This window comes from Aquila chrysaetos, chromosome 13, assembly GCF_900496995.4.
Source record: "Aquila chrysaetos chrysaetos chromosome 13, bAquChr1.4, whole genome shotgun sequence".
In the NCBI taxonomy this organism is placed as follows: Eukaryota; Metazoa; Chordata; class Aves; order Accipitriformes; family Accipitridae; genus Aquila; species Aquila chrysaetos.
In genome coordinates, this window is record NC_044016.1 from 33,953,850 (window position 1) to 34,242,207 (window position 288,358).

Sequence of the window (288,358 nt, forward strand, 5' to 3'; positions counted from 1 at the left end):
CTCATCCCTTTCATCTACAGAGCCTTTCATCTCTGAGAAATCATTGTTCAAAACTTCAAGAGTTTGGGTAGCTTTCCTCATCCAGCCAAGCTGTGCTGGGAGCAGGACGGGAAGGGAAGAGGGCAAAATCCCATTGCGTCAAGTCACTCCACCCCACCCAGGACCACGGGGCGGATGAGCGCTCTCTTGCGTGTCTACCACATGCTGGCAGGCTGCTGGTCCAAGCGCATGATGCTACGGGTCATTTTGCACCATCAAAAGGTGGCTGCCGAGGGTGAGCTCAGATTCCTGCTGGGACGGCTTGCACACTTCCAGGCTGCTTCCTTGTAAGCGTTTTTTTACCTCCAAAGCAGTGTGTCTAGAAAGTGGGACCAAAGAAACCTAGGGCTTCAAAAATCCTGACACACTATCATTTTCACTGCTGGTGCTGCAAACGCCTCCTTTGATACATTCCAGACGGATGCATTATTCGTGCTGTAATTTGGCATGGATTTTGCTCCCTATTTGTATAGTGTGCCAGGTGCCTTGCTGTTCATGAACCCAACCCCGCTGCTACTAAGGAGCCAGGAAAGCAAACAAGCAGTGGTGACATGCCAGTGGTACAAAATGCTCTCATCTCCGAAGGCCAGCGGCGAGGGCAGGGGCGTACGGCATGAGCTAATACCCGAACGGCAGCCAAGAGGTTGAACGCGCCTTCTCATTTCCTCTGCTTCGGGAGGTTAAAGGTGGGCCTTTCATGTTCCTTAAGTGTAGCTTTGGTTTTGATGACTCAAACTAATCATACATGGTTGGACACCCATATTTATAGTAGATTGTGCCTCCTGGTAGCGCTCTCGCCACCGCGGAGCTCTCTACCCTTTTAAGGAGGAGCCGGGAGTTATCAGCTAGTTGATATTCATTTGGAATCGTATACTTGTTTCAACAGCTTCATCCTTTTTTCTCCACGCTGCTTGCTGCCGAGAGCCCGTGACCGCTTGTTTCCTTATCTTGCGTGCCCCCCTCGCTCGCACGCTGCCCCCAGTTTTTTTGGCAGCGAACTCTGCAGACGCCGGACTTGTCCAAGTCCTCCTCCCAGCTCTCCCAGTAACCTCTGCAGGAAGAAGTGTCCCATTAAATGTGAGGTGTTAACTGCTCTCCTGCCTACATATTCCAAGATGTTTCCTGCTCATATTTCAGGAGCGGTCTGCAGTGTTGCAACCCCCACTGGGGCCGTTCTGTCAGTCCAAGCATTTAATTAGCTAATTACAACCTGCTGACATGAATACACAGAATATGGTGTTCGAAGAGCAATTTTTTTTTCAATTCATTTATTATTAACCCCCAGTAAACATCTGATATGCTCTTCCCCGAGGGGACAGAGTGGTAATTGGTCCCTTGAACACTGAGTTCCCTTTCTAATCTGCCTGAGCTGGAGCCGAGTGTCACCATCTGTCAGTGTTTGCATATACAGCCCACCGCGCATTTCACGTGGTGAGAGGGGAGAAAGAGAAAAAGGAAGCAGGAAAATCTCCGGGAAGGATTTTGAATGTAGTCAGGGTCCCAGCTCCTCTGCCCGTCACTCACGGCTCGCACATCTGTACCCAGCCCGGCGGGCGGTACGGAGGGCCCAGCTGAACCGCCCTGCCCAGAGTGCTGCGCTAATTGGGCTGGCTCCTGGTAGCCTCGCTTTCTTCCGTGCTTCATCAGGCACCTGTATAACGTCCGAGGTAGCGGTGGAAATGACTCTCCCCTGCCAGTGCTCTGACCAAAGTGCTACGAAGCGGAGATAGCTGGGTTGTTTTTTGGAGGGGGCAAGGATGCCTTACCAAGGTAAAAGCTTACGGGCATCTGATCCTGGGTGAAGCACCGGAGCTGGAGACTCTCTGGTGAGCACAAGATCTACCGAACGAGGCTTGGCTGGTCCACTCGGTGCTCCTGGAAGGAAAGAAACAGATGTCTGCATTAAAACGGCTCCTACAGGCCCCCTCGGCGCTGTTTGGAGCCGTGGCAGCGCGAGTCTCGGATGGAGAGAGACAATCCCAGCCCCGAAGAGCCGGGAAGGGCACGGGGGGCAGCAGGGGGGCAGCAGGGGGGCAGGAGGGGTCCCAGCGGGGCAGGGCGGCTGCTGCAGCGTGCCCGGCACGCACAGCCCGGCTTTCCCCTCCGCCTCGCTCCCACCGCGCGAGGCCGCCTCCCCCGCGGCGTTAGAAAGACTTAAACCAAACTCCTAAGCCCTGACGTGAAAAAAAACTCAGGAAAACTGCCAGAAGGCTTGTTTACGGTATTTTAAAGCACCTGGACTTCAACTGTATCCACGCTGCTGCGGTACCCGCTTTCTACGGATGCAGCACTGATGGCCAAAACACAGTAAATGCTTGGAAATAGCTAGAAAAAACAAAATTTTAGACTTCACTTGTGCCAGTGGAGACATTTCTGCTTAATGTGATGAGGAGTCTCTCCAATGGGTATTTTGCAGTGTTTTCACAATGGTACATGTCAGGGTCCCCCAGTCAGACAGCAAAGGCAAGGTGGAGACGTGGAAAGACGCGGGTGATTCTGGGAAACCACAGGAGGAAGGGATCTTTGGTTCTAAGTAACAAAACCTAGCTTAAATGTTTTCAAGATTTCAACAACAAAAATACACATCTGTCTTTGGGCTTATGAAAATGTGATTTGCCCACATCCCTTGGAGGAAAAAGCAGCAGAATCCAGAGGAAACAGAAAAATAAATTTAAAAAAAAAAAAAGAGAAAAATAAATAAAAATTTGTGTCAAAGGGGGAATGGGGGAAGACCGAGTACCTTCAGCTAGTTGGTTGAAAGGCAGATGTCTGACTGTAGACAGCTTGTCTTGGTGCCATCCTGCGCAGATGGGGGAAGCTGGTGGTTATCCAGAACTTGTCCTGTACAGGGTGAATCAAGCATGGGCAGGTGCAGGTATCCTCACTGAGCCTGACTAAGACCCGCGTGTTCAGCCCTGGGAGTAGAAAAAAAATTACAGTGCAGTGGCTGGGTGGTTTAGACAGAGACTAACTTCTGGCTAGGCTTCTTTGGCTCCAAACATTGACCATATCGGTGCTCCGACTCTGACCCCAGCACAGCTTTTTTGTGACCGTCTATGAACAGGTAGCACAGAATCTATCACAAAGCCAGTTAACAGCATTTTCTACTGCAACGTGTTAATTTCTAACTATTTCTAATGTAAACCACATGAAAAAGTTTCTGCTTTAGGAGACCTTGTTCTTTAGAAAGCCTTGGGCTGCAGTTCAGGTACAAACTAGTGACATTTTGGCATACTGAAAGGTCATTCAAAGCTGCTGAGGGAACAACCCGTGCGATGCGCAGTGCTCAGGAGGAAAAACCTAAGATCTAAAGCAGAAGGCCAGAAACGTTGTTTCTAGCCTGTGTAAGAGCAGAGTTTACTTCAGCGGTGAGATCTGGGAACCAAGTGTGACCTTCATTTTACTTCAGAGGCATCTGGGGGTTGGATCTGGTCCACCTCCTCCTGCAGAAAGAAAGGTTCCATTCCAATACAATTTTTTGCACGTGGTCCAGTACAGCAAAGGTGCGTGCGTGCCTCCCTTTGGGAAATGCTTTCTCTTCAGGTCCCTACGGACGGCTGGCGTGAGCCTCAGCGAGCAGCAGCCCCTCCGGAGAGGAACCCTGTAAAACATCTCCTTTTGGTGTCGGGGCATCCCCTTGCACGTGGCCGCAGGCATCCATCCCACCCTGCCTTCCAGCGGAGCCCGATGGACACCGTCCGTCGGGAAGGGGGCAAGCCGCGCGTCCCTGCCCCGGGGGAAGCGGCACGGCCGTGGCAATGGGAGAGAGCAGAGGGCTGACGTCGGTGGCGCGCGGGAAAGCGGCTGCTCTCGGCGATTCGGTTAAAGCTGCCCGCGGTGTTGAGGCATCGCTGACCCGGCTCCGTGGCCCTGCCGCTGCTCTTTTCTGCGTGCAGTCCTGCCAGGGTCGAAGCGAAGGGATCTCAGCTGCGGGCAGGCACCCGTCCCTCCCAGCTCACGTTTTTAAGCCTTCCTTCCATGGCTGGGGCATTTCCATGCACAATCCTGGTCTTTCTGGATGAGCAGAGGACAGGGTCCTTGTCGTAGGCCTGGGCGCATTCGCGTTAAGCAGGTTTTGGGTAGGTGCCATGCACAGATGGATACAAAACATTTCAGCTGTTCCCTTGTTGTTTGCTGCAACAAAGGACGCGATAATTTCACTGAACCCTGCTGATAGTGTAGAAAATGTTTTTCTTCTCTTTTAGCTGCCCTGGCCTTTTTTCTTTTTTTTTTTTTTTTTAATGCAGCGTTATTCAAACAGGTTGGCTACTGACAACTGAGATCATGATGGCAAAGACAGTTTAAAAAAATATCATGAATTAATTATTTTCTCCCATGCTCGGCTGTATCACTTAGCCGGCCTTCAATGGGAGCACTGGCCCAGCTCTCTTACCATGTGCACGCTAATGGCTTGCTCCTCTATTATCCCTTTTGATCAGACACAGGTGGACAACAAGGCCTCCTCCTTGTCTGTTGAAAAAGGTGCACACTGTTGTCAGGGTGATTATATCTAATTACATCCTGGTTAATTATCAGACATGAATAATTATAGCAGAACTACTCTCCTCCAGAGATAGGTGCATCTTCCAGATGTCACACCGCAGCCTCCACAGGGCAATTTCCCGAGACCTTTTGTTGGGATGTGCCGGCTGCAGGAAGGGGCTGAGACCCACTGGAGACCGAAAAGTCCAGTGGTCTTCGCTTGCCCTCCCTGACCTCACAGCTAACTGGGCTGGGTCGCTTTCTGTTATTTATACTGGTAATATATATATTCATACTGCTGCCACTCAAACGCTGGCAGGCTGGCTGCTGCCCAGTGGCTTGGGCACAGCCATGTCCCACCTCTGTCCCCCGTCCCCATGGCAGTGCCCAGCTGAGCCCAGCACAGGAGGTCCCAGGCCCTCTTCAGAAAGAGGAAACCTTTCGTTTCTTGGCGGAGTCCTAACATGGGTCCAAATCCCCCAACAAGAGTTCCTGTCGCCTAAATTGTTGTGCTGGCTTGGCTACCAGAGCTGAGACACTTCTTGTCCCTCCTGGTCCCATTTACTGGTTGATAGCTGATAGTTGGTAGATAGTTTCGGAGTATTATTTAAGCAAAAACTAAATAAGGACCAAATAGATACCATTTACATTAACAATACCAATGCCTGCCTCCAGTTAAATAAGTCTAAGGTTGGGAGAGCTGTCACTGCACGAGCTTGTGAGGTTAACTGAAATGCAACCAGTTCTCCTCAAAACACGAACCTGTCTTCAAATGCATTGAGCCACCTGCGGTGCAGACACCGAGGTGCCCGTTGTGCTGTGGGTATTCGGTACACGGGGTTGCTCCCACTCTAGCGACATTTGCAAGAGCAGTCCTAACGTGTGTGTCTTGATGGACTAGATCAGGTGGCAGCGATCGTCCCAAACCCCATGGATTCATATAGCCCACTCCGCTGTCCTACTCCTCACCCTGCACCTCGTTCTGTAAGGTCTCCTCAGCCTGGCTCTAGCTCTTCAGTGAAAGATGTGAATATCTCTGACAGCCAACAAAATAATTCTTAAAAAATTCATCTATTGGATTCGGTGTAACATATAACTGCTTTCACTTCAAAGGCTACTCCAGAGTCTGCACTGTGGACAAGAGCAATAAAGAAACAGCAGCACAACACCCTAGAAATTTATCTAAGTAACTGCATGTTAAGCATGCATAAGTTTATCAAACAGTTTGCATTAAACACACTTGAATATTTCATTTCATGCCATAATTGACTGGCTATGAAGAGACACCAGAGACTTCTGTCATAAGCATCTTCCTTGGTCCTTAACCCAAAATGTTACATCCTCACTGTCACTTAAAGAAAAGAAGAAAAAAAAAGCATAAAAATAAAGTAAAATAAAGTAGCTGTCAGTTTCCAAGATTCTTTAGTATAATTCTGACATTCTGTTTACAGTATAAATGTCAAGCCTTACTTTGAGTCTTAGTATGTCTTTGGGCTCAAAAGATACATCTACATAAACATTTGAGTTTGGACCTGAGGTGTGCTTTTGAATCATTTCTCCCTGTGGTCCCCACGTACCACACTTTGGTTCACAGTCTGGAGCGTTCATTTCTATCTAGTGCATTTCCATGGGATGAAAATAAACCACAGGATGCACCCAAGGAGCGCATCTGCCGAGTTGCTGCTGCTGAACGTTTGCTCGGTGGGATCAGAGTCGGTCTAGTGCTGTGGAAAAGCCCCGAGGGCACACGGCGTGGGTGCTGCGTCCCCAGCCCCAGCCCTTCACTCCACAAGCCCGCTCCTATCACGCCAAACCACTTGCTCCTACAAGCTTTGCAACCGATGTCTGGTGGCATCGAGGCCAATGATAGGCGTGCAGAACATTTTCTGTTCTTAATTAGCTCTGAAACTGCTACCTTTCCAATTCACCCACTCCTCTCTTGCCCCTGAATTGTAACACAGGCCAAACAGGCTTTCTATTTGCTAGCTGTATGTTACAACCTACCTTTACTATGTTTATCCCACATCACCTCTTTTTCACCTTTTTTTAAAGGTAAACTGTCCAGTCTTTTCAGTCTCTTCTCACGGGGGAAATTTCACATCTCCTTTTCCATTCCTGTCCCCTTTCTCTGAAGTCTGCCTTGCTTTGGTGCAGGCTTCTTGTGAAACTTGGGAGTATTGGGTGACCAGTGCCTTGTACGTTATTCCAAATGTGAACGCATCATTGACTTACGTTATTAACTGCCTGTATTTTACACGTTAGTCTCTATCCTGTTCCTTTTGCAGTCTAACACCTTGCCTGACCAATAAATTAGAGCTGTGCTCTGCATCCAGACGGTCACTGAGCCATCCGCAGTGACACTCGGCTGCCTTCCCCCAGCCGCTGCAGGTAACCGAGAGCCCTGTGAGGCATCGGGTCGCGTCCGTTTTTTTCTCCCCTTCGGCTGAACAAAGCCGAACTTTTGTCTGACATCGTGTCACCCATTCATCCAGTTGGATGAGGTGCCTCTGAAGTTTCTCACAGCCTTTTCAGAATTTGACTAATTCTGTATTCTTTGCAGATTTGGTGGATTCACAGCCACCTTTTTCCAGATCTTTCCTGAATATCCTTAACAATTCAGGAGGCAGTATAGAATCTTAAATAACCTGAAAGGCAAATTTTTGACATGATGAAACATAGATATTTAAACCCCTTTTTGTTTCCAGGGCTGTCCCACCCAGATAGGTGCAAGCAGAGAAAACAAGAGTCTATTAAGGTCAGTAAGAGGAGGAATTTCGCCCCAAGACCGCTCCAAACCACTAAGGATGGCTGTGGTTCCCAGTGGTATCCACTGACAGCCCTATGCCTCCTAGGGGTAATCTCCCTCTAGTGTATTGTAATTAAAACGCCACCATTTTCCTTTATTCCTCTGTCAGCCCACATTTGCCTGAGGTTTCAGGAGCACTGTGTGTCTGTCCCTATTTTTACTTCTGTTTTATTTTGAGGGAAGATCAGTGCACGATATGGCATTGCCCAAGAGTGGCAGACTCAAACATGGTGAGGAGGAGAGGGACAGGAAAGGTGCCAAGCGTGAATTAAGTCTGCATTCTGCCAGAACAATGCCGCATCGTACAAACGTGTCCTGGAGCACACAGCACCCTAGTGATAATTTCACAGAATTAATTTTCCCAAAATGAAAAAAAAAAAGGCAACAGCACAGAAAGGACGAGGCAAATTACCAACACTAATCAGTCTCCCTCTCTCTCTTCCCTTTCCCCTTGTATGATAATTATGATAATTAACAAGCTAACAAGCTTCTAGTAAAAACAGTTCCAGAATTTCAATGTATAATTAATATTTACATCCATAACAAGTTGTCATTTATGGTGCGTGTTGATTTTCTTTTTTTCAAAGGAAGCTGCACTTTATACTCAGAAAGGAAAAATCCTTTGAGAACATGCACTAAAAAGGCATCCTAAATACAGAAACCTTGTCCTTATTTGCTATTTATTTATGCAGGGATATGCAAGTGTTTTAACATCTGGGTTTCTTACAAATTATGAGTGCACATACGTGAGCAGATGCAGTTTCCTTCTTTTTCTTCACAGAAGAGAAGGCCACAAATCCACCACCATGCTCAAAATCAGAAAACAGATGCAGCCACAACGCACTTGTGTTTTAGGTGGGTCCTTGCACATAAACCTCGTAGCATGATTTAGTGGCCTGTAAAGCCATGTTCAGGTGACCAGTCATTTGCAGAAATTATGGACCGTTAGTATAGAAAACTCTGCTGTTTTTTGTTGCATGTTTTCTCCAAGAAAGCTGGATCTGTACTTTTCCACCTGCCGGGGAATACAGAGCAGGAGGCAAATACTTCACTAAAATAGGCTCAAATTTCTCAGCGCTCATGGAGGGTGGTAGCCACGCTCACGTATCACAGTGATGATGGACAAGAGTTGCATAAAGAAATAACAGTCAACAGCCACTTCTCTTTGAGTATAAAAGCATCACCCATGGGCAGCTGGATAAACTGGCTGCAACAAACACCTTAAAATTGCAGCTTCTGCTTTACAGCTGAAAGATTTTATAACCTGAGAAATAAGAATGGTGTTATCTCAAGGGCAGGTACCAACTGAGTTCATCTTAATCCATCCGTATGCGATGGCTCTCATCTCACCCTATGGCAAATGGTTGTCCTCAGACTCACAACACGATGGAACTTCAAAGGAGTAACTGGAGAAGACAGGGCAATGATTTATATGGCATCAAAAAATAGGTTAAATAACGAAGCAAATCTCTACAGAGATACAGAGAAGAGAAGCAATGGGATGTACAGCCGAGAAAAACTGTGGGAAGACTTACTGTTGTTATTCATTAATATTTGATCCAACAACGTATGTTCTTTGGCCAGCTGGTTTTCAGGTTTTGTCTTCCCCACAAGTGCAAACCCCGTATTTTCAAAGGAAGCATGGGCGGTGGGCTGAAGGGCTTGTTCCACCAGCCCAGCCCCAGGGTATGGACGATGCTGCTGTGGGGTGGGAGCCAGCTCATCCTCTCGCTCCCGCTGGCGGAGACCACAGCCCATGCTCCCGGGGTATCTGCTTGTCAGAAGGCTTGGGAACGGGGAACAAGGGGAAGAAAAAAGGAAGGAATACACACCTGGAAAATTAGGGTGACTTTGAGTCTCTCTAAGACACAGGTATTCAAGAAAAGGAAAAGCACTGTAAACATTCACAGCCTAGAGAGAAACTCACAGAAGTAGCCAACTTCAGAAGGGAGTCAACACTTGGTGTTTAAGTTGGAACCGAAGGTAGATTTCTATGAAAGTGAAGTTGGACCTGGATTCTGGCATTACTTTTTTGCTAGGTGAGATGAAACATGTGGTCTAGATATACAGTCAAGTCCACAGAACCTGAACTAATTAAAACAATTCATTAAATCAGTCGCTCACATCCCAGCTGCGGAGGTGTGCATAAGCATTCATCTACACCAAGTCATCATTTTGTATGATATTTCACAGGAAAAAAAGAGTCATGAACTTGTGCTTCTTCCAAACTACTACGCAGACAGATCCCTGCCAAATGTCGATAGTGGAGTCATCTTGCGGGTGTTGTCCAAGTGACTGGCAAACCTTCAATGAATTCTCTACAAATGGATTAAACCCACCTTGGTTGGATACTTGCACAAAATTGATTAAACGTGCACAAAAAGTCAAAACAGAAATAGGTCTTGTGTACAAACCTAGAAGACTCCTTCTAAGCTCTGACTCCTGTAGTTATTTCAAGCCTGAAGAAGGATACTTTGCCATGATGAAATGTAGAAAAAGTATTGCACAGAGGATGCTCAACAGCTGTTGGACCACACATTTGATTAATAAGGGCAAAATAATGACACAGGAGATTTAGATTTCTTCCACAAAGCATTTCACCTGGTACCATATGGCATTTTAATTAGGAAACTAGGACACTACAAGATAAAAGCTCTTAAATTAAATTTATTAAAAATTAACTGATAGTTCTCAAAGTGCAATTTGAAATGGGAAATCTTTTTCAGGGGCGTCAATCTCCAGTAAGTGGGTGCGACTTATACGTATAATGTATATTTATATCTATTTTTATCAGTTTGGAAAAATGAGTTTTAACATTGCAGGTGACAGAAGATAACACTCTTCTATTTATCTACGTGCAATTTAAGAATTATGGTAGAAGTTAGGCAGTTCAGATGGCCCTGCTAAGCCATAAAATACTGTGATGTACTGGAATCCCTCTTTTACCGTGGAAAGCGAAGCATTTCTCTGCTGGAGAGTCAGTCACTTACTGACTGCGCACTGATCCAACAGTGGGAATATTTAGAGGTTGCTTAGACAAGGAAATAGTTCAACCAGGTACAGCTATACAGAGGCAAATTAATAGCAGTAAAGCAAAGAAGCCTGCTGTCGGTAAAGAGAAGGATGCAAAACTGCTTTAACGGTGACTAAATAATAAGCTTCAGGTGAAAAAGAGGAAATACAGGCACACTTTCTTGCAGGAATTTCAGCTCAATCGGGGAACCCTCTAAGGACAAAGAAAGCAAGTCTACCTAGACATAATTCTGAAGGAAAACTACCAACTGGAAAAAGAACTTGAATAATTTAGAGAGCTTCACCCTTTTCCAACTCTTCAGAAGGACGAGAAATAAAAATAGGACAAAGATCTATAAACGTGCTTATTATTTCTTCAGATCTTTATCTCTCGTGTTCTGCTAAGTAGTTTGTAACGCTATGTTAGAGTCTGGGGCAAAGCCTGTCTGTGGCTCTGTGTGCTCGTACCGGCTCTGCCTGCGGCCCCAGAGTACCCCAAGGACGCAGCTTTGGGCAGGGCTGGGTTTGCAGCCGTGGGCAGTCTGCAGCTCACAGTGCCAAGGCAAGACCCCTTCCTGACATCCCAGAGCCACTGGGCTGTGAGATCCCGTTATGAGAAAATTCTGGTTAGAGGCAATTTTGGCTCACTTTGGACCGACGCTAGATCTCAAACACACACAAATTTCTCACAGGTGGGAAACTTTGCGTCTTACTCAGTGGTGAAGTAAAAATCTGGCATGGTCTTTATCATATCCTTGGAGGATGCCCCAACAAAGCTTCACTTACTGGACACACAAGCTTTATTTTTAGTACAGGTAATTCAATTTTACCAGGAGAAAGACCACCGCTGGCTGCTTTATTCATCCTGTACAGTTAAGAGTTTTTTGATAGCCTGGGTTCAGGCCATGGGGACTTGGGAAACAATGACTCAGATCTTAAAATCAAAAGCCATCACTGTGCTGCACATCCAGATTTTCAAAGGGCCCCTGCTTGATTGAATGTGTTTTAAATTAGAATAGAGAAGGGAACCAATCTGTTCACACAATAAATAAATCTTCCACTTCGGGGGCACCACGCAAGACTTGGAGAACCAAGAAGCTGTTCTCATCTCAGAACATGGCTGCAAGAGGGAAATAGCCCAGAGCGGCTGCTCTGTATTAACTTCCAGCCTGGACACGCTCATTTTCTACTGAGTGCTGCCTACATTTAGCCAGTTCTGGAGGGGGGTTGAGTGACCAAAAGCTGCTCTTCATGACAAATAAAGGCATCCGTTTCAGGAGCTGATTCAGAGCATTCTTTTAAATTCACCGCCTCACACACACACTCACTTATTTTGCAATAGCCTCCCCATGAGGACAGGTGCTGAGCCTACAGAAATGTAGGTGCTACGGGAGATATGTTCGCTAGGGAAGAACATGTAGCTTTTCATCATGAGAGATGCATTGATGCCCTGTATTTTGCTCTTTTACTGATGTCATTTTAAAAGATGTGCCCTCAGAAATAGGTGTGGTGTTTCCACTAGTCCTCAGGACTTCTTCTCCCTTTACGTCATCCTACAGAAACACCTAAGCATGAGGTGGTGCGAGCTCCCCGTGACTGCCAGGGCAGGATGGCTCTGCAGACTGGAAGGAGGCGGGTGCAGTCCAGCGTGCCACCCTTCAGCGCCCGGAGAGGCTGCAGCGTGTAATGCAGAGCGCCCGGCTTACGGCCAGGCAATCCACTGCCTCAGAGCCACGCTGGCTGAAGCAGAAGGTGGCTGGAGCAGACTGGAAGGTTTGCCCAGCCGTGCCGAAGGGTGAGTTGGGCAGGCGCTGTTAGCAATGAGGAAGAGTGAACGGGCTTGCTCTGCAGCCGATCTCAAACGCTTCTGAATCAATTGGACACGCTCTTGTGCCTGCTCAGGGATGGCAACACCTGTGATGCCCATGGGATGGGAATGCATCATCACACAACTCTCCCTCCAGACGTGATAATACAGTATCCTCCACGGACAACTCCCAGCACCTAGAAAGAGCTAGGAAGAGCCAGTAGCTCTTGATGATCTTGCTCTGGGTGGGATTTCCAAGGCAATGGCTCCCTGGAACCTCCCTTTTGTTCCCAGGAGAAGAAGCCACCTACCACTCCCCTGACTCAGCCCAGGACTAACAGCCATCCTTTATTCTCTGCCAGTGCTACCCCAAACAGAGCTTTTAAGTTAAGAGCCCCTCATTGCTAACACATGTAAATCTAAAAAGATTCCTTAAGAATCAACGTAAGTTTCTCCTGTAAGTACGGGGTCTGTAAAGAGCAAAAGAGGCAGAGAGAAGAAGAGAAAAAAGGAAGGAAAGCAAGCAAGTCCATACCCAACACCAGGGACGCTGACTACACCTGTCACAAAACATAAGGACAGGAATAATTCTCACTTTACTCATGAGAAAGTGAAGCTCTCTCTTACTCACGTGTTCTTTCTTTCTCTTTTCTTAATGCTCTCAGAGACTTCTCTCTTTAGTCAGTCATCCTTGCTGTAAGTTTCTTTAAATCGTAACTGGATAATCTTCCAGATTCTGGGGTACCCTTTGTCAGAGGAATTCCTGGACGTACAGCCGCTGTTTGGTGAAGTTGAAAGTTGCTAAATTAACAAAGGACTGACTAAAGATATGATTCTTTGTTTGTAGTAGAAATCCTGTTTTAGCAGCAATTACTCTTAAGGAGCCCTATAACAAAATATGTATGCCTGTACATTCATGTCACTGTATTTTACTTTATGTCAAACAGGACTCCGAATTTATGAATACCGTGACCTGTGTGTGTGCCTCGTTGGGAATTTGGACCTTAGGCTGCATGCTTGCTACCCTCAACCATAGAGATCCCCAATGTGCAGGCACCGTTTGACCTAATTTCCCCATATCTGCTCTGTTGTTGCACTCTGAGTGTACATGGGGCTCTTACATGCAAACCCCCCCCCAACAAGCAAGTTCTCACTAGACAGGGAGCACAGGGAGATGCCAGGGACGCGGCCGCAGCCCCCAGCCCCCGGCCGCGTTTCCCTGAGTGCAGCCTTTCCCTCTGCAGCAGGTTGTGCCTTCTGGCCTTTTCTCTGCACCCCCGTGGGAGAAAAAAGCCCATCGCCTTGCCTTCTTACAGGCAGGCCATTCCCATAAGGGAAATTCAGGAGCTTTGCCTTAGTTGGGACGTGCCAGCATTTGAATCAATAGCAAACCTGATTTATTTTTTCTCCCAGTAGGTAAGAATGTGCTTCTGTGCAGAGTAACAGAAGATATCCTCCACCACCCCCTCCTCGCTGCCTATTTGTTTTCTCCCAGTTAAGTCTGTGAGGAAATCCTCTTGGTAAAGCCAGTTAATAAGATTAGATAAATGTCTTTGAAACCAAAATGCTGATATAAAAATCAGAACAACAGAGCACCAGCTGGCTTTTCTTTTGCTCATTCAAATGCAGCTGGAACGCCGCAGCCAGTAACGTGCAAACTGGGAGTGATAATCAATAAGCAGTGAAACAAGAGCAAGATGCCTCTGGAGGAATTTTCCCTTGGTGAGAAAGATGGATTAACTCTAATTCTCAAGGCAACTGAACAAAAAACATTTGCCTAAATTCAGACATAATTTAAATACTGCTCCAGAGAAACGTGACAGCCTGAAATAGCAGTGAAACAAGATCCTCCAGTCACAGCCAATGATGTTATTTAATGTTGGCACCGGCCTTTTATTTTTAATGTTGGCACTGGCCTTTTTTTAATGCCAGGTAGCTGCTACATTGTACAATAAGGAACACATAATAACGACGTATAATGATTAAAGGCTGTTTAGTTAAGGACACCAGGTGAGAGAATGATATTGCTGACTATTATAGCTCTGTGCATACAGAGGCACACAGTTCTGGGCAGCTTATCCAGCAGGGTGCTGTGTACACAGCAGGGTAAAGACAGAAACATTAACTAAATCACAAGATTCGGATCATTTATCTTATCGTCGCATGGGTGAAGAGTTTATCTTTCAAGCAGGCACACCTGCTCTCCTTGTAAAACTTTACTCGCGCCATTACCGAGCATGTTATTCTTTCTTGTTCAAACATGCCGCTGCAGGAGCGGGACGGAGCCGAGGGTGTCTGGCCCTCTTTGAGCGAGCACCCGGTCCTGCATCTGCACCTCCTCACTCGCGCGGGAACACCTGCCCCGGCCCGGCGCCCGGCGGCAGCGGACAAGCTCCGTTACCCACTCGCATCACCCGCGAGAAGGGTGCTGGGCCCAAATCGAAGACGCTTTAGAGGCTTTTATAGAAGCAACGCAAACTTCTCGTTTGTGCTTCTGCCCTATGGGATGAAGTGATGAGAATTAAATTTGGGAATTTAATTAAATTTGAGAATTTAATGCGATGTGTGCTACTGTCATGAACTGGGTTGAAAATCGCATTGACCTGGATTTCGGAAGAAACGTGGAATGTCTTCAAGATAAAACTTACATGAAATGTCAAACCTCTGGCCAAAGGGAGAGCTCTGTAAGGGCGGCATCAAACCCATGTGGTGTGAATGATCACCTCAAAAACTGTATGGAATTAAGCAAAGATCACACAGATACTGGAAATTGGGATTGGGCTCTGAAGAAGTCACGTCAGAGATGAGGAAGTGTGCCACCAAAGTCAAAATTATTCCAGTCGATTTGACCTCAACCTTATCTAACAAAACAAAGTTAAAAACAAAATCAGGCATTAAATATAATGAAAACCACAGACAAGGGGCTTTTCTGAAGTTAAAGACATCACAAATATTCTAGCATGACCCAAAATCTAGATGAAGGCTTCACCACCAGGCCTTGTGAGGGAGGGCGATGTAAAAGGTGGAAGCAAGGGTAGGATGGCTAATGGGAAGGAGGCTGTGGAGATGGAAGCTACCGCATCCTGGAAAGCTGTAAACTAAGAAAGGGACTGCGTAGGAGCCTGAAAAAAAAGGCATCATGGGAAGCTGAAAGATCAGTGGCAATATTTTTAACAAATATTTCAAGCGAGGAAGGGGCAAGGGAGATCTAAATAAGTGCATGGCATTGTTCCAGAGCAAAAAACCAAACCCTGCATGCCTACTGAAGGAAGACCAAGAGGAAGAAGACTTTTATTTATCAGCCAATCATAGAATGACCAGGACCCATCAATGGGAGATGCTGCAAATGCAGATGTGGTCCTAGTGTGTAGCACGTGAAGTACAGCCAGCGCAGGCAGGCAGGCAGATATTTCTGCTGTTATGCTAGATGGCGGTGCAAACTCCTCTGCAAGACTGGGAGGGCTGTGCAAGACCGGTCCCATGGATGAGGAACCGAAACCAGAACAGGTGCAGGGATGGGCTACTGGGTATATCCAGGAAATAACAAACCTGTTTTATGAGTGGACACTAAAAAAACTGGGCTTGTTTAGCCTAAAAATATGAAGACTGAGAAAGGATATGGTTCCTTATTATAAATACATTGAAGTGATGTGTAAACATTAGGTGGAGAGAAGAGCTACCCAACTAGGGGACAATACTGGCACAAGAACAAATGAATATGAATGGGCCGTGAAAAAAACTGGATACTACAAGAGGGTTTCTAAGCAACCTGAACAAGGTTCTGATACAGTAGTAGTACAGCAAAGAGAAGAGTAGGAGAGACAAATTATTTCTGGTATTTGATACAGCTGAAAAAGATAGGGTGCAATCTAGCTGGCTGTAACAGCGGCATACAGCACCTAGGAGGCCCTTCTAGTCCCATCCTTGACATTTCTAAATGCTTTTCACTAATTGGATGGGAAACTACATACACAAAGGTCGAACTCAGGATCTTTGGAAAATTTGTATAAAAACACCTGAATAAATAGAAGTCATATTAGGCCAGTTTGTAAAAGTCAAGAGGAAACGATAGCTTCCTCTTGATTGCTAACAGCTGCAGTCCCTGCCATCCAGCAAGGGTGTTGGCAAGTGAATCCCCACCGTCACAGACCCACCGACGTACACGACCAGCGAACTCGCGCTCACACCCTGTTTGCTATGAGCCTGCAGAAGCCACAGCTATAGATCATCGTGCTGCAGATGCGGGGATGTTGGGCTCCCTCCATCACGCATCCTGTCTTTCCACAGACAGGACTGCACCTTGCTTGAATGTTAATGAAAATAAACTATCAAAATATCCATAGCATAGCTTTGACACAGTCCATGTTTAATTAATCTCCATGAATCAAGTACAAGTATTTGCAGAGGTGGTTGCTCGCTCCTGATCTGTACATAGCATCACACAAGGAAACTGAGAAATCTAGTGCAGATGATTTACAATCTCACTTAGGAAGACATCCAGCCACAGCCACAGTGCAAATAATAAACAAAATGCAATTGTAATGCTCAGGAAAGGGACCTTTCCTGAGATTGGCAACGTCTCTCTTGCTTCAGTACATTAACCTGGTTTAAAGTAAGGGAGGCTACGAATTTCTATTGGGCACTATCTCATATTACCTGGTACAAATAGTCAACCAACCCTCCCCCCCCAAGAATAAAACCCCCTAGCTTTATACATACACAAATCACATGGGAGACTTCAGACAAAAAAAGAAAAGAAGGAAGATTACAAATCAGGTTAAATTAGCTAGTATTTCTAGCACAAATAATAGACTGCAAATAAATAAATAACAATGGTGTGTGGTAAAGCTTTAACGCTCACAATGTGATTCCTCATGTCAAGCAACTACTGATTAATCTGAATAGAAATTAATAGGGAACTGAAGATAATGGTGCAGCAGCTCTGTCTACCCTGGATGCAGGGCGCAGGTGCTGGGCCACATCTGCCCCTGAGGACAGCGCAGAGACCATTACTCTTAACCAGAAAACGCCCTGTCCCACTTTTACAGCAGAAGACTCAGGAGGACAGAGAAATGCTATCAATTTGATGGCCATCAGTTCTGTAATCATCCCACAGCCATCTCCCCAGAGATATATTTAGTATCAGATGCATTTTTCAACCAAATAAATATTCCAGACTTCAGTGTTAATACACCATTAAAATGACACCATCGTGCTACACAGAATACTATAAATTAGACCTCAAATATAACAGGCCAGACAGAAATAGCTATTATTCTCTCCCCTGCCCCACTCTCCCCACATCCACCTACGCTCCCGAAGAAAAATATTTGTAAAGGAAGTAGAAAAATTGCTTCTTTTTAACAATGCCGGTGACTTTGAGGTAGACACTCTTTCTCTGCTGATGCAGGTCCCTAAACATCAAGAAATCAGGGCCGAGAGGGTCAGCCACAGGACGTTTTCAGTTCAGAGAGTGGTGTTGAAGAGGTGAGCTGCGTTTGCTTTATCTTCCCTCCTCCCTCTTCCCTCACCTCATCTCTCCTTACCCCTTCCCTTTGGCACTCCATAAACCAGAGGGCAGGGCACCCAGCTGCTTCCACAGCAGAACAATGTTTGGGCAGAGTCCATGTTGACACAAGTGCATTATATCCTGAAGGGTCAACTGCAGGTTTTTTTGTTTTTTTTTTTTTTTTTTTTTTTTTTGTTACTTTTTCTTTACCAACCACGTAGAATTAAGCTTCCACTTTTGCACAGATGCCATTGGTCCAAAATTTATGAGCTCATCTAATTGTCATCTCCCATCATTGTACTATCCTGCCGGTTTAAGAGTATTATTATTTTCCCATTAAAACAATTAGACACCCTCCCCTTCCTTACCATTTAATAAAAGTTACACCTAGGAAGTGCACGTAGGACTGGTTAGACAACCAAGACCCCCTTCTCCCATCTTGGGCTTTTCTGAGCAAGGATGATCTCAGCTACAGGTCAAACATAAAACCCCAGTATACCAGCCCATGGTCCAAATGCTGGCTAAGCCGCTACCTCAATATCTACCCCGCCGTGCAGCGGAGAGCTGCCCAAGGGCTTGGTACGCTGTACATAACCCCTCTCCACAGCACACCTATGCTACTCGGTCCTGTGGTCCGTAGGAACGGTAAGCTTTATGTGGGAGGGCCAACGGCATATAGTTTGTGCAAGAAGCACCTTGGTAAAGGCACCATCCTACAGCTCCGAAGGGGCAAACCAGCTTCCGTCACTGAAAGGCAACCGCCCAGCCAAAACACTCTGTTTGACTGCTGTTTCTGGCAAGCAGAAACATTCCTCACCTTTTCAGAATGCGCCCCACTCCACAAAATGCCCTTAAAGTGGAGTTTAGCTAGTGGAGTTGCTTGCAGAGAGGTGTATCGGACACAATCCCACCTACTACACAAGGAAATGGCATGACCAGTAAAGGTCCTCCCAAATTTGAGACTGACATTCACAGGACAAGAGGGCCCCCCGTGATTCTTCTAGCTATTCTAGGCTGTTTTCTCTACACCATAAGGTTTTTTTCCAGTGGTAATATACTCCACAGTCTATTAAAAATGGACTATCTGATGGTGCTTGAATTTTCCTTCTCTAATGGGATCTCTACTAAACCAGCATAAGGAACTTCAGAAACACACCCCCACCCACCCCACTTCTAAATATTGACTGCATGTCAATAGTTCAGTGTCCCGGCATTTCAGATACAAAACAATGAAAAATTGAAGATTTTTTTTTGGTTTTTTTTTAAAAAGAAACTTCCACCATTCATTTTTCCAGGCAAAGTCTTTGTGTGTTCGCTCTTCCAAAACACAATGCTGTGGTATCTCAGAGTTTCTGAAGTGGCAGTGTAGGCACTGTACTCTTATGTTTCATTGAGTGCTCGTTCAAAACAGCTGTATGTTCTATATAAAACATGTTTACATAGTAAATGTACTTCCTGTAGACACAAAGAAATGTTAATGAATAACCATTCCTGCATTTCAAATTTTGCAGGGCTGTAGGAAGGATCAGTGCATGACAAAATAGTTAATGTTCACCCACTTTCTGGCACATGAAATCTGTTACTACAACTAATCCCTTACAGAGAAAAGAAAACATGGAAAACAAACTGGCGCTGGCTGGTTCTACTATGCATTTTTTTTTTTTTTTTTTTTTTTTTTTTAGAGGAACTGTGAGATGCATATACATGGGAGAGGAACAGAGGAGGTATTCACTGGAGAATGCCAGAAGGCATGGACTCCTTTTGGTAGGCAAGGCTGTTGGCTTTAATTGTATATATTGTCTTGGATTCTCACCTTCAGAAAAAATGCCAGTTTGATCTCACGCAGTATTCACTACGCATATTTACATCCTATTGCCTGGGGCCCAGGGAAGGCAAACAACGGGCATTTTCCTTTCAGTCAACTTCTATCTGAAAATCTATATGGCTTATAAAGACTTCTTAAATAACAGATCTGCACTTATCCTTGAAAATTTTTAAAAAGCAAAAATCAGGTGATCTAACCTATAGCATTGCCCCTGCAAAAGCCTCAAAAAGAAAACTGATTTCTACTCTAGGTAAAGTTCTTTCTGAAACACAAAAATATTAAAGAATTATGAATTTGGTATATAGCTGTGAAATCCCATGCATGATCCCCACTTCCCCGTGAAGTAAGCCACTAAATTAATTAGGCTTTGCTGCACAGCAATTTTATCTGAAATACATAGCTCTTTCTTCCAGTCCCCTGAAAATACGCAAGCCTGAAAGAGAAGCATAGATAGGAACCAATCCACTTCACGGGAAACCCGACCAGCATGGGGCAGATCCTTAGTGGAGTAAAGGATCTGCACTGAAGTAGATGGGGCAGGAATAGTTTACGCCAGCCAGGAATCTGCTCTGCATCTGCAGATCAATTTATGAAAAAAAGGTGATACACCATACATGGACCAGATGCACTAATGTAGCATAAGGCAAAAAACAAGCTCTGCTGGGGATGTTCCAACATTCCTACACAAGATTTCACAGCATACAAAAATTACTTCATGTGAATGAAAATCTTTTTTAACTGCAACCTCTCTGCATGGTTTGAAAGTGCTACTGTGGACAAGGTTTTCAAAGGCCACCCAACAAGCAATGCTCAACTATATCTTCTTCACAGGGTGGCATATGAATAGCACATTTCAGTTTTAACAGACTGAAAAATCATTACCACAGCAATAAGGCTGAGACCTCAGAGCAATTTTCTTAATAAACACATTCCTTGACAATTATTGTTTTTGTTCAAAAGATATATTTTGCTTTTGAGATAAGATTTTTCATGCTATCACAGCAATTAACAAAGGACAATCTGGAATTTTTTCTTTTAGGAATGGCAACACCTTCTTATGTTTTGTAATAAACAATAATTTGTTAAAATAAACTTTTTATTAAATTCAAAGAACTTGTTCTCTTAAAGTACCTGAAAAGAGAAGGAGTTGATGAACTTCTGGGAAATGTGAAAAGTCCTCAGCAAGTAATGTGGTGAATGTGATAAGCCTCTATCTAATTACTGAAATGCTGTTTGCAAAACATTTTTTCAGAGGTGTTCAATTTCTCCAAAAGTGACCTGAAACAAATGAGAGAAAAAAGTTTCACCAGAAGCGACGGCCACAATTAAAGACACATATAACAAAGCTGATGAAATCAGAAGAAAACTCGATTTCTTTATACACCTTCTAAGAAAAGAGCTAAGAAAGTAAATGTCAGGCTGCAATGCTATTTTGAATTACCAAACACTGCCACCAGGTGTTCACTTCAAAGACTATCAGGCTGCTTGAAAACAGCTAGAGGGTAAGTATTAAAAGCTGAAGTAAATTAAATTTGTAGCTCTATCTCTTATGTAAAATGTTTCTGTATAAGGCAATAGTGATGACAACTCCCAAAAAGTTTTTAGGTATTTTTAGCCACTTGTGTTACATTGGTATAGGAACACATGGTTCTGTTTCTAACTCCTCCCATCATCATTCTGGCGAGCACTAACTAGAGAATGACAGAGAGAAAATACTAGACAAGCTTTGTTTCCACACACAGATGCCTACCATGATTGATGTTTCATGGTGTTTATGCAGTGCCCACCTCAGTAAACTTTTAGCTCATCTTAACGGTCCCTAGAAGGTACCAAACCCATAAACGTTCACACAACTACAACATAATTATGTCAGAGATCAGCTTTTCTTCTAACATTTATGCATATGAACAAAAACATTCATATAATGATGGAGGCAATGGACTCAGGGGACTTCCTACAACATTAATTTTCACTAGTTCTAATGTAAGCACCAAAGGATCTCTAGTCTTACTTGAAAACCATATCCATTCCAATTTGAATTAAGAGCATTCAATTTCTTATTATTTAATACAGTCTCTCACCTGAAAACTCCCCTTGAAGTGGAAGGCAGGCAGAGGAACTGCATCTCACTACTGAAAAGCTAAAATGATTAGAGATGCTCCTCTTATTTAGATGGGATAGTCAAGAAGACTCAAAGGAATTCCAGTGATTTAGCCAAAAAGACGGATACCTGATTTTCTTCCATGTTTTCAAAACTTCTGTCATAAATTCTTTGAGTTGGGATGCCTAACATTAGCCTGTAAGATCAGGAAGTATTAGAAAAAAATTCTCAGCTATTTTTAATTAACATACACACAGACGTGCGCGCGCACATATATAAATTGATTAATCAAACTCAGAAGATCTGACTGAGGAATCACCACTTCCTCATCAGCATTATCCAGGTAAACAAAATATTTCAACTACCTTCCTCAGAGGATGCTGCAGGTTCCACTTCAATGTCTCTGTAGATTCACCGAGTGAATACTAGCTCCAGGAAAATGCAGACCACAGGGAGGGTCTGTGGCCAACAATTAGAACAGACACAAGTAATACTTGGATGAAATGCCACACTTGCAAGAAAATAGTCTTTGGTACAATTCTAGATATTTGAAATTTCAAGAATGAAAGAATTTTGAAAAAAGACTGGACAACTACTTGAATGCCTAATGGATGGCTATGTGGTTTTGGACAGCTCAGCTCCAGAATTAATTCCCTTCAGGACAACAAAAATGAGAGCACTTGCATTTAAACGTGATGTGTTTTGTCAGCATTACTCATGCATGTACCCACTGGATATCTTTGGTTATTCCAAGCTTCTTTTGCTCTCAGGAATACTGAATGTTCACAGTCAAGATTCTTTCTAATATCTTAAAACTCAAAGTGATGCCAAACTGATGGCAAAGATGAATAACTGAGGCAGAGAAGTCATTTCAAGTAACGATAAAGGACAAACCCCATGATCTTCACCATGTCTCTTGCCATTTGTTTTTCAATGTGCATTGTAGAATATACACTTATTCTGCAGCTCTATTCTGCAAGTCTTTTAACAGCAGGAAGAAACCATAAGCCCCGCATGCAGCTCTACTGGCAAATGACAGCGTTAAGTCAGAATAAATTGGATTGTCCCAGTCTGTTCCAGATTTGTTTAACAATAGATGGTAGCAGCATTCCCATCAGAGAGCTTCAGAGGTAGGAAAACAAGCTGGAAAGGCATCTTTGACATAATTTCCAGAAGTCCATCATGTTTCTTACTGCAGACTTAAAGCAGCAAATCACATCTATGGCACTAATTAGTAAAGGAGAAACTGTCAATGTGCTCCATCTTAAGTAAAAGCATATGAAGAGAATAGCATGCAAGGTCATTTTAGCAAAGTTTCAATATAGAAACAAAAGGAAAACTTATGTTGTTGAAAATATTCATCTATGGTCTGTAAGGTGCTTTTCAGTACATGAACATACTTTAAAAGGAGAAAGCGTGTCAGCTGTTTATGTACTTTCAAATCATGACTCCGTGTTTTAATTTCTTGATCTCTTTCCCACAATAAATATGTAAAGCTTAAATAAATTTTTTGCCTCAAAATACTTATCACCCACCCCCTTACAATACACCATCAAAGCCAGTGTCATCACAAATGTCACTACCAAGCTACACTTAGCAGAAGTTAACACGTCCTGAGCAAAGTCAATGGGTACAAAATAAGCCTTCAAAAATATAATTAGGATTTGCCAACCCAGGTGTTAAAAAAAGCAGAAATTTCAGACTGTGGCTCATACACTGCATTTGATTCATTATTCTCTATTCCCAGTTTTAATGGTTTTTATCTAGTCCACACTTCTTCACATCATTTAGTTCCATAGTAACAAAAAATCCTTGGAAGGTGACATAGTTAAATTTCAAACACACACACAATATATCGCAAGAGTAGCATAAAGGAAGCAATATGATCTTAGTTTATATCCATCCCCCACACCAAATAAACCAAACTAGTAACTCTCTCACTGTGATTTCCAGTCAAGAAAAATTGCAAAGAATCTTATTAAAATGTAACTTGAATCTCTACTCTTTTGTAGAGCCAAACATTCTCCAGACGCTACCCTCTGGTTTTACTCTCCATAGGAGAAAGCAAATCGATACAGATTGGTGGTCTTCTGTGAATCTGCTCTTCAACTGATGCATTCCTTTGAAATTCTACTCTTTGGGGTTGAGAAAGGGGGAGAATTTATTTTGAAAAAATAAATTATTCAAATGAATGTTGTGTGCAACAAGATGATAACTTTTTGAACGACAATAAATATGTGTCTGTGAGCATGTGTGTGTTCATATTTAATCTGCATAAAATTAACTAACTAGATACGTATTGGCAATAAGCAGATGAAATTAAACAAAAGAAACACATACTGTGCAAAAGTTATTCCACCCTGCCTCCTTTAAATCCTGGTATATAAACAACTGGTTACTGTGCTATCAGCTCTACCTCAGTGCAAGATCTGACTCTGTTATGAACTAATAATAACAACCACAGCTGCCAACGAGCACTACTTTATGCTAAATGCTCATCATTTCTTAACCTGTAGATCACAGTGTCTGACACTATTTCCAATATATTTCAAAGTAAAAAAATTACTTTTTGGATTTAAAATTTCCCAGAACTTTTATTCACACTCTTTTCTTAGATATTTTCAGTATAACAGAAAACTACAAAAAAAAAAATTCAAGCTACAAAACACATAATATACTTGAAGTAGAACTTGCATCATCCTGATTTAGCTCACAGTAAGTCTTTTTCACTGGATTTGGCAAACAGTCCATTCTTCAGAAGCTTGAACATTCAACGCCAGTCTCAACAGCCACCTTCTAATACAAAGACTAAATTTTGCATCCAAAATTTGACAATGACTGATTAAGTTTATCTTTGAATTAGACTTGTCAAATTTGAGGACTCCAGAACTCTTAAGATATAACAATGTCCAAATAATCTTAAATCCATTTAATTTATGTAGCCAGCTGCATTAACATTAGCTTTCTGTCACTGATGTTCCTTATTCTTATCAAAGTCTTGTTTGTAAGCTCCATGGTTTCATCCCACTTGTTTTTCTCAGGGCTTGTGTATGTCACCAAGTTCTCAGTATACTGCAAGATTGACTTCAAAAACCTACAAGAAACAAAACCAAAGAAGAAAAACTCATTAAGGGATTTAAAAAGAAAAAAAGAAAAAAAAAAAAAAAGAAAAATATCTCAGTGCCTGATTTAAAGCTTTTAATGTCTCCAAATTTCCAAATGTCCTTCAGGATGATCAGTACATTAAAGTTTCTTCTACTTCTCGAAGAGAACTACTCCCTCATTCTCACAGTAAGAAGCAATGATTTTCAGAACTGCAATTAAACACTGCCATAGAAAGAATGCAGTGATAAAATCTGTGATAGGACAGGAAGCCATTTGGGGAAAATTCTTTCTCAGTCAAAAGTTTCACAAAGTCTATCATACCCAACCATCCAATTGACACAGAAGGAGTAAAATTACCAACATATTAAATACAGCTTTTATGTATTAATATTTTTTGAGTGTGTGATCGTTCTCTATCTATACTAAGGACGTCTAATAAAAATTAAAAATGTGAATAACTGGACCATATATTTTCAACCAAGTTATTTTAGTTCTTGAGTGAACACTGTCAGAGATACAATGATAGAAAGATGACAATGTACTAAAAGTCATGCTGTTCCTTTTTATTTTTTTCTCTACAAGATTTATATTACAGATCAAAAAGGAATGTGTACAACTTCCTATTTTCATAAAGTAAATCTTATATACTCACTTTAGATACTGCTGATATTCAAAAGGTTTCTTCTTAGAAACCAAATGAACATTGACTAGTTCCAGAGTAATCAACACTAAGATGAGCCGCAACACTGGAGACAAAAATTTAATGCTAAAAATAGGAAAAAATATTTTAACATAAACACACTAAAACCAAATTAAATAGAAATCATTAATAGAAAAAATTCTTCAGACTTCTGTATCCATCCTAAATAGCTGGATATTGCATAGTGGGTGGGTGGGTGGGGAGGAGATTATGAAATCTCCTTCAGCAAAGAACAGAGCAAAATCAAAACTATAAACAAAGACTATATATTATGAAACCTCAAAAAGAGGAAAAAAAGAGAAACATATATAGCTAAGATTCCAAAGGAAACCTCACCAGCACCCATTACTCCATAGATAAGAAAGTGGAGTTCAACTGAATTGCAAATATGTATTGTCAGTTATCACTTTAAGCTATGTTTCTTAAATAATACGGTCAACGTTTTTAGGAACATAGCCTGGCCAAGAATACAATATTTACAGTTTTCCCAGTTTTTAAAGTAAATTCATAAATCCCTGGAAAACACTTTTAAATAGGAACAAAATAGTAATGGAATAGTAAACAATCTCTCTTCTATCTATAAAGATGATGGCCCAGGTATAATCATAAAAAGCAGCAGAACTAAAGTAGGTAGAGTCTTGAAATCACTTTAACCTATTGCATTCAGATAAAAATTGAATGACATTTATATGCTTAAATAGGAAAAGCTAGCAACTAAAAAATACAATCTAACATTTAAATTATACTTTTATTTGAAAGCTTATAATTTACAGTGAGGTAATCTAGCAATGCTAAAAATACCCATTAAACTATTCTCCAATTTGAGGTTTTCTCGTTATTTCAATATTACTACATAACAGAAATCTGGATTGACACTTAACTCTGAAATGGCTAACAGGAACACATGAACACTGTTGACTTTAAACTTCTAAGACAAACCACTGCAAGTTAGTAACATCAGCATGCAGCCACTCTCTCATAAACCTAACCACAAAGTAAAGAAAAAACATCAGCCAACCTGTTCAACATTCGTAGATAGTTATGCCTCTGGCGAGAACGTAGAGTCTTGTTCATCCACTGTTTGTATCTCAACTCAGTGCTGGCAATAACTTTTTCAGACACTTGATGGCACTGTGTGCTTATTTTACGGAATACCACCACTGCTTCCAGAACAGGTCTCGGAGAATAAAGTGTGCAAATATGCGTATCACAAAGTTCAATCAACAGCCTCCAAAACAGGAAGGAATTGTTAATTTCAATCTTTTGTTAGCTGGATTTAACATGAGATACATTTCATATTCGGTGTGGTTTGATTCACAGTGTTTTAACTCAGAAAGCCTGGAAACAGATTCTCTTACCTCATGATTGAAAAAAAGCAAGGATCTATGTAGTAGGGGTAGTGATTGTGTTCTCTATCACTTTACTGAATAAAAATGCAAAACTGCTGGTGATGAATGTGTTTCCCATTTCAGATCAAAGAAATACAACCACAATAAACAAAACTGCCTGGCTGAAATGATACACTGAACACATCAAATCACAGCAGGGTTGTAGTTGAAGCCTCCCACCATAGTTCAATTCACAATGAATTAACATCCACCATAATAAAACTCACTCAAACAAATGGTATTAATTAGTACTCCCAATAGTGTGTGGTCTTTCTTCTGGGCAGAACAAGAAGCAGACTTAACATTTCGTAAAATGCAGGTGGTGAGGCCATTGTTTTAATCAACACCACACCAGATTATGCTTTGTTAAAGCACCCAAATGTCTTTCTGCTGTCATATTCTAATCTGCCAACCTAATGTGTCACACATCACTTTAAACACTCTGTTCTTATAGAAATGTTTATTAATCTCCCTCCTGTTCAAATTATCTCTGAGATAACAAAACTAAAAGTCATGAAGGGAGAAAACTCTAAAAATGGTTTAACACTTTAGTAATCAGGCTTCTTTTTCATAAATGAGAAAGGTGCAGATTGGTGGGTAGGAAACAGAAGGCACGCATGCTAGACAAGCAAAGCAACAGGTAAAATCCTCTTTGCACTATCCTGCCCATATCTAATGGCAGTTTGATTAGGAGAGTTTTGTTCCAACGTGTTCATTCAGTTATGGCACTATTAAGACTGCTATAAGAGTGCCAATTAAAAGTCAAATTGTTTTGGTCATTAGTCCAAGTCAGATATAATTGGAACTAACATACCTCCAAGTCTGACAACAAGTATAACAAGGTACCTTCTATTTCAGAATCTTGATACTAAAGCATGTAAGAATAGAATTATGTAGCAGCATATTACTATTTTAAATGCCACGCATGGCTGTGACACCAAGCACATTAAAGCAAATTTCTGATGCAGTTCTAGCACACAAAGTGGATTAAACCCAACTTAATCTAGTCAGTACATAAATATTTAAAACATTTTGCTTCCCCCCCCCCAAATTTTTTCATGCTAATTTCCAAGTAAAATCTCTACTGTAACAACGTCCCAAATCTATAACATCTCATCTTCATTTTGAAGATGATGTTCAGCTACATTCTTAACATTTTTTGATTAAGTCAGCAGCAATATTAGAAAAGTGCATGCAACATTTCAAGCATTGTTCTAAAAACAGGGAAATGAGTCGTTTAGCTTTGAGAGTTCTTGTGCTGGGCTGCATGTAGAAGCTGACAGCAGGAATCAGGAGGACATCAAACTCACCTCTCTGTTAGGACACTATCGATTCTATCATCTGAACTATAGAAATTCTGGGGCATATATTGCTGCAACTGAGATACAATTTCGGATATCATCAAAATTAAAGTACTAGCTTCAGCATTTCCTTCCAACCTTAAAAAAACAAAAGAAAAAATTAAGACTTGAGATGATAAAACTCTGTAGCACTTCTCAGGTCTCAAATGGCATAGATCAAGATGCAGATTTTTTTGGATAGCAGTGTATTCACTGTCCACTCTCACTCTCTGATATTATGGTTCTTTTCCCTCCACCTTCTAAGTATGATTTTCTTTCTTCAACCAAAACCAACCTTCTCTCAGTCTCAACAGTCTTCTGAACCCCTCTTAATCCTCTGTTCAAAATCCTCTGTATCAAATTTCTGCAGCATATTGAGTATGTGCTAGATGCATTGAATTTTCACCTCTGAGCTCTAGACAAGTACGATTTCCTCCACCGATATTGTTAATGACTTCCTCCTTTTCAAATAACAAGAGAATGTTACATTCTTTTTCTAAGTAATATCTCATGTAAACTCCTCCACTGATTTGGTTACCAAGCGCTTTTCAGAACAAGCAATTGTTTTCTGTTTTACATCAGGTGAGCCTTTTTTTTTTGTTTTATTATGATGGACTCAGGCTCTACTTTAACTTCCTAATAGCCCCTTCAGCAACTCATCAGAATATGGAGTCACTAACACCTCTGTATGTTTCAGATATCTTCTCATTCCCTTCAAGTTATAGCTGTTTATAGTTTTTATAGTATCTGTACTGATGTGTATAGCACAGATTAACCTGAAAAGAACAAAGGGGTCTTCTCACAACCCCTCTGTGTCTATCATCTTCCTAGTAAAGTATCTGAAGAGACATTTCACCATTTCAAATCCCATTCTTCATAACTATTTTGAGAACTATCTTTTCTTTAACACCATATACATACCCTTTAATCATTTGAATGTGTTCCTCAGGCACTGTTGGCAATTCAGGCCATAAGTGAATGCTCTTCATACATTTCAGCACCTCAAAAATGTATCACGAAAAATGTTATGTAAAGTGTAGCCTCTGACAGACAGGACAACATATTTTACTTTTCTTAGTGGCTATTTTAGAAAAACTGCAACAGGTAGTAAGTTACTTGTTCAGCAGTAGTCATAATTGTGTAAGCTGACATAAATTGTTAAGGTTTATGTTAGGGCAAAAAGTCTTGATGTACACTTTCATGCTTAAACATCATCTGAATAAACTAATTTGCTATTCTTTCTTCCTTTCTTTTAATATAAAAAAATTAACTAACATGACTTTTGCAACATACGGTTTGAATGCTGTTGAAAATGAAAAGTACTAAGTATGTCTACTGCAATCTTAAATCAATAAAGGAACATCTTCAAGCAGTTCAATAACTCATAAGCTGATCGGCAGAGAACTACCACAACAAACACCTGAAAGCAGATTTTGCTACAATGACAAAATCTTAATCAGCTGGCTTTCACACAATAAAAACCTTAGTTATAGCCTAATCCAAGATTCCTAGAGACGTGACCAAACAGAGTGTTCCTGACATAAGAAAGCACAAGGACATTAAGAAAACTACAAAACAGCAAACATTCAGGTAAGAATAATGCTATTCAGTGATCTAGAGCACAAACACAGCACCAATTGCATCAACAGGAGTGTGCTTAATTACACCTCATTTTAGCAACTGTAAATTATGAAAGATAAAACTGAAAAGCTCATTAAAAAAAGGTAAGATTTTAACTTTTTAGGACAATCAAAGCATGAAGACAACGAGACCAATTTCAAGGATTCACAATTTTAAAGACCAAAATGCTTTCACAGTTGGAAGTACCTACCTGTTTCTTGAGTCGGGAAATTGGATGAAATTGAGAACGGTAGCAACTTGCACAGTTCATCAGTGGTTTTATGACCATGTGTTCCTGATTCACAAAATCATAGACAATACACAATAGTTTCTTTAAACTGTCCTAATCATATGCAGACCAAGACTTATCCTTAATTTTATGCAAGCCACCTATAGTACTGAAGTCAATAAAGACTTCCAAATGTCTGAGGGCTGAAAGCAGTAATCAGCACAATGAGTGTTTAAAGCTTTATTTCTTTGACACATTTTAACTATGAAACCTGACAGCAGCTGATAGAAAAGCAACCAAGTATTCTCTCAATGCAGCAGCATGCAATATATCTTGAGAAACTAAAAAGAGCTGCAACTAATAAATGGAAGATTTATTTCACAGGTTGCTGTATGATATTGAAAGTAGTAATCCCAAATATTAACAGGAAATTGGAGGGAGCAAATATAATAATTGCTAATGTTGAGAAACATGTATTGCTAGACAAAAAGTGTTCACAAATTCACAGTATAGAGTGTGGATACAAATCACACCTCCGTTAGTGAGCCACCATTATTTATAGCGTCTCAGAGAAAGAAAATCTCAAACATTACATACCTCAGTGGCTGAGCTACAGCTGTTCTACGTGCCTTTCAGATAATTTAGCAGATAAACAGGCTAGGTATCAATACAATTTGACAAATAAAATTAAGTGGAATCACTATAATTTATGGATCAACCATGTGAAGGAGTGGTTAAGCAAACAAATTAAGGTATAGTAAGAAAGGGTAATCTTTTGGAAAACTTTCTGTACTTATTTCATTACAAAACTAGAAAAAACAAACTTTCACCATTTTTTACTTGAAGGAATCCTTCATTTCCACAAAAAGCTGCTGTAAACAAAGATTCTGTCACAAGACTCTCTAAAATCAGATTTGGCATCCAAAACAACTGAAAAAAAATCTTCTGAGACCATAATATTGATCACTACCTTAAAAGCAACCATGTCCTCATCTGAGAATCTGCAGAGAAGAGTAATTGCAAATGCCACTATCTGATTAGCTACTTCTCTGGGAAATGCTTCTAGATTGATTTCTCCATGGCTTAAACGATCTCTTATACGTGGACCCTCCTGGTGGTTCAAGAAATCCCAAAGAAATTCCTGTGGAAACATGCACCAAGTGTATAGAATTCTGTTCTATGGGTATTCACATAGAATAGAATACATTCAGTGTAGAGAATACCTCTGAAAGATAAGTACATGATCACATCTATAGGAAAGGGGCATTTAGATGCTCAGAAAAAACAATGCAAACCATACTTGTAGGGAAAAAAAAAAAAAAAGGCAACTCATCCATCTTGGTAGCTTCTGAGGAAATTCAAAACTAACATACATGCTATTTCTTGAGAGGTAACAACTGATTTCCTTCAGCTTTGCGTCCCAAGTCCTCCACAGACCCACTGCCTCCGGCAACAGGACAATAAACTCAGGTCTCCCCTACAGTCTCAAAAGGCCTCTCAATTCAGCACCCCTAGTTTTTATGTTCACTATCTGTTTGGGTGGCAAGATGCAGGATGTGCTCTGGTAGGTTTGCAGCTATGTTTTTGTGCCATCTGCCCAGGTAGTCTAATATGTGTCCCAGAAGCAATCAGAAATAAGTTTTGATTTTCCCTGTATGAGGCATCAGTTTTTCTTCTGCTCCATTCAGCTGATCTTCAAAGTCTAAAGACAAATATCTCTGAGACTTCTATATTTCAGAAAAAAAGATAGTCTTATAACCTAACCCAATATAGCTTGTCAGGTACTGCTTTGTATCCTTCACAATGAAAAAGGGTAACAAGCTTCTGGTTCTAAGCTGCTGAAGATAAGCTATGTGAAATAAATGGGTATTAGGCACGATTATAAATATACCACTAAATTTGAAAACAAAATAACTACGACAAAAGACCAAACAAAAAACCCACCAACAAACAAACCACAAAACTTTCAAAACACTTGCCATGGCAGGTTCCTGAAGAACTGCAGGAAGCTGGTTGACTTCTTCATTATCCAAATGCTTTGCTAGCATCTAGAAAAAAGTAATTTGAATAGAAACTTATTATTGAAAGCCAAACAATCAAAGAAAAAACAACTGAAGTAATTAGTTTCCCTAATTTTAAGCAATTACTTCCGCCACTCAAAAATCAAGGTGCCTAATTATTACTGACAGACAATTTGAGATAATTCAAAATTGTAAAACTGAGGATTTCTGCTTGCAATGTTTATTTGTATTTATTTTGAACAACTGAATCTAGGAAAAATGACGGAATGTTTGTTTCTGTAAGATGAAGAATTTCAAGATAAAAACACTTAGAAGAAATTAAAGTCTGTTGATTAAAATTTGTATTAATTTTTATATTTTCTAGGGGATTCCAAATTTAAAATGTTTACTGTCCATCATCTTCTATTTGGAAAAAAATTAGAAATAACATCTTGTCCAACACAAGAAAGTGCTTTCTGGTCTCTAGTAATGGGAAATAAGCATGTGCTTAAATTCTGACATTGATATATATTTAAAAAAACCCCAAAACAAAACCAAAAAAACACAAGTACCTCATCGAAAGTTGTGTAGAGAGCAGAAGGCTAGAAAAAAAGACAATTAATATTTGATTTTCAAATGAAAACAATTAACTAGACATGTATACCAAACTTATATTTATTCATTTGCAAGAGATACCAGAGGTGCATGAATAGCAAATAAACCCCAAACAAACAAACCCTTAAAAATGAAAAAAGGGACTTTTGGATTTTGTGCCAAGTTTTTTAAAATAAATATAACACAATCTACTCCCCACCCTAAACTACTGTTTCTGAACACTAAACTTCAAGTACTTTTTCAGACCTCTTTTATTGGCAGACATCTTTACAAAAAAAACATGAGGCATTGATGAAACTCTACTGGAAATTTGTAAATAATGTTCCACAACTGACTGAAAATTTTGGGGGGGGGAAATCTGTAAATGTTTAGACACTATGCTTCTAGAATAACTATTTTGCAAATATTATTAGCACTATATCATAATTGACTTTAGACAGAAATTTTACCTCAGCTGTTAGCAATCGATTTGGACATTTATTAGTTGTAGTGAAGAGCAATCTAAGTCCAACTTCCAGCTGAGGAAGTAAGAGAATCACACAGTCAGCATACCTGAAAAAATAACAGAGATACCCAAAGGGGTTTCCCCCCCTTATAAATATAATCTAAATGGAAATTAGAGCCACCTCAGGGTTACACTCTTAGGCCAAACAACCCAGAGCAAAATTCCTCTGTAATGCACTTTGTAAACAAACAATAAATGACTACCTGTGCCCAGCAGAAGCTGACTACTGAATTCAAACCAGCTCAGAGATGAGAATAATTTACAAAAAGGTGGAGCATGGGAGAGGAAAACAAAACAATGTACTTTTTTTTTCAACTCAAAATGTTAATATCTGAAGATTTATTTCCACTTGCTTTGTAAAACTCTCCTTTTTGGCTACATCTGCAATAGTACTTTTTAGGTTTCAAAATATAGTTTATAATGCTAGCTGGCACAAAATAAAGTAGTAGGTCCACAAAGAGTAGGTCTCTTTCTGAAAGACCACCATAACAATGCATAACTATATGTTGTTAAGCAACAGATTTAGCAAAAAGCTTTGGAACCTACAAATCCTGCTATTATTCTATAAATATAGAATATATTAAAAAAAAAAAAATTAAAAAAAATTCGACTGTTACCTGCTTTGCTTGAAAGCTGTTAAAGCAGCCATCCAAAATGGTAACATTGTTTTTAATACAAAACTGGACAGTTTTACTAGCTCTTCAGCTATGGAAAATGTTTCATGATTAAGATCTGCAAGTTAGCAAAACAACATTGATAAACTACATACAATCTACGGTTTGCTAATTCATTCTTAGTATTTAACTGAAAATATAAGATTATTTCAGCATTTGTAAAGAGAGACTTAAAAGTTATCCAATTTATTTTAACTATGCAAGTACAATGGTAGTCATATTTAAGATCAGAAATTGCATTTGTAAGATTGTATTTTTAGTGATAATATAAAGTTACATAGTAAAAACTGTTAAAAAGTCATGGCTGCTTTTTACTGAGACTAAAAGACTACACAGCAACTGGACCCAGCTTCTGTTGAGTTCTTCTCCACCTACTTCACATACTTTTAAAAAGTGTAATATAGATTAATCATTTTAATTCAGTAAGAATCAGTACAGTACTATGAACATTTGAACATGAGCACATTGTTCCTACTTTATCAATTTTCTGTGCTGACATTTAGCATAAAAAATGAACACTTCATCCTTCAGTGCTACCATAAAAAGAAACTCACACTTGAATTCACATTATAAATATCTTATCCAAGAGAAAGCTTCAAATGGTAAGTGCAACTTGATTGCACTAGGTGTTTTTTCAAAGCAAATCAACAGCTATAGGATTTATATTACATGATGACTGGACTGTTATCAGCTTGATTTGGTTCCCAAAAGCCCTGTCTTGGTTCTGTTAACAGATGTTCCACTGGCAATTTGATTACGTAGCACAAACTGACCATAACCACTATTGACACAAAGATTCCCCATATGCTGGTTTTGCTTTAAAAAGAGTAAGAATAAACCAAATAAGTTCTGTAGCCAGGGACATGAGAAGATTTTAATCTGACACTTCAGGTCCTTCCCTGAGAAAAGCATCAGCGTACTCAAGATGCGTCACCACCCTTTACTCTGTTTCAACACGACCTTCCCTGTAAGATGCAGGGCACTCCTGCTGGGACCCTTGTAGCTGGAACCCACTGATTCTGCAAAGAATTAGATTTTGTGAAGGCAAAATAGATGACTGTTACATGAAAGGAACACTCATCATCAAAAACCTGGAACATACAGCCAAAGTCTTTTAGAAGCAGTAATGTTACACATTTCAATGTGTTATAATTATTTTAGAATGCAGTATTCTTTGATTCAGTAATCAGTGGAACTGCCTACATATTAAAAAGTTGTCCTACAAGCACGATTGATTCATCTAATGACAGTGCATACAGGTATCTTAGTTAAGATTCAATCTTAGGACTGTGGAAAATGCATTATTTTCAACAACACTTTTGGACAATGAAACGATAGCAAATATAGCATAATAAAAACTTGCTAATGATTAAATACTTGCCTGGAAATACGCCAAGTTCATCTAAGCTCACGAAGGTCACATAAGGTCGATGTGCTAGAATGCATTTAGTTTGCATAAGATACGTCTGTAACAACTGACCCAATCCTGCAGTTAAAAAAAGCAGCATAGCACAATATCTAGGGAGAATACCATAATATATTAGAAAAGCTTATACAACTAAATCTTTTGCAAAGAGTCAACATTTGTGGGTTGGGGACAAAGGGGTTTTTTTGCTCTTTCAAAGAACATCCAAAACCAATACTCCCCATCTCTTTTGAGTAGGGGCACTTAATAATCACATTCACAAGCATGAAAAAACAATGTAGAATTAGGAAAAAAGCATCTCTGTATTCCACATTGGCTGCTGTTGCTCATCCTCCTACCCCATTCCTCTGCCTTTTGTTCCGAGTTATTCCTACTGCCCTGACAGACAAGGAACTGGGTTTCAAAAAAAGACCTTAAGCTTTCTTGCTTTTCCTGCTAGTAGAAAAACCACTGGTCCTAAAACTGACCAGCTTTATAATGGCTAAAGTATTCTATGGAAATCCCTTTCCAAAAGCAGCAGCAGGGGAAAAATGTCAGGATACTACCAGAGGCCTTTGGACATTTTTTTTTTCTTTTTTTAAATTGTTTTCAATAAGAGCAGTAAGTTTTACTAACGGCTTTTCAAGCACTCTTAAATATGACTGGTAAGAAAATGAGATTCTTTTTGGAAACTTACTTTGCAGGAATTTCTTGTGGGGATGCAAACCCATGCCACAAAACATTACGAAGATTCAGACCATACGGAGATCCAATGAATACCCTCAGTACATTCATCTAATTAATAAACAAAGTGATTACTGCATGAAGAAATCTATTATTTATTACCTTGTATCTTTCCCTGACAGAAAATTTCACAAGTTATTGAGAAAGTACAATGTCTACTGTCGAGATGACTGGCCACAGCTTGTCACAGTAACAGCAACCCATTATTTGCAATTCCCTGTATTCTCTGAAAGAAAATCTTTCAGCTCACTTGTACATGCTATAGAATATAATGCGGGAATAATAAAACTCATTATTAAACATTCCAAACAGTTCCGACAGGCAAACAAATGAGATCAAGTTTAGCTTCTTACTTCTTGTAGTATAAATCCACCATAATTTAATACAAATTAACATAAAATACAGAATTTGCATTCAAAGCTGTATTCCCAGATCACTGTCAAACAAAAAGGGAAACTTTGTTTTTATTTTTTAACTGTAAGAATTGAACTATTCCACATGCCTTCAAAATTCAAGAAATAACCCTTGTAACACTACTAGACTGGCTAACAATACAAGCTTCTACAGTTCACATCCAATATTTTGTCCTAAGGAAGAGTTTACGTTTGTAAAACTATACGAGAAAGACCACCTACTCTGTTTACACAAGACTGTCATCAGAATTTTGGCTTTATTATTTTTTTGCACATGGGGATGAACAAATTAATTTCCTCTATTTTGAAAAACTCTAGTGTGGTAAACATTATGAAGCATCTTACTACAGTGGTGGTGAAGGGGAACACAGCTCATCAGAAACAGCCAGCGCAGGATGTGTATTTTCAAGTTGAAAGATATTGACAGATATGTGAAGTTTTATGTATATAAGTTTTTCATGTAGAAAAGCAAATAAGAACTTATGAGCTTGCCTTTAAAAATATTTCCATTTACAATATTCATTATTTTTGCCATATATCCCCCCAGACTGCAACACATATAAAATGAAAGTTTTTCCAATATATTACAGAATTTGCAAAATCTTCTTCAGTCCAAGCAAAGGCTATGCTTGGAAACCGGCCATTTGGCAAGAAGAAAAACAGCTCATTATTTATTACTTATTTCAAAACTATGCACTTACTACAGCTTGTCCAAAGACAACTGCAAGCTGTTCAGAAGCAAGCAAGTCTCTTAGAAGGAAAGGGCAATCTTTACCAATGAGTAAATACACCTATTAAAGAAAAGCAAAACAGGTAACATAAGTAATTCAGTATACTTCTTTGCATTTCAAACATACAACTTGACTATTTCACCCAGTAACCATTTTCATTATTGTAAAAACACTAACCAAACAAAACCCACCAAATCCTTAAAAAGGCTTTAAATTCTGTAATTTCATGACAAATTAAATTTACAGAACATATCAGGAAAGACTGGATATCCTACTTAATGTTCCCATAGTTAGGCTTTTCACAATGTCTGTACAAGTACTGCTGTTCTCCAAAAAAAAACCCCGAACAGTAAAGCACAAGGAGAACATGTAATTAAGGGAATAAACTCCACCCAGGACACCATACTTCATTCTTACCCTAGAAATCTATAGGGTCTGTCATTGTTCAAAGAAGGAGACTTGTGGTTTGTCTTCTAATTCTGGCTGTTCCTTAAACTAGATTTTATCATAGTTGGCCAATCTCAGCATCTCTAGTCTCAACTGCTGTGAAGCCTTCCATTCTTTGTATTCTCCCTGACAGTTTTTTCCAATGCTTGGTAATTTTTCATTACTTCAAAATTTACTTGGGCAAATTGGTTTGTCTAGGTGTGAAGTAGCCCACTGTTCTTTCTCTGGCATTTCCTTCTCCAAAGCTCCTCACAGAGATTTAACAACCAGCTATTTTATCTGATCTGTGGGCGATACACCCCAACAGCAAAGCCTCTTAAAACAGCTGTTGCTCCCTTCTCCCTAACTTGCATGCCTGTAAGTAGTGGTGGCATTTGTTTGTGTGGTCATGCAGTGAAGCAGACCAAGGAACTGATCCAGCTGAAAAACAAAAATGGGGGTAGACGAAAAAGGTGGAAAGGTACCTGGACCAGTTCATCAATCTAGCTTGCTACTAGGCCTTCAAATATTTGCACTCACATAACATATAGAATACCAGCAAACAAGGCAGATGGCTGTTAAGATTGATTGAAACAAATTTAAGTAGTGCTATCACCAAATGTTGAACCACAGCCTAATTCACGTTCTATCAAAAAGGATTCACAATACAAGTTTCTTAATACCAGTCAGAATTCCTGAGTCTAAGTCATGTCATGTATGCACTCCTTCCCTCATGCTGGTCACGGAACTCCTGCAGTATTACTCTTTAAACTTAACAAGAGTGCAGACCTTTACTAACTACTACAGGGTAAAGGAAAGCGGGAATGTATTAACAAGACAAACATTCAGGACTACAAGATGGATCCCAGATCTATCCAGCTGAACAGTTAGGTCAAGAATTTAAGTTGTTAGCTGACTTCTAGACGTTTTTGCAGCACGAGACTCGTGTCGAAGCATTTAAACAGATGTACACTCTGCAAACAGAGCTCTGAGAGAAGTTATCTAGCAGCCAGTTTCCAGCTGCACACTCCTGCCTTCCCTCACAGAAGTTACTACATCATCAGATCTTCTGCAGAAGGTATGCTGCTCCCTGTTTCAGTTAAATAAATCAGAGTAACAAAGACCTACTGTATGTACACTGATGAAGCAAACTTTGCTCTTTTTTAATGAAATTAGTTAGTAACAGCACTCGCACAAGCAACTCTACCAGCAGTAGAAGGAGTAGAAGGAGTCCCAGAAGATGTTTCCATTACCAAATGCAGCTGAGCTATTAGTGTACTACCACAGTACAGGGTAATCTCACTTTTTCAATGTGCAGTTAAATCCAAGAGCTCATTCCCATCTTATAAAACCAAATCTGCAATAGAGTCCTCATGCTGGCACTTACATCACCCAAGGCTCGCTCCAAGCATGATGTTAGTTTCATTAAGCCAAGAGCAACTTCTGTAGTTTCAGTATCTTGTAGAACATCAAATACTTCAAGAAATAACTGTATGATGGGGGAGAGGAAGAATGTTGTGTTAAATATTCAGAAGGAAAAAATCAAATTGTCAAAAGCACAGAGAAACCTAAATATGCCTCTGTGATAGTCGCTATGCAAATGGATAAAGAAAACCATGCCAAGGAGATCAAAATGTAGATGCCTGGAAAGAAACTGCCCTAGAGCAACTCTTGTATTTTTAGTTGCAATGTATCTATCTAGTGCCTTGCATCTATAAAAATTATCAACAATAACTTTACACAGTAAAACTTGATATTAAGGGCAGATTATCAGAAAAACAAAATCCTACCATCTTAGGTTAGAACAGGCCCAAAGCACCTCATGTTCTCTTTGTGATAACTTCTATAAAATCCAATCACAAAGGCAGGAAATTTAGAAGCAACTACATACCCGAGAAGGACAATCAGTTACAAATTCTAAGCATTTTGGTTCATTGATACCTCTTGTGTGTTCTTACATTAAACTTCCACAAAGGGTTCATGTGTCAAAATACAAATTGTCAACAGACATTTCCATACCTCTGTGCAGTTCGTCCAGCGGAACCATAATGCATACTGAGTTACAAATTGCTCCTTGGTCAGAGATTTCAAGTGCAAATTAACAGATTCACATACAGGTCCTAATGATCGTATGCTTTTGATATAATCCACACTTTGATCTTAAATTGAAAAACAGAAGGTGATTAGACTACCAAACTTCCCCAAAGGTCCAGTATTTTAAAACTCACAAGGATTAAAACCTGCTACAGCTTGTGTACATATTTAGCACAGAGAATTTTATCCAGACTATTTTATCACAACTTGTACATTACAATTTACTGTCCAAAAGACCACACAGATAAGATACAGAAAAGTAAAAGTGCAGTGTAAGACCAGATAAGATCGAGTACCTTCTCCAAAAAAAAAAAACCAACCCCAAAACCACCCAACACCTTAATGCAAGAAAATATGAAAGTAAAGAGGATTATTATGTTCTGGTTTTGTTGAAATGGGAAGAACCTACTAGAGTACATAAATGCCACATAATCAAGCTGGAAGCTAGTGCAGGCTCAGGGGGATCAGTCAAGTTGCACCGCTTACACCCTTTAAAGAACACAGATGGATGTGGTACCTTACAGAGTGGTATCACTGCTCCTCTTTGGTGGGACACTTTTATAGGAAAATAAATTCTTCTGATTTACTAAAAGATATTGTTTGAGGCAGAAACCTCGCCAAGTTGGCACGAAGTCGGGAGGGAGGGTTGATCTGCCTGAGGGTAGGAAGGCTCTGCAGAGGGATCTGGACAGGCCGGATCAATGGGCCGAGGCCAACTGTATGAGATTCAACAAGGCCAAGTGCTGGGTCCTGCACTTGCATCACAACAACCCCATGCAGCGCTACAGGCTTGGGGAAGAGTGGCTGGAAAGCTGCCCGGCAGAGAAAGACCCGGGGGTGCTGGTTGACAGCCAGCTGAGTATGAGCCAGCAGTGTGCCCAGGTGGCCAAGAAGGCCAACGGCATCCTGGCTTGTATCAGAAATAGTGTGGCCAGCGGGAGCAGGGAAGTTTGTTCCCCTGTATTCAGCACTGGTGAGGCCACACCTCGAGTACTGTGTTCAGTCTTGGGTCCCTCCCTACAAGAAAGACATTGAGGTGCTGGAGCGTGTCCAGAGAAGGGGAACAAAGCTGGTGAGGGGCCTGGAGCACAAGTCTTATGAGGAGCGGCTGAGGGAACTGGGGTTGTTTAGTCTGGGGAAAAGGACGCTGAGGGGAGACCTTATCGCCCTCTACAACTACCTGAAAGGGGGTTGTAGTGAGGTGGGTACTGGTCTCTTCTATCAAGTAACTAGTGATAGGACGAGAGGAAATGGCCTCAGGCTGCACCAGGAGAGGTTTAGATTGGATATTAGAAAAAACTTCTTTACTGAAAGGGTTGTCAGGCATTGGAACAGGCTTCCCAGGGAAGTGGTGGAGTCACCATCCCTGGAAGTGTTCAAAAAATGCATAAACGAGGCACTTCAGGACATGGTTTAGTGGGCATGGTGGTGTTGGGTTGATGGCTGGACTCGATGATCTTAAAGGTCTTTTCCAACCTAAACGATTCTATGATTCTATGAAACATGTATCATTTTTACCCTCTCTGGAAATTAATAACAGAGCTTGCATGATGCAATTTGGCCAATTAAAATTCATCAAGTTCATCAGGGCATAAATACTTTGTTTTGGTTAAAAAACAATCATAAACTGTTCTGCATACAGAAGGAAAACCAAACAGTACTTCTGTACAAGCTATACTTGGGGAAACAAAACCAGAAGCAACAGTAGGAATACTGATGGCCCCAGACTGTTTTAAATTTACTGCAAAAAGGATATAAAGAACACAGAAGAAACCAGTTATGATGTAGGAGAGAAGCAGAACTGAACCCCCTCTTATGTACAGGCACATGAATCTAGGAACCAAGATGAACAAGGAAGCAAAGGAGCAGCTACTTATGGAGCACAGATTACCTGAATCTTAGGAACCAGCAATAACCAAACACCAAACGTGGATGAAAAATTTAAAGCTCCTTGTAGATATGAACTACATGTACTCTAGTCTGCAGCAAAGCTAATGCTGTGCTATAATAAAATGTTATAACTAAGCTGCAGCAGTCTTAAATTTATCACTACTACAACAGGTAAACACCAACCTGATTCAAGGTAACACACATGCTCTGTAACAGCTTGCCAACATACTTCACCATTTTCAGATAAAATATTATTAATATCATAGGTGTCCTTCTTCTCAAACCCAAGTTTGCAAATCACATAATGCACAGGTGGAGAAAGACAAGTAGTGACCAAGTCTGACAACGCCATCTAGAACACACACACACACAAACAAGTCCTTGCATTAAGAAATTACATGAGAACAAAGAAAATTATTATCAAAGCATACCCATAAGCACAGATATACAGATAGTAATACAGCACCTGTAAACAAGGTGTTAAGGTTTGCAATGCAACTTTCATCTAGTACGGTGATGAAAGGAACTCTCTGAGCAGAACCACCTTGTGGAAAACTGACGGGAAGAATTGCTCTATTTGCATAATGCCAGGGTGGTATATTTCTGAATGGTTATATCTTCAGAACTGATAACAAGATAGATTGAAGCAAAAGATCCCAGTTTATATATAACTGTTCTGTCTGATCTCTGAGCTTGCAGGGAAACTGATGCTACTCCAAGTAAAACCAAGAGCTTCAGTCCTTATGACCAGCAAAATCTTTGGGGGGCAGGGAGGAACACGTGTATTCTGTATGAACTGGTAGCAACGGTAGAACAATCTAAGCATAAATGGTATTTGCACATTAGCCTAAACAGAAAGACGGACTGATTCAGAAGCACACATTTAAATTAAAGAATTTGCAAAGATAGAACTGCTCATGCTAACAAGGAGGAAAATGCTTCTGATTTAGTAGAAAAAGTCACACCTCCTCATTAATCAAACAGAAAAAAGACAAGAAATCGTTTGAAAATATAGTATCACAACAAATATAAAAATATTCCATTAAAGTTAAATTAAAAACTTTTTTTTCCCCTCTTTAATTAGGTGGTGGAATTGACCCTCACGGTGCATGACTTCTGAATTCACGGCTTCAAGGAGAGACTACGTATTTATATGGGTAACAGCACAGAGCAAGCATGGCAGTTCCTATAAGGAACTGGTATTAGCTGCCATCAGGAGTATCCTATCTGCTGTTAAAAAGAAAAAAAAAAAAAATCTAAAATGTTCATAAAACATATAGTTCAGCCTCTTCCCCCCCGCGTTTCACTGTCAGAGACAGGAGGCCAGAACAAAACACGAACTACCAGGATCACCCTTTATTGTCTAAACCAGACCGGACAAGGAGCCGGCAGCTGCCTTCTCCACACAGGGTACGTGACCGAGTCCCGGGTTTCCACTGGGCGACATCGCCGCGCCGCAGAGGCCGGGCTGCCCCCGCCCCCGCCCCGCCGCGGCACCGGCAGCTCCCCCGGGAGCCGCTCCGGGGCGAGGAGGGCGGCAGCGACCCCCGGCCCTGAAGGCCCCGATCTCCCTCCCCACCCCGCCATGGCGCCCGCCTGCCGTTACCTCCGTTACCGCTGGGCCCGCCCTCTCTACGTCACGACGCTCTGCTAGCGCGCGGCGTCACGCCTGGCGCGCGCGGGAAGCGTCGCTCCACGCCGCGTGGGCGCGAAGGCGGCTTCAGCCCGCGGCCCCTCGCCGGACGGCGGGAGGTGTGGGTGTGGGGCCGCCCCTCCCGTCCCCTCGGGGGAAGAGGCGCTGGGTGCCGCAAAGCCATGGAGAAGCGCACCAAGATGCCGAAGCTCGCTGCTGCCGCCGCCCCGGAGGGAGGAACGCTGCACCAGGGCTTGTTGGATAAAGACAGCGTGAGTGGCCGCCTGGGCGGGAGGTCGTGGTGGTTGTGAAGCTGGGGCCGTCGGCTGTGTGGGAAAGGGAACGGCCACAACGGCGGCGCCGCGCGCCTGATCACGTGGCCCTAGCGCGGGGAGGGCGGCGGCCTTGCGCTCCGCCGTCGTCCTCGCCCTGAGGCGGTGGCGGCCCGGGACTGCGGCGCTTCGGCTGGCGAGGGAGGGAGGGAGGGAGGGGGCTTGGGTCCTTAGGAAGGACGGTACGGCGCCTGGAAGGACGTGGGGGCTCGGCGTGTGGTGAAGAGGTGAGCGGGATCTTGTGAGAACTTGTACGGGAAACGCTGTCCCCACCGGGTTTGAATCCGGTTCGGGATAGCTCGTCCCCGCTGTACCGGGCCGGTGTGCCGCCTTAGGCGTGGGGAGGCAAAGCTTGTTAGAGGCTTGTGAAGGTAAAAGGGAGGCAAGGGTGGGCCTCCCTTTGGTGGTGCAGGCTTTCCGAGTTGGGGTGCTACTGTAAGTCCTCTGGGTTAGGGGGTGTGCCCTCTTCTGAAGAAACAAACAAGAACTCTTTCTTTAAAACAACTATTGGATGTTGTACCAGACCCGTTAGCAAACAGCGTTTCCTTCAAATGGCAAAAGCTTTCTTCTGCCAGCATACTTAGTTCCATATGTCCAAGGTTAAGCCAATGTAGCAGAGTAAGAACAGGCTTTTGTACAGTCAAATGCAAAGTCAGTTCTTGTATTTTTGAGAGATTCTTTCACAAAGGATGCAAATATTATACAGAAATGGAATTGTAACATTGCGCTAAAACTTGCAATCAACAGTATTTGTGTTGTGAAATACAGAAGTAGGTTTATTTATTAGCTGTTTGTGTAGAAATACCGATAAGGTTTTTGGTTGCCTCATCAATAAATGGCTTCTTGCACATGAGGAAAGGCTTATGAAAACTTCTGTCGCTAATAATAGCAGTTAAACCTGTAAGTAACGGCATTTTTAGAAGTCGTGTGCTATAGACGTGAAATTTTCTTCCATCGGTAATGGTACAGGCTGAAAGCGGCGTGACGCATGCTGAACCATGTTAGCAAAGAATTGCTGTTTGTATTGCGGACTTTTTCACAGGTTCATTTCCACTGACGTGGATTGGGATGCTCATGTGAGCAGCTCAGCTGGCAGACTTGAGGTGGTTTTTATCCTGTTAGGAGACCTGTGATGAGCAGGGAGGGGCTACGGTCTTTACAGATCTGAGTTTCAGTTAGAAGATAATGAGCGTCCACGGCCTGAGTGCAAATGTGTTTGCTCCTTGCATTTTTAGTGTAGTGTAAGTACTATTCAGAGTTTGCATTGTTGGCATGGTATCAACAAACACCTGCAGCCGATTTGCGCTAGGGCTGCCAATGTTACTGGTTTATAACAGAATTATCTAACAGTAAGGAACCAGAGGAATGACGTAGGTCATATCACAGTGTTGACAGGGCTAATGTGTAGACGATTTCATAGCGAAGAAACTGCACTGCTTCCTTTATTCTCAAACTCCTCTAACTGAAAGATTTGTGAGCCCCTGAGCAGGGCATCTTTTCAAATAATTCTCACTAGACTTTTATATCATCCATAAGCATATGATTTTTTTTTCTCTACTTCTTAGTGTAAGCCTTGCACTGTGGTATTTTATCACCTTTGTGCTCTTTTCTGCTCTCCTGAGAAGGAACTGGTGATTGATTTTTCTCTCACCGAAGTTCTAGCTGTAGTCAGGAAGTGGAGCAAGGGACTGGAGAGTCAGCAAAACTTGAACGTGGTTAGTTAGGAGCTGGTATGGAACACCGCTGTCTGTAGCATTTGTTGTGATCTCATTGGTTCCACGTGCTTTTCTGTCTTGTTATCATTTTACAGTTCTGTTTTAAGCCAGCCATGGAGGACAGCAGGGGACATCTTTTGTGTGCATCATCAGACTTGCTGCTGGCATTCATAGAGGGCCAAATTTTGTTATGTGTGTTGAAGAGAATGATAGTATGCAAGCTGGGTGGGGAGAAAACTTGGGCCTTCAGAGTTCTGACGACAAATAAAAAGAAGTACTACTGTTGTTAATTTCCAAGTAAAATTACGAAGCTTGCAGATTGGAGCATATTTTTCCCTTTTTTTTAATTAATAAGCAAATTAAGCCATTAATACATAAGACGTTTAGTAGCTTCACAAGGAATGAGGACAAGTAGAATTACACAGTAAATGAGCTGAGCATATATTTTGGGTTTTGTGTAGGCTGTTTGAATGAAAAGCTTGAAGTTGTGGTTAACAGACTTGGACACATATGTCAATATCTGTGTGTGTTTTTACTTGGAAAATGGTGTGGATTCAAAGTGCTAGTATGGTGTGTCTGATTGACTGAGTTTAAATGCAAACTTAGAATCAACATAGAATCGTTTCATTTGGATTTTGGTGGAAAAGAAATTAAAATTGAGCAAAAGTTAACTACTGTTCTCTTTTTTTCAGTCAAAGCGGTAGTGTCAAAACAGCCAGAAGAAAAGATACCCATTTTCTAGCTTTTCTGCTTTTTTCATAACGTATTCCTAGTCTAACTGCTTTTTTCCTCTTAACTGTACACTATAAATTATTATTTAGAGACTGTTAAATGCTAAAATATTGATGTGTGATGTGTGGACTTTTTTTACAATTTTGCACAGATGAAAGGAAAAAGGACACAATCAAATTACGAAGCTCTAGGTACGGCTCCAATGGAAGAAGAGTGTTTTAGTGATTCAATGAAAACTAAGCTATTGTCATTCAAAGCTAATAGGGTGAAGATAAGATATGCTAATACGTACAGACTGGAGCCACATAATAAATTTCGGGATTATTTAGTAAGAGACAAAGCTCAAGCGATACTAACGGTATAGTATTTTTTTAAAATTAATTGACTAATTTTATTGCAAAAGTAGCTTGTCTTCCAAAGATTGTATTAGCGGAACAGTGTAAGTTGTATAAAGTAAACATACGCATAAGTCTTCGTGGACTTCAAGTTTTGGCACACAAATGTAATGTGAACGTGCTCCATTTTGCAAAGTGCAGGCAGCCTTCTGCAAAGTCACCACTGAGCACGTGCTTTTAAGATGGAGCTGAAGCTTCTTAAACTCTTACCCATTTCTAAATCAAATTGAGCTGTAGCACAGTTATCTGTGCTACATCTGCAAAATATCCAGTTATCCGAAGATCCTGATGTTGAATTTGTGAAATTCTACTCCTTCAATTAGTTCTGTGAATATCACATGACCTGCACAAGAAATATACTTGATGTCCTTGACAGTCTGACTGCCACATACAAAAATTAAGCAAAAACCAAGGAGAACAATCTGTTGAGATAATATGTAGCTGTTGGTTGTAACTATTCAAGGTATCACTAACTCTTGTAATTCTCCCTTCTGGAAGACATGCCTTGGATATTTGGAACAGGTGTTTGTATCACTGTTTTCCAGTGAACTGAGCCCAAATGATGGAGAAGAATACACTCCTGTTTGTTAAGTGGAGATTGGCTGGACGTGTTTGTCACTTTCAAAAAAATAGATAAAACATTTTAGAGTAAAAATAGTGCAGCCTTTGCTGTGTGAGGGCATCATCTATATTGACTGTTTTACTCAGTAGTTCTTCTAATGTCTTCCTAATGAAAATGACTGTAAAATTTTTTTTGCAAAAGACTACCAGGATGAAAACTAAGATCTTTCAAAATTGTTTTGATTGATAGAATAAACTTCAACAAGCCAAATACGATGGAGTTTCCAGTCGCTCCTTGTGTGCTTCAATCTCAGAAGAAATATTAAAGGCTGTGAAGGAATTGGATTTTGACCGTTACAAGTACGTGGTATCAGTACTAATTGTGGAAAAGGCAGGTCAGGCAATAAATGTAAGCAAACAAATTATTAATTATATTTTTTGCAAATTGAAAATAACTTTCATAACTGTGTGTTATCTCCAAGGTGTTCAAGTGCATTCAGCAGCTTAACTAATTTGAGGTGGTCTTGAAGCCTTTAGGTTCTTTATGGGGAGTAGTATGCCAGGTGACGATTTAAGGTACTGCTGTTATTCTGCCTCACCCTGTGAAGGCTGTCATCTTTTTGTGTTCGGTAACAGTGGTAAGCAGCCCTTGCTGCTCTTCCCTGTCAACCGGTTATTTCCGCTGTGTGCTGTGCCAGTACGATTGCATGACTGCAGTGAATTTTCTTTTTCCAGTGTACTTTGATCTCCAGCAGGGTCATCATATTCAGTGCAAAATGCCATGCAGTTGTAGTGTGGGGTGACATGGAAAGGAGCGGGGGCAAGGAAGGGGATGGAAACTTTCAACTGTAGCTGCCACCAAACATGCTCCTGGGACTACAAATTAACATTACTGATCTGAACTTGGCGCACCCAAAAGAAAAGTATTCTAGACTTTCCTGTGTTGTATATAAATTTACATGTATTGCAAGCTCCAGCTGGCATTCAGAACGCTTTTGGGTATCTTGCTGAATGTCAGAGAGCGCTTCTGTTTGGGAGTGTTCATCGTCAGCTCTTAAACCCTGTTGAAACCATTCCTGGTTTTAGTGGGTTACAAGAAAAAATGTCTGAAGGGTGGTCAGCTTCAGTAATGAGGCCAGTCTGAGAGGGGCCTGCGTCTACCTTCTTTTCTGGTGCTGTCTCATAGTATGCTGCCTCTGAAGTTGTACTTTGACTGAGGAGCTGTAGGTTAAAACTGATTACTGAAATGGTCCCAGTTAACTTTTTTCTCCTGAGGAATACGTTTATTCCAGCAGTCAGTTCACACATTTTAGCTCTGAAAACAGTTTTATCAAAAAAGCTGAGCGCCCAGTAAATGGTCACAAGTAGACTGGAGTAAGCTGGAGGTGGAGGAGTGGGGGACGCGACTTCTCAGTGTCTGTTCACCTTGCTTTTGAAGGGGTGCTGTTATAGTACGCTAAAGTGCTAACAAGCAAACACGAGAGGGAACTGAGTTTTTGGTGTAGAGATTTGTGGATCTCTCGGGGTGGAAGCTTTACTGTGAAGCACTAATGTGTATTCTAACATCGAATAGGACTTGTTCATTTTCACCGTAATTTTGCAGTTGTTGTTACTATTTGTAACTCTCATAATGCAATTATATCAGCATTTATGTAATGCTGTGTGTTCTTTTAAAAAAAAATATAAAAACTGTGCTGTATATAGATTCATGAACAGCTTTTTCTTTTCTTTCCTTTAGGTTGCCAGCAGATGGGTCTGGGATGCTCAGAGAGACACTTGGGTTTCAGCTAAATGTGAAACTGAAACATTTATTGCACTGGCTTTGGTAATGGCTTGTTACTACGAGTAATACTCCAAAAGCCACACCTGGTTTTCTGCATCACGGTACTTGATATATTCCAAAATTTTCAGAAGGTCATTATTTTAGTATTAATTTTTTTCCTAATGCTGTTGTACATTGAAATTGACATACAGGTGAGATCATTTTGCTCGTTTTTCTCTGTTAAAAATCGCTTTTGAAATGTACATGGCTGAGTAGGTGTGGGCTTCATCTGTTGTAATGCTCTGCTGTGGAAGTTGAAGCAGCTGGTATAAGGCCAAACTTTGCAAAATTTTGAATGTTGCTTGTCTGTTGCATGCCTAGGGTTGTTGACGAATATTTACAATAAACTGCAGGTATCGTTATTCTTAAAATCCCGCTCTTTGTAAGAAAAGGCAGTGTTTGGGTTTTTTTTTGTAGCTGCACCTATGATGAAACGCCAGTCCCTGTAGAAACCTGGCTGGTAGGAAAGCCGTGTTTCACACGCTTGGAAACTTGTGGACATTTCCCATCCTTTGCCTGGAATGAAGTGTGATTTGGGTCATTAGCTTCCGTGGGCCTTAACCTCACATTGTCAGCTGCGTCCAGGCAGGTGGCAAAGTACGGCATTGGGCGTGTTTGGTCATTTCAGCCGAGTGGCAGCAAGGATGGGGTCGGTCACGGGGTTATCGGTAACGGGTCCGCAACGGGCAAGGGCAGCGACGAGCCTGTTCCGAAAAAGGTGACTCTGGCAGATCCACGAAGCGCGTGGGCGCCTGCTTTTGGAACTGCCGCCTGTGGACGTGGAGCGCTGCTGCCTTTTCCGTTGCCCGTTGTATTGTGAAGAGCTGAACAGAGACGGGTGTGAGCACAGACCGGGGGCGGGGTTGGGGGGGATGCTTCTGAACGCCCCCGGGCCTGCCCGGAGCCGCCTACGGGCAAAGGCCGAGGGACGGGGAGCAGCCCCGGCTCCGGGACGGCGGCCGGGCGCGCCCCCGCAGCCGGGCGCGCCCCCGGGGGCGGCGGCGGCCGGGGCTCCCGCCGGGGAGGGGCTTCGCGCTTTGTTCGCCGGAGCGGGGGCCCGTGCGCGGCCACGGAGCCCGGCTGCGCGCCTGCGAGCGGGCGGGGGTGCGCGCCGCCCCGGCGCCGTTGGGCCGAGGGTCTCTCCCGGCGGGGAGGGCCGCGCTCCGCCTTCCTTCGCCCGGCCGTAACGGCGGGAGCGGGACGCGGCGCGGAGCGGCGGGGCCGGCCGCAAGAGCCCCCCTCGCAGGGGCGAGCGCGCTCCTGCCGGCTCCCGCGAGTGCGCCCCCCGCCCCCCGTACACCCCTCCTGCGGGGGCTGATGGTTCACAAACGTAGCTCGTCCCCGGCTGACGTTCCCGGAGACGGGAGCCTGGCGGCGGAGCGGCCCGGCCCTGCTGGGTGCCAGCTCCCGCGTCGGTCAGCGGCGGCGGCGCTCGGCGCCAACCACCGCGGGGGGATGCTGCCCCTCCGCCCCGCGCTGCTGCCCAAGCGCTACCGAGGGGGCTCGGCTCCGCGCTCGCGGCCGGGCCGCGCGGCCGCCCGAGCGGCGGCGGCGGCAGGAGGCGGAGGAGGAGGGCGCGGTGGTGGCGGCGGCGGCGGCGGCGTTGGGGCCCCGGCGTTGGGCCCTCGCGGCGGCGGCGGGGCGGGCCGGTTGCCGGTCCGGCGGCGCGGGCCGGGGTCGCCGCGGGCTGCCCGGAGGGGGGCGGAGCAGGAGCTGCGCGAGCCGCCGCGCTCGTGCGCGAGCTGGCCGGTAGGGGCCGTTGCCACCCCCCGCAGGGGGAGGGGGGGCGGAGCCTTTCGCGCCGCTAGGCCTTGTCGCGCGGCTTCGGCGGCGCTCGATCTCTTCTTCTACTCTTCTCCTCTCCCAGCCTCTCTTCTTCTCCCCCTCTTCCTGCGGCCTCCTGTCCCCCTCGCCTCTGCGACAGCGACCCGGCCACCCCCGGCGCCCAGTCCTTGAAGGTGAGAGCGGGCCGGCGGCCGCGGGCCCGGCGCAACGGCCGCCTCGGCGGGAGGCCCCGCCCGCGTGGGCGCCGTGACAACCCCCCCCCCCTTCCCCTCGGGCTCTCCTCACGCCTCCCGGGGGAACCGGGCGGCGGGGTGGGTTTGGCGCCTTCCCGCGCCCCGGGCCGAACTTCGGGTGCGGGTCCGGGGCTGAGGGGAAGGAGGGGGGGCGAGGCGAGCCTTCCCGAGCGCGGCGGGACGGCCCGTTCCGTACCGGGGCAGCGGTCCCGCGTCCCGCCCCGCGAAGTTTGGGTCTGTGGGCAGGTTCTTCCGCGTAGGCCTGCCGAGCTGTGCCCGCGCTGCCCGGGGACCGGCTGGCCCCGCGGCACCCGGCGCCTGCTGCCCTTTCCCTCCCGCACTCCCCCCGCCGCCTCCGCGGGTGCCCGCTCGGCGGTGAGGTTTTAGAAAGACGGCAGGGTTGGTAATTCGGGCTTTGCGATGGCGTAATGAGGGATCGTTACGTAGATCTCGGGAGTTGATAGACCGTACCGGGAATTCGTAATTTAACCTCGTCTCCTAAGGACTAACGGGCGTTTTGCAGAAACGTGCATTTCCAAGGGAAGAAGGGGCTTTTTCTTGGCAGCGTTTGACTTTCCACGTAAAGAAAGCCGCAAGACTGTCCCTAACCATTATTTTTGGTGCAGTAGCAGCGGTTGAACTACCGCCTCTCTTAGATTGCAGTGCCAGTGTTTTCACTTTTTCCGCAAAGTCCTCTGCAACAAACAGCCTTGTTTCCTCACGTGTTTTAGTCTGTGAGCCTGCGTGATCGAATTTGCTGAAGTTTTTAGCAAGTAAGAAAGCAAGGGTGGAAATGGAGGACGTTCATCTCTCCTGTGGTATGGGTGCTCACATTTTTTAACAGTACTGGGTTTAATAAAAGAAAATTTCGAAGCAAAAGGAAAAAACGATGCGAGGCACTTCCTCTTCACTGGCCGGTTGAGATCTATCTTCTAAAAATGTTTCAAAGTCTCTCGGTAGCTTTGGTACAGCAAAGCATGGCTTTGGCCCCGTTTGTGTTTTTGTTTAGCAGTTGAAAAGGTTTGGAGTGCGTTAACGTTCCATGTGGGAAGTAGGGATGAACTGCTGATGAGACATAGCTGTGTCACAGAATATGCGAGCACGATATTGTTTTGACTGGGGACAGCCACTTGGTTTGTCTGATCGAGTTTATATGGGGACTTCTCAGCCATACTAGGAAATGGTGTTACTGGTGATACTAGTGGAGGTGCTGCTTACTGATTCTTTAAGTATAGCTGCATTAAGAAAGCACAGTTTCATTAAAGTTGCCTTCCAGCTTTTGTTACTGTATGAAAGATATTATTCTTGCTACGCCACAAGAAAGAGAAAAGAATTTGTAAAGAGTTGTGAAAAACTTGAAATAAACCAAAAATACAGCAGACAAGTGCTTTTTCCCTGTGGTGGCCTGTCTTGATTATAGTACTGTGAAATGTTACATAACAGAAGTAATGTATTCTCATTTGCTGGAATCTTTTTAAATGATATTTCAAGCGATATGGTGTGTAAAACGTACTAGAATGAAAGACATTAGCTAAGGTAGACCTAATAATTGTTCTTGTCATTATTTAATCAGTATGTATAATTGGGCTTGATCCATTTATTTCTGACAGGTTAGTTCTTCTTCCTTAAACTTTTCACAAAAGTTATGAAATGTGATTCTTTCATACTACTCCACTTTCGAGTTTCAATTACCTAAAGACTTATCTCGTTCTTGGCTCTGCTGCTGGTGACGGTAGGCGATTCACTGGAGCACTTCTGCCTTCTGTTTCTCATTTATAACCATGGAAGTGTGATCACTCTGTGCTTTGAGAGTTGTGGATGAGGTAGGTAGGAGTTGTATAGCGTTCCTGGACAACAAAGCAGTGACAAACGCAAGAAGACCAACTGAATCATTGGTCTGCGAAGTTTTACGGAACTCTGTTTTGTTTTGGTTTTATCTTCGCCCTTTATTCCCTTTCTTTATATAGGTCTCATAAAATCTGAGTAGTGACACCTGTAAGTTAACTTCTAAATGTTCCCTTGTAACAGCTTTGTTCTCTTCTGTATCTCTTGCAATACAGCTTTAGTTTATTTCCTTTTATTTATTTTTTTCCCCACAAAAGACAAGTCTTTGCTACTTGCTGTAATGGTATCTTTTTGTAAACTGAATACCTTTCCTTTTATTTTAACTGTACGTCCGTAAACTCCTGTGTTGCATTTGGTAATATTTTCCTTGAATTTATAAGCATCAGCTCTCAGCAAGGGTTTGGTGTTTTTGCCCTGCCCTTGCTTTTGCTTTTGCGAGCTAGCCTGATTAAGTGAATTAGTCTTGTCCCTGACTGTCACCAGTGAGGGAAGTTTGCTGGGTCTACAGCTGTCTGGCTGTCCTGATGCCATAGGTAGTTTACATCAAGAACGATGAACTCGGTGGTCAGAGCCACAGCTCTGTCTATTCAGTGCTCTGCCTACGCAACAGGTGAGAAAACTGCCCAGTTCTCCTTCTGCGCCACTGTGTGTCATGCAGCTAGTTTATAGCAAGGAATAATTTGCTATAATTTGTAAAGGGTGTTATTTAAATAGCTCAGTAGTTCAGGTATATTTAAACTGTGGATTGCCTTGCAATTTTTTTTTTTTGATGTTTTACATTATCTGCTGAATACTCTTAATTTTTTTAATATTTGTCTTTATTTTCATTTCAGGATGACACAGAAGAAAATTCCAATGACGGCAGCCAGCCATCCAAAAGACGACGTATGGGCTCAGGGGACAGTTCTCGGAGCTGTGAAACTTCTAGTCAAGACCTTGGGTAACACCGTTTTTTTACAATTCCCACTTCTTTATTGCTAGTCTTACTGTATTGTTTGATATGCTTACGTATCAGCTCTTCTTTCTTTGCTTGTATATTCTTCATATATCTTTCTGAATTGAGACAGTGTCCTATGAGCAGCTAGCTGTCTTTTTCTCCCAGCATATTTTAAGACATTTTATTTTAAAATGACACAAAATGTGCTGCATCTAATTTACAATCAGAAGCACAGCTTTACATGTTTTTAAAACTTTACATGGTTTTGGAATGAATTTTGACACTGTAGTACCTGCTTTTCCTGGTGTCCTGTCCACCATCATGGATGTCCCTTTCTTCATGTTCTGTCCCTCAGCATATTGATGAATGCCGGTTTGGAGAAATATACGTGAAATGGGGTGTAACAAAGTGACTTTGAAATTGGTTAACAGGATACAGTGTTCTAAAGTGCTTGTCCAACTTCATAGATGTTGTTCACTAACATATAAATAGGAATTGCTGAATTTCTAGAAATGTAAGTATCCCTCTTAAGGTTTCTTTGATTTGTTCTGACATTGTTCCTGTCCTTAGATACAGCTATTTTCCTGCTGAAAACTTGATAGAATATAAGTGGCCACCAGATGAAACAGGAGAATACTACATGCTTCAGGAGCAAGTCAGTGAATATTTGGGTGTGACTTCCTTTAAAAGAAAATATCCAGGTATTTGTTTTTAAAATTTTTCTTCTAAAAATCTTTGTCTTCGTACAGTTTGGATGTAATCTGCATCTCTCTGACTATAGCATGAGCCAACTGATTAAAAAAAGACCCTGGCAGAAGCAGACCTGAATTATGTATGTTGTACTTTTTAATTTTGTTACTGGCATATTGAAAAATGTATCCTGTGGTTTTCGAAGTAATTTTGTAAAGTCTGGTTCTTCAGTCATGGAATTTACTTTTAAAAGGCATATTGAAAGGAAAAAAGAATGCATCTTCAGTGCTTGATAGTGTTGTCTGCGTCCAAGCTCATATGTCAGGTTTCCTCAGTATTTCTGTAAATTGTAACTACAGGCAGGATACTCAGAAAAATTGACCATGTCCCTACGGCATATATTAAATTTAAAATTAACTTATAAAATTACCGTGTTTGTACGAATGGTAGTATAATATAGACTCTCACTGCCTGGAAATAAAATTGTCAAAATACTTTGACTCCGTTTATGGGGGAGTCTGAGTAACTGCACACAATTTTATTGCTCTTTTTTGTTTTCTTTGGAGATTTAGAAAGACGAGATCTATCTCACAAGGAGAAACTCTACCTCAGAGAACTAAATGTTATCACAGAGACTCAGTGCACACTAGGTAAGAGAACAAATTGTTAGATTCCTTGTTACAGTATTAAAAGTATGACACACTGAAAATGTGATTCGGTTTGGTAGAGAAGAGTTGCATCACTCTCATCTGAAAACATAAATTCTGAAATGAAAACTGATTTATTAATTTGTGTAAATTGGCCATGAGGTATCAGTATTCCAGATGTAGTATAAAGAAAAAAAAAAATTTTGGATCTATTCTAATTGCTTAGCAAAATCCCTTCTATGCTGTAAATTAACTTTTAGAAACTTTTTCTCCCTCTAGGAAAGAGAACACCGTAATTTTTCAAATTAAAAAGTATGTCAGTCTTGTTTTGCTGAGTTAGCTGGAACTCAGCAAACATTGGTGTATCTTACACGGTTCAGCTTACATGTTAGAAGTTTTACAGGCATGTGTATTAAAGCACATTAATGTACTTGAAATGGAATGATGTCATCGATGCAGCTTATATTCAAAGAGCTTGAAGTGTTTTTTTTCTTCCTCTGCTAATACATGTGTCTCAGAGCATGTTAGAGATTAAATGATGCCTGTCACATTTTTTTCTGTGTATCATGACTCTGTGCCAATGTAATGTCATTTTATATACTAATGATATTTGGTATACCACCTTTATTTCTCACCTGCCAGCTCTCTTGGTTTTTATTTTTTTTTTTTAAACTTAAATATGCAGGAGAGAACAGTATCTGATTTTTATCAATAGAAGCAAAATGCTATATTCTGCCTCATATATCCAGTCGAGATGTGTGCCGAGTTAACTATCCTTATTATTTTCAGGTTATATTTATAATCAGTGGGAGTAACATATGTCATCCTCTGTTCCATTGTCAATGTTTGGAGATTAGCTGTGTTGGAACCTTTAAAGGAGGAGTTCTGTATTCTAGCTGCAAACTGAGGCGTTCTGACTTCTGAACTTCAAATGCTTTTAACGGGGAGTCAGGAGTCGGTGTGCAGTTCGCTGCTCTGAATTGCCCTCCCAGTGATTCTTCCTTGACTTGTATAGAGAGGTTATGTAAACTTCATTTCAGTTAAGGTTCTGCAAGTTGATGAAACTGACACCTCACCAGTATTGGAAACCGAAACTAACAGTTCACCAGGTCCCACTTAGAGCAAAGATTCTGCCTCACAGTGGAGGTTAGTAGGTGGCTGAGTCACTGTGAAGGAGTCTGCAGCTGTAAGGAAGAAAAGAAATGAGCCTTAGCTCCTTGGGTAGAAGCAAACTCCTGATCACCCTTGAAAGCTAAACGGCACAAGTTTGCTCCTACTTGAGAGAGAGAGAAGCATTGTGCACAGCAGGTTGTTGTCTCTAGCTGCTCAAAAACTTGAGTTGATCATTGTGGGATATAAATAACCTATAGTTAGTTTTGCCAGATAGCATCATTATTGCTTTTATCTATTTTAGGTCTAACAGCTTTGCGTAGTGATGAAGTAATTGATCTTATGATTAAAGAATACCCTGCCAAACATGCTGAGTATTCTGTTATACTGCAAGAGAAAGAACGTCAGCGAATAACAGATCATTATAAAGAGTACTCTGTAAGTAACTAGCATATAACTGAACCAGAGCTGTAACCTGTGTAGTATAAGAAAAGGCTGTTTTCAGACTGATAGTGAAATGTATGTGAATTAATAAAATTGCTTTTATTCCAGCAAATGCAGCAGCAGAACACACAGAAAGTAGAAGCCAGTAAAGTTCCAGAATATATTAAAAAAGCTGCCAAGAAAGCTGCAGAATTCAACAGCAATTTAAACCGAGAGCGGATGGAAGAAAGAAGAGCCTATTTTGATTTACAGACGCATGTAGGCAGATTTAAATTTCTTATCAATGTCAATAGGTAGCTCCTTGCTTGTTTTAGTAAAGTTGGTTTTGGTACCATTTAAACTATTTTATTATCAAGGGTTTTGATTAGTCTTGTTTCAGTCATGTAGGGACTTAAGCAGTTTTTCTGTTAAAAGAGTAATAGTGCTAAAAATAATAATCTCAAATATATTTAATGTGAAAACTTTTGGGTTTTTTAACTTGAAAATACTTGTCTCGGAAGCTTTAAAAATTTCAGTATTACTTTGTTGTCATGCCTTTAATCTGCTGGTAGTAGCATAAAACTAAGAGGGATGTTTAGGTTACTAAGAAGCTTCTGTTGCTATTGTATCTATTCATATAAATGGCTAATTCTTTTTTGGAAAACCTCCAGAATTTTGCCTGAACAATACCTAGAGTAAAAAAGTACACTATTTATCCTCTAAAAAGAGTGCTACCTGTCAATGTTATACCCTTGTTTTTGTTAGGTGTTATATATTATTTTTGTATTAGATGTATTTCATGCTTCTGTGCCTGATATTAAAAAAAAAAAAATAAAAATTAGCTGTTACTTTGAAGCAGGACTGTTCTGCTTGTTCAAAGACAGTAAACCAAAAGTTTTCTCTACACAAATTGTTACATGGCAGTCTTACAGAAAGTTTACATTTTTCTGGTATTGACCCACGTTGGAGATGATAGTGGATAAATAGTTTTATTTCTTTCTAAGGGAAAGAAGGCTTCTGTGTAAGCTTCTCCTTTCCATATATTCGTATTATTAATGGGATTTTTTTATGGTACAGTCTGTTTTCAGAATTAGATGGACATGTTCTTGCTGTCCTCTACCAATATGGACCAACAATGATAATTCATGCTAAAGATGCAGTCACAAAAGTTAATTTTTACTGTTTCAATTGTTAGGTTTTAGTTGTTAAATTATTTTACATAATATACTGTTAGGAGTAGTCTTACCTAATATTTGTTCAGTTCACTAGATACTTAGCGATTGGCCTTCATCCATAATACTATTTTGTGAGTGGGATCTCTTACTGTTTTAATGAATTGGATTTCCCATGGGAGACCTCAGGTAGCTGTTCCAGCTCAATAAAACTGGCTAGTTAAAAAATAATTGGGGGGTAGCTGGTAAGGAAACCTCAAAAGTCTGTATGTGAAACAAAAACGTCATTGTTTTGTATTAAACAATACAGATTATCCAGGTGCCTCAAGGAAAATACAAAATCTTACCTACAGAGAGAACAAAGGTTAGTCCTTACCCAGTGGCTCTCATACCCGGCCAGTTCCAGGAGTACTACAAAAGGTATTTTAAATGCACCCTAACTGCCGATTCTGTTGCACTGATCTATTTTCTCTACATCTAGCAGATGGAAAACATTTCAGTGTATTTACTGTAAGGTTTTGAATTAATTTTATGTTTGAGACACTTGCTAGTCTAATAGACGCATAGTGTGACAGCTTTTGTCAACAAAACAGTACTGGCTGCAAGAGTACTGTCTCTGCTGAGGTGTTGCAGTGCCTGAAACCTGGCCTGCTCAGGTATTTACTGTGTTAAAAGGAGACATTGATTTCACTCCTGCCAGCCTTATGTGTTTACTTATCATCTGCCTCTGCGTGTGTGCTAAAATTAACGTTGCTATATCAAAAAGCTGTAATGCTGGCTTGCGATCCCATGTTCTCTGTGTGACAGGCTTACTGTCCCTTTTTAAATTTTTAGAAAGTTTTTAATTGAAAAAAAAGTGTGATTGGTCTTGCGGGCTAAGTTTAATGTTGGATTTGTAAGTGAGAGAGAAAGGTTTTGCTAGTTGGATCTTTATATTTCATGACAAATGTGTACTTGACTGTCTACAGAAACTTAAGACTTCACCAGTGGCATGCTCCCATTTGACAAATACATACTAATTTGAAAATTGTTGCCTAAGTTTTACCATCTGTGCAACAGAGATGGTACTCATCCGATGCATGCACGATTTTCTTTAGAGAAGCTCTTTATCTGCATATGCCTTGCTCATTCCAGTGTGTGTGCGCATACAGCCCACCCCAAATTTGCATGTTACAGGACATTCTTTAAGGACTTCAGTTTTATTAAATTAACTGAATTAAAAATACTAGGTATCTTGTTTATTTTGCACCTGTAAGCTGCAAGCGAAACTGCTTATCCTTCTTAACAAAGGAGACAACCTTTCAAAATATGAATCAAAATAATACCCTATTCCTTACAACACTTGTCCTTAACAGTAAGAGGACTTTCCCTTTTTTCTTACTATTTAAGGTTAAAAAAAAAAAGAAGGATAGATTACACATGTTAAGCTGTGTCTGACTATAAGCAGTATGATAAGATCTTCACATTCTTCTGAAATAATATTTTTATATGCACTTTTGTTCCTCTTCAATAATCAGGGAACTCAGACATAGAGCTAGATCCTTTACTTACTTTGCTTTGGACCCCAGCTATTTGTGTGCCCTGGGTTAGAATTGTTGTATGTTTATAAACAAAGTGTATAGTCTGTTGGGTGTAGTAACGTGGATTGGTTGAAAATTTTTAGGGGTTCCGTGGCCTCTTAGGATTGTGTAGGTTTGGAGCATTGCACATATACTCTTCCTGTGTTCCACGAGTATCTGCTACACAAAGACGACAAGTACTAGATGGTATCACATTTGGGAGGAGAAATTAGTATGTTTCCTGTGTTTTCAGAACCGCACGTTTTTATGTGCCTTCCTGGAAAAAGGGAGATTTTCTTACTCTTTCTCATTCAAGTCCTTGTATGCTGTGTGACTTAATATTTATGCATAAAGTACACATGAATTAATTTTACTTATTTATTTTTTTAACTTTAGATACTCTCCAGATGAACTTCGTTACTTGCCATTGAACACAGCTCTTTACGAACCTCCTTTGGATCCAGAGCTGCCTGCGCTAGACAGTGATGGAGATTCAGATGATGCAGAGGAAGGGCGAGGTGATGAAAAAAGGAAAACCAAAGGCAATTCGGTGAGACAAATTGAAAGTATTCTTCAACAAAAAATCCCTTTCCCTTCACTCTTGTTAGTTTCAGTAGTTTCTTAGTAGAATCTTTTAACATTTGCAAGATGAAGGAAGAAGTGTGGTCCCTTTTTTGGTACTTTATTTTATAACATTGCTTTCCAGCTTTCTGTTTTGATCCATTTTTAAAGTAAATCAAACATTTGAAATTTCAGGCCCTTTCTTCCTTCTTTGTAAAGAAATCTTGAAGAATCTTCCCAGCCGCAGCTCTTCATTATGCCCTTTTGCCCAAGGGGAAGTTGCTAGCTCTTCTGAGGGCAATGAACACTGCAGTTCAGGTCACAGCATGTTTTGCTATTTAAGTCCCACAGAATCTGTCACTAAAGCAAAGGTGTTGATAGCCTGGTAACTTTTTCTTCTTGTGACATAGAAGCAGGAAACACTCAAGAAACAGTTACTTTATTCCAATTTAAAGAGGAGGTAAAAAGCACTGGTTTTTTTGCTGCACAATACATCTTTAAAAAGATGTTTATCTTCTCTCTTTTTATGCAAACGCAAAATTAACTGTTACTGGAAGTTAAGGGAAACTTTCACATACCTACCTTGATAGTGTTTTAAGTGCTCGAGAACAGCTGAGCTTCAGGTGAGCTGTCTTGAGTACAACTGAACCATTGGTATGTTGGTGACAACCACTTTCTGGAAGCTTAACCCTAATTTTAAAAGAAATAGACTGTAAAATCACAGGTGCATTTAACAGTTTCTAGTTCAGTTGACGAACATGTTAGACGGTGGGTATATATAATGCTAAATTTTGCCATATAAACATTTATTTTGTTTGAATATTCATAAGATACTCATAGCTGAAGAAGGAAGGAAAGGGTCAGCTTGTAGGCTAACAAGGGGGAGAAAGCTGTTAATACACCCTTTCTGCTTGCTTTTTTTGGAGAAAAATAAATCCTATAAACTTAGCATGCTAAATGTCAACTGAAAATGTTGGTTTAATCACACTACAGCTTTTTTACAGTTGGTCTTTAACCATTTCTTCCCAGTTCCCTTTTCCACTGACTTCCATTCCCCTTAATGGTAAAGAAAAATAACTGGACCGAGCAGACTATCCTTTCATTTTTCACAGAAGTTCAGAAGTCTTTCTGGTTACAGAATGCAGAAAGGAAAATGTCCTTGTGTTGGAAAAGTGTAGGGAAAATTTAAAATGAGATTCCTGTGAAGTGGGTTTGGCTATGGGAGGACGGCTTGTTTGCTAGTCATTGGGGCATATTGTTCGGGAAAAAGATCTGTTGAACACAGAGGTGAGCAGTTGGCAGGCCTCTTGTCGTGAGTTTTTGGCTACCTACCATTCATTGGATCCTCCCTGGTGAGTCCTACAATAAGCTTTATGCTTTTTCCTTTTTCACCTGCCCCATTGTTGAAGTCGGGTAGCAATTTTCCTCTTCTGTAGGGTTTTAATGGGCCTGTCCTAAATAACCCTCCCCGAAAATGATGGCGAAACATACCGTTTCTTGTTGCCACGTAGTTTGCTTTGCTTTTGTGTTGTACTCCTCCCTTTGCCCTGTGTCTGTTTTGTCTGTTTTGATTTTAGGCTCTGGGGTATAGGCTGATTACTATTAAGTTTGTACAGAGTGCCTTTTGCTGTAGGGCACCATTGTTATTTGGCCTTTTGGTTTTTATTGTAATGAATGTGATTAATCATATTGCTTTCTTCTGGGACTTTTTGGAGGCCTTTATTAACACTTTTCTGAGAAAAATCTTGTGCTGCTGCTCTTAATTATGCTTACATTGATCTCTCACCCTCTTTGAACCTCTTCCCCTCTTTCTTGCCTCCTCATTCCTCCCCCCCACCCAAAAAAAAAAAAAGCTTTAACTGTAGCATAAATTCTGTTGTTTAGTTCTGTATTAAATATTGAAGTGTGTTTGGCCTTTGATGGCATTCTTCTGCTGCAATCCAAATTAAATATTTAGATTGCTCCTGGTGAAAATAGTAGATGAGGGTGGCAGAAAAAACCTTCATGGGTTTAATTCACAGCAGTGCTATTTGGTAGTACACTTTAAATGCATGGCAAGGGCACTTTTAGCTTTTTGCTGGCCCTCTACTTTGTAAACAACATCTTGCATTTAGTGGATTTCTTGCTGACTTTTAAAGGAAAACGGTTCAAAGAATTACACTGTTGTGCTCCCCACTCTGGTATCAAGACCAACTGGAAAACATGACTGCTATTGCTGATGCCAGTCTCTTAGCATGAGAAAAAAAATAGATAATGAAGGTTATGAGCAAAGGTGTTCTAGATTGTGATATACCCCATGCTTTTGCAGAAGGAAATATACATCCTTCTCTTACCTTAGTTGGCTCTAAGGGGCATAGGAAAGACTCGTCTGTCTATCCAAAAAATAAAAAATATAGCTATGGTATTTTTATTATAGGACAATTCGTCTGGCAATGTATCTGAAGGTGATTGCGCCACAGACAACCAGGAGGATTCTTTTCAGGGAAGACAAAAAACAAGAGACAAAAGTGCTACTCCAAGAAAAGATGGTTCCAAACGTTCTGTATTATCCAAGGCAGTTCCTGGGTACAAGGTGGAAGAAAAAAGCCCCTGACTGAACTTCTTTACTGACCAGCCTCTCCCTGAAATATTTGGGTTTTTTCAATAATATGGAACTTCTGCTTGCTGTACTTCACTAGCTGCTCTCCTGTTGTGTGCTCCATCTGTTTATTTCCTTACTTCCTTTTTGCTTTTTTTTCCTGTGGGGCTTTCCTTTACTCTGGCTATACAGTGGCCTCTGTTTCTGTTAACTTCTCAGATTCCCAGGCAGTAACACCAGAAAAATCCACTGTGGATTTCTCATTGGAACTCTACATCTTTCTGTCTGCCTTAACACAGCAGTCAGAATTACTTGCCAGTTCAAAACTAGCATTCAATATCCATTATTTTTTTTCTACTATTTAGTATGGCAGCATACCAAGAGATCAGTGCTGGAAGTGCAGCTATGTGGCTGAACATATTGTTAATGACGTTCATTTTAAATACAGCCTTTCATCCTGAGATGTTACAGTGTGTAGAATGGAAGGCAAGAAGCTTACTACAGTTGTATAGGCAACACTACGTAACCACTTTAACAGTATATGGAAAATAGCTTTTTATGTAGTTCACACTATGTAGAAACGTTTGTGGGCGATACGCTTTTATCCAGGCTAAAAATTTGGTGAAGATGTTAAGACATTTCAGCTGTCAAGCAGTGATTACCAAACCTAAGACCCAAATCTTCAGTATTACCGTATAATCATTTCAAAAATTAAGATAAGGATACTTTCCAGAAGAAATGGGAATTGACATGCATTATTTATGTGTTGTTATTCTGCATACTAATAGAGGATTTGAATATGATGTAACACTTTTAAAACACATTATCGCCTAGTCCTGTTCCACTGGAAGGAATGAGAATTTTCCATTGACTTACGTGGGAGCAGGAATAGACCCATGAAGAGGCAAAACACTACATTAAGATAGGGTTTAGTATTTAGCAATCAGGAGTGCTTGTTAAGAGAGGTTATGGAAGAAGGAGCACTTTTGTCAGTGACAAGATTGTACATATTGAGAAACTGTCTGGGCACAAAAGTGAGCTGTTGATGGCTTGCATTTTATATTCATAAATATTTACTATCTGTATTTACCAAGTTAGTAGTAAGTAAACTATAACTTACTTTAAGAAGCTAATTTTCAGCCAGAATTGGACAGCTTTGATAAATTTTTCTCTACATACAGCATCTGTGTAAGTTCATAACAGATAGCAAGCTCCAGTTGCATTTTCTCTTTTCAGGAACTTTCTAAGAAATATGCAAACTGTGGAGATTTAGACTGTGGTACCATATGTATATTTTTTTATATGTAACTTTGCAAATTGTTGTAGACACAGAATGCATACCAATATTCCCATGAACATGAAATCCAAAGATGGAGTTGACATTTTGGGTTTTTAGCTTTGTTTAATTTGGCATTAGAGATTGTGTGCCACTGGTTTACAGAAGTTTCACTGAGCTATGAGAAGCCCGAGTGTTTGATTAGTCCGATCTATGTAACGGCCTTATGAACGCAGAGAGAAAGAATTGATGGCGCAGAACTTTCTGCAAATTTCTGAACTTCCAGTTGTAGAAGAGTAATGGTAGTATACAGCATTCCATTTTGAAAATGGATTCCCGTAGCAATTACTTACTGGTTCAAAATCACCGACTGTGTTAGTAACAAGGTATTACTGTAAACTTACCGTGCCACGTCTTTGCAAGGTCAGCATACCCTGCCTGCATCAGCCGTCAGGCCGTTGATAAGCCAGAGGTGGTGGTGGTGTGTTGGGAGGGTGAGAGGATTGGCTTTCTTGTTTGTGGGAACGTTTAAGCGCTTTCAGTAACCCCAATTATGTGAGCTGTTTCAACTGGTAAGACAGAAAGATTCTTGTTAGTTAGTGTGTAAAAACACCAGATAATGATATACCTACCATACGTGCCTAAATGTTAAGGCACTTTGAGCTGAAGGCTTAACTGGTTTCAAATGTTGTCCCTGTGAATTCTAAATCTTTGTAATACTTTTGTTCTGTATTGTTGTCTAATATTTGACTATTTTTGTAGGACAGTAATCTTTTGGTTACACGTAGTTAAAATTGAAGGATAATTGCTACGGCATCAACATGCAAATGTATAGTTACAGCCACATTATGAGTATTACAGGATTCACACATTTCCACTGATTTATTTTTAAGCAAAGGAAATAATGTATTTTATATGGAGCCATTTTTATTGTCAGTTCTTTAACAAAGAACGATTAGCGTGTGTTTTACATTTTGTCATGTTACAGGTGGCGAGTCTTTGTTGCTGCAGGACTGGCTACTACAATTGCACACACAGGGTACTGTTAAAAGTACAGGAGATTTTTTGCACATGAAACTGAAATGTATTGAGAAACTATATTTTACAACACTTCTGGTTTGGGTCACTGTATGTGAAAATGGAACACTTTGCATTCAGAACAGAACCTTATCAAAATGGTGGAGCTGGAATGCTTACTTTGAGAGCTGCAGCACAGCAGCATGGAAGTGAAAACTTACAGAGCAGGCAGTCGTCATTTTGACCCTGCATTCATTTTCTCTCCCTTCCTCATCCCAGTCAGACGAGGATATAGAAAGCAAAATTTACTCTAATCGGATGGGATACTGTGACTTCCCATTTGGATTTGATAGACTTTTTTCATAGCTTTTCTAAAAGCCTTTTATGGTAGTAGAACTTGAACTGATTTGAAATGTGAATAGTCTTGCTTTTTGGTTGTTTTTTTTTTCCATTTTTGTAAAAATACTTCCATACTATTGGAACTTTTATTATTAATAGGCTGTGATTCTCACCTCCCCGCGCCCCCCCCCCCCCCCAACATGCACGATTTCTAATGAACGCAATTTAGTGAAGTAAGACTAGATGGAAGCATTGCTAATAAATGCATCTCTATCGGTGTCTAACTTTAGAGTTACATGTATCCGAGTGTTAACTGCGCATACCCTAAGGCAGGTACGGTGACCGAAAAGCAGCTTACTTTTGTTTTGCTGGAGTACTGGGGAGTATGCTGCTGTACAGTAAAGGCAGTAATACACAAATCCATAACAAACTAGAAGTCTGATTAGAAAAGTGCACTTGCTATTCTAGAAAGGCTTGGTTTATGTAGAAATAGATAAAAACACAATAAAAAAAAATTAGAATGTAGCCTAAACAACGGAAGGGTAAATGCTGCAACGCTGACGAGGTTTAAGCATGTGCCACTTTTGTTGGGAGGAGCAGGGTATAAAGGTATACATGTAGGACACGTAGCATAGGTAACAGTAAAAGAGTTTATGTGTGGTTTTGCTTCCATTATATTTATTATTTTGTAGAAACGTTTGTGAATGTTAGACTTCTTCTATTGTTTTATTATATTTATGTATAAAACAGGTTGACTCTGCTTTTTTAAAATAAATAAGCAAAAAAAAGTCTGTATGAATGCCTCTGTCATCTTTTGAAGGAAGTTGCCTATAAACATCTGGTATGGTGTTTTGTTTCCTTAAATAAAACTCTTTAGACCAGACAATTTGAAGCAGACTGTAGCCATGTTTAACTTAAAAAGCAGATGAAAACTTCAGAAAACTTAAAGCAATGCACCCTGACTGCTCTAAAAATGAGTTAAGGTACTCGTTATCTTGCTAGGTGCTAGAAAAAACTGGCTGGGGAAGTAGACATACTTAAAGAGAAGTCACATTGCAAAAGATCTCGGTGAATTATTTTTTTTAATGTTTATATATACACACACATATAGTTCTGTTTTCACTCTTTTAATTTGTTTTAAAATTAAACTGCATTCTTCGCCGCACGTGTGGTTGGTAGTTGACTGGAACTCTTCTTGCTTACTGACAAGCCGCTCGGTTCCTTAGAAAGCAGGGTATGCCTTCAGCTCCCTCTAATAGCTGTGTCTTTGCGGCAACATTTTTTTTAAAACTCCAGCACTAGTTGATTTAACATCAGTGAGTACTACATGAATTTTAAACTGCATTTCTCACTAATTTAATTATGCAGTGGTCAATGCTCAGCAATATAACTACTGAAATGTTTCTGAAATTCCTAATGCCTTACTTCTTCCTCGGTCCTCATCGGGATACAGCGCCATTGGTGTATCTCTTGGCTCAGGGCACAGGATGCACACACAAATGTTACTCATTGCAACAGCCTGCTGTTTCTCTCTTGCCTTTTAAACGGATCTCACGGACCCAAATACACCCCAGATCATCACGTAGAAAGACGGTGAATGTAAAACTGTAGTTAAATGCGAGGGTGTGTATTTCTTACAGTGATTATGACTGGATGCAAGAAAGGACAGTAAACAGATAGCCACGTACAGCATAGCTGACCAGGTATTTTGGAACTAAAGACACAAAAATCGAGTTTATTGCTTATGTAATTGATTTTCTATACTTAGGGACAAATGTCACGCAAACGGAAAATGGTATTTAAAATCTTCTGTAAATAGGAAATCTGCATGGAGATTCGTAAAGAAGTATTCTATATTGGAAAAAAACACTGAAGTGTTTAATGCTGTGTCACATTTAACTTGCATTGAGGGGAATGTTAGCTGATGAACTCATAGGAAGAAGCAAGTACGTGCTTTTTGCTCCAATTTGATTTGCGTATAACTCGCTATGTGTGCCGAATGCAAAATTCTATAAAGTTAATCGACGATTTTTTTCAGTGCCGCTGCTTGTCAGTTATTGTATGTTGTAAGGTTCACACATCCTAACAGATAGCTCATTAATTTTAAGAGTTAAGGAGATATATGACATTTCCTTTTAAACCTGTAAATTCTTCCGGAATGAATTTATAGCCCTCTTCTACCCTTCCAGCCAAAGGTCATTCCAAATGCTATATGTGGAATTTGTCTGAAGGGTAAGGAGTCCAACAAGAAAGGAAAAGCTGAAGCTCTTATACATTGCTCCCAGTGTGACAACAGTGGTAAGTATCTGCATACACTAAGCGGATTCCTAAGGGAGTTGGTTTGGCAGATCTTTTTGTGGAAATACTGAGTACTACACTCCTGTGCCAGCAGTTCCGTTGCCTTTCCTGTCCTTCCTTACGGCTCCATCTCTGTGTAACGCGACGTGTCCTAGCGCATTCAGCGCACTGTGGGATCTCGCCAGGAGGCGAGCTAAGCTTCAACTTCTGTACAAGCAAGCAGTCTAACTGGCTTTAAATTTCATTTCAGACCTAAAAGTAATAATATTGGTTTTAATCTAGGCCATCCTTCTTGCCTTGATATGACCCCGGAGCTTGTTGCTATGATTAAGACTTACCCTTGGCAATGTATGGAGTGTAAAACATGCATTATATGCGGGCAGCCTCACCATGAAGAAGAAATGATGTTCTGTGACGTATGTGACCGCGGTTATCACACATTTTGTGTGGGGCTTGACGCTATCCCTTCAGGTAATAAAGTAAGAATTAATTGTTCTCTTCCCACCTCCTCCGAGTCCTGGGCTTTCTCTCGGAATTAATACAGGCGTTGCTTTTGAAAGAATAGATTAAAATGAGTGTGAAGGGTAGGAGTAAGAAATACTGCAGGAAAGCACTCACACCGTAGGACTCAACTTTTTTTAAGAAGCTTTATTTCTGTATATTTGGTTGTGCACAGTTTAACCTGGCAATTCCTGTGGAGGAAATAGAGTTGGCTTTTACAACAGACTCACTCAGAACTAGTTTGTTTGGTTTTTTTTTTTCCATATCCACAGAATACTGAAAATAATGACCTCTTTTCATAAAAGAAACCTGTAAAGAGGCTGTATTGCTGCATATCGCTGGAGTATAGCTTTCACATTAATCAAGTGTTTGTGCTATTATTTCAGTTTCCAAATAAAAAGTGCGCTCAATTCAATATTTGTAAACACCTTTTTAAACCCCTTCCTTCCCATTTTATTTTCTTAAAACACCAAAGCTGGAAGTGAAGTACCTTGATGTCAGGCAGCCTGTACCTTTACATTACCTGGTCACTTGTTACCACCTGGCCAGCTCAAAGCAGTGTAAAGAAAATCTAACTTGTAGTATTTTGTTGCTTTTCATGTAATACTGAACCCCGGGTAAGTAAGTTCATGAGTAAGTAAAGTACTCGGTGGCATTCTGCAGGGACAGCATTCCCCGTAACTGCAGTACTTCAAACGCGCTGCACGCTCCCGTTTTGGGAAGCACTGGCGCTAGCTGTCACTTCGGTACCGTTCTGTGGCTGCTTTAACTTCCAGGCTGACCTAAGGATAGAATCTAAACAAAATAGATTAAATGCCTGCAAAACTATAAAATTACCAAGGCAGCCTTTATGATTCCAGCTGTTGTAATACAAACATTTAAACGCTTCTGCTCTTTGCTCAACCCTTTATTGTTCCCTCAGCAAATGAGTTTTAGTACAGGGTCTGGTGATGAGCCCCTGCCAGCAGTTTCATCTGCTGAAATAACTGACCCTGGCTGGGGGAACAGGAGGGACCCCGTACCCGTGGCAGGAGAACAACGTTCATTTCTGCTCCGAGTTAACTGCCCGTAACCTCCAGCTGTGGTCACACTCAAGCATCATTTGTCACGTTCTTCCCTAATGACCACTTCCTCAGCACCGCTGGCACTTCCCGAGGTCCAGAAGGATCGGTGTAGCCAGCTGTTACATGTCATGAGTCGGCAAGGGAGGGGGAGTTTTACCTGCTGCTTTCTATACCTTTTAGAAAAGATGCTTACATTTTAGAGAAAAGCACTGGTTGTTTACATTAAGGGATGTACTGTGAGTAGGTGAGCACCCATTAGAATGGCGAAAGGTGCGTAACTGGGTAAGTGAGTAACAACGTTAGTTTCCCAATAATTGATAACTTTCTTTTCTTAGGTCGCTGGATTTGTGATTGTTGTCAGAAAGACCCTCCCGTACCCAGAAGAGGAGGAAGAAGGGGGAAAAACAGCAAGGAGGGCTAACCCCCCCCCCAAAACTTGCTGTCCAAAACTTAACTGCACAAATTAAAGTGATACTTTGGTGCTATTTAACCAACCACTCTTAAGAGGAACAATACCACTTTTTTTTTTCTTTTTACCAAATAAACTTTTAATTTTGGCTATATAATGATTTTTTTTGTGATACAAGTCACTAATCATGTCCTGTCAGATGTCTAGATGAGATAGACAAGCCAAATTCCCACTCAAAGAGAGAAGGCTTTCAGTAGTTAAATTTAAATGGTACATGCACCGTTTCTTTAAAATTGTAGTAACATACTTGTTTATCTCAGTGCACTCATCAGTAAGCTCTGTGAAAAGAAAATTACAGAGCAGTTTAAATATTCACTGTTTGCATAGCAACTGGTTATTTTGAAAGACTCAACCAAAGCAAAAAATACTGCTGGAAAAAACTAACTTTGAAGGAAGAGTAGGCATGACCTGACCTTCTTACAATGTACTGCAGATTCCTTTCAGCAGAAATTTTCTTTGCAAGCTGATTTTTTTTTTAATCATCATCTTTATAAGTCAATCACAAAAAGCTATAAAGGGAGGTGTAAGAAAAAACCTCTCAAGTTCAAGATACTACATGCTGCGTTGCTTTTAAGGAGGAATGAAAAGGTGATATTGACAAGTAACAACAGCTGGAGGCTTACTCTCCCTGCGGTAACAGGGAAGAAGTGACATGCGCTTGATTCGGGTCATGGATTTGCAGAGGTGACAAGTGACAGGACAGACCCCTGCCCGACAGACAGTTGATGTGATGCAGAGCACATGCAGTCACAATGGCCATCACCTATCCCCTTCGGTGACTGACTGGGGTTTTTTTCTTCCTTCACCATAGTCTCCTCAACTTGAATATGCTCAAAACCCATTGCTAATTAGTTTTACTAGAGATACTTGCTCAGAAAAGTAGTAATTTTATTTTTAAATATGCTCTAAACTGAGAGGGGGCGCACTGAAGTGCAGCAGTTTACTTCACTTTTCTTTATAAAAAAAGAATAGGAAAATACGGGATTGGAGCTGATTTTCCTAAGCACCTGTTTGAAGTGAATTTAACAAGATCCCAACCACCATACATTTGTTTTTGAGCCCTGATCTCTGAGGAACACCACAAATGCTGTGCTCGCTGCACATTTTACATATGGGGGAGGATTTACAATATAAAATTAAATATGGCTTTTTTCCCCCCACTTCCTTTCTGGTTTAGGAAAAGTAACCTGAATACCTCTTCAGGAAACATAACAAAGAGTATTAAATATTACAGCAAGTCATTCATTTCAATTTCACAGGCTGAAGTGTGACTTAGTCCAGTGTGTATCAATTTAAAAAAGAATTTCAAGTATTAATTTCAAGATTCCAATAAGTATAGTCCAGAAAACAGACTCCTCATCCTGAGATTCATCTTCTGTAGACTGTGAGTATTTCTGGCTTGCCTCCACCTCCTCAGGGTTGTAAGAAGCCTCGCCAAACGGATACTGTACAACTGTTCGGTCGTAGTATACTTTCATTTCAAACTCGCTCTCCAGGTGAGAGGGGTGACCGTAAATCCCGATTCCCACTGGGCGGCGGAAGTGCGCGGGTACGTGGACAATGTCTTGGCCGCAAGTTACGGACTGTAACTCGTATTCGTCAAAGCTGGGGTGAAGCGTCAGATCAGATACATACAAGTCTGCATCACCTTTTAAACTCCGCATCTGAAGTACGATCTTTCCCTCATGGTTTAGTCTCAAATAGCTGTAGTTTCCTGCTCCAATCTGGCCTTGAACAACATGAAGAAGAATCCATTCTTCAGGTACATCCTCTTCCTCGAAGGTATTTACCACAAATAGTACTTGAGCTGCCACAAATATTATCAGGATTCTTCTCCAGCGTGCTGCCATGGTCTTAAGTTATATTCAGACTCTTCCTGTGTACCGTGCACTACCTTGTGAATACAAAACACAATTCAGATTTTAGTATATTCCATTCTTGGAAGGGATCGAATTTTTTTTTTCATTTGGTAATTTTTATAAATCCCCTCTGGTCCGTACAAAGTTAAGCAACTTCAATTATGTTAATTAACCTTCCTTTTTTAATAATAACAAAAACCATTGCTAAGATTCAGAGCTCTAGGATTAAAACAGCTTGAATTTCTTCAAGAAGTTAAACAGAAATTAATCAAACGGGTGTTCTTTCATCTGGAATGGACACAGGGACTTCCTTTTAATTCTACCTGCATACATGCCAAATTTGACAGATACCCAGAAAAGATGAAACCAAATAAGGATTTTAGCCTCAGCTTAAAAAAAACAGAGTTAAAAAAAGGCAGCTTTCGCATGCTTGAAGAAGCTTAACTTTGTATCAGGTATTCAGGGCATCCTACTTGTTCTTCCATCCTCTCATCTTAACTTCAGAAGACAGTAAAGGTGCAAAGCTGGATGTGTGCGTGAAGCAGTATGCATTCTGACTTGCACCGGGAATAGAGTTAGAAATAAAAAATAAGTTATCTAGCGAGATAATACATTAATTTATGATTCTGCTGTGTGGATTTTTTCTAGGACTAAACTTGGCATATTTTCCCTGAAAAAATGCATTTACTTTCCTGAAGATTTTGTTACTGTACAAACGCTCAGCACTTTCCAGCACTTCTTACAGAAGAGAAGGCTGACGTTGCTGGGGGAAGGGGGAGATGGAAAGGACTGCTGCCAGATGAAGGCTCTTACACCCTCTCCCTCCTCGTTGCGTACTCCCAGTCGGGCAGCCTGAGCGTGCGGGCAGCGCTCCAGTCCTTTCAACAGTTGCACCAAGCGTGTGTGTACAAAGCAGCAAGCTCCAAACCTCGCTGATGGCTTCCAAAGCGTACAGCTGACCAAGTTTGGCATGCAAATCACAGTCGAGTGTAGAAGCCACAAGTATACGCACTTTCATGCGTAAGAGGAGGCTTCTCACCCCCTCACTTGTTCAGTAAGGACACTACAATGCTCTTCAACGTGAAAGCTGCCAGTAAGTTGTTTTGCGCCCTGCTAGCATCAAAACAAACTGCATTACTTCTGCTGAGACGTCACTTCAACCTTAGAGGTTTTACAGTTAAACGGGTCTAGGGAAAAAAAAGTACGAATATTTCTGTAGTTCCAAGTTTTCTGCCCCAGAGGCCTCTGTACTGCAGGGCCACAATTCTGCCAGGACAGCGTAAAAGAAGGCAGTGCGGCATTCACACAACTTGACAGGAGACCCGCAACAGCGACAGAAAAAAACCCCAAACCAAACCACGCTTCTGCCTTTTGTCTCCCTGTACCGGGGAGCTGCCTCTCTGCCGCTTCGGAACCGAAGTGGTTGACGAAACACCCGGGCGGGGGAACCGCAGGGGCTCCACGGCCGAGCAGAGCCGGTTACCTGGGGACAAGGGGAACCGCTCCGGCGCTGGGACAGCACTCGCCGGGAGAGGCGACCCGGGGAGGCCCTGGGCACAGCGGCGAACTCAGGGCCGGGCCGCCGCTCACCTCCCACCGGGCTCCGGCAACGACGAGGCCCAACGGCGGGCTTCGCGGACGTGCGGCAGCGCAGCGCGGCCGGGCCGCCGCGGGGCAAGCTCCTCCCCAGGGCGGGCTGAGGCGGGCGGCGGGGCAGCGCGGAGGCCGCCCCTGAGGAGCCGGCGGGCAGGGCAGGGCAGGACGCCGCACCGCTCCCCCTGCACGCCCCGGGAGCCGCCCCGGGAGCCGCACCGGACCGGACCGGCGGCGGGGGCGGGGGGGGGAAGGGGGGGTTGTGTGTGTGAGGCCTCCGCGCCGCCCCCCGCCTCACGGCCGAGCGCGGCGCGCGCCACTCACCGCCGTTACCGCCGAGCGCTCCCGCCGCCCCGCCCCTGCCCCGCCCCTGCCCTCTGCTATCGCGAGAGCCGGCGGGGGAGGCGGGGCCGTCGTCATGGCAACGCGGAACACGCCACACGCCGCCCCGCCGGGCCCTGGGGCCCTGCGCTCGTTTTGTACGTTCCAGTTCTTTTATTATTATTACTGTTATTGTCATTTTGCTATTGTTATTAGCATTGTTGTTGTTATTATTATTTTCTTCCTTTCTGTCCTATTAAACTGCCTTTATCTCAATCCACGAGTCACATTCGAGGAGGATGGTGTGACACTGAGGGACTGAATACGTAGATTTTTCTGCAACACGCTAAGCATTTTTTGCAATGAAATCCTAAAACTAGAGAAATCTAATGTTATCTGCACCGAAATTGGATGTAATACACTTACTGGAGGATAGGCTGCCCTTCAACAATTAGTGACAATTTATGTGGCTATCAGCATAAACTTCACCTAAGATCACAGAACCGAAAAACACAGTGTGAAGATAAGAAAAAAATCATTGCTTTTGAATACCCATTGATTTCAACACAGTTACCTTAACTTGACTGAGCTCTTTAAAATTGTGAGCAAGACTGAAGGATTGAAATTGAAAAAAAAATCTGTGTGGAGTGTTACTGTGTACTGAGAGATTCCAGAGAACCTGCGTATGTATAAACCTCAAGGGTCCTGTAGTAACAGAGCGAATGAGCTCATGTTCTGCCTTCAAACCATAGCTCTCTGATTTCCTAAAACCCATGTAACTTGTTCCGTTCAATTCCCACCTCAAGCAAACAGGCTGCATAAACCCACCAAATGTGGATTCTGTTAAATTTGAGCTTTACTGAAATCAATTTAAATCTTATAAACCAGCTTATCAACTGCTTAAAACACATTAAAACATTAAAGCTCATAAATCTCATTATTTAAAATTGTTCTTGCAATGATTGAATATTGAGACCAATAGATATATATGACTGGACACAAAAGCATGACATGATAAAGAACTAGTGTTTCCCTAAAATTTTAACAGCCTTTTTTTTTCATGTGGTTGTCCGTTCCATTTGACATGGGTGAACACCCAAGCTGTGGGAACGTGCTGGAGCCAAAGTCTTTTAGCATTGTCTTGCACAGAAGCTGAACATTGCCAGGAGGTAGGTTTTATGGGGGTGTGGTGTGGTGTAGTATAAATTTCTCACTGCACACTTACATGTCACCAGTGTGTCCATGCAGCTGCCACCTTGTCCCAAGAGGGTGGAAATCTGCTTCTTGTCATGTCTTGGCATCTCAGACGCTGAGGAGTAACAGCACCTACTGGAAGGGCAAAAAGCAGTGGTAGTCCAGTCCTGCCTGAGCTGTTCTCCAGCAGGTTAACGTTGCTGGCTCGGGGTCCAGCTGCGGGAAGGGAGTTGGTGTTCTAACTCCTGTTTGATCTGTTGAGAAATCAGTCCAAGGTCTCCAATACTTCCTCGGATTTCTACTAGTTCCCTAGCTGTGATGGAGAGTAGGTTGTTGAAAGTATTGTAGCGACAAACATTGAAAGATGAAAATAAACTACAGTGAAAAGAATTGGAAAAAAACACACTAAACCACCTAGAAACACTTGCAGAAAAAGACACAATGTTTCAGAACAAGTTCTTTACTCCTAGGGGTTGTTTGGCTGTCTGAACAGCACCTTTTCTCTCTATCAGCATTTATTTACTGATGACTAAACTGTCATAACACAGTGATGATGGTATCACTCATGAAAATTGTCATCAGCATATTACAATAAAATGTTTCTTTAGTATTCTCAGCCATGAGTCACAGTTTAGAAAAGAAATACTATGTGTCATTGAGTTACCCCTATGCAGCTGGTGCTCAATACAGTGGCTTTATCCAAATTCACAAGGACACGTGAAAGAGAATTTGAACAGGTACTTTTCCAGGCAAAACTAACACAAGAAGATTGTGTTGTCAATAATAATATATCTTAGATGCTCATATAGGGCAAAAACGCTTGTAGGGTTAATTACAGACAGACACAAGAAAGACATTCCTGTAGAAAGTATCTGTTTGGAATGCAGTTGAGGTAGATACTGACTCCACAGATTGATCTACATCAAAATGGTTTCAGTTGGTGTGGATTAAAAACTTGATCACAGAATCGTAACTCAGGTTGAAAGGGACCTCCACACTCCACCAGTCCAACTTCCTGCTCAAAACAGGTGTAACTAAATCCAGTTGTTCAAGGCCACATCCACCTGACTCTTGGACAACTCCAGGGATAGAGATCCACAACCTCTCTTCAGAAACTTGTTCTAATATTCACCACCCTCACGGTATTTAAAAATATAAATACAAATCCTGACTTCCAATGGGATTTTCCCAGGTTTCAGCTCATCTTATCAGTGAGTGCCTCTGAGAAGAGTCCAGCTCCATCTTCCCTGTATCCTCCAATTACATAGTTGTAGACAACGGTAAGTTCTCAGCCTGGTTCTCTCAGGCTCTCCCCGTACATCTCTCCAGCCCCCTGACCATCTTGGTTGGCCTCCACTGAACTGACCGCAGTATGTCAATATCCTTCTTGTACCAACAGCCCCCAGACTGGATGCAGTGCCACAGCCATGGTCTTACAAGTGCCAAAGAGAGGGGAAGGATCACTCCTGGGACCTGCTGGCTGCTCTCTGTTACCAATACAGCCCAGGATGCAGTTGGCTGCCCCTGCTGCAAGGGCGCAGTGGTGGCTCATATTCAGCTTGTCCAGCAGGATCTCTGGATCCTTTTCTGCGGAGCTGCTTCCCAGCCAGCCATCCTCCAGCCTGTCCTCTTGCACAGGCTTACGCTGTGCCGGATGCAGGACTCTGCACTCACTCTTCTTGGACTCCACGAGATTTTCATCAGCTTCTTTCTCCTGCCTGGCGAGTCCCTCTGACTGACAGCCCTGCCTGCCACCGTGGTGACTGCTTCCCCCACACACTATTTGGCACCATCCACAAACTTAGTGAGAGGAAGAGGTTTGTCTTTCTTTGCGGTGATGCTACTCCACATGCTGTCATGGGCTGGTCCGTGCTGTGCCCGCTGCATCATAGAACCACAGGATGGTTTGTGTTGGAAGGGACCTTAAAGATCACCTAGTTCCAACCCCCTTGCCATGGGCAGGGACACCTTCCACTAGACCAGGTTGCTCAAAGCCCCATCCACCCTGGCCTTGAACACTGCCGGGGATGGGGCAGCCACAGCCTCTCTGGGCAACCTGTTCCAGTGTCCCACCACCCTCACAGGGAAGGATTTTTTGCCTTACATCTAATCTAAATCTACCCTCTTTCAGTTTAACACCATTGCCCCTTGTCCTGTCACTCACTACAGGCCTTGGTAAAAGGTCTTTCTCCATCTTCCTTACAAGCCCGCTTTATATATTCAGCGGCTGCTATAAGATCTCCCCAGAGCCTTCTCGTCTCCAGGCTGAACAACCCCAACTCCCTCACCCTGTCCTCACAGGAGAGGTGTTCGTGTCCCTCCTCCGGACCGGCTCCAACAGCTCCGTGTCTGCCTTGGGCTGGGGTCCCCCGAGCCGGACGCAGTGCTCTTGATCCCCCGGGAGAGCGGAGCTGAGAGGGAGACTCGCCTCCCTCGCCCCGCTGGGCCGCGCCGCGTTCCCAGCCGCCCAGGGCAGGGCTGTGGAGAGCTAACGCCCCTTGGCGACGCCGCCATGTTTTGGAGAACGAGAGCACGGCCCCAAGCGGCTGTGGCCGCCGCGGGGCGGGGGGTCGGAGCCGTTAGGCTCGCGCTCAGCCGTTGCCCGGGCGGGAGGGCGGCCGGCCCGCGCGGGGCCCTGAGGGAGCGTTGTCCCGCTCGGCGACCCCGGTTAACGGGCCGGCCGTTGGGAGGCGGCGGGGCCGGGGTAAGGCGGGGGCCGCGTTGTCCCCTCCCTGGGCGGGGGGGGTAGCGGAGCCGGGCGGGCCCCTCCGCCTCCCCGCCTCAGGTGTGCCCCCGCGGCGGGCGGGAAGGGCGCAGGCGGTGAGGGTGCACCCTGGGGTGCTCCGCCGCGGGGCTTTCTTCAGCCGGAGGATGGAAAGTGAGGGGGACCGTTGTTCTTCTGGAGAAAGCTGCAATCCTGACGTTGTCTGCGAAAAACACTTGTTTAAATCCGAACTGTCGGAGTCCCTTGTTCAGCTGGCGTGTAGTCACCATCACTGTGCTTTCCCTTTGCATCAGAATGAGTTGTGCATCTGGAATACAGCGACTGCTCAGGTAAAACCACAATACATCCCTTCACAGGCTGCTGTTTCAGGAGAAGACTTGAAAGGAAGATAAAAACAATCATATCTGAGGGTCGTGTGGGAGTGTCAGGTTTCACTTTAATGCTGGGAAGAAACTAGCATTTGTTACGAGCTTTCTTACTGTGATGAGAATAATATATACTCCTATGGTGGGTTGAACCTGGCTGGCAGATGTTTCACCACCCAGTCTCCTGCTTACTCCTTCCCAGCGGGGTGGGGGCGAAAATCGGACAGGCAAAAGTGAGAAGTCGTCACAGGTCAAGAGAAAGATAGTTTAACAAGTGAAGGAAAGAGGGAAAAAGAAGAGATACGAAAGCAATCATTCACCACCTCCTACAAGCAGACCAATGCCCATACAGGCTTCGAGCAACAGCCACCTTAGAAGACACCCCCCCCCCCCCCCAAATCCCCAACAGCTTCTTCATCCAATACCCCAGTTTTATTGCTAAGCACAAGATCATATGGTCTGGAATATCCCTTTGCCAGCTGGGGTCAGCTGTCCTGGCTGTGACCCCTCCCAGTCTCTTGTGCACCCCCAGCCTATTTGCCAGGGGCAGGGGGGCCGGAACAGAGTGGGGAAAAGAGAAAGCTTTGATGCTCTGCACGCAGTGTTTGGCAACAGCCAAAACCGTGGTGTGTTATCAACACTGTTTTCCTCAGAAAATCCAAAGCGCTGCACCGTGCAAGCTGCTATGAAGAATTTTGAAACAATAAAGAAAAATTAGTTACTGTTTTGTTAATTGCATGTACATTATCCATTTGTAATTTTGTATTGTTCATAATCTTAGTCTGAAGTGACTCATTTAACTCTTCTTTATCGACATTTGTCAGCCATTGCATTTGTCAGGACATCTTTACTCAATTTCTGCGGTGTCATTTGGAAGTAAAATCAATCCACTTCTTGTCTGCTCTGCTTCTCGTGAACGTGTGATAGTGTGGAATCTTGATGAATGCACAGAGAAGGTGCAAGAAGGTAAGAGTATTATTTATATAACATATACATATTGTATATATAAAAAAGAAGTGATGTAGAGGCACTCACTCACCACCTCCTACAAGCAGACCAATGCCCAGCCAGTCTCTGAACAACGGCCGCCTTAGAAGACAAATCCCCCAGCACCTCCTTTTCTTCCACTACGACTTCTATAAAAAGATTGTTATTTCTGCGTAGCATGCATTAGCCACTCAGGATCAGCAGCCCTAACAGTGATAAATAGTGCTTCATTTCTCTGTTGCTCTTCTTTGGCAATGCCAAGCTGAATCAAGCCAGTAGTCCAGCCAGTCTGGCTGTTGTCCCAAAAGTCAGGGTTCTTCTACCCGGTGTGTAAAGAGCTGAATTACACACAGGATCGAGGTATTTCTTTATTACAGATTTGCGCAAAGCTGGGAGCTAGGTGGTATTCCACACAAAACTAGCTCACCCTACAATTAAACAAGCAGAATATTGATACAATTCAGGTTTACATATGCCATTTCTAAGTTCCCCCTTAAAACTATCATTGGCAGTCATTTTATAATTATTCATTGAAGACCTGCTCTCGTTGGCTTAAAGTTTCCTTGGCTCAAATGAAAGTTATGGTGCTCTTGCATTTTACAGCTCATGCTCAAAGAGCGTGGGAGGGGTGAAACAGTTCATCCTTTAATTGAGTTGGTGGTCGTGATCTCCTCCTGCCGTCTTTACCTTTATCCTAGCTACTGTGAATTCTGCTGACTTCATGCTTGTGGCTGTCTTCCATTTTTGCAGCCTTCCTTGTTTCTTAGTTATCAGTCCCTGAAGTTCCTTGTTTGAGTTCCTCTATGACCACCGAGGTTACAAGTGTTCCCCCTACTTAGCGAGGCATGGAAGCCTACACACCAATGCAGTTATTTAAGCAAAACCAGTTAACCCTTCGATATTCTAAATTCCAAGTATCACGGCCGTCGCACTTCCTCAGCAGACCCCGCATTAACAACCGCCGCGGTCCCCGGCGCCCACCCGGCCGCACGCACGCCCCAGGCGGGTGCAGCCCCCGCGGCGGGGGCTGGGCTGGGCCGGGGCTGCCGGAGCCGCCGGGGCTGCCGGGGCCGTCGGGGATGCCGGGGGTGCCGGGGGCGGGCGGCGGCCGTGGCCCCGGGAGCTGGCCAAGGTGCTGTGCGGGAATCGGCGGGTCCTGGCAACCTGGGGGAAAGGCAGGGAAGCGCTGCAAAGGCAGTTAAGTTCTACCGCTGGGGAATAAAACGGACAGGAAAATTCTTAATCATAGCAGCACTATGCAATGCCGAAATAACTAAATGATACCTTTTCTGGAATATCTGCAGAACTAGTGTTTTATATCCTGCTTTCTCTGGTCCGGCCTCTGCTTCTGTCTGTGTCTGGAACACTGTTGTCATGTGTCATCTGATTTGGGAGGAGAGTGCATGACTGAAAGAGAGTTATGATGACACACAGAAACACAAGGAAAGCAGAAGTTCTAGTATCCTGACCGCCATCTGGGTTTGGAGCCTCAACCAATGGAGTTAGATTCTAGGGAGCAGTGCTAACCCCTCTTCAAGCTTAAATCAATTGGAAAGTAGAGGAATAATGAAAGAGGAAGAAAGGGAGCAAGAGCGCCAGAGTCACGACTCACTGGAGTCCCAGTGACACTCTGTCCAAAATATGTTGTTATGGTATGATAACTGAGAGGTATTACAGTCCTGCTTTGGTGTCAGTATTGAGAGTTGCATGGCATCATCGAACACTATTAAAAGTTTCCTCCTTGTTACCTGTAGTTAGAGATTTGCCTATGATTTAATGTGTGGGAGTTGTCTCTTGTACTCTACTCCACGTTGAATTTGCAAATCTACATATTATGAAAATTAATGTTGTAAAGAAAACTGAATAAAGTCCTTTTATAATAAATGAAATTATTACATTTTAATCCATGTAAGAGTAGCATAAAGAATCAAAGAATGCTTCAGGGAGTGTGCATAAAATGGGACTATGAATTTGGAGGAAAGAAAAGTGGAAGTTAGGAATAGACAGTTAGTAGCAGATAAATAAAAAGGATGTATAGTTTTAATACAAAGACATATGAAAACCAGATTCTCTGCTGCTGGATTTTTTCTTTCTCTTTTTCTCTCTATCTACAGGCTCTTCAGCAGATGCTGTATAGTCTTTCTCTCACCAGACTGTGCTCTGCATGGTCTTGGCATGTTTTCTCTGACCATATTCTTACCAACTGTGTCAAGGTAGTTAAGGAGTTTTTTGTGTGATTCATCTCTCCACCCTGGTAGGCCACGTTAATCAATTGTAGAAACACTCCACAACACCTAGGATAAAACCTAGAAAAGGACACATATAGTTGTTGTGCCTGTATCCTAGTTAATTTGTTGCCTATGAAATCCTAAAATTTAATGAGATGTCCAAAATCTCCTCACATAGTTAATGGTAGCATCATAAAATAGGGATCTGCAGAAACCAGCCTGCTTGAACTAGTGAGGTGACCACAATGAAGTCATGAAGAGAGGGATGAAACATAAGCCTCAAAGCTAGTCTTATCATCCTACTCTGTAATGATATTTAGTGGTGTACTTACTCTTTTCAGCCCTTTCCCACAGTAGAATTAAAACCAAGAGAAGGAAAGTCCCCCTTGCTTGATGGCTGAGTGCCTGGGATATTCTCCTGGAAGAAGTATTTTTCAAACCCCTCTTTTCCTGGGCTTCAGTCAGGATTTCTTGCCTCCAAAATGAACGTGGCACTACTTGGTTCCTTGGGCACATCACCCTACCGTCCCTGGCAGTCTTCGGTGGAAGTAGGATTTGGTGGGCACACTTTTTGTTAGTATCTCAAAGAGTACCAGACCATGTCTAGGCAACAATACAGATGGAGGAATCCTGCTGGTGCACAGTTCTGTGCTTTGCTTTCCAATAGCCTGGTATAAGTAAACTGTGGGTTGTTCTGTACATCTTACTGACAGAAGCTGGGATAGCTCTGTGGTTAGATAACTGCTATGCAAAGTTTGTAAGAATCTCACTGCACCACAGTTTTATATTTCATTGAGTCTCATTAACAATTAAATTGCTGCAGGGTTAACACCTCAAGGAACTGTTATAGGAACTCTTTTGGGAACGGTGCTTCATGTAAGATTTAGTCCAGATGATCAACAAGTGGTGGTATGTGCTGGAAGTCGGATCTACATGTTAAGTGCAAAGGTGAGATACCATTCTTTGTAGCCATGGTACTGGTATTTAACTGATTCACTTTCATATAAAATCATGGTACAGAAATGTCAGTATAATTAAGCAAAAGCATTCATTTTTCTCATATAGATGAAAGTAAGTATGAACTAATGCTTGATAATGCGCCATATACCAGATAGAAGACTAGATTAAAAAAGTTGAAATGAAACAATGTCTCAATAACTTAGAAGAAGAAAACATTCTGAGGACATCTGAAGAATTGCTCCTATATCATTCATTCTGAAGAAGCAAATGTAATACATAGTGGTTTTGCCAGCAGGATGATATACAGGGCTGCATTTTCAATAAGAAAAATCTTACTGATTTAATATTTTGAATACAAATCTGACAATTTTTAGCAACAGTTATTAATTATGAAAACATTCAACTAACTGTCATTTTTAGTTTGAAATCTAATCTGTTTTTATTTTGCATTGACTAATCACAGAATGAAGATATACTAGCTGAAATGGATGGCCACCTGGCTCCAGTGACTGCTGCTGAGTTTTGCACATGGGAGAAAAATATGCTTATATCAGTGTCAGAAGACAGAACCTTTAAGGCAAGGAAATTGTAGAGCTGCACTTCAAAAAATATAGTTTAGTGAATATGTGAAGTAGTCTTTTTTTCCCTTTAAATATTTTCTGAAGATTAAGCAAAAATCATCTTTGACTTTATAGACATCAGGACATTGTTCTTAGAGTTGCTTGGGAAATTATTTTAAAAATTAATTACTCTTTAAAAGAACAATTCAGGTTTTGTATATTGAAAACTTTCTACAGCAAAGTGTTAACTTTGGTGATTATTATCATCTGCCAAATGGAAATAAAATATTTTGATCAGTTTGGCTGTAACTGAAATGTTTCATGCTGAACTGAATGAAAGCATTTCACTTTGAGTCTGCTGACATTGACTGGAATTTTCCCTCTCGGGAATACTGGTTTGGGTTATTGCATGCAATGGCTGGGTTATTGCATACTGGTATGATTTTTTGCCAGACAACATTTTATGTGATGACATCATGGATTGCTGCTGCTGTACATGATGGCAATTGAAGACAACTTAGTAAGGTGAAACAAGGAGCCTGAGTGAACCCAGGTGTGTCTCCCAGGCGATACTGGGATGGGTACCTCGATTAGATACAGTTTAGTCTACTAGTGATTGTCCTCTGTATGATTCTAAACATACCCAAACATTTGGTTCTACAAGCTCAAGTAAAATTAAAGTTTTCTATACCAAAGGTTGGTCGGGTTTTTTGGTTTGGGTTGGGTTCGGTTTTTTTCCCCCTAAATTTAATTTTTATATAACTCTCTGTTCTTCACAAAATGTGATTTTGATTTTTGTCCTGGTCTTGGACAAAAAAATGCAAAGATTGAATTGGAATTTTAGGAAATATTAATAATTCTGACTTTCTGATCGATTGTTTCTTATTTAGTTTAAGTTGATGTAAGAAATTAAATCAAGGTAAAAATGACTGAAGGAAAAGATCCATATGCTTCTTCATATTAATATAATGAAGTCTTGATAAATTATACAAAATCCTAATGAATAAGCTTTGGTTGTTTTTTTTTTAACCTTGATAAATGTTGGGACTAAAATGACAATCAAATGAAAATATTTTGCAAGTCTCTCAAATAATTTAGTAAGGAATTCTTCAAGTTTTATTTTCTCTGCCTGATTCTGTAGGTCAGGGGTAATTCTCTGAGGGCAGTCATGCTGGAGTCTATGACAGCTGGCTCCTGTGATTGCAGGACTTGCAGTGTCCAAAACCTTATACTCCCCTAGCCCTTTTACTTGGCTAAAGAAGTGAAACAGATGAGAAGGTCTTCAGATGAATTTGTGAAACAAGATCTTAGGAAACAGGTTTTCAGAAGAATGATGTTTACATTCAGAGAGAAATGAAACAAGAACAAAGAGAAAACCTTGGGAGCTAAACAAAGGCTCCCAGACATGTTCAGAAAGCAGGGACTGTCTAACTGTGATTTTTTTCAATCCCAGCTGTGATAGCTGTGATAAATGTAGTGGAATTACTTGTGGAGAGGAAAGCTCATAGAAGTAACAACATGAGAGGAAAAAATTGGTTTTATTTAGCTTTCTTAATCAACTATTAGACATAGAATGCATCACTTAGAAACAGTCATGTTAATAATGAAAGCTGACTTATATGTGAGTCTATAGATCATAATAAGTATCATTATTATTACTAATAACCTCTTATCCCAGAGCCCAATATGAAAATTGTGAAATTATGCAAGTTTCCTATGTGAAATCTAGAACCAGTTCAAATATGTCTTTCATTAATTCAGCTTAAGTCCCTAAGAGATGAACCTAAGCAAAGACAATAATAATTATTTTGTGTATCCATACCAGGTGAGTTTCACCTTTTTCACTACGGATACTTATCAATTAAACAAAGCCCTATGTAGTTAGAAAAAAATGCTGCAAAAAATCCTTACCATATTGCATCACTTTCAATGGCTGCATTTCTCTGTTTTCACCACATGATGGCCGTTGAAGTTTGTGTTTTCCTTAAAGATCTCAGTAGGTGACTATCTTTACTGTTTTTTTTCTAAAGGTGTGGGACTATTCTACCGGCCAGTTAATATATCAATCAGGAGTATTAACGGGTAAGTTTTCTTTCTTATATATACTTTTTTATAGAAAAAAAATCCTCTCTCTAAACAGTAATAAAAAATTATTGTAGAAGTATTTAGTTGATTTAGTGAAAATAATTCTAGTAGACTAGATAGTAGTAAACATATTATCCTTTAAAGCCAGTAGTAAATATATTTTCCTTTGAAGTGTGCTTCCGGGTAGATAGTTTTAGTGTGCTTTCATAAACAGCTCTTTTTGTACAGGGTGTGCATGTAGGTGTTGCCATTTACTGAGATACACAAACGGAGCTCTCTTCTTTTGTAGGTACAGTTCCACTGTGTATTATGTGCTTGTTTTCTTTCAAGTTTCGTATATGACATGGAAGGAAATCCTATACCATATGTAGATTTATTAGCAGTGTCTGCAGCTGATGATGTATATTGACCTCAAAGGTGAAAGCTACATCTGTGGAAAGACGAGAGCAAAAGGAGAGAAGAGGAGGAGGGCGAGCATTCTCCCCAGTGCAGCAGGGACCTCTCCTGTAGTACTTTTCTTGCAGGAACCATATAGTTTTCAAACTCCCCTTTGGGTGTTCCTGTCTGTGATGCTGTTAGTGGTGATCAGAGCACACTTTGAGGGCACAAGCTGGATGGAGATTGGTTGTTAAGCTTTGTGCATATATATTATTGGGTGACCTCAGGTAAAATAAAAACTAAAACCACATGGTAGGAAAGGAGAGGAAGAGTGATTCATCCCTGGTTGCCTGTGGTAATTGCTTTGCTTGAAAACCTGCTTTAACCACAATATCAGGGTTTGCAGGTGCAAGGCCATGAGAATAACAGCATGGGAACAACAAGGGAAAGCTACTGCCACGGGAGCTCAGAAAACCGTGCCACAGCAGCGTGGGTGAAAGTCTGCAGAAAACCATTGCCAGGGCAGTGTGGGTGAAAGGCAGTAACAGACCTGCAAATGGAGAGCCCTTAGCAACACAAAGGCTGAGGCACACAAAGCATTGTGCAACCGTAGGAATTGCAGTAACAAGTTTCTTTCAACTGTCATTATAAATAGGAGGATTCAATATTGAATCATGTATTTTAATTAAATATCTGATTTGTGTCTACTCTGGAAATAATTTTATCTTTTTTGAAGCAGCATTTCCTTTGCTAAGTCTGCTAATTGATGAAGAAAATAAACAGATTATCACTGGATGTGCTGAGGGACAGGTAAGCATCACCCATTAAACTTAGTCTGTATGTCAAAACAGTCAACTATGTTTAATGTATCTGTCTATAAAAAAGCTTCACAATCTGCATACATGTTTTGAACTGTTACAACAGTTGTTTTAGTAAGCATAATTCAATGCTTTGAGCATAAACCATATATAGTATATAAGACCCCTATTACAAAATGGAAATTTTTTCCTGAAAACCAGGGAAGTTTTTAAGAGCACAATCACTGATTATATAAGAAGACTACACTGAGAGGCTAGAAATGTATCTGTTTTAAAGAAAAAAGGTGAAAAATAGGATTCTTCTATTTTGGCCAAGGAATGAGACGCATGACAATAAATGGAAAGGACTATGATTTCAGCATGTTGGAATTCTAAACAAAATGTGATAAATGTCAATATGCATTTTGCCTCCTCTTTAATGTTAAGAATATATTTACATGAGATTTTCCAGCTGTTTGGTTCAGTGTTACCCTTCAGTGAATTGTGAAGAAAATTAAAGATAGACTATAGTGGTGCCTAAAAAGAGAAAGGTATAAATGACATTCATGTACATGACTCAGTGAGCAATTACATGCAGGTTACCTGTGACTTTTAATTGTGTGAAATAGTCTATGAGGAGTTTTTTTCAAAGACATAAACATGTGGGAATTAGATGTGCAGTTTGAATTGATAATGGCTGCTTTTGCTAATATTGAATATATCCTCTGATAATCTTAGAAAAGCATATAATTGAATTTCTGGTCCAAGGTGAGATTCCAGATACAAAAATTCATTAGTTACATCAACAGCTTTAAATATTGGACCCTTAGTTTGTATTCACGTAAGCTTTATGTTTAGTGTCAAAAGGTTACTGAAATTGCTTTTTCTTTTTCTTGCAGCTTTGGATCTTCAGTTTAATCAGTGATCATAATTACCGTTGCATAGCACATATCAACTTAAAGAAAGAACAAGAGAAATTCTGTAATAAAGTGTGGAAATCTGGAAAAGAAATAGGTAACACAGTGCTTCTAGAATGCTGTTTATGGTATATTCTAGTTGTTATTGGCTACTGATTGTGTGCTTTTTATACCATGAGAATTTATTATAAGTTGTAGAGTTATGAGTCTCAGACTGTGGCATGGAATTCTTACTGAAGCTGGTATGAAGTTGGGTATTGGCATATCTGGAAAAAATTATGCATGTATGTCTGTAATAAAATCTTGGCCAATTCATCTGGTTATAAAACATTGCATGATGTGAACTATTAAGTATTTGTTTTTTATTGAAGTAATTGCCCAAGGCTTCAGTGAGAACAGAACCAGTGCCTAAAATTTCATCCATTGTCTAAGTGGAGTACCATTTCTCAGTTACCTCTAAAGCTTCTAGAAATTTATTTTTTTTATTTATTTTTTTTTATCCATACCAGTGCCTCCATGATATGATATTTCTCTGGCTGTGGTATTTCTAGTGGTATAACACAGAGTATTTAAGTCTTTAAAGACTGCACTGGTAAACTCAGCAAGGTGATTCCATGTTCCCAAATGAGGCATTCAGACCACCTGCACACTAGCTAAAGTGAGTTGAGGTCCTGCTAAAGGCAAGCAAGAGGGAGATTTCCTTAGGGAAAGGGAGATCTGGTTTCCCTTGCTTGCTCTTTTTCTGGCTCCAAGGACTGTTGTATTCTTAGCTGCCTAGTGATCCAGCTTCAATAATCCTAAGGTCCTAACCTAATGAGAAAGACTGCTACATTTCTTGTCATTATTTAAAATATATGGATGTCACTTTCATCTTCAGATGATTGAAAGAGAGTGATGTAGCGTCTGTGCCTAATGCTGAATTTGGTGCTAGTAGTTCCTAGGTGTGAACCGCACATGCACAACGGATTGGAGACTCCTTGGGAAGGTGAAACTGAGGTGACTTTCCATCTTGGTTGTGGATTATGTTGTAATTTTAGTGTCAAGGGAATTTTAGTGTCCAGGCTAAGTGGAAAGGTACCCAGCATGTTTAAGGGTTGTTGGAATATGGCTTTCAGAGTCACTTTTTGAGATGAACTCACCTACATTCTGCCAACTCCTTTTCAGTTCTTAAGTAGGCTCTTTGGATTTTATCTCTAGGTATTTAAAAGAAGATGGCACTAAAAATAACATAATAATGAGGAAAGATATTTCAAGAGGGCTGGCTCTTAGGATATATCCATCTTTTGATATAGAAACTTCTTGAGTGTGGTCTTAGTTCATGCTGCTTTACTACTTCCAATTCTCCCTTATTTCCTATCTGTTTCCTTTATTTCACTGGTTTTTTATAGGTAATATTGTTGATTGACTTTCTTAGGTGAAGGGCAAAATACTTCCAAGTTTCGCAAAACAAACAACATGAGACCAGAAGGATCAGTGGAAACCTCATTGCCTATCCTCTTAATTGAACACTGTGACTTTTTAGTATGTTTCCATAATGAAGAAAACATGTAAGTCCTTTAAAATACTACCAGCTATTTGGCTGGAATCTACTCCTAGGAGTTCCTATTGGTTCTTGGATTATTTTCACTGCAACTTACTATTTTTTTAAAAATGCAATAGGAAAATCAAAGAATGTGTTTAGTGATCTGCAGGTTTTGGTGGCCTACTTGTAGGCAGATAATATACACAAACTCATACAAAGTTAAAAATGGTTTCTAGTCCGAAAAATAATTTTATAAAAATGGCATTGGGAATATTCATTTTAGCATCTATTGATACCGGTTGATCAAGGAAAATCAGTTAAAAAAATAATTAAGAAGCCAATTAGAATTAAAAAGCCAAATTTATTTTTAGTTTGCTTTCTTAAGGAAATAAGTCTGATGCAGCCACTGTGTGCCTTTGTCAGTTTGCCTTCCAAATTTAAATAACTTTTGAACTTCATAACATGTTCTAGCCAAACTTCTGTCAGAGAGACAGACATTTCAAAGCATGATGTTTTTACTCATCTCCATGGAATTGGTTGGCCAGGCAGAGGAGAGATAACTAAATTAATCCTTATGTTGCTTTTCTTTCCTGAAGAGAAGTTTAACCATATTATCAGGCACCTGGGGATCTATCTATTCAGGATAATGCAACAAAAACTGTCTCATAAAACAACTTGGTTTTGTTGTTATTTATAATTGTCATTGGATAAATTTCTCACCCCCATCATGTTTTAGGAAACTCTTGTTCCACCCTTTGCCCTGTGGTGGGTTGTACAGGTATAACTGATTAATACTCTGGTTAGATATACAAACAATTTTTGATAAACAGCAAAGAAAAATATCCAGCAGTCCTGGATGATTTTGTTTGTTTCTATGTCAAATTGAAGTAATTATTAACAAACAGTTATTTTCGTGATGCCTATGTTTTCAGAAGGACTACCATTGAGAGGAAGGAAATGGTGATTTTTAAGATGTACATCTGAGACATACTTTAATGGAATGTCAGAACTCTAAGGCCAGAAGATGAATTCTTACAGTCAGTTAGTCTTACTGCTTGTATAATACCACTCTCAGATCATCAAAACTTTGTCTTTATCAAAACTATATGTTTGATTTAACTACAGAACATCTTCAAAGATGGCTAGTTTTCCAGTGGTGAAGAATCTACCATGTCCCTAGTTAAGTTGTTCCAGCAACTGACTCATTCCATTTTACTTCTAATCTGAAGTACCCTCTTTTCATGTACATTTATTGCCTCTTACTATGTTTTTTATTCTGACAGTCTAGAGGCAGCTACTATCAAGTTGCCTCCTTGCATAGCAACTTTTAGCTCATGAACAAGTTATCTCTACGCTTCTGGATAAAACAGAATGCCTTTGTATAAGGCATGTTTTCTGTAACATTTTTAACATTTGCTTTTGAACTCTTCTGAAATTCAATCTAATTTATTTTTCAATGCCCTTTTTGGACATGGTTGCCTGAAATGGATCCACAGTAGTGGGTTAATTGAAATAATTTTCTGAACTGAGATAACGTCACTTTTCAATACGCACCTGATATTGCCTGGTATTGTACATCTAAGGACAATTTACCCTTTCAGCTATCACATCACAGCTGGAGGTTTTGTTCTGCTTATAAACAGCCAAGACCATTAAATTCTTGCTATTAAACCAGTTCCATTATCTTCTGTTTTTAGAGTTTTGTATTTAGAAGTATTTTCCTGTTTAACTTTTAAATTACCATGTGTTGGTTTTAACAGGTGGTTCAGATTTGTCTGAACAGTCCCTGATTTACCACTTTTCCTGCCTGCAATGAAATGCAACAATGAAACATTTTTGCAACACTGATGTCCAAAAAATTATGGGTCTCATACTTCTCTAAGCTTTTTGACATTGAGTAATTTCATCACAGTGGATGGCATTTTATTATTGTAAAGTGGGTGTGAGATCAACTTCCTGTATATATCACTTGATATCATTGTTCATAATAACTTGATAGTGCCACTTCTTTATAAATAATTCAGAGAATTCACAAATTAAATCAGTCTGTTACTGCCATGCATGAAAGTAGTGCAAACCACAAATAAAACTATACAGAGCACATAAAAGTATCACAAACCAGAACTGAATCTCTTTCCCACTCTGCATTTTAAAGTATTTGACTGTTTCTGTTTTTCTGTTTTGGTTTTTTTTTTTCTTTTTTAATAAAAAAGTATTAAGCCACTGTTGTGTGTCTTTTCATGCCCAGTTTCAGCTTTATATTTTCCATACCCTTACTTCAACTCTTGTGGTCTGACTTTACAAATCAAACCAATAAGGCTACTCATTCTTATTTGGAAATTTTTTTAAAATGTTGATGTCAATTTTTATTTACTGTGGCATCAAAACATTTTTATTTTTTGATAATGACAACTGTTATTTTGTTATTACCATCTTATGCTTGATAACATTTCTTCTGTCAGGGTGTTGACTGAAATTGTAACCAGTTGGTCTACTCTGTGGTGTTTGCGAAGGCTGGATTTCATTACCTAACTGCAGTACTACTGCCGCTAAGCACAGACTGGGACAGACATTTCAGGCTTGCCTGCGTTTTTTTCACCTTAGTTTGTGCTGGTTTTTCTTTTGTACTTTAACTATGTACAAACACACCTTAAGTTGCACTGCTTTTTGTGTGTTCATATTACAGGTGGTAAAAGTAAGAATATATGTGGATTTGCCTCTTTGTTTGAATTTACTCTTTGTGTATACAGTGCTTTTACAGCATCTCCCAACTGTTACAAGCCACAGTAATTTTTGAAGAAAAGTATTTCCTGTGCTGTTTTTGAGTTGCTGTGAGCCCTTACATAAAGTCAAGGATTGTGTTCTGTTCTTAGTTTACAAAACTTCACCAATTTTGATTGAAACTTTTTACTTCAAGCTGCAGATTTTAAAAAAATGCTGTAAATTTAAAATCTTTATTTTGTGTGGTTTCTTATTGTTGTTGTACTGGGACTGGGTAACAAGTATTAAAAAAACCCAATTGCTGTGTCTTGTATGGTAACAAGAAAAGCTTCTTTATCATACTCAGACAAGTTTTTCTCTTTTTTTTTTTTTAATAGATATTCTGCCCTGAATACTAGCTATTTTTGGATAGGAAGCTCTACTGGCCTGTTCATAATTAATTTGGCAAACTTTGAATTAGAAGCTTTTTTATCTTACAAAGGTATGATTATAAGATATCCAACTACACTGTAATAAGATTGCTTTCCTTTGTTATCTGATATAAATATAAGAATTAGTTTGTGAAATAGCAGAATACAGTAGAAACTAAGTGGTTTTTTAAAAAATTTTTTCTAGTTAATTTTTGTGTGTTTTTCTGGCACTACTGACTTGTCTCAGAAGATGTGTCGGCACTAGATTTCTGTAGTGGCTAGCAATGAATTTTTATTTGATTTTGCAGTTCATGAGTGTTAAATACAAGGAATGTTATTCTACTCCTACTTTTACAATGTGGGGGTAAGCTAGAAGGATATACACTGAAGCCAGTGGATTATGGTGATGTCAAATTAGTATGACTAATTTTTTTTTTCCTGTCTTAGAGATGATATTTTTTTCTTTTGAAATGCAAATACAAATTTATAGCACTATGTTCTTTTTGGTAAAGATTACAGTAACCTCAGCATTCGGTTTGCCAGATCGTGTGCATTAACAAGGAAGGCAGTTAATGGAAAGGTGAGTATACAGTAAATATTTATTTAATGAATGTTTACATTTCCAGTTATTTTCAGTAAATATTAATTACGCATTTTGTTTACAGATTAATGTACACATTTGTTTTGCTTGATGTGAATTATACAGTAGGTTCTCTGGAGAGGGTTGATTCTTCTTTATGGAATCTACTAGTTTAAATAGCTGGATAGTTTTAAAGCTCTCACAGTTTGTATACTGTCCAAAGTGATTAATAAGCAAAAAGTGAATTTTTTTTTATAGTGTTCAGTGTGTACCCTGAACATCAAGAATGACCATTGGGGGAGCAGAGGCAATCTTTTAGGGGAAAAAAGATATAAGCATTGTTACACCTTGTTTCTCAAACAAATGTTAGGATGAACTGCTTTTGAATCCTTCCAAGAAATCTGTGAAAACTATTTGAGTTGTGAGAAAATTTCTGTGGAAAGTCACTAAAAGTGCTTTTAAGGAAATGAAAGGCATGCTTGTCTGTATACTCCATTTTTGATGTTACACTTTTCCTACAGAACTGAGCTCAGTCTAGGCTCTTCTACATATTTAACATAGCAGTGTTTTGTTTTAAAGAAGGATTTTGTTTTAAATTCAACTCTTAGCATGTTCTCAGCATGTCTTTGAAACCAATCTTTCTTCTGTGTGTGCTGCTTTTCTCACAACTCTTACTGCAGAAATATCTCTGTTGTGGAAGGTGTTGGAATTTCTGTGTCTGTATGTGTGCAAGTCTGTTAAGACACACATTTAAGCAACATAAGCGTACTTTTGAAGGAGTGCATTAACCTTTTTTTACTGTTTAATACTCTGCAAGACTAAACCCATGGATATTTTTGACTAGTTTTCATAAATGACAGAAAGTGATTTCATTTTCCATTATAAATGCTTCAGTGTTGGAGCTTAAATTATGAAGTAAATGGAGTGTTATTTTATGGTATAATTGCTGCAGGTTTTATGCTTGATCACCTCAATGTTTGAAGGTATGATTGCTCTGTTGGAAGTTAATGTTGCTGCATTGGTGAGAACTCAGCAGAGTGATTTTCTCCTATGTGGAAACGAGAACAGTCTGTTGGTTATTGCCAGGTACAGAATAACTAAACGTTTTTTTCCTCTAAGTTGGATTATGCATTTGTTTTCCTGACACTGAAGTGCAGCAGATGGTTTTGTACAGTGCTATTTGTTGACGTGGTTTTATTTTAGTTGTTTTCCTGTCATGCTTTAGTTGTACTGAGTGGGAGAAATTACAGAATCACAGAATGGTTGAGGTTGTAAGGCACCTCTGGAGGTCATCTTGTCCAACCGCCCTGCTCAAGCAGGACAACCCAGAGTCAGTTGCCCAGCACCATGTCCAAACAGCTTTTGAATATCTCCAAGGAGGGACACTCCACAATGTGTCCGGGCAACCTGTGCCAGTGCTCAGTCACCCTCACAGTAAAAAAGTGTTTCCTGGTGTTCAGACCGAACCTCCTGTATTTCAGTTTTTGCCCATTGCCTCTTGACCTGTCACTGGGCACTGGGCACAGAGCTTGGCTCTAGAGTCTTCCGTACAGCCGTGTACTGGGGCATGGGGTTGTTCATCCCGCGGTGCAGGACTTTGTACTTCCCCTTGTTGAACTTCATGAGGTTGCTGTCAGGCCATTTCTCCAGCCTGTGGATGTCTCTCTGGATGGCAGCACAACCTTCCGGTGTATCAGACACTCCTCTCAGTTTTGTGTCATCAGCAAACGTGGTGAGGGTACACTCTGCTCCTTCACCCAGATTATTAATGCAGATGTTGAACGTAATTGGACCCGGTATTGACACCTGGGGTACTCCACTAGTTACTGGCCTCCAACTAGACTTTGTGCCACTGATCATCACTGTCTGGGCCTGCCTGTTCAGCTGGTTTTCAATCCACCTTACTGTGTGCTCATCTAGCCCATACTTCATCAGCTTTTCTATGAGGATCTGATGGGAGACAGTGTGGAAAGCCTTCCTGAAGTCAAAGTAGACAATATCTACTGCTCTCCTCTCATCTACCAAGCCAGTCATTTTATCATAGAAGTTTATCAAGTTGATCAAGCATGACTTCCGCTTGGTGAATCCATGCTGACTACTACTTTCTTGTCCTTCATGTCCCTGTAAATGATTTCTAGGAATATACTGACATCTTGAAGACAATAAAAACCCTACAATATACACTGAAGTGAAATGCAGATTTCAGTGCTTGTAATAAATTCATCAGTTAATATTCACAGAAATGGGATTTACCATGTAAATGCAATGGTCTGTGAATCTAGTCAGGGCCAAAGCTTGTCTGTGCTGCTGGGTATCTGAGCTGATAACTAATCCACTATGTCTTATTTGTGTTTACGAAAATCTCACTGGTATCACACATACACACACACACATGCACACAAACAGCTAAAAAGAAGTTTTGACACCTTTTCCTAATCTAATGCTTTTGTCCATTGCATTGATCGGGGCTTTTTTGTTTGATTTTATAACTTAGGTGTTCTTTATTGACAAATTCTCCATTGTGTAAAGGTTTAAAGAAAACCATGAAAGAACCTTCTAATAAAACACTTGGTAAGTATAAACCAATCTTGAAATGAATTAATGAAGTTATATTTTTAAAAACAGTAACTGACTCACAACTGGCTGGTGCCTAATGCAATCAATATATTTATTTCTGTTTTAAAAATATATTGCATTATATTTTCATTTTAGTAGGAAGAATTTTATACTTCTAGTAGTATTTCATATCCTACATATGTATTTGTAGTGAAAATGATGGTAATAAGGCATTTTTCTTCTTTCAGAAACAATACTCTGAGAACTTTCTCTGGATTTAAAAAGAGTTAAAGAGTGTAGAATGTTTAATTTTTTCATAAGTCATTCTTTTTCCATAGCATGCAATATATTTTTCTGTATTTGTCCTTTCTTTCTTAACTTTGGTTTCCTGTTTTGGTTACTTTTATTGTCCTGAATAGTCTTTTGTCAATACCTGCAAGTTTATGAAGTTAATTTTTGCCTCAATGTCCTACTGTTTAAAAAAAAATAAATCTGACTTCCAGTTGTTGAAGCACTTGTAGCTTTTTTGCTTAGCAACAGTAAAGCAAAGTCCAAAAAATACTTACAAAATAAATTTTTCATCATCACCTTTTCTTTAGGAAAGATGTAAAAATACTGGTAGCTGTAGACATGGAGAAATAATCCATTTTTATTATATTGATTGTACTTGTTGGACCTGTTAGAATGTCAAAAGCTATATCGTTAGTGTTGTATGATATTCTGAGAATGCGTCTACAGTGTTTTAGCTAGAATTCTAGGCAGCTTCGGACACCCAGCACTGACACCTGTACTACTCTTGTTGACACCTCACGCTCAGACAGATTAGGTGCTGTAGGGAAATCCTATGGTCTCTTATGGCAAGTGGGAGCTTCCCAGGAAGGACCCTTTCCTGCCTCATTGCTACAAAAAGAGAAAAGATAGCTGGTGGGAGTTGACGGAGCTTCTGTCCTCAGCATAGGTAAATGTGTCCACGAGATCACTGCCAATGCACCTGAAGTTTTTCTCCAGGAATATCAACAAGATTTCTCCCTTTACAACAGTTTTTGATTAGTTCGTTTCTGCTGATATGAAAAGCTTATATTTAGTTTTGGGCTGGAGGCTGCCCTGCAGGCTTCTTAGTACAGCAGTGTGAATGCAGACATTATTAATGACTTAAGCCATGTAAAAACCCAAACATTTATGTGTACCCACCCACCAGTTTGTTAATGATCTTTAGATGCATTCCATATTCCAAATATAAGGTGTGAATACATTATAGCTAGTGCATATAAAGTCTAAGCATAAAATAGGCAACTAGAAAACACAGTTGTGAATGAATGATGAAACAACTTCCTCAGAGCAGTATTCTTGTTAATTCAAAATTTAAACTTCCTACTCATTGATATGATTGGAGAAGGGATGTTATGCAACATAACAGTTCATATTTCTTTTCTTTTCTCAGTAATCATTATTTTAGAGTGATTGGTCATAAATGTGTTTTATAACATAAGGAGACGTCAAATATTTCTACTGTGCTAGCCTAACTGTCTACCCTAACTGTAAAAATATAATGTTAAAAAAAAATTAATGTAAATTAAATTATTTTACTATAGGAGTGAAAAGCACAGTGAAAGATCAGGCATTGGTTTTCCATTATAAAATTAAGTCATCAGGTTATACAGCAGCACCACGGTGAGTAGATACATTATTATTTTGTCTGTTTCATTGGTGTGTGATATTTTGTCACATAATAGAGCCATATAGTCTCTTGACTGAAGTTAATCATCCGTGAAAAACAGATATGATGTTATCAAACAAAATAATTTTAAAAATATGTCATAAACCAAAATTTTCACAGGTTCTGGTCAATATTCAACTTCTTTCAAAATCTGTATTAGGCACTCTGTCTCCTTCATATTAAACTCTTGTGTCTTCAGCTTTACAGAAAGAAATGTTAGAACGTTCTATGAGTGGACTTTGACCTTCAGAATGCAGTATTCAACAAATAACTCATAGAAAGCAAAACTTAGGTGCAAACTCGAGCATTAGATCATTAGAAAGTTATCTTGTCATTAATGTGTACATTATCTTACCTACTGACATTACTAGTAGACATAAATAGTAGGAAGGAAGTAGGATTGTTCTTTGTTTGAAATAAACCATTTCTCTCATTTAATGTTTCATATAGGAGAGTCTGTGTTCTTTCTTGCAGAATGACCATGTTTTCTCCAAATAATAACCTGAAGAAAAATGAGGTATCAAAGTGGAAGACCAGTTGTAAACAGTAAGTAACCCAACAACTCCATTAGAGGAGGAACAAATTAAAATGAGGATCAATATAGTTCTATAGGAAATATGGTTTGTAGCTGCTTCTCTCATTGGAACTTTTTAGTTAGGGGTATCACTGGAACTAAAATGCTTCATAACTTTGCTATAAAATGACTGCAGCAAGTGATTCAGTTTATCAGACTATCAATCAAGAGTAAGTCTTGCGTATAAAAGAAAACACACATATCTATTTTCTTAGATTTTTGTTGCTAGAAAGAAGAACAGGTGCTAAATATGGTTGGAACCATAGTCCCAACATGTTCTTAAACAGCAATTCCAGTCAGAAAAATAACTGAATGTGGCACAGTGAGACTTAGTGATTTCAGATCATGTGCCTCATTCACCCCTAAAATCATGTCATCTTAAGCTAATGCAAGCTTACTTTACTGGATTTAAACAGAGTATACATAATGGTACAATTTGACCAGTGGATTCATCATCACTGTGGACACAAAGAATGAATGTTTTTTTTAGAGCTGGCACTTTTATGTTAATTGGCGTGGCATGTTAAATGGGGATATTACACGCATTTTTTCTCTTTAGTATTATATAGAGCCTTTGTTCTATGTAGTACAAATATAAAAGTATAGAATTATTAATGCCATCATTTTTCTCTTTTTAAAAAAATGTTAAAGTGTTAAAAAAACACTTATTAGCTCAAGACTAAGTTTTTGTAAGCCTTGCACACAAAGGCAAGCCTTTGGATGAGCACTTCAGATAATTTCAAGATTGCTTTGTGCTATTTTATGATAGGTTAAGCTGCTTAGCACTTCAAGTTTTGTGGGGTTTTTTTTTAGTATCTTGTTAAATAGATTATCAGTGTAATTCTTATTTTAACATATGGAGATATTTTTCATATTGCTTATTGTCACAACAAGATAGAGTTTGCATTCTTTAAATACTTTTATTAGGTAGGTATGCAACTTAAGAAGCTTGATTTTATGTACAAGTCCATGTTAATTCTTGATCTCATGAATTCATAACAGTTGGTGATAGGAGTAATTTTAGTATGACAATTTAAAATTCATTCTGCCTCTTATCTTGGATTTCACATAGGTTTTCCAGGAAACATTTACATGAAGATGTTTAGAATAGCTCCCAAAGTACATTTTTTTCACAATTGAAATGAAAATGTACTGAGTTAAGGTATCTTAATATTTTTCCTCTCTTTCTCTTTTTTCCTTCTTTGAAGTAAAAATAAAGAATATCCATTGGAAAGTTATCCTCCAATCAAATACGAGAAAGAGATGTCTGTTACTTGTAAACCAACCCCAATTTTTTGCGTTCAGTATTCTGGTAGGTACGGGCTTTATAAAATGTACAACTGTGTCAGTGTGCAGAGAGAAAAACAAAATTTGTGTGACATGGTATATTAAGACTATGGATTTACTAGGTAAATTCCCAGAAAACTTTCTGATAATACCATGTACTGTTTGATCATAATTTTTTAACTTCCAAAACCATGCAAGCTGCTAACATGTATGCAAAAGGATTCTAATTCTCTGAATTTACATCTTGTTTCCTTTTGAACTTATTCTATGACTTTCCCACTACAACTTGAAAATTAGTAGTCTAACAAGTTCTTTTATTAAGGAATTTATTTTCTGAGACAGTTACTTAGTGTCACTAGGGTGTACTAAAAGCTGAAGTTCTGTTTCAAAAGAATCAGAATACTCCTATTTCTTATCTAAAAATCATTAAGTTTTTATGTATTAAAATATAAAAAAAAGAATTCTTCCATATAATCCAAAAAAGGGTAATTTTTCTTAACTGCTTTCAGGAAGTGAATCTTGTAATAGGTTTAGTAATTTCCAATCCACACAAATATGATTATACAGAAACCACTTCTTAGACTAGCAATCAAATGTATTACCAAGTATATAATCATGTCAATGTACACTCTGCAAACCACAATATTTTCAAAGTATGTAAAAATGTAGATTTTTATAAATATTTTGAGGACAAGAGCAACTTTCATCTTCAAGAAATAAAAGCAATTAGATGCAATCAGTAACTTCTAAAATATATTCCAGCCATCTCTCTGTTCCCTAGAGAATGGGAAGAAATTATTTTTATGGCTCCTGAAAGAAATTGGTTGCAGAGAACTTATTTCTAGGAACGTTATGTGTGCTTAAAACTAAAAGTTCTTTTTTTAGCAAAGAAAAACATTGCTATAGCTTCAGTAATATATTTTAAGTATCAATCCTCTTTTACTTACTCTGAGGAAGGAACATCTTTCTCTGTCTCTCGCACTCACACACATGCACACACAGGCTTAAACACCACAGTTTAGCAAAACAAAGTTTAGCAAAAATTGCAGAGATTTTTTTTTCTTCGAGTGAAAAAATCATATTATTGTAAGCTTGTTAAAGGGGTGTTCTGTTATTGTTGTAGTCTGTGTTGACCAGATGGTTCCTAGCTTTGCAATACATTTTCTGTTGCAAATCTGCAACTTGGAAGTGCAGCTTGGAACAATCTTTCAAGTGGTCTTTGTAAAGTGTGAATCACTATAATTAATATTTATGTGTATCTTTAAACATTGTAGACAGAAAATTAAATAGAAAACTTAAGTAAAACTGCAGAGGTTGTAAAGTTGCATGAATGAGTTAATGCAAACCTGCTTAGATTTATTAAACATCCTTTTGTAGTATTGGAGGTGTTACAGTTTATGACTTGTTGCAATGTTAGAAAACATTTTTATTCAGGATTTGAGATGATGTTCCATTAAACAAGCCTCCAAAATTCTAGGCAAAATTATTTTCTCTCATTCTGTATGCACAAGAATGTTTATATATTGTTAATTCTGTGTGTGTGTTACTTACCTTGTACCACTTACCTGATATACTTACCAATCAGCTCTCATGCTGAAAATACATACTCTCAAAACTTTAGGAAAAGTGAGGGAAATCTGCAGAAGAGCACGACCCTTTACCTCAAAGACTTCATACCGTTGAGTTTGTAGGGCATGCATTTTTTGGAATACTTTGTCCAGGACTACTTATTTTTGTGACAGAAATATTTAACAGCATTATTTAGTATGTGCAATTACTAGTACCTGGAGAAAAACTCAACTGAAATATTGCTTGTCAGATAAAATGAAAAATATTTTTATAAAGCAGTTCTTTCCTGGTTTAGTATACTGGTGCATTTAATAACTGATAACAGAAAAAAAGATTCTGGATGCCTCTTCTTAGCATATACCCCATTGTGTGTCTCACTTAAAGTTCACTTTTAGTAGATGACTCTCAGAGATTAGAAATATGAATCTCTTATCTGTTTATACTGCCATAATGTGGGAAAAAATGTGTTGTGGAATATAGCATTCTGAGCCTGCAATGTGGATTGTACTTGGACAGTAGATAGCAGTGCATAATGTTGGTGATGTCAAGCATGACTTTTATTCCCTCTCCCTTTGTAAAGATGCTCAGGAGATTTATGAAGGGGGTGTTCAGGTCGTACCTCTTTAAAAATACTTTTCACAGTGAACCTAGTAGCATTGATTTGAATTCTGCGTTTCATTTCCTTACTTTCTCTCATTGCTATCTTTTCTTGCTCCACACTCCCTTATTTTTTCCCACTGGCTCATTTATCTGCTCTTTATGATTTTAATTTTTTCAGGAAAAAGCTTTTGAGCAAACAGTTACATTTCACAAATCGCTGCCATTATGTAGACATTAAGGGAATCTATTCTGTCATTGTGTGCCCCTGCTGATTACTAATATACATAAACAATCTGACTGCACTTGGACAATTTTTAGGATTACGTTATGAAGGAAATTGGTCTTCTTTAAGAAGCATTCTGGAATGACTAATATGTGCTTTTTATTCTAATATGTAAGAAAAGGTGATATAACTTTAATATGAAGACAAAAAAAAAGTGTAAGGAAATAGATTTAAATGACTGCTAAAAAGTTCTGCACTTAAATTTTGTAGCACTTTTTTTGTGAAAAGTGAATTTCTGCCTTGTGATGAAGTTTTGAGACTATGTCAGGACAAGAAATGAATTACATACCAAGTCCTATCAAATTCTGCAACATATGTTTGTGATGTTCATACAAAATACATGTTAAACATATGAAATGAATAGCTGGTTTGTGTTTTGTTGTAGTGACATATGTGATTTTTATGATTAAAAGAAACAGCATATTAGGTCCTTGTTGCTTTCAAATATAAAACATTAGACACTCTTCTTTATAGGCGATGGAGAGATGCTGGCTTGCGGCCTGGCTGACAAAACTGTACTGATATTCAATTCCAATCTCACCGATACATGTAATGTTTTTTCAGGTAAATTTATGAATTACATTATTAAAGAAATAGTATATGATTGAGTTTAACTTAAAATGGCATAGTAATTAAAAGATTCCACTTATATCACCTTGAGAAGAACGAGGGAGAGGGGATACTGCTGATTTAAAGATGTAGAAGTCATTTCTCTGATTGGTTAATTTTGATCTAGAATTAGACTGCCTGCCAGGTTTTCCCATTTCTCAATTATTTAGGAGGTAAATAGTAGTCTATCATGATATATATTGCAATCTGCATTGTGTATGTATATTACAATAATAAAATAGAAATAATGAAGACAATACACTGTAATGATAATGCATGTGTATATTGCAGTAGTATATTGTAATAGATTATTAGCCAAAAAATTGACTGCGATGACTTGGCAAAAAATGTGTCTGGTTTGCAGCTCCAGAATTCTAAAGAACAACTATTTTAAAAAAAGGGACTATTCCTGTGAAGAAATCCATATCTGCAAAAGTGTTTGCATGTGCAAACACATGTGCATTACTTAACATTGTAAATAAGCCTTAAGAAAAATGAATTCTAAATTTCTACAAGAACTATCTGTTGAATGTTTAGTAACAGTAAATGCTATGACTTTAAATCAGTCCTGCTAAACGAATTTTCTGTGGAAGTTCATAATGGAAGATGACTGTCATTTACTAGCAGACCTTAACAGGTATAAAAGTAGGCTATTTTAAGTTACTTTAGAAAGTTATTTCTAAGTAAATAACTCTGATAACTGATTTCTGAAATTTTTTTTTTGAGTAATTTTCATTGTATTTAGTGGAAGAAGCTGTGGCATTGTGACAACTGATGGAGGCAATGTTACTGATATTTTCCTTTTTGTGTGAGGAAATTGATGAAAATATGCCTTGTGAGCAGGGTAGAAAGATCTTTTTTTTCCACAATAGCTAGTTCATAAACTTTAAAAAATATTTTTCTTAATCTATCACTGACTAATTTGAGAAAATTCATAGTGCAAGTCATATAAACTGCAGGCAGGAATAGTGTTTTGAGATTTTATTGACAGAATTTTGTTATTTAGATAGTACTGGAAAAAAAGCAGTAATTTTGTAATAATGATACTGTACTGCTACAGTATTTGGTACACAGCACCTTAACAGAGTTGTGCCCAAAGAATTCATGTTTCTTCAGATTGTTAACACATCTTTCTTAAGTAATCTGAAGAAGCTAAAATGTAAATGGTTTTCAAGAACTTTAAAGTCTTTTTTTTGGTAGCAGGTCTACTCTGAACATGAAGTAGAACATGTTGCAAAATTATTCCATAAGGCTATAAATTATCATTGTACAGTATGTGTTCTGTAGCTGTTCTTTGCAGTTTGTCTTTTGCACTGCAGATCCAGCTTCTCTTCATGTGAACCACTATCAAGAAGTTAGGCAGGCTGGTTTTACTTGAATGTATATAGAGATTATGTGCTGCAGAAAGTGACATTTCAATTCTGTGAAATACTCTTTTTTTGATTTTTTTTTTTTTTCCACTGGAGTTTGTTTTTATGAAGGCTTCATTGATTTTGGACTGGTAATAGCTGAGTTTTATCTTTGTTTCATCTCAGGGGAAGATACTAATTTCATTGACTTTGTTGCATCTATACCTCCATATACTTGCTAAATACTAAAGAATATCTGAGGAATGGCTTGATACTGGCAATAACAGAAAACATAGACTTCAATATGAACAAATATTAATCTAAGTAGACATATTTGAAAGCAGAAAAAAAAAAGATTAGAGGTTTCAAAATTTGAAAGAAAACCTTAGTTCATGTTACTCTATAAATCATGAAGGAAACAGTACTTAGGTTTTGACACATTATTAACAAAAGGCTTTGTCTTTCTATGATGTAAAATTATTTATTATGATTTTATAAGATGTTTCAACATTCAGAGCTCCCTAAAATACTGCAGTACTCTGCAAATACAGGCTAATTTATTGTGGTGAGAAGAGTAAAGTGACCTGCACCAAATTTCATGCTGCTACAGAGAAGCTTTTTCTGGTGCCAGTAGTTAAGGTGTCAAGTGCTAGTTCTTTGTCTTGCTTTAAAAAAATTTTGATTTATTACTAAATTGTTCTTCTGACAGTTGGCTTTCTTCTATTAGTTTTCTTAGGTTTTGCACTACTATCTAATTTGTTTCATTGATTCTTTATTCTATGTCTTGCTTTATGATGCACAGTCTGAAAAGAAGTGTAAACCACATTCTACTTCAGGCTTTTTAGGTAACATAAGAATGCAACCTGTGCATGTAGTTCTTTTCAAAAGTAATATAAATGCGAAACTGTCAGATACTGTACTGTAGGGGAGTAGGAACTGCAAACCATCAGTTGCGTGCTTATTTCATTCATGTAATTCTTCTGTACAGTTCAGATTATCATGAAATCGCCTATTTATTTTCTACTTTAGATGCCTTTGGTTTTGAAGTGTCATAATGAATGTATTTTCTTTTCATTAAAAACCATGTTGCATTGCTCTTTTTCAGAGCTGCAATCAATGGTAATATGAAACTTTCCTTTTTCAAGAAATGGCAATGATATCTAGTCTGTTAAAAAATTTCAATTTCAAGGCAGGATTAACACCTGAGTATAGCTGATTATCAAAAATCATATTTTTATAATGCATCGTCAGAGAAGAGTGGTATAACAACAGCAATTTTGCTGTAAGCCTAATTTATTCAGTTTTCTTCCCTGAAGTGCTCAGTTAGTTTTACGTAGTTCTGCATTCCTCTTCAGTATTGGCTCTTCAGGTGTCTGTGTCCTATAGTGAGATGCAGGTAACGTTGACCAGCTTTAAAAGAGTTACAGCCGGCATGGCCTTTTTGAAGAAGTCTTTTTACAAAACCAGCTGCTGTCCTTCTCAGTGTGCTTCAGGACTGGGGAACCCTGAGTAACGCCTGTTTTGAAGCTTACTGGCCTCTTGCAAGCCAGCTGGCATCTCCTTCACTGTGCTTTGGGATTGGGGGACCTGGAGTGCAGAGATTCTTAAGCTTTTTGCATGGCTCTTCCAATTTTCCAAACCTCAGATTTTCCTAAAGCTTCTCATGTTCCTTACCACTTTGGAAAACTGTTTTGTATATTCTGGTAAGTTTTTTTTGTTTGGTTGGTTGTTTTTTTTTTTTTTCTTTAATGGAGACGATTCAAGGCTTCCAAATGGTTTTACAAAACGAAAGCCTCCAAATAAATTTTTGTGTTCAGAATAAAAGAAATGTAGTACTTACATATGTACTTATCCAGTACCTATGCAGTTTTCTGAATGAATGTTCTACAGGTCTTTGGTAAATGGGAATTAAAATATCTTGTTTGTAATCCTTTTTATAGATATATGTTATCATAGATCTTAAGTGCTGAGATAAATTGACTAGCCTTCCTGTAATTTAAAGCTTCAGTTGACTAAAGAGAAAATGTGCACAAGAGGGCAGCATAAGAACTTTGAATGTTTTAAGGGTAGATGAAATTAATCAGAGTTCATCTGGACAAATTACAATAATATGGGCCAAAGTTTGTTAAATTTTTTTGACATATTTTCTTCTTTTTTGACCTTTTTGATCAGCATCAATATAATTTTAGATCAAATTAATAATTTTAGCTTCTGGATAATGTTTCTGGTTTTTTAAGTTCTTTCTTTGTAAGTTTCTAATCTTGTTTTTAACTGTGTGACACCAAATTGGAAAAGTCTGTTTCTTGTAGAAGCTTTTTCCTATTAATTGGAGATTATAACACTTTAAACTATGATTTTTAAACAGGCAGTTACATTTTTTTAATCTTATGAGACAGTTCTGCAGAAGCTGTTGTAGTGACATGTTCATTGTGTTTTTACAAAACCAGCTAGCTCAGTAATAAAAGCCTAATGAATAAAATAAAGTATTACAACTATTTGCAAGGTCTTAAGTGGTTTCCAGATCATGTCTAATATAAAATTTCATTATAATATAATACTCAGATTCTCTTTTTGAGTAATACTGTATCTTTGCTTAAATTGAATTGCAAGGATGTTTCTTGAAAACGATCTTCCAATAACTTTGAAAAATTAGAGTCAGAATTATCATTGTCTGATTATTAATGAGAGACATTTTTCCATGTTTTTTTGTGGAAGAAAAAACGAATAACTGGTTTACTGTTACCAGTTTTAATACAACCATTTAAAGCCTGTACTTAAAATCTATTTTAATATTGTGTATAATTATATTAAAACAATATGATTAACTCTGGAGAAATGTATAAATGCAAGAAACGAGCTTTATGATATTTCCATTATTATTTTTATTAGGTCATGATGGTGCAGTTAACTCTGTTGGCTGGAGTCATGACAAGAAGTGGTTAGTTTCTGCATCAGAAGACAGAACTTTAAGGGTCTGGTCAGTCTGCAATAATGAACCTGCCCTAATTCTGGTAATTAGAAACTTTTGTCAGTTTGGTTCACAGAGCCCATTGTTTTGCACTTTCATCTACTTCCATTTTAACAGCTCGGTAGGAGGAACATACAGCCTGATTTTCAGAGCTACTGAGTGGTGGTGATTCCAACTGATACTGTGGTCTGGGTGGTCTCCATTGACTTCAAATTAGGCTTTTATCATGATAATTTATGAAAAGAAAAAAAACCAACCTGGGTAGAAAAAACTGGTGGGCATGTCTGGAAGTTTTGGTTTTATTGTCTGCTCTGTATATTCTATTTTCATTGGCTCAGCTCTGCTTGAGTTTAGACTCTACTCCCCAATTCAAATGGAAATTTAGAGTATGAAGCTAGATTATATTAGATTCAGTTGACTACAGATACTATTAACTTTACTGCCAACTAATTTAAGTAAAATGAAAACTTTATTTTGAGATTAATAGATGTCAAAAATAGGAAGGGCCACTACATAATAGGTTAACCTCCTGGCATATATTCAGGATAACAGGGAGACTACTCCTTAACACCAGGAGTCTCAGACAAAAAATATTGATTATTTTAGAATCCATTCTTAATAATTTTCTTTGCATTTCAGGGCAGAGAAAAGTTCCATAAGACTGTACGCTTTGCACAGTTTTATTTTATAGATGCATTTATATTGCTGTGTTGTGGAGCTGAATTTCATCTATTAAGTTTCCATCTAGACACAACCAAGGATGACCTCAAACGGTGAGTGCAATTTTTCATTAACAGACCAGTGAAAGTACTTGTACTGTTTGATCTGGGATTTTGTGGGTGGTGAGGTGGGCTGGGGGGCAAGAATATTACAGAAGAAAAAAATTGAAGAAATAGTAAAAGCTAATTGTAAAAATATCTTTGTTCTGGCATAATAGAAAAAAAAAAAATTGAAATGCCAAATAATTTTTTATAGTGTATACCTTAACTGCTGCAAATTCTGTTTTATTATTACTGTTGCCATTTGGGACCTTCTGAGCTTTACCTTCTGCCTGTTTACATCTCAGTGTGCATTAATGACTTAAGTTATGTTTGAATAGCTATTGCAAATCTTACTTTTGCGGGAATATTCTATATACTTTTTCTTTCAGAGATTCCAACATGCTGCGACTGTTTTCTTCTTTCTCTGTCAAATGGAAGTAGATCACTTTCATAATTTTCACTGACTTTCCAACTGTTATATTGTATCTAATTATTTTTCATATTACCCTATTTTGTCCCTATGATTCTTCATTGTTAAGCATCCTTCATGCACTTGTTACTAATACTATTCTTTTTATCATCATGTGGCTCCTTCTTTCCAACTTGGAATCAGTTCTTTTATTAAATGTCTGATATACCTCTTCTGTTCTTTTAGTTTATAATTGGAGCTAAACCTGTCCTTGTGTCCATTTACTAAGTTTCTCTGTTCTTCATTTGCTCTTGCTGGTTTTCAGTAGTATTTGTGCATATGAGACTTCATTACATTCAAATATATATATATATATATGCATGTATATATGTATATGTTTAGACAAAATAACATTTAAAAACACCTTGAAGAGATATTTTTCTTTGATATTATGACTTTACATTTTAAGTGGTAGGTCAAAGAGAATTAAGGTTACAACACTGAAGTCTGTTAGGTGATATTGTGAGTGGTGTGTTCTATCTGTTCATGATATTAAATAGTATTGGGCTGCATCCTTAGATGGGAAAAACTGGCCTATTTCCTTGGTAATTTTGCCACTGCACAGAAAAACATACTAAGCACAGGTTTAAATACATTTTTGAATAGGAGTGCTTTCCTGGATTGAGGCATGAACCTGGTAGGTGGAACTTCACTGAAACTTTAAATTGTCATGCAGAAAACAAAAGGAATAAAAATGCAAAATGATATCCCTCCTTTAAAATACACTTTTTTAAGAACAAAAATTCCTTCTTATTTGAAAAAGTAGCTAATGGATTATGATCTAAGTTCTGTTTAAAATTTTTTTAAAATGGTTAATTAATTGTGGTTTTCAGTGACCTGCTTGGTTTTACAGTCTGTCACTTGTGATTCTTTAGCTTCCATTTTTGGTCAAAACTCTTAATGGAGGGTGGTGGTGTGGCTCTTCTTGTTTTAGTCATATACTCTATTTAGAATGGTAATATAGCAAATAGACTGGAAAACTAAATACAAAGGAATACAGAATTTCCTGCTTTGATTTTATAGTATATACATTACATTAGGAGGGTAAAACTAATAGAAGAAAATGAAAAGAAAATACTGAAATACAGACACAAGTTTTTTTGAAAGGATTTCTACCCCCCGTCCCTTGACTTTCTTTTCTCATAACTGGTTCTACAGAGATCTCATGTTCTGAAGTGCTTACCCTGTAGCAAATCGTAATATTACAGGAGGTACCTGGAAGGCAGGAAAAGTGACTCCTGTCCCCAGTTTTGCTTGAAATCTATTCATAGTGTGAACAAGTAATATTTGGAAACTGAGGCAAGCAACTGCTTCTTTCATACCATTCTTAGCTTTTAAAATTTATACAGGCAATCATGGAAGGAACTTAGAAAAAGAAAATGGAAAACAATATTCTGACCTTTTAGATCCTTCCCTCTTCTGATTATTTTTCAGTTTTAAGATTTAGTTAAAAATATTTTTTCCTTCTATTTGTGGGGGCTTAGGCTTTAATAAGGAACTTTTTTTTTTTTTTTCTTAACAAAATACCCATGCCTCCCAGAGGAAAGTACCCAATAGCCTGAAGAAAATCCATGCTGCAGTTACTGTTGTGGAAGAGTCGTCTGAACTACCTTTAAGCTAGTTAGTTCAGAAACTAAAGGTAGTATGGAACTTGATGTAATTGTAGAACCCACTCAAGCAGTTTTGCAAGGACTTGGGCAGTGAACTTCTACTGTGTTCTGTGTTGTTCCAATTGCTTTGTTAGAGACACATAATATCCTGATTTAAAGCTGTTAAGGTATGGATGTAGGGTTGTGCTTATAGCAGAAATTGTTATTGCCATGCTCTCAGTATTTCTTGATGCGTTAACACTAACTCAAATATATGCAATTAGACTCTCTGGGATGTTAGTGTAATGCCAAAATACCAAACACACAGTTGTAGACATTACAACAAATCCATAAACCAGTCTGAGGCCTGGTTATATATATCTATAAAAAAAGGTATTAAAGGTTAATTTGCTTTGACATTTTCTTGTGGATTCCCTCCAGTTCATTTCCCAGCATTTCTTTCTTTTATGGAAGACTGCATCATTCCTTTTGTTTCTCACAACTCTTGCATTCTGCCTTCTGAGTCAAGTTTGGAAGAATGCTTGAATGGAACTGATTCAAGAAGACACTACATCTAACCCCAAAGCATGCTTTATACCCTTAATTAGAAGGGCATGGCAGTGCAGTCTGGCTAACCAATAGATTGCTACTGTATTTCGGAGGTGAAGACAGTACAATGACAACTCATATCACTGTTTCTCTCTGCAGAGTTTTCAAAGAACTGCCCATAAGTATTAATTAACTAAGCATTAGAACAACTTAATTAAATGGTTAAATATTGGTTCAGTTTTAAAGATGAAACTGACAAGTGGAAATGAGAAAAAAGAATGTTATATTTCTTATTGGCTTATTTAAATGTATCCTTATTTACGTCTGTCACAGAGGAGATTTATTGCAGTTTCAGGAATAGGATACAGATCTCCTGACTTCTGCTTCTATGATTAATCTCAAAATGATTCACAACCTAAACAGTTTTCTTTACATTCTCCAAAATTACTGACTATTGAATTTCCACTCTCATCAGCAGTTGTGCATGCTGATATGAAGTATAACTATTTGCTTCTCAGTTTATTATTATTTTTAAAATTCTTAATTACTTTTAATTCACAGAAAAAATTTGAGCAGAACAAAACATCTATGTGTTGTTATCTCATTTTTATAGTTTTATGTGTTGTTTTAAAGATCAACATGAACAATTTGAAAGGAGTTTAAAAAGGAGAAAATTGTGTTCCATTAACAGAAAGAGTGCCTTTTAAAGCCATTATATTTAGCAACTGGGTATAGTAATCATACATACAGTAAGGGAAGTAATGATAAAATATCTACTCTGATGAAATGGGAAACTATACCAGAACATATTATAGATGGATAGAGCAAAGGTTATGCTAAGTGGGTTTAAAATTTACCATGCTAATGATATATAGGAGAGTGTTCATTTCAGGTACTTTTGAAAGTTAATGTTTAACAGGATAATTATTTTCATGCAAACCACTTCAAGCCAGTTTAAACTTCTTAAGTAAATGGTCTATACAGATCTGATTCAGCAGTATGATAATAAGAATATTCTAAGCTTGGTTCCTTTGAGCTTTAGCCATTAGATCAAAGAACTTAAACACTCTTTGTTTTTTATCAGAAACAGAATGGAAGCTAGATGAGAAGTACGTAAGTCATAAGATGAATTCTAACAACATTCTAACAAAAATCATCTCTAAATGCTTTAAATTTTCCTGTGCTTATCTTTTCTTCATGTCTAAGATTCATTATATAGGGTCAGTAAATGACATCCACCCTCCTCAGTAGTGTAAGAGAGAATATTTTTCAGTTATGAGAAATTCTAAGCATTCCAGAAGATGAAGTGAGTCTTTTCCTTTTCATGTAACTGATTCTTTTATTTTACTGAACTCAAGGCTGTGTCTGGAAATGTATAATGGGACTACTGTTTGAAGATTAATTTTTACAGTGCGTATAAAAATGTTTTTAATAGCCTGAAACCTTATGATCTGTTATACTGATGATGTTTGCGGTCTGTCACTTAGTTTTCACTTTGTCATGTGCAGCCATTTTCCCTAAAATTTTAAATGTGAGATCTGTATCAAGCTTTTTGGGGGAGGGTTTTTTAGGTGCCTATTCATCTTCTGGTTTTAGCATAGTAACATACTTCCATACATTGAAGTTTTTTGGCTGTCATCAAAATGTTTCTACTTTATCTGGGTCTCCTGAAAAATGCTTTCAGCAAAGGACTTGAAATCAGCTGAAAAGTAGACACATCAGTCTCTGCAATCATTGCAGGAAGTGTTTGTATCTTAAAATCTGGTTTTATATTCTATTTCTGAAGATATACTAGTCTGAAAATAACTGTATACTGTAAGTGTATTCTCCAAAAATGATTACATCCCCAAAGTATGCAGGGTATAAGAGATTACAGAGATCAGTGATTTACACTGTTGTCAGAATTCTGATGATTGAAGACATTAAAGGAGGACAGAATTGTAATTTTGGGTATATCTACACAAATGTGATTTTATTTGGATACCTGATCTATAGGATTGTCAGCTGCTATTATGTGCTGTGCATAGAATTGGAGACCTGGAAAAAATGTAGTAAGAAGATACTGTTCATCCATTTTTTCGCCTCCATCACAAGTTTTCTGTGGCTTGAGGAGGTGTTGGTCTAATTTAGACAATTTTTAGGGCACATTTGTGCTATGGTAGCCTCTCCAGTTGCCTTGTGAGATGGAATTTTGCCTATATTCACTTCACATTCCTGGCCTTCATCTGTGCAGCATTTTCTAGAGCTTGTGGTGTTTTGTAATAGCTGAAAACAACTTCACAACTTTCTGTGACAGTGCATTCATATTGGACACCCTGAAACAAAGGAATTAGCTTTGCTAATGGCAGATTGTCAACTTTATCTATGGAAAGTGGCCAGACCTAAGATGGAATTCTTAACCTAGTTGTATATAATTTTATTTTCAGAATTTGCTTCTGTTGGGAAAATAGAAATCTTTTTTCTTTCCTTTTGAAGATTTCCTATCTTACTTGTTATTATCTTCTTTTTTTACTTACAAAGTAACCCTTGTTACATTGACAGAAATCTGTTGATTTTCTGCAGACAGAAGCACAGTTATTTTGTTAAGTGCACCTTCTTACTGATAAGTTGTAATATCTTTCAATGATCTAAAAAGCTTTTCCTTTGTGTGCTCTTCACACCTTTATCTTGATAAACATTACACCACCTTCTGACCATTGCTGCATTAATTCCTTTGAATAATTCCTGAACAAGCCCTTTGTAAGATACGTAACAATCTTTTCTATAGCAAACAGGAAATTATTTTAAAATAAAATGTAGATTGTGCACTTTTGCTCATGTCTCAACATACATTTTTATTCTCAAATTCTGTTCTTACATATTACAAGTGAGTGGCATTTAAGCTTTTGTCTTGTGTCTGTTTGAATTATGTAACACCTTTCTTCCGCAATCTGATTACCTACTTTCTGTGCTGCCTGTTAATTCTTAGTTTATGGAGGTATAGTTAAAGCAATAAAAAGGTAACCCAAATTGTTATATAAGCATATATAGCTGACTTGCACTTTGAATTGAATGTGTATAGGATGTGTGGCAAATGCTTTGTGTCCAAAAAATACAAGGTCTTAAAGATACTGAAATTCCTCTTTTTTTGCTAATGGGTACTCTTGTCCTATTTTTTTTCCTATGTTACTTTGGTTCAGTTTTGTCCTAACTTGTATTGGATGAATCTCAGTTTACTGTGTTGGTTGAAAATTTGCTTTCTAGGTGAACTTCTACCTGGGAAATACCTTGTGAGGTGTTTATCTGTGTAGCAGACTGTAGAAAAGAGATACTTCAGCTAACTCAGTACAATTGTTCTTGCATTTGGGAGCAATCTAACTGTTTCAGTAAGCCTCTTTCAGCAGGGTCAGTTAGACCAGAGGAAGCTTCATGCTGCCTTCATTAGATTGTTCCTATTATCTCGGTCAGCTTATTTAAAGTTAGCTTGGATATCTTTAGCCCAAAATGGAGATAAATCAGTTGTTCCTGAAGTCTAGAGCAGTTTATTTTTGTTGTTTACTTGAATAAAACACTTGTGGAAACCACAAAAGGTTCTTGAATTAAATTGCAAAACACTGTATTTTACCTTCTGCTTCACCATCACTGCTCAAGTAGCTCTAATGTCTACCTGGAAAAGCTGAGCTTTTTTTTCCAGATCATTGTTTCAGAATGACAAAGAAAGGCAAAAGCAAATTGTTAACCATTTTTCTTTTGAACCGATCCATTTGATGAACATATTGCTTTTGTCAAATAATCTCAGTTTTGCAAACTTTTAGCATTTTTGGAAAGAAACAGTAATTATTCCTACAAGCGTGTCACGAATGAACTTTTGTATTGTCATTAGACAGACATGCTAAAATAGAAGTATGATACTTACAGTTACATTGGAATTATTTTACTGCATAGAAGTGTTTGCATTTAGAACACAATGTAGAAATTTTGAGTTATTGTGGTGTGTTGACCTTAGCTGGCAGCTAAGCCACCACCCAGTTGCTCACTCAGTCTCCCCCAGTGGGATCCTCCAGTGGGATGGGGGTGAGAATTGGAAGGGCAAAGGTGAGGAAAACTCATGGGATGAGATAAAGACCATTTATTAAGTGAAGGAAGAAGAAAAAAACCCCAAGTGATGCAAAAGTAATTGCTCACTAGCTCCCACCGACAGACCAATGCCCAGCCAGTCTCCTAGCAATAGCTACTTTCACAAAACTCCTACCCCGAGTTTTATTGCTGAGCTTGGCATTTTACGTTATAGAATCTCTCTTTGGATAATTCAGGTAAGTGGTTGTGGCTATTTCCCCAACTGAACTCTTGCACTCCCCCACCCTGCTCACTCTGGGGGCACAGTGAGAAACAGAGAATATCTTAATGCTGTGCAGACACTGTTCAGCAATAGCTAAAACCCTGGTGTGTTATCAACACTGTTTTGGTCACAGACGTAAAACACAGCACCATACAAGCTACTATGAAGAAAACTAACTCCACCTTAACCAGATCCAGTACAGTTATTAACAGTTCTGTTTATATTCCTTAGGAGACTTCTGTGGAAATCACACTCTTCTTGCCCAACATATCCATATGCATATGCATATGCATATCCATATCCATGGAGGAATGTTTTCTGTTGACTTCAGTGGATTTAAGATCAGATCCATGTTGTCTGTGCTGATATATTTCAGTAAACAGAAAGATCTAATCAGATTGAATCACAACACAGTTCTGCGTTGTGTGCTGTAAATAAGTCTGAAGCCATTTTAGAGGGCTTGGCACGTCTGCAGCATCTGCATGGAGCTGGCAGATATCCCACAGGACCTTGAAGAGTCCAGTGTATGTTGGGAAGCCAAATTTCTTTGGTAGGGTATGATCAGCCCCTTGTTCTGTTCCTATCTAAGTGGAAATTATTCTTTCCTCACTGTTTCTCCTGATTTTCTTTCTCATTGCCCCTATGATCAGCACATTAAATGCTGGTGGTATTTCTGCTTTTTGATCATAGGTACTTGGCAGATTTTTTTTCTCTCCAACATTTTCAATATACACACAGGATTATTTTAGTGTTTCATGTTGATGGAAGATCTATCTTATGTATAGGAATATCATGTTTCTTTTCACCCAAATGAGTTTTGTTACCAAGTTTTTTAATAGAGTTCAGCAACAAGTCAAAAGGTCTGTGGCTTTAATTTTTAATAATGAAAGACAGCTTTTTGATTTGCTTTGTGATTCCAGTGGGAGTTTACTGGTGGCCACAAATCATAACTTATTTCATTAACACTAGCATTTGTTTGATATTTTTTGCAGATACAAACAGAGAAGTGTTTGCAAATTGGTACAGAAATTTCCCATGGCTTCAACAATGGAGATTACCAGCCTTTCAGCAGTAAATGATTTCTACTCTTGTATCCTTTGTATTTCTTATTTTCTTTATAGTTCTTTGGACTTAATGAGATGGAAATAATTTCAATTAAAGTAATAAGCATTTGATTCTTTACTACTCTTTTTCTATTAGAGTAAAAATGCTGTATTTTTTTGTGGTATTGAACTTCAGCCTTGGACATAGATTTTTTTAGGACTGTAAGATTTATGGTGCTGCTCATAGAGCACTAAATACAACAGAGTCTTGATACCTATTTACCTGTCTTTTTGTCTATCTATATGCTTTTGTTCCTTTAGATCAGTTTAACTTTAACACAGAGAACTGTACAGATATTGTACTTACAGCTGGCAGCAACCGAGCATTGGAAGTTTTTGACCTCAACGCAGGCTGTAGCACAGCAGTGATACCAGAAGCTCATACTAGATCAGTCCATCAAATCTGCCAAAATAAGGTATATACTTTATTAAATTTTATAGTACCACTACAACTCCATCAACAAAGAAATTGGAGGCTAATAACATAATTGATTGTAATTGATAGCTTTTTTTATATGTTGGGGAGGATGGGCAAGGTCATAAGTCTGTGTGATAAAGGCACCCAGATCTCATTTGTTCTCCAGTGGAAAGCAGGGAGCAGTGAGAATGACTGAACAAGCTTGCTACTAGGGAAGCGTATATTACCCCTTTGCTTTACTTGCACAAGACTGTAACACTGTAGTTCAGCAGGAACTTTTTGTTATGTAACTGTTCTCTGAAGTTGAATCTGAAGTTTTCTGATTTATTCTGAAACTTCAGGAATAACAATAAAAAAAAAAATTGCTCAGTAGCAATAGAATAGATGACTTAAAAGCCCTCATCCTTGCTCTTTTTTTACTTGAAGATTGATTTGAATGTTTGGAGGTCTTATGGTATTGTACATGCTGGAATGCCTACTGTGTTAGGTTTGGTTGAGTAGGGTTCTTCATTCCCAGTTGGAAAGTCCTTGCTTCTGTGGGTTTAAAACAGTTCCTTATTACTACTTTTGTAGAAGTCTTTGTGGGTTTTCCTGAGAGATGTGATCTGGTAAAACACTTAAAATTGTGCTAACTATTTCAGTACTATTTGTAACACATACAGGCTTAAAGTTCTGGCTTTTCTTTTTGCTTGGTCAGCTTAGTGGCTTCAGGTTATTTAATCAAGAAAAACTTTAAAGCTGTGGGCAAGTATTCACTTGGGGAAAAAACCTAGAGGTATGTGGTATAGCAAAGAAAATTGACCATTTTTTTTTGAAAATTATAGATCAAGGTTCTCTTTTTTCAGTTATATAAAATTAATACTTTAGATAAGTCAATAGGAAAATTACACATCAACTATTTTGTTACAGTGTATAGTTTAAAGCTGTTAGAGTAAATATGCATGTGCATTTACATTAAGATAATATGCTAAAATATTTTGTAGACTTATAAAAATATGCAGAATGCTGTGTGTAAATTTGAAAATCTCTCTCTGTGTCCTTTTAAATAAAATGAATGCAAAAGTCTTCTGTCTCTCAAGAATCAAGAAACCCTTGTTTTGCTTATCAAAATCTGCAGTAATTGCAGTGAAGCCAGAGTAGAATTCTTTATAGTTCCTTCTCTTGAAATCTGCCCCAAATATACTGGCTAATCAATCAGTTCACCCACCCCCCCCCAAATTCTCTAATGACTGTCAGGGGTCAGAATCATCACTTTACGTTTCGTAGAGTATAGCACATCCCTTGTTGCAGTGGCAGTTATCACTGTGATGAAGCCTTGATCCAGTAATTGTATGCTGAAAATTATAAACCACTCTACTGAATCATTACTTGCCACAGCTTATCTTTCTTTAGCAGGAGCGTTTTGAATCTTCCTGACTGTAATTAGGTTGTAAAATCAGACTGTATCCTTGCCTGAGATATTCAGTCTGCAGCCTTCTGTACAGTTGTAAGTACAGTTGATGAAAACTTGTCCCTTATCTGAAGCTTGAATTATGCAAGGTAATCTCTGTTCTTCTTAACACTTTGTAAAATATTGCAGATGAATGTAGAGTATGAAGTCACACAGTGCACATATATAGAATAAGTACATGGAGTGTTTGCTATTGTAGGCTAGCAAATTGCTGCAGTGGTCCTTCTTTTCAGGTGAGGTGTGCATCTGGTGGTGGTTCTGCCCATTCTCACTGACTCTTCTCCCTCTTCCTTGGAGACAAGAACAGTGGCGGCAACCAGATGGGGCTTCCAGCTTGTCTTCTATCTTGTCACTCTTCTCCCTTTCTCACTGGCAACCTCTGTGAAGACTGTACTGCCTCAAGCTTCCTGACGGTTTGCTGGAGCTCCAGAATAACCATTGTATGGCTGAAGCCTGCACCTCTGATCCTGTGCCACTTGGCCAGTTTACATCTCCAAACCTATGTCACCAGTTGAAGCTAGGCTGTGTCTCTCTATATCATTACAGGTGCTCTGCCTCTCCAGCTATGAGTCTTCACTTCTCCATCTCCTACAACCTCTTTCCTTTCTCCTCCTTCTCGTACTTAATTCCTTCACTCTAATAGAATCCTCCCTGCCCCATACTGTTCCAGTCACCCACAACCATGTAGTTAGTGTTGTTCCCAGAGCTTCTTTGCCCTGATTATGTCTTCCCTTCTCACCACCTTGAACCTCAGTGTCTTGCAAGAGTCCAGAGGAGACAGATGCAAGGACTGGAAGAAACTAAGTTTGGGGAAATAATGGCCATGAGGGAGGAGAAGGATGCAGGGAAGTGAAGATAGCAGCATCAGTAAAGCTCACTCCCAGAAGGCTGGGACTTCTGCTTTAGTACAAAGAATAATTCTAAACATCTTTAAATTAAATGCAGTAGCACAGTTAGAAAGTCTTCCCATTTTAAACTCAGCTTTTAATACAAAAGATTACTTCAGACATGAAAAATTCAATAGTACAATGCTGAAGAAAAATTACAAAAATTGAATGGAAGCTGGGGAAAAATTGTCATTACTGTGACAGAGCAGAAAGAAATGTAAGAAAAAAATCTTGGCTGGTAAGTCTTTAAAGACCGTGGTTTCCCTATTTGCACAAGGTAAGAAGCTGCCCTATGTTGTTACATGTTTATAGTGAGATGAAGAATAATGAATACAGTGAAAATATATCTGCATGCTAGCATTGCATCATGCTGGAAAGTATATATTGCCGTACTTAATCTTTCCTTCTTTATCTTTTTTAACTGTAGGAATAGCCAAATGTCTTAATACTACCCTGTTTGACTTGAAAAACTTAAATTGCAACAGTGGTTGAGAGTAATGTATGTCTATATATACACACTGTATATATATGTATGCCAACAGATATATAAATATTTTCACACTATGCCTTTCCATGTATAGTATTTCAGTGACTTGATTGTGTTTTCTTCAGGTTGTTCCTTATATTCTACAGAACAGTATTTTGTGCTGTGAATTTTTGTTATTTTGTCAACACCAGGGAAGGCAAATCAGAGCAAGAATGTAGCAAGCATCTCTCAGATGGGAGATAGATATTCTGAAACTTATAAAAAGGCCATTTTAGAGCTAGACTTATGGGGCTATGACAAATGTAAAGTATTGGATAAAGAAAAACAGTAGAAGGAAAAGAGGAAGCTGGGCAAAATCATAACAAAAACCCCTCACCTAGGGAATCTCACCTAAGGAAGAAGTTGTTCTGGGTAGTGTGCTTACTACCAGATTTTTGTTTATGTATTTGTGTTACTTGTGGCACGTTACTTCCCATTTGTCATCTACTTTAGATTAGTACAGTTATTTAGGATTTGATACATAAAGAACCCTTATTCCTGGATCCAAAATAGTGCAACTTTGGCTACCGAAGTTCAGGAGGGGAAACCACCAAAGACATGCCTAGTTCTTGAAGCTCTGTATATGATTAAAGCTTGCACAATTAAATTGCTTGCAGAACTTTAGGCCTTATACTGCTTGCTTAGAACCTCTATAATCTTGATTTAATTGAGCATATTAATATTTATTATTCCAAACCTCAGTGTATTTTTGTTTCCTTAAAAAGCATTTTGGTACCAAATTCCCCTGAAGCGGTCAGGGCATACCATATAATGACAATACAAAGCTTGCCTTTCTTTGTATACAGGTTCTTCCAGCAGTAACAAAACTAATTAAGCATCCTTTCTAAAGGATTTTAAGGCTGTGTCCTTAAATATCACCTTCCAAATCCACCACAAAAACTCCAATTTGACTATTGTGTTTTTTATAACCTTCACCTCCCCACCACGTGCACTTTCAGTTTTGTTCCCTAAACAGCCCTCCCCATAACAACCTTATCTTCTTGTCATGTCCTAATTACTAGTTGACTGAGAGGCATGCCATACTGCACACCTGTTGTAAATTACTCTTGTGTTGGCTGGTTAATGGCTTGCAAACAAAATCACTTTCCTTAATGGCTGTGCTGGTTTGAATTTCTCTCTGCTAATTACTCATTTACATGTATCTTGTGGAAACATAATTATTGTAAGACCTTTATCTCTCTGTCAGATTGGATTTAAATAGTGAAGCAGGTTAAAAAAAATTCTGGGTGGGAATCAGCAGAGAGTACAATTGCATAAGCATCATTTCATGAGGAAACTGGGCTAAATACATGGTCCTGCAGAGGTGTGGTGGTGATACTGCTGCAGGTTTGTGTAATAGCTTACTTTTCAGAGCGCTTGCTTAGGAGCTGGTGGAAAGAGCTTCATTGGTCTCCTCAGCCTGAGGAAACTGGTGGAAATCTCCCACTTTTCAGTCATCAGCTGGTGTTGAGGGACACTCCGTTATTGCCTGAACCTGTGTCTGGTTTCCAGACCCTACTCTCAGAACTGCTTATGATATTTTAGTGCAGGGTGTTACTAGACCCAAGTGATGTCATTAAGCTTATTCTGAGGCAATGAGTGAATGTTGCCTTTCTGGCTGTAGTAGCTTCACCTCACTCTGATAAGTAGTCTTTAGCCATCTTACACCAAGACTATCAAGGCAAATATCCTAAGCTGATAATAAGGGATTTACACTGCTGTAAGTTGTTTTGTTCAACCAGTGATTTCCAACTTGATGATTTTGGTTTGATAAAGAGGATCGTCTAATGGAACTTGATTATCAATGATTACCAAAGTATTATGTGACTTTTCATGGTTCCATTGTTTTGCATACTAACTTTTAAGAAACATAGTATAATGAATTGATTGAAATATCAAAATTGTGTTCCTGTCTTAGAGTTTAGGAACCTCTGAGATACAGAAATAGATGGCAATTTGAGATCAGACCACACAGATTCAGAGCTTTAGTGTTAGCAATACTTTTGTAGTGCTGCAAAGCGTACTCTTTGAACAGGAATCTACCAGTATCAACCACAAATATTAGGATGGTATGATGTTCTGCTAGCAAACAGTTATAGATTACATTCATTTTCAGAGAAACAACAAAGTTTCTAGTTTTCTGCCTAGACCCTTTTGTTTCAAAATTCATTGGTCCATTAATCAGGAAATGTACATGATGTGAAGGCTGAAAAATGTAATAGGCAACTCAGAAGTTTCAGTTAGTTAACTTTTTCCTAGCCATAGTGACAAACCTATCTGAAGGTATGCGCTTGCCTGGAAGTTGTGGAGTGCTTTCTGAGACATCTATTGATCGATGCCTTTAGCATAAGCCAGCTGCACTGTTTGGATATCAATGGTGTTCATATGGAATTAGTGAATGAGATAGGGATTCTGTTGAACCATGTCCTTCTTAAGGCAAAATTTTATGTAGAAGTTGCAATGTAGTTAGTCTAGAGAGAAGCTGAGGAAGAATTACAGTGGTGGATGAGGAAGATGATGGGGCATAGGCAAATGATTTGTCTGTCAGAATGAATATAGTTTGAAGAGTGTGTTGGAACACACTACTTTTTGCATTAGATTCTTATAAATTTTAGATTATCATAAATTAATGGACTGTAAAAGCACAAAGAGATAAATAAAATTCAGCTTGCGTATTATCCCAACTAGTATACATTTTCTTGTCTTCTACAGCAATATTCAGTAGCAAATATAGTTTGAAGATACAAGTATAGCTTTGTATTAGTAAAGTATATTACTGAAAAAGTGCCAGGGCAGGAAAGGAACAAAGAGATTACACTTCTTACCTGTATTACTGTAAGCGTGTTCTAAAGTAAAGGAGTAGTGCATGAAGTAAATGTGTATGTGTCAGTACAACTTTTTGTATTGCACTCTGTGATCATTGCTGACTGAAGAAAGGGATAGTGAGTAAAAGTTTCAAAAAGACAAAAAGAAAGGAGGCTCTCTAACTTTTAATGAATACTATCCTTTGAACAACTATTGTCTTTCTCTTTTACAATTACTCTTTTTTTATAGTTATACGCAGCTAATGTAAGAATGTGTAGACTTTGTTGGGAAATCTGTTGCACAGTGCATTTTAGTTCATCTGTTAGAGCAGGCTGTGGTAATCCTTAGTTTAGGAAGGAAACCTGCTTGAAGCAAAGTAAATGAAAGTTCCTATAGTCTTTTTAATGCTGAGTGCCCTGCTTTGTCTTGCTGTTTGGGGAATTCTATTGACTAAATACTAGAGCATTTTCCAGCTATACGCCAGTTTTCATAACGAATAGAAGATTCCTGGCAGTCAAGCACTGATTGCGGGAAATGGCCTTGAGGTTTCTGTGATGTATTCAGCCAAATCAAGAATGTGAATGGTGGGGAAAGGAAAAAAGGAGTTTTAACTGTTTATATTTAGTTCCCTGGAGAAAGAAGTTTGTAGCCAGCAAAAAGGACAGGATTTGCCAATGTGGATGTTAAAAAATCAGAGGTTTAAAGATAGACTGGATTTAATTATTTAAAGGTACAAAGCCCAAATCAGTCCTGTTATGAATGAATGCAATTGCTACTGAAGTCAATGGGAAGTGTGCCCACTTATGCCAGAGCTAAACATGGCTTATAATTAAATGTTGGACTACTTTTTGATCTCTCCCTTTCCCCACCCTTATTTCCTCCCCTAAACATCCCATAATGTCTTGTGCAATCACAGAATTATTTTCCCTTACATCCCATAATGAATCCCATACCCTGATAGGTAGTAATCCCTATCAGTCTGTGCGATGACCCAGAGAGCCTCTCCCATTGACTCATCATGGTGGGTGTCACCCCTGGACCAAAGGGCTCATGGCTGTCCTGGGACAAAGCTGAGAAGTGCTCTATTTCTCTGACTAGGTTACAGGGTTTGCTCCACATGCCAACTTTCCTCTGCGCTCCTTTGTGTGTGTGCAGACAAGCTTTTTATCATATAACCTAACAAACGTTCATTGTTTATTTTTTACATGGAATAAATTCTTCACTGGGAGGGTGGCTGGTCACTGGAACTGGCTTCCCAGGGAAGTGGTCACAGCACCAAACCTGTAAGAGTCCGGGGAGCATCTGGACAATGCTCTTAGTCATATGGTTTATTTTTGGGTAAGGAACAGGGAGTTGGACTCTCTATGGGTCCCTTCCAATTTAAGATATTCTATGATTCTATAAATATTTAGCACCACAAGAATAGTTACGTGAAACTGATTTCATATTTTACAGGGGTCATCCTTCAGCACTCAGCAACCTGAAGCTTACAATCTTTTCATGACCACAGCTGCAGGTGATGGCATCAAACTGTGGGATTTAAGAACACTGAGGTAAGGCTGAATTAAGTACCTTGGAATAAAAAGCCATGCTTTATCTTTATTCAGAATTGTCATACTTGCTGTGGTATACCAGTAGAAATTTGGATGTGGAATCAGATCTACAGTCAGGCCTTTAAAAAGAAAATTAAAGGCTAGTTGGAATTTACTAATTTTAAGACACCAAAAAAAATGGTGGTTCCTCAGTTGTAGTTAGTTATGTGGAAGCCATTAAATGGTCAAGATTTATCACCCATGTTTGCCTACCTTTGTAGATCTAATTGTATATATAAAATAGTATATTGAACTGAATGCTAATGGTATTTCCAAAACAGCATGTCATTACAACTAAAGGAGGTAAAATTTATCTTCCAGCTTTTAAAATACAAATGTCATTGTAACAACATTATTACAAATCATGTATGTAGTGCTATAAATTTGCATAATACTTTATCATAAACTCAGAATAAACTGCTACACTTTTTCTAAAAACCTTTCAGTGTTGTACCTGGGAAAGCTGTGGGACAAAGGGAGAGAGTGGTGGGGAGGGAACATTGCTCAGGAAAGGAAATACTTGGGGCAGCCTCTGTTGTGCAGGCTGAAAGATTATGTTTAAAAGAAAAGGTGTTTGGACAGGAGGATGTTTAAGTTTTAAAGAATAATTTCATATTTGCTTTGTGTGTATGTAAACAAATATTTGTTGAAAGATTTAATATAATTTTTCTAGTACTGAATTTTCTATTTAGGAAATGCTTAATGAATCTTTCATTTATTTCCATCTTTCTGTGGTAAGAATACATTAAATCTATAGGGGGCATATATGTTCTTGCCAAAAGCATTGCTGTATTACCTCCACTGAATGTCAGAAAGTAATGAAACTAGAGACTGCTGGGGTTGGAATCTGTTACCTTCTTATGTTTTTCTAATAAGCTGCTCAAACTGTGTTGCTGAAGAGTAATGAAAAAGTGGAAAGCTTTTCACAGATCACTTATCTGTCTCTTTGTTTCTAAATACTAATATAAGTAGAGCAGGTGAATGGTAAAATAGTTAAAGTGTAAAATCTGGGCAATCAATTAAATGAAGAGGGGAATAATTTATGTATGTTCTTGCTCTATATTTAATTTGGCAGAGTCAGTGTATTCTAGTGTCCACTGACTTCTATTCGCCAAACTTCAAAAAAGTAATTCAAGTCCTTAATGACACATATTTTAAGGGTGCTTATTAGGTATTATGTATATGTGTGTGTGTTTGTTACACATTACACAGTGATCAATGGTAGTAACTGTTGTAGAGAAGAAATAGAGAAAATATATCATGATTTTTCACTTGCTAGTAACTTCCAGGAAAAAAAAAGACAAACAATTTTTAAAAATGAAATTTTCACTCATTGCTCAGACCAGAGATTGAGTCTTCTGTATTTTAAAATCTATTCTTGAGTTCTCATAAGGAAGAAAACTGTTCACTTTTTCCTAATGTGTTCACCAGGTGTTTTTCACATAAATAAATGTGAAACGGCTGAGTTTGGAAAGCTCTATCTGAACTTGGAACAAGTCTGCACTGAAGTGTTAGGTCTACTATACAGTTACACAGACTGAAAACTTTTGCTTTTTTTTTTTTTTTTTTTTTCATAGGTCTTGTCCAATCAAATCCAGTCCCTCTCTTGCACTGTTGGGTGCTTACAGGAGAGATTAGTTCCTAAACAATCTTATGGTGGGCCAGTATCTTTAATCTCTTAAAGTTGTTGATGTGTAAAGTTGGTGCATCAGCCATTACTGTGCTTTGGGTTTGCCAGAATAGGGTTTGTTTAGTGAAATCTTTGTCCAGTGTTCTTGAAATATAGCAAAGGTAAGTCCACCTTCTCATTTATACTGTTTGCAGTGTTGTGGATAGTAACACTAACTGCAAGATCTCAACTTTATTGTTTGTTGATTTTGTTCTAAATATTTGCCCTAGACATCCACAGTGAAAACTGTTTTGCTTTTGTTTAATCTGCTTGTTGCCCTTAATAAGTTCTATCCATTTTTACTTTATTTAATAATACTGTAAAGTAAGAAATTCTGATTAAATAGGGAAAAAAAACCTGCAGCATGGTGCTCTTGAAAGCTGTAGTTGAAAGCATGGGAAATCATTTTCAGAGTAACTCTGCACAGTTTCCCTGGGACTTTTAGTTGTTTCTTTATTCAGTTTCTTTGATGATGGTTCCTTTTTTTATTCTTCTGACATGCATTCCTTTTCTCATAATTGACTGAGGAATCATAGCAGGATGCTCAGGTTCTTTTTTGATCTTTGCTTAGAGTAAATCTTCAGACTTGTTATCCTGGCCTGCAGCTTTATAGGTTTTGAATATTTTCTTTTTTTTTTTTTTTTTTTGCTCTGAGTTCCACAAGAATTTTTCCATTCAGTCTGTATTATCAAACTACATTTTTTTCCAGTGAAAGTTCATTTAACTTATCTTTTCTTTTGTTCTTGAAGTTGGTGAGAGTATTTTTCAACTTCCATTTTCATTATTCTTACTGGATAAAGCTGTGAATCTGTCTGTCTCTTTTACTATTGACAATCTGGAGGCATTCCAAGATTGCTTCAGAGAGTGCCAGAGAGTGTTATGGGTTCCTCTGAAGGTGGTACAAGAAAAGGCATTTTAACTTTCTGATGTTGTCAGCCAACCTCACACAGCCAGGTCATCTTGCCAATAAATGAGGGAATCTTGGACACTTCTAGTGACTTTTGGATTTACTCAGACTCCTGCTTCACTTGCTTTGAAATGCACGGATTTGTAAAGTTTCATCTGAAGGTTTTGAATATTTTTATGCTTCTCCTGCATTCTCCTCATTTATAACTGTAGCTAAGAAAAGCTCCAGACAATCTACAAAGCATACTTACAAATAAAGAACCAAGGAGAATAGATCTTTTTGGAAGAAGAACCAACTCTGGCTACTCTTCTTCCAGGTTAGGATAATGAACTATGAGGCTTTATGATACATGCATTAGGGTAAGATAATGACCTTTGGCCAACTTCCAAGGCATTGTGAAGAGCAATTTAAGTCTATCTTGTCTAACAGAACAGCTACTTGGAGAACAAGTAAAAATACCTTCTCTTGGGTCCAAGGAGGAAGTAGTGAACACAGGAGTTAGACTGAGGTGCAATGGGAATCTGAATGAGAAGAACATTACAGTTACCAGCTTCAGGATTACCAGGAAAGATTCAGACTGACTGTTTTTAGTGACTAGGTTCATGAACATATAGGGCAGTGAGAGACAGATATATCCCAGTGCTGTAAAACCAATGCATAGAAAGAGTGCAGAAACTTAGGAATTGAGGAAAATTCCATTCCCTTGCACAGTAAACCCATAACAACCCAAAATGGCAGACTAGACTAAATACCAGCTGCTTTAATATGTTCATTTGTCACTTAAATTTCACATGACAGTTTTCAATTCTGTTTTACCAGTCTGGATCCTTTCAATTTCTCATTTCCTCCCACTGGTAGATTAGATAATTCTGTGCATTAAAACATCCAGAAGAAAGAAAGTTTCTTTCATTCACTGTGTTAAGAGGAAACTATCAATTTAAAGTGTTGCCTTCTTCACTTTGTTAAATGCATTTTGAATATTGACTAAACATGTAGTTGTAGCACCAGCTCACATTCACTGGCAAAGTTACATGAATACCCTCATCTTCATGACTGGCTGATATTGAGAAAAATCAGCTGTCCAGATTTCTGCAGCAGTTTGCTCTTTCCCTTGCATGATTCATTCCAAAGAGTCACTTCCCTAAGAGAGGTTCTAGAATTTGAAGTAGTGTAAGCTTTTCTTCCCCAAGACAGATTTCAGATCTTCTGCAAAGCTTTTAGGCACTGATGTGGGCTTTCCGTGCTCATCATTAAAATGTGGCTAAAGTCACGGTGCAGTAAAGCTTCATCTTTTGTGACACTAATTGCATGGCCTGGCTTGGTCACAGATTTTCAGATGTGTCTTGAAAGTTACAGACTGCACTATGAGGGCCCTGAGTGCACCACTGGGCCTTAATTGCCCTGATCAGCCTTGGACCCCCCACCCATGCACTCTCTGCTTCTTGCTTCAGGCACTCCATTTAAGCTCAGGCCTGGACATTTAGTCCTTGCCTGAACTATGTTACTGATGTACCTGTCTCAAGTCTTGCCTCCGGCCTTGTTTTCTGCATGGACCTTGACCTACATTGTAGGTAGTTTGCCTTGAGTTCTGCCTCCAGCTGATCCATGTTGCAGTCCTGCCTCCAGCCCTGTATCTGGCTCCATCTCCTGCTGCTCCTGACTGGACTCCCAGGATGGACCCTGGACCTGGTTCATCACCTCACTTTTTCTTGAACAGTCAATGGACCTTGTTATCAGCACACTACTCTGCCCACCCTATTCAGATACAGTGGGACAGTGCCCTGGTCAGTGACAACACTGTGCCACGATCACCACTGGCTTCTCACTCATTTTCCCTTTTGTAGCAGCCCTGCTCTTGCTGCACTCTGACATGCATATTCACCATTATATTTATTTCTCACATAAGGTGCACAGGTCTGCAAAATGCACTAAGGAATGCCTTGTGATGTTTTTATTTTTGTTTCTGCTCCAAAAAAAAAGTGCTGATAAGTTGGTCCTGATAATTACCAAGCATGAGATCCATGTAGCTAGCTGGAACCCAAAAGCTGCTTAATGTTCTAAGCAATGCTCCTAACTTGAAAGTAACTCCTTCCACTTCTGAAAGGTATAGTAACATAGGTTGTATATACACAGCTTTGTAACGTATTATATAAACAGATTAAGATAATGCAAGGTCAATACCTCTGTGCAGGGAAGCCATGCACTGATGAATTTGCTAGATTGTGAGCATGATCAGCATATGAATATGAATATGCTGATCATTCAACCCAGGTGAATAACTGAAGAAAGATTTACTGATTTTGCAGAGGTTATCCCAAAGAAACTTTTTTTGGGTGAGTGAAGAGTTGCTCAGGTCTTTTCATGTGCTGACATGAAAAAATACTCTGTCTCTGCTCTTATCAGCCATTGCCTTCCCTTTGAAGGAAGAACACCTGCATCAACAGCAGACTTCTTAATCTAAGACACTTAGTGTTTGGCAGAATATGAAATGAAACGAGGCACAAGTTGTCTTTGTAGCTGCAGCTTGGTTGTTTTTTATATGTTGCCTTACAATAACTGTTCAGTAATTGTTCCTATCTCTAGCTGGCCAAGAAGACATAGTTTCTATAAATTTCTGAGGAAAAGGCCCTTCAGAAAGGGCAAGAAGGAGGACCCGGGGAACTACAGGCTGGTCAGCCTCACCTCAATCCTTGGGAAGGTGATGGAGCAGTTAATCCTGGAAACTATTTCCAGGCACATAAATGACAAGGAATTAGTCCGGAGTAGTCAGTATGGATTCACTAAGGGGAAGTCATGCTTGACCAATTCGATAAACATCTGTGATAAAATTACTGGTTTGTAAGGCGAGGGGGGAGCAGTGGATATTGTCTACTGTAACTTCAGTAAGGCTTTCAACGCTGTCTTCCATAACATCCTCATAGAGAAGCTGATGAAGTATGGGCTGGATGAGCAGACAGTGAGGCTTGAAATCTGTCTGAATGGGAACCTCAGAGGGTGGTGATCAGTGGCATGAAGTCTAGTTGGAGGCCAGTAACTAGCAGTGTACGCCAGGGAGCAGTACTGGTTCAAATCCTGTTCAACATCTTCATTGACAATCTGGATGATGGGGCAGAGTGTAGCAAGTTTGCTGATGACACAAAACTGAGAGGAGTGTCTGATACACCAGAAGGTTGTGCTGCCATCCAGAAGGACTTCAGCAGTCTGGAGAAATGGGCTGACAGGAGCCTCATGAAGTTCAACACGGGGAAGTGCAAAGTCCCCTTGGCACCAAGCGCACCCCCCAGGCACCAGTATATACTGGGGGTGAGACTAGCTGGAAAGCAGATTTGCAGAAAAGGACCTGGGGGTCCTGGTGGACACCAAGATGAACATGAGCCAGAAATATGCCCTTGTGGCAAAGAAGGCTAATGATGTCCTGGGCTGCATCAGGACAAGCGTTGCCAGCAGGTTGAGGGAGGTGGTGCTTCCCCTCTCTGTAGCACTGGTGAAGCCACACTGGCTCTGTGTGAGCAGGGAGGTTGGATAAGACAACCTCCAGAGCTGCCTACCAACCTCAACCATGACGTGACTCTGTGATTCTATGAAATTATCATTTGCTTTTCTCTATTTGCTACAGAAATATAGAGATAGGAAACTTGCTGGGGGAACGGATGTAATGTTGCATAAGAGAGCAGGATGGACAATAACAACTGAAATTGGGAATTAATTTAGAAGGAAGGAATGGGACAGTTGTGCTATGCTGTCAGATGTGCTCGTTATCTACCCAGAGGTGGGGAGAGCAGGGGAAAGTTATTACTGCCCAATTTAGAGGTCTGAGCTGCTACTATGGTATGTGTGGGGAGATAGATGTGACAGCTGCTAGATTACCGTTGCAGGTAATGAGATTGGCAGGGGCAAGGTGTTGGGAGGTCCCAACCACCACTGCAGTAACACCTTTGGTGGCAGGAGCAGCCTGCCTCTGACTCACACTCCGAACAGTTGAGGAATAGAAGTCCAGCTGCTCTAATGCTGTTTGCTGCTGAAATAGCCATTCCTCATCTCTTTCTGGAAAAAAGGCAGTGGGTGCTTATTGGAGCACAGTGAAGATATTTGAAGAATATTGGACTGCTTGGACATACTGAATTTCTTCTGCAGAATACTCAGATGCATGATAATGCTTTGATGCACGATCCCAGGGAAAATCAGTTTCACCCTCTTTCAGCCTCTGAAAAGATTTGCCAATTGTATAAAGATAGTTTTAGACATTAAGGTAAAATCTCCAACTAGTATTATGATCCTGTGCAACCAGATCATAAGCTCTCCTGGCAACATATTTTAGTAGAATTCCTGTAGCCACATGGAACTCATCTCATACATTTTCTAACAATTACACTTTGAGAGCCTTAGGGTCAGACATACAGTTTGAATGAATGGCCCTTCAATTTTCAGATACTTTTCAGTTTGCTTCTCCACTGTGAACTAACTGCTTGACATCATCCTGAGCAAGATACATATATACACATACTGAGAATTTGATTACTTTTTGGTCTCTTCTGAACATGAGGACCCCATGATTTGCCATCTTTTCTTTCCCTGGAGCTTTGAGTCTTGTTATCTGGATTCTGAGGGAAAAAGGGATAAAGCAGTGGCTGGAGTTCCTCCAAGTTTGGGACTAGGAATGCATGAAAGTATACAGGATGGGGAACATGTGGTCCCTGCTGGATGCTGCTGGTGAAAACATGCTGAGCTCCTATGTGAAGGGTTTTGGTGTGTGTTTAAAATGAAACTCATGTGTACAGAACATCTAAGGTAGCTACTACTACTTTCAAGTTATACTCGGATTTTGTAGAGCCTCAATGGATCTGCTGGTACTGAAGGGTCTCTGAACAAATACCAGAGTGTTGGGACAAAATAACAGAATACAAGGGAAAGTCGTTAAAAAAAAGAAAACTTTGGTTTGCAGTCAAGATTTTTTTAAATGAAGCAAGTAGAATGAAATAATAGACTAATTTGTGAGAGTATTTCCTGATTTATAAAGACATGTACCATTCTGGTATCTTTCTCTTACAAAGACAGAAAACATGTTACATTTTTTTCTAATATTCTGCAAGTTGTTTGCAACATAAAAAGATACATACTTTGGAATGTAGACTAAAAGCTGTACAATGGAGAACATAGGGAAAACTTGGCTGTTTGCTGTCCCATGCAATTACCAGATGTTTGTCATGGTAACCCCTGAAAAGCTCTGACCAGAAAAGCATTCTTAGGAGGCTGGAGAGCATGCCAGCTGGCCACGTAAAGCTTGCAATATCCAAAATAAGTTTGATCACCACCTGTTGCTACTTAAAAAAAAAAAACCAGGAGGGGAAAAAAAAAAAGCCTGAAATAAGAGAACTCCTAGAATAAGCTAAAATTATACACATAATATCTATCTGTTTATTCTAGGATTTTTTACCCACTTTTTTCCATTGCTGTGATACCTGGAGATCTCTGGAGTTAATAGATTGCATAACAAAGTTTCTGCTGGATTCTGTGGAAAGTTTAATTGGAATCAGTTTTTTTAAATGTCTTTTTAGAGCAGGATTTTGAGGGGGTGGGGAAGTAGCTATACTTGTAATAGAACATACGTCCTGATTATAATGGAAAAGTTGAACAGGAAAACAATTAAGAAAATAGAATCCAGGGTGTTAGTTATTACTGCGGCCGTACTAGCACAAGGAAAAGTGGCACTGTCCTGTGACTCAGACATTGCTTTCTATTGCGGTGGTGTAGCAGAGAAAAGATGAGTGAAAGCCTTGGAATCCTGTTAGTTCTTATGCATCCATTTATAGGTGGAGTAATTGAGTTATTGGTCACAGATGCAGAGGAGTCAAATTCTTTTGAAAGGAAGTTGTTTGCAATGATTTATTAGGAGACTCTTCTGTGAAGAAGAAACACCTCATAGAGGAAGTTAGCTTTTACAGGCCCCAAGAATGAGGTCTTAAACACTGAGAACTAGTCCTGATGGCCAGTGCTCTACTTAAGGAAGAAAGGTGATCCTGAAGGCATACTCAGGAGTGACAGAGGATATATGAATTTTGTTTATTTTTCTCATGAGGAAATTTCTTTCATGCCGTGTTGTATCTTACAAGTATAAGATTAAAAAGAAACCTTTTCTTCAAACATTTCTATGAACATTGTCCATATGTGACAATGAGAAAAGGCACTGAGAAGGACTGTATTTTTGGGGGGACTCTGAAATTCACAAACAGTGCAACTGGGACTCTGGCAGAGACAAGAAAAAACATCATTGAGGCTGAGTTGTGGGAGAGATCTACTCTACACAATGAATAATGTTTGGTAGGAGCCTAACTGAGGGCAAAATCTTGCAATGCCATATCTGACCGTGAAGGGGAACAGCAGACAGATGAAGCACATCATACTTCATTTTTATTTCTGTCTGTCTGGTGGGTTGATCCTGGCTGGATGCCAGGTGCCCACCAAAGCCGTTCTATCACTGCCCCTGCCCTCAGCTGGACAGGGTAGAGAAAATATAACAAAGGCCTTGTGAGTCAAGATAAGGACAGGGAGAGATCACTCAACCAATTACCGTCACAGGCAAAACAGACTCAACTTGGGGAAAATTAACTTAATTTATTGCCAATCAACCAGAGTAGGGTAATAAGAAATAAAACCAAATCTCAAAACACCTTCCCTCCACCCCTCTCTTCTTCCTGGGCACAACTTCACTCCCAGATTCTCTACCTAACCCCCTCAGCGGTGCAGGGGGACGGGGAATGGGGGTTCCCAGTCAGTTCATCGCACGCTATCTCTGCCTCTTCAGGGGCAGGACTCATCACACTCTTCCCCTGCTCCAGCGTGGGGTCCCTCCCACGGGAGACAGTCCTCCACGAACTTCTCCGACGTGGGTCCTTCCCACGGGCTATAGTTCTTCATGAACCTCTCCAGCATGGGTCCCTTCCACGGCATGCAGTCCTTCAGGAGCACACTGCTCCAGCGTGGGTCCCCCGTGGGTTCACAAGTCCTGCCAGAAAACCTGCTCTGTGGGCTCCTCTCTCCACAGATCCGCAGGTCCTGCCAGGAGCCTGCTCCAGCGCAGGGCTCCCACGGGGTCACAGCCTCCTTTGGGCATCCACCTGCTCCTGCGTGGTGTCCTCCCCAGGCTGCAGGTGGGTATCTGCTCCACCGTGGACCTCCATGGACTGCAGGGGGACAGCCTGCCTCACCATGGTCTTTCTCACGGGCTGCAGGGGAATCTCTGCTCTGGCACCTGAAGCACCTCCTCCCCCTCCTTCTTCATTGACCTTGGTGTCTGCAGGGTTGTTTCTCTTACATGTTCTCACTCGTCTCTCCGGCTGCCGTTTCTGTGCCTGCTGCAACTTTTTTCCCTTCTTAAAAATGTTATCACAGAGGCGCTACCACTATCGCTGATGGGCTTGGCCTTGGCTGGTGGTGGGTCCATCTTAGAGCTGGCTGGTATTGGCTCTGTCAGACATGGGGGAAGCTTCCAGCAGCTTCTCACAGAAGCCATCCCTGTAACCCCCACCCCCGCTACCAAAACCTCACCACACAAACCCAATACACTGTCTAAGATATTTGAAAGTCTTGCCCAAAGTAACAATAATGCCTTTGCTGCTTAATCACAGAATCACATAATGATTACAGTTCTAAGGCACCTTTGGAGGTGATCTTGTCTAACTCCCCTGCTCAAGCAGGGTCACCTACAGCTGGTTGTCCATGACCATGTCCAGATGACTTTTGAATATCTCCAAGGAGGGACACTCCACAATGTGTCTGGACAACCTGTGCCAGTGCTCAGTCACCTTCACAGTAAAAAATTGTTTCCTGATGTTCAGACAGAGCCTCCTGTATTTCAATTTTGCCCATTGCCTCTTGTCCTGTCACTGGGCACCACTGAAAAGAGCCCAATTCCGTCTTCTTTAAAGCCTGCCTTCAGCTCATTGATGGCTGATGTCATTGCGAGGCTACCCTCAATTATCTTCAAAAGATCATGGTGATCAGGAGAGGTGTCTGAGGACTCAAGGAAAGTAAATGTCACTCCCATCTTCAAAAAGGGCAAGAAGGAGATCCCAGGGAACTATGGACTCGTCAGCCTCACCTTGATCCCTGGGAAGGTGATGGAACAACTAATTCTGGAAACCATTTCCAGTGACTGAGCACTGGCACGGGTTGCCCAGTGAGGTTGTGGAATTTTGCACCTTGGAGATACTCAAAACCTGTCTGGACACGGTCAACTGACAATAGGTGAGCAGGGAAGCTGGACAAGATGACCTCCAGAGGTGCCTTCTAACCTCAATCATTACATGATTCTGTGAAAGCTGTGGTATGGAAAGCATGTGCTACCCTTTATGTTTTCTTTTAAGTTACCCTACAAAAGTAAAGTTCTTTGAAAGTATAAATCAAATATGTATTCTATGACTTGTCCTCCATTGCCTAACCTTTGGAACCATATATGTTAGAATGCTGCATTTTAGAGGAGACTGAGGTAGCTAGTATTCTCCTTTACTGTCAATAGGAAGCTTGAATAGAGGCAGGTTATTCAATGGCCCAAATGCGGCCATTGGTTATTGAAAGTCTCCGAATATTCGTGCAAGAGCTATGCGCAAACCAAAGTTGAAGAATGTTTCTACATCTTAGTCACAGTAATTGACTGTCTTTATAAGTTACTTGTCTTTGAACTGTAGTGTTCTCTTAAATTGAGTTATTTATGACAGTTTTAGGGTAGAACTAGCCTGAGGTGAAAGGTCTGGTTACTGTATACTCAAAATGTCCATTGATATCAGTAGTTTTGTTATACAGGAATTCAGCCAAATATATACAATCTGTGAAAGTTCAGAGTTAGGCTCTGTAAAATGATCTATTTTCATGCATTCAAAAGTGTCTTTTTTTTACGCTTTACTAAGTGATAGCCATTGGATCAGTCACAAAGTAATGTTTTTGTTTAAGTATGCTTGTTTTACCTGGGTGAACGAAATCAGCTTGGCATTCAGTGCATTCCTACACATACATGCATGTCTAAAACAGAACAATGTGGTATAAAAATGTAGAGATTTCTGCACATGGGTTCAGTCAATTGAATTAACATAGCATCTGTGATTTCACTGGCCAGGAAAAAGTGTCTATCACAGGTGTTGGCAGGAGATGTTACTCTTTCAGATTTGTTCCTGAATCTAGCATACATAAAAATAAGAATGTGTGATAGCTGTATTATGGTGAAGTATATTAATTTGTTTTGTAAGGAGAAGGGCAGGTTTATAGCATTCATAATAAAGGCAAAAGAAGAATACAGGTTATTATAAGTCTGTTTTGAAATGATACCTTGTGGGTATAAAAATAAAGCTCTGAAATGGTGTATACATATGTAAATGATACTTCTTGTATTAAAATATCTTTTAACATGGAAGCAACTCTAAATACTACTTTTTTCCTTAGTTTTGTAGTGACTACAAAGCTATCACAGTTCTTTACAACCACAGATTTTTTTTTAGGTGGATATTAATCTTCATCTCATTAAAAACATTATTATTTTTAAATGGTTCAAGTGCGCTCAGCTATCAAAAACTTACTCCACAATGCTACTTGCAATATTAACATGAAAAGTAGGAAATAATTAATTCCTTGTGTTAAATTTAAATGCATTCCTTCCTTTAGACCGTATTAACATAGACAGGTAAGAAGTTATCTACAGTTGTAGGGTAGATAGCTAGATTTATCAGTTTGGGATGTCGTTTGGATATTGCCTTTCTTGAATTTACAAGATAGAATAATTTATTGCATGGAGTAGGAATGTAAATAGAGCAACACAGATTAAATATCCAGATTTGGGTATAAGAAAAGCAAGCAATAATTATTCATGTTACGATTCCACATACTGGATCTTCATTTGATATAAATTACTTGAGGGAGATTTCTAAAGCTTCACAGAGCAGACTGGCTTTCACAACACCCCTCCCTTAATGCAGGGGAGTTTGACTTTCCCTGCTGAAATGGCTAACTAGGGGTAGTCTAATGGTAGGCATCACAGCTCCTCATTTCTAAATACTAATGATGTTTCTATCTATCTTTGTAAACTAAACAAGGCAAAAGCGTGGTTTTGAGCATTTTCCTGGGGTAGTTTTGTGTGTTCATTTTATTTTTATTTGCTAATATTCTTTAATGTCTTCCAATTTTGTCAAAATCCTAGTGCGGAGATATTTAAAACTTAATTTGTGGATTTACCTTAGTAAATTTATAGACTAAGAAAAATGGATGAGACTTCAGCAGGGTTTCATGAAAATGGCAGTAGAAGAGCTAGTTTTTAGTTGGTATTAATAAGACTGAAATTTCTCTGAAGGTGTGAACGTCGTTTTGAAGGGCACAGTAGCCGCTCCTATCCATGTGGAATTTCAGTATCTCCTTGTGGACGGTTTATAGCCACTGGATCAGATGACAAATGTGTAAGTAATGTTTTTGCTTATTTTCCTTCTAAACTATAGGAGCTACTTGTGTTGTACACAAAGTAGTCTTTTTATGCACGTTTCTAGGATTCAGCTTAATGTGCAAAACTGAGGTCTATTATACTCTCATATACTTCATTTATATGTAGCAGTTACATATGATTCCTGATCTGTATGTTCTTGATTTTGCCTGAAAAATCCCTGAACAACCAAATCTTAGCGCTCAAAGTAATTGTTAAAAGCTTGTTTCTAAAAGTTTTCATAGTGCTTGACTCTGATTTGTCAAGTGCCATCAAAGATGAGAAGAATGGTATCCCCTGTAGCGCAGCATCATGTAGTGTGTACATATCCGACCACTGGGAACTATGTAGCAACAACACATTAATTTACTTAAGCTCCCAAATACAGGGTGATGAATCTTTCATTAAGCTCCCAAGTACAGGGTGGTGAATCTTTCATTACTGGTTTCTTATGAACCAGTCAGCTGAATACAGAATGAAAAGTCATTCAACTGTAATTAGAACTTATCATAATTCATGGTGTAACTGATTATGTGTGTTTCCTCCCCAGGCAGGTCCTCTTCTCATTCAATATCAACTGTATTTAAATTATTACACTTAGCAGAGTCCTGAATAAAAGTGTATTGCTACCTTTTTGAGTACGCACCTAATTTTAATTCAGTAAGTAAGTAAGTCCTGCGTTGCTGGCACAATGTTTCTCTTGGTGTTTGCTAAGAGGTACATGATTGCTAGCTTGTAGTATAGGCCTTTGAAATGCGGCTGGGGTTGGGTTCATTGTAAACACATCCTTTCAAAACAGCTGGGTAGGAAAGCTGTTTAACTTTCTTCTAGGTCTTTCTAGGTGACTCATCAGGACTATGACACAGGGTTTCTGGTCAACTTCAAATTCAGAACAAGAGGAATTTACTGTTGTGGCTAGTTTTGAAATACTGGCTCCGATCATGTGTGAAGGTTAGAGATTTTATTGGCAGATTGCTGGAGGTTTGGCAATAGCTAATGTGTTCTTGACATTTCCATGATAAAATATATTTTTCAAGTTTCTGGTAATTTGCATTTAAAAATGTAGTTTGCAACACAAAAGAAAGGCTTTTTACTTTGTGAAACAAAATGCATCTAATATTGATCTCAGCTCGTAACATATATGATATAAATATGTTTAGTTGAGATTACTAACTAAGGTTGATTTTGAATAGTATAAAAAGAGGTGCAGTCACAAGACCTTCTGTATTCTCTTTTGCGTCAAGGCTATTGTTTGGAATTACTGCTGATACAAGAAAAGAAAGGCATAGAGCATGATTTTGCCCTTACTCCAAATTCTTGGCACGTGGTTGCTCATCATAGGAAGCTGAATAGCTGGACTGCATCCTGCTCCAGTTGGCATGTGGTCCCTGGTGGGCACAGTGCCAGCCAATACTTAGTGTGGCTCCTGGGTTGGAATTTTGCATAATTTGCACCGTATGTCTGTAGAGAACTGTAATTGTTCTTGTTGTTGTCCCCTCAGGAAAACTGAGTCAAGTTTCGGACTCTTGATACAACTGTGCTGTTAGGACAAAATACAGTTTTGGGGCATTTTTAGGAGGCTTTTCTTTGAAATGTTGAGACTGGATATACTTTTGTGTTTCCTTTTGAAAAAGAAAATTGAACATGGCACTGAGTAGTTCATTCATGTTGTTAAACTAGTAACATCCTGACAGATAGACTTGTGCAACTGGAACAGTTTCAAGAGTATCAAGAAGCCACATATTTTTGCAGATTGTATTCTATAAGCGAATGTCCATTGGAATTCAAAAAGCTGCATAAAATTCAACAGCGTGGATGCAAAGTATTATCTTGAAATAACGTGTTCTGGAAATAAATTATGTAACTTTCCACTGACCACAACTGCATCTTCAATCATCTCGGAGTTTAATTTATCAAGTGCAATGCTTGCACCCTGTGGTTAACAAATATGATTGATTTTAAAGCCAAAAGAGGCAGAATTGGAATATAATTGAGAGACATTAATCTTAAACTGCCCTTTATATTTCACAATATCTGAAGTGTTTGACAGAGAGGAATATGTTGGCTGCATTGATTAATAGCAAAATTAAAACCATATTCCTACAGGGCATAGAATCAGAAAACCAAAATATGTTATTGTAAACAGAGAGATGCAAATTCTGTCTACCTTTTTCTCTACTTACAAAGTATATGACCTATTTTATATGAGAAAAGCTTGGTATAGCTTCTGTGTGGCTGAAGTAGCCACTTGTTTTTATTTGAACTGCTTTTGTGTGTGTTAGTATGAGATTTGTCCATACTGTAAATCATGGGTTGAAAGTGTTCCCCTAACTGATTACTCCAAGTTCTTTAAGAGAACCTTTGCCAAGACCTGTGCAGAACCTGACAGTCTGATCAAAGCAGGTACCCACAGTATCCTGGTTTTGAACTGTGATTATCCTTTCTATAATTCATTGTGATTAGAAAACATAGAAAGTTAACATTTCTAATATCAGATCTTCTCTTCATCTTAAATAGCCTAAGGTTACAAGTGACATGGTTGACTTTTTCTTAACTGAATACACATAATATTTTCATTTCTAACCATTTTACAGGTGGACAGTTTGAGGTTTCTGACTATCAGACAACAGTATTAAGGATGTTGGTGAAATACTCTAATTGGATTTAGATATCCATTTTTCTGGGCTCTGTACAAAAATGTTTACCTAAACATTTGTTGACCAAAGAAATCTTAGTCTAAAAGGACAAAAATATCTGGAGAGTGTGAAATGCTACTTTTTAAAATAGAAATAGCTAATCTTCTCCTGTGCTCCATGTAGTTCTAGTTAGCTGTTTTACTTCATGTCTAATTAGGTTCTTCATTTTTATCTTTGAAGACCTTGTGGCTCTCTGAATAAATTCCAAGTTTCCAGAAATGAAGTAGGGAATGCAGAAATAAAGATTTGGCTCTTTAATTGTTTTCAGGTTCATTCTTGCTAGTTCTCTCTGAACTGTAGACTTTAAGTGGCACATTTTGACGCTAATGCTGAAATGGAATTTGCTAACATAAAACTCTGTTTCCATGTCAAATCCCAAAGCCTGGGCTTACAGTTCACACTGACTGACCCATACTGCAAACCCAGAAGTTTTTCAGCATAACAGGTTGCTAAATCAATAACAAAAATACACAGGTAATGTGCGAAGTTGTCTTCCATTTTATTTACGCTTTTCATCAAAGTATAGGATTTTGCCTACCACGTTGTCTTTGAAACACATTCTAAACCCAGGATTAAATTTATGCCTTCCAACTGTGAAGGCACCAAAGCTAGAGAGAGCAGGAAGATTGTTTCTTCTTCTCCAGAGGGCATCAAAACTGAAAGAAGTAACAGGAGACAAGATAAGGCAATTTGATGCTTATACATAACACCAGTGTACTAACGACTTGTCAATCCCTGAATTGCACATTTGTGCAAAATTGGTTTTAGAGTAAATTCCCATTATGCAAGTGATGCTGGAAACATACTGCTCAGGGGGCATATCCAAAGAATTCTGCAAACCTGTGAGCTGTGGCTGGATGCAAACCTGGACCTGATAGTGCTTGGAGACTCAGTTGTTTTCAGATACAAGATTCTGCACCTGGCACAACACAAACTGTAGAATTTCTTTATAACCAACATCTTGCTTTTAAATAGTTACAGAGGTTGATATTCCAAATAAAATGTCAGTCCGACTGAGCAATATACTTTAATTGTTTGCTACCAGATATTTATTTAGTTGTAAAATTCACTGTCTCAAATCACATAATATCTTTATGACTTTCCCTATTGGATTAGACTAATAACTTCTTTGATAAGGACAAGGAAAATGCATATGATATAACAGAACTCTTAGTTTTATTTTTATCTGTTCTTACATCAAGATGGGTAGCTTTAAAAATTTTATTTCTTATTTTGTCACTCATAAATGCATTCAAAATGCAATGCTGCTGTTAAACTTGTCATCTACTTTACTCGGCTACATATATTTTGGCATTGAGAAGCCATAGTGAAAGGAGCTCTGTAATTTGAAGTAGTTTAAGTTTTTAAAATTTTTCCCCTTGTTTTCCTTGGTGTATGAATTGCAGTGCACTGGTGCACAGTGACCATCTGCTTTTTAGTTTGGATAAGGAGTGTGCACACCCCTGCTTAAAGAACATCTCCCAGTCCTCCCCATTTACTGTCCTTTGGTTTGTATCACAGAGTCGTCTTGGATCATGCAGATGAATTCCTTTCAGGTGAGGCTGAAGTGGAAGAGCAAATCATTGAGCAAACTGAATTCTGTCTATATGCTAGCAGCATTCAGTCCACAGAATCACAGATAAGATAGCCCAAAGTAAAACACCAAAATACATTTGGAGGTTGGGTTGCCAGCAATGTTTTGTTCTGTACATCTGCTCCTCTTGTGCTGCACTACTTTCTAATGTAACCATTGCCATAGGAGTTTATGATCTATTTCTTGACTCCCATAAATATATTATTAGTCATATTAGTCTTTCTGTGGCTCAGTTCTGATTTATAAAATGGAGATTAGCAATAATACCTTTCTTCTGTCCTTTTCTCTTTAAAAGAAGAATTTAGATGAGGCCTGTCTCAATTTGTTACTGCTGCGGTCAGTTACTCTGATCTTATTTACATGAAATACTTCCACCCTTGTGTGTCTGTGGTGTGATAAGCTTAAAAACTGGATCTGATTAGGTCCAAAATTGCATAAAATGGTCTAGATAGCAAAGAGAAAAACACCCCAAGAACCCCAAAATGTGAATGATAAAATTATGTGGTTGGTTGTTCTCACTTGGAGACCACGATTTCACTAGAACTTTTTAGGTACTAATGAACGAAAGATAGAAGACTACAGATGAGGGAAAAGGCAGGGCTTTGAGAATGATATTCTGGTATGGCTGTATGTAAATGGAGGATTACTTTAGTACTGGGTTTGGAAAAATAGGAGGATATTTTCTTTACTGGAAAATTACTTTTAGAAATGTCTGATAGTGGTGTTGGCTAGTATTTATTGTCTTGGTGTACACTTCGTACCAGAGGGCTTGCAGAACAGAATGTATTATATGAAGCAGTGGTAGGGACTATCTGGGGTATTTTTGTTTTCACTGTCATTGGTATCCCAATTATATATTGCTCAAGTTTTATTTTATATGTCTATATTGTTTTACTAAGATGGGCTTTAAGAGAAAACATCTGGAGAAAATAGCATTAGTAATGTTTACTGTGGAAAAACCAGGACTGACATTGCTTGGCAGAAGGAAATCCGTGGCAGAGAATGAATGACAGAGACTGTGACTACCTCTCTGCCAGCTATTGCTGGAGAAAATCTATCCCTTTCCAAAGAAGAACACAACCTTGTGTTACTCTTGAATCTCAGTTTCTTGGATTCTTTGGTAGTGTGGTTGGCTTTTAGGCCTATTATCCTAGGAGGAAAGAGATAAATATTGCTTTCTTATTAATACAGTCATGATTTTACAGTGTGCTGTTACTTTGCTGTCTCTTTGGGTGTATCTTTGAAGATGATAGAAAATCTTAGCCTTGGTAGAGTATTTCATGAACCATGGAATTATGTGAGCATGAGCACATTAGCTGCTCTTGTTTGCTTCTTGGTCAGTTCAGACTAGTGCTTTATCTATGCCTCTACACCTCAGACCTGACCACCATAAAACCAGACTGGCAGTTGAGAGTAGTGGAGGATTTTCTGCTGGCTATAGACATGTGCTTATTTAAATACTACAGAACACCTTTTTTCCAGCGGCCTCTCAAACTGAACTTTATGAGGTTGCAGCATATTACTGTGTTAACCTTTAAGTTTGGTAATACTTTTGAGAGCTGAGTGGAAGGATGAGAAATTAACCTTTATGCTAAAGAAAAATAATTTTATAGAAAATATCCCATATTCAAATATAGGCAAAAAAAGTAGATATGAATACCCAAAGTTCATTTTGCAATGCATGCAACAGTGAGGTGCTAAAAGTGGATATGTATAGGCTTATACCCGCAGGGCTTGTGTTTTCTATATGTATACCTCTTAATCTACAACTCTGACAGCAGCTGAATTTTGTGTATCATTGGTACATGTGCCTATAATCCTACTAGCTGATTTCATTCTGCTTGCAAATTTATTAAGATGGGGTATTCCTTTGTAAAGGTAATGAAATGCCCTGTTATGCCTAAACATCTGAATGAAGATCCTCTGCATCATCTGAATCTTGCAGTATTTCTGTTGAACAGTCAACATTAGTACGCAAACAGAAAATGCAATTATTGGTACCGTTGATTCAGAAAAGACTCTTAGCAGCAGTCAGAAGAGAGCCATTTCCAGACTGGGTGCGATCCAACCATGCTGCTTCATAATGAGAGGTGAGATAAATCTTAGAACAAAATCTTCAAGTAATAATTCTGCACTTTGCCAAACCTAAGTATGTTATAAAAGTAAAAGCAACCTAAATACAGCAGTGTTTGGTGCTACATAAATTCCACAGGCAGACAAACGAAAACAATCATATACATGAGGCTTTGAAATTGGCTAATTAAATACAAGCTAAAATCAGGAAAAATATAAATTGGAAGCTTCTAAGGAGGGTGGCTTACAGAGGCAAATCTGAGATATGGTTTAGATCTGTTTATGTAATCTTTTTTAGTGAGGAAAATTCAAACTGTGTTAGCTATAACTGCCAGCATACTGATAGATTTGAAAAGTATCCCCTGCATCTTGAAAGACGACTGATCTTGATAATATTAGGTGTTTTAATAATAAAAAGCATTATTAATTTTCACTGTTACTCCATTTGTAGTTATGTCGAAGGAACTCGGATGGAAACTGGGATCTTACTGTAGTGGCCAATTTCCCGTGACTACCAGAAAGACAGCCTCCATAAGCAGCATTAGAAGGGGAAGGGACTCTGAGAGGGCATACTGCACTCAACATTTTGGTGACAGGCTTGTATAGATGTTCCATGCTACCATGGGGCAAGTGTGTAAGATATCCTGGGCCTGAAGAGCATTAATCAGTGCTTGGGATACTTGTGAAATCTATTTTATTATGTGTGGATTTGGCACTGATGCCTATAGTTAAGGTAGTCTAACACTTTCCACTATAATTCTGTTTTCAGTTGCTTGTAATTGAGAACATTTTGGGCTGAAACTTTCCATGTTGGGTGTCTGCTTCAGGCTGATTGTTATTTTTCATTTTAGTAAGTACTTAAGGTGCTTTTTCAGCTTGAGATTGAGGAAAAATACATGGTTCAGTGGGAGATGTGCACCAGTGTAAACAGGCGATGGTGGAGTGCAAGCCAAACAATTATATCATGTAGTGTGGGAGTGTGCATCAGGTTTGATGGCACTAGTGGAGGCAAATGGAGACTAATGCCTTAGTAATAAATCCAGATGTCTTTCATAAAAGTGTAAGTAAGATTATTCATTTATTTTTCTATCAAGAGGCTTTAACACTTCCATCTTCTGTAGCTCATTTGAAATATTAGAAAAATAGTCACAGGAAAGGGTCTTTGGCCAATTCATGCAAAACTTCTGAAGAAAAAAAAAATCTCTGTGTAAGGTCAAATTATGTATCTAAGATACCAGTGTCTTTTTATATATTTTTTTTTTTCCTGTGATCTGTTTGTAAAATATGTGCTCCAGTTTAAAGCCACAGGAGTTGCAAAGTGTTTTTCTTGAAATTGGTGTTGCCTTTCTGGTCCCTGTGCAAGAGCTGATAACAAGGAATATTTTTCTGTTATGCTTTCAATGTTTCTCTTTCTGATTTGCTTTCCCCTCTTCCCCTTCCCAGGAGGGAGTAGGAGTGTAAGTAGTTTGACTCAAATGCATATGGCCGTGGATTGGACTAGGGGGCAGTGGGAACAGATGGGGACAAGTTTGCTTTGAAGACAGAGTATAAGAAAACAGAGGAAAGAATTTATAGTGAAACTCTGCAGATAAAGAGTAAATTTATTTAGCACACTCTCTCTACCAATGCAGTAGAATTAAGTAGTTTTCCATTTGGATACAAATTCTTCCCCTCAAGGAGGGACCTTCACCCTTCTTCCCTGTCCCTTGCTACAAATTTGAAGAAAAAAGCACAAGCTTGTATATACATGTAAGGTGCTAAATACACTCTCACATTGTGGGTTAATGAAAACTGACTACTCCAAATTCTCTTCAGACTTCAAGTGAAGGGAAACACAAGTAAGTATGTGGTTATGGGTGCAGGAAACTTGTTTGGAAGCTATTGGTACAGGTAAATGATTTTTACTTTTGGCTGACCCTTGGACAGAAATGGAAAGGAAATACCAATATCTACTGAAGCAGTATTTTTATTACAAGAAATTGCTCTTAATATAAAAAAAAGGGATTGACTTTGGCTAAAGTGTATAACAGATTATATGCACATATGCATTTTGGGTATTGCTGAGTACTTCCTAGACTGTTTTGCTTTCTTTTTTATTACATTTGGTTTGCTGAAAATCTGTTCTTCCTCTGTCATTTAATTCATATTTTCAACTTTTTTTTTCTTCTGTGGCTAGTGTTATGGTATCATTTATAATTCACTTACTGTTTTTTTTTTTCTGTAGAGAAGAATATGCTAAAAAAAATCTAGTAAGTATAGAATAGAAAAACAATTTGAATGACATCAGAAACGTAGTAAAACTAGAATGATGGCAGACGATAGTAGGAAAATGTTTATACTGGAGTTATTCTACTTCTTATGAATACCTGAATGTCATTTCTGTTAAAATACAATTTCCTTTGGGTTGGTGTTTTTTAGTTTCTTTTTTTTTTTCTTTTTTTACTATTGAAGTTAAAAATAAATTTACTGAAAAGTTTATTTTTGATCTTGCACTAAGTTAACTTTTATTCTCAGAATTTGGATTATCACTGACTAGCTTAAATATCTGTGACTAGAGTTACTTAAACAGAAGCTGTTTTTATACACTTTTTTATGGTGATGTTTTTCTTCTAATCACATTTTATTGTGTTACATGTCAAAATTACTCTGATTTAAAATATTTGCTATTACTTTCCTTGAAAGCACAGTTACTGGAAGGGAAGATGATAGCTGTCACAACATAATAAACTTTTCCGGGATTTTAGTCAGGGACTCTGCCATGTTTTCTGTTGAAGTTGAACCACCACAGCTAAATATTTAAGATTTATAGGGCTAGAAATACAGTATCAGCAAGAAGCTTAACACTAGTTCTGTTAGGATAGAACTGTAGGAAGGAAGTACAGTGGGAAAGTTGTGTTCCCAGCCATGTTCTGTGTGTTTTGCCTAGCAGCTGTTCAATACTACGAAAGTAGTCTCTGTAGTAAAGATCAAAGTAAAGGTCTTTCCTATGCTGATGAATGCTTCCGTGGTTAGCTACAGGTGGGCTTCTATCTGTACTTGTTTGTCATCATTACTTTTCTCTGACTCAGTGAATCTTGTTACACAATGTGACGCTTCAGAAGAGCTCTGCATCCCAGCCTAACCACTAGCTCAGAGCTTAGAATAGTTTCCTGAAAGGTGGGAGGTAAGAGTTTGAATGCTCTTTAGGTTGAGAAGTGTGATTAGCTAACATCTCTTTTTAGACAACCAAATACACACTTGCTAGATTCTACTGAAGCTGCACAACAGCTTCCTAGCGTTTTTTGAAAGAAAGGTACGAGCTGAATGGTTGATTTAGGAACTGTGTGGAAGAGCATAAATTACTAGAATACCTGGGTTTCACAAACATTGGATTTGTCTTCAAAAAAACAGTGAAAAATTATCACATCTATTTTACAGAGAGGAATGGGGACATAGAGATTAAGCCAAAAATGAATGTGCTCCTCCCCAAATTAAACTGAGAACCTGGAATGGAAAATGAATTTTTATTGGATAAGTTTGGCAAAGCTCTGTAAGCCACTAGATTATGGTGGAAAATTTTCAGCTTCACTAACCATGTCTCTCTGTGATATGTTCTTTTGGTTCAAACATGGAGCCATGTTTCTTCTTGGCTCAGAAATTGTTGGAAGGCCTGGTAGATCTGTGATTCAGAGCATTTTGTGCTCTTGACTCTTGCTCTCCTTGCCTTTGCCTCTTTGTGCCTACTTCCATGGAAGGGAGGGAGAAGAGTAGGCTTGAAGAGGAAAAGAAAAGTGACACTAAGGCAATTTGGGGCCAGAAAGAGAAAAGATGGTGAGTGATAGAAAGCATAGTCCTGTCTGCTGCCTATACCTCTCTGTCAAAGACTTGTCTTAGTATATGCAGAAGAACTGATAAAGGCATTCCAAAAACTTGCAATTGAAGGGTAATTAGCTTGTAAAGGAAAATAATTGCTTGCAATAGGAGTTTCATAAATGTAATTTACTAGCTCCCCATGTGTCAGTTGTGCGGAGTCCAGAGGACTTATGCTTCGTACCAAACACCTGAATTTCAGAGGTAATTTTATTCTCTCCAGTATTTTCCTCATCCAGTTCTATTGCATTTAAGTTCTTATATCTAACAAAGTTCTGTAGTGTGTTAAGAAACGTGATGTATTTGTCTTGTTTCGGTCATTCCCACAGTTCCAAAGGGGGTGGACATGTGTACAATAGCTATGAGGAATAGGATTTGAATCTTTCATGATACAAACACCTAAAATGTGTCATGGCATTAGTGAGCATTGTGATACTGAACCATTTTGACAAGGGGTCCAAATGGGACCTTGGGGGGCTGTTTGATAAGAATGATTTCTCCCTGTTTTCATGAATACTCTTTTTCTTCAGTTAGTTAGATGCAGAGGAGCATCCTATTCCAGAGACTGTAGTGCAGCTTGTAATGCTTCTTGCTGTCCTCTCGCTCAGCGTACTCCTTTTCTTTCTGGAGTCTCCCTGGAATATGGACTTCTATGGCATCTCATCTCATTTTCTTGGGACTTGCAGATTGCCATTAATTATGTGAGCATGACCTCTGTAGTCTGCTCTGGCGCTGCGGCGGTGGTGGTGAAGTACAACCTGACTGCAGTCTCTGTACCTCATCCTTGCTGGAGTAAAATGGTCGTTGCTAGCACTCTGTTCTTGGAAGGAAGTCCTGTGGGAAGTCTGGACAGTAGGGCCAGGTGATATACAGTGTGACAAAGCTTGGCTATGAAGAAGAGAGCACGATGTTAGCAGGTACTGAGATAACACATAGGTGTCAGCATCTGGTAATTTTGCTACCAGTTGCGTCATGGTACCATATCATCAGAGTGAAGAATGGAAAACCTGTGTGGAAGGATGAGTATGGATGGATGTGGCCCTATAAAATAAGGGAAATTTTGAAGGGTAATATTATGTTAGAACTCTGAAACCTTCTCTGTTGAAGCCTAATTACTTGGCAATCTTGTAATCTGTTTAGGATGTTTGGTAAATAACCAACACTACCTCTTAATATTTTTGTGTTAATAAAGAGGAATCTTACGTCTAACCAGAGGTATTTACGAACAGCAATTGCGGCATTTCTGTATGGAAATAGCAAGAACTTGAGTAGTCCTGTGTACAGACTGTATTTACTAATACATGGCCTTGTACTTTCCATCAGAGAAAATAATTTCATGTCTACAGACATATCAGAATGCTTTCCTTTGTGTCATTATATCATTTTTATCTTGAGTTCCCCTTACCAATCTGTTCCCTTGTGAACTGATCATGTCCCAAGTGGTATAAGTCACAGTAGCTGTGGTATGGCCATATGTTTTAAAACAAAATAAATTGCTGCTTTTATATTACTAGCAATCAAATACTCATTATTATAACCAGTTTCCTAAGAAGTTTAAAAAGTAGAGAGGAGGGTTTTACTTTTTAAGGCAGAATTTCCAATTAGCAAGAGCTTGCTGTATCCTTTTAGGAAGGATGCAATGATTTTAACACATTACTGGGGACTCTGCTCTTTCCCAGTTGGTATGGCAATATCTGTGTGGAATGCTACAAAAGATCCAGAGGTTAAAAATGGATACCTATGTTTCTGTCTGTTTTTAGGTACTTCATTTATGCCAGTAGATGGTTTTAATTCCACATCCTGGACTGAATCCAGAATATGTGAGGTATATAAACTGGATGCAATTAAGTAGATTTACAGTTGGCCTCTTGGTTTGCCTCTCAGTGAATATGGTCATGAATGGAATATTTGACACCGAGGACTATCCAGTGTTTCTTCAGTGCTGGTTTGGACTAGAGAATCTTTGGTGTTGGCTGATAAGATTTATTTTCTGAGTGAGGCATTAAGTGTTTTTCAGGACCTGCATTGGTCCATGAATCTTTTCATAAATTGGGAAGACTGTCAGTTGAGTCCACAAGTTTTTGGGACATATATCTTGTAGCAGTTTGCCATCTGCTATGGGAAGCTCAGCTGCCTTGGGTCTGAATGATTAAACTCATTTTAGGGTACTAAATCCAAAAAACTTAAGACAAGTCACAGAGTAATACACTGTTGTAATAGTGTCTATGCACAGTTTGGATTAGTTTATGTTAGGCTGTGCTGTGAATTCCATGTTCATAGTCTTAACTGCAGAGATTTAGTAAAGACAATAGAACATTTCAATTTTTTACTGAAACTGTAAAGTTTGGATTATCATCTTTGACTATTTTTTGCATGCTTTACAATTTATTCTTTCTTTTGAGATACACATTTTATTTATAATGTACCAAATAAGTCTGCATATTTTCTACATATGTTATGTGGGTTTTTTGATATGACTTGTGTATGCATACTGACTGTATCCTGCAAATAATTGTTATTTTTACTAGATATGGCATAGTCTAAAACAATCCTATGTTTCTTTTGTGGAGGACCTGTACTGCAGGATTTATTTTTAAACATTCTCTGTTTTCTTTATGTAAGATAATGACAATTTGATATCACAATCCAATCGTTTTCTTAGTATCAGTATTTCTATGACTTTCACTGAATTTTGGATTGGTTTCTTAATGCAGTTTTGCATTGGCACTTTTTCATTATTTGAGACTGTACCAATAAGAATATACCTATTTTGCGACTCAATTTAATTCACTCCTTGGAAAGCACTTTTCCCTTTTTCCTTTGAGAAGCAAAGGCAGGCAGTATGCTTTTTCTCATTGATGATATCCACATCACTCAAAATTATTGATTTGTTATTGAATTCTATGCTGTTCAATTAAAAACTGCAAAGACCTATGCAGAAATTGAAAAAATTTATTTAATGTAGCGGCAAACATAAGAGTTTTCAAATTTAGAAACCAAGGTTTTAGATTCTACATATTTCTACTTGAAAGAAAGGGTTTAAGTTCTGAAGAACACCTTAAAAATATATTTTAAAAGGGTCATTTTTTACCTGCCTTTTTACTTGAAATATACCTAATGTTTAGTTATTTAAGGGGAAAAGATTGCATTGCTCATTCTAAATCTTTTTTTTTTTTTTCATTTGAGTTAACTTAAGCATTTGCTAAATTACCCTGAATTATAGAAATCAGTTCTAAGATGTTGATGACTTTTATATCTGTTTAGCTATTACGAAAATTTTCTAACTTCTCTGTAGGCTGAATCTTTAGTCTTCCTATGCTATAACTTAGTGCTTCTAGAAAGTGATATGTTTCTTTAGAGTGAAAATATAATCTCATTGTTTTTTAGGCTTACATATATGAAATGCGTTCAAGCACTTTTTCACATAAACTGGGAGGACACACAGAATCTGTCATCAATGTGGCTTTTAGTCCCTCAACTCCACAGGTAAGTCATTGCTTTTTTTCCTCTTTGTAATTAAAACATGTAAAATCTTCACTTCAAGCTTGCTTTTTACTAGTCTCTTATTTAGCTGCCAATGTGCTGTGCAGCTGTAAGGCTGTTCATCTACTTCCAACTATAGTGTGGTTATTGTGTCAATTATTAACCTCATGCAAAATGCTGCATGCTACAGAGACACGTGCTCTGACTAACTGCCTACAGCAAAGAGTTCTGGCATGGGAACCATTGCGAACCTGTACTTGTTGAATGTTGGGAAAATGTACATCCACCTCAAATTACCTGAGTAGACTACTAATTCAGAGAATTTAAGAGAGAAATAAGTAGGAGCAGGGAAACGGCAAGGGGCTCAGGCCTGCCGTAATTACTTAAAGGCCTGAAAGATTTAAAAAGCAATGTTATTTAAAATGTACTGTGTGAAATAGCTTTATGACAGTGTTTTGAAAAACTGTTACTGTTGTGTTTTGAGCCTTTCAGATGTCTATAGGTAAAAAGTACTCCAAAGAAGTTAGGCATTAGGCAATGACAGTTCCTATTGTTTTACTGATCATTTATACTATGCTGCAGCAATATATACACAGGAGTGTGTTTTCTAAGTTTTATTTTGAAACCAGAGCTTCCCTACAGCTGGTTTATCGTGTGAATTCTTCATATACTGTTTTGAATCCTGTAGACTTATCTTCTTTGATTTCATGTATTGAAACTGCATTGAAGCTTTCTACTTTGTACACTTCTCCTTACTTTAAAAGTGGCAACAATGGTCACTATATATATAAAAGAGTGTACAGTAGCTCCTCTTTAGTTCACTACCTCCTCAACACTGGCTGTACTTGCTACTATTAAAAAATATTTATGGAGTAAGTATAATTTCTTTACATGTGAGAGTATTGTCACATTTACATATCTCCTTCCATTTGTAAATAAAGCTGCTAGCATTTCTGTGTTTTTAGAATTTCTGGAAGTATTATTCCTTGTGTGTGTGTTGTTTGAACTGAGAAGTTGTTAATTGCTATCTTGTGGTGAACATTATGTATTTCTGCTCTTTGGATTCAGCAATGCTATATTCAACCAAATGGTATAGTTTATTAAATTTTGGTATGGTTTATTAAATTTTGCACCCAGATTAAGACTAATTTCAGGTTTAGCACTGAACACAGTTCTGCAAAAAAGATGTTATATACTGAAGAATAGAGCTGGCTGTAGTCTTGCAGCATCCTGATCTGTGGTCCAGCTGTTGGAATGCTGTCCGGTGGAAAAAGTCTTATTACAGTTTAACTGTTAAAAGTCTAGAGGTGCAGTTGCAATAATACTATGAATCAAGACTTTGAAGTAACTAAGTTCGGGCAAATCAGTTGTTGATCAGGGAGGCAGAATCTGTAAATGGTGTAAAATAAACACTGGCTGTGGATCCCAGCCAGGCTGGTCTAACTCTGAAAGTGTGCCTTGGGGCACAAAGCCTTTAATACTGAACTTTATGAAACATCACACAGCCAATTTAGTATTATGGTTAAGAGCCAAATCTGAAGCTCAAGGACCAGAAACCCTTTTCTTGAAGAGCTCTTTCCTGAGAGGCAAGAGCTGTGGATTTGAACCAGCTGACAAATTTCCCCATAGATATGGTTCTGAGGGAAGATTTTGAAGCTGATGTTATCAGGAACACTTTAATAAAAAGCAAGGACTGTGCAGAAACTGCTCCTTTGAAGGATTACAGCTGAAATGTAAATTCTGTTAACCAAGTTGTTCTGTATAATAAGCATTCAGAAATGCTTTCTAAATGAGTATTTTTGGGGGAGTTGCAGAACCAAAAAAAAAAAAAAAATTACCTGGGCTTTCCAACATAGGATTTAGCAGGAAGTTACATTCAAAGGTACTAGGAAAAGGCGCTAGGAGAGGAAGATAAGAAATGCAATGGTAAGCTGCTAGAGTGGAAAAGAAGACAACCACAAATGAATCAGAAAAGAATAATCCCATGTCTTGAAAGAAAGACTTTGTATTAGGCAGCCAGACTTTCCATCACTTGAAGATTTTTATACCTACTGCTACCACTAGTTAGGGATTTAAAATTGACACTATTCTTGTTTCATCCAAAGTTTGAATGAATACAGTTTAAAATTATATTGTGTTCTGAATAACCTCTGCACAAAGCCCCGTTGCATTCAAAGGGAAACACTGGCAGGGGAAGGAGTAAGGGGTGAAAAAAGGGAAGTGGCTGATGAGCGAAATTCAAACATTATGGCTGAGCTTTCTGCCGTGGAGAGATCCAGCCAAGAGTGAGGTGTACTGGCAGCACTCCAGTTCAGTGGTTGCTTGCCCAGCACCTGTCCATGAGGTAGTTTGTTCCAACCATTATTATAACTCTCACTTGCATAAATGTTCTTCCAGAAAAGAGGGAAAAGCCCTGGATGGGTATAATAGTGATTTTTTTTACTGATGGGGGGCATTGTTGCTTTCATCATATGGTACTCTGGAATGATTTATAAAATGGTTGCTAAGAAAGCTGGAGAAGGGGAGTAAGACAGAGGCTTTGCATTTGTCTTAGATTTATTTTCAAGATGATTTCTCATTTTTAGCTTCTTATTGTCACTTCCTGGTTTTCATGCTGGGTGAGCACTGTGTGACAAAACCATCCAAGTATACTCTAGTATATTATTGCCTTCATTGGTAGTTGCTTAAAAAAAAAAAAGAAGAAGTTTCAAGCTCTGAGCTGCTATACCGTGCTGGAGGTTATTTTTCCATGACAGAATCATGACTTTGAAATCAGTATGCATTGCTACCACCCTACTGATATACTGAGAGGTAGCGTCAAGAGGGAGGAAAAAAAAAACCCACCCCAAACTACACTTTAATAGAACAAGCCCTGAGCAACCTAATCTGAGTTCAGCATTGACTTTATTTTGAGTAGAAAGTTGGATGAGATGATTTCCTGAAGTCCTCAGAAGGCTACCTGTCTGAAATATACAGCTATTTAAACACATGCTCAATAAGTCAGTGTAGGGCATTTGAGGAAAAATAATCAAAAATATAATTTGCATTGGATGAAATATGGCACATCTGTTCCATTCTCTTTGTAGATTTAAAAGAAGTAAATATGACAGTTTGATGCGACCACCCAACTGATATACTGAGAGTTAACTTCAAGGAAAAAAACCCACAAACCAAAACTAGACTATAATGGAAAACGTCCTCAGCAACCTGGTCTAAGTTCAGTGTTGACCTTACTTTGAGTAGATTGGATGATAAGATTTCCTGAAGTCCCTGCAAATTGAATTATTCTCTGATAGTGATATCTCTGTGATAGTGCGCATCCAGAAATCTCTTGTCACTGAAGGCATGGCAATTTTAAATTGCCATGTAGAAAACATTAACATCTTTTGATTACCACATAAGTTCAGCTTGTGGCCTGTTTATCAGTAAAATATCTAATTTACATGTGTGGAAGGTATTAATTCAAATTGTTACAAAATAGAATTTTTTTTTTTTTGCATTAATTTATAAGTGTGATTTTATGTTTAGAAGTACAGCTATATTTCAAATAACATTAGTTTCAGGTACTATTATATTGTGGCACGTTTAGGTACCATATTTGACCATAAGTGCATTACTAGGCAGCTGGAGAAAGTTAATTGAATAGTAGAAATCTGGAAATCTCTTTCACAGCTAGATTTGCATGGGAGCCACTGAAAATTTCGTATTGATTTTCTGCTGACCTGCTTGAAGAGAGACATATTTAATGTTCCCAGAAAGGACGTTTGCTTGTGGTTCTCTCAGATATTAATACAATTTAGCACTAACACCACCACTTTAGTCAGATTTGGCTACAGGTGGTTTCGGATGTGTCTGGAAATATGAGTTATCATCTTTTACTAGCTACTAGCAAAGTATACTTTTCCTGGTGGTCACATCTGGAGTTTTCACTTTAGAACAGTTTTCACTGTATGAAAACTCCATTCTTTTGCGATTTTGGTTCACCATTGATGGTTCACGTAATCATAAAATTTTCCACAATGGAGGTAGCTTTTGTAGTGATATGGAAGATTCTTTTTTTCAGACTTTAATTTGCTGAGTTTTGGCTTTAGTATTGAATTAGTCTTGTCTCATTCCTGTGTAGGGCACATTTTTTCCAGTATGGTATTCTTCCTTAGGACTATCTTGCCACAGACTAAGTCAAAACCTGTGACCAGCTTGACCTCTACTATGATCTCACTGAAGTCAGGAAAGCTCTTTCACATGGTTCTTTTGACTCTACTGTTTGGCCCAGTCAATCCTAATTACTCCCTGTCATAATCCACAAATACATTAAAAGTAGATGTAAATGGAATTTGGTAATTTTTGTTTTTCTTTCTCCTGTAATTTTATCTCTGAGAGAAATAAGAAGCCAGCTGTCCACATTTCTGATCTTCCATTCCAGGAGATCAAATTCAAAGGCTAGAAAATGCCATCAAATTCTAAAAATTCTAGTGTTTCTTTTGCTTTTCTGAAATGCATTTTAGAATTTTGAATTCTGCTGGAAGACTAGAGTAACTTTCAAAAATCAAGTTTTAAAAAGTTTTCTATAGACATTTGTTGAAAAACTATTTGATAGAATCCTTTGTCTTATTTATGGTCCTTGGATGGAACATTTATAGTCATGAAAGAAGGAGAAGCAGAAGATGGAAAGTAAGTTAGCTTGGACATCTAAGGGGAAGCTGTAGTCAGGTCAGAAAAACTTCAGAGTGAGTGTATCTGGGAGTGTGAATGCTCTCATAATGAACAAGAAAGCAGTGAGGGAGCAGCAATGAAAAGGCTTGAGAAGGAGGTCTGAGGGAAGCGATCAGGACATTTATTTTCAGGGCAGATAGCTCACTTAAATTAAAATCTGACAACTCGCTAGCAGGCAATGGACAGAGATCCTCTTGTACTATGTGAGATAATAAAAATATCCAAATCTATAAAGGCTAGAAGTGGTTTACTGATACCTCAGAAAGCTGGACACTGACACTAGGGATGTAGGAGTATTTGTGGAAAAGGACACCTGGTAAAAATCTGAAGACTGATTATTTTCCTTTGGATTTTAATTAGCTTCAGAAAGAATAGGCTTTTGCAAACAGGTTACTATTCATCTCAGAAGAGGCACTTTCCTAGAATTTTAGGAAATTCAGAGATTGTCCTGAGCTGAACTGAATTTGCCTCTGCTATGCATGTTAAACAATTACAGTTAATTTGCTTATAAAACAGAATTCTCTAAATGCAGTAATGTCCTGCTTAGGAATTACTGGTAAAGGAGAAGAAAAAACATGCTTTTTTTGATCAGAAATGGACTACTGAATTGTTAATTATTCTTGAATACAAGAATTCCCAAACCCACTTGTTCTACTGTAGAGGTCTTTTTTACCATAGGCCTTTCTACTGTAGAGGCCTTCAAGTGTCTGCTGTGCTGCTGTGTTAAGGTTTGTACTCGTATGCCATTGTAGATGTTAAACAAAACATGTTTGCAACTGCAGTGGTTTAAGCTAGCATATTTTACTTAATTCTTTTGATGAGCTGGGGCTATATATGCAGTCAACTGGCTTGGCTGAGAACCTTCCGATGCAGAGTGTGATTAAATTGGGTGACAAATCAGAGAAGACTGTGAAAAAGGGAGACTATTGAATCTTTTTCCAGCATGTCCTTGTGTGTCTTGATATCAAGTCTTGAACTCTTCACTCATTTCACAAGCCTTTTCTCTTTCTACATATTACTTTAAGCTGCTGAGGAAGAAATTTCATCAGTTTTCTTTATGAGCAGTAGTGTGCAGTAATGCAGGCTTTGTATGAAGACTGTCTTTGCCAAAGACTGTACTGCAGTTTGTGTCTGGTGAGAAGTTATTTCCTTTACCCTCATGCAGCCAAAGAAGACAGCTGCATTAGAAAAAAAAAGCCTGCTGCTAACCTCATATACATGCTTTCTGAGGTTGAATGTATTTCTCTCCTTGTCTTCTCCTTGAACTGCTAGCCAAATCTGTGTACTCTCATTTGTGTAATCTCAGTGAATTGAATGAAGGTTTGGAGTGGATATCTCTTAAATTTCATGAACATATCAGTTTAATTTTTCTATTCAATTTACTGAAATAGCAGTCTGACTAAATTTTATTAACATTTTGTTTTAATTCACCATCATGTTCAATATCGCTCTTCTTCTATCCTCAAATGTACAGATTATCATGGTATTAATTGTAAAAAAAAAAAAAAAAAGGGATGGCAGTTAATACAATTTCTCTTAACTCTCATGGGCTAAAGGCTGTTCCAGTTTGATCAACTTGTAAATGGTACCAAGACATTTGTGTAAAGTAGTCCAAGGCAGCTGCATGTGCCCTTACTTACAAGACTCCAAGGCTTATGAGAGGGAGAAGTTGGATTCACTGGGCCAAACACCGAGGTAAAAAGATCTCTGCAAAAGGTAACAGCACCCTGAGTGCTGTTGAGCAAATGAATCATTGTGACAGCGAGTGAGACCTTTGGGTTTTTTTATGTAAGACAGTGCTTTTTTAAAAAAATTGTTAGCAGTCATTGACTGATGCAGCTGTGTAGTTACAAGCCCATAACTTAATAGTCTGAGATACTCTTCAAAGTTAGAGAATTGCATGACCATTCAACTTTCAACAGTTAAATGGAGTTAGAAATTCAACTAAAGCACAGAAGTACAGCTTGTCTTTTATCCTAAATTTAGTCCTAGTCTAAGTGGCTTAGGGGAAAAGAGGGGCTTCAGCTTTACCCACCTTGGGACGATTCTCAAAGTGGACTTGGTTTCTTACAGTGCCTAGTTTGGCTCCTGCCTTTAAGTCACTGGTTACATTTACAAATCTTGGCCCTTGCCTTTTTAAAAACTGCTTTGATGGAAAAGGATGTAGAGCTTTGGGTTGTACCATACTCCTGCTACAAGGGTGGTAGAGCCTGTGGAGAACCTATTAGCATGACGCAGCAGATGGTCCTACTGAGTTTATTCCAGTCCCTGAGAATTCAGAATCAGTTCCTCACTGCACATGTACGTCTCTGCTTATAGCAGGAAGACCATGTTTTTTGCAGTTTCTAACAAAACCCAGTAATGCTGTGTGCCAGTTAATATAGGTGTTGATGTTTAGTGGAAAAATTTGTTTATACCAAAGAAATTCTTGTAAGTACATATGACAACTCTGAAGAAGGATGGCAGATTTTAAAAAAGAAAGAAAAAGCCTTCTGTAAGCTAGAAAGGACAATATAATTCAGTTTAATCATGGGATGCTCCAGCCATTCTAAGTGTGTTGCCAGCAAACAACAGCTGTACACCACATGATTTTAGATAAATATGCTTGCAGTGGCAGGCTTCTCAATTCACAGCACATTTGTCATAAAATCTTTACTGTACTTATTACAAGTATAGATATTTTATTGAATGGCACTACTAGGTTGAAAGGGGTGGTACTAAACAATTGGTTACTCAGCTGTCCAATGTGAGTTCTGTTTACCAAGTATCTAGACAGGGAGGGCGGGGGTCCCTTGTGGACTGGGAAGAGATAGGATTGGCGGGGAGTAGGAAGGAAAGGCACTAACTGTAGTCATAGGGATAATTTGGAGAACAGACAGCTTCTTGGAAACCATCAGACAGAAAAGAGAGTGAAGAGGGAATGGTGGAGACTAACTAAGAACTGGAGGAAAAGAACGTATATGTGGAGAGAAGTGATGATATTGGAAAGATGAAGAGAGTGCCTAGAGGGAGGGAATGAAAGCCCTGCAGAGAGAAGTAAGGGAAGATAGCTGCAAGGATAAGAATTATAGTTTCTGCACTTTTAGTTAAGCCTTTTTTCTGAAAAAGATAGCGAAAGTGAGGTGCCCATGGCCTGGTTTTCAGAGTTGCCGAGAACCAGAGGTTGGTCTTGACTTAACAGTTCTGAAAATCAGTGTGTTCAATGCCTCAGAAAAAACTGCTTTTCAAAGGACATGAAGAGAAGCTGCCAGATAAAATAAATCTCTCTTGCTCCCTTCACACACTACACAACTGTCTTCCAGGAGCCAATAATACAATATTGAAAGGGATAAGCAAGTGAGCATCTACTTTTCATGCTCCATGAAGGGGCACGTAGAATAATATTTTCTAAAGTGTACTTTGTACTTTGAATACAGTCTCCTCCTCTGTCCTGAGAAGCTGAAGTGAGGAAGCTTTGCCAAACAGGAAGAACTAAAGGACTAATCATTAGGAGTATGTTCAGCTATGTTTCTTATATAGAGGTAGGAATTAGAATTTAATTATCTTTACATAGCCCTCTAGGAAGCTGTCCTTAAGGTGTCTAATTTATTTTTCTTGCCATCTTGAAAAGTGTCGCTATTGTGCATTTCACTTACTCAACAAATAATATTCATAGAATGCAGTTGAACATCTGCTGATACTAGAAACCATTCTGGGGAAGGTTTCAGTTCTAAAATTCCTGGGCTTTCATGTAGAACAGGTATAAAGCTTCTTCCCCCACTTCGATTAAAATTCAAGCATTTGCATTCCAAGAAGATTCTCCCTTCTTACACGGTCTTTAAGAAATTTAGGGCCATATTGATTGGCAATTATGATATAAATGTATAGAGGTTGTATAACAAAGCAGAGTTCAGCCATTAAAAATACAATTAGATGAAATACAAGGAAAATGAAGTATGGAATAAACTGCATTCTAAATGAGCTTTTGGAAAAGGGAAAGCTAAGTCTTAGCTAACAGATTAAATATGAAAAGAAAAACAGACACAACTTCTGTCTCAAATTAAAATAGCAACATAAAATGATTCCAGCTGTCCGATGGAGTATGATATGGCCACACCAAACAATTTGGCCCAGCTCCTGGCTGTATCTGAACTGTGTACAGCATAGTGTGGGGAAGGCGGGAAGCAGAAATTCTTTAAAGCTGCCTTTTGTGCCTCTTTTCTTCCAGTTCACAGCATAAAGTACAGCAGGCTCAGAAGGGCTCGATTCTGCACTCCCTAACAAGTTTTCCCTGTGAGCTGATTTGGCAGCTGGGGGGGGGTGGACTTCTGCTTTGCCTTCTTCCTTTCAGGCCTGCAGTGTGTGCTGGAGCAGGCAGGGAGGAGTGGATGCTGATAAGGGGATCCTGTGACCCTTTTCCTTATCACCTAGAAATACTCAGCAGCTGGATTCACCGTTGTTCCCAACCACTGTGTTTCTGAAGAGTGGTATTTGAGATGTTTAACAATTATGGTAATTCACGCACTAAAATGCTGGCACTGTAATCTGAAGGGACTGGTTCATCTGTCTTTTTTCATAATTCAGTCACAATGTATCTACTTTGTCCGGAATATCATAGTAGCTGAGACACCCTGTGACGTGTTTTTTTTACAGAACTGTAGCTGTATTCTATCCAGCTAGTTGCTTACTCATTTAAGAACCTTTCTTGAAAGAAATAGATCATTTTCCTACTGACATACCATACCATACTACAAACCCACATCTGGGACTTATTCCAACATTTATGACCTTCATTTCAGCTCCTCTGCTAAGAACATCTGGAGAGAGTCACACTGACTCTGCCACTGCCTCTTTTGTCTCTGACTGGGTAGTGAGTGACCTATACTGTGCACTGAAGAGACAAGTTAGGTCTGGAGAAAGACAAATGACAAAGCTGCAGATTATCTTTTAAAATGTCACCTCCGTATGTGTGACATTCTTTAACCTGAAGTGAACCGCTTTTTAACACAGATAAGGACTGTGAAGAAGGATCAGCAGAGGGTGATGGCAGTAGCATGAAATTCTAGCCCAACTGATATCAGTGGCTTTAGTAATTTTACTTCTGTTTTCCCAGAGAAACAAAACAGAATGCTGGTTCATTGCCTGCTGTTACTGGAAGCAGGGAGACAGTGGAAGAAAAAATTATGAGGGAATTACTTAGGAAAAAATTTAGGATTCTTTCTAAGGCAGATTGACGTTAGATAATGTTTTAGTTAACTTTATTAAGGCCTTAGGAAACTGTCCATCATTTATCTTCTTATAAGGTTCTAATTTTTTCCTGTTGTATAACATAATAAAATAGGAAATGTTTCTGCTTAGTTGACACCTGCCATGCAATAACTGAAGATGTGAACTTAAAGTAAAAAATGTGTTGTAAAAGAAACTGGGGCTCAATTCTTCAAGACCGTCCCCTTATAGCTGATTAGTGTTCTCTTGCAATTTCCTGGATTTCCTACTCCTTGTTTATTAATTGCCCTCTGTCATATTACATAGTATTTAATTAACAGAGAAAAACACTAACTATAGTCTGTGTTTTAAAAAGTGTAGGATGTAAAGCTGGATATTTTATATCCTTATGTCTTTATCCTTACACTGTTGATGTAAAGGTAGGAAAACCAGATCCTGCGTAAATTACTCTGACTGTGACAGAAAAATGTGTGTATGAGGTGAAAGCCAATACATGGAGAATGCTGAGGAGGTGGTCTGGCATGCCATTTACTCTGCTACACTGCCACTTTCCTGTATAAAATCTCACAAAGACCGTGCATGACTCTCTCAAGAGAGAAGGTGCAATTCTAACTCATATTTACTCACACACAAAATGGGGTTGAAGCTAATGTAAATCAAAACAGAATAACAGTGTGTTGGGTACCCGAAGTCTTCCTCTGTTTTCCGACACTGACTTGAGGTCTTCAGACTCAGGGAAGAATCTGGCTCTTCACTTTTAATTTATGTTAATACTAGCTTGCTGTATGACATCTGGTTTTATTTACATTGTTTCCTCCTCCAGTTATGTGTAGTTATTTACATGAATGGTGTCACTGAGATCAGTGGAATTACTGTTGTAAGCAACAGTCTTCTCTTACCCACTGAGCTGGTAGTGTGCTTTTCACTTCTTGGTTATATACCTTTGGAAGGGAGCTACCTTCCACATGTTTCAGATGATCTCTCAAAGACATCAGAAAATATTTTCTCCAGATGTTCAACCTGAAACCTATAGTCATATAACATCTTAGTAACTCTACGTGTGTCATAGGTTTGAACTGTTTTCTAATTTCAGTAGTTCTGTGTTGAGAGTGACCAGGCAGAATAGCAAAACTCATACATGAACGCTTTGTGCAATGTTTGCAGTTTAAAAGACCTTGGAAGTGATGACAAGCCTTTTACCACTGGTTATGATGTGTGCATTATTTTAATAGATTTGCATAGAAGAGTATTTTTTATATGTTTTTAATTAAAAATTAACTTAAGTTCCTGGAAAAATTATGGATAAGGTCATACTGGGTACTATCCAACGGCATTTAAAGAACAATGCAATCATCAGGCACAGGTTCACAAAGGGAAAGTCCTGTTTAACTAATTTGATGTCCTTCTATGATAAGGCCATCCACCTAGCAGATGAAGGGAAGGTGGTGGATGTAGTTTTTTTGGACTTTAGTAAGGCTTTTAATACTGTCCCTCACAGCATCCTTCTGGACAAGTTGTCCAGCTGTGGGATGAGCGCATTCACAGTATGTTGGGTGAAGAACTGGCTGAATGGCAGGGCTCAAAGGGCTGTAGTGAATGGGGCTGCATCTGGCTGGTGACTGGTCACCAGCAGTGTTCCTCAGGGCTCGATTCTAGGACCAGTTCTGTTCAATATATTTATCAATGATCTGGATGCAGGAGTTGAATGCACCATTAGCAAGTTTGCTGATGATACCAAACTGGGAGATGCTGTTGACTCTCTTGAGGGACAAGATGCCTTGCAGGGGGGATTTAGACAGATTGGAACATTGGGCTATGACTAATGGGATGAAATTTAACAAGTCCAAGTGCTGGATTCTCCACCTGGGGTGGAGTAACACCAGGCAAAACTATAATTTGGGTAAGGAGTGGCTGGAGAGCAGCACTGCAGAAAGGGGTCTGGGGGTGCTGGTCGACAGCAGGCTCAATACGAGTCAGCGGTGTGCTGGGGCAGCCAAGAGGGCAAACCCCATACTGGGGTGCATCAAACACAGCATGCCCAGCTGGTCAGAGGTGATCATCCCGCTGTATTCAGCATGGTGCGGCCTCACCTTGAGTACTGCATGCAGTTCTGGGCCTCACAATTAAGAAGGTTGTGAAGGTCTTTGAATGTGTCCGGAGAAGGGTAACAAAGCTGGTGAAAGGGCTAGAAGGAGTGTCATGTGAGGAGCGGCTGAGGACTTTCGGTTTGTCTAGTTTGGAGAAAAGAGGCTGAGGGGCAACCTCATTGCTCTCTACAGCTTCCCAAGGAGGGGACATGGAGAGGGAGGTGCTGAGCTCTTCTCCCTGGGATCCAGGGACAGGACATGTGGGAATAGAAAAGCTGCATCCATCAGGGGAGGTTTGCACTTCACATGAGGAAACATTTCTTTACAGAGAGAGTGGTCAAACACTGGAACAGACTTACTGGAGAGATGGTCAATGCCCCATACCTGTCAGTATTTAAGAGGCATTTGGACAATGCCCCTAATACCATGCTTGAACTTTTGGTCAGCCCTGAAGTGGTCAGGCAGTTGGACTAGATGATCGTTGTAGGTCCCTTCCAGCTGAATTCTATTCTATTCTATTCTATTCTATCTCCTCCTCTCCCTAGCAGTACATGCTGAGGAAACCTCTGATGACATTTCTTCCCAGCCCTGCACTAGCTGAAGGGACTGAATGGGTAATCATGTCCCAGCCTAGGCATTAGCTCTGTCACTTTGTGGGAAGGAGGCACGTGCCTTCTGATGGGTGAGAGCTGTGGATTGTCTTGCGATAATTTGACCATCTGAACAAATTTGCAATTAGCTGGGTTTCCACAAGATGGCAAAACCCCACATCTCTGGCACTAACGAGGCTCAAAGATCAAGCCCTCAGTCTGAAGGAGGGAGTGCTCCCAAACTAAATGTTGCAGATCTTTTTGAGGTGAGCAATACCTGTTCATTTCCCCATGGATTTATTTTTTTCTCCTTGTACTCATTTTTAGAAATTCCTGAGCTGTTTTCCTTAGAATAACATGCCAAAACAAAAGAGCCTGAGCACAACAGTACTGCATCAGAGTGAAGGTCCGTTTGGCCCAATACTCTGTCTCCAAAGTGGCCAACCGTAAATGTCTAAGGGACAGTGTATGAGCCATGCAAGTCAACTTCTGTCAGGGTCCTGGTGGTGCTCATAGGCCTCATGGCTGGACCGGCCTCCCCTGGGACCCACACTGCCTCCTGCCAGGGGCCCAGGGGACATGTCTCTGCTCAGCCTGGGGCCTTCAGTCCCTGCCTGAGCCATGTCGTAGGTGTGCCTGTCCTGCCCTTGTCTCCTGGATGGGCCTGGGACCTGCACTGCAGAGAGCTGCTCTCCTGGAGGGAGCCCTCAGACCTAGGTCAGAGCTTGTCATGCAGAACTCTAGGCATAACACAGCATAGCTATTCTATTCTATTCTATTCTATTCTATTCTATTCTATTCTATTCTATTCTATTGCCACTGCTCACCATGAGTCAAATAACGCCGAGACTGTTATTTGCCTGAAATGCCAGGGGTTTTTCAGCCCCACAAACACTTTCAAGGACACATGTCACAAAGATTACAAGTGGAAACAGGATTTTATTTTAATTTTAGTTTATTTTATCTTTCTGAATCTGTTTCAGAGCCAATGCTCACAAGCATTAACACAATGTGCATGTGTAGCCACGAGCAGTCTGACACATTCTTCAGTTTAGCTTGAAAAAACAACCCTTCTAATCTGGCAAAGGCAAGTCACAGAGCTAGAGAAAGTAGCAGCAGGAATGCAGGCCAGGCAGGCCCTGTTTCCTGAAGAGTGAGAACTTGAAGAATGAGGATCAGGACCAACCACACACAAAAGAAGAAGAGGTGTGCAGTACCGTGGAGTATTTTCAAAAGTGTAACACATATCAATGACAAGCATACTTTTTGCCTTCAAAAACTCACTCTGCTGTGCTTCTTAGCCAGTGATGCATGAAAAGCGCTCTCACGCCTGCCCTGTGCTTGTATTGCATGCAGGGAGTGCTGAAAAGTGACAGCTCCTGCTGGTGCAGCAAGCCTGGAGCCCTTCCAAGCACAGGCTGTTTTGCACAAGCAAGAACACCTGGGCAGGTGGAACCAAGGGAAGAGCAGAGCTCGCTCCTGCTCCAAACTTGCAATGGGAAAGAGAGCAGGAGAGAGCCAGGGCACAAGTGGCACCTTGGAGGTGCAAGAGCAGCAGGCAGGAACCTAGCCAAAATGGCCCAGAGGAGCCCTGATAAGGGGGTGCGTTCAATGCTATGGAGGAAAAGAGGCAACCCCCGGGGGCCACCCTTGGGGGCAAATAAAGCTTCCTCCCCCCAAATGCAGGCACAAGGGCCACCTTTGTGGAGAATGAGCAGCTGGCACCTACCCGAAATGGCCCAAAGGAGCCCTGGCAAGGGGCCGTGCTCAGTGCTGCAGAGGAAGGCAGAAAAACCCCCAGGGACACTTGCCAGCCTGCCCTGGTGGAAAAAAAACCTTTTTTCCCCGCAGCTGCAGGGCATGAGAGGCCATCTTCATGGTGCATGAGCAGCAGGCAGTAGCCTAGCCAAAATGGACTGGAGGAGCCCTGACAAGTGGTCATGCTCAATGCTGTAGAGCAAGGCAAAAAAACCCCAGGGGACCAGTGCCAATTGGCCTCGGGAAAATTCCTTCCTGACCCCGGAGCTGGCAATTGGCTATTCCCTGAGCATGTGAGCAAGACCTGCCTCCTCGTCCCACAGGCTGGTCATGCCTCCCAGAAGATACCCAACCCCTATTCTCCCTCAACCTGGAGCCATCTCACGGGCTTCTGAGAGGGGCCTAATGCCCCCAGCTTGATTGACGTTGGGAGCAAGAATCCTTCCTGTGCCTGGCAGGACACCAGTGGGTGCTCCAAAGCACTGGGACCTCTGGCAACATCTCTGCATCCCATATCTTACGGTCACTGCTGCTGGCTCCACAGGGGATGAGGACGGCAAGCTCTGCAGTGCTCTTCAAGAAGGCATTCCCTTGGTCTTGCCACTGCTCTCCAGCTGAAAATGATTTCCATCCATCAGATGAGCTTTGAAGGTGGCTCCCCGGGAGCTTGCCTTGCAGTGGAGAACCTCCAGCAGCCTCATCCACACTCCAGTCTTCCTCCCTCAGCCCCCTCCCAGGTAATTCCACCGGTTCCTCAACAACTTCTCAGATGTCTTTGGGCTGCCCTGGGCCAGCTCTGTGTTGAAGGTGAAGCCAGCTAGGCTGGCAGTGGGACACGGGACGATGCCCCCTTTTATCCTTTAAAAATCACTGATTAAGTATTTCGTCAATGTTTCATTTATTTCAGAGGTTAGTGCAATTATATTTTGGAGACAAGTCCTCAGCAAGTTGTTTGGAAAACAACATCATAATCATGGGACATTAACACTAAAAGGAATGTTTCCAGATAATGCTTCAGTAAAGAGAAATAGAAGGAAAGAGATATGTTAGGTGTTATTGTCAGGAAATGTTGATGAATTGATTGATTCATTGATTCATTCATTCATTCCAGAAGAACTAAGAAAGATTGACAGACTCAAAGAGAAAAAAATTGCTTTATATTAAAAGAAATGTTATCACTTGAAAAACTGCTACCATTTAGAAAACCTGATTGTCAAAGATTTGTGTGTGAATATTCTAAATAATTTAGAAAAAATATTTAGCCTAAAGCAATGGAAATAAATATCAGAGCATGTTCTCATATTTCATTCCTGAGATTAAAATGTGTAGAGTGTAGAACACAGAAAAGGCCCTGTCAGCATAAAACAAATCCTTTAGCAATTTTTTGTTTCTCCACCTAGATCAATGCTTTGATCCAGTTCACTTTGCAGCCAAGTCTTTATGATGGCATGAGACATGGGGATAAGAGCAAACATTTAAGGTGAGGGAAGGAAGATGGCGATAGTTATATTGGATATTGGCACTACTGATATGTCTGGGGAACTACAGCCTCAAGTAATTAGTCAAGTTCTGAAATATACACCATTCAAATTATTTGTTTAAAATTAGTATGAATCTTTCACCTACAAGTAGCTGGGACAGATAATAAAAGAAGATAGTAAATATTTTGAATAAGAACAGATCCAACAGACATTTCACAATTCTAACTAGGCAGTAAGTATTACTAGAGTCTGGGGTAAAAAATGAACTGGTTTCACTAATAGTCTATTTTAAAAAAGTGATACAGATGGTAAGGAAAAAAACGGCCCAATTTTATGAACTGATGGGCTTAGAGCCAGCTGCTACTGATCTAGATAGAACAAGATCTTGGGGTTCAATAGTTGAATGTAAGCATCAGTTTAATGTTCAGTAGCAGTGAGTAAACCAAAAAATGTTAGGAATTATTAAGAATTAAATGGAAAGCAGAACAGAGACATCTTCATGTCATTGTATAAATACATGATTGTGTGCAAAGCCTGATTTGTCAATCTCAGAAAACTTTTAATAGAATTGGTAAAGATTCAGAAAAGACTCACCAAGTTGATCAAAGACATGGAATAGCTTCGACAGAGGAAAAGACTAACTAAAGATTCTTCAGCCCAGAAAAGAAGCAACTCTGAGGTGTCACATGAGATGTCTAAAAATATCATGAATAAATTTTGCAGCCTGCAGAAGATGAATAAGGAATGGTTGTTCATCTTCCAATACAGAATTAATGGAAGTCACATGAAGATCACAAAATGATAGAGTTTTTGATTCTCGGAGAAGTAAGGACGAGGGTTAGCAGAACTGCTACCTTAGACTTCCGGAGGGCAGACTTTGACCTGTTTAGGAGCCTCGTTGACAGAGTCCCTTGGGAGGCAGTCCTGAAGGGCAAAGGAGTGAGTCCAGGAAGGCTGGACATCCTTCAGGAAGGAAATCTTAAAGGTACAGGAGCAGGCCGTCCCCACGTGCCGAAAGACGAGCCGGTGGGGAAAAAGATGGGCCTGACTGAACAGAAAGCTTTGGCTGGGACTCAGGGAAAAAAAAGAGAGTTTATGACCTTTGGAAGAAGGAGCAGGCAACTCAGGAGGACTAAAGGATATTGTGAGATTATGCAGGGAGAAAATTGGAAAGGCCAAAGCCCAGCTAGAATTTAATCTGGCTACTGCTGTAAAAGACAATAAAAAATGTGTCTATAAATACATTAGCAGCAAAAGGAGGGCTAAGGAGAATCTCCATCCTTTATTGGGTGTGGGGGGAAACATAGTGACAAAGGCTGAGGTACTTAACGCCTTCTTTGCCTCAGTCTTTAATAGTAAGACCAGTTGTTCTTGGGGTACCCAGCTCCCTGAGCTAGAAGACAGGGAAGGGGAGCAGAATGAAGTCCCCATAATCCAAGGGGAAATGGTTAGCAATGTGCTACACCACTTAGACACTCACAAGTCTATGGGGCCGGATGGGATCCACCCAAGGGTACTGAGGGAGCTGGCAGAAGAGCTCACCAAGTCACTTTCAATCATTTATCAGCAGTCCTGGCTACTTGGGGAGGTCCCAGTTGACTGGAGGTTAGCAAATGTGACACCCATCTACAAGAAGGGCTGGAAGGAGGATCTGGGGAACTACAGGCCTGTCAGTCTGACCTTCGTGCCGGGGAAGGTTATGGAGCAGATCATCCTGAGTGCCATCACACAGCACGTACTGGACAACCAGGGGATCAGGCCCAGTCAGCATGGGTTTATGAAAGGCAGGTCCTGCTTTACTAACCTGATGTCCTTCTATGACAAGGTGACCCACTTAGTGGATGAGGGAAAGGCTGTGGATATTGTCCACCAAGACTTTAGTAAAGCCTTTGACACCATTTCCCACAGCATTCTCCTGGAGAAACTGGGTCCTCATGGCTTGGATGGGTGTACTCTTTGCTGGGTAAAAAACTGGCTGGATGGCTGGGCCCAAAGAGTTGTGGTGAATGGAGTTAAATCCAGTTGGCAGCCGGTCACAAGTGGTGTTCCCCAGGGCTCAGTATTGGGGCCAGTTCTGTTTAATATCTTTATCAGTGATCTGGACGAGGGGATCGAGTGCACCCTCAGTAAGTTTGCAAATGGCACCACGTTGGGCAGGAGTGTTGATCTGCTTGAGGGTAGGAAGGCTCTGCAGAGGGATCTAGACAGGCTGGATCAATGGGACAAGGCCAACTGTATGAGGTTCAACAAGGCCAAGTGCCGGGTCCTCCACTTAAGGTCACAACAACCCCATGCAGCGCTACAGGCTTGGGGAAGAGGGGCTGGAAAGCTGCCCGGCAGAGAAAGACCTGGGGATGCTGGTTGACAGCCAGCTGAGTATGAGCCAGCAGTGTGCCCAGGTGGCCAAGAAGGCCAACGGCATCCTGGCTTGTATCAGAAATAGTGTGGCCAGCAGGAGCAGGGAAGTGATCATCCCCCTGTATTCAGCACTGGTGAGGCTGCACCTCAAGTTTTGTGTTCTGTTTTGGGCCCCTCGCTACAAGAAGGACATTGAGGTGCTGGAGCGTGTCCAGAGAAGGGCGGCAAGGCTGATGAAGGGCCTGGAGCACAAGTCTTATGAGGAGCGGCTGAGGGAACTGGGGTTGTTTAGTCTGGGGAAAAGGAGGCTGAGGGGAGACCTTATCGCTCTCTGCAACTATCTGAAAGGGGGTTGTAGTGAGGTGGGTGCTGGTCTCTTCTGTCAAGTAACTAGTGATAGGACGAGAGGAAATGGCCTCAGGCTGCACCAGGGGAGGTTTAGGTTGGATATTAAGAAAACATTTCTTTACTGAAAGGGTTGTCAGGCATTGGAACAGGCTGCCCAGGGAAGTGGTGAAGTCACCATCCCTGGAGGTATTTAAGAGACGTATAAATGTGGTGCTTAGGAACATGGTTTAGTGCTGGACTTGGCAGTGTTAGGTTTACAGTTAGACTCAATGACCTTAAAGGTCCTTTCCAATCCTAATGATTCTATGATTCTAAGATAACCTGTCATAGGTTAAAACCAAATGAAAGAAGATGATTTTCCATACCATGTAATTAAGCTTTGGAATACAGTACCATGGGATGCTGTGAAAGCTGAAAGTGTATATTGTTTTAAGGGAAGACTAGACAGGTTCATGGTTTAGCAATCTGTTAAAGGTAAGTTAAAATACATAGAGATCCCCTTTTCTGCAAAATGTACCTGGATTTCAAGTTGTCCAAGCAGAACATTAGGGATGATATACTTAGTCTATTCTTATATTATATCTTAATATTCTTAAAAGTTCATTCTTTCCTACATTCTCATTTCCTGGACATCCACTTTGGACCACTGTCAGAGGCAGGATAGTGGGCTAGTCTGACCCAGTATAATTATTTGTGTAATCTATAAGCAGTGAAAATCTCTGTGACCTTTCTGATGTTTAGAAATTATATGAGATGTAGAAGTTCCATAAACTAACAAGACTGGATGGAGGATTTCACATATTTTCCCCAGCCCAAAGGCAGAATCACCTCTATATTTTCATTTCATAGCTTAGTTTTTATTTTACAGTTACACATTAAATAAATATTTTGCTGGTGATCTGAATAAAGTTATATTAGATCTTTGATTATGTCATAAAGAAAACAATTGAAACCTCATATATATGGTTATACCCTTGAAAAATGTGTATATCAACCAAAACATATAACTGACAATTTCATTGTTCTAGTTACTGTAATCCCTGAGCTCTTTATACAAAATTGCCAGTCCCTCTTTTTTCTGCTTTCCCATTTCTTCCTTCCTCCCTAGTCTCCCTAAGAATTAGGCTCTGCTCCACTTCTCTAAAAATGTTAACTCTTTATTGTTTTCCACAATGAATATTCTTCACCATCTATTGGAGCAAAGGTAAAGTACCCTGTTACGATGCTGGTAAGAAAAAGGGCCATTTAATTTCAAAATTTGTCTTATTTTGGGTCATAACAGTGGGTAATATGGACAGCATCTAACTAATCCTCTTAAGAGCACTGTCATCTTTGTGGTACAGTAATATTGTTAATTCTGCACCTCAGTCTTTTTTCCTTTATTTTTTTGGGTGCTCAGGTTGATTCAGATGTCATACCATTATTTATGTCACAGGAGAAATGCTGTCAGTAACAGCAATGCTAGAAAATTCAGGGAGTAAAGAACTCTATACATTACTATTTGGACCACCTTGTTTTACAACCTTGGTGTTAGGACTAGCTGTCCTACTTGTTTTAGCAAGAACTACAGACCTCTGCAATAGTATCACTATTTTAAGAGATTTTACAGTTTTTTAGGCAAAATGTGGAGAAAAAAACAACTGAAGCCCAGTACTTCTTGTGATCTTGAAGTGTGATTTGAAACTTATCTGTGCATAGAGTGCAAGTGCAAGTATCTCTGCATAGAGTGGAATTTTGAATCATTGCTCTGTTCTCATTTTTGGAAGCAGATATCTTGAAGTCTTCATTTGTCTTGTTGTGAGTGTACAGTATGTTTTAAACGTCTCAGAAACTCCCCTTTGATGAGGTTTTAGTCTGTTTTATCACATTGACACAAGAAACCTCCCTGTGGGTTTCATACAAAACTTTGGAGAAAAATCACTAGATTTCATTTTTTTTTAAAGTAGGCTGTCATCACCACAACCAGATGTTTTATACGATATATCTTAATCTACTAAACATTATATTAATTAGATATTTACATACAAAAATCTTTGGGAAAGCTTCTTATTTTTGCTTACTTAATTCTAGAACTATACACAGAGGATCCTGAGTTCATGATGCCTTTGATAAGTACTGGAAGAAGAGCAAGAAAATATTTCAATGTACTACACAAAAATGCTTTGGCCATATTCTCAAAAAAAGATCTTTAATTTCATTAACTGTTCACTGAAACCCAAGGTGCCTGCTAAGCTAGGTGCCTTCTAGGTGTCCACCCAATGATCCTAATAACTAAAAGGAGAGAGAGATTTCCATATTTTCTTATGCATGTTTATATTGCTTAGATTCCTTAAATAGCCTCATAATCTTCAGATTATTCCATTATTCTTACAGCTAATGTGGATGTGTCAAAACTTTATATTTTAGTGGTCTTTTCTGAATCCCAATAACATGTTAAAATCTATTTCTTCCTTATGATGAATTACTTAGTACAACTTTATTTAAGATAAAAATTATTTTACAAGCTGCAAGAGCCAATTTTTCTGTTGGCATGACTCCACAGACCTTACTCTCATGAAGCGTATGTCTTGTGTCTAACTGAAATGGAGGAATTATTTTTGCACCAAAAATGATTAAGGAGGAAAGGGCTATGTTTTTTATCTAGAATTTTTGGGACCAAGTGAACTCTTTGCTTATTCTTAACAAGATTGAAACTCAAGCTTCAATTTTGAAAATTACTTAACTTACTCAAGGGAAGTACAATTGCTGTGATGCAGACACTTGGAGAAACAACAAGGATAGCTAAATCCTGAAGGAATATCTGGAATTGTATCCGTATTTGAATGGGTGTATATATATATATCATCTATGTGCACCATATCCATTATAACTCGACATATGAATAATGCATTTAAAACTAATGAAAGAAGTACTTTTCTGTTAAACTGTGAAAGCTGTGAAATTCTACATTGAATTGTTAGTGCCAGAAAAACTTAAAAAAATCAGTTGGCTTTTTTACTTCTAAAGAAATTCGATCTTGATTAGACAGAACAGTTTTATTCATATGCTTAAAATATGTTATGTTCTTTGCTTTCAAATTTATCAGTTTCATAAAATGCAAATTCTTGAAACAAATGAGAAATATAATTACTTTGTTGTGCATCTTTTATTAACATAGCTCTTAAATACTGACTAGTGAAATATGAATGTTGTTTCTCACTGTTATGCTGAGATAAATTTCAGGCAAAGGCTTTTTATTAGTGTATCCAAAAAGACATAAAGTAATCATAGTTTTAAATCTCAAATTATAAATGTGTATATTCAGCAGAAATACATTTATTTTTTTCTTGCTTACAGTCAAGACAGAATCATCCACGGTCACACAGTATGTACCCAGAACTCATGACCATATATTCGACAGTATTAGGAACAGACCTTGTATCGTAATTACATGATATGAAATTTCCTGAGTTGCAGCACAAGTCTGTAAAGTATGGCATTTGCAGGCGTAAACTATGTGGATCACCTAAGAATTTAAGGAAGCTCCTTCTTCTCTGTCTTCCATCATGCAGTTCTGTTTTTGCTCACCTTTGAGTTCTGTTGGTTTCTGTTTTGGTTTTTCTTTCCTTTTAAGCATTTGAAAAAAAATTGAGAGACATTTCAGAAGATTGAAATTTGCTGGACATATTTCAGAAACTTCACGGGGAAGGTAAAAATTAGTAGGTCTACTATCAGTATGAAAATGTCCTTCACTAGTAAAAATGTTAAAAGTAAAATTATTCATACACTGATAGCATATTACAAAGGATGAGTGATGGACTTCACAGAGAGAATTGTTACTGTGTATCTACTGCAGTTCAAAAGTTTTGAAAGCCAGCCTTTCCACACCAGTTTTTTCCCCTAGTTCTATAAGGTCTGGCATACTCTAAGCAATGAAAAATTATATATAAGATGGACACTTTTATTATGGGCAAGGGATTCTGGTACAGATACTGATCATATGTAGGCAGCTTGAGTCCATTAGCTTTTACTAGCTCTGTCTCAGCAGTAGCCCTGCAAAGTCACCAGTTGGTCTTCACTGCTTTAAAATAGTTTACACTAAAATGTAACATGTGCCATTGCAGAATGAGATTATGTTTTTTACAATTAAAATTCTAGGTTTGAGATCTGATGATGAGTGTAGTATTGGAGCCTTTGTAGAACAAAATAATCAGAATTTAATTGCCCAATTTGAATTTGGACAGAACACTGGGGGTGAAAAGCCTGCAGTAGTGAAAAGCAACATCTGATTCCAATTATCAGATTTTAGCTAACTTTCCTATATTAAAGATCTTTTTTTTAATAAATGTATAATGCCAAATATAATAAATCATATAATAATAAAGAGGAAAACAGAAATCATAGAGCTATCGTTCTAAGAAAAGGCACAAGGTAAGATTACAGTTCATACAAATTTACGGAGAGTATGACATAAAGGTTACTCTTTCAAGTGTACATATTTGTGTTAGAATTTCTTAAGAGTAGTAGATATAGAACCAGCAGATGAATCTTGAGAACTTCCAAGAAATTGTACTGTAAACCAAATATCACACTACGTCTGGCAGCATTTTATTGTATCTGGAGCACATAACATTTTCTCCTGTGATTCTAACTAGAAGTTGCATTCCTTCCATTTTATTTTAAGGGCTGTTTTAATATGAAGTCTGATATAAAATTAAGAAATACCTTTTTTGGTTTTGCTTAAGAAGCAGCCCAAAGATCTAGAGGAATACATTAATAATAACAATAGATGCCTATAAATGCCTGTCATTTGTAATTTACTTACTGTCAAGTAATAATAATTTAAAAAAAAGTGCTGTTTGGGAAAAAATATCACTGTTTCATTGGGCTGTTTCAGTTAAATATCTATTAGGACTCATCTTAAGGTTAAAAACTTGCCTAATGAGGGACACCCAAGCTGTGATTTATTACAAAATCCATAAGGATTTCCAAAATTCCTTCTCTGCCTTGCAGAACACTGTATTTTTAGTGTGAAGTATGAACATGGACTACTGTTTTTTTTCCTTGTAATCTATACTTGATCTGAAAGTTTTGAATAGATTTCAGCTAGCACCTGAAATGTTGGCATCTGCTCTGAAATGAAACTTTTGAGGTTCTCCCATCAATAATGTATGTATGCAGCTATATTATGATACTTACTGAGTGAAGTGTTTTTCACTTCTAAGTGCATTCGCTTTCCAAATTTCAGATTTACTCTATATTTGAAGGTTGGAACAAATTCTGTCTACGAATGACTCAACTTCAAAATGTTTTGTTTGCACTGCAGAATATGATACACTCTCCATTGGGAAGCTGCTAGTCTGGCAGGTTTAGCTGGTTTTCCCACTGACTTACCAAGTATTATGCAAGCATTGCTATCCCATGACTTGAACAGCTCCTGTTACTTTTACTTTAGATACGGAAACACAGAGTTTTAAAACATCTTGTAAATAATAAGGTCCTTCATGAAAGTTAAGTGCATTATTTCAAGATTCCTATCAGTGATACAAAGGTCTGTATGGAATAAATGTGATTCCACTTTCTTTAAGTGTGAGTTACATGCCTTTATTATTTTTAAACAGAATATCCTTTTCTCTTTAAAAATCTTTAAATATGCAATATGTCATTTAAGACCATGGTTTGGCTTTTGAATTTGCTATGATCGGCAAAATATTTTCCTGAGGAAAAGGTGGATTACCCAACAGTAAAATGAACTTTCTTTCTGTGGGTAAATAGGTGTGGGGAGGAATAATTCAGAAACAAAATGTATTTTGAATCTCAGGCTATATCATCCAGGCACATATACACTTTATAAATCTCTCAGCCACAGAGGATAAGTACCATCCAGAGGAAAAGAAAACCTTTAAAAAAGGGAAGCAATACTGAATTAATAAAACCAGTTGTTATCCAAGTCATTCAGATGGAATGATGAGGTTGCGTATTAAGGAACTGCGGGGTGTGTTAGAATGGCAGAAATACTTTGTTCAGGTAGGTTATTTTAAAAGGCAAATCACTAGTAACCTTTAATGAGAATATGCTTATTATATAACCAATAAAAATTGATCAATGTGAGGGAGTTGTGTACAGTGAAATGAGCTGTATTATCTCCTGTTTGCATGCAAGGAGAGCTAATAGAATTCCCTGCACTAGAGCTAGCATTTCTGGCCTCTTCAAAAAGGAAATACAAACAAAAGAGACCATGATGGAGTCTGGAGGAAAAGAGGCTGTTCTTTGGTTCGCCAGGAGCAAGTTAAAGAAAACGAATGTAATGTATTAGTTTAATTACATAATCAAGACTTGTACTAGAAAAGACAGAGGCTTGTCATAGAATCATAGAATCATAGAATGGTTTGGGTTGGAAGAGACCTTGAAGATCATCTAGTTCCAACCCCCCCTGCCATGGGCAGGGACACCTTCCACTAGAGCAGGTTGCTCAAAGCCCCATCCAGCCTGGCCTTGAACACTGCCAGGGATGGGGCAGCCACAGCCTCTCTGGGCAACTTGTGCCAGTGTCCCACCACCCTCACAGGGAAGAACTTCTTCCTTACATCTCATCTAAATCTCCCCTCTTTCAGTTTAAAACCATTACCCCTTGTCCTATCACTACATGCCCTTGTAAAATGTCCCTCCCCATCTTTCCTGTAGGCCCCTTTAGGTACTGGAAGGCTGCTCTAAGGTCTGCCTGGGGCCTTCTCTTCTCCAGGCTGAACAACCCCAACTCTCTCAGCCTGTCCTCATAGGAGAGGTCCTCCAGCCCCTGATCATCTTCGTGGCCCTCGTCTGGACCCGCTCGAGCAGGTCCATGTCCTTCATATGTTGGGAGCCCCAGAGCTGAACACAGTACTCCAGGTGGGGTCTCACGAGAATGGAGTAGAGGGGGAGAATCACCTCCCTCAACCTGCTGGTCATGCTGCTTTTGATGCGGCCCAGGGGACGGTTGGCTTTCTAGGCTGCAAACACACATTGCTGGGTCATGTTCAATTTTTCATCTGCTAATACCCCTAAGTCCTTCTTCTCAGGGCTGCTCTCAATCCACTCATCGCCCAGCCTGTATTTGTGCTTGGGATTGCCCCGACCCATGTGCAGGACCTTGCACTTGGTCTTGTTGAACTTCATGAGGTTCGCACGGGCCCACCTCTCAAGCCTGTCAGGGTCCCTCTGGATGACGTCCCTTCCCTCCAGTGTGTTGACCGCACAACACAGCTTGCTGTCCTCGGCACACTTGCTGAGGGTGCGCTCAATCCGACTGTCCGTGTCACCATTTTCTTCAACCTATTGCACTACGTGGGATATTGTGAAAAAGCAAGAGATTTTTATTTATTTCATTAAATAATTTTGTAAATAAATGATATATCAGGTCTGGAATCCATTTGACTGACATCACTACAGCTGGCCAGCCTGTCACAGTGCTTACGGCTGAAGTGAAAAACAGTCATAGTTTTTAAGCTCCCACTTCTGTAAACATTTCCTGTTCCACTGAGTTATTTTCAGAGTTTTAACGTGCAGTGGTTCCAAAGAAGTGGTGCCAGTGAGTAGAGTATAAAAAGCAGTATTGAAAAGCACTTACTTTAATTTAGTAGAATATTATATATTAGATGGCGAAGTGCCTTTCAACTTAGCTATGTATACCTTTTTTCCTGACATTATTTGATTTATTAAATGTTTGCCCTTTTGTGCTTGATGGGCACAAAGTATGGCCTCACAGTTCAAAAGGAGATCAAATGAGATGGTCCATCAGAGTTATATTCAAGACCTAGAATGAAGGGCTTCCTAAGAGCTAAGCTTAAGTTACGGGTTATTAATGGACAATATTCAAACCATATCCACTATGCATCCTCTTGTTTCATTTTCATTTCCACTATGCTTCTAAGTTACAAATTTCTAGACTTTAAAAATTGGAACGATTTAAAAGTAAAAATAAATACTGCTACAGTTAAAACTAAGAGAATGTCAAAGTGAGATTTATACAGTAGATGGTAGGGACAATATTCCGTAGGAAATGGAATTTTGGAGTGTAGATAGAGAGTAGGTCATATGGCAATATTCATGACAGGGATGCTCACAAGACAACAGTGGCACTTTATTAATAGCAATTTTGGAGTCTGGAAATCTAAGTAGATTGCAAGAACATGCAACCCATATTAATGTATCAGAGGTTTTTGTACTTTTCCAGGATTTCATACATAAGCGTGTAAGGCATCTGCTACAGATGTTGGCTTATAGACTGAATAGCAGGGTATAAAAACACTGAAGTGATTTAGGCTTCTGAGAGCTTGCAGATCCTTTTTGAAGATGGGATTAGAACCTACTCTTAAGTCAGTTATTTAGTTATCATTTGTTCATTTGTCAGATCTTTTATTTGGTGTTTGAGCTTTTAGTCCTTTAGCTCAACTCTTAGAGGCTCGTACTGTTTTTGTTGAATGGCCTGAGTTGCATTCCTCAAGCAAACCCACAATGGGTGGTCATAATACGTTGGCAGTCTGGGAGAGTCCATCAATAACAAATAGCTCCTAAATAGCATGTATCATGGGTGGTCCAAGAGTTTCCTGGGAGGGACAGTTTCAGGAAGACCCTGTGGCTAGAATGGGAGCAATGCTCTCTGTTTATAGATGTATTCTCCATTTAATTCTTCTAAGCATGGCTAACCTTGTGACAGCCACTCCACTGGGAAGGAGAGAGACTTTATGGAAAAAGAAGATTCTGCATACATAATAACTCCATATGAAATGGTCTCATAGGTCACAGTCTCCTGTGAGAGAGGAGACACACTGGTTAACTTGCGTTTTATTTTTCAGTGAAGAAAATTAGACTTTACAACTCTAAATTTATAACTATTGAGGCAGGTATAGTTACTGGATTGTGGTAAGGTAGTGAAAGATGAGAATATCTGATTACACATCTTGTAATATCTTAAAAAAATAGATAAACTCTTTACATTAATTAGTATAGTTGCATTCTTCTGAAAGAATACAGTTTTGCTTCCTAATACTGTATACAGTTGCACCCTTGTGCTGCTCTTTTGCCAAACCACAGAATTTTTCCAGACCTTGAAGTTGAAGGGAATTTGTGTGCCAAACTGCTGTAGGGAAACATTGATTTGAATTATATTTGCTTAGTATGGGAATGAATCATTTCGATTACCTTGTTATTAGAGCAGAGTTTCTTCTTGTTGACTGTTTCTTAAGAATGGCACTACCTCCAATAGTACAGCTCCTTTGGTTTAAAATATCAGTGGTGCTATTGCTAATGGTTTCAATGCCTTCCATGTATTCCCCATATGTCAGTGCATTTATCCATTCTTAGTGGTTTATATTAACATATTTATGTCAGAGATGGTAAACTGTGAAATTTAGCCACGACAAATCAGCAAAGTAGTCATTTTTTTTCCTTTCCAGTAGTCTGGGTAATATATGTTGATTCTCCATTAAATGTAGTCTTATGTCTTTCTTTTTATAAAATGCCAATCCTGCAATAGCAAAAACAATTATGTTAAGTGAAACAAAATGAAGAAAAAACAGAAAAAGCATGTTGCTATAAACAGCTATTAAGGTTGAATCATACTAGAGTTTTGTGAATGTTTTCATTTTAGCATGTCAGTTGTTTATTAATTTCTGACATTTTTTGCTCTTTGGACAAATTATTAACACATGTTTTTCTTCTCAGCTCTCAAGAAAAAAATGTTTCGATATTTTTAAAGTAAAAAGTGAGCAAAAAGACTTATTTGCACTTTTTGTGTGCTTGTTCTTGTCTGTCTTGAAAAATGTGAATACTTCAGCAGCATGAAACAGATGCTAAAATCATAGCAAGGATCTAATATTTTCATGAAGTATCTTTCATTGGTTTATGAGAAGAGACAGTTGCAGTTTTCTACTGCATCGTGCTACATAAGTACAACAAACCTGACATGAGTCTTTATGCTGCTTAGTTTTGTGGGAAAAAAAGGATCACAAAGATAGAAACAATAAACTGCACTGCATTAGTATTATTTAATTCTGGCACACAAAGTGGCCTTAAGGTCAGTTAGGAATGAGCTATTGGTAATTTTATGGTTAGTTATGCAAACATATAAGCCAGTCTATTAAGTTACTGAAATCTGGCCTCTATTCTTATCCCCCTGCTTCTCTGATAATATGAGAATAGAAACAGGCTAGTGCCATCTTTCTTTTAGCTGTAATTAGGGTTCTTTTCTTTTGTCATTTGCTGTTTAGAAATTCATAGTTAATTAGGCTACAAAAATGAAAGGTTGTTCCAAGATCAACATTGAATCATTGATTTTGCAAGTGCAAATTTGACAATATTTTTTAATTTACTGCAAGTTTGCCTGATGAAGAATTAAAAAAAATTGTCTCTTGGTTTCTTTTGTTTCTGAAATTCCTAATGTGAATCTGAAACCAAGTATTGCCTCACAACAGATTGATTTCAAAGTTGATTTCTTGGATGGTATGGTCACTCCTCTATATTAGTGGTTATGAAAGAATAAACTATCCCTTTTTCATTTTTGAATTCACGTTGCTGTTGTTTGGTGCATGAATAAGTACATACTTTCTCTATGTACACATGCTCGTAGAGATCACTGGAAAACCTAGAATTTACTGTCTTATTTTGAAGAAAGCTTCAGGTCTAACTAATATTGACAAACTACAGATGGTCAGGCGTGTTCAGAGTTCTTACGTGGCGTTTGAATGTTTCTGTTCAGCAAGAATACGTGTCTCTGAAGATGGTGAAGGAGGGGTGGGAATGCACTCCTGTAAACTAACATGCTTTGTACAAGGCATATTACTAGTATGGAGGAAACAAAGCTGTTATATAGCTTATTAATGGTCCAGTTCCATCCCAGATCCCGAAAGTGTTGGCCTGATCTACGGTGAAATCAGCCTCCCAGATTTAAGCACATTAAGAAAGTTGTTGTTTACCATGTGTACTTGTGTACCTTTAACCATTTGTGGCTGGCATTACAGCCTGCTTATAATTGTGCTGCTATAAATATTGTCACTTGTCATTGAAGACATTTATTCCTTCATGCTATTTAAGAAATGCATGTATTTTTAAAAAGTTAGTTAATTCTTCGGGCAAAATGAAAACCTTTTTTTTTCTGATGGATAACGGCAAAGAAATCATCATGGGATTGCAGAAAATGAAAGCAAATTAATGATCTGTTTGTGCTTTTACATGTATTTGAACATTTCTAAATGGGAAGTTAATTTAGGCAGCAACCTTTTCCTGTCAGTACAGCTGAGAAAATATTTTTACACAGCTAGATCCCATATATGATCTGATACCATGCTGAGGTGGACAGGCCTGGGATAATTAAATCTCGCAGAACTGTTGGCAGCACTTTTTGATTTCCATGCGTTCTTCTCCAAGCTGCTCCATCGTCATTTCAAATGGTCTCTGACTGGTTGGTGGCTCTGCTGGACAATGCAGAACCTTGGCTTGAACACTACTTTGTTTTGGAAATTCAGCATTGATGATATGCCATTTTTGGCTTACTTTTGTAAGTCATTGCAAATGCTGTCAAATACAGTTCGAAAAGAAACTATGTATTGGCTTAGTTACCAATACAGCTCCTGATCATAACCGTCCCTACTGAAAATCAGTTTAATATTAATCTTGCCTGTGATACTGAGGTGCAACATTCTAAGTGTTTCAAGCACTGTTCACAAAATCTTTTACCAGTTCACTAGTGGATTTTTAAAAGATATCATGCTAACAATTTATACAGAAAGTGAAGTATCTGCAGAATGGCTTATGTGTCTCTATCTCATATTAATGGACCATAGATGCTGAGGATGAATAATGAATGGTAGCCTGGTGTTATCAAAAGTTTGTACTTTTGTTCCTTGCCTTATGTCAAGTGACAGAACAAGATCAATCGTAAAAATATTTGCAACAAAACTGAACTGTTACATCCATCTTTGCTGGTTTGTTTTTAATGACTTTCTATGTAAAAATTATAATAATGGAAAACTGCTGAGTTGCTGTGTTCTCACGAAATTGTTCTAAGTCAAGAGTTGCATACTTGTCAAAAGCTTTGACAGGGCAGTGAGATTGCCAGAAATATACTCACCATCTAGGCTTCTGCACAGCATTTGATCTGCAAAGAGACTGTGCCCTTTGGAAACTGCATGGGTGCTGAGTCAGCAGTGGAGCTGGGGAGAAGTGGGAAGGAAGTAGGTCGATGAGAGTGAATTAAATGTAGGTAAGGAAGGAGTAGCAAGGGAAAGAAAACAAAGGGAGCCACAAGAAAAAAGTGGACAGAATTACCAATTTTGACTGAATTGCAGACATTTATTAAGGATGTATTTCTTTGGGACCAGTGCTAGGGACTTTTCTAAACCTTCAACAGATGAGCCAGAGAGTTTGCAACAAGGTAAGAACGTATATATCTTTAAAGAAATTACTTCATGAGTGTCCATTGTGTGTCTGCTTGATTCAGAAAGTTTCTTGCCACAGCATGTCGTTAAAGAAAATTCAGAGATTGCTTACCCTGCCTTGTTATAGATTGTCTTTGTGCTGTAGAGGGATTCTATGGTCAACATGTGGGCAACTGTGAGTATTGGTATTTCACATCAGACCCGCATTCGGTATGCCCAAAGCTAAAAATTCCAAGTTCCAAAGAAACTGAATCTGTGTTTGACGTTAGCAATTTGTGTTGAATGCTCATTTTAGGCTATTTTTGGAGACATGCAAGGCATATTATTATAGCTGATGTAATATGGTCTTTTTTTTTTTAACTGAAAGGTTATATAAAGAATAATAATATAGCTATAGATCAAATGTTTTGAAACTAGTAAATTTTTTCAATTTAAGGAATTGTAATATTAAAGAATAATAGCTGTCTGTCTCTTTGCATTTTTAAATCACAGTATTTTTTTTCCACTTGCCTGTGAGTCCTCATTATGCTGCTCTGAGTAAACATATAAGAATTTCTCCAGACCTGTCTGTCTGTAAGTCTGTTTGGAGTCTTTGGTCGTTCTGTGAAAGAACTTTATCCAACACTGACATTTTCTATTAATAACCTGCAAGAATTAATACTCTGAAATACTAACAGTATACCTTACATACATGTTTTCTCTTACTTTATGCTACCATAACAGTAAACCTCAAAGTTTATTGCAGTTATGTTTATAATCTTTTCAGGAGTAATTATCTTTGGCATTCAAACATAATCTTTTTGATTTTCCCATTTTAGCTAGTTTTGAATCAATTTAGTTTTGAATCAATTAGATTAATTTCTATCTGTGAATGTCAAAATAGATCAGTTTAGCACTAATAAACACTTTGCAGCAGTCTACAATAGCTGTTTTGTCCTTTTAAATAGAAGGGCAGGCTAATGAATTATTCATTGCAAAGATGCCTGACGCAGATGAGTTGTGCTCCTGTGTAAGCAAGATGCTCAAAGCTTGATGCAGAAACAAACTTTGCACATTTGGTAGTGAAAACAACTATCTTGGGTCTGATGTGGTGAAAAAAAGAAGGGAAGGTGGTGGCATAGTCAAAGTGATGGACTTCTGATTTTTGTTTTGAATCAAGGGGTGACAACAGTGAAGGAAAGGAAGGATGAAAGCAATTAGCAAGCCAAGGAAAAAGGACATTGTTGCAATGAGACCTAGACTTAGATAAATGTTTTAGCTGTTTAAGTGAATGTGGAAGACCATATCCTCAATATCTTAAGCAGAAAGAATTTGTAGGACTAACACATAACCTCGAGGTGATGATGTAGAAGGAAACTGAAGTTGCAGATAATCTCCAATTTGTCCCAGTGACAAGTGGCTGTCTACAATGATGCAGAAGGCTTGAGCAAAAATTGCAGTGAAAGGGAAAGGAGGATCCTTATTTTAATCTTGTTGGACTTGAAATAATGGTGAATCATTAGACAGGTGTGGAGATGGGTCTGGAATAGAGGTTTAACTGTGAGTCATGCTTAGAGAAACAGTAGTTTGACATTATCTGAAGTTAAGATGTAAAGAGATGGAGGGGAAAGAGAAAAGTAAGGGCAGACTTCTGTGAGATGTTGTAGGGAATTGACTGGGAAATGAGAATGCTCTTCTGAAGGACCTATTTATGAAGCAGAAAGATAATCAAGACAGACAAGAATCAAGGAAGACAAGAGAGATCTAGACTCCAGGAAGAGCATTGTAAGCTGTACTGAAGGCAGCTTGATGGAAGCAAATAAGGATGGCACATTTATTGTCAGTTATGGCTAGGAACAGATCATTAGAAGGATTGTCAGGAATCATTTCAATGCAATTCAAGGGGAAAAGGTACATCAGAGAAGAGGACTGGAAAAAACCCCACCAAACCTGACTGCAAACAGCACATTGTTTGTTACTAAGTCAATAAGAGATGATCTGTAACTGGAGAGACAAGTGTGGACAACGGCAGGCCTTTTAAGGACACAGAAACTAAGGAATGTTTACATTGGAAGGAGGAAGAGCCAGATGACATTGATATGTTAATAAGTAATGGAGAGAATAAAGGAAATAAGTTCATGTGTGAGACTGGGCCTCTGAGGCAGGGGAAGGAGAACAGAAGAGAAATTTCTCAACTGACAAGGGAGCAAGCATTGCAGTAGGGGAAAAGAAAAGGAAGACAAAAGTTGGCAAATACTGGGGAGGAATAAAGATGGTTAGGAAAGAAGCAATGGGATTACAGACATGAAATTTCATGCTAGAAAGGTAGCATTATTTAGCCAAAGTAGTAACCACACCAAAAGCAGAGAAAGAAAATTCTCAGAATCTTAATTGAAACACTTGTTGACAGTTCCTGCAGTTAAAGCTCTTCTGCTCATCTGCTCCACTGAAGCAGCACAGTTAGCCAGGTCTGGGTTAGATTGATGCTCCTGGATCCATACACATACTAAACAAACTTTACCTGTCATTAGGGCAGGGGTTTGTTGGGTTTTTATATTGCAATTCCTGATTACCCATATTTTATCTTCAGTAGAATTTGTCTTTGAGATCAGTCCTCATAAAGGTAGAAGAGATAACCCTTCATGGAATATGCAGAGATCTTTACAAATGATCTTTTTTTAATCTTTTCTGGTATTATGTATCACTATGCAAAGTGCTGTGAAACTTATGTTTTGGGGGAAGAGGATGGAGTAGAGTCTTCTTTAAAAGCCTCTAGAATGCTTTCCTCTCAATTTTAACATAGATCAATTTCAGCCTCTTAAAAAACTTTCTTTATTAGCTATGTAGGGCAATATAATATTCCTTATGGCTTAAACTTTATAGGAATGATGGCAACTCTAGGATATGCGGTTCCAAAGTGATCCATCAGTCTTACAACTTCCTTAAGTTTTGACTTTTTCAAATGAAATAAGAACCAAGGGAAAGGATTTGCTTTATGGATTCAATTCTTACTAGTGTTAGCTTATGCCATTAATAAATGCTTGGATAATTACATGTCGAAATAGTTATACTTTATGTTCTCCCGTACGAAATACTAGATTCCCAGAAGGTTAACTGCACCATGCCACTCTACAATTATATATGGAACATATTATTAATCTGGTTGCTTGTGTTTATTCAAAAGGTACCTTTGAAAGGTGAGGCATTAGCACTGTGCGTACCTCTCAGACCTTGACAGTTTAATGTCCTTGACTTTGTACTGGCACTTTAAAAAAAAAAAAAAAAAAGAAGAAAAGATTATTTGTTTCCATTTGCAAAATCTTTTGTTTCTGAAGGAAATACACCTACTAAGTAAATATGTAGTAAGATTTCTCCCTGTGTCTGCTCTGTCCGTGACCAAAAGGAAGAATCTTAGTCAGGCAAAACTAAAGAGAAAAATGTATCTAGATCACAGGTTTGTTCTTTGGAATATATTGGAATATATTTGACAGTATCATTCTTCGAAAGAAGTATTAGCAATTTAGCAGATCAGAGTACTAAAACATCATGTGAAATAATTGTATACAATTAAACTTACCAAAGATAACAAAAAGGAACAGAAGTAAAACAGAATCTGGAAGGAAAGAAAGAAACAAAGAACAATTATGTATTCACACACAATTTTAGTGCAAAGCTTTGAAGTGCAGGAAAGTGTAGAACTGATATTTATTTTTATAAGGTGAAAAGTTCTTAAAACAAGAAAGGGTAATGAAAAAATACTAAAAAAAGAACAGTAAATATGAGCTGAATAAAAAAGAGACATGCGTTGTATTTTCAAGACGATGACATTAGAAATTAAATACATTTCACCAAGAATAGTAATTATTAAACACAAATTTAATTTTGCTCTGGTAGCCATATGGGAGAAAGTTGGTGTTATGGAACAGTGGATTCTCATGTTATTGTTTACACGTAAAATGCAAAGGATTATCTCGATCACTGTGCATAAATAGTATGGTGGTGTAGTAGTAGTAGTAGTAGTGGTAGTAGTAGTAGTAGTAGTAGTAGTAGTAGAAGTAGTGACAAACATACTTTTGTGAGTAGACCAAATTTTGCAGATTTGAAAAATACAGTTTTAAATCCCAGAGTTCTGGGAAGGAAATTGTTTTAGTAAGTATTCTAATTTAAAAAGAAATAGCATATTATTAATTTACACCAGAGCCATTTTCTAATACTTGTTAAAATTTAGAGAAAAACTGGAAAATAGCTTAATTAATTATACAAGGAATTTCAGTCCTTGAGAATACAAAATATACTCACAGGTTTGAAAACTCTGGGTTTGACAAATTTTCATCAAATGTTTATAACAGATCCACAGTGCTATTTTATTTGGCTGTGGAGTCTGCTTTTCAGGCCAAGAGCTTGGGGTTTGATTGACCTAAATAGCACATTATACAATACGTATGGTGAAAAATCTTGATATTTGGAGACAGGTTCTCTTTCTAAATACAAATCTTTGTTTAAAGGTTAATCATTGCAGTTATACTTAATTTTACAGTGATTTCAAGCATGTGTGCTTTCATGTTTTGTGTGGTCAAAGTACAGGACCAAAACTGTAGACCTTGCTCTGATTGACATTAGTGGAAACAGCTGCCTGTTTCATTTGGAGCAATACTGTGTCCAGAGGCTGTCGTGAAATTATAATAAATAGTAGCAAAGCCTACTAGAGTAGTACCTAGAGCCACAGTCATGATGTTATATAACATAATAAATGGGGAACCCAAGTACACAAAATAACACAGTTCTTTGTGGTAAGGTGCATATACAATAGCTTTTTTCAGAACTTATTCAAGAAAATATTAAAATCTTGAATGTGGGAAGAAAGATTCTTGTAATTATTTTCTGTGTAAATATTCCACACAGGTGCAGTGGGACTGATTTCCATAAATTTTCATGCACATCTAAGTATCCGCTAATTAACTTGACAGAATTAGATGTGTAAGGATAAGATTAAAACCTGGCCTGCAAACCTTGGCAGCAAACAAGACCCCAGGCTTTTATAGCCTCTGCAATACCACAGGACATGTTCCTAAGCTTCCACTGTTTACTGTTTGAAACTCTTAGAGAACATACCACCTCGCTGCTTAACTATCCAGCGGAGGTAAAGCTCTTCTGTGGTAGTGCTTTAGTTATATTCTGCATGTGCATCTTCTACATTAGCTACTGGTTTTTGGTTTATGTTGCCTGTGTTGACATTTTAGTGTTCATTTTGTCATTTTCTTTCATTGTTGGCCTCTCTATTGGCTCCTAGATGAGCTGATTGAGATTCACCTGTGCCTCCGTTTTGGGGCCCCGTTTCCACTCTTTGTTTTTGAAGGAAGAACACATACAGCTAAGTGTTTGGGTATCCAAACCCTGAATCAGGCAGAAGTATCAGGAAAAAGGCTGACATTCTCTCTACTGTTTGTCTCATCAGGGACTCGTGGATGTTGACTTTTGGATTCTTATTTAGTTACTGAGAAAAATTTGGTTGTTTTCAGTAGAGAATTTGGTTCTAGATTTCAAGGATTTTTGTTGGTCCAGGCTTTGTAAGGAAGGGCATTCTCACCTTCTGTGTGGCTGGTGTACTACAGAAGGAGCTCAGGATGCTCGTAATAACTTGGATCAAAACCTGGTGCTTCTGTATGTTACACATGAACCATTCAGGGGAGTATAAAGGAAAGAAAAAAGTACAGAGCTGTGCTTCCCCTCAAACAGCCAGTGCCTGCAGTGCCCTCAGGCTGTGCTCTTGGCTTGATACCAGGAACTTCTGCTGCCAGCCAGGGCTTGGCCCCATCATTGACCTCTTTCCACCTTCCCTCTGTTGCTAGCTCTTCTGCCAATAGGACCACCTGTAGGAAGGCACCAGCTTTTCTGCTCCAGGACCAGTCTAGGGATCCCCGCTGGGTCTATCTTTTGTCTTTACGTGAGGCTCTAATACATGTCCTTTTGTTTCTGCTTTTTCAAACTGTTTTCCTCTAGTACTGTAAATACAGAGGAAAGCAAGGCAGCGTGTTTCCAAGAAGATTACTTCACACGTATGGTAGCGATAACTCTTGATTTCAGGACCTACTCCACTTACGAGTGCAGTCTTTAACTTTGGTGACAGACTTGTCTAATGGCTTGGAATGAAGCTTCCACACAAACTTTATGAATCTGCTCCAGACTACAGGAATATTGTATGACTCTGAGGGTTAAAGCAAGTTTACTTGGCACGTAATTAATAACGGAAAGGAACCTGCAGATATGTAGTGAAGTGGACTGGCATTCTAATGTTCAAAGTAATCAGATCCCTTTCAATCCTGGAAGACCCATTTCTTCCCCCTTTAGCATGAGGAATTCTGTGAACTGTGTGAAGATGCACTTAGCATGAGTCTCTGCTCAGTACTTTTGTGGAAGACTATTTAATTTTTTCATATGCTGACACCCTTAACTTCTTTGAGCAATTGACATTTTCTCCCTCTAGAGAACATATCACAGAAAGGGATATCAACTTGCTGTGAACCTTTATGTCTGTAGCCTAGTATCTTCATCCTTTAATCAGAATGACCTTTTGGTAACCATTGTATTCCCTGGAAAAATACAAAGATTCAGGCTTTTTAAAAAGAACTACTGCATATTATTTTGTTTTCCTGATATGTACTCTTAAGGCTTTCAATAAGTTCCTCTCCAAAGTAGTGCCAGCTTTGTGCATATCTGCTGTGAAGGTCCTGGAGAGAATCAGCAGCAGCAAGATATCAGTTCCAGCCAAGGGGACTCCCCAAAAAATTCTGGAAATGATTCTAAGCTAGTGATGTGTATACTCGCTGCCTGAAGACTGACTAATGCTTTTACTACAAATTATGCCACTGCTAAAGTGAATATGTCCTTCTAGTATCTCTGAGTTTGTCTAAGCAGTTAGGTGAGGAATGATAATGCTTGGGGTCACCCAGAGCATGAGTATGCAGGGAAAATCACCTGAAGGAAAAGATTGTTTCCTTAAAAACTCGGGGGGTGTGGATTCTTAGGAAAGTGTTGTGCATTCTCATAGCTACATTCCTTCCCTTTGGTTTGAAGCCCTTTCTCAAAGGGAGAGGTTGGGTTTGTAACCAAAAAGGTGGGGTACTCTCCATGGCTTTTATCTCATGTTCAGACAGCAGGGCAGGGATCAGGGAATGCAAACCTTACGGCTATCCCTAGTCAAAGGTGCTTGACTGCCCATGTGTACAGAGACCGTGAATGCCTGCGTAGACTACTCCACTTCAGAGTTCCTGATCAGTGGCCTCCCTTTAGCGGTACAGGCTGAAGTCCTGATAGCAGTAAGGACGTATTTATATAGGTGTGCATGAAGAATCCAGCTTTGCTTTATTCACACCAGACTTAAACTCATCAGTGGAGTCCTGGCAAGCCACTTTGTGGCCTGGGACGGTTTAACTGTTTTATTCCAGCACTGTAGATGAGCTAATAATTCTTGTCAGCCTTACTACTGCACTGGAAGGTGATACCAAACTAACATGGCTCTGTTGCCCATGAACACACACAAGTAAGACTGCATGGTGCTGTACTAAACCATACGGACGTATCGCTTGGATTCTCTGTTGGCTCTGGGTAACAGCACCACGGTCCATTTCATAGTGTAGGCATGCACTAAATTTCATGCCTTGAAGTTTCTTGTTTTTGTTTCTATTATAATATAACAGACTTCTCCTTATAAGACTTACAGTTGTTTTGAAACTTGGGTTTAAATTTAATGTGTACATTCTAACTGCCCTCCCAAGTTACTTAATGCAAATGTTTTTATATGTATATTTGAGGTACAGCACACTGAATGAGCTTGTTACTTGACATGCTACATTTAAACTTCTCATTTGGCTGTACAAATCGTGCACTTAGGAAAAACACATTTTAAGAAAGCTATTAATCTAATTTCTCTTCTGTTTTTCTTTTGTGAGCTAAGAAATTCCAGGAAACTAACTCTGGTTAGTCTTCTGTTAGTGTTCTGAGTATTTTGTGAGTGTATATTATTTTAGTAATTTTTTTGTTCCAAATTGCAATGTGGCATTTCATTTTTTCCTGCATATTTTTTCTCCATATTTACAATTTTGAAAAGTTACCAGAAATTGGTAAATATTCAGTACTCTGAAAATTAAAATATTAATACTGCGTGTTCACCGTGTCACTTGCTAGCTATAGAGAATGTTTACCCTGGTGCATATTTAGGGGCTTTCATATTTCACAGGATTATAGTCAAAAGCATATGTAGGAATCTGCATACTTGCCAATCAAATGTTAGATAACATAAATCAAAACATGATTTTTAAAATTTTATTTTGCATTTTTACACAAAGATATTTTACATTATGTTCACATAAATAATAATGTATTTCCCTCATTACTGTAGGATAATTCATTATTAATAGAAATTACATTGAAGTAGAAAAGAAAAATATAATTCAGTGAGTCTGTAATATCTTAGTTTGAAAAGAACAGAAAATTGTAGAAAAACAGAAAGAATTAATAATGTGTCTAGAGAACCAAACTGATCATTTATATACCTTTTTTTTTTTTTCTTCAGAGGGATTATGTATGGTAAGATTTTAGCTTCCTGTATTAAATAATGGATTTTCCCAACTATAGGATACCAGCAAAATTTTCTTTTAGAAATGAAAGCTACACTACAAAATGTATTTGATTTTCTCTTGTGAAATAACAAATTTGATATATGAGTCTTTGTCTTAGTTATACTTCTGTAGATGCTTCTATTTGAAGTCCCTGGGCTTTGGCCATGGAAGGTGGTTCAGATTATTCTTGACCTAGTATCTGGCTAGTGAAAGCTATTTGTTCCTAGTAGTCTGGCAAGTCACTCAGTTCTTCATGTGCTGAGTACTGGGGTCTCCAGCACTGAGTGCACTGAAGTCACATCTGAGGAATGTGTCAATTGAGTAGCAATCTTCTGTTCTGAGAATTGTATTTCTGGCAGTTTATAAACTCAGTAGATAGATAGATAGATAGAATGCCTTCCCGTCATGCCCCTCTTCCCTCTTCCCCATACATATAATCCCTTTTCAAAGTGCATGCCTTCAGATACAGTCATTTCAATTTTCCAGTGTGATATATTTATATTATATATGCTGTCCAAAAAGTATCAGGTTAATGAGGAACTGATAAACAGCAAAGTGTATCATTTGTAGGAACTTAAAATATAGTCCTTATTTTCCAAATGGAAGCAAGCAGCATTAAATAATTTGTTTATGAATAATCTTCATATTATGAAATAAGAAATTCCACAAGTAGAGCCTACTGTTTCACAGTCAAATTACACTGGTGAGGAATCTGGAAACTGCGCCTTTGATGTGTTTATTTCAGCTGCCAGAAACATTAAACTTCCTAATTTAACAAAGTTAAAATGTAAAGTGAAAAGCAAAATCAGTTCATGCTTTCCTTCTATTCCTGCTTTCTTTCGTGGGGGAAGAAGTGAAGAGTATTCCAGATGTGATGACCTTCTCCTAGTAAGAGTGCAAGGTTACAAAGAAAAAAATATGTACACCCTCATCTTATATTTTGCAGAGGAATAGGAGACTATTGAAGAGACATTTATAATTAAGTATCACTAAGACTTACGGTATGGATTTAAAGGTGAATCTACACAAGATTGCAGTCATCTTAAAAATTCCTTTTTACAATTAAATTTCATCAAAACACAGGACTAAAGATTTTTTTTCATATTCTATATTGTGTTATGTAACTAGGAATATGTTTATAAGTTCAAGAAAACAATACTTTAAAAAATATCTTGACCTATATAACACACGTAAATTGTCCCTCTTTCTCGCTTGTGGTATCTTGAGTGGTATACCATTGTTTTCACTCTATCTGCCTTCACAGCAGCCTTAGGTGGTAGGAAAGTCTTTTTATCCCTGTTTTCAAATTGGATAATGAAGGTACTAAGAGGCTGAGTTTTGCACTTGGTCATGAAGGTTTGGTTTTCCTGATGAAAACCAAAAGCAGCCCGGGTACGCGCAGTGGTATTAAAATAGGGATTTAGACCCATTTCCTAATCTGTCCAGTTTAGGTCAGGCTTGAAGATAGTCATGAGCTGGTGGCAGGCCCAGTTCCATGAGGGTGGTTCTGGAGAACGGAACTGCTTTTTGTTGCTGTTCAGGAAAAGAGCTGTGTGTGGTCCCAGAAAATGCATTAACTGGGACAGTTGTTTCAGCCGAGCAATACGAGAGGGAAGATGTGCCTACTGCCTGGCAGACCAAGTCCCCTCAGCAATCAGTGCACAGGCTGGTTAGCTATCTTCTCCTCTTCGCACACCGGTGATTGCTAGGGAGGCATCGTGACCTGTGCTTTTACAGGGTAACAGACATGTAGAAAATGCCAGTAAGCCAGATGAATCAGCCCACCCTCGTGTGCATAATTTTCAAATTGCTTGTGAATCATGAGTTTGAGCTTGCATCCAACAGTCTAGAGTTTTCCAGCTAAACAAGTACTTTGCAATCTATCAGAAAAGCCAGAGGCAGCCTTTGTTGACTTCAGATAAATGGCATTTGTACTCTTTGAGAAATTTGGCTTAACAAGAATGTTCTACATTTGTGTGTCCACAGTTTTTCTTTTCATTTGATATGTGATGCTCTATTTTGCCATTAAAACTTTGCATCCCAGTACACTGCTTGTAATTACTAATGTCAACAATGATCATCTCAAAATACAAGTCTATTTGGAAAATTTTAGAATAATCATCTGTGGAATGGCAAAAGTGCAATGAATGTTCCCTCTCCTCAAGACGCTCACACATACTGTAGTGATCATGAATGGAAAATTCATGCCATATGGCTGATCCTGCCATAGAGTCTTGTAGCTGCCTTGTAGCTGCCTGCACTGTAAAAAATCATCTTCTGTTCTTTGACAAGTAGGCTTGTCTCTTTTAAAGGCAGGAAAGCACTCAGATTTAGGGCTCATCCATGCTTTTTAGTGTGTTAGATTCCAAGTGACAATAGCGCATGACTGAGAATATAGTCTGTGGAGACTATAAAGGCACATTCACATTGCTATTAATGAGCTACCTGGACTCTTTCATGTACAAACTGTTTCAATGTGTCACTAAGTAGTGGGCAGATACTTTTTTCATGTGGTGAAGTCTCATTATGTTTTATGTTTTTTGACTGCCAACAACTGTGCTTCATTATACATGGAAAACACATTTGGCTTCTCCTTTTCTTCAGGGTTCATCTTAAGAATTACATTCAGTAGTTGCTTCCAGAAATATTTTTGACACAGTGGAATCTCCCTGGGCCTTCTGTTTCTTTGGGAAAGTGATAATATAATACTAGTGCAATGATTTTTTATGAAATTACATTTCCATGACTTCCATCAGGAAGGTACAATTCTGCAGTTCATGTATAAAGTTATTTTAATCTCAGGTTAAACTTTGTTGCATACATATGTTTATGGAAGATACAAATGCACATTTCATTCTTTTCTACCATTTTAGGTCAGAGGAGTAGACATCTGGCATTTTTTTATTTAGTCACTGTACTTGCACTTTAATAAAATTTGGAATACATGTCTATTAATTAGTCTGCCTAAAAGTCATTAGTAAATATTAAGAGGCTTTACTAAATTTAACTTACATAAAAAGATCATACTATATTTTATAGGGACAGGGCAGAACTGAGGTTGTTTATCATTTCCATTAATTTAATGTTCATTAAAAGTTACATTGGTGTTATTTTTAGTATAAATTATGTATTTAAATAGACTTACTACATCTCAGAAATTTTTTTGGTATGAGCATATAAGATTACTAACTAATCACTGTTTATTTTCTTTACTTAAATTGTTAACCCACAAGTAAACTAAAACCCAACAAAATTTAGGCTGCCTCCTGTCACTGTGGTAACTGCTAAATGTTTTAGTGTTATGTCTGCTTTTACACCCCCTTCTTTTAGACAACTGATCTGTGAGAATGTTGATTTTCTATGAATAAGAGGTCTTTGTATCTTTTAAAATCTTTTAGACTATGGTGACAATTTGAACTGTATATGTAGGTACCCTGAAGAAATATATCCACTTGCAGTTACTTTCAATTGGGTCTAGATCTGCCAGGCACAAATGGGTTCATTATGCTGCTTTGTGCTTATGTGATCAGTAGTTAACACCTACTTTTTAAGGAAATGTTGCTCTTTCTCGCAGATTTTGCAACACATGAACTTTATGCCAGTTGGAGAAATTTTGTAAATACCATATGGGGATAGAAACAACACTACCCAAGATGAATCATATTGAAAATTTCCATTCACTCTTACATTTTGTTTTGAAAACATTGAATGCAAGAAATCATAGAAGTTCCTTCATACAGAAGATTTACTCTTTTGATAGTTGTCTTTCTCTTGTGATACATTATTTCATGACGAAGTGACTATTTTAAATGCGGAAGTTATATGAGAATGTCAGGGTTTTGAAAAAAAAAAGAAAAAAGCAATATACTCTAAATAAACATGTTCAGTCACTTGAATATGGAATAATAAAAGAAGAAATGTGAGCCTGTTGAGTTCTGATACATGCTTCAGTTTTAGGAAGAAAAATCCATTCCTCTGGTGTATCAAGGGTAATTAGGGGTATAAAACAGCTACTTTGAAGGGGACTGCCTGACTACGCTTGTGTGGCTAGGTTTGCATGAAAGAATTTTGGTTTTTTAGTGTATTTTGCTGTGAGCTAATGGCCAGATTATGAAGTGGAATTTGAAATTATACACCTGAGTAGGACGCTAGTAAAAACTCTTTTTCATGTTTCCCTCAGTTTTTCTCGTTACTGGGTGAAGAGACAGGGTTGTAATGACAATGATGTCATGCAAACATTAGCAGCCACAGAGATTAAGGCAGTTTTTTGAAGAATGTCTGAGATTACATTTAAGTTGTTTCAAACCCATCATTAAAGAAAATGATCTGGAAACCATTCCTGATCATTTGTCCAGCCATGTGAGTTCTAAGTGTATTTTGCAGACTTTCAAAAATGGCTATTGTAAGAATATAGTAAAAGTATGTTCTACATTAAAAAATGGTTCATTAGACATTTTCATACTACTAATTACATACTTTCATTCTTTTGAATTTAATTGAATTTTGCTTTAATGTACCCAAGAGTTTGACAAACCTTGGCATCCTTCTTTCTCATATAACAATGATTGAGGTCAATAACGTACTCTACTCCATTACATTCTTATTGTTCATCATGCAGTATCTTCAGATCCCTGCTTCACCATTCTGCTATCACAGAATCACAGAGTGGTTAAGGTTCAAAAAGACCTCTGGAGGTCATCTAGTCCAAAGCCCCTGCTCAAGCAGGGCTACCTGCAGCAGGTTGCTCAGGACCATGTCCAGTCAACTTTTGAATATCTCCAAGGATGGAGACTCCACAAGCTCTCTGGGCAACCTGACAGCAATCTGATTGACAAATTATGTAATTATGTACATGTAATTATGACAAACCCTTTATTACAGTGCCCCACATTCAAAGTGGAATAGGTAAGAGATACATGTGGATATGTGGCTGAAAAAATTAGCAATCAGATTAGCAGCTGCCCTCTGATTTGTGAAAATTTGTGTCTGCTGCACAGAACTTGAGATGGGGAACTACAAGGAAAGGAGAATTCTACAGAATTGTGACATATTGTGGAATGTGGAATATGTAGAATTCTTAGTCCAGCCATGCAACTTTCAAAAAGGATTCCTTAGAAACAGCAGTCATGGAAAATCTTAAAAACTCTTTCCTAGTTTCTTGCCCAATAATCAAATGAGTGGGGACCTGGAACAGACTTCTAATTGGAGGTGTAGGGACAGAAAACCTTTTAGTTACAGAAGGGATCTTGATAATATATAAAACAGATCATCATTTCTTGATCTAGAATATTCTTTTTATTCCATGCCCTATACCCCGTTTGTGGGGAAATGCAAGTGCGGGTTATTATTTGGTTCATCTGGAAACGAATGACACTGAAACAACTCCCATGGAGATAACTGCAGCCACATGCCATAACACGTACTGGAGGTTCTCTTCCTAGCACCAGTTTCTCTTACACAGTATCAGTTCTTTGATACTACCCAAAAAGCATGGTAGTCCTCGTCTAGAAGAGCCTGCTGTTTGAATTATATGTATATGAAGTGAATATTGAATAAAACATTCAGAAGCTACTAATAATCCCTCATGGATCACAGTAGTCAGCCAACAGTTACAGCAATGCAGCCCGTAAACAAGTATTTTCAGGAAAGTGTTCTAGACCATGAATCCTCAGTTAAGTGAGCTTCCAGCTGCCCAGTCCATGGTAAGGCACTGAACCCTGGGAAAGGACAGAAGTTAAGGCATAGCCTTGATTTCATCATTTCTCTGTTGGCTCTGTTAGCAAACAGCTCCCTACTCAGCATGCTGCTCTGATGAATTCCATTCTGAGGTGCATACCTTTTCTTACGGCATTTTATGGAAGGCTGAGGTGACCATCCTGAGAATTAATTGCGTGGTCAAATTTTGTGGTAGAAGGATCATTTGCAACTGACCTGTAACTGACTATGATATCAGTCAAAACAATGAAAATTTGGAATTACGATATGGAAACATATAGAATTATCCAGCTTAAATCTGGTCAGAAATGAGAATCTGTTCCAAAGACTCTCATTGTTCTTACAACTGAAAATATTTTTGTGGCATTCCTATTCCACATTTCAATCTCCTCAAGATTTTTAAGCAAGGGTAATGCTCTGTGAGTCTCTTTTTGTGACTACAAACCAGATGTAGCAGTTGATATGAATACCTAAAGCAGAAGTGGTGATCTTTGTTGGTGGTATAAACCACGAACCCCTAGAGATTAATTCCAGCTTTTTGTAGTTGCTGGTGACTTTCCTTTTGATTCCAGTGGGAGCAGGGCTTCATCCAGGAACACAGACATTCTTCAGCTTTTTATCAGAAAGCAAAGAAGCAGTGGCTCTGAGTGTGAACTCTCAAAGGAAATCTCAGATATGAATGCTCACAGGCTGTTTAGATACTGTAAATTCTGAACAAATAGTATAGGTTTAGGTTGTGTTATTCTAACAATGGAAAGATGTAATCATTCTACTGCTTTTATCTACATGAACCAGTGAAGTAAGACATTTTTAATTCCCTCAGTATAATATCCTGAGGCAAAACAGCTGTATTTTACATTATGTTGTGTGTTTTTTTATGTTAATTGATGTGTATTTATAAAGACATGGTAATAGTAATGTTGCACTCTTGTTTAAATGCAGCTTTCTGAACCTTTGTGGGTTCACTAAAAAAGGCTCTGAGGTGTTCTTTATCTGAAACACAGCAGCACATAACCAAATTCTGAAGTCTAAGAAAGTAAAAATAAACTTTATATATGTGTCTGGATATGAAATCATGCATATATGCCCATATAAACATGCATTGTTAATGTATGGCATGATTTTACCAATGGGGGGGTAAAGCAAGGTCATAGTAGAAGAGGAAATGTTCACAGTACGTTGCCTTTTTTTCCAATGGGAGCATATGCGTACATTCACAAAGTGGGTGGGTGTTCCATTAGCACTTGAAGACAGAGACTTTGTAACCTCGGTCATTTCAAGAAAGGGCACATATATCCCACTCCTTCTTGGGACAGGGGCATGGTTTATAAGTCTGCTATATATTAGTTTTTATGCTTAGAGTTTTTGTCAGTTCATTTGTGTGCTTGCAGGGAAACAATTGTTTTCTTGTTTTACTTCGTTTTTCTTTTCTTCCTGTGCATTGTGACTACTACATTTTCTCTTGTTTCTTAGTACAAAATGGTTCTGAACTATGGCTTCTAGTACCATTCTTTCCTCTACTTCTTGGCTCTCTTTTCTCTTTCTTTTTTCTCTTAGCATTTTTGTTAGTAAACTGTATGCACAGTGGTTACTCTGTTGAGAGACTATTCTCTCCTTTTTGCTTTCTTCTCAAAGTCAGTTCTTGGGAACTCTTGGGAACATTATATCATACTGAGCAAGATGGCACTGCCAAAGCTTTTGGTGTTAAAGATTTACTTTTCCTCTTCTGGCTTTATATTGGCTGGTGATGGGCACATGCACTGCTTTGATTATCTTAGAGACTCCCATAACTAAGATCAATGAAAAAGCATGCCCAAACCCCCAGGAGTAACAACCTAACGTTTTCTTAACTTTATACCATGAGCTTCATTTCATGTTTGGGGAGGCAGGCTGATAGTGCAAGAAGACCAAAACTGCTCACTATGTCCCTCATGACTGATGGCAACCCCTGCTGTTCTGAAGTCAACCACAAAATGAAGTAATAAGTCAGAGGTAAAATTACCTAAGGAAATCTGTTCAGAACAAGACCCATTATCCTTCTTTAGGATATCTTAGTTTAGAGAGGAGCCTTTGAAAGCTTACTCAGTTTGTGCAACCTGTCTTTAGGAGCAGCTTAGCTAGCTGTTGTTGTTGTTATATTATTATTATTATTATTATTATCATTATCATTATTATTATTATTATTATTATTATTATTATTATTATTAAATATTATTAAATATTATCTAAGATTGCCTTTTGGACCAGCAAAGATCTCTGATGACCTCCTCCTCCTAAGACAAACTAATGATTCTTATCTTTCCTGAATGACCAATATCTGTTGGCAAATACTTATCTATAAGACATTAGCAACACGTAGAGGATTTAAACTACAAACTCAGAAAGTCAAGGTAAATTAGATCTTGAAAAAAATCCCAGTATTTCAAAAATAAAATTACATTTAGCTATAAATATGAAAAGAAGCAAGAACATAAGCGACCTGTTATGTTGTGAGGATAACAACAAGATTAAGATAATGTAGTATGATTGAAAAGTCTAAAAGAATTCTGTTCTTCATTTCTTATTGATGTTGATGCAATGGAAAGAAAATGGGAGCCAAAGAAGAATTAGTAGTGGTAATGAGGCATAGAAATAGAAATGATTTTATCTGTGGTGGAAATAAAATTGAAATAGCTTAAGGTGATTAATATGATACCTCTAATTAAGGCAAATTAGAAAACCTCTTCTTAGAACATGGGCATAATTGGCACATGAAGTCATACCTCCAGTTGCCAGGTTTTATACTAAGTGCATCAGATGAGGGATGGCATCATATTAATGTGAGACATCAAACAATATTTATGGTTTGTCCAATCTACATGAGTGCTACTAAGTCATCACATGGGGCACTGTAGCCAGTTTTGCGTATTGCATTTCAAGAAATATATTACTGGCCTCACGAAACAGTGTCTCTTATTTGACTCCAATAGGCTTGATGCAAGCACAAGGTAGCCTTTGCCAAGAAGGGCCAAACTTCTGTGTATAATGAGGCCAAGGACCATATTAGCAATTTGAGGGTAGCCTTTGCCAAGAAGGGCCAAACTTCTGTGTATAATGAGGCCAAGAACCATATGAGCAATTTGAGAACTAATATGTGTAGAATAATATGTCACGAAGTGCATCACTGATGAGAGTAAAACCTCGGTATCACTCCTGTTAATTCTCACACAATGAGGGAAACAATTTTGCTGCTTCTTACGCTATCTGCAGCAATGGGGCCTTAATAGCATCAGTAGTACTACACCGCTTCCCCTGTGCCCCTCCAGAAGCCCTTGCTCTAGGCTACTACGTTTGTCAGCGGGTCCCTCGTGCAGGAACTAGCTGCACCGTGTGTGGATTCCCAGACCAGGAGGGATTGCTGTCTTGCTGTTTTACAGTCAGACAAGTGGACCAAAACCAGGTGGCACGTTTGGCCTCTACTATAAGAATCAGTGTGGACTACCATGTAATTTGGGGCTGGGCGCACCATAAGATGGGCTATCCCACCATCTCAGTGAGGGAGGGCAAGAGTCCCCAGGGACACGGGGGCCGTATGGAATGCTGGCTGAGCTGGACTGAAACCTTGAAGTCTGCAGAAATTAGAAATGTCCTTGCTGTAAGATTCTGTTGTCCGTGATGTGTTTTCCCTTTGTCTTCTGAAGCTACCTCAGCTCTGTTTTTCAAACAAGTCAAAAGACTTCAAACTCTTAATTTGATAGGAAACTTGCTAATTAGTCTAGTGGAAGTATATTTGTATAAGTCCTCGGAAGTTACTGTTGGCTTTCTGTACAGCTGTGGTCTTGCAAAGGGAGTCAGAACAACTGAAGAAGTGGCTTACATATACGTACTGTAAGTTAAAGATCTTAATTACAGTTCTGGCCCCCAGGAAGTCAACTGGAGTTTTGCCTTTATTATACTAAGGGATAAAATCCCTGCCTGAGATACAGAGGCCTGTTTAGAAATTTAAATAAGGCTGAATGCATTGGAAAGCAGTAATGGTTTGCCCGAACCTCAGATGTGAGCATGGATTAGATATAAATGGCTCGCACTTGTTTTGAAATGTCGTCTCATTTTTATTTTGAATACTTTCGTTGATATTTATTGTGTTTTATTCCTCTTTGCTGTCCCTTAACCAGGAAAAAATTAAATAAGTTCTTCCACTTTCCTGGGTTTTGTTCCTTCCAGTTCTTCCTTATTGAACTTTTATGTCTGTACTTTCTTAATTTGAGACCTGAGATATGCAGTAAGACATTTACCGTGATTGAATTTTGAACAAAGGTTCAGCAGGCAACTAAAACTATTATTTTTTTCTTGGACATTTCATTATGTTTATGTAGATCCATTTCAAATTATAGTCACATAACTGGAAATACTGATTTTTTTTTTTTTTCTTTCATCAATCCCTATCCACTCTAGATTTCCTCCCTATTATTTTCTTCTGGATCTAAATAATTTGGAGAAAATTTACCAGAAAAGTTTTTTTTCTTGCTTGTAGATAAACTGAGTGATACATCAATGTATGATTTCAATTAAAAGTGAAAAAGCTGAGATGTTCATTTGAAAGGACTGGATAATTCTGATGGAAGGCTACTTTAAGAATTTATATACAGTGTATTTACCTACTTCCATTGCTGTTGCCCTGTAATTACACCAATGACAAATCCAAAATGTATATTTTATACTGAAAATTGTTTAACAATGATATCTGTCATTCCAAAGCAAGGGACTAAGCTACATGTCTAAAATGATAATACGTAAAACTTAAATACCTCTGTGGTATGGCAGGTGAAGCGTGGTGTTCTCTTGTTACAAGAGATGTGGTCAGCAGAGAACTTTCCCTTTTAATCACAAAACAGAGCAATGAATTGCACTTTCCTTCCTTGCTGTGCTTCAATACCTTGCCCCTGTCCTGGGTGTATCATTTCTGGCAGAGAAAAGTGTAGTTCATCCTCTAATCTCACACCCGTTTCCTCAGTATTGCCATTTATGATTTTTCTTTACACAGTACAAACACATTCCCATTAGCAGAGTGCCCCCCCCCTCCGTTTCCAAGTGAGCAGTGTACTGTGTTTGATACCAACCTGAAAGGGAATTAGCTGCTTCAAAGCGTCGGGCTCCATGCATTCCGCGAGCAGTCCCCCGAGGTGTGAGACCACCAGGCTGGAGTGTCTGTTGAGACAGAGCTTTATGCTGGAACCAAATTTAATAAATAAAAGAATGTATGAAAAAACAATTGTATTTAATGAGTCCTTTACTAAGTTCACTTTTTATTGCTGAGATGTTTGGGGGTTTTAAAGTATCTATTCTTTTACACTTCAGCTTTCTGTTTGCTATGAAATCAATAACAACAATAATAATAGTTTTTGACATAAAACCAGGTATGATGTCATAGAGCCTAAGCCAATATAATGATTTCATTCAAAAATAAAAAGTTTGGAGAAAGAGAACATCTGTAGTGAGCAAAGCTCACACTAAAGAACGGAATAAATAATTTATTTAGATTCATGATACAAATTTTGTATGACGCTCTCCCAGTAGTTCTCCTGTCAAACAACACTTCATATATGGGAGTGCTTAAAACATGAATGTTATGTTTATTGAACCATTCTCCAATGTTGCCACTGCTCACCCCATCCTTTTAAAAAGTCTGAATTATTTTTATTTTCAGTTATTTTTTAAGTTGTCTCCTTTCCTTTGCATTCTAGCAGCTGGGATTTGATGTACTGATATGTAGTAACTTGTGTAAGGAATATTTACCACTACTTTGTCCTAGTGCTCTGCACACATGAGGGTCTACTGCCAAAATGGCATGCTGTCTGGAATGGAAGTATTTAATATGGCCTATTAAAAGAAAAACAGCATTTGGGGGCCTATGTAAGTTGTCATTAATAGTATAGTAGCAAGCAGTGAAACTGGATTTTTTTGATCACTGTGAATTGTAAAAAGTAACTCTAAATTAGTGTGTTGTTCCAGTTATTGGCTTTTTTACATTAAGATCTGATTCAGTGTCCCTTGAAGTTAGAGGAAACTCTCTTGCTGGACTTAACAAGCATTGGCTTATATCTTAAAGCTGGAAAATGTGCAGGTCTTTGCATAAAATCCTATTCTGCATCACATCTATCCTCAGAGCATTTGCATTGCTGTGTTGTTAACCTACCTTCTAATACTGGTGTAAGCATTGTAACTACCTTCTGTCACGTATTTGTTTCTTCATTAGCTCTAGTGGATTATATTCTTTTAGATGAGGGTATTTAATTTGTTTTTAATTATCTTGCTGATTGGGGATTTTACTTACACAGATTTTTATCTATGTTTGAGAAAGCACAGTAAAACAAATTAGATCCATTACAGGAGTTTGTAGTTCTTTGGGGTAGCTTATTCCTTCAGGTTTCCTTCATCAGTATCAGATTTAAATTAAAAAGATTTCTGAATGTTAGTATAAAAGCAAGAAGATAGATTTAAGATTGCTTCACATATTATATTTTGGTCAAGTAAATTTCACACATCAGAAGGACTTATTGGGAATTACTGGTTTTCCTTGCCTATAAAAATGTCACGTTAAATATAGATGAGAATTTTCCTTTTTTTGAGCACATGAATGATACTAAAAGCTGACAGTGAAGAGATGCAGGTGCTGAAATGGGTAATATGTTTAAAAATATGATACCTTAGGGAAACTACCCAGGAGTTTCCAGGACCATCTGTCCAGAAGGGATGAACTTAATCTGAGTCATAAGGGAACTGAGGTTTTAAAACTTAAGGTTGTGTTTGGGATGACACTTCTATGAAACATCAAGATGCAGAAATTCTGTATTTTGACAGATATGTCAGAGGGTAGAAGTAGTCAGGTAGAAAACAGAAGTGAGGCTGCCGAAAACTGAACTAGTGATACATTTGCACAAATACTAAGAAATAAGATGGGAAAATGGAATGGTCAGCGCTGGGTGATATGTTATCACAAATGTATTGGAAGAAGGGTAATCAGTGAGACACTTCAGTACAAGGTTACAAAATGTATGGGGAACATAGACTAAACCTTGCTGGCAGTGGAGGTATGCTTGATGTTAAAGACAGCTTAGAAGAGAGACAAACTAATAAACCTCAACAAGTAATAAGGAGTCGTGGACAGGCTGAAATTCCAGGCCTGTAGAGGAAGAACAGAGTATTAGACTTGTATCCTAATAGCAAGACCAGGATGGCAACACTGTCTGTGTTATGATAGATCAGTGAGGGCAGGAAGTTCCATTACCCTGCCATATCAGGATGTAAGCAGAGGTCAGATTTTAGATGCTAAGAATGACTGTTTCATGGTGAGGGAGACCCTTGACTACATTACCAAATATGTAGAAATTGTATCTGGCTCAGGAAGTCATAGAATCGTAGAATCATTTAGGTTGGAAAAGACCCTTAAGACCATCAAGTCCAACCGTTAACCTAATGCTAGGTTAGGTCCTAGTGTTAGGTTCCCCAACATTGGATGTAGGTGCACCTACATTCAAGCTGCAAGAGTATCTCGCTCTTTCCTAGGTATTCATTTATAGCACTCCTGGAGAAGACTCCAAGTTGGAATCTAGCAAGGTGGATCTTTTCTCCAGTATGTCTGTTCTTCTGCTCCAAATAAAAGCACGGGAATAAACACACTGAGAATTCTGGACAGAAATTTCAAATAAATATGCTCACATGGTTTGGCTTTGCCAAAGTATCTATTTGTTGTAACAATTTTAAGAACTTTAACTGACAAGAAGCCCAGGTGAGGCCATAAAATTAAGATCTGTTGCTTTCAGATCGGTTTCTGGAATATTTTATTTGGAGAGAAAATTACAAATAAAAATACGAGGTTTTAAAAATAAGGTTTTGCTATGAAGGTTCAGTAGGAAGCTGAATTAGATGACCTCGCTAGGTTGCATTCAGTTATCTTTTTTTTAAATATATCTTGTTGATTTTCTTGGGTGACTAGTGAAAATACTGTATACGATGGGTCTGTTACATTATTCATAAGTTTTCTGACAGGGTGCCACACGTATAAGTGGTCTGGAAAAATGCCTTTATTCTTTGGCCTCTACAGCTCCAGTTTGCCAACTCCGAGGCATTGTTTGCCTGCTATAAATTCAGTCTGTTGAATAATTTGGCTTTTTTTACAATTAGCCTTCCTACCAATTCTAGAAAAGACTTTCTCTTTTTTAAGAGCCCTACCTAGAACATCTCTATGCATACACCATCAGTGCCTCCTTTTACAATTGTTTTAATGTCTTATTCATGGTGGCCTCTGAACTTGGGTCCCTCTGGATACACAAGCCATCTCTGAAATGCAAGACATATCAAATATAGATACTAGGGACACTAAAAGTTAGGTGAGATGAATTCCACCTAAAGTGTCAACCCTTCTGATCTAAGCCACATGGAAATTTTTTTAGACATGCTTGGATTCACTTTCTGGCAGTTTTCCATTCTTCGCTGACGTCTGCCTGGAAATCAGAGATGTGGATTCTGTGGTTGAGGGAAACAGAAATAGAGCAATGTACTTGAGCTACCCTATCCATGCACTGAGCATAATGGGAGGAAAAATGTGAGCATATCATCTCTGAGTACTATGAAGACAGAAGAGTCCTCGGCTCTTGAATGACACTACATGTACTTACCCCCTATATGATTATGTGTGTGTATGCTACACCTCAAGGGATTCTGGTTAAAAGCTGCTAACCTGTTTTTTATATTTTCTCCTCAGTTCTCATTTCTGCAATAGGACAGCTATCTTAACAATAAAAGCTTCTATTCTGTCTTCTGTGTGCAAAAACCCCCATGTGGCTTTGATCTAATTGATTGAATACTTACAGTGTAGCTGTCAAATTAAGCAATCATCTTTCATGGAAATAAATCTTTTCAAAGTGCTATTTACATGTCTTCTGTTTCTGGGTTAAACCACAAAACCAGAGTTTGTAAAGCCTGTAGATGTACTGTAGATCTTCCGGGATAAAGGTGGTGAACCCTCCGTTGCTTTAGACACCACTTTCAGAACAGGAAAAATATAATAAAAGTCAGTTCCATCATTTCTCCTTTTCCTGTTGCTCTTGATTGTTGCTTAGCTGTCAAACCGATGCAAAATTTAAAAGCAGCAGTAAATACTACAGTATTAGTGGTTGTGTTTTCATTGATAAACACTAGTGTTTAGTGCTATTCCTATCAGTTTCATCTCAGTCACATAATTTGCTTTCTGACAGTTTTATATTGCAGCTGTGAGTGTGCCACTTGTAAATTCAGAGATTACATCTATCCATTCAAAGGTGATAAAACCAAAAATCTGTTGTGATAGATATGGACTATATCCATTGAAGTGAGATCTGAGTTGTTTCCTAAAATGAGTATCAGTCCAGGTATGACCAGTATTGATTAAGAACCTGGAGTTTTTTAATATTATATAAGGATTTATAGGTATGTCATATAAAAATAAATGCAAATATATACTTAATTGACGTTAAAAATCATTACAGTTACAACAATTTTATTTCTGATATAAGCTTAGTTCTGAGTTAATTCAAATTTGTAAGTTTTTAAAGTCTTGGCATGTAAAGATTTCTATTGGCATTTAAACTTTATGGTTTTCAAAATAAAAACAGTGGTCAAGCTCCCGTGGGATTTACAGCACTGATTTGGAATGTGGCTTGTTGCCAATAGTCAGAAATTGCGATTTATTGTATCAGTGAGTAAAGTTTGTTGGGGGAAAAATTGTTTCCCCCAATTCCCATTATTACCTGAAAATCATGAAACTGAAGATACTGCTGCATGGCAATACAGAGATATGAGTTCTATCTATATTTTATCTGTGTGACTAATTTCAAGTTCGTTTTCAAAATAAACACTTGCTAAGATGGTATTTGGTTGTTCTGACTTCTGTGTCGGTTACACTTGAAGCCACACCGACAGGTTGTCTGGTGTTTGGTTATCCCAAGTGTGAAAGGTGTGGATAAGAGAAGTCTGTGACACTCTGAATAGCTGTCCTGGTTTTGGCTGGGGTAGAGTTAATTTTCTTCCTAGTATAGGGTTATTTTGGGGATTTAGTGTGAGAAGAATCTTGATAACACACTGATGTTTTAGTAGTTGCTGAGTAGTGTTTGGACTAAGTCAAGGATTTTTCAGTTTCCCATGCTCTGGCAGCAAGCAGGTGTACAAGGAGCTGGGAGGGTGCATGGCCAGGACAGCTGACCCGAACTAGCCAAAGGGATATTCCATACCATAGAACGTCATGCTCAGTATATAAACTGGGGGAGTTGGTTGGGAGGGGCCGATCACTGCTCGGGCATCGGTCAGCACATGGTGAGCAATTGCATTGTGCATCACCTGTCTTTTCTTGGGTCTACTTTCTCTCTCTTTGTTATATTCCTTTTCATTACTATAATTATTATTGTTATTATTATATTTTTAAAATTTTATTTTAGTTATTAAACTGTTCTTATCTCAACCCATGATTTCTACTTTTTTTCCCGGTTCTCTCCCCCATCCCACTGGGAGTGGGGAGGGCTGAGCGAGCAGTTGCGTGGTGCTTAGTTGCTGGCTGGGGCTAAACCACGACAATAGCGTACAGAAAGTCAAAGCCTTTAGTTTAATCTCTGCTTTCTGAGATTATGTGAAAAAAATTAACAGAGAATGAATTAAATTTGCTTCAAGAGTCTCAAAAGAAGCTCCAGAACGTACCATATCAATGTGACTGCAGTTTGACTATACACGATATACACCATGGTACAGTAGGACCAGCTGTGCCAGTTTGTGGGCTGAGTGGGACACTCTGCTGCAGGATGGGATCCCACCAGCCTACTGCAGGCTCAGTGTTTCGGTGAGGGTCAGCTGAAACGTTGCAATTGCAGATCAACTTGGTCAGTGTTTTTTTTAAATCTTTCTTTTAGAAGGACAGAAACGGTTAGCTTGTAATCAGAACAATTCAGTACGTGATGGGCTCTGGCACAGCACTTCTTGGTTCTATGAAAAATCAGTGATTCTGGTTTTGAATAGCTTTCACAGATACCGATTTTGGTATGTAAGTTTTTTATTTATACAAAATCACTTGAGGGAAAAAAAACAGGTAGTTCTTTTTTTTTTTTTTTAATTCAACAATTGTTTGCTGTGTATTACTGCACAGCACAATAACTGTGGTGGTTGGGAAGCAGTTCTATATGACCAGTTTCAAAATATGCTAATTTAATAGACCAGAAGGAAGTTTACTTTAAACCCTAAACTTACAGTGTATGCTGTTTGATAGCTGTGTAATGAATTAGCATTTCCTTTGAAAAGCATGTATTTCTTGTTAAGTTAGGTTTTGGTGTATTGAAGCACAGGCAATGGCAAGCCTCTGTAACAAGTGGAATAGGAGTTCAGACAATGTTAAAAAGATGTTCTTCAACTAAAGTCTATAATGTAAAAATGCCACTAGGACATTCAAAAGCAGATGTAAAAAAGTTAAATTAGTTAATTTTTTTAATTAGTTAATAATTAACTATAAGTTAAATTAGAAAAACTTGGTATGTTTATTTTACCTCTCAAGTACCTGGTGGGATGCAGACAGGCTCTAAACTTCCGTAGCGGTCAGTCAGCAGTCGCAGGCTCTTGTGCAAAAGTTGGAGTTGCGATTGGTGCTTCAACAACATTTAGGTTATTTATATGTAAATATTTCTCCAGTCTCATATGCAAGTATTACTAAATAACAACTCAGTATGTTACACTTTCATTTTTGCTTTGATCACTTTTTTCTATCATATCAGTATACACCACATAAGAAAATGAAAGGAACAATAAGATTAACTGACTACCCAAACCATAAATAGATGCTTCCCTGAACCATGATTGCTGCTTTGAAAATACAGTTTGTAGCAGCTATTCCCATAAATCGTATGTAACAGCTTGACCTGAAGAATTCTTTATCTTTTTGAAGCTCGAGGCATGACTTTACAGAGACATATTGGTCCACATCATCTGCTTCTGGCAGTTTTGATTCTACACATGCCCTCTCATTTTCAAAGAATAGTTTGAATAATGGAAACTAAAAATAGTAAACCCCTAAAAACTATATTCCCATCTGGTCTGCTGAGATACTGGATTTTTGGCAAGATTATACTTTTTGCTGTGCAGCTAGTGGACCTTTTCAAGATTTTATCTCTATTTGCATGTTATGCATATTTATTTATTTATACTAAAGAAAAGAAAGCAAAATCCTATTATGTGCCTGTAATGTGAAACTAGATGGAATCGCTTTGATTCTTATTATTTCCTGAACTATAATATGTCTCAAAGCTTACACTGTCTATACATAAGCGTGTTGTGTGAAATATTAAACCAAAACATTTGTTATATGCATTTCTATACAAAGCCAACTGTTTGTGCTTGTGGCTTAAAAAACTCCAGGTCTCTAATTTACAGAACGTTTTTTTATGTGGCATCACTACAGAAGCATTTTTCCCACCCTCCAAAGATAATTCTAAAAAAAATACATACTGTGTTATTACAAAAGGAAATTCAGTAGGCAATGTCTTGAAATTCATTCTGTTAGTTAAGTGACAGCCTTCCAACACTGCATGTCACTGTTTTAACTTGATTGCAGTAAACTTTAATATCTTCTGCAGTCCGTCAGATAGAGGAGTGTGTTCAAGAACCTGTTCTCCCCCCGTTCTGGCACCAGATGTCATAGGTGCTTTCTAAACCTTGAAGCTTCCGTAAAAAGCTCTAAAATGCACAAAACCTACGCCACCTTCTCTGCCCTACCTGAAGGTCTTTTCTTCACTACTCATATATCCATCGATATGAAAAATAGTCCATGCTTTCATATGCCCTCTAATATTCTATAATGTTCCAGTGTTTGTCCCATAGGAAACCTTTACATAGGTTTCATATTATTCACAGAACTGATGCCAAAATTTGAATATGTAGTAGTAAGGCAGAATTTTTTTTTTTTTTTTAATTTTAAGTAGTATATTGAATTGACTACTATAGAGATTTCAAATAGAATTTAAAACACAATTTTGGAGTAGCATCTTTGGGAGCTGAGGAGTTTGAATGAGGTAACATGCTTGCACTTTTTGGAAATGTAATATTGGCATAAGTTAAACATTTTTTTCTTTAAAATCTTACTCAAATTTCTATGGATTCTAAATATAGCTGAGCACATTCTTTATTCATCAATTTTGATAGCTATTAAGTGTAATAATTCAGGAAGTTCAAGGGTCCTACAGTTTAGATTTTTAGTACCTCTTTTGATGTATGTTGATACAGATTGCAATTAACTTTGTACTGTTATTAATTAAAATGCCTATACTGTCTGAAATGCAACACACTGTAAAACTGTTGTTATGGGTGTTCTGCATTTATCTTCAGTCACTTCTGCGACAAGTATACCACTTTTACAAGTGAAAATGCTTTTTTAGCAATCAGGCATAGAAATGTATTCTAAAATCTGAAGGCTAAACTGGACTCCCCAGGAGTGTGTATTAGCAATTTTGTTTGGATCAGAAATGTGCTTTTGAAGTGAATCTCTTAGTTGTCCCTACTTACCCAACTTTGCTTCTCATTGCCGTACACTCACTGAGGATGTGAACTGGATTTGTCTCTGATCAAGTCAAACCAAGCGATGAGCTCCAGGGATGCACTCGGTGTGCCAACAGACTTTCAATCCATGGGACCAGAGCAGAGCTAGTCTGCATTAACCCATGTAAGGTCTAAAAATAACCCAAGGGAACCCCAGTCTGAGGAGGAAGAAAATCCCTGCCATCAGGATGCTAGTGACCCACCGACCCCATCAAAAACTATTTTTGATGAAACTTTTTCTGTAATAATTAGGCACTGTTTGGATTATGAGTTTCATTTTCACTGTCTAATAATTGATTTATTTTGATTAGGCTTTTAAAACATTGGCTGGACTAAAAAAAAAAGAATTGCTGGCTCTCTATATAGGGTATATTCCTTTTGTCCCTGGCAAGATACAGAGTGTAACACTTCTCAGGAGAACGATGCAATCAAAAGGCAGCCTCTTTTACCTACTGCCAAGGAAAGCAGGTTGAAAAAGCAGGAAAAAAGGAAAGGGAAGGAGGAGGACTTGAGACAATCAGTGGTTTGGAGCACATGGCCAACAAGGAGAGATCTGAAAGCCAGAAGGTGGGCATTTCAATGATTCTGTGGTTTGGTGTTGTCAAAAGTGTGGAAGGTGGTTAGATGGAGTAGAAAGATAATTTTTACTGGATAATAAAAACAGAAGGGCTCTGAAAGAAGAATGTAGTGGTAGTGTAGGGAATACATTTACATTTAGCAGGTGGAAGCCAAGCAGTGTTTCAGTACTGTCAGAGGGTATGACAAGAGGGATTGACCCCACATTGCAGTTTTTGGGGTTCAGGTTGGACCTTAGGGAAGAAAACAAAAAGGCACTTTCCTTGCAGTTTTTCAATATTTAGCCAGACAAAGCCATAGCTAAGCTCTTCTAATGTTTTCAGTGGTTGCACCTAGAGCAGGAAGATGGACCAGAAGACCCCCTTGGGTATTGTAAAAATTCAGTTTGTTTACAATTATTTTATTTTCAGTTGAAAACTAAACAAGGTTTCTATATTACCTCCGTAATAATGAATCTTCCGTTAGAATAGAATCCATCTCTGATTTCTCAGGTTAGGTCAGTTGTTTTGCGATAAGATGAAATAATAATAAAAGCATTTTCTTTTTTCCCACAAGATAAATGGGTACAGAAACTTAGAAAGGATACATTGCTTAGATATTTTATAGATATATCATCTTTCCAATAAGTTACAGAGGTAGATAGGAGCTAATAAAAGTCTTTGGAAATATGTAATAATCTTGCATAGCTTTGAAAAAATACAGTTAGAGGAATTAGATTGGACGGTTCTGGGTAGTTGATACTTTAAGATTACAGAAGTGAGAGTGAGAAAGAAGAAAATAAGAGAACAAAAGTCACTGCCTTGGGAGATAACAGTTGTGAGAGATTAAAAGAATTCATCACTGGAGATACTGAAGGAGGGAATACAAAGCCAAGAAGATAATTTATTGACCACAGAGCCACTTTATCCAAAGGAACAAAACTAATGCATAAACACATCAAACACATCAAACAAAGAACAGATTAAGAAAAATGAGTATGAGAAAAGTTAACCAGATGAACCAGTTAGAGCATGAGATGTGTTTTTAGTTCCAGCTCTTCAGATTTTTGTCACTGATATCAATAACTGTAAATCCTAATATGTAAGGAGTAAACATCTTGAATAAAAAGGTGCCATTTGTAGATCATCACTTTCTGAGCTACAGCAGGTTTTCAAGTGCTTGTTTGTAGAAGTAATTGCAGAAAATAGTATTTGGTTTTATTTTATAATTAAAATTTTGTGAAACTGTGTCATGGTTTAACCCCAGCTGGCAACTAAGCACCACACAGCTGCTCGCTCACTCCCCCTGCCAGCAGGATGGGGGAAGAGAATTGGAAAGGTAAAGGTGAGAAAACACATGTGTTGAGGTAAGAACAGTTTAAGAATTGAAATATAATAATAATAATAATAATAATAATAATAATAATAATAATAATAATAATAATAATAATAATAATAATGTAATTTAAAGGAAAATAACAAGAGAGGGAAACAAAACCCAAGAAAGACAAGTGATGCAAATGAAAACAATTGCTCACCACCAACTGACCGATGCCCAGCCAGTCCCCGAGCAGCGTCCCCACCACTTTTATTGATGAGTATGACATCATCCGGTCTGGAAAATCCCTTGTGTCAGTTGGGATCAGCTGTCCCAGTGGTGTCCCTCCCAGCTCCTTGTGCCCCCCCAGCCTCCTCACTGGTGGGGTGGGGTGAGGAGCAGAAGAGCCCTTGACTCTGTGTAAGCACTGCTCAGCAATAGCTAAAACATCCCGGTGTTATCAACACTCTTTTCAGCACAAATCCAAAACACAGCCCCATACTAGCTACTGGGAAGAAAATGAACTGTCTCCCAGCCAAAACCAGCACAAACTGGTAAAAGAAAGCTAATGCAGTTGAAAGCTCTTTGTGCATGTCTTCGAGACTTGCCTCTTCATAAAGGTTTGTGGCTCTTTTCAACATACTTTCTTACAAAGGAAATTCTTATACTACATTGAACACCAATAAAGATCAGAAAACTTCATTTTTTGGTATGCCTGATTTAATTCATAGTATTTTTCCATCTTCATTTATTCCAGGTCTTTCTTATTTCTTCCACACTCCCTTCTTGAGTCATACACAATGATGTCTATTTGACTTTCTATGTGGTTTAAACATATGCTTCAGTTTTACAGACTGTTGATGTGTTAGCGGATGTTGACACAAATTTGAAAATAGTTGGAAAAGAAAAATCTAAGTGAAATGGAATTTTCAGATTAGCTTGGTTGAGAAGAGTCTATAGGTTAAGTTTTTTGAAACAACTCATATGTTCTCTTAACATAGATGTATTTTAAATATCTTCTTAATGATCTTCATTCAGTTCGTTGCCCTAAAGCAAACTTCACTCACTGGAAGGATGTCTATTAAAGCCATATGTTCTTTTCTTTTGAACTGCAGCTTACCACAGCCACCTTGGATGGCAAACTCCAATTGTTTCTACCCTGATATTTGCCAGCCTGTGGAGTTTTGGCCCTGGCGCTCTGAGAATAACGACTTGCTGAGAGAAAGGAGACTGGTAACTGGCTGTAGGCAAGCAGCAAAATATTCCCTTTTAAACGGCAGTTTTCTTCTGATTTTGTTTTCTGCAAGTTCCTCAAGCTGTTCTCAAAGATTTTCTCTTGTACAATGTTACCTTTATTGTAAAAAATAAGGGCAAAAGATCGAGAAAAGAAAGAGACTACTCATTCTGGCTTCATTCTAGCAAATCACCACAGAAGTGGCTTTCAGAGGACTTCTTGGGTGCTTTTAGTCAGGTGTATTCTGTAGTGCTTTGTTAGACTGGGGCTGCTTTCCTCTAGATTGAAAATGCAGTTAAAGTAACAACTGTTCCATTTTTAAAGCTAGATCTGCCCTGTGACCAAATGTTAAGTTAATCTGAAAGAGAGAAGAATTGTATGTCTTTCTGAAATGCCATGATAGTCCTTCTGTTATACTCCTTTGGGGTTACTGGAATCAGCATGGATGTTGTCTGAAGGCAGAGTTTTACTGGTTTACCCTTTATACTACGTTCTGTAAATTTCTTAAGGAATATGTGAGAAAGATCTTCTCTTTAAAATATCACCTTGTTGCTACAGTTCGATATTATTAAAACAGCTTTAAATGTAAAGAAACTATTTCTGTCTTTTAATAACTGTTTAAATATTTTCAAAAAATTTAAGCAATATGAAAATAAAGTTACAGGGAAAAAAATGTTCATTTCTTTTATTCTTCCTAGTTTACTTGTCTTGCTCTTAGAAAAGATTTGCTAGAGAACTGTTTTTTTTAAAACTAGGCGTTCTAAGTGTTCATTGATGCCAGAATAAGAATAGAGAGCATGTATATGACTGGTGGAAGGAGACAGATTTTTTTTCTTTCCCTTGCAAAATTGTGCTGCCATTTCAGTTAAATTTGACAGAACAGAATCAATAAACTTTATTAATCGGAGTATTTTCAAAAAAAAAGGAAAAAATGGAATTCTCACCACCACTTTAACATCAATCAGTATGGCCAGATCACTTTCAGTACTGCGAAGAATGTTGTATTTAAAGGGCATACCCAATTTATACATCGTCGTGGTTTAACCCCAGCCAGCAGCTAGGCACCACGCAGGCTCTCGCTCACTCCTCCCTGCCCCTGGTGGCATGGGGGGGAGAACTGAAAACAAGTAAAATGCATGGGTTGAGATAAGGACAGTTTAATAATTGCAATAAGAAATAATATTTAATAATAGCAACAATAACAATAATAATAGTAGTAGTAGTAGTAGTAGTAGTAATGAAAAGGAATATAACAAAGAGAGGGAAATAAAACCCAAGAAAAGACAAGTGATGCACAGTGCAATTGCTCACCACCCACTGACCAATGCCCAAGCACTGACCCCCCCCAGGACAACCCCCCCCAGTTTATATACTGGACATGACATCACATGGTATGGAATATCCCTTTGGCCAGTTTGTGTCAGCTGTCCTGGCTGTGTCCCCTCCCAACTCCTTGTGCCCCTCCAGCCTTCTTGCTGGCTGGGCAGGAGAAGCTGAAAAATCCTTGACTTGGTCTAAACGCTACTTGACAACAACTGAAAACATCAGTGTGTTATCGACATTATCCTGGTACTGAGTCCAAGACATAACACTATACCATCTACTAGAAAGAAAATTAACTCTATCCCAGCCAAAACCAGGACAATATATAATATTTAGTATAAGTAAATCAAAGTATTTCTATAAGTTGTTTAATTTCTATAACAAATGTTCTTTTGAAAAGGCTTTAGCTGTTTTTTGCTAAGCAAAATCATGTACTGTCACTATATGTCATATTCAGATGTTGTCCACAACACAACGGTCTCATCAATAACTATAGGAGTGTAGTGCAGCCGGATCATACTCAGCGGGAGTCTGAATATCAGAATTGGGCCTGGTATGATCAAAGTGAATGTGGAATAACCCACCTGAATACTTCTTCAGTTCAAAATCAGATTAACTGAGAGATCACTATGCTGTGGCTGCACGCTGGTACACTACACTCATGAATCATCAGCAAGATTGGAATTTTTATCTCCAACACAGGGATCCTCAGGATGGTGTTCTTCAAACCTTATTTAGCTCTGGACTCCACACCAAGAATCACTATTCAAACACAGAAAAATAGCATGGCTTATAGCTGTATTTGCAAGAAAAGTGTTCCTGACCCCTGGGTTTCAACTTTCTTAGTAGTGACCGACTCTTTGGAGTGTTTGAAACATCTGCTGAGGAGGTGTGAACTGTAATTTTTTTTGTTTTTAAAGCACCACATTTTTTAAGCAGAAGAATAACATTCTCAAGGCTCAAGGCAGAGGACACACTCAGAAAAACTCTGAATCCTTGCTGCAAGCATGGAGGTTGTCACAATCCCCATGGGACTGAAGTAAAAGGGAAAGGCTTCCATTTTCTAGATCTTCTACCTTCTAGGACTAACTGTTGTCAGTCCCCAGTCAGCCAGCGTGTATCCCAAAAAGCTCTCTTAATCTTGGGCTAGTTCGATCTCTGCAGGAGGAGCTCTTCTTCCAAATCTAATGTATTATGTCGCTTTCCTTAAAGTGAGACTCTGTTGTCTGGTGCTTTCTGGTTACTTTCTTCAAGGACTTTTATGGGACAGAAAAGCCCTTTGGGGCATTTTGGCCGTGACCACAGCATCACCAATCCGTGCTGAATAGAGATGTTCATCTGTTCTGGACTTGCAGATGTGCAGCTCTTCGGTAGCCCAAGAATTTGTTAACCCATTTTTCCTTCAGGGAGTGAGAGAGAATTTGTCCTACCACACAGGCGCTAGAACTTTTCAAATGGAAATTCACTACGATTTTTTCATATGTTAAAAAAAAAAAAAAGATTTTTTTTTCCCCTGGGGCTCCTCAGAGATGTTTGAATGCTTGTGGTTTTGAGAATGGAAAACTTTAGCTGACACACTTCAAGTCTGGCAAAGTTAAATACTTGAAAGGAGGTTTTCTAATGGCAAATAGGAGGAAAAAACAGTCATGGATGGTGCTACCATCTTATAATATATTTAAAATTTTCATAATCACTAAGTTTTCATTCTGAAATCTGTTTGATAGAAGGACACAGGAGACTATACTTAATTACTAGAGTTACAATCTTAAAAGATTACTTTTCAACATAATGCTGTATCCACAGAAGCACTATACCTTTTGTTTTAAACAGGCAAACCTGACAGTTTTTATTTTCAGTTTCTGGCAAAAAGACAAGACTATTTGAAATGAGCCAGTCCTAAAAGCAGATAGGATAAGTTCCTGGTTAGCTAAGGCAGATAGCATATTTCAGCTATAAAAAATTGACACAGACAGCTGTAAGTGTAAATATTTAATAGGCCATTGTGAGGAATTTTGAGTATGCTTTCAGACTGCTTTTGAAAAAAGTGACTATAATGTATCTCCTAAATATCTTACAAAAATTAGAAGGTTTGGCTTTGAAGGAATATGCGGCAATGTGTGAGGAAAACAGTTGGCAGAATAGTAGTCTAGTTTCATTAAATATTTGCTGTGTCACTATGTCGCATCTGTCCTTGAATGTCCTATATGTTGGGGAGAGGAGTGGTGGTTTTGTGACTTTCTGTGTGCTGTTATGTGGGGGACTTTCCCAGCTGAACATCTTCTACCGAACGTCGCAGAATTCTTAAATTGGATTTATACAGCAGTTTGGTCTGGTGCTCTAAAGGTCAGAAAGCACCAAGGGGGCAGCCAGCACTGTTCTGAAGCGGATCCTCTTAAACACTCTTTGGGATTAATCGGTTTGCAAAATATCGGGTACTACCCATTTTTCTGTGTGGAATGAAAGGCGAGATGGACGAGTTTGGGTTGCACTGTCAGGAGGAGGGGAAGAGCAAGCCCACAAATGAACTCTGCTTTCCCTTGGCCTTTTCCATATCCTTAATTCACCATGAAAGAAGTGCATTTTGGATGTATTCTTCATGACTATATTGCTTTCCATTATACGTGATGATTGCATTTAAATACACAGTTAAATACTCCTGGAATATCTGGAGGTAGTCAGTTGCACTTAATTCTTGTCTTTCTTCCATTATTCCATCATTTAGTCATACCCAATTATCTTTTCAAAACTGCATTGTGAATCACATTTTCCCTTTTAAACAATGAGCAGATCTGTTTGTCTTATGGTATTTTATTGCAGGAAGAAAAAATATCAATAAAAATTGCATAAAACAATTTCAAAAAAAAGTTGGGGTGTGCTTGACACATAAAAATGAAGTGATGTGGTATAAAATTGATATCAACATAATTTAGGATGCCTTGCTTCAATGCATGAGAGGCAGTTCTAAAATACATACCAACAGAAATGGAAGATGAAAATAGTATCTTCCTTGAAATCCTTGCAGGTTTAAAAGAGTAATCTTATTTAAGGACAGTAAGATGTTGCTCTGGGAGATATTACTTTTTATCTTATTGTCTAAATTGAACTTCTACCCACCACTATTCCCATGTTCACTTAAGCCAAAGTCTGCTCTTAGAAATCTGCACTTCAGTAAAGCAAGAGTAATTCTGCTTACTTTTCTGAACATGGTGCTGCTGGGACTCTGTCTCAGGCATTTTAATAACTTTCAAGGGAGAACAGTATACTTCTATTAATAACAAATTTTTGGTGACGGAACAGTGTAAGCTCTTCAGAGCTGGATACATCTGAGGAGGCCTACAGAAGTTGCTGATGGCAAGCGAGTTCTGTGTTAACTGCTTTAGTTTAAATCTTTGTACGTTTGATGTGAATATGGTATCTTTACCTGCAAAAATATTTTAATCCAAAAGGTAGAGTTTAGCTGAAGGCCTTTCTTGTATGTATTTTCATGAAAAGCAAATGTTGCAAAAAGGAATGTATTTGACCAAACATGGAGTAAATGATGTGGCATGAATGAGCAGAATTATAGCTATGATGAATTTGATTTAACATAAAGTGATATACATTCCATTCCCAGATTAAGAGCTTCCAGATTAATTTTACGTTGTGGCCAAAGTTAGAAGAACCACAATGAAACATTTGCACTGTCTTAGTTAACGTAAACAAATGAAGTCATGCCTTCCCTTCTGTTAAAACAAGAGAGAGTTTGCGATTTGTTGGGTTTTGTTTTGCTTTGTTTGTTACTGGACAAAAATGTGTTCTGAGCAGAAAAGTATTTTAAGATAATGTGGCAATTAGGTTGATCCTGTCATCCAGTCCCAGAAGAAGGATGAACCCTTGAGAAGTCACCTCCAAAGACCACCCACTAGCCCAAAGCATTTACTTCTAAATCATTCTTGGCAGATGTTTGTCTAAACTGTTCCTCAAAACCTCTCCTGACAGAGATTCCACAGCCTCCCCAGGTGGGAAATCCCCTTGGTACAGTTTAAACCCATTACTCTCTGTCTTATTCCATTAGGCACAGGGGATAATTCATTACCTTCTCTTTGTAGCAATCTTCTACATACTTGGCAATTGTTATCATGTCTCCCCTCAGACTTCTCTTTTCTAGTCTAAACAAAGCCAGGTCTTTCAATCTGTGTCTATAGGTTATATTTTCTAGTCCTCTGTTATTTTTTGTTGTTTTCTGTACTTTCCCCAGTCCCGGGTCCCTCTTTCTGGAAGTGCAGCGCTCTCAGAAGGTGACACACTATATGCTATGTCAGTGCTGTGTAGGCTGAAGGCATGGCTTGGTGCACCTTAAATATGGCACTCACAATTTGACATTCCACTGTGGTGCTGAGCTCGCCTACAGCAGTGTGGCATTACTGACTCATGTTCACCCTCTAGGTTTTCTGCATCCTGCATAATTTCAGTTCGTTTCTCCAACTGGCCAACATCACACTGAATTCTGATCCTGCGCTCCCAAGTGCCTCCAGCCCCTCCTAATTTGTTATTGTCTGTAAATCGGATAAGTAATGATTCCAGAGGGTGGAGGAAGTCAATTGCCTGCTGACTTGGCTCCTAGGTTGTATATTCATTGCCAAGGAAGGTGTTCTTTTTATTTCACTTACTCTAGATGGGGGCAAGGGGAGAAGACATTCAGTGAGATAATTAGCTGAAATTACTGCCTTATTCTAGCAATCCAGTGAAGGCAGGGCACTTCAGCTTTTACTGGTGGCGTTGAGGCCAGCAACGTGTGAGTGTCATTATTTACGATGCCACAGTGCAAATTACTTGTTCCCTCACTCATCAGGACCTCATCTAGATGCATTAGTCCCCTGCTGTAAAAAACAAATAATCATGCACACACTTGCATGCAGAAATTTTAGTTTTATCTGAAGGCATGGACTTTGAAACAATTTGTTGGCCTGACTGTCCTGTTAGATTCAAGGAGGTTCCCACAACGAGAAAGGCAATTGGCCCTTGGATCAGGCACGTTAGCCATGATGACTTCATGTTTGTTTCACACCTAATCTGCATTCATTTTCAAAGAGCCGTTCCTCATTTGCACTGATAGAATTAAGATGAGTTAAATCTCTGACTTTTCTTCCCTCCAAAGGCCTTGTATTAAAGTAGCACCAAATGCTGTAGTTTGGCTCTGTTGATTCAGACTCAGGGAACTCACATCTTTTGGAAAGGGACAGGAAAAAAAAAGGGTTACTACTCTATTCTTCAAGATAGCATTTTCTCATTTTTTATGCAGCTTTCACATAAAGGCTACAGTGTCCCACTGCAGGACTGGCCATTCTAGGAGACCTACTGGAGGCTCCCGACTGCTGTTTCTCTCATTAGCTGTGTCAAGTACAGGGAGCTTGGATATTATTGCATAATATTTCTCTGAGCAGTTGAATTAACAGAAGAAAAGAATTATACAATTTTCTTAAGGCCAGAGGAAAAATGCAGACTATCTGAAGTAAGCATTTTCCCCATTGTTTCAGGCTCTTCATGTGGCAATTAATAGCAATAAAAGCAGAGGATAAAAGTTAACCTGACTTTTCTGCTCCTTGTTTTAATTTTAAAACAAGACAGGATTTCAAAGTTATGAGCCTTATTAGTCTTAAAGCCCTGTTAATCCAAATTTTTTTTACTCTCTACATGAAAGAAGACTTCTAATCATCTACGAGCATCACCCAGCATCTTTCTGCTTGGGGATTGTGATGTGGACAGTTGGGCTGCACTCTGCTCCTACAGGGAGTAACCTTAAGCACTGCCAAATCTTCATGGCACATCCCATTATTTTAAGCCACAGTGAGACAGTAAATAAGAACAGGCAGCTATAGCTTAAATACAGGCCCAAATTCAGGGTTCACTGGAATACTGGTTGAGTACTTCCCATTCGTTTGTGGAGTCTGTAATGGCAAACTCATCCTAGAGCCGACTTGCAATGTGAGCTGTGAAAAGTAACAGCACATAGTAACATAGCTGCGGTTCTGCTTCCATGCTATTACTCAGGGATCTGCCAAAATGCGTGGATTAAGCACTTTTTGCTTTCCCAGGACAGCACCTGCCCCTAAACTTGCCATTTAAGCTCTCATTTTGGAAGCGAGAAACGCCTGTGTATAGTTTGCTCTCCCACAACGCCCAGAGGTATCTCGTTTTACCAATTTGTAGACAGGACTCACAGGCAGCTACCGATCCCTGGGCAGAAAGCGTTGCCTCACGTCTGTGCACGCTGACTAGCTGACCCAACAGCCATGCCTCGGGGGAGGATGCCGGTTTCAGGTGGTAACGATCCCAGAAAGAAGGAGACCAGAGGCTGAAAGCGTTCCTGGCCCAACTCCACGCACTTGGCTAGGGTTACAGCAGGGGTGAGCTTGGCCTAATGAGTATAAAACACACTCTCCACTATTGTAGATAAAAAGACATCTCGAGGAAAGAAAATATAAGCTGAAAAAATGAATTAAATGCCTTCCACCATGTGTGATCCTGGGCTATGAAAAATACGGTTAGAAAGAGGTTTTTTCCCTCTTCTAGTTGAAACCACTGTGATCAGTGATCTGACATGGTGGTATGTTTCTTTTTACCCATTCCTCCTCTTTCCTCCCACCCATGAAGTCCTAACAGGGAATATATTCAAGTGAAGCATGATGTGGAGCTGTGGGATCCAGTAAATGCAAATTACCTTCTTCTGTCCTAACAGAGTAGTATGACTTTTTTTTCTTTCACTCATCCAAGGGCTTTTTCATGCACTGCAGTTTTTTTTGATTTCATGATAGTGAGCTATATTGAAATTGCTTAAGAAAACAGAATGGTGTAATAAGATAGTTGTAAAAACATCATTTCAGGTTTCATTCAAGAGACATACCAATGTGCTTTTACTATTCTTCTTTATAAATATTTTTTGCTTGTGCACTTTCCAGATTGCCAGTCGGTACCTCAATACAAATAATCTTCTTTATTATCTCACTTTTAAGCACCTTCTAAAATGATCTGCATGCTGAGAACAGTTGGAATACTCTAATACATAGTGATTAAAATAAAGACTATAAGGATGATGTAAAAACAAATATAGTTTGGGTGGAGGAGACTGGAGATTTAAGATATTTTTCTTCAAAGTGTGGACATTCACTAAGGGTAATGAAGTTGCACACCCTTTATATATGTCATAGTATACACACACGAACATCATCCTACATAGTCCTTTGGCAGACAGACTGGAAAAACATTTTAAAGTTAATAAATGACAACTGGAACTAACACCCAGCAACATCCCTATGAATTTCATATTTATTGTATGTAGTTAATACATTACTTAAGAAGACACCTATAAAAAATGTAATTAGGAAAGGAAATAGCTTTCTCCCAGAGGGAAACCTATAAGAAGGGTGAGGTTTCCTCTTGTGGTGCTTTTTCCAAATTCCTTTCCAGTAGGTTGCCAAATTATGTGAAAGATACAAGAGCTTCAAGTCCCAACCTTCTCTAAGATTCACTAGGAACATACACTGCCTGTACTTTCTCTAACTGGAGCAGGGGAAACTATCCAGAAAACAAGCCTGGTTAAGTGACTAATTTTAGCTATTTATTCTGGTCTAATTGATGTTACCAAACCCATATATAATAGCAAAAGCTATAGCCAAATCAGAAAGGAATTTTCTGCTGAAGATACTGACTCCAGGCTCATGGGTCCCTAACATCAGGTAACCCTCTAAAGAGTCTTCCCCATAAAACTGGCCTGCTGTGTGATAGAAAATAGATATTTCTATAAAAAGGGTAAATAAAATTAAATCAGTTGCTACAACCACTTCCTCTCCAATCCTAACCCCTTCACTAATACTCAGTTGGAAAAACTTCCTAACATAAAAGTCTGGATTCAAAAGTAATGTCAGAAAAAGACATTCTGAGCTTTCCTTGGTCTCTTAACCCTTCCTCTAGATGCTTGTCCTCCTTCCTCTGCTTTTGCAATTTGCCATTCACTGCAAAAAGGACTCTTCTAGCCTTTATTTTGAGCAAAAAAGGACTCAAATAAAATGCCTGAGACTCCAGAACTCATCCCTGGCAACTTTCCTTAAGGAGTAGAGCTCTGCAGAAATTCAAAGTTGCAGTCACATTTAGCTCTGCTTCCCTTGCCCTTCCTTTGTGCACACACTTCGGAGGGAGGGAATGTGTATCTGGCTCCCGTCTGAAATGAAATTAGCAAATAGCCCCATCAGTGGTGCTGGAAAAATGAGAATCTCTTCCTGGGAAATGTTGCTGGATTGTAAGAAGGGCTTTGTTTTGAACGAGGACAAAATGTCAAAGGGCAGACTTTGGGGTTTATTTCCCAACTTGAAGGGATTTCCAGGAAATTCTACTTCATGAGACAAAAACTGAAATATTCTGCTCTCCTTGCTGCTCCTGCCTGGTTTGCAGGCAGAAAGGCTGCTTGCCTCTGCGCGTTGTCTTGCTTTTCAAGATAGGAGGGATCACGGGAAGATGGTTAGATATCTGACTAACAAGTCAGATACCTGGGAAGGAGACCCCAAAGTCCCAGATGAGCTCTAGGAGCCAGTGAACAGCTACTCTTGTTTCTAAGCAATGCAGGGAACAGCAGAGCCTGGGAGTTTGAGAATCCAAGTTGCTGGATGGGCAACGAGCTCGCCATGGAGTCCTCTGCTTGACTGCTGGGCTGGCCCATATGCTAAGGGAAAAAAGCTTGGGGAACTGGTGAGCTGCTTACTCAGCTTGGAGTAACCTCTGACATCTGGAAAACCAAAGGCCTCCAGATCCCTGGCATCTTCTTGGAAAGCCTGAGCAAAAGTAGGCAGGTGAAGACCTCAAACAGCTAGCCCACCAGGATGGGTACAGAGAAACCAGGAGTCCAAAGCCTAGGTAGGCTGAATTGACAAAGAAGCAACCAGTCCTCTGCCACAAATGTGCCAAGTTTCTTTCTGAAGTTGCCACAGTATCAGCTGTTTTCCATGGAAAATTGTCTCCATGGAAAAACTTCTACGAGATCTAGTTACCTATCCTGTATCAGCAAAATCCAGAAATGTACAAGATTTCAAGGGGCTAGGAACTAGAGCGCCCATTTGCTCTGACAGGACATGTCTGCAAATCCAGCCTAGAAAAAAGTCCTGCTACTCTGCCCTTTCAGAGCAAAAACCCCCCTGCTGGTCCATAAGCTATTTTAATAAGTTAATTGCCTTCCTTTCCACTGGTGTTCTCTTAGATGGCCTGAAATCCTGAATTTCCAGACTGGGAATAGCCTACACTCATCAGCCTGTTCTCACTTCCATGTTGTATTTTGCAGGAGAACAAAAGATTGCATTTTTCACATTTTTGTCCCATAAATCATTGTCTGTTAAACTATTTTTCATTTTAATGAAGGTTTCAATCAGAAGATGAGGTTATGACTAGACTAACTGGCAAAATCCCAGTGAAAGTGGTGGATTCAGATTGTGTCCTAATGCACAGCAACCACCCGGGATCTCCAGGCACGTTCAGACTACAAGAAGTACATTTGCTCGGTGCAACCCCTTGGACAGCTGCCAGACCTGGTAGATCACTTTGTGTTCCAGTGGCCTAAATTTAATAGCAGAACCGCAGCTTCAAATTGTATTGACTTTGTTTTGCTGAACAAAGCAGGGAGTCGGGGAGGCTCTCCTTGAGTTCAGCTGCAGTTTTAAAGTCAATTACTTGCCATCAAGACCTGTCACTTACATTATTCCGGGATCTGCTCATAAAGGGCTCCTGTGTTTCTCCCAGGAGATCGTGGACCACAACGGATTTACAGAGCTTGCTCAGCCCATTGCCACACTTCACGCACCAGAGAGCCAGTGCGTTGGGAAACATCAGCCATAGCACTGACACGTTGCCCTGAGGGTCTGTGCGAGCACAGGGTCTCTGCCTGCAACGTTGGTCGGGAGAAGGCTATGACAGGTCTGTGGGATGTCTGCTAGATGTCCCAAGTCCTCCGATTCTACCCAGACGTAGCTTCCAGGCAATATGGTAGGAGACCTAGCCCTGTGGACATCCTCCCAGATCCAATTCAGAAATCTCTCCTATGCAAAATCAAAGGCGTCTTTGTCTGGGCTGGAAAACAAAGTTCAGGCATTAGGGTCTGAAATTTGTACTGCTTTGCAGATGAGAGGGCAGTTGGAATGCATGGAGCTCTGCCTTGGGATGAGTCAGGAGCCGGTCAAGAGCTTATGGCTCAAGATGCTGGGCAGCCTGCTTTAGGAGACCCTGCCTGAGCCGGGGGGCTGGACTAGATGATCTCCAGAGGTCCCTTCCAACCTCAAGCATGCTGCGACTCTGTGATGAGCTAGGTAGGCATGAAGTACCACTGCATTGCCGTGATTAACTAGTCACAGGGAGGCTGGAAAATGCTTTTAATGCTAAGCTAAGAAGACAAAACAGCCTTTTGGAAGGATGAAAGCATTTCAGACTCCAGCTTGACTTACTTGCCCTGGCCTAAATGCTACCTGAGGGTTTTGTCCGCTAAGTTGAAGGGCTACATTCAAAATTACTCATACTGGTCAGGTTTGACAACTTCTGCCACCGAAGGAGTAGAGTTGTGGCAGTACTGATGCACACGCAGTACGCAGAAAAGCAGCTCATGTTTCCTGCAACTGCAAGAAAGAAATTCCAGTGCCATTTCTTCTTCTGGGTAACTCAGTAGGTGGCTGAGAGGAATTTGTTTGTATCCCAGAAATAAGAAGTTACATTTGAATATTAATTCTTTGGGTTTGGTTGTTTTTGTGGCATGTGTGTGCTTCTCAGATAAAAAGCCAATTTTTTCTAGTAACTAACAATCAAATCCAGGAGTGATTTATTCATAGCCTTGGCCATGTCTTTGAATAGGAAGGAAAAACCATATTTCAAGTCCTTCTAGCCTACAGCTTTATACCACTTTCCTTTGGACTCTTTCTAGAACTGGAGGACCTTTGAAAATCCAGATTAAGAGGTAAAACATTCAATATTACTTTGTTAGGAAACTAAAAGCAGTAGGTCTCTACTGACATGACTTTCAAATGCAGTCTGAAATATGAAATAATATTCTTCTTGATAGCATTTTAAATTTCTTACTGCACAGATTTTCTATTTCCAATCTTACCTATAGGACGAGTCCATATAAGTCTGAGGTTTGGGGTTCTCAATCATTTTCAAGCAAGGGACATTCATAGCACAGAGATACTCACGTGATGTGAATTTTTATCCTGCTACAAATGCAGAGATGAAAAGAGTTAAAGTTCTTGGGTCTGTTGAACTCGCTGGCCTCAAGTCAACCAGAGTGTTAACTAGAGACTGGTACTGGCCAGTATGGTGCGGATTGTATGTGTTGAACTTGGCATGCTGTGGCATTGATTACTCTCAGGTTCTATTTTAAATTGTTTGAAATTTCTCTCCTAGAAAGTTTTAACTGCTTTAAGTCCCTTTTGTCCAGACTGAATAGATTTTTGATAGGCAGAGGGAACTTCTGTATCTGTGTGCCAGGAAGCTTCAGGATTGCCCAGCCACCTCACTTCACTTCACTGAGGTTGCCTTAAGACAGAAGCCACTGAGACCCACCTGTGTGTCTCACAGAGGAGAAATGTATTTAAGTGACTAAGCCAGAAGTGCGCGTGTCTTACTGAGGAATCAAATTATATTAATGGGCACCAGCTTTTCCTCCAAGCCCAGTCAGCTCCTTGGCATTCAGTTTGGCTTTCTATACAGCAGGATCAGGCTTGTAGGTGTTTCTTCCTGGCACCTTCCATGCTTTGGGATAGTCTCGGTGAAAAAAAATAGTCATGTTCATAACTCCCCTATGTGAAATTCAGCATAGGTACACTCAGCTGATGCAAGATTCAGGGCTGATGTGGTATATAAACCACTGCAAAAGACCAGAAGGGAACAAAGTATATGCATGGATTAGGATAACACTGGGACATCCTGGCTCTCATTCTTTTTCCCACCATCTGCCATTCCCCTCCTTCTCATCCTCCACTGTGTCTGAGCTCCAGACAGCAAAATGATTCAAAGATTTTATTTGAACTTTGGTACTGAAAATCAGTCTAGCACTGAGTGGTCAGGCCGGCTGGATACACTGTGTGTGAACTCAAAGGCATCATGCTGCACAGCACAGTCGGAGCTGATACGTCATGTCAGATTTGCCCCAAAGTACGGACAAAGCACAACAGATCAGTGTTGCCCTCTGGATATTCTTGTGTTGCTCCTTACTGGAATAGTGGGGCTCTGGTCTCTCCGCTTGGGAGAATATCCTGTTCCTGGAGACTCTGTCCTCAAAGGCTGAAGAGAAGAGACCCTCCTAAATTTTTTTGCAATGACATTCTTTTTGAAGATTTAAATACGAAATGCCAAAAAAGCAATGCATGCAAAAAAAGAATGTCACCTCCAGTTCCATATGTGAAGGGTGATAATGAAGTTCACATAACATATGGGAAACGGTACTGCTTTGTTTAGCCACTTGGCTTGAAATGGAGACTCTATGGTGCTTGCTATGCAAACAATGCTCAGTTGATCCATCGAAACAAAATCATGGCCGTATATAATAGTAACGATTAAATGCTTATTCTCCATGATCACATAACATATGGCTTTGCGCTCAAACGTACACAATCCCAAAGGACATTATGTGAATATAAAAGATTGTTGACTCATGATTCCCTGGTTGTGTTCTCTGGCAACGCCTCTTCAAGAACAGACACACACATACACATATATGAGGATCCTAATGGAATATTTTTTTTCCTTCAGCTTAATGCATTACTGACAGCAGTGCTTAGGATCTTTATTAGCAAAAATACACATAAATATATTGGTAACATTGAACTCCAGGTTGCATCCATGATCTAAGAAGCTGGATCGAAGCACAGGCTCTTTACATAATGAAGCAACTTTAAAATTTTTTCTTTTTTTCATTCTGTTTTGCATGATGCTTTTCCTCTGTTGTTCCTTTGTGAGATAATAAATGAAGGATGGGGCAAGAGGCTTGCTTTGGTTTGTACAAATCCTCAGAAATACTGTTGGTGTTAGCCACAGACTTTGGTGTCAGCCACAGACTTTTCAAGCCTGCATCCTCTTACCGTTTTGGCTGCTTCTTGAGGAGTTTCTTTATACCCCTTTCCTTGGACCCTGCTCTTTTCTTGCCAGCTTCCTTTCATCTTGTGCCTCTTTTCCTTATAATTCCTATTAACCCTGCTCAGCAACTAGTAAACCTTTTATTTGCTGAGCTAGGCATGGATGGCGGCAGGGGTGTCCAACAGTTTTCTTTGCCTGCTTTCTCTGCCTCGGCAGCTCTTTACAGGTCTGGACCTGGAGGAGCACGGGCTCTGCTGCTTTCCACCTGAGTGGAGCTGCTGGGAGGCAGGAGTGGCAGGACTGGTGCGGGGGTCCAGGCTCTGAGGAGCCTGGGGACAGGCAGGGCGTAGGGAAGGAGGGAATATCTCTCCTGGATGGGCGCAGTGGCAACCAGGGTCTGACAAACCTGCTCTTAGTAAGTGCGCAAACCTCCTACCAGGAGGGAGCAGAGTGTCAAACTTTCTTCTCAAGGTGGGAGGAACGGCTGAGATGGCTACGCAAGAGCCTGGCTGCAGAGCATCTGCCTGCACCCACAGCCCAGGCTCTCCTTTCTCCTTGCCACAGCAGACTGCCGTCTCCCCAGGCATATTTAATGCCCAAAGCACAGCGCGGAAGCATTGCTGCATGTTTTCAAATGAAACTTGGGTTAGCAGGATTTACACAACAATTTCTACACAAGCTCTTGTCCTTGCGCTTTGTTAATTATTCTTTCCAAAGTGGCTCTATCTAAATATAGGCATTGTAAAGGCTTTCTTTTTTTTTTGCATTACTTGTGCATGTACATAAACAATAAGTTTGAGTATGTGGATGGCACATGTGACTGATAAACTGAGTCACCTGCAGCTATTTCAGTCCTTAGATTGGATGAAAAATTAAATTTCTGTGAATTTTATACCTTCTAGCACAAATAGCAAATATTTGTTCTGACTTAGAAGTCTCCCTGTCTGATTCGCGTATGGGTTTTAGCAGGAATAAATAAGTACTAGATGAAGACCTGCTTCTGCAGTAGTCTGTTTGCTGCCTGACCAGGAAGAAACATGGGTGTTACAAAATAAAAATCCTGAAGTTTACAAAAATATTTTTGCAATACCCAACAGTTTCTGGTTATGGTATTATCATTTGCAAATCATGTTCTTATTCTCTAATTATGTTCCTATTAATCTGCCTGTTCTGATGCTTTCAGTTACCTGCCTTCAAAATGCTCTGGAGAATCAATAAAGTCCTTTACTCGCCCTCACTGTGGCAGTCTAGTTCCTCCACGGAGGTGTAAACGGAGGCACAGAGCTATTTCATTTGCACAGCAAATCTGTAGCAGAGGCTGCGGGAGAAGCTCAGATTCATTATTTTCCCTCCAGCCGACTCACAAGCTGCCTTACTTCAGTGGTATCTCGGCTGCAGGGCTGTGAATTGGCCATGTCACTGGGAAAACAACCATGATAGTTTGTCCAGGAATTAAAAAATCCCGTGCTCCACAGCTGTTGAGATTTTGCTTCCTGAGCCAAATTTAGGCAACGCATCAGTAGTTTATAAAGCAAATCCTTGATCTTTCCTGCCTCCATTCAGCTAAAGTTGTAAACAGGACACGTGTAGTTTTTCTAAGCTGAGCTGGGCTGAGCGTGGCTGCAGCTGGTAATCAAACTGAGTAACGGTAAACATCTGATCCTTTAAAAAGTACTGAAAGGTCTGCTTCGCGCTCAGTTGCAGACAGCAACGCTGACCCGCAGGAGCGTTGCAGTGTATCTTCTGGGGTCTGGTCTGAATTAAGAGCTGTCAGATGGACAGAAACCCTGCTCTGGGTTTTGGCTCTGACAGTATACCCAAGGATGCAGGTGAGGCAGGAGATCAATTTGCCCAGAACTTTCCAGTTCACTGGGTAAAGTCTGGAGGTCCCCATTTCAGCGTAAAATGTTCAACTGCTAAAACATAAAGCCGCGTATGAAGTGCAGACATCTAATTGGCAAGCCGCAGTAACGTGCTGGCCAGGTCAGAGATTTATACTAGCCTGCACCATGATTAGGTCACTGGCAACCTGTGGAAACAAAGCAGGTTGTACTACAGAGTAAAGGAATTGCTTTCCAGGTCCTGAGGAGAGGGTGAATTTTGCCAAAACATTCAGAAAGCTCAGAAACAGCCAAGCGGAGACTGACATAAGTTCTTTATCTGAGACGTTTCATCTTATCTGCCAAGTCCTTAGCTCCTGAAACAAAGAAACTCTGTCTTTGTTCATGCAGAGCATGGCACCTACAGCCAAAAGCTAAAGGTGTCTTTGCCCTGTCGAGCCGCTCGGGTCTGTGCGGCTGCCAGGTCCTTCCCAGAGCCACGCTCCCGGCGCGGGCGCAGAGCCCGGACAAGCCTCGGCGCAGGGAAGGGGCCACAGGCACGTGGTGGTACGGAGGTGATGGAGGGGCTGGAGGTGTCATCCACATCGCTCTCCAGGTGTGCTTAGAGAAAAGGCCAATTCTGCTTGAGGGAGGCAAGAACAGGAGTGGGAGTTGAGAGCACGAACCCAAGGGGACCCAAAGAGGGACAACAGTGTCAAGGAAGGCAGAGAAACGTCGGTGTTCTGCAAAGGGTAGAGCAGGCAGCCATCCGTGGAGAAGGGCTTGTGAGGCCATATGACTTACGCCAGAGCTAAATAGGAGTTGTGAAGCCACAGTCTGAAAGCATGCCAGGCTCATGTTTGGCCAATATACGCAACTAAGCAGACCTGCGCTGACTGGTTACTTAATATAGAGGCTGATTTTTGCAAGCCATTGGTCAAGCCCATGTTAGCTGTAAAGACATGCATGCTCATTGAGGAAGAGTAGTTTTGGGGCTAGAAGAAGATGGCACCAGTTTTATTTATGGCTGAGTGGCACCATTCCAGGGTCAAATGGAGACACTCAAGGGAAAGGTCTTCAGGAACTCCCTTGGTACAACATATCTCCTTTACTGTGGTAATCACCACCCTCACCATTCTGCTTTGCAAAGGATGTTCTGAAATATAGCAGTTTACAGTGTCAATAATTTTTTCCCCATTATTTATCACTTTTTCATCATGATTATTATTTTGCCCTTGTTAGTTTTCTTCCCATGTTTTTTTAAGTGCTTCCAGAGAACCTTGAAGCTCAGCACCCTCAGCATACACGCTGCTGTATTCCCTTGGAGCAGCTAGCTGTTTCCTTACAGGGACAGAATTGGTGTTGGTTAGTGGATTTCTCTATAATTCAAATTTGAGATGATTCCCTTCTCTTTGGAAATTTTCTTTCCATTCTGAGGCATCTTTGCTGAGTTTCTCCCCATGTTGACAGTCATTTGAAAATGCATGTTTGCCTTCTCAAGAAGGTTGGGTTTTATTGTTTTCCTTTTCTGATTGAAGGCATATGCTGATCTCAAAAGCTAAGTCCTGTATGGAGCGGCATCTTTCAAGTAGACAAAATAATACTGATAAAAATTATGGAATTAGAACTCTGAATTATTGAATCAAGTTCTATTTAATGGATGTTCTTGGATGAGCCATACTATATAAAACAATAGCAGATTAGACTCAAGAGCCAGACGAATGTTATTTAAAATCTTCTGTTACATTTAAAAATAATAAAGGAAAACATAAATAAAATAAGTTGACTGGGGCCCTGATCCTCAGGGCCATTGTTTCCTATCAACATTAGAGTATCTAAGAATTTCAGAGCTGGAAAGAACTGATCCTCCTTTCTATAAAGTGCTTAACAAAAACAGTTCAACCAGGCAAATACAAGAGCTGCAGTGGGTGCATGACTCATTTAATACATAAATATCAGCTGGGCAGTGATGAAGACTTGCACTAATACTTATGTACAAAAACCTTCAATGTTAACAGAGCAAGAAGTAAAAATGAAACTTTTCTATCCTAAAGCCCTTAACTTTGAACAGGCAAATGTACCCTTAACATCACAAAAACAACGGAACGTGCTCTCTGAGGTCATTGCATCCTACACAGCTCCTCTGTGGGATGAACTGAGTGTTGCTGAGCAGGAATGTAGTTTTAGAAATGAGATGCTTGTAGTCCCTAAAGAGGTTTGAGATGACTGCAAGGCTTACTTCTGCCATCACAAAAAAAACGGATGTCTCTGGCCTAAAACCATGGTACGGTGGCAAACTCACAGCACCGATTAAAAAGAAAAAATATAATAAGCAGTAATTGTAAGAGGAGAAAATAGACAGAAGTCAATATATTTTTATTATATTCTTATACCATCAGACACAGATAACTTCTGTCCAGAAATTCTAAAGCTGAGGCTATCTTTGGCTTCCTGATACTAATTTTAAATAAGTCTTTGAAAACTGAGGACATTTCAGAAAATTTAAGTATGCTAATGTTCTGCCAATATTTAAGAAAAGTACTACACTGTGTTCAGATGAAAAATGCTTGATCTGAATTAGGTCTTGGATAAAATAACAGACAAATTGATACAGATATGAAATGAAGGTTAAAAATGGGGCTATAAATTATGACAGCATAATGCATGAAAAATTTTTGTTAAACAAAAGTTATATAAATCTTTGATGAGGTTTCTAATGATTAATGCAAAAGAGCTGCATAATGGAGTGCATTTAGCCTTTGTAAATCAATTTGCTTCCTATGGCATGGTATTTGAAATTAGCACTGCAGAGTAGCAGCACATTTTAAATGGATTAAGCATTGTGTGTGAGATGAATCTCTCAAAACACAATGAAAAAGTAATTGTCACTGAAGAATCATCAAACGAATTATTTCAAAGCATGCTCTCCCATGAGCCATTGTTGAGCTGGCAATCTTCAATGTATCCATAACATGAAGGAGGAGAAATAAAATAGATAAAATTTGCTGGTGGAGCAAAACTGGCAGTTATAGAAAAAAATGAGGACGTAGCAGCTGGAAAAGGGGTCACAGTGGACTTACAGCTGATGATTAACTTGCAACATGAAACTGGGACACAGCTGAGGAGACCTAGAAAAGTAACAGAGTGATTTTGCTTTGAACATGTCAGACATTAAAGATTCAATGCTGCTGTCAACCAGTCATGAAGAAAAATGAAAAAAAAAAAAGAGAGAGAATGTAAAAAAGAACACCAGAAACAATTGAAGAGATGGAGAAATGATTCATATTGCGGTATTTAAACTGCTTCAACTGTTTAGATTATGAAAAAGAAGATGGGGCTTGGTTGCTCTATTTGAATAAAGCAAATACTAAATTTTTATTTAATCCATGCAAGAAGAGATAGCAAGAATCTGTGGCCATATGTTTTTAACAGTGTATGAGGAAAACTATCAAGGAAAGTGGTGGATTCTTCATCTCACGAAGCCACCAAGCTGGGGTGCCTTTGTCAGAACTGGGGGTGAATCAAGTGACAGGAGTCGGGCAAAAGGACCTCCTCCACAATAGAGCCACGGGGCTTGAATTACTCACCTCCCAGACTGCCTTTAAATCCAGCCTAGCCCTGTGGCTGTGGGGAAGCTGCCTGGCCGTATTGCTTCACTCAGATCCCTCCTAGGAGGCAGTTAGTGAACTCTGGAAAAACCTTAAACAATGATCTCTGACTTGTTCTTCATTATTCTGTAAATACAGTAAGAGTAGTAGATTAGAAACAAGGTTTCGAGCAAGAAGCCTTATGTCTGCTCCCATGTCCTTGGCTCCCCAGCTGTTGGTTTTCACTGACAGCATGCAGTTATATTTGAGAAGACAAAGATCTGGATGGTGGTGATGTTTCTCACCAACACCCAACTCTGTATCTGCATAAGTGTCCAGCACAGTAGATAAGACAGACAATGGAGTTGTGAGCTAAAACTGCATCCATTTTAATCTTTTTGTAATTCAAGAGAAGTTACAAGGCTGCTGGCACCTTCTGCAACTCTGCAGAGGAACAGCAAAAACCCCAGGGGTCCTGCCCTGCTCCCATCCATCATTCCTGTCCAGGCTGGTGGGTCGGAAAAGGCTGATTTATGTATAGAGGTGGTCATTGCTTAAGGTGACAGAGTGGTGGGAGTCAGTTATAAGTTCAGAGGCATCCAAAAAATTTGTTTGAATCAAGTAGAGGCCTAGCTAGTGTTTAAAACCCAGGAGGTGCCCTTGGGATGGGTATTTTGCAGTCGGCAGTCAATTGCATCATAAGTCATGACTAGACCCCATTTAATGAAGCAGTAGAGGATTTATTGAGTGTTGGGTAATTGCTGAATCAATGCTATGCAGTTTCTTTTAAACAGAGAATCAGATGCCAAAGTTGTGCCTGACAGCCCATTCAGACTCATGGGGAAATTGTAGGTCTGGGGTTTTCACCTGGACAAGCAATGTCAGTTGGATTTGGGAGGTGATGCTGGAAGAAACAATGCTAATAGGAGTCCGTTCTCATCCCTGAGGTTGTGGTTACGTGGAAGGGTGAAGTCGGAAGAAAGGGATGCAGAACCTCAGGGGAAGTTAGGAAGGATGCATATTTGGGGCAACCAGTGTTTCAAGCCCTTCAGAGGAGGTGGTGCACAGATTTGAAGGTGAGCGTGCTGAGAGCCTGGGAGGCTGCAGACTTGCTGTGAAGCCTTACGCCTGGGTTAGTTTTGTCTTAGTGCAAAGTACCCTTGAATATTCAAGTGTGTGTTTTGGAGCTACTGAGAAACATATTCCTCTTGTGTCGATGAAATTCAGTTTCCAAACTGGGTATTGCAATCCATGATGTCATGGATACAGTATATGCTGATACCGTATCTGCTTTGGGGTCCTCTGTTGAGCAGTGTCCTTCACAGGAGGATGGTAAATTCTTAATAGCCCTCATACTGGGATTTAATTGGGGTACTGTGGGATACCAGACCCATGCTCATGGTGTCTGCTCTTTTTTTCTAGCATAGGTGAGACACTAATGCCATCTGCTTTGTTCTTTTTTTATGTTGGGTATCTGAAAAGTAAATTTCAGTTTTACAGCTTTCTTGACAACAGAAGATCTGAGTTTTTAAAGCCACTTACAATATAGTCTCAAAAAGTGCTGTTATTTTAAAAGCTTTGCTTAGTGTTAGCTGGCACTTTTTCTCCAGTTGTAACCATTTTGCAGGCACTTCATGGGTTTTGGTCTCTGTGCAGCATGCCCACAGGGACATATTTTGGTCAGAACTGGGAATAAACACTGAGAACCAGACTGTATTTGCCACCTCCTAATGATAGGGTTATTTTAAGGAACTATTAAATAGTAGGGACATGCTGCTGGTTTTAGTTGTTTCTGTGAAAAATGAAACTTATCCTTAACGAATTTGTTCTGTTACTCAGAATTATGCTAGTGAAGACATGATCTATCCTTTTTTGGCCGAGAATCTAGTCATTCTCCACAAAATGATCTCTGTCTGAGAAGTGGATCAATAACTTCAGATCTCAGCAGGGCTTTACTTCTGTCCTGTGAATGAGATATAGCAGAGAGCACGTGGGTGGTCTGCCAGAGCCCGTGCACCAACATCAGGGAATGCTGCACATCGTGCAGTCCTTCTGTTCCTCAGTTAGACAAAAAAAAACCCCACAACCAAAAAAACCCAACTATTGCACTCTGCAACACATTTTGGGGGCAATACTGAATTCTGTTCTCCCCGTCCACCCGAATTTCTGCTCTCTTTTCAACCTGCTGAGAAAGTTGTCCAGGAGCACTGTGTTAAGTAATGTTGGTTTTAGACAGGATAAAAAATGAGGGAGCATTATGGTATCAAGAAGGGAGCAAAGCCCATACAGAAGAGGAAGAGTTAATTTCTGCCAAGAGTGAAGGTGCTGAAATTAAAGTTTGCAAATTCATTTACTTACTATAATTTCATAACAAATAATGAAGCCAGAGGTAATGCCATTTTGCCAATGATTCTCACTGAACTATGGCTCATTAGTTATTTTATGTTGCTTAGCAGGGTCTGTTTACATCTACAGAAATTCAGCTAATTCAATGAGTCCCTTCTCTCTGCACAGACGTCCCAGTATTCCTGCTTATCTGGCCATGCCCTGTGGGTTTGCCATCCATGTGCTGTATACAGAGCTGAGCACATGTGCTTATTTTGATGAGGAAAACCAAAACTGTGGAGATCCATTCCAGCTACATTGGCACTCATCTGGGCTATTTCAGCTCAGGCCAGAAAAATAGTTCGCCATGATTCAACCTACCTTTTCAATGTTTTTGTGAGCCCAGAGATCAGAATTGTATAACTCGGGTCCAGGCCTCTTAGAAATGCCACATTTGAGGAATACAGTCGAAATCTCTTTTTGTCCAAGCCGTGGTTTTTTCAAGCACTCTATTTTGACACAGATTAAAATGACCTTTCCAAAAGTTCTTCTTACATTCCTGAGGCGCTTCGCTGCCACCGATCCTGAGCACTTATGGTGTCCTTGTGTTGGACAACAGCCGATGGAGCCCAGCGGCAGAGCGCTTCGTCGATGGGGGACCGTGGGAACCGCTTGCTGGATGCTTTGAAGAGACAGCAGGAGACCACGGGGGAGCTGACGAGCAGATTGGCGTTGTTCGCGAGCAGATTGGTGCTTCCAATCTGATGTGGACCAGGGGTGCCCTGGGATTAGGATTACACCCGTTTGCTCTTCTGTGTAATGAGCTGGTGAGATCCCAGTGAGCCTTCCATAGCTGATTCACAAGTTAATTACCACCACAGATAAATGTGTGGGTTACATGTTTGTTTGCTTTTTTCTACCTTGAAGTCTTTATTAATGCTCACGGTAGGAACTAGCCATGGTATTTCATTACACGTTCTGAGTGTCTGCAGCTAAGTGGTGAATTTATAATAGTAGGCAGATAAACAGAAACATCCAAACTGATGTTTTCCTCATACTTTATGGCTTTTGGGAAATTTTGGGTTTGATTTAAGGAGACTTACTTGTACTCCCCAAATGGTTTTCCAGTGTGATTGCTTTCAGATGCGATAACTTTCTCCTTAATAGAAGAATGAACCATTGAGACAAAAGCCATTCCAGGATTTAGTCTTACCCAAACCAGCGGTTGGTATTATTTCCAGTATAGAGTTCAAAGTACACAAATCACCAGCTTAAAACTATAGCTCGAAACTCCATTCCAGGCACACTAAATATTAGGTTCACTTTACTCAAGACATATTTCCTCAGCAGTACAGGAATACAGTCTTGACTCGGTCTCCCATTTCCATGAAACTCTTTGTTTAAATCCTTCCCCAGTGAATTTTGTAGGCAAGGAACCAAGTAAGTAAGTGAATGAATTGTTGGCAAATTTTTGAGTGTACTGAATGGTAAATGACTTTAAGATCTCAACTTTATACCCATTTTCAGATCTTTACATGATTTTATGTAAACTGGAAGGATACTTAAGAATGCCTCCTCTTCCCCATCCTCTCTGTGTACACGCACACACACAGACAGACGCATTTCCAGGATTTCAAGTCAATATTTCAGCCAATGAAAGCTCAGGGAGGCCCAGCTCGTCACCTTAGAAAAAATACCATGATGTGCCACTGGACTAACATTTAATATGTGCAAATTCTTTTCACAAACCCACAGTTTTGTTTCACCTGAAACATCGAGGATCCCCATACATGGCTTCCTCAGGTTTCAAGGATGCTGAAAATGCAGCTGGTTTTAAGACAAACTAGACTCTGCTCAGCAAAAGGGCTTGCTTTCTTGGCACCAGAACACCCATCTCTCTCTCACCTTGCAGGTATTTGAATCACTGCAGATTGGCCTTCTCACCTAGACTAAAATAACAAATTGGAAACCAAGCTGGAACAATACATTTTTTTCCCCTTCCCCCCGCCTCCAAGTTCCTGCGCATACTGGAATGTACCAAAGGGACAAAGCACAAATAAGCAATTGGGAATTGAATTAATTGACAACCTGAGGTAAATAACAAATCTTTAAAAATAAATCAAACCACTCCATTGAACAGGAATGAAAAACATGATTTAATTCAACTAACACCCCAACAATAACAGCAGCATCTTTCATAGATCCTAGGCAAGGAAAGTTCAAGCCAGCAAAATACTTTCCAGTTTATAAAAGTTTTAAAAACTGCCAGGGGATATGTCCTGGCCTTCCCAGCAATGGAGCAAGAGTGAGCTCCAGCAAATCACATGGAAAAAGCATAAGGGGAGCAGATTTTCCAGGCACTAATTCAGTGCAAAAGGGGTCTCCCTTCCAATATTACAGAGCACTGATGTGTTAGTGGTCTCCTTTCTCACATCACTGAGCCCTGTTGGATGGATTGCAGGGGGTCTCTTTCCAAATACCATTAAGTCCAAAGAAAAGGAAAGTTCTCTCTTCTCTAGTATCAATCAATTGAGTATTAACGAATGGATATATAGAAGGTCACAGGTTTTGCTGGAGATTTTTTGCTGCGGGAGAACATGGGAATATTTGCTATAAGCACTTCTGCACGTAGCCCTTGTGGAAAAAAATATGATAGATTTTAATAGAGTGATAGTCTTCCTACAGAATTTAAAAATCAATTTATAGAATTGTATAGGAGCAATACAAATGTTGGATAAAGTGATTTCTATTGAACCATTTGGGCTTCACTCTTATTACATTCCAAAGGATTTTTCCATAAGTGAATAAAGCTGAGTAGAGTATACTGGATGCTTCTGCAGTTTACCTACTGAAATAAATCTGAATGAGCTTTTCAAATATAGAGACAGTCTTCAAAAGGTTGCAGTTACTACAATGTGCCTTCACTTTTATATATTTCCATGAGATTGGTGTGTATGTGCTGGTATAGTTTTCTTGTAGTACATTTTCATGATCTTTTCATTCATCTGAAAAAGCCAAGCAAATCAGCAAAACAAACAAAAAAAATCTATGCTGCTTCTGGTTTGTCTCCTCCTTTCTTTTCCTCTGACTTTGTTCGACTCCTTTCTATTTTGTCTCCCTTTACATCTGTGGAAGATTTGTATAGCATACCTCCTGGTAAGAAAACTTACCCGTTATTGAGCGCTGTTACCCAATACTGTGAGAGCCATTCCCTCCCCAGTATACAGGAAAATGAGTTGGAAGTCCTCAGTGAAATGATGTATTATTCAGACCTCTATTTATTGACAACAGCCCAGTAATTTTCTAGTTTGCAAACTCGCAAAGAGAACAATTTCACCCATTTATGATATTGTGACATACTAGCAAAATCCACTGGGCAGTCTCCGGAAGAGTCCTCAGTCTTTCACATTGGTGAAAGGCACTTTTTGTGCCTTTGACCATAACCTCATCAGCTCCCTCCACCTGTGTTCTGTCCTCACCGATTGATCAGAACATATTTAGAGATCAGGGCACATGTTGATTTGCTTTGATTGCCTGTATTTACATTTCCAGAAAACTTTTTACAGAATATATGTAAAAATAACAGGCTCCCGAGATTCACCAACTAGCAGTTTCTCTTTTTTTTTTTTTTTTTTTTTTTTTACTTCCTGCCTTAATGGGAGGAGGAATCCCTTATCCCTGTTATATCTGCTCTGTTGTTGGTGAGGCAGGTCTCTGAAGTTTGACTTTACCATTAGCCTCTTCTAGTCTGGTATCACTCGTGTATTGTACTGGAAGAGAGAGGTGGTTAATGCTTTTAACCCTCTTTTGGGGACAACAGAGGCAACATGATCAGTTTGTGTAGAATGTCATGAGATTACTTTGTACAAGAAATGCTATTTAGGCTTACAGAAAAAACACTGCAAACACATATACAGCCCTGATGGTCTGTCATCATTGTTTTCTTAGACTTCTTGCTCACTCTGCAGCAAGCCTTCTGCTATTTCCCTCCAGCCTGCTCAAAGGGAGTGTGCTGGGAGTCCAGGCATAGCCTAGGGAATATTTAACATTCCCCTGCCCTCAAATAGATGTTGAGCACCTGATTATAATGGTGGCTCTCAAAATCATCTTGTGAGTTTTTTGGACAGAGATAGATGGCTAAGACCCAGTGAAATGAACTGTTCTGGGAAGATGTCTAGCACTCTCCATTGCCTATGGAAGATGCATAGATAACTAACTTAGACTGGATGTCTATGGTTTTGAGACCCAAAGCTAGGTGTGATGAACCCAACTTTAAGCGGAGACAGATGCACTGGACATTGCCACCAATTCTGGAGGATTCCTCAAGAGGAACTCTCTGTATGTTGAGGTTTAACCCCAGCCAGCAACTAAGCACCACGCAGCCGCTCACTCACTTCCCCCCAACCCAGTGGGATGGGGGAGAGAATCAGGGGGAAAAAAAAAAAAAAAAAAGTAAAACTCGTGGGTTGAGATAAGAACAGTTTAATAGAACAGAGAGGAAGAAATCAATAATGATAATAATAACAATAATAAAATTACATTAGTAATAAAAGGATCGAAATATACAAAACAAGTGATGCACAGTGCAATAGCTCACCACCTGCCGACTGATGCCCAGCAAGTTCCCAAGCAGTGATCCTCCCAGGCCAACTCCTCCCAGTTTATATACTGGGCATGACATCCCATGTTATGGAATACCCCTTTGGCCAGTTTGGGTCAGCTGTCCTGGCTGTGTCCCCTCCCAACTTCTTGTGCCCCTCCAGCCTTCTTGCTGGCTGGGCAGGAGAAGCTGAAAAATCCTTGACTTAGTCTGAACACTACTCAGCAACAAGTGAAAACATCAGTGTGTTATCAACAATTGTTCTCACATTGAATCCAAGACATAACACTATACCAGCTACGAGGAAGAAAATTAACTCTATCCCAGCTGAAACCAGGACACTATAGAAAAGTATTACTTTTTCTCAACACCTAAGAAAGTATTCTTGTCATAAACATTATGCTGCTAAAGCTGAGCACTCCTTCATTCACTTTGAATGTGCTCTATAGCAAGGAATAACCTAAATGTCTAGTTCAAACTTTCCTATCTGACTTAGCAGGGTAAATAACTGAGTTAACATTTTTATTCTCTCCCACTGTTCCTGCGTTTCCTTCTTGACCTTTCGGCTACTCAGACACTTATAACAAACCCTTCTGTTTACTACTGTATTCTAGATAACACTTTTTAAACTCTAGGCTTCCAGCTGTCCAGCTCTAATCCAACAACCAGCTGCTGAGCACTACTGTGGTCAAATGTGTTTATTTTCCAGGCCATGAACAAGCTAGAATATATTTCACAGTTCAGAACCTGTGGATGTTTACATCTTAACCCTTCTCTGGTCACAGAGCCCTCCCTACATCTGTTTTCTTTGATTTTGTAAGAGCTGGAAGAACAAAAGGCGAATTTCAACTTCAGTTCTGGTAGGGTTGGGGGACAGACCCTTCTTCCCCCCAACCTTAAATCTCCTATTTACAGACCAGAATGAAATCTGTTAATACAATGTCAAGAGAAAGAATCTGCTTGTTGTCTGTGATCTGTGGCTAAGGAGAAGTCAGGAAGGAGCTATCTTTCCCTTTGCATTCAAAATTTAATTGTCTTTTTTTTTTTTTTAATATTTGTGAAATATCCAAACCTTGCCTTATTTCTGTAGATACCTCTGTCTCCCTAACCAATGCTATGTACCAGGAATGTCCAGCTGCAACTTCTGCAAGGAGAATCCTAGAGGGTCATGTTTGTGCTCTTCCTTGAAGAGTGAGGCAATACCGCTGTTGCTGTTGGCTGATCCTTCAGAGCACACAACCACAGGTTCTGGGATGGAAGGCATCCTGGACATCCACCACACACTGAAAATCAAAAAGACTTCATAAGATTAGCAAGACACAAAGCAGATGCAGCTAAAGAAATTCAGGCAGAAGCCATGGATTGTTTTCAGTTCAATGTGGGATGCAATTGCTTTTGTTTCTTCATCTGGTAAAAGTGCAAATGGAAGTTTATGTTTTCCAGGAAAATAGCAAAGCTGGAAGTTTCTGCCTCTTGAAACTCTTCTGCCTTGGGTGATGTGAGAGCACCTGGTGCAGACAGCTACTGGGGAATGTGCCAAAGCCTCTGAGATCTGCACAAGGTCCTTTCTGTGCTACGTACTGCTGAACAGGTTGGGGCAGTCTGAAGAGGACTGTGTTGTTCGTATTTGCCTTCGTAGTTAATTTGGGATGAGTGCTTTTAATCCATATTCTGAGACTGTTCTGCAACTAAAAAAAGTATTTGAAGACCTAGAAGCTGCACAGAAGTTTAGTGTCTTCTGTCAACTGCAGTGATATAGTGGTCCCTTTTTGCTAATCATCCAAATGCTCCATATTAAAAAAACATTACATTTTTTGATCTTTATCATTTTGCATTTCCAAAATGGGCACAGTACAGATTTCTTTTGCACTGCCTAATTCCATCCTAATCACATACTTAAAACTAGAGTTTACTGAAAAATTAATTAAAAGTATTTTCTTCTTTATAAATAGGAGAAATATTTTCTGAAGCAAAAAGTTGAAAAGAATTCAAACCAGTTGTAAACCCTTCAAGAAAGTTTATGCAAAATCGTCAATTTTTATTTGCATATTACTTGGAGTGAAACGTTCCTATTGTTTCCCATTGAAACCTGATTTTTACAGCTCCACCTGCAAATACCTCCACTGTAGTGGTAATCTGATGTGATCATAGAATGGTCAATGCTGGATGATAGCGTGGTGGGACAAGGCTCCGTGATTTGGAAGGTACAAAGTTGAATGCTCAGCTGACCTTTATTTGAACCATCCAAACTCCTACAGTTTGCACAAATGGGTCAGAAATCTTGTGAGAAGACCATTTCAGGACAGATTTATGATGTTTCTTTTTTCCAGTCAGTGTAGGGGGAAAACCCATCAGAAAGTTGGTCAGAACTCCAGGCGGGTGGATCTTGATCAACCCCAAATAATCAACCATGTGGTACACTGTTTCTTCTTTGCAGCAACTAGAAGTCCCAGGTTTGTATCTGCTTTTATTTCATGCAGGAAAAAATTATTGCCTGCCAAGTAGAATAGACGTTGGGGGACTGCTTCTGCAGTTTTGAAACCACATCAAGTGCCAGTGCTGACCTCTGCTCTCATTGCATACATGTGTGAGATGATGTTTTTTACTTTTCTTTTTGCTGTGGAGACAGCAAGAAAAATGGAAATGGATCATTCAGCTTGCATGTCTGACCCTGAGACTCTTGCTAGAAAGCAAGAGTTATTTCTCGTCCAGATTTTGCTGCTTAGGATCTGTTGCTGTAAGAACTATGACTACGTGCCATCCCTATTCTCTCCTCTCCTCAGGAGAGGGATGCCTGACAGATCAGTGGCTCTGCATAAGCTGTAATAAAAATAAATGCAATGGGTCTGGGGTGATACCTCCACCAGGAAATGGTCTGTGGAAGTGGAAATAGAGCTGAACACAGGGAACAAAGATCCCTGTGGTCAGGAGTTGCATCTGAACTTGGGAATTATTTATATGGGGCTGATGTATGTGTGTGTCCTTGTGGTGTGATTTCTGCCCCCGCAGATGTTTTTTTGAAGATTCACAGTAGGAAGTGAAAAGGGTATGTTGTGAGTGCAGCAGATGCTGCTGCCTCTGCTCAAGGAGAGTTGATACAAACGAAGAAGAGTAAAGAAATCATTAGGACACTGAACAGTGCTGCTGCTTGTTGACAGGCTGCATTACCTGCTGTATAGAAATACAGCGAACACCCTCCACTCTCAACACTGGCTTAAGGAATTAGTTCACTGAATCGCAAGACCCACAGACACCTCAGCCATGCAGTGCCTGCAATGAAGGTGTGAAATGGATGCAACTGCCCTCGCAGTTCCAACCTCATGTCATGAAGGAGCACTGATCCTAAAAGTGGGAGGTGGCATCTATTTTAGATTGGGGAATGGATATATTCAAGAGTGTCACCTCCTACCTTAACTAGGCACTGGGGTTGTGAACAAATGGAATTCCATTCCTGTTGTGGTTTAACCCCAGCCGGCAACTCAGCCCCATGCAGCCGCTTGCTCACTCCCCCCTCCAGGTGGCATGGGGGAGAGAATAGGAAGGCTAAAAGTGAGAAAACTTGTGTGTTGAGATAAAGACAGTTTCACAGGTAAAGCAAAAGCCGCACATGCAAGCAAAGCAAAGCAAGGAATTCATTCACCACTTCCCATGGGCAGGCAGGTGTTCAGCCATCCCCAGGAAAGCAGGGCTCCAGCATGCCTAATGGTGACTTGGAAGACAAACACCATCACTCTGAACGTCCCCCCTTCCTTCTTCTTCCCACAGCTTTATATGCTGAGCATGATGTCCTGTGGTCTGGAATATCCCTTTGGTCAGTTGGGGTCAGCTGTCCCGGCTGTGTCCCCTCCCAACTCCTTGTGCCCCCCCAGCCTGCTCGCTGGTGGGGTGGGGTGAGAAGCAGAAAAGGCCTCGGCTCTATGTAAGCACTGCTCAGCAATAACGAAAACATCCCTGTGTTACCAACACTGTTTTCAGCACAAATCCAAACCATAGCCCCATACTAGCTGCTATGAGGAAAATTAACTCTCTCCCAGCCAAAACCAGCACAGTTCCCAAGGCTGGATGGGGACCTGACTCTTGTCCCGGTTAGCTTTGCAACAGAGCATCTGGGAAATACATTTTTCGTTTTCTGCAGGAAACCCGCTGCCCAGGTGCGAGTTCCAGCACGTGAGAAGACAGAAACAAACGCGAGCCTCGCCGTGAGCCTTGCAGGAGGCACGGGCGCTGCCTGGCACGCTCTGCTGTTGACGGCAGCATTTACACAAAATGAGGCTGGCTGTGCTTTTTGGAAAGGGGCTAACCAGGGAAGCATTTTGTTCACCTCATACAGTGTAAGCGCCGTAAGACTATGTGCTGCGTATTTTTTCAGAGCAGAAGTGGAGAAAGCAGCTCTACTGGCTTCTTTTTAACCTCTTCCAACACTTAAGGCACGTCAGGCAGAGAGTTCAGACCAGGCTTGGTCAGCGGCTAAGACCAGTGAGAAAAGGCTCAATAGGCAAGGTTTTTAATCAGGAAAGACAGACTCCTTCCCAAAAATTGCTGTGATATCTTTATAGCCACTCTAACCTCATACTGTCCATTTCCAATTAAAAATAAAGGCTGATCACTAAGCAGATAACTTATGTACATGTGCCTTTTGTAGCATAAAGTAATTTACAGCCTAAGAACTGGTGTCAGATCTGCTAAAAACATGTGCAGAGTATGTTCTTAGCTGCTTATCTCTGCTTGTCTGTCAGCCTTTTGTTTTTCACCTACACATGCACACATACCCATGTCCCACAGTCACATGTTTCCAGCATGCACTTTCATGCCTAAATTTTGAACTGCAGGCAGATTGCAATGTGAATGTTTTTAGTCTCTGTGTTATTAAACCCCAGAAGTATAGCTATTCTAGAAAATCAACATTATTTAAGCATTTAATAAAGAATGGTATTTCTGGTTTCTCTCAGTGAGACCTAGAAGTTGGAAGCAAAGAGAGGTTCGGCTGATCTTTGTGATCAAGTCCTTTTCAGCAAGTTGTGGTGAAGGCATGGTGATCCATGAGCTACAGTTTGGGAACTAGGTGCTCTTTGTCCCAGCAGCTGTAAGGATCTGACACGTGCAAAGCCTAACTCCAAGGATGACAGACTTCCACTACCCAGCCTTGCCTTTCTTGGTACCCTCTGGGGACTCTAATCAGTCAGCGAAAAGATGGGGATAGGAGGCATTTGCAAATTTCATCCTGTCTTGAAGAGGACATTTTATTTTTTTTTAAATAATCTGCAGAAACAATAAAATATCCATAATTTGTTTTGTTTTCTGTTTATTTCTGTGTCTGAGGCCTCTCATTTCTATTTACCAAATATCTGGATCAATGCAACAAGTGATTTAGGGGGAAAAAAGTCATATAAATAGAAACAGAACACAGCAGAACAGCCATGCTGAGATAATGAACTTGACAGGAGGGAGGCAGCAATGGGGATTATGGGACACTGGTGCGTTCCCTGTGAACCAGATCCAATTCCTGTTATTTTGTACCATTTAGGAACATGTACGGGAATTGTTTATGGTCAATGGAATGAAGCAGAAGGGAAGACAGAGCGCGATCTCCTTTGGCTGGCCTTTCCCAGGGAGCCTGATACACTTATGACTCAGAGAAACAAACACATTGAAATCCTCAGCCCAGTCTTTGTTTTGAAGGTTGTGTAACCAACCAGCCACTCCGGTCAATTGGACACATTTATTTGCTTTATTTGCTTATATTTCAGTTAATATCTGAATGATTCTGTGCTGTATTTTGGCATCTGTTTGGATCTCTTTGTTTTTCTTTCTTACATATATTTTTAATCTTAGAAGTTCTGAAAATCGGTTGAGCTGAGGAAATTCCCGCGAGGCACTACCTGGCACTGCAGAAGGCTTACAGGAGGGATCAAGGTGCCAAGTCCCTAAAGGCCAGTGTGGAAAGTAAATGAGAAAGAAGGTGCAGAGGGCAGCTTTTGCTGTATAGGCTTGGGGGCAGATTTTTTATTTCAGGACATGCAGGAAGAAATGGCAATTTGGGATGGGGAAAACAGACCCACCGTAGAAATCCTGTTAGAGCTCGACATCCGATAGCTCTCTTCCTGCACGTGGCCACGCTGTGCCCTGGCCCTTGGGGTGAATAAAACAAATCCCGCCTCAGAAGAATGGGAAACGGAGTCTCAGGCAATCCACTCTGCTGCTAAAAGGTAGAAATGAGTTTCCTTTGCTTCTCCTGACGTCTGTAATGTTTTGCAGCTTGCTTGAGAGATCCCGCTCCTTCAAATGAGGTGTGGCCAGAAATGAAGGAGACATTACTTGCTGATGTCCAACAGTTTTATTTTCATTTTTCCTTCATGCTCACTGCAGAGACAGATCTAGCCTTGTCTCTAACAAGTAAATGAGGGAGAGGTCCTCCAGGGAGGATGATGAGGCTTATAGGTGGAGTAGGAGGCTCCATCCTTTTTCCCTTCTTTTGGTTCAGAGAGGTACCAGCTGGGTCGGAGAAGCTCCTGCTCCTCTCCTGGGGCCACCTACCCCTTTGAAGCAGCCTGTGGGACACATGAGCACGGTCTGCGAGCTCCTGGGCTGAGCTGGGGGTCCTGCTCAGCCCCCCCTCCCCTGTCTGAGCCCGGCGGGAGCAGTCCCTCGGAGGGTTTGCGTGTCTCCCCCCGAGGCGCTCGGTGCCTGGCTGGGCTGGGAAGGCTCCCGAGGGCACGGGCTATCTCTCAGCACGAAGCTCAGCAGAGATTCCAGCGAGGTAATGCGGTGAGACAAACAATAATATGACTCATAATAAATAGCCATAACTTCAATTCGTAAAATGAGTTTGCCATTCCCCCCCTCCCTCCTCGCCTTCTCTGCTAACGTAATGAATGCACTCATTGTCACTGCCTTTTGGGGTTTTTCAGTGTGTTCTGGCACCAAAGCACTCTGAGTCATAAGCAGAAACAGATTAATATTAATAGCAAATGTCTAAAAGATTAAGCTATGAACGTTACCCATCTCTAACAGATAGACTCTCAAGATGTGCACAAGTTGGAATTAATCCAAAATTGCTACTGATACTCTGGATTTAGCCTGACTCCTATCTCCTTCCAGGAGCACAATAAAACTATAACGTTCCTATTATAAACTTGATCTATAGCTGGTATTAAATACTTTCACACTCTGGGAAGAAGGAAAGGAAAACAACCCTGAATCTCACCGCGAAAGTTCTTTGGCGTAAAGCTTATTTTTTACTTAAGTGATGAACCATCACTGGGCACATTTAATTAGCAGATATTAGTAATACCCCATATACTCTAATGGGACGATCAGCTGCTGCATAACATCGCAAAGGTTTTGTTTAAAACTCTTACGTACTCATACAATAAGCATAGTTTTTTAAATATTTAAATGTAATATAAAATGTAGTGAAACTGAGATGGGAGAAAAAAACCCAATGAATGACATTTATGAAAGCATTTTCTGTAAGGTTAAAATCCTGCCAGAGCCAGTGGTGTAGCAAAGCAAGACATGCTTTGCCAGAAATGTCTTTTGGTGGAAGATGCACATAAGCAGGACATTTCTGAAGCCGGTGGGTGGATCCTGTGCTCACAGTGTGTTAGAGAAGACCAGAATTTCCCTTCTCAGGTGTTGTTACATGTTAAATTTTCCTCTGGTATGAAGACAAGGTAAGATGATCCCTTGGCTCTACTCCATCACAGGAGGTTCATTCCAGCTCTTGTGCCACAGCTCGCCAGCCCTTCAGGTGTGCTCCTCGAGCTGTCTGTGACCACTGACATCTCCTCAGCCAAAAAGAAACTGTTTTGGGAGGAGATGGGGAGGGGGGAGGCTTGAGGGTTGGTGAGCTGCAGCCTGGGGACAGGCGTGAGTGATGGATGGGGGAGCGGGGAACGGCAACGTAAGCCAGTTTTGCCATTGCAGGAAACCTTCCTCATCTGTCAGCAGTTGCCAGTATTCGATGTAGCAGAGGAAGCAAAGACATACTGAACAAAACAGGGCAACGGCATGCTGTGACACCCCAGCCACATGTCACCCTGGAAATTGTTTCTGCCCCAAGTATCAGCCAGTTTGCACCCCGAGCCAACACAGCCAAGCCCCCCCCCCCCCCCCCATCCTCCCATAGCCATTGCTTATGGTGTCCAGGGAACTGAGATTTGTTTCTCCCACACTGTTCTTTCCCCTTGCCTTGCCCTCCTTGTCCCCATGTCCTTCTAGGCTCTCGGGTGGCAGGGGAGCCCTAAACGCCTGCAAGGAGCCAGCCTGCTGAGCCATCAGCACGCTCCCCCTCTCAAGTTCATGGCCAGAGGAGACTGAGCTCTGACCGGGGACTGCTGATGTGTTACACAGAGCAAGAGAATAGTCCCAAATGTGAGATCCTCCTACCTCAGTCAGAAGCTTTGGCTGCTCAGCTGATTTAATTTTGTAGCTGAAAATATTATTAGCGGTAATAAATTTGTCCGCCCTTTTGGAAATCCAGCCAGTGAACCTTTACTCTCCTTTGTAATGGGACGTAAAAGGATGGGGAAGGGCTACAATCCTAAAAAAAAATACTGACCCGGAGAGCTGCAGAAATTACAACGCACCAGTCATGTGAGAAGAATGTTTGCAGTCATCCCTTGCGGGTGTAGCTAGAAACGCCTGTTGAAAGGATTCAAACAGAAATAAACACACACACACACACAAAGGCTGTATCGGGTTAGATTCTGACCTCACGAAAAATTAATACCAGGCAACCTGCAGTGGCTCCTTTACGCACCACAACTCTGCACAGGTGAGATCAGACTTGGTCTTTACTGGGGAAACTCAGAGGAGCTGTGGGGGTCTAAACCTGGGGCAGATTTGCACAGCATAGCGTGTTGTAAGGAGGTAAGTAGCAAACAGCTCATATCCTTCCCTGCTGCAGGCTGTCTTGTGATGTTCCCTTCCCAAGTGACATTTGCAAAGCACCCACTGAAGTGTGGGGTTTTTGGCGTGTAGCAGTGCAGGACCAAGCATGAGGGACTTGGCGCTGCTGGAAGTGTCTCTGTGCATTCGCCAGGCTTTCTGCTTTGCTAGAGGAAGATGAGGACGGATGCAAAGTGTTCTGGCTTTGCTTTTCTTCTCCGTGCTGTTTGTTAGCCCACAAGGCTCTCTGACACATTTGCAGTTTTGCCTAGGATTGCTTGTGACAAGCAACCGCACTTGTGAGGAGGAGAAAAGTGAAGAAGATCCTCCAGAACGATAGTTTTAACACGGTAATAAGAAATATTTAAATACATAGCTAGTATAGAAATTGTAATCATGTCAGGCAACTTTACAAGCCAGGAATAAAGCAGCACTTAAGCAGCAGACTTCATAGCAATGGCAGGATCTGTAAAATTGGAGGCGGCTGCTCCTCTGCGTGGGAGGAGGACACAGGCTTTCCTGCACCTCCCTGTGCATACAAGACCACGGGCTACTGGCGAGAGTTGCCTGCAGGCCCATTGAGTCTGCTGGGCTCCAGTGCTGTCAGAAAAGCCTCTCTGCCCTGTCAAGAAAGGAGCAGCCTCTTCCCCTTCTGCACACCTCCTCAGGTCTTCTTCTTGGGAGAGATGCTGGGCCTGGGTCATGCATCGGCAGCTGGGGAGGAAGAGGAACGCCGACGAGCCTTGCAGGTGAGCTCTCAAAGCACTCGCAGCAGCATGTGCTCGTGCTTCCCTTGGAAGGGGGCGAGCTTCTCAATTTTACACATTGCTGCTGCTTTTAGCCATGTTTTTGTTGTTGCGTCTGGGATTCTGGTTTAGCTTTTTTTTCGTGGAAGGAGAAAAGAAAGAAAAGTGTGAATTTGCAAGGTATGCGACAGACCCAGCATTTGGAGGGTGAAGATGGTTTGTTTCTAATGAAAGGTCTTTTGTTAGGCAAACTGCAGACCTTCTTACCGTGCCATTGGTCTGATGCCAACTCTATCTTTCCAGCTTGTTGAGACGCTTTCCACAGACATGGAATTTTCTTCAAACAAGAGGCCAAAGAAACTAAATGTATTGTTCTGACAGAAATGGTAAAAGAAAAAAAAAAAAAAAAAAGAAAAAAAAAGAAAAAAAAAGAAGAAAAAAGTGCCTTCCAGGTAAAACATGCTTGGAGAGTTATGCCCAGATCTGTTGAAAGGAAACATTTTCTTCCTAAGAGGTACAATCTATTTTTCATAATTGTGAGAGAGAGTTTTTGGTAGACTAGAGTGTTTTTTACTTTGCTGATGATCAAACCTTTGCATTGCATGAAGATGGGATGGATTAAAGCCGAAGATCTGCTGTTGTCAGTGGATGCCTTTTGCATTTGGGGCCCTGATGACCAGAGCACCAGCTACAATCAGAGGCAGAGTTTGGCAGCAAAGGTGCTCTCTGGGGAAGAGTTCTCAGTGCTTCTGGTTCTCAGAAAACTTGGGTGTCCTGTTGTTTCTTCTTTTAATAACAGGGGGAGTCCAGGTGCAAAGCACCAGCATTGGTATGCTCTGCTTTCAAAACTGGGGAGTGTTAAAAATGGGTCTAAGAAAAAGGGGGTTGCAGTAGTTCTTTCCGGGGGCAGTCTCCCCTCTGATTAACAAATATCTGCACAGCTGAAGGAACTACCGATATTTCTAAATGAAATATGGAAGGCGCTGAATTGAAGTACGTCCCAAATCCATGTGACCCTATGTATTGTCTCAGTCCATGGCCAGCGCAGATGCTCCAGAGAAAGGCGCAAACAGCCATGTAGAAGGCAGGTGGAGGTTAGTCATCCACAGCCACTCAAGGCTGGCTAAGACCTAAAGCATTTATGTTTTAACTTTTACCTTTTTTGTGGTGGTCATTTTAATCAATCCTTGTAACTCATCTGAATGTCTGATTGGAGATCAGACAAAATCTGAACTCTGGTAAATTTTTCTGTCACCAGAAAAAAATATAGAGGTTCTTGGACAGGAATATAGCTTTCCTGCACCCAAAGATGTAGGATGAATCCCCCCTTCCTTCCTCAAGAGTAGGATTAGCTGCTACAGGAAATTCTGGATGCTCACAGCTAGAACAGTCCTGAAAATGTAAATTCACATGGAAGAAACATGTAAATGGTTCTTCCCCAAGAAGGCATGTTCTAAAAAAATTATACAAGAGCAGGTCTGGCTGTGTGATAGACTGCAGATCTGTGATTACCTCTGCAGCATCAAGCCTGCTAATCCTTCTTCTGTGGCCTTGTTCCAGCAGTCCAGCTTGAGACAACCAGTATCTTTAAAGAGTAAAAAAAAAGTCCCTTCTCTTTTAATATTTCTTTCCTTCTCATGAATGCGAAAAGTCCTCCACAAATTATATTAAAGGCAAAATTAAGTTAAAGGCAAACCTGCTACATTTCAGAGAGCTGCTCTAGGCAATGCAATTGCTGGTGCATCTCTGAAGAAAGGTAACAAGGATCTGTGTAATGGAGGCTGTGCAGTCAAGGATTCATTCCCCATTAACTGAATTGGGCCTTTAATCGGCTCTGCTGTAGTGATACAACAACATATATGAAACCCGTCAAATGATTTTGAACACGTGACACTATTGTTCCAGGCTGCCATTGCTCTCTTCTTCTGAGTCTGAAGGTCTTCTCTGCCACTTTTCTCAATTGCCTTGCTTATTTGGATACCTAACACGAGCTGGGGTCACTTGTAACATGTGGGTTTTTTCCCCAACAAAAAAGCTGTTAGTAACTGCAACAAAAAACAATGCAAAGCTTCAACAGGTTGAAAGTCTTGCTTTAAAACAAATTTATTGCATTGAGGATTCATTCACATCATGAAGCAAAGTGAACATACTGTTGTGCTGACCAAACTCTGAAGCACATGTGCTAAAATAAATTCTATTAAGTCCTCCTTCTCTGAGGTACAAAGTGCTCCCTTCCAGGCTTAACAAAGCAAAGGATGGCTCCTTCTTATGTAAGGAGACAAGAAAGCTATTGTCATATCTAAAGATGGAATAATAACAATTACTTGTTGCAGTAGGAATGTCAAAGAGCTTGCCTGGTTATGTCCACTTGGCATAAAACACCTTTGTTTATGCCAGGCTCACAGAAATGACTGAACTCATGTCTTTTGATTGGACATTTTGCACACCAGAGTTTTCCTAGGACAACATAAATCATCCAGAAGATAGTAATGTGATGCTAAGAGACAACTCATAACTTAATAAAACTACTGTCTGTCTGGAATTGTTTTCTTTTCAATATAGCTGATGAAATTCTAGCACTGATAGTGTTTTTGTCTGCTAACCTTGTCTTTCTCAGACTTTGAGACATTTGACTCCTTGTGTGATCTTACCAAAAACCTTTTTACTGATATGAGAGTCACGTGCTAAACTCACACTCTGCCATCAGCTTCTTCGTTTTATTTCAAAATCTACATTTCAGAATATGACAAGTTGTATGATGAGGTTTTGCAGCAGGCTTGTCTCCCCTCTTTCCCTCTCTGCTGGTACAGCACACTTTCCACTGCAAAACAAGCCCTTACAGGTGTTTTGCCTATGCAAAAATGCTACTTTTCTTCTTAGTGCCAAACAATGTTTTCTGGAATCTTTGAATCCATAGCGATTCTTGCCCTTGAAGTAGCACTGGAGCCTCACCAGGAACGCATCTCTGCAGCATTCCAAGGGTGTTTTCACTGGTGGTACATCACGTCCAGCTTCCTCTTTGACAATTTTGCCCATAGCTTGTTTCAGAGTGGATGTGTGCATCTACATGCGTGTGAAGTTGGGGGATATGCTTGGTCTGTGAGAACTAGACCTGTGCTCCTGCTGGAGTTAGTAACTGTTAGTCTAGTGCTACTGCCCACTTGGAAAAATCTCCCTGGTGTTAAATGACTGATTTTGGGGTGCTCCAAGTGAGAGTACAGCGCCTGTTAAGGATTATTGGATATTTATAGACCCATACTGTGCTGTTTAAGCTGTGTGACTGGTTACGACTCCCCCTTTTTTAAACAGCTTCACACTTTTGTAACTCCTCACGGCCTCGTTTCTGTTTGCGGTTAGTCAATCCTGAGGACCATAGCCTGTTCCTGGTAGGAGACAATTAAGTTACTCTTCAGCTGTAGGTTTTGACACTTGATGGTTTCTAACTTTGTGGGCAGTTTGTGATGGATAAAGGTTTTGACTGCCACCCTCTTGCAATCCCGCTGGCTTCTGAACATAACTTTGATGCTCTTGGAAGCTCGATCAGTGGCCAGCTCACGTTTCTTCCTGGTAAAAGGGCCCTCAGAAAAGACATTACCTGAGCATATTACTAGGTGACCTTCCCTCAGAGATATTTTGGAGTGCTGGCACCATGAACATGAAACCCCCAAACTTGTTCCTAACCAGGGTCAACACTCTCACACTGGTTACACACTTTGTCAGTAGTTCTGTAGTAGCTGCCTGCTCCTGTGACAGTCAGGGGTACAGGCAATCTCTTTGCAACGATGAAAGCAGCAAAAGTGGGCTTTGAGGTAGGAGGAATGGGGGTAGGATTTAAAGAAAATGCAAGGAAAGTATCCTTTCCCCTGCTGTCATTTTCTTCTAAGTAGAAACAGATGTGTGGGTAAAGACTATCTATTTTAAATTTTGCAAACATGAATTTTACTCTGAACTTCCCAGGAAAAAGCAGAGGGACACCGATGTTTTTGATACCAAGGAAAAAATGCTTTTTGGTTTCAGAGCCTCAAAGCTGTAACATGTTAATATCTGGGAAGCATCATTATTCCAGAGCCTCACAGGGAAAGGAGACCTGCCACTTCGGCACAGAAAGAGAGATCTAATACCCCTTCCAGCTTCCTTTCTGCATTATTCCTCCAAACTAAGTGGCCACTCCTTACATTCCCCCCAGCTCTGTGCTGCCCGTTGCCTTCCCCTGCTTCCTCCCTGTCTTCTCCCACTGTAATGATGCTTTTGTTCTTGTGTCCAATCACTGTTTCCCTTTCTCTCGGGTTTATGATTACATAAAAAAGCGACTTGAAATTTGGACATGAAACACGTTGACCTGGATTCCTCAGATGTGCTGAGGGTGGTTTGGGGGCCAGACCCTTTGTAGACAGGCTGAGCTCCTCAGGCAGGAGATGTAGCTAGGGCACTCCAACTCTCCCTGTGCTGTCACGAAGAGGCAGTCTGAACCAGACATAGCATAAAAGGAAGCTCTTGCAAGCTGGGACTCCTCTCCACTGCTGAAAATGGACATTAGACAGCTGTTTTTTTAAAAATTATTATTATTCTTTTATTTGTAAAAGGGCTCAGTCTGGCAGCGACAAAGAAGTAGCAGCTTGGTGACCCGATCCAACCTGACCCTTGACTTTCTGGTAAAACTAGCACATGTAATGTCTCTGTTTTTGTCTAGTTGTGAGTAACAGATTTCTGGTAGCTTGTGAATAGAAGCCCTCAGCATATTTCTGAGAAAAAAAAATACAGACATTGCCTGGGCAAATATGGTAAATGAATGCATCTTTTCATAGTTTTAGATTGTGGGAAGAAACATTTTACAGGACAAACCAGTGGAGTATTTGGGAACTGCTAAAGATATTGACTTGGACTGTCATTATGGCCAGTAGGGAGAGAGGAACATGCAGACAGCAGTGAATCTCCACTGTTGTGACAACGTAGCTGTCACGCTTGACCTCCTGTGTTGGTGGTGAATTATGTTTTGGAGCTGAGGAGTTAAAAGTTATATCGAAATAGCAAAGTCTACTGTCCGTGGGTTTCACGCTGCGCTTCAGGCCATTGGATGCCACGTCAGCTGTAAAGACTTTGCAAGCCCTAGGGATCTCGCTGCTCCACGGGAAGGGTTTCTTGGGAAAATCAGGGGGAAGCCTGGTGAGCTCATGCATTACAAATGACCAGTGGTCTTAAGCCGTGTATGGTGTAGGCAGGAAGGGGCAGCTATGTCGACCATGGCTCCTTTACTGACAGCCACAGCCTACCCAAGCAGGCCTCTTGGCCATTTGAGACTGATGATTTCATTTCTCCTGTCTGAGTTTTGCTCATTTCCTCAGGCCTCAACTCTTCATAGCCAGATCTCTGGAGTGTTTTACACTATGCTAGAATACTTTTCAAATGTCTCTATTCCCCCAAACCAAAATCGTCCAATTATCCTAGGAAGAAAGCCTTTGTAAACATGCCCATCAAGCTGAATCTATCATACAGAAGAATGTGTCTCAAGTATGATGGATACACATACCCTTGGGTAGAATAAACTTCTATATTATTAGCTTGTGTTTCAAATGATGGGGTTAGCATTCATGCCTAGCCGCTAAATAATTTGGTTTCCGGAAGCTTCTCTGGAATAGGACACAGTAATTCTAGTAGCTGTATATTATGTAATGTAAATACTGAAAAGCCAGCCCCGCAGGATGGAAAATACCCCATGAGTTTATTGTGGCTTTTCTCCCTTTCATATTTTTTTCCCTGTTGCTACTTAGAAGTACACTAAGTTCCTACACTTACTGAACTGAAAACAGGGAGTGATTGTGGTATTCTCTCAGGTGCTTGGAGATATAGTTAAGGGCTGTAAGAGGCTGTTTCTTCTTCCTCAGTGCAGCCACCACTTCACATTTCTGTCCAAGCAAAATGGAAAATGCAACATAGGCTATTCTGAAATCTGACAAAGATTTTTTTTCCCCCCCATAACTGCAGTTTTATTAAAAGATCAGTTTACATGCTGTTACATTTATTAGTACTTTGACTCCTAGCCCCATAAAACTACATGAAAAGTCATGGCAGATCAGACCACAGGGACATCTACCTTCTGAAAAAGTAGAGTTGTGCTTGGGCATGTGGAAACTGGCAACACATGAGAAAGCCAGAAACTGCCATTGTGCAAGCTGATGGTTTTCTTGGCGTATACGTGCCTTCCAGCCAGGCTGGTTTTATGGTATAGTCTTGAGCAGTGATTCAGTGTGGGAATTCTTCATGATGTTATTTATGGCTTTATGTCTCTGCCTTTCTGCAAACTGCATTCATAGATCTCCAGTCTGGCACCCCCAAAGCAAAAAGCACACACTGAACACCACCTGAGAAAAGTCTGGCTTAAAAGACTAGATGTGTCCCCTGGGCACACTGGGGGAAGGGAAGAGAGACACTCCAGCTCTGTGGCATCATTCAGCTGTCCTAGCCATGAGCTCATCCTCTCCTGCAGTCTCCTGCCTACAAGAAGGCAGGCACAGTCCCCTACAGACAAGTCTCTTACTGCACCCTCTTGATGACTCTCTAGGGAGAACATCTATTCGTTTAAAGGCATGTGGTGAATTAGGAAGTATAGGCAACCCTAGCCAACAGTTACTAATTTTGGAGAGCTCAGAGCTAGAGCTTTAATCCTGCAGTATAAGGTAGGTTTTATATTATATATTAATTTATATTATATATTAATAATGTAATGTAAGGTTTGTGCATGCATGCGCTTCACCTGTATACAATCAATTTCTTAAGTCTTTAAATAATCAAACTGAAAACCAGAATATTGACACACATGCATGCCAACATTTGGCACTTACCTTTGACACTCGCCAGAGGCCCCATCCCCAGCAAATCCCCATGAACACCCATCCCAGACTGATCCTAGCTTGCTTCCAGCTTCTCAGTGCTGCTGCTCGGGCCTGGCCATTCCCATTTTCTGCCACAACTTCTCAGGCAAGCTACTGTGCATTTATGTGTCTCCACTGCTTTTGTCTCCCATTGCCTCACGATATTGTCTATCCCTACTGTTTCCAGTCTTACTCTCCTTCATTCAGCATTTCTGCTAATTTAATTCCTTCTTCTTCATCCTGCCTCCTTGAGCAGGCACCCATTACATGGTCCTCGCACCTTGCTTTGCTGTGTCTCCGTGTCCTCATCCGCTACACCTCCGGTCCTCATGCTCCTCAGCTCCATCCTCTTTGCAACCTCAGGTCTCCCTTCCCCAGCAGATCCCTTGCCCTCTTCCCACCTCGCTGCCCAAGTCCCTTACCTAGCCGGTCACTCTCCTCATCCACCCCACGTCTGTCTCCTTCCCACCTGCACACCATCCCCAGCACGGACAACCGCATTCACACATATATCTGAACTCCACATTTCCAGGTTTTCTGGAAGGGCAGGAGATACCACCCACACCCATCTAATCTCTTGCAGGCTGTGAAGCTGCCATCCACTTTTTTGGCGGTGTTACTCTTGGCAGGCTGGTGAACTGCTCTGGAGTCAAGACTTTGGCCTCATATTAGGAGGAAAGAGCTGGTCTGGCTGGGCTCTGAGCACCAGAAGATGAGGGAGGGGGTTTATAGGAGAAGGCAAGAGAAGCCTTAGTGAAAAAATGAAAAGAAGGGATGAGTGCTGTGCCCAGGCTGAGAGCAGCTCTGTGCAGAGGTGTGGGTCTCACTAGATGGCACTGCAGAACAGCCGGGCAGCGCCTGGGGGGGCTCTGCCTGCGAGAAGGACCCGGGGGGGCTTTGTGTGTGCTGGGGCAGCAGCCCCTGTAATCCACGGCAGGGGCCGGGTGAAGTCTGAGCAGCTTACACCTTTTCTATGCGCGGACGGAGATGCGTCTGGGAGCAGGGAGTGGGTTTCTATCAGCCCTGACTGAAATTTGAAAGGGAAATTTCCAAAAGGTTTTCCAACTTTGGGATCTGACAATCCTGAAAGAGGATAAACTGAAGCTTCAGAGGGGGTTTGGGGCCAAGAAAGAAAGTGCTGAGCATCCTGACAATAATCCCTGCATTCTGGCTACGGGAAATACTGCAGCAGGGGCTCTTACACGCCCTTATTAGATGCCTTGTAATTCCCAATTCTCTTCTCCTGGTGAGTGGCAGGGGGCCAAGGACTTCTCCCAGATTTTCATTGTGGAGCTGAGGATGAATTCACCGTGGAAGGGTGAGAGCTAGAGAGGTTACCTATGTGTAGACTGAAATGGAGCTATCAAATAGGAAAGGTCCGTCTGCCGGGACTGAAAGGAATCACAAAGGACTTCCCCCTCCAAACACACAAGCGAGGGGGCTGGGTTTGCAGCATCTCTTTGGGTCCTGAACAGGTGAGAAAACCTTTGAGGCTCCACAGGGTCCAAGTGGGGGAACAAGAGCGACGGTGAAGAGAGCTCACTGTTTTTTTCTTCTTGATCCTTGTCTCAGACCAAGGAGTGAGCATCATCTCCCTCCTTGGCGGCCTGATCACCCTACACATCTGTCAGCGTGCCGCAAAGCTGCTACACAAAACCGCATTTCCATAATGCCTCCTGCTCCCACGGGCAGCGCCATATTTTGGCTCCATGGCTGTGAACCCGCTGCCATTCTCAGTCACAAACACACACCGCGCTACATAAAGCAACCCATATTTAATGGTGATCTGGGAGAGTTTTTATCATGGCCTAATGACATATGAAGTGACCCGCATCAACACGGCCTGTGAGCCTGACTGGTTTCAGGCAGAGGAGGTGGTTTCACCAGCAATAGGAACCAGGTGAGTGTTGCCCTGGAATAAAGCACTTTGTGTGTCCTGGTTTTTTCCGCTGGTTGGGATTCCTCACATAGCAGCTCTGCTTAGGGACCCTCTCAGATGTGCTCTCTAGCAGACAGTGCCCTGGAGGAAGGAAGACAGTAAATTAACTTTGCCTATTGCCACAGTAAAGCTAACAGCAGCTTTTTTTTTTTTCAGAAAGGAAAGGACAGTTGATTTACTACGTGGTAAATAAGATTGTTTCCCTTCAATTCTAGTCTCACTAAAGCACCGGGAAACTAAGAGACTTCATAGTGCTGCGAAGGAGCACGTCGCACTACTCAAGACTTTCCCCACGTACTGTGTGCCGCGTTACTGGGAAGCTTACCTGGCTTGGGGAGCGTGTGCTGGTTCCCCAAGCCTTGTTCCCGTCTCCGTAGGCGTTGCAGCTGTCTCCTTCAGGGCAAGGTGACGGTGGGAAGCGGTTCCTTCGTGTTCCTCTGTCTCTGGTCCGGCAGCTGGAGGAGGAGGGAAGTCTTGCCGTCGGGCTGTTGTTTGCTGGCCCCTGCCAGGCACCGTCTGGGCTGTGTGTGGTCAGCGTGCTGCCGCGGGAGCCCTGGGCTGGAAAGGAGCAGTACCACGCGTGTGCTGCTCTGCTGTAGACCGTTGCTTTATGACCTCCCAATCTCAAACATGCAAAAGTCCCCCCTTTGCCTGGGTTAAGTTAAGCTTCCCCAAAATGACGTGATTGTCCTAAAAACCTTGAGCTTCAAATAAACCCATTTGGGTTTGCTTTATTGCCCTTTCGTCTTTTGGAGTTTAACTACGTCAAATTCTTCGGCTTTTCTCTGCAGCTATGAGGGTGAGAAGCTTTGTGGGAAAAATAAATTCATATCATCCTTGTCCGTAAAGCTTGAAATAAACACCAATATTTGTGAAATGCAAAAAAATTTCCTTGACTCAGAATAAAAGACTAAGAGTTGGTAAAGTTGTCTGCTTGTCAGAGCAAGAACAGCACGTGGCTGCTTTCCTTCAGGAGCAATGAAGTTGCCCTCTGCTTCCTGGCACCCACCAAGCTCCGAGTCCATCCCCAGAGCTGTGCAAATTGTCTGATGCTGAGACATGGCTGTATGTTATGGCTGCATCAGCTGGTTTCTTATGGAAGCCAACACATTGCTGACCCAGTCCACCGTGGGCAGAGAGTAGGTGCCTGAGGCCAGGAACAACTGAAAGAGAGCCTCAGAGTGATGCAGGTAGGGCTGCTCTGGAGTTGTTTCTTTTTGTTGTTGTGGTTGAAACTCATAATACAAAATATAGGTTAACTTATCAGCTTTACTTTTTATTCCCCCAGGGGTCATAAATATTCTAACATTATTTGATGTAAAGTTGTCCCTACAAAATAATAGCACATTTTGGAGGGATTGCAGCTTGATTTCCCCTTGAGGGCTAAACCAGTCTAGCAGCACTTTTATTTTAACTGGTACAACTAGTGTTATTTGTATTGTGTGTTCCTGCTTTTGAAGAGAGGCAATCAGACAGCAAACAGATTAACCTCCCTAGCTCAGGCACCTGAGCTAGAGCACTAATGCCTAATTCCCAAAGCATAGCTCTGTCTTGTTGAAAATATTGCTGCTTCAGATATATGCATATGGTCACTGGAGGAATAAATTGCATTGCAAAACTAACAATGCATTATTTCCTCAAATACTGAACAGCAGCTGAGTGCCAAGAACCTATAAGCATGTGCAGCAACACCATAGGTAATGTCATCAGGATGGTAGGTAATCTTTTCTTTAAAATTTAGTTATATGTGACTAGATTTTTGTCTGACAACTTCACTCATAGTACCTTTATCCTTGACACATCCCATTGAGATCAAAGAGTAAGGGACTATTTCATATAAGGATGTGCTTGGAGTTCAAGAATTTAGCATGTTCCTTAACATGAACTTTAAATCACACTGTGCTATCTTTACTTATACATGGTACTATAAGTTTAAATGGCACTCTAAGGTTGTAAGATACAATTAGATGGCACAACCGAACCCTGACTGTTGCCTGCTTCCAAAACATTGAAGAAAGACACTGTCACCATGATTTAGGGTCATATTCAACTCATGCATAGTCAAATAGGGAATGAAAGGAGGAAATAGGCTAACAGGACAAAGCTGAGGTGACCAGCTCAGACGTGACTGGGCAAGTCTCTCTAGCTTCACTTCCTCAGGTACACACTAGAGGTGATGACTACCAGCATAAGGACCTGCATAGGAATTAATTAGTTAATATTTTTTAAGAAATTTAAAGATTCAAGTGGTGTTTCTAAAAGCACAGATTTTGCTTGCTCTCTCCCTAGTGAAGACAGTGATAGTTTCAAAAGTTTCCAAAGACATTTCCTTTCTCTGGTTTTCCTGTTCTAACAAGGTGGAAGCTGCTTTTTACCACACCAAATATGGTAGCGGAAGGATGCAGACAAGGTTTGATTTTCATCATGGAGTGAGCAAGTGAGGAATGCTGGCATATGGTTGTCTTAGTTACAGAAGCTGCTGAAAGAAAATTCAAGGAACGTGTCCTCAGAGGTCCTGTGAAGTCTTTGCATATTTGAAATGAATCCTTCTTCAGTGTTTGCAGCTGATTTCATGGGGTAAGTAATTTGTAACCCAGGCAGAGCCTTCATGGAAGACAGTGAACTTGTAGATACCATACAGAACCAACTGAAGACCAGTGAAGGCACATGAGCCAGCAGATGGAGAAATCTTTTTTTTTTTCTGCAGAATAAGTCGAGATGGCTGCTACGATGCTGTATCTGTAAGTGTACTGCTAAGGTAGGCTATGCTTTCTACAGCAACCTGTGTAGAATACCAGGTGTTCACAGCTTCTGAAGGAACATTCTTATTTCCTTCTTTCGCAGTGCCAAAATTGTGCTGGGCATATACCATACTGCTTCAAGATTAATGAGGTTCATACCAGATGTGCCTTAGCACAGTAAGCTCCAGTTATTTCTCAGGGGTGAAATGGATACTTTAACTGTTGGAATGAAAGTCTACTGAAAGGGTAATTCAGTACCGAGCAATTCAGGTGTCCGGGGCAAAATAAAAGTGGGTAACTCTGCAAGAAGAAAGCCCTGGGTCAGCTGACCATCATCCTTTGTTGGGAGTTTTCATGGTTTCGTGCCAAAAAGTCACTCAGGACTTGGGACGGGTGTTAGCATTAAAAGAGTGTCAGATGTTCTGAACTCCACATAACTGGCAGATGCACACTGGGCTTGTTAACAGAGATTCAAACGTAACTGCTTCTGATAGTGATGGAATAACTGATTAGCTAGGGCTTTTATTCATTATGTTATTGTAGTAATGCTATATAGAGAGTGTGACACAGGGCATGGGCTCTCTTCTGCCCTCCTTTCTCACCGGTCAAGTTGCTTCTTTCTTTAAAGTGAGTAAGGGTGTTACAATCCAGGCTGACACTAGTCTGTTCAATTAAGTAGCTGCTGGGGTCAGACGCAGCTCAAGACTTGCATGGCTACAGGTTGGGAGTGCAGCCCTGTACAGCATTGGTTCCTGGTTCTTCACTAGATGTATTGCTACTGAAGTTTGCTGGTGTAAGTCAAGTCCCCGTCTGCCAATGCAATGCAGTGTAAGCCTGTGAACAGCCATGCATTTCTTAATTACTTTTCAGGTACCCATTGCAAATGGTCTGCAGACACCATCAAAAATCAGATCAAAACCTTATGGTTCCAACCGGTGCAGTGGGATGTACTCGTTATCCTCTATGTACTGGGTATGCCTCTGAGAACAGCCAGCCCTGAACAGCTACATATTTAGCAGATACTTACAAAGAAGAAGAAGAAGTAAATGTGGTGTGCCATGTGTTAGAAACAATGGGGAGCACCTCCTGTGGGGTGACTGACTGATGCTTCCACAGCTGTGAATATTTCTGGTTTTGCTGCCCCTTTCATATCACTGAAAGAGGCACCGGCCCTCCTGCCTGGGAGGGAAAGGCTCAAGCTGAAGCTGGTCCCCACCTGATTTTCCTCGCCAGCTAAGCCAGCTAGATCCATCCAGATCTGGGCTAGGATGCAAGCCAACACATAGCATGCACAGTTTGACTTAGCAGAGAGTTTGGGTTTCGGTGTAAGCACAAGACCTGCTCTAAGGTGGTGGGGCAGAGCGCATGGGGTTCTCTCCCAAGTGTGTTGAATATCAAGACGTTTCTGTTCATACTGCTTACGCTGCACATGTGCCCTTTACAGTCAGCCTTGGTTACGTATACCGACACAGATCTAGTGATGGATTTGCTTCTTAGTGAGTAATACAGATTTCTCTGTATAAAGGCAATCATTTGCTGCCTGATTTTTTTTTTTTTTTTTAATGTACTCAAGAATTCCTTCGTGTCTAGTTTGTCAGCCTATGGGGACATACTTGACTCATTCACTGTAATCAGAAAGCATGGCTGGGAGGGATAGGCTCACAGGTGACACTTGGCAATAGCCCCAACTGTACTGGAGTTTGCAGGCTGCAGATAGCAGGAAACAGACCCTTTTACTCTGGGGCAGCAGGAGAAAGCAGGCAGACAGTCTCAGAGCCCATGTGTCAAGTATCGCATTCGATTTGTTATGCTGAGGTCAGGGGGTGATTTGTTTTTGTATATGAGATCATTATGTCAACAGGACGAGGAGGCAATGAAATGCAAAACAAAATTCCCAGTCCTGGGAATCTTATCGCTTAGCTCACAAGCCAGACAGCACAGAGTCCCCAGAAGGGGAAGCAGCTATACTGGCAGAAAAGCGCCTGTGTTCTTACATACCATTTTTATTTTCAAACATAAATAGGCTGCAGAGGAATGAAAGCAAATCAGCTCCACTGCTGTGACCTGCTTCTACGCACGAACTCTCACCCGTGCTGTCTGCATCCAGCAGCCGTCATTCAGCCGCAGTGCTTTAGAGCAGGACTCGCAGAAATCACCCTTTGTACCCAGGGACCCCAAGCCAAGGCTCCTCCTCCAGAGCTCTCCTCCGTGAGCAGCGGAAAGCTCTGCTCTCCGCAGCGGCAGGGAAGCCTGCTCTGAAACGCAGCCCTTCGCTTTGGTAGCACTTCCCCGCTGCACAAAAGCAGAGTCCCAGAGAGCAATTTCAGTTTTCCCAGGTGGCAAATGCTCTGGAGCGGTTGGCTTGGAAAGGAGTCTCTGCTTTTTGCCCAGCCTGTGTCCCCCTGATGGAGTTTGTATTCCCCAGTAAACGCCAGCGGGGCTGTGTCCTCACCCCCAGCACTGGGACATGTTAGTGACTCCACTGATCTAAATAGAGATGGGCTGGTAAGACGAGTCCAACTCCCCTTTTTTCCCTCCGAAACAAGATATCAAAAAATATGTACAGTGTAATTCACCTCAATTTACACCTGTGTCAGGGCGAGCAGAACTGGGTCCAACAGCTGTCAGAGCACCAGGATGTGTTTAACCAAGTTAGCGCTTGATTTTGTGCCCTCCTAAGGAGCAGAGAGCTGCAACTCCAGCCGGGAACACTCCTGTTTCCCCACCATTTCACTCCGCTTTGTCCCTCGCCTCTCCTCCCAGCCAGGCAGGGGAGGGGATCTGGCACGAGGCGCAGTGCAGGTGACAGCTGGAGGGACACGGCAGCCCTCGTGCTGGCCGGGACACCTCCCGATCACGCAGGTTGCACCGGCAGGGTGGAGGAGCAGGGAGAGAGGAAATTCCTTGTGCCGCTTCCAGCGCTCACCGAGACGCACCTCTGCAGGAATGGGGCAGAGCCTGACCCTCAGTAAATAGGTTCCTTGGGGATGAAAGGTGCTATAAAAGCGAGACGGCAAGCGCTCAAAAGCTTGTTGCTCTCTTTTTCCCCTTCCCTTGATCCTTTGTGGATTTGGCTAGTTGGATCTGTGCTGTTACTGTGTCAGGATTCAGCGAGCAAGCAGCAATGAATTTCTCACTGCTACTGCTCCAGCCCTAATAGCAAACAGCTGAGTGAAGAATGAGGTCCCGGCTGAAAAACAAACAGAGCTTTCCCTCCCCTTGCCTCGGCTGTTGCTGGAGCAGCAGCAGCTCCAGTGTTATTGTAAGCCCCTGGTGTTAGATGCCAGTGCTGGGACTGTAAGTGTGGTTATATTTAGCCTGCCGCCACTCTATTGTTGGGGAATGGCCCAGACTATACTGCCTTTTGCTGGATAGGTAGAGCCCGAATTTCAAGCCAGGAACAGTCAAATTCATTTTAAAGGTAGTTTCCCACATCCCATTTTACTGAGCAGAAAAATCACGTGGCACAAAGAAAACAAAGCAGACTTTGATTGAAAGCGTATTTGCATTATTTTTGACCGTTTTTTTATAACTGGTAGCTTTCTGAAGAGGTGAAGGCAACTTTATTTTATTTTTTTAAAGCAGTCAAATGTTTTAGCATGACTTACCTTATTTGAACAGAGTGAAAGTTGGCAGATTAGTTTCTAACTCTCGGCCTCCTCAACTACTTGGGCTGCTCTATAGTCGTTGAAGTTATGCCAGCCTTTCCATTATAACATTCCCCTCTCTTCTCATTTTCAGGGGTTTCAAACTTGGCTGTAAAAATTTGCTCCAGGATAAAATCTTGGCACCCAAAGTCCCAGCCCAGGTGTGACTTCTTAAAATCACCGTGGGCCAAACCCTGAAATTAGTTTCTACTTAGTCTTTAGTCACTGGCATACAGTTGTATGTTCAATTCAGGAGACCTAGACATGAGAAATTATAGGGTACAGATTAAAGGAAGATTGCTTTTCCTTAAGGGAAAACTAACTAGAATAAATATACGAATGTTTGTGAGATACATGTCTGTTGAACTGAGGTTGTACAATCACCCAGGTTTTCGAAAGGGCTCATGGAGATGCCGTTTGCTTACTTCCCACAGACCTCACAGCCACGTTGTGTAGCTCTACACAAAGTGAACGGCCTGCCTTGTGCTTTCCACAACTCTTGGCAAAATGCAGGAGGGAAGGCTGGCCAGGGGCTGGGTTTCTGCAGTCCTCCATGCTGTTTCCCCAAGGCCAATCTGGCCTACGACCTGTATTTCACAGCCCAGCTGGTGACGCATACCTGCCCGGAGGCTCGCATGGCGCAGTGTGTCCCTGTTCTCTTCACCTTATCTCCTGGCAGTGAAGCAGAGGCCCCTCTTTCAGAGAGAGGTCACAAGCCTGGGCTGATCCCCGTTGAACTCGGCTGCACCCAGGGGCCATAATGCCAGCCCATTTCAAGGCTTTTGTGGATGTCTGCGGAGAGGGACCATAGCAGAAGTCCCTAAGGGGAATTAATCAGATGGTATAGGACATATAACAGCCTGCAGTGCACAACTCCAGTCCCAGCAGGAGTCAGACTTTTAAGACAGAGAAATAGTAATTTGCTTTCTTTACCTACACACGAAAAGAACAGGTCCTCATATTCAACCCAGAGAGCAGCACACCCGTGTCTGTGGTGCCTTGTAAAACATCCAGGAGTCATACCGAAGGGAATCTGGTTTGATCCACTTGCAATGCTCTGGAACCAGGTGCTCTGAGACTGGGAGTTAGACCTACGCTGCCTGCACACTTGGGCAAAGACTCAGCAAAAGGCAAGAAACATCAAGAAAACCCATGCTGACACTTCCACAGAAGCTCTCTACATTTCCTATGCCTCCATGCCTGTAACATTTGGCTCTAATTAGCATGAAAAGGCTGCAGTCTAGTCTGTCCCACAAGGCTGCCTTGCAAAAGACGACTGAGGTCTGCCTGCCAAGGCACATGGAGAAGTGGTAAGGAGAGAATGACACAGGCAGCCTATCCCTCCGAAGGCGAAGAAAGAAAGAGAGAGAGTATCCACCAGCTGTCTCATCCCAAACACCCTTCCTTCTTTAAGAGACATTTCAAAACTTAAGGTCTTAGACCTTGTTTGAGGACAGCTGTCCCAGTGGCCCATTCCTGTGTTGGTCTACAAAGACGTTTCCAGGTCCTGTATCTATGTTAAATGACATAAGACCATAAGGATGTATGTACTGGGTCCAAGGAAATGCTCCTCAGCATGATGTATCCTGTCTCTGATAGTAGCTGAAAGCAGAGATACAGTGAAAAGTATAAAAAATAAATGTAGCCATACTTCCCCTAAATGCTCTTCTAGCACCCAATAGCTTGCAGCTTACAAACTTCCTTAGTCGTAGATGTAGTCTTTCTATTCTATGACCCTTGATAGCTTTTTCTTTCATTAATTTGGTCAACTTTGAACTCACGTAAACTTTGCAACAACCAACGGTTCCACAGTATAATTACACATTGTGTGAAAAAAAAACAAACCACCTTTCTTTGGTTTTACTGGACATGTCACTTAGACTTGTTTGTAGTGGAAGAGCGAGCAGTTGCTCCCTGCTCACTGCTCCGTGCCATGGCTTTACCGACCGCTGCGGCACGCGTCCCTGCCGCTGGCTGGGGTGTAGCTGTGCGACTGTGCGGGTCCTGTAGAGTCTCTGCCTGAATCGCTGGGGCTCTGTACTTGAGTATGGGAACATAGGAACTGACGAGTAGGTGTCTGGAAGGCACGTCGCCTGTTTCCGCCTAGATTGGTAAAGTTTCTTCCATTTATGATTTTCCCGGAGCTTCTGAAGGAACATTATATAGGATTAACTAACTCAGGGAAAGTTTGTGTTGTGGTACAGTGCTCAAAAATACTTCAAAATAACTAAGTGGCACTTCCAAAAATATTCCTGCTTTGAGAAGAGGAATGAAAAAGCCAGAGGTATAATTACGAGGGAGTGATGGACAGCTAGGCCCTTGCTGCTTTTATTCCCCTGTTCCACACGGTGGCTTTGGAATATGTCAGAGGGGCAAGCGTTGGTTGTCGTAGCCCAGAAAAATGTTTGCCAAGCATCCTCCCCTGGGGTTTGTAATTTCAAAGATAATATATTCTTTTGCTCTGCTAATCGCTATTGCGGTTATCAAACCTTTGTACTTTAAAGATGCGACAACTGCAGTCATTCAGAGGCAATTTGGATCTATGTTCTCTAACCTATGTAAACCATAGAAATGTTTTATATCACCTGCTAACACTTTTCCATAACCTCATACTTTCCATAGTTGCGTCTTTCTTGTGAGGGAAAAGAAACCTCTTCCTCCACCCACACCACTACCACATATACCAGCCGACATCAGACAGCAGCTGTTTCTAGTTTCAGTGAAAAATATAATAAAAAACAAAATGTCTAATGTGGTATGCCAAAAAAAAAGTGTTGTTCCAAATTACACAGAGGTATGAATATTGTTAGAAGGAAAACCTCCTTTTCCAATCAGCTTTCCGCGAAACATTCATACTCCCTCACTTTCTATTTATGACCTGGTGCTAGTCACTTCTCTGGTTGAGTAGGGGAAAAAGCTGCAACAGAGGAAAGTGAAAGGGTATGTGCCTGTTATTTGTCTGTATGGCACCTAGAAATCTTAGGGAGCACATGAAAATATAACACTAACAGGCATATGCGCAACCTGACAGACTACACTGTAGGCATAGAGAATAAAAAAAATGTTATGAATAATGTTAAGTGGATGAAAATCCAAGCTCCTAGTATTCACTTCAGAATGTCTTTTATTCTTTTTCTTTCTAGCTAAATTTCTTAATTGCAATTTTTTTCTCCAGTGGCGGGCAATTTTGGAAATGTTGCTCTGCTGACACCTCCTTTTCATATTTGTGCATTTCCCTTCTTTCAGATTTGCAGTTTCTTTGTAGAAAAATAGTCAAGAATTAATTATTTTCAATGCTCAGCTGGTAGCTTCAGAGAATGACTCTCATAATTTCTTTTTTTGTTGTTGCATAGAAATGGGTATTTGTGGAGGTCAGTGGATTCCAGTTCCTTCGCTTTGTTCACGTCCCCTTTTGCAAGGAGCCAGGATCTCTTCCTCTGGATGACTCTCAATCAAACCAGCTGCATTGACTTACTAATTGGCTGGAGGATGCCATCTTTGCCATGATATTTATGAGCCTGATCTTTGGTACTGATGACTTATCAAGCTCCCCTCAAACACACCCTAATTGCACAAACCCCTTTTGTTCATTTAAGCACAAAATTAAATATATTTAAAATTAAAGGAAAAATATATACAGTTGCTTAATTTTCAAAGTAGGAAAAACACAAGAAGAAGAAGGATCTCTGTGACTAAGGGCCAGATTTGCAGCCCCACCTTGGGTTTTAGCTACATCTAATGTAAATTGAGAATCAAGGGATTGACAAATAGCGGGATTTACGTGTGAGCCAGATGAGGGTGGAGTTATACCGTGTGCTACACACAGATGAAAATTGAGTTTGTGTTCTTTTTTGGTACTTTGTTTTGTATAAAGAAACCTTGAAAACTTTTGTTTAAATAGTAATTTAAATTATTTTTAATTACTTATGCCCCTATATTTGGAAGTTTATGTGGAGGGATGGAACAGTGGAGGTCTCATGACTCGGTTTCTCCAGTGTAATGGTAATGGCTTACATCTTAATATAAGGATAATATAGTTTCTAGTGACTTCATTTTACAATTTTTTGAGACAGACTGAACAAAAAGTTACACTCTTCTACCTGTGTTTTATCCCATGAATGAAGAATCCTTTGCTCTGGGGAAATAACTTTAGGATTTTCCTGTGCATACTAGACATAAGAAACCTGCGTCTGCCTTTTTATAATGAAAAGATGAAACGTAACAGGAAATTCAAAGACTTCAAGATAACCTCAGCCAGAAACTAATAACTATGGTGCATATTTGAACATGCAGAACATTCATTAAATGCTAATGATAATAATAATGCTTGAAAAACAACTTGAAAGGGAACAGAAAAATCTCTTGTGAAAGACAGTTCTTCCAGCAAAGGAAATATTCTTTTGGTGGTCACATCAATCTGGCCCTTTGCAAACACACATACTACATCACGGTTGGCTGTGTCCCCAGGAACGCCTCGGGAACAGGTTCAGAGGGCTGTTGTAGAGGTCAGGAGAGAGGTGTTAGGGCTCTGCTGCATACGGAGAAATTTTGCAAGACTTGCCAGATGTAGGGCACTTCTGTCTAAAATTGGCAGCTTCATCACATCAGGAATACCTCTACCTTACTGTAAAAATAAGTAAAAACTTCCCCCCCCCACAAATGCTTAGGCAAAGAGTTTCACCAGCAGTGTTTGAAGGCAGAAGAGAATAGCTCATTGGTGCAGCCAGCCCTGAGACCTGCAGAAAACAATGTTCAAGGCTGTCCCAAAGGGTTTGCTGAATCACTTTCTCCCTTTTTTAAAAATTTAAGTGGTTCTGTAAACCAATGTTACCAGTGGTTATGAACATTTTCACACTTTAACCCTGAGTTTCAAGAGAAAAAAAGTTTATTCTATGCAGCTAAACAGAAAGGGAAGGGAATCTGAGTACTACAGCTCTGAAATTCCCTGGTTGAGATTTCTATTTCCTGTGGGTTTGCCTTTTATTGCAATGTCTAGCCCGGGAAAATTCTGGAGCATCTTATATTGTGCTTTTTACAGTACTTTGAACAGTAGCAATCAAGCATCATGATTGAAGACAGCTTCAAAACACTTTCTTTCTCTCCCTCACTCATGTTTCTGAAAATCAGCTACCATTGGCAAGAGTATGCCAATTATTTCCTCTCTGGGATGAGTCTCAGGGTAGGAGACTGTGTGTGTACTAACACAAAAGAATCCCAAAAATTCAAACCCGGTTAGCGTCTTGCTGGGGCAGGTCTGTGGCACCTGGCTGTAACTACATCAGCGATGAGATTTGTTCCTGGCTCTGGAGCCTGGTGCCCAGCGTAGCTCTGAGTGGCTTCAGTGTGGAGAACTGTCTCCAGCGTATTGACAGCTGTAGGTGAGTAGCGAGTTAGCACGTCTTGTCGTCATGCAATTAGCATTACGGTGCTTGAAACTTTTAAGCAACCAGAAGTTACATCAATTCCACTGCTTGCCCCAAAGGCGCTCCTCTCTGGCTGCTCTCACCTGCCTGCACCTCCAGCTTTGACCTTTCCTATTTCCATACAGTTGTCTTAATGTGTTCCTAACAACAATGGTGGTCGGGTAGGACAACGGAGATGAAGGTTGGTAAAGGGGGCTATTAACAGTCAAGAACACTATTAAGATACTACTGTGCGAGACTTAGGAGTTGCGATAAATTTCACACCGCTGGTCTCCCATTTCGCTCAGTAGTTTACTACTACAGAGTAGCAGCAACCACCCTGATTTTGGACTGTAGCATAGGGGGGAGCGGGGGGTGTTTGAAACTGAACAACCAAAATGCTGACATATTATCTTCTCCCTTCCCTCCTCCCCCCCTCCATCCCCCTGGGGAATATTTCACTGGTGTAGTGTGAAAAAGAAGTCTATTTCCAAGTGGTCTCAAAGTTGATCCTCGCCCTAGACATGTTGCAGTCACTGGGTTTCTGATGCTCATTGTCATGCTGAGGTCACTTACTGCAACTTTGTCTTTATCCATTGACACTCCATATTCTTTGAATTTGTTTAATCGGGTGTCACTTGTATTTCTGTAACCCATACAAAGTCCGCTTAGGGTTAAAGCAGTGTGCATAAACAGCAATGGATGACTGCCCTTAAATCCAGTAGACAGCTTTTTATCAGCATGAGTCAGTTGTGAAGGAATCTCCAGACAACGTTAACAGTTGAATAGAAAGCTAAAATCTAAATATCTGCCTGTGGGTACATAGCATGTACAGCACTTCATTGGCTACCTGGCCTGGTATTTAAGTCTGATCCTGTGCTCAGGAAAGTTAATGGGAATCTTTCCATTGTTTTTAATTCAACATTTGACTACCTATTTAGAGGGCATATTTGTATTCAAAAAATAGTTTAAGGTCAGAACAATATATCTCCTGACCAGAATAGATCTATGCTATATATAAAACTTATCATTTCTACTGTATTTTGCCCTGTTTTACATATGCATTCCCTCATAGAATGCTGCACAGGAAAGAAGTGAGGAAATCTTTTCCAGAAGAAGCTGTGAGGGTAAAGGTGAAGACTGTGTTTACTCACACTTGGAATTTGGCAAGATAATTGGAATAATGTCAGATACAACATAGATCAAAGTTCTATTTTATAAAATTCCAGTCTTAAGGATAGCACATCCCAGGAGAGCAGGGTGTGCAGTAGGAGTTGTTTTAGCACCAGAAAGGATTACCAGCAATATTGTCCGTGGCATCTGTTTCCTTTGGAGGCATTCAATCTAAATGCTATCCATTCCTTATGTTATGTTTGAGAGCCACAGAATTTAATGGAAGCTGAAAAATTAGGTCTTAAGCGTAAGATCCTGATATATCAAATTTCATTGTATCACTTTCTGCTGGCCTTGAACTGAGTCTAATAACTTCTATTTGGTGAAAGCAGCTTTTAGAAAGATGGAAAGTTTGAAGCTGGAAGCACAAAGAGTTGAGAATTCCTTGGTGCTTTATTCCAGTTGCTAAAACCAGAGAAGCTACGGCTTCTTTCTCAACTGCACTTGGCTGACCTCAGTCATCAGACATTGTTTTTCTGTCATTGCTTTCTCTCCTATGTTATATTCTTGTATTTCATATCTCTTCCTCCTACAGACTTTATACCTACTACAAGCAAGGCACCTATCAAGTTTCTTTTTGCAAGACAAATTTATTAAATGTTTCTCATCTCTCAAAATAAATCACTTTTTCTTTCCCTTAACATTTTTTTATGACTTATCTGAACTGCCTCTTCTCAGTACTGACCACAGTATTGATTCAATTCCTGTCCTTTAGCTCTTTCTGGATTGAACAGCCACCAAGTCTTCTGGAAACTCAGGGTACCAGCTTTCTGCACCTATGAGCTGCATTTTAAGATGGATTGTATCAGGAAGAAAACACCTTTTTTTTAAAACTGCTCACCTGGGTTCCTAGCCCTAGACTTGAGAAAAATGGCAGTAGAAACCCAGATCTTTGCACACACTTTTGATATATTCAGCCTTGTGCATGCAAGTTGGTACTAACTGTCTAAGTGGCCTTGTGCTAGTGTTCATCTTGCCTCAAGGCAGGGGAACAGACCACCTGAGGGCCTTTTCAGATGTGTTTTATAAGCTTCTTCCTTTTTTTGTGTCTAAGATTGTTGTCACACGAGCTGACCGTTTTTCTTGCCCCTCTGCAAATGCTGGCGCGTTGTTAGCACTCTTGCAGTGTGCTGGATTTTCCCAGGAATATGAGACTGGCCACGTGCAGTGAGTGGAGTGAAAGGAAGGGAGAAGGAGGGATATAAATTTTCAAACTGAGACTTTTCTGACTAAGTACAATACAAGCAAAATTATTCTCGAATCAGAACAATTACTGCAGTGGAATTATCTGTCCTTTCAGTATTTATCTAGATTTCAGCAGTTTCCTGACTATAACTGCCTAAAATTAATATCTGGATCTTCTGGAGGCATTTTAATTATTTTTTTCTTTAAACATATCTTTATTAAAATGCTAGAAACTGATAAAATCTGCAGCTCTCAGTTACTTATTCAGATTTTCTGACAATACAGAGGGCTGCTTCTAAGGCAATTGCAGAGGCTAAGAGCCTTGCACTAGAAACTAAAAACCAGGACTAACTACTCTTTACTCTGGCATGATTTCTCTCTCTCTTTTTTTTTTCTTTTTTTTTTTTTTTCTTTTTCCTCATGCCAGGCAGTACAGCCATGTTCTAATCCTTTGCCATGGATTGGGTAGATGAAGCCTTACAGTTGCAGCTGCTCAGCTTTACATGGGCCATAGCCCCAAAAGAAATGACAGGCTGATGCAGAGGCTGCTGGCTGTCACTCTACCTACACTTTGCAACCTAAATACCCACTTCAGCGATCGACTGTACTGGTGTAAAGAGGGAGTAACTTCATTACAGCAAACAGAAATTCTCCTGACTTAACATCAGCGCCATTGAGAACATAATTCCGCTCATCATAAATTTGCCTTTAAGTGTTGCCTTTTAGAGATTTTTACATGTGACAAATGTTCCGAATTATTCTTCTATAAATGAAGACTGCACTTATACTGCCAGCAAGCTATTTTCTTTCTGCCACTTATAGTTTGCCAGAGGAACAGTGGGAGAGAGACATTCTCATGACAGCAAATATTTTTGAAATTTAATATCTTCATAATGGTGTAGTCTACAGGAAAGAAAAAAGAAAATGTCCATAACCATACTTTAAGTATTGTGTCAGCAGTCTCCATCAGTGCCTAACAGATTAGGCATATGCCAGTTTGGTAACACAGGATTGTTCTTATTTTTGAAATGCTTACTGGCACAAATTTGCTGATTTAACAGCAACACTTTATTTTTTTTGTATCCAGCTTTTCTTCTGTTTTTCTTTTAGATTCAAGACATTTTTAGGAAAATTTTTCTTCTGAGAAATTGCAGGTGGATGCATAATATATACTTGACAAATCTGCACATGTTGACACAGTATGTAATTAAGTGTACTTAAGTGTGTGAGGGAAATAAAAGCTGTATAGAGATTGTGAAGCTAACACAGCATGTACAATTAGCAGAAACTCATTTTGCTGTGACACAGATGGAGAAATATGCAGTCACTTACTTATATGTACATTAGCAATTGCACATGTTTGCAAAGCAGATGTTTATTGACACGAAAGTGCACAGTTCTGTCTATACCTGCCTGGGCATTAACACATCTAGATCAAGCCTGCACACAATTATTTTTGCATGTGGTGCAATTTAGTTTTTTTCAAGTCTCATTCTTATAATAAGAATAAAAAGAAACCATTACATCAAGGAAGTTTTTTATCCTGGTCTCTTATTTTGTTAGTCACCACAAAATGAAATTCTTTTAGATGTTGTGGAAGTCTGATGTTTAAAAATGCCAAGTAGTCCCTGATACACATCCTTTTAATGTAAAGCAGTTATATGATTAGAAATATATAGCTGGCTTTTCTTAGTAACTTTTACATTAACACTCTAAAGGACGCCAAAGATTGTACCTCCATATAACTTTCTTTATAAAAGGAATGTAAGGCAAAGAAAATAAGTGCTAGCTAAAAATAAATTGGACTTGCAATGCAGTCCAACATTGAAAGCTGTTGATGCATTTCATGAAGCCACTGGAAGGAGAGTCCCTCAGAAGCTGAAGGCTTTTTGGAAGTAGTCAGAGATCGCTTCTGTTAGGCATTAACTGCAAAGTGCCTCAGTTTCCTGCCAAACTTCCTTGCATTTCTGCCTGAAGTGTTGGGCCACGAGGCTGCTGCTACCTTTGTTCTCATCTTACACTGCTCCAAGAAGTATCCATTTTGTGCAGCATGATAAAGCTCCTTTTCATGTTTTCTGCTTTTGTAGCTGAGCAGACCCCAAAATTCTGTGGGTTCACTACCTGTTCCCCCATCAGTATGACTCTTTGGACTGTGTTTTTATAAGCTCTATGATTTTATTTTAATTTTTCCATGCTTTTTGACATTTTCCTACAGAAAGGCAGTACAGGCTGCATTTTGTCCCCCAAAATGTCTGTTGAAATAGCAGTTCATATGAGTGACTAAGAAGATACGCCACTTCTGGAAAAATTAAATCAGCAGCCTTAGCTTACAGCTGGAGAGAAAAATGTTTGGAGGGAAACTGCCTTTCTCAGAAGAAATTAAAGACAGTGATGAGGCAGCCAAGTTGGAATAGTACAGAGACCCTGATCCTAGCAACAACAAGTCCTGCATACTGAGAACTTTTGGTACTTGAACAAGGTCCTCTTTTGAACTTTGGATTCAGGCAGAATTCTTCTTGCTGGCCCATCACTTCCAAAGGACTCTTTAATTCCCTGTGATAACAGCTCTTACCTGCTCCTGCACTAGGCTCTCATTCATTATCTGCTTCGCTAAGCTCTTCTGTTTTAAACAAGTTTCGGTAGCAAGACCTGTGAACACTCATCCTTCACGATAAGGCCGAGTGAGTGACTGTTCAAAGGACGCTTGCTGTTGGGTTTCCCGCAGGGAGTGCGACCCAGCGTGTTCTCTGTGATTACGTCAGGACAGCTCAGGACCATGCATTGTGCACAGACCATCTGGCCTTGCTCTCTCCCAGTAATATTTTCTGTAAGGAATAACACTTGAAATGAGTTTTGAAATGAGATTTTCTCTGAAAACTTACTTTTTTTTAGTATTTATATGCAAGGCCAGCAGGACTGTTTAGAGGTGTCTTGGTTTGGGGTGGGTTAAGTATTTATTTACATTATGTGCCAAGTTCTGGGGTGAATTACATTGATACCAATCCAAAAGGACATAATTGCTCTGCATATCAGGGTGGTTTACTAAAGCTGAGGGAGATTCTGTTCCACGAAATAAAAAACACTATGGGGGAAGAGCGGATTTAAAAGACTAAGGCTTTGTTGCTGTTGTTAGTGGCAGTACTTGTAAAAACACCTCCTGGCAAAAATAAGAAAGCTAACGCAAATTGTTTTAGAACACCACATAATACCATACTTTCCCAAATGCCTTTTTTTACCTTTAGCACTGATTTTTTCCTTGCTTGCCAGTTAGCATTCATGACTGACTGTGAAGCAGAGGTCCTGCAGAATGTGGGGTTCATCCCCAGCAGCAATACTATTTTCTGCTAATACATCTAGAAAGGCTGGAACAAAGACTCAAATATGAGTCAGGGCAGGACGTAGTTGGAGTGCTGCTCAGGACAAGCAGCAGCGGTATTTTCCCCACCAAGTAATAAAGACACATGCATCATGAACTGCAGCCATTGGCTTTGAAGGCTTATAGCATAGCCCTCTTTCGACCTCAGGTAAACCCTTCTCTAGTCATTCAGTCTTTTTCAGTCTAAGATGCTCAAAGCTGTGGTGAAACATTTGTTTCTTATGTACTGTACTGCATTGTAGTCATATGTTAATTAGACTTTTAGAAATACTATGTTAAAATTAATTACGTTAATTGTGCACGGTCCTGGCTATGTGTATGAATAGTCCTAGAGGATCTTTTATGCCACATGTTTATGCCATAGCTCCTATACACACTCATAATTTCATGTCTACAAATAGCACATTCACTAAAGCAAAGGCATCATCTTTTCATTTGCTGAGGAAAATATTCAGCACTTTCAACTTCTATAAAGAAAAAGAGCTTCCAACAAACTTCTAGTTAATTTTTAGTCAATCGCCTTACTAGCTGTATGACCTTTCATTCATTTCTGTGCCCAATTCAAGTAGTTGATGTTGGCCTACAAAACCTACTCCTTGCTGAATGTGCACCTCTTCCTTCCTGCGTTACTACATCTGAGTCTTCTCAAGGAAAATCAGAGGGACCTGAGCAGTCTCAAAGAAAGATCCTCAGCTGTGGAACTTTTTTACCCATTGTTTTGACAGACCATGAATCAGGGAACCTTAAAGGAAGGGTCTGTCATTTGTTGCAGTCTTCTCTGAACAGGAGAGTGGCTGGAACAGCATTTTTGGAAAACCTCGGTCTATATGATTTATTAAGTTTTGAAAAGTGTACATCTGTTCGAGGTCCACACATCAAACACATTTTATTAATAAAGAAATGTCTTCTCAAGTAAAAACCTTCTTGAAGGAGTACAGTACACTGTGTGGCTTTTCTTCTGCCTTGACTTCCACGTGTTTCTAGGACTCTATCTCTAGCTCACCTATTAACACCACAAAATTCACATTCTGTTTGGAGATAAATTTATGGAGGTTAGAAAAATTGCTAGTACAATTTACTTACTTCACATAAATTCAAATGCACCAAAATGCAATATGAAGACTGTTTCTTAACTTCACCTGGGATCCAGGAGGGGCTCCTCTGCGACCACTTTGTTTGTTGGTTTTCTTCACCATTTATGCAACTGAAGCAACAGATCCTACTTCAGTGTAGTAATACTGTAAAGGAAAAATGATTAATTGCCCTGTCAGAGGTAATATATGTCTATGACCCAGCGGATATATTTCACTTGTGACATTTATTGATCACAGCTCTGTTAGAAATTCATAAGCACTTTTTAATTCATCCTATTGGAAAAACTTTGATTCTCCAGGGGGTTTTGCCCACACAATGTAGCTAAGTGTAATTAAAAGCCTCTTTCTAAAAAGAAGATGAAAAAGCATAATAATAATAAGAACACCAGGAAAGACTTTTTCACTGTAAGGGTGACTGAGCACTGGCACAGGTTGCCCAGAGAGATTGTGGAGTCTTGATCCGCAGAGATACTCAAAAGTCATCTGGACATGGTCCTGGGCAACTGGGTCTAGGTGGCCCAGCTGGAGCAGGGAGGGCTGGACAAGACGACCTCCAGACGTACCTTCCAACCTTCATTTTATGACTGTATTTGGATCTGCACAGATTTTACCTACTTTTTTTGAAAAGCTCCTAAACGGCAAGCTGAATTAATTAGCTTATGCAGTAATTTCACTGTCATTCCACCAGAGTAAAAGCACATCTCATGAGACAATTAGGTCAACTAGCTGTACCTATCAGAAGCTTCAACCAATGGTCAAAAAAATGCTAGTGAAGGCCACACAGAGGTTTATATTTGTGTTTTGTTTTGGTGTTTAAGCACTAACATATCCCAGGCAGCCCAGAAAACACTATATGGAATGCATGGGGAGGAGGGAGTAGCCAGTCTTCTGAGATGAATCTTCATGAAATTACATTTCTTGGAAGAATACCAGGGAATGCTGCAAATAAAGCACAGCATATGTATAAAGATACTGTTGTCTAGACCACTAAGGATTAGGTGTTCCTTCTTATTTTTTCAAAGCAATGCTGTCTTCTCTGCAAGATGAAACTCAGTCCCCAATACGTAGTTAGTGGCTGTAAAGAAAACAACTCCCCATGGCATTTATTAGTTGAGCTCTGTCTTTGAAAACAAAAGCAGACTGAGCATGCCAGTTCTTAATATCATGAGAGCTCATGCTCAGTTCTGTGTGTTTGACTTCTAGGACTCATGTGCATATAACCTGACATCACTGATTTGCAGCGCATGTACACTCTTCATTCTGCTAGCTTGCTAAAAGAATGTTTTTCATAATGTTTGGTAATTAACTGAAACCCAGGTAAAAATAAAAATAATTCTGGAGGAAGCTGTTTTTCTTTGGAGTGATGTAGGAAACTTGTGTAGAATTCACAACTCTCTAGCTGACTCATGCACAGATCCAGCCAATCTACTCACTGAGGCTCGGAGAGAGGATCCAGGTATCATTCTCAAAAGCATAGCCTGTACATAATAGAGACTGGGTGGGGTTTTTTTTCACATCTCAGCTGCTTAAGCGCATCATTAGTTCTTACCTAGCTTTGAGTCTTTTGACTCTGCCCCCCACCCCTCCTTTTTTTTCTTTTTTTTTTTTTTCTGCCTGGAAGAGAGTAGGTCTTTTCTTTTTCTTTGCACAAATCTAAGTACTGCCTCCCAAGAAGGTGACTAGAGTACCATTGCCTTGAATGGACATGCCTCAGGTTAGTCACTATAGCCTTCTTCTGACATTTTCCTGATTTTCTGTAGGTGGCACTACTCCAACTCACCAATATTTATCAGCTGTACCACAAGAAGCTAAATAACTATGCACAAAAAATCTCCAAACCAAAACAAAACCCAGAAAAAAATACCATGGAGTCTATAGCCATTTAATGAAGGTATCATCTGAAAACTGGCTCCCAAAGGCTTTGCAAATGAGAAATAACCAATTTCTAAGCAAGGCTAGCAATTCTACATAAAGTATTGTTAATAATTAATGCGGCAAAGTAAACACACTTCCAGCATTCCTTCCCAGAGCCTCCAGCTTGGTGTTTCTAGTAAAACTTGTCAATTCCTCTTTTTTCCTACTGTTAACACAGAAACTTGGAGCTTTGAATGCTGTCACTGCTCTGCTAAAACAGGAGTTTGTTGAAGCAGTCATTACGGCAAACAACAAGTGGCTTTATAGCAGAAAATTAATAGCAAATTAAGTGAATCCTTTACTAAATGCCCAGAGTGGGGGTTGCAAGATATACTCTGTTTGGTTGGTGAAGCTTCTAAGAGCATTCCAGATAAAAAATACTGTTGTCCAAAGACTTGGTCTGACAGATTCAGCTCATGTGTGCAATGTGAGCAAAATGATTGTTAAGAGCTGGAACAAGCTATACTCAATGAGGCAAGACTGAGATCAAATTCAGAACTACTCACTATTTTCCCACTAGACATATACATATAACTGAGTGGACACCCAATGATATAAGATTCAGCATTTTAAACAACTGAATAATGAAGAAAAGATGATTGTAGAACAGATTTTGCAGCTATAGAGAGCTGTGGTTGTAAAACAGATGATTTGGTCTGTAGAATTACACTAAAAATATTTGAATGGGGAATTTTCCTTTGTTCACAGGTTATGATAGATGCTAATTATTTAGGAGTTGAGATCTAGGTAAATTATCACATCATAAATCTACATAACATGTTGTTATTAGTAACTGTAAATTTTTGTGAAGTAAGTGGAAGCAAGCTGGTTGAAACTTTTAGTAGCTGAATGACACTTTCAGCTTACAGGGATACTTAACAACCTGAACTCTACTGGGACTTGGAACATGAAGGTGGAATTATTAATTTTGTTTTATAGTACTCAAAAGTTACCTACTCAATTAACTTGTAGACTTAACATTTTAAAAATGGAAAATACTCAGCTCATTCTCAGAGAATGCAGAATAGCGAACTGGCCAGATGCTTGAAGACCCTGGCTTCTATAATTTTCCTATGCCATATTTTTCCCTACCTCATGCTAGACATATCACATCATTACACATTTTTTTTCACAGCATCCTTTCAAAGTGCATGTACATCTTTGGCAGTGGGTTCACACTGAACATGGTGGAGATAAAATTTCTGAAGAGATTGCTGTGGATTTTTCAGTAGTTGTACACTGCCTTTGATTTATCCCCAACTGAGTAGGTGTTCCTAGTTGAGGATTTTTGTTGGGATTTTTTTTCACCTGATACTTTCTTTTGAAAAATTGTGTGACCAGCCTCCTCCTAGAAATCAACAGGAAGGCACAGAGGGCAATTCAGCATGTGTGACTACATCTCTCAACGATGTAGGATAAATCACTCTCCTGACTACAGGGTGATGCTTGAGAGCTATCTCTGACAATTCACCACATTTTTGGGCAGACACTACTGTTTAGACCAATCCCACTGGTTAAGGATCAGGTCAGAACCTGCCCCTTGGATCAGGCACAGGTGGGCTCTGACAGACCTGAATTTTCTTCTCAGGAATATGGCCTTGGGGTTATGACAGATATTCCCATGGAGACATCAAATCAGCACTCTGTAGCAGCAGTAGAAACAAAGAGAGAAGCACATCAGATGTGAGTACTCAGGAGTAGAAAAGAGAACAAAGCAGAGAACGTCATCTTGCCACTCTGTAAATCTGCAGTTCATTTGCATCCTGAACATGGTGTGGGGTTCTGGTGCCCTCACCAAAGTGAATATGTTAGAATGGGGAAGGTTGAAAAAGGGTAACAAGGTTGCACAAAGAAGCTGTGGAAACTCCACTATTGGAGATACTCAGATGTCAACTGGATCGAACATTGAAGGTGGCCCTGCTTTGAGCAGGGGCTTGGACCCTAAGACATCTAAAGGTCCCCTGCAACTTTAATTATTCTGTGATGAAAGGTAAGGAATAGCATCCATATGAGGACCAACAAGGTCAATTTAGTCTCTTCAACTTATAAAAGAGACAAATTTGTGAGATACCATAAAAGCCTAAAAATCATTAATAGCTTATAGAGGATGCATGGAGGGTCAACAGTTTCACTATCTTTTCCACTCTAACAGGGGGGATTTAAAATGAAATGAACAGGAGGAGACAGTTCTTCACGGAGCAAATAACAAACCCGTAGAACTCCGCTAAATTATGCTGTGAATGTTAAACATTTACCTTAGCTTAGGGAGACACAGAACACATATTTGAGAGTTACATCCACTGAAAGTTACTAAACATGCATAATTCCATTTGGTTAAAGAAATCAATGATCTGACCCTCACTGAAGACCTGGAAAGTATTAAGGGGACGTGTCATATATGCTTGCCTTGCTCTTACTCTTGCTTTCTTGCTGATGACCACTGTTGGAGAAGGATTGTGGGCTGAACTACCCTTGGTTTGAAGCAAAGCTGTTATTCTTACATTATTTTAGACCAAGAGTAAGGAGTCCTTGATTTTTGGCCCTTCCTGGCAAAATGACATTTTTATAATGACTGGCACCAGCACTGAAATATTTGTTAGTCTTTGGATTAATTATCTTTTGGCTAATTCAAAATGTAAATCCATTTTAAACTTTTATATTTAGGGGTATATACACCCCCCCAGATTATGTAGTATATAATCCATATTTAACCTAAAAGTATATAATACATATTTAACTCAAAAGTAACTCTATGACTTAGTTTTTATCCTTAGGTTTATAATCTGTTATTCAGTATCACACTTAATGAGTAAAAACTTTATACATTTTTGCCAGATTCCTTCTAAAGTAATAGTAATCCAAGAATAGTTTGTTCACATATAAATTCACAATTCAGTATAAGAAACAACTGTGGCTTGCTTAAGTTTCAGTTTGGCTGGACATGAAAGATACATGAATGCCTTTGAATATTCAAAGCATGGATTAGAGGGTTTCCCTGAGGTGCCATTTTTTGCTTTGGTTTTGGGGTTTTTTTATGTGAGAAATGTGGCAGGTAGTGTACAAAGCAGTCAGTCTGAGCATTGTAAAGCATATTAAATTGATTGTCCTGGCATAAGTTTGTCTCAGGCTTAGGCTAATTCAGGAGGTCAGCATTTCTTCTTCATGGGCAACACTTGGGGCTAGGATGTAGCTTCAAGAGTGTAGCTATCTGGCACTCTGAAGCAGCTTTGGGGAAAAGAATCCATTTTTATCCCGAGCACACCAGTATGAAGGCTGATGAATAAGTCAGTCTATTCTGTTTTATCTCAATATGTTTTTAAAGAGATAGTACTGAAAGAGGGAAGCAAAAATGTGCAGTTTTGTTTGCACTGATTTAGAAATTGAGGCAAAATACTGGCGTTGATCTCAAAAGACTTTGGAGGAGTTTGGATATTCAGTTTTATAATTAGGCTAAACACATATTCTGAAATGTCCTGTAGCACAAGACAAAGTTTGAGTACAGCATTTTATGTTCAGGATCCAAACATTGCCAATGTGCTTACTAGGTTCAAAAACACCTGTACAGAAATGCAGGTGAGATCAGGTGCAAACGAATTCTCCTGCAGGCCACGTCAGAGAAGGTGACTCTGTGAAACAAAATTATAAGAACATTGAAGAACACATGACATTTTCGCCAGCATTAGGGAAAACACCTTTTTGGAACATTGTGAGATTTCTGGACATGATTAGCCGACATCTGTCAGAACATTTTGTTCCAATTACTTCTCTTCAGATAGTAATTGTATTTAACAACAGAACAGGAGATTAATAGGTTTGGAATGATCAGACTATAAACTAAACTTATGCAATATTTTATTTTGATTAATATTGCTATAAAATATCCTCTTGCCATTTATTGTTTTAGTAGAAAAGTATTTCCAGGAAAATATATTGTCTAACTTCCGTTCAACACATACCTGTGAGTTTTCAGAAAACAGAAACATTTAACTGGAATGCTTCATATAAAAGCTATACGTTTCTTGCTATCTCCCAAACATCAGATTTTAATCTACTAAACTCTCTCTAGTTCTTATAATGGAAGAATGGACAGAATGACAGAATAAAACTGTTACAAGACCAAGGAGTCAGTCGTGCTCTCTGTCCTCTCCCTCTGCCTCTTCTGTAGGCTGTGGACAGCACCACGACACTGCTGGTTAATGGGCTACGCAGCCAGCACGTTATCGTTATTCAGACTGCTTTTTGGTTCCTTGTACCCAGATTACATTGAAGCCTTGCAGTTTCTTTCTGTTTATCTTTTCTAAGATATGACTCTTGTATGTGCTCCCCTCCCCTCAAATTAGAACTTCATTTCCCGCCTAAATTAACACAATATCCTTTTCTTCCAACCAAGACAAATGGAATTTCTCCTTATTAATACTGCTCCAGGACAACTATTGCAAATTTCCATTTTCTTAGAGCACTGTAAGTTATTTCTCTCTTTGTATCCCTTCACTGGCTTCTGTTTCCATATTCTATCAAATGTAGCCTACGCATCTTCCCTTTTCAGGCCCTTTGTGGCCAATCTTCATTCCCATTGTCATTTTTTCTTCGTTGCTGGAAAGCCCTATTCCTGCTTCTAATGAGCCCTGGCCTCATCACCTGTTGGGTTTATTTCAGACAGGATGTTAATTCTTCCTTTTTTCATGCTAGGGATTTTCCCTGGGAGGACCTCCCTAAAAGCCAAATCTTTGCTTTCCTTTAAGTGTCTCCTTGCGCTTCTCCATTGTGATAATACCTGGAGAAAACTTGACACCTCCTCAGCCAACAGGGTGATCAATAGCATCCTGTTCTTCTCTTAAGCTCTCCTACATCTATCTTATCTTTCATTGCAATATTAAATATTACATATCTTTCTTTGGCATAGGATTTGTCTTGTTCTATTTCTGGTTAACTGGCTATGATCAAGCTCTTTATTATTTCAAAAATAGACAGAAATAAGCAAGGAAATTATATAACAAAATGAATGAAATACTGAAACACACGCATTCTCTTTTCCACATAGGAATTTATCAGCATTTCTCCAAGCCTTAGAAGTTTAGATTTGAATGGGGCCTGAGAAATTTCAATGCTGAGAACATACCCAGAAATATCAGCTTTGCAGACTTGAAATGGAAGGTTTGTGGACTATGATTTAAATGATTTACATTTGCAAGTGCAGACTGTGCCAGATCTTACCTGATGGAAGCGGGAGAAATACAAAGAACTAATAATCGAAACAGAATAATAGTTTTATACAGGTATGAGTAAGCCCTCACTTTAAGCGTATGGTTTTCTTTTCTTATGTTCCCTATCACTAAAGGAGACATATAAGTCACCATTATTTTTATTTACCGCTGGCACTTCAGTCATGCCTCATAACCATTCCCCCAAAGAGCAGTTGTACGTGTAGGCAGATCAAATACTAAGCCAAAGCACCCGAGTGCCGTAACATTCAACTTCATAAGCATAATATAGTCCAAGTTCCACCATGATGTAATCAACAGCATCATTAGAGAGCCAAAGAAAATAGATGATATATCAGCTGATACTCTGAGGCCAAAATATATTCAGGAAAAATTCTTCAAAGCCAGACCAGTAATGCAAAATGCATTCATTATTTGTAACATGTCAAATAAGTATTTGTTCTGCATCACTGCACATGTTAAATGTAGATCCGCACACTATCAGCTTCCTCCCATTTTCAACTGGCAATCATGTCATGTTACTTTATGATTACATTAATTTTTCTTATATGTGTTCTTGAAAATGATGGTCTGGACTAAGTGCAATGGAAAAAAAAAATCTTAGACAGGCCAGTAACAATCTGTCTTTACAAAAATCAAGCTAAAGGCAGAATTTTGTCTGTCTTCCCTGCCCCCTCTCTCAAAACTCACAAATGCATATTTCCACCCCCGTCTCCCCATCCCAGCTGGGTACTCTGGCCATGCTAGGCTTTGGGGTAGGGTTCCCTTCTGACTGCTCTCCTTCTCGTCCTGCAACTCTCGTGCTCACAGGTTTCGACAGCAGCTCTGGGAAGTGCCCTCTCAAATGTCAAGAAGATTGTGTGCCCAGCTAGTTGGAGCACTCCCCTTAGCAGCAGGAGATATTAATCTGAATCCCTGGGGAGGGAATTTAGGCTGCGCCTCCCCATACCTTGGGAAGTATCCTAACCATGAGAATATTCGTCCTCTCCTCTTCCAGCCATGTTTTACAGTAAAACTGTCCATGGCTACACCACCATCTCCCATGTGTTTCTCAGGATTTGGTTCTGTCCTTGTGTATTGGATGAGGTGGCTCTGGGGAGGTGGGTGGGAGGACACTTTGTGTGTGCCACAGTCCTACAGTGGGAGAGCTACCTCCGTGCTCAGCCCAGGCAGAGAAGGCAGCCCTTCTGCACCGGGAAAGCAGCACCACTTGAGGTACTGAAGGAAGGTCTGTGAAAAAAATGTAAGTGTCTGTGGCCTTTAGGCACCTCAGGAAGCTAGAGAGGGTGTTTGTTTCTTTATCTTGGAGTTAAGAACATCAATGATAATTTGTGGGCTTACATGCTTTTTTTTGGATCTTATCCTTGAACACATTACAAAGGCCCGAGATTTGTTTAATCATCTTTTATTTTCTAGTTTCATAATATTTCCAAACAATTTTCTGTTTCTCTGTTCTGCGGAGCTCATCCCAAAAATATTTATCTTGGCTGACAGCAAAATTAAGCAGTGTAGCTGACATCTGACATGGATTAGTGGATTGAAAAGTTACAAGAAACAAATTTGGTTATCTATGAGTGGTACCATTTGAAATGCCTTTTCACTTCTTTGTGACACTAGCTGGCTTGTGCCTCTAGCTTTCCAAGTACATAGCTACTACCAAGAGCCTTCTTTTGTCTGTGATGTTTTCCAAACTGATAACCACCACAAGTCAAATGTGCAAATCAAATCTATCAATCAGTTATTGTGGGGCAAAAATTCTTTCCCTTTTAACCAAAAAATATTTCTGAATGGTACATTCATTATCTCATCACATGGCAATGAAGAGATCAGAGCAACTTGTGCTGGGCATTAAGAAAAACACAGAACAAAAGCATCCCCTCCACATTATGTATTTACATGCAGGAACATGAGTAGTTTTATTGACCTCAGGGAGGGTATGTAGGTTCTTAAAGACATGCAAACGTGCACTGAGGTCCAAATAAGACAAAAAGTATGAACAACATTGAAGAACCCTTGTTTGCTCCTTTTCCTGTGCTGTTCCTGAGAGAGAAATTGCATTTCAAATTGCTGCTTTACAGCTCTTTATTTGTCTTTGTCTTCTCTGCATTACTGTTTCATAGTTTTTTGGAAAAAAAAATAATCTTAAAAGAACTCCTTTCACACCATCTTTTATAGCAGCTCCATGGATTACTACTGGAAAATTAATTCACTACTCTTACAGACCTATAAAATCTTTAAGTAATATTTCCCAGAGTGGTAAAACATGTATTTTTCAGTAAAATAAGCAAATACAATTTGGGACACACATAGGGATCAGAGCTGTTGAGTAAGAAGCTACTGCACTGACTTCAACTATGATTTAAGATCCTTGAAGAAAGGAAAAGCTGAAGATGGGGTAGAATATTCAACTATGATTTAACAAGAGAGGGCAGCACAGAGTATGGAACATATGAAATGAACATACTCAGATAGGGCAGAGGAAGTCAAGAGAAAAAAATGTTGCAAGGGAAAAAAAAAATCAGAACAGCACTGAAAACTTGAGGTGGTCTTTGACTGAAATTGTTTTGAAATCAACAAAGACTTCTCCTGACTTGCATTCTTTGAGTTTTGTTCATAGAGGAAGTGACGGTAGAGATAGCAAAAAAGAGGTGTGATTGGAAGTCCTTAAATTACTTTGAGAAGTTTTTCTCTTCAGTTTTGATAAAGAAAAGATTTTTGTCTGCTAGATATATTAGACCATTATATGGATACTGTTTTTACAGATACACTAGCATGACCCTAATCTGATGCCAAATACAATTGATAGACATTCTGGATGGGATTAGTTGAATACAACTTTAGCCATTTAAAAATTAAACATCTGGCCCAAACTACTTGTATGGGCTCCCCATCCTGTCAGCACAACAGACAAATATCTCCAGAGGATGATTCAACCTGTCCTGAGTTTGATGTCTAAGATAAGTGAGATCAGTTATTCTTTGCAGGTGTCACTGTTTACCTCCTGCATATAGGCAGAGTCCAAGCATTCACTTTTAGACAGTTAAGTCAGGAGATAAATTCCACTCTCTCAGTCTACATTAACAGACCTTGTAACACTCATCTTTTCTCAAGTGAAAGATTTGTGTGGTTGTCAGTATTTCTTAAGGATTTGTTACAATCACAGAGAAAATACAAAGTTTTAAACTTTTCCTTTGTGGATAGTGCAGTAACAGCAATAAAAAGCAATGTTGGGAAATTACTCAGCAAGGCACAAACTTCATTAGGAAGAGTTTGCACAATAACTTCAGACAAGTTGAACAAGTAGGCTAAGAATTCAGTTTTATAATTTTCTTACTCATGCACATTCTCTGCAAGAATGTTGTTCTAAGGAAACCATTACCCCTTTTTTCTTGAACTTGGAAATACAAGTCTGTTAGGTGCCACATGACACATTGCACCTGTCGTGTTGGCATGCTCTGTGAGAAAGGACAAAAGGTGCCCTTGCTTGTTTCTCTCTGCTCTCTGCTATTTCATTTTATTTTTAATGTTTTTATTATTATTATTAATAATAATAATTTTTCCCACTAGAAGAGAACAGCACCACAACATTGCTTATGAAGTTGAATACATAAACTGTGGTAAAAGCATTGACGTCAGTCTTATTGTTCCATTTATCACTTACAATTGCTCCATTAATGCTAGTTGTTCACTCTGCGGAATTTTAATAGTTTGAGCAATGAAAAAAGACAAAACAGGCTCACTTTTATCCCTCATAGATCTGTCAACATTTCATTACTCGATATCATCCCAAGAACAAGTCAAGTGTGGTATCCTCGCAGCTCCTACTGTGCCAATGCTACTGTACAGGGAGATGGGTTGAGGTCCTGGGCATTTGTTACATTTATAGAAACTTTGATATTCTTTTGCCTGGAACATTAGGGCAGCTCTTCCTTAAAAGGTAGATCTCTAACCAGCCTTAAAGAGGGACTGTCACCCAAAAGTTAAGTGACAAAATGTCACACTGTGCTGCAGTGGAGTCCACAGCCTTCTTTTAGACCCTGAAGTGCTTTGCTCCCCTGTGCTGAGAGCCATTTATTTGTTCATGTCATCCAATAATTGTCTTCTCAAATGCCTAATAAACAGTTATTGCAATAAGAACCAGACCGCAGGTCCTTTTCCATTGATCAGATCCCCACTCACTGGGGTGCAGAACTGTGCCCCTTTTGTATGCTTTGGTTTTGGCATGAGGATTCAGATTGTTGGGGCAAGAGGTTCTGAAGGAAAGGGTGGGACGGTGATGGGAGGATTCCTCTCCCCTCCACAGCCACTGCACTCCACCTCTTGCACACCTACTGTCCTAGGTCAGTGGTTAGGATCCTCACTGTAGGATTTCAATCTTGATATGTAGTGGAAGAGAATAAAACCAGATCTTCCACATACTGTGTTTTGTTTTGTTTTGTTTAAATACCCAGGGCATTATATAAAAGAGACTGGTTTTAAAAGAAGGTAACAGCCACTATTGTATATTTTAAGGACCCTCTACGTATGTGTGATGGGTGCTTCAGCAAACTAACAGAGTTGAACCCTTAAGGTTCTTAAGCTTTTTAAACAAAGAAACACCTATTATTTTTATTCTGATCACGGTGTGCCAGGCACTGAGGTAGCCCGACACTCTCTCATACCTCCTCAGGGATGTCTGAGATACCGAGAGTGTTTTTAGAGCCAGCTTCTGTAGTTTGCCTGCCTACAAGGTTGGGTAGCAGCTGTAGCAGAGGTTTTTGGGATCACAGTTTGGGATTTACGTCCCATTTTAGGCTCCAAAAGTCCTTGAAAAACAGAGGAATTCAGAATAAGTGTGGATACTGCTGGTGTTTAATGAGACCTGTGACACCAATTCTGCTTTCCTAAGTCCTTCTTCCCTACTGTTACAGGATTTCAAGACAGTTGATCTGAATCTGTAGCTGCCTTTTTATCTAACAATAAATTATAAACACAAGCATTGCCTGGAATGTTTTAGAAGAGTCATGGGAGGACCACAAGTTGCTCAAAAGCCTGCAATTCAAGTAATCTGAGGACGCTGAAAAAAGTTTCCAGAGATGTGTGGTTAATATTCATCGTTATGTGCATTTTTTCCAACATGACTAAAAAGCTTTTAGGCCAGTCTTGCATTCCTGCTCACCTAATCCAAATGATGACACTGTGCAATCAGTCAGAGCGAACGAAGTGTGCTTTGTAAGCAGTCAACACTTCTCGTTTTCTGAGCCCGGTCCAGGTCCACTCGTCATTTATCTGCTGAGAAACATGGCATTCCCCTTCCTGACTTCTGCTGGCTGTCTCTCCTTTGTAAATCACATCTTGAAAGTACTCTCTGATAAGTACAGAGTTATCTCTGTCACTGCCAAGTATTTCGCTTGTGATCATTTTTGTTTTTGTGTTTCTTTCCCTAAAGATATCTCTAGATAAAGGTGAATATATAATGCTATTGTTTCCTTTGGGAGAGTGGGGCAAGCATGTGCTATTTAATACCGCCTGGCAGAATTATAGCGGATACCAGTGAAAAATGGTCTAAAATTGCCAGTAAGTGACTAGGCAACAGCCAGAGCCGAAGCAAAAGCGCAGCTGAGTCAGAGAGGACAGTCGGGGCCCTGCCGGGCCCTGGGGCTCCCCGGGGGCAATGGGGGCTGCCCATGGGGGTCCGTCAGGGCAGGGCCTGGCAGCCAGGGCCCGTCCCACTGCCCCAGCCAGGAGCCGGGCAGCCGGGGGGGGCACCGGGGCAGCCCCCGCCCCGGCATCGGGCACATCCCTGGGGACGGGGATGGGATGAAGCCGGGACGCGCCGCGGGCCTGGGGTGGGAGCCGGGATTTGGGCCTGGTGAGGGGAACCAGGGTCAGACATGGCTGCGGGAAGACGCGGCGAGGCTGAGGGTGGGAGCCTCAGCTGAGGCAGCCCCCGAGGAAAGGGGGTCCAGCCCTGGCCGCGGCATTTTCCAGCTCTTCCCTCACAGCAGCTCCTGCCATGGGTGAGCCTGCCCTATCTGCCACCGGCCGAGCCCCTGGTAGGGCTGTGCTCAGGACAAGTCCCAACAAGGACTCCTTGAACAGCAAATAGCAATGTTTCTATCAACAGGAACATATATAGTATTACTGCTTCTACAATGCCTTAGGTATGTGAGGCATTTCATTAGCAGAGAGTGAGATAAATTTAGGTATGATGTCCAAGGCAGGCGGTTTCTCATTGCGGAGCACTATGGGCAGGGCTCCTCAAGCAGTGGTCTGTGGCCATGCTCCATCCGCAAGGCACAGCCAAGTGGCACCACGCCAGAGCAGCCACCAAACGAGCATGGAAAGGAGAAGGCCACTGGCCACTTAAGGTCAACACTCGCAGGAAGTTTCTGTGCTATTGGCTCAGCTGAATCTGATACCGATTCGCTGACTTACTCTGTCTTCCTACTCTTAAGACACTAGCTGGAGAGCCAAGGTATGTGGGCACGCAGGAAAACCTGGGAACATCTCATTCTGGTGGACGGAGGAGGCTGGAGGTAACATCCCCCTTGTGCTGTTCAATTTTCTCCCCAAGTGCTGCCCAAGGCTTCTGGCCCCTGTGCACTGCAGGACCTCATTGCTGCTTGGTCCTTAGCTTCCTACGCCAGCCATCGCTCACTGCCTTGCAGCATCGGTGACCCATTTGGACAAGGTTTCAGGTGTTAAGGGGAAGACGACAACACAGGTGAAGTAGGAACAAGAGGGACACCTCAGCAATGAGATCATCTGCATACAAAGCAAACCCCACTGCCTTGCTTGAGCATTATGGTTCCACTAATGGTATTGTTGTGCCCAGTGTATAACATGAGAAAGGAAAAAAGTGAAGGTATGCTTCTGAGCTCACCAGGAACTGGGCTCAGAATTCACAGCTCCTGCTTCAGTCTAATGTCTGTGAAACTGGGACATCCTACCACACAAGAAAACAAAATCTGAGCTCCCCAATGGCAGCTACTACTAGATTACAGGAGTCTTTGTTTTGGTCAGGAATCAGAAACAGCAATTCAGCTGCTAGGGAAAAAACATTTTCCCCATGGGTAGCCGTGACTACCAGTTTCTGCTACATTCATACCCAAAGGCATCTGTCTTTCAAGAACTCTTGCCTATCATCAAAACTTACTGTGCTTTGCAACTGAGAAGAGCAGTAATTGATAGACTGAAAAACACTCTTCTACCTGAAATAGGAGGAGCTACTGCAGTCCAGGTATCACTGTCATTTTCACATTATCTGAGTGAAAGCAAAACATCTCTTCCTTCCACTAATCAACAAAAAAACACATTTGGGAAAAATGAGAATGTTCATAAATTTAACATCCTGTATTCTTGAATTAATTACAGTAGATTGACTCAACTGTGTGTTTGGAAATTTAATATTTTGGTTCACATGGAATTATTTACTGCATAAAATAAAG

General features: G+C 40.0%; 5 protein-coding genes across 16 annotated transcripts; 3 read left to right on the forward strand and 2 right to left on the reverse strand.

Annotated features, from left to right (window-relative positions):
• Positions 1-23,307: 23,307 nt before the first annotated feature.
• On the reverse strand, positions 23,308-43,093 carry ERMARD (ER membrane associated RNA degradation). Of its 5 annotated transcripts, none has more exons than XM_030035482.2 (18): positions 43,067-43,093; positions 41,644-41,812; positions 39,496-39,635; positions 38,864-38,965; positions 37,021-37,110; positions 35,860-35,957; positions 35,139-35,275; positions 33,701-33,815; positions 33,028-33,130; positions 32,536-32,565; positions 31,943-32,011; positions 30,934-31,104; positions 29,946-30,029; positions 29,036-29,115; positions 28,085-28,213; positions 26,405-26,614; positions 25,339-25,452; positions 23,308-24,675 (listed from the first exon to the last, which is right to left on the reverse strand). In XM_030035482.2, exons 2-18 carry the CDS (start codon positions 41,810-41,812, stop codon positions 24,516-24,518), a joined length of 2,001 nt encoding a protein of 666 aa, XP_029891342.1. In that variant the 5' UTR covers positions 43,067-43,093; the 3' UTR covers positions 23,308-24,515. The 5 variants fall into 5 exon arrangements, with proteins under 5 accessions (XP_029891342.1, XP_029891341.1, XP_029891343.1 ...); XM_030035481.2 differs by lacking the exon at positions 43,067-43,093 and adding an exon at positions 42,830-43,008; XM_030035483.2 differs by lacking the exon at positions 43,067-43,093 and adding an exon at positions 42,805-42,931.
• Positions 43,094-43,122: 29 nt separating this feature from the next.
• DYNLT2 (dynein light chain Tctex-type 2) lies at positions 43,123-49,012 on the forward strand. Of its 4 annotated transcripts, none has more exons than XM_030035486.2 (4): positions 43,123-43,388; positions 46,024-46,230; positions 47,079-47,237; positions 48,567-49,012. In XM_030035486.2, the coding sequence occupies exons 2-4, from the start codon at positions 46,024-46,026 to the stop codon at positions 48,675-48,677; spliced, it is 477 nt and encodes a 158-aa protein (XP_029891346.1). In that variant the 5' UTR covers positions 43,123-43,388; the 3' UTR covers positions 48,678-49,012. The 4 variants fall into 4 exon arrangements, with proteins under 4 accessions (XP_029891346.1, XP_029891344.1, XP_029891345.1 ...); XM_030035484.2 differs by having other exon boundaries at positions 43,123-43,365; XM_030035485.1 differs by having other exon boundaries at positions 43,123-43,365; positions 47,079-47,188; positions 48,567-48,681.
• Positions 49,013-50,544: 1,532 nt separating this feature from the next.
• On the forward strand, positions 50,545-69,251 carry PHF10 (PHD finger protein 10). 4 transcript variants are annotated; one of them, XM_030035044.1, is made up of 12 exons: positions 50,545-50,608; positions 53,347-53,453; positions 54,021-54,151; positions 54,707-54,790; positions 56,202-56,335; positions 56,450-56,599; positions 57,803-57,912; positions 59,448-59,601; positions 62,029-62,184; positions 67,012-67,120; positions 67,403-67,591; positions 69,021-69,251. In XM_030035044.1, the coding sequence occupies exons 2-12, from the start codon at positions 53,401-53,403 to the stop codon at positions 69,104-69,106; spliced, it is 1,356 nt and encodes a 451-aa protein (XP_029890904.1). In that variant the 5' UTR covers positions 50,545-50,608; positions 53,347-53,400; the 3' UTR covers positions 69,107-69,251. The 4 variants fall into 4 exon arrangements, with proteins under 4 accessions (XP_029890904.1, XP_029890902.1, XP_040984307.1 ...); XM_030035042.1 differs by lacking the exon at positions 62,029-62,184; XM_041128373.1 differs by lacking the exons at positions 50,545-50,608; positions 62,029-62,184 and adding an exon at positions 50,836-53,123 and having other exon boundaries at positions 54,713-54,790.
• Positions 69,252-70,375: 1,124 nt separating this feature from the next.
• C13H6orf120 (chromosome 13 C6orf120 homolog) lies at positions 70,376-72,956 on the reverse strand. Of its 2 annotated transcripts, none has more exons than XM_030035046.2 (2): positions 72,931-72,956; positions 70,376-71,048 (listed from the first exon to the last, which is right to left on the reverse strand). In XM_030035046.2, exon 2 carries the CDS (start codon positions 71,002-71,004, stop codon positions 70,447-70,449), a length of 558 nt encoding a protein of 185 aa, XP_029890906.1. In that variant the 5' UTR covers positions 71,005-71,048; positions 72,931-72,956; the 3' UTR covers positions 70,376-70,446. The 2 variants fall into 2 exon arrangements, with proteins under 2 accessions (XP_029890906.1, XP_029890905.1); XM_030035045.2 differs by lacking the exon at positions 72,931-72,956 and adding an exon at positions 72,497-72,921 and having other exon boundaries at positions 70,376-71,049.
• A 4,013-nt stretch (positions 72,957-76,969) lies between these two features.
• On the forward strand, positions 76,970-163,163 carry WDR27 (WD repeat domain 27). Its single transcript, XM_041128580.1, has 24 exons — positions 76,970-77,175; positions 78,036-78,177; positions 81,250-81,374; positions 81,850-81,963; positions 83,977-84,028; positions 85,149-85,219; positions 86,106-86,220; positions 87,538-87,670; positions 90,744-90,847; positions 91,289-91,356; positions 92,309-92,442; positions 93,851-93,927; positions 95,505-95,583; positions 96,104-96,175; positions 97,412-97,515; positions 100,417-100,506; positions 104,790-104,911; positions 105,508-105,641; positions 113,547-113,644; positions 113,952-114,073; positions 121,199-121,296; positions 134,245-134,347; positions 147,967-148,065; positions 162,960-163,163. The coding sequence occupies exons 1-24, from the start codon at positions 76,993-76,995 to the stop codon at positions 163,062-163,064; spliced, it is 2,544 nt and encodes an 847-aa protein (XP_040984514.1). The 5' UTR covers positions 76,970-76,992; the 3' UTR covers positions 163,065-163,163.
• Positions 163,164-288,358: the final 125,195 nt, after the last annotated feature.

What these genes read in the sequence shown, in the direction of transcription:
- ERMARD (XM_030035481.2), bottom strand. Translation starts at nt 42,907, where the DNA reads ATGTCGCCCAGTGGAAACCCGGGACTCGGTCACGTACCCTGTGTGGAG. An exon ending in CCGGCTCCTTGTCCGGTCTG is followed by an intron (nt 41,813 to 42,829) that starts GTTTAGACAATA and finishes TGTGTGTTCTAG; the next exon opens with ATGGCGTTGTCAGACTTGGT. An exon ending in AGGACATGGTTGCTTTTAAG is followed by an intron (nt 30,030 to 30,933) that starts GTAGTGATCAAT and finishes TTTGTGAATCAG; the next exon opens with GAACACATGGTCATAAAACC.
- DYNLT2 (XM_030035484.2), top strand. Translation starts at nt 43,276, where the DNA reads ATGGAGAAGCGCACCAAGATGCCGAAGCTCGCTGCTGCCGCCGCCCCG. An exon ending in GCTTGTTGGATAAAGACAGC is followed by an intron (nt 43,366 to 46,023) that starts GTGAGTGGCCGC and finishes AATTTTGCACAG; the next exon opens with ATGAAAGGAAAAAGGACACA. An exon ending in AGGCAGGTCAGGCAATAAAT is followed by an intron (nt 47,238 to 48,566) that starts GTAAGCAAACAA and finishes TCTTTCCTTTAG; the next exon opens with GTTGCCAGCAGATGGGTCTG.
- PHF10 (XM_030035044.1), top strand. Translation starts at nt 53,401, where the DNA reads ATGGGCTCAGGGGACAGTTCTCGGAGCTGTGAAACTTCTAGTCAAGAC. An exon ending in ACTTCTAGTCAAGACCTTGG is followed by an intron (nt 53,454 to 54,020) that starts GTAACACCGTTT and finishes TCCTGTCCTTAG; the next exon opens with ATACAGCTATTTTCCTGCTG. An exon ending in ATCATTATAAAGAGTACTCT is followed by an intron (nt 56,336 to 56,449) that starts GTAAGTAACTAG and finishes CTTTTATTCCAG; the next exon opens with CAAATGCAGCAGCAGAACAC.
- C13H6orf120 (XM_030035046.2), bottom strand. Translation starts at nt 71,004, where the DNA reads ATGGCAGCACGCTGGAGAAGAATCCTGATAATATTTGTGGCAGCTCAA.
- WDR27 (XM_041128580.1), top strand. Translation starts at nt 76,993, where the DNA reads ATGGAAAGTGAGGGGGACCGTTGTTCTTCTGGAGAAAGCTGCAATCCT. An exon ending in CACAGAGAAGGTGCAAGAAG is followed by an intron (nt 78,178 to 81,249) that starts GTAAGAGTATTA and finishes AAATTGCTGCAG; the next exon opens with GGTTAACACCTCAAGGAACT. An exon ending in CAGAAGACAGAACCTTTAAG is followed by an intron (nt 81,964 to 83,976) that starts GCAAGGAAATTG and finishes TTTTTTCTAAAG; the next exon opens with GTGTGGGACTATTCTACCGG.